We start from the raw sequence: 241,761 nt of genomic DNA, 5'->3' as shown, positions 1-241,761 counted from the left end.
ACCCCACACTGTAATTATATATATATACACCAGACATATATTACCTCACACTGTAATTATATATATATACACCAGACATATATTACCTCACACTGTAATTATATATATATATACACCAGACATATATTACCTCACACTGTAATTATATATATATACACCAGACATATATTACCTCACACTGTAATTATATATATATACACCAGACATATATTACCCCACACTGTAATTATATATATATACACCAGACATATATTACCCCACACTGTAATATTATATATATACACCAGACATATATTACCCCACACTGTAATTATATATATATACACCAGACATATATTACCTCACACTGTAATTATATATATATATACACCAGACATATATTACCTCACACTGTAATTATATATATATACACCAGACATATATTACCCCACACTGTAATTATATATATATACACCAGACATATATTACCTCACACTGTAATTATATATATACACCAGACATATATTACCCCACACTGTAATTATATATATATATACACCAGACATATATTACCTCACACTGTAATTATTATATATATACACCAGACATATATTACCCCACACTGTAATTATATATATATACACCAGACATATATTACCTCACACTGTAATTATATATATATACACCAGACATATATTACCTCACACTGTAATTATATATATACACCAGACATATATTACCCCACACTGTAATTATATATATATACACCAGACATATATTACCTCCACACTGTAATTATATATATATACACCAGACATATATTACCCCACACTGTAATTATATATATATACACCAGACATATATTACCTCACACTGTAATTATATATATATACACCAGACATATATTACCTCACACTGTAATTATATATATATACACCAGACATATATTACCCCACACTGTAATTATATATATACACCAGACATATATTACCCACACTGTAATTATATATTACACCAGACATATATTACCTCACTGTAATTATATATATATACACCAGACATATATTACCCCACACTGTAATTATATATATACACCAGACATATATTACCTCACACTGTAATTATATATATATACCAGACATATATTACCTCACACTGTAATTATATATATACACCAGACATATATTACCTCACACTGTAATTATATATATATACACCAGACATATATTACCTCACACTGTAATTATATATATACACCAGACATATATTACCTCCACACTGTAATTATATATATATATACACCAGACATATATTACCTCACACTGTAATATATATATATATACACCAGACATATATTACCTCACACTGTAATTATATATATACACCAGACATATATTACCTCACACTGTAATTATATATATATACACCAGACATATATTACCTCACACTGTAATTAATATATATATACACCAGACATATATTACCTCACACTGTAATTATATATATATACACCAGACATATATTACCCCACACTGTAATTATATATATATACACCAGACATATATTACCTCACACTGTAATTATATATATATACACCAGACATATATTACCTCACACTGTAATTATATATATACACCAGACATATATTACCTCACACTGTAATTATATATATATACACCAGACATATATTACCTCCACACTGTAATTTATATATATACACCAGACATATATTACCTCACACTGTAATTATTATATATATATACACCAGACATATATTACCCCACACTGTAATTATATATATATACACCAGACATATATTACCTCACACTGTAATTATATATATATACACCAGACATATATTACCTCCACACTGTAATATATATATATACACCAGACATATATTACCTCACACTGTAATTATATATATATACACCAGACATATATTACCCACACTGTAATTATATATATACACCAGACATATATTACCCCACACTGTAATTATATATATATACACCAGACATATATTACCTCACACTGTAATTATATATATATACACCAGACATATATTACCTCACACTGTAATTATATATATATACACCAGACATATATTACCCCACACTGTAATATATATATATACACCAGACATATATTACCTCACACTGTAATTATATATATACACCAGACATATATTACCCTCACACTGTAATTATATATATATACACCAGACATATATTACCCCACACTGTAATTATATATATATAACCAGACATATATTACCCCACACTGTAATTATATATATACACCAGACATATATTACCTCACACTGTAATTATATATATACACCAGACATATATTACCTCACACTGTAATTATATATATATACACCAGACATATATTACCCACACTGTAATTATATATATATACACCAGACATATATTACCTCACACTGTAATTATATATATATACACCAGACATATATTACCCCACACTGTAATTTATATATATATACACCAGACATATATTACCTCACACTGTAATTATATATATATATACACCAGACATATATTACCTCACACTGTAATTATATATACACCAGACATATATTACCTCACACTGTAATTATATATATATACACCAGACATATATTACCTCACACTGTAATTATATATATATACACCAGACATATATTACCTCACACTGTAATTATATATATATACACCAGACATATATTACCCCACACTGTAATTATATATATATACACCAGACATATATTACCTCACACTGTAATTATATATATATACACCAGACATATATTACCCCACACTGTAATTATATATATATACACCAGACATATATTACCTCACACTGTAATTATATATATATACACAGACATATATTACCTCACACTGTAATTATATATATATATACACCAGACATATATTACCTCACACTGTAATTATATATATATACACCAGACATATATTACCTCACACTGTAATTATATATATACACCAGACATATATTACCTCACACTGTAATTATATATATATACACCAGACATATATTACCTCACACTGTAATTATATATATACACCAGACATATATTACCTCACACTGTAATTATATATATATACACCAGACATATATTACCTCACACTGTAATTATATATATACACCAGACATATATTACCTCACACTGTAATTATATATATATATACACCAGACATATATTACCCCACACTGTAATTATATATATATACACCAGACATATATTACCCTCACACTGTAATTATATATATACACCAGACATATATTACCTCACACTGTAATTATATATATATACACCAGACATATATTACTCACACTGTAATTATATATATATACACCAGACATATATTACCTCACACTGTAATTATATATATATACACCAGACATATATTACCTCACACTGTAATTATATATATATACACCAGACATATATTACCCCACACTGTAATTATATATATATACACCAGACAATATATTACCTCACACTGTAATTATATATATATACACCAGACATATATTACCTCACACTGTAATTATATATATATACACCAGACATATATTACCCCACACTGTAATTATATATATATACACCAGACATATATTACCCCACACTGTAATATATATATATATACACCAGACATATATTACCTCACACTGTAATTATATATATATACACCAGACATATATTACCCCACACTGTAATTATATATATATACACCAGACATATATTACCTCACACTGTAATTATATATATACACCAGACATATATTACCTCACACTGTAATATATATATATATACACCAGACATATATTACCTCACACTGTAATTATATATATATACACACAGACATATATTACCCTCACACTGTAATTATATATATATACACCAGACATATATTACCTCACACTGTAATTATATATATATACACCAGACATATATTACCTCACACTGTAATTATATATATATACACCAGACATATATTACCTCACACTGTAATATATATATATACACCAGACATATATTACCTCACACTGTAATTATATATATACACCAGACATATATTACCCCACACTGTAATTATATATATATACACCAGACATATATTACCTCACACTGTAATTATATATATATACACCAGACATATATTACCTCCACACTGTAATTTATATATATACACCAGACATATATTACCTCACACTGTAATTATATATATATATACACCAGACATATATTACCCCACACTGTAATTATATATATACACCAGACATATATTACCTCACACTGTAATTATATATATACACCAGACATATATTACCTCACACTGTAATTATATATATATACACCAGACATATATTACCCCACACTGTAATTATATATATACACCAGACATATATTACCCACACTGTAATTATATATATACACCAGACATATATTACCTCACACTGTAATTATATATATACACCAGACATATATTACCTCACACTGTAATTATATATATACACCAGACATATATTACCTCACACTGTAATTATATATATATATACACCAGACATATATTACCTCACACTGTAATTATATATATATATACAGACATATATTACCTCACACTGTAATTATATATATACACCAGACATATATTACCTCCACACTGTAATTATATATATATATACACCAGACATATATTACCTCACACTGTAATTATATATATATACACCAGACATATATTACCCCACACTGTAATTATATATATATACACCAGACATATATTACCTCACACTGTAATTATATATATATACACCAGACATATATTACCTCACACTGTAATTATATATATATATACACCAGACATATATTACCTCACACTGTAATTATATATATATACACCAGACATATATTACCCCACACTGTAATTATATATATATACACCAGACATATATTACCTCACACTGTAATTATATATATATATACACCAGACATATATTACCCCACACTGTAATTATATATATTACCAGACATATATTACCTCACACTGTAATTATATATATACACCAGACATATATTACCTCACACTGTAATTATATATATATACACCAGACATATATTACCCCACACTGTAATTATATATATATACACCAGACATATATTACCTCACACTGTAATTATATATATACACCAGACATATATTACCTCACACTGTAATTATATATATATACACCAGACATATATTACCCCACACTGTAATTATATATATATACACCAGACATATATTACCCCACACTGTAATTATATATATACACCAGACATATATTACCTCACACTGTAATTATATATATTACACCAGACATATATTACCTCACACTGTAATTATATATATATACACCAGACATATATTACCTCACACTGTAATTATATATATATACACCAGACATATATTACCTCACACTGTAATTATATATATATATACACCAACATATATTACCCCACACTGTAATTATATATATATACACCAGACATATATTACCCCACACTGTAATTATATATATATATACACCAGACATATATTACCTCACACTGTAATTATATATATATACACCAGACATATATTACCTCACACTGTAATTATATATATACACCAGACATATATTACCTCACACTGTAATTATATATATACACCAGACATATATTACCCACACTGTAATTATATATATACACCAGACATATATTACCTCACACTGTAATTATATATATACACCAGACATATATTACCCCACACTGTAATTATATATATATACCAGACATATATTACCTCACACTGTAATTATATATATACACCAGACATATATTACCTCACACTGTAATTATATATATATACACCAGACATATATTACCCCACACTGTAATTATATATATATACACCAGACATATATTACCTCACACTGTAATTATATATATATACACCAGACATATATTACCCCACACTGTAATTATATATATATACACCAGACATATATTACCTCACACTGTAATTATATATATATACACCAGACATATATTACCTCACACTGTAATTATATATATATACACCAGACATATATTACCCCACACTGTAATTATATATATATACACCAGACATATATTACCTCACACTGTAATTATATATATATACACCAGACATATATTACCTCACACTGTAATTATATATATATACACCAGACATATATTACCTCACACTGTAATTATATATATACACCAGACATATATTACCCCACACTGTAATTATATATATATACACCAGACATATATTACCTCACACTGTAATTATATATATATACACCAGACATATATTACCCACACTGTAATTATATATATACACCAGACATATATTACCTCACACTGTAATTATATATATATATACACCAGACATATATTACCCCACACTGTAATTATATATATATACACCAGACATATATTACCCCACACTGTAATTATATATATACACCAGACATATATTACCTCACACTGTAATTATATATATATACACCAGACATATATTACCTCACACTGTAATTATATATATATACACCAGACATATATTACCTCACACTGTAATTATATATATATACACCAGACATATATTACCCACACTGTAATTATATATATATACACCAGACATATATTACCTCACACTGTAATTATATATATATATACACCAGACATATATTACCCCACACTGTAATTATATATATATACACCAGACATATATTACCCCACACTGTAATTATATATATATACACCAGACATATATTACCTCACACTGTAATTATATATATACACCAGACATATATTACCCCACACTGTAATTATATATATACACCAGACATATATTACCTCACACTGTAATTATATATATATATACACCAGACATATATTACCTCACACTGTAATTATATATATATACACCAGACATATATTACCCCACACTGTAATTATATATATACACCAGACATATATTACCCCACACTGTAATTATATATATATACACCAGACATATATTACCTCACACTGTAATTATATATATACACCAGACATATATTACCTCACACTGTAATTATATATATACACCAGACATATATTACCTCACACTGTAATTATATATATATACACCAGACATATATTACCTCACACTGTAATTATATATATACACCAGACATATATTACCTCACACTGTAATTTATATATATACACCAGACATATATTACCTCACACTGTAATTTATATATATATACACCAGACATATATTACCTCACACTGTAATTATATATATACACCAGACATATATTACCCCACACTGTAATTATATATATATATACACCAGACATATATTACCTCACACTGTAATTATATATATACACCAGACATATATTACCTCACACTGTAATTATATATATATACACCAGACATATATTACCTCACACTGTAATTATATATATATATACACCAGACATATATTACCCCACACTGTAATTATATATATATACACCAGACATATATTACCCCACACTGTAATATATATATATACACCAGACATATATTACCTCACACTGTAATTATATATATATATACACCAGACATATATTACCTCACACTGTAATTATATATATATACACCAGACATATATTACCCCACACTGTAATTATATATATACACCAGACATATATTACCCCACACTGTAATTATATATATACACCAGACATATATTACCTCACACTGTAATTATATATATACACCAGACATATATTACCTCACACTGTAATTATATATATATACACCAGACATATATTACCTCACACTGTAATTATATATATATATATACCAGACATATATTACCCCACACTGTAATTATATATATATACCAGACATATATTACCTCACACTGTAATTATATATATATACACCAGACATATATTACCTCACACTGTAATTATATATATATACACCAGACATATATTACCTCACACTGTAATTATATATATACACCAGACATATATTACCTCACACTGTAATTATATATATACACCAGACATATATTACCCCACACTGTAATTATATATATACACCAGACATATATTACCTCACACTGTAATTATATATATATACACCAGACATATATTACCCCACACTGTAATTATATATATATACACCAGACATATATTACCTCACACTGTAATTATATATATACACCAGACATATATTACCTCACACTGTATTATATATATACACCAGACATATATTACCCCACACTGTAATTATATATATACACCAGACATATATTACCTCACACTGTATTATATATATATACACCAGACATATATTACCTCACACTGTAATTATATATATACACCAGACATATATTACCTCACACTGTAATTATATATATATATACACCAGACATATATTACCTCACACTGTAATTATATATATATACACCAGACATATATTACCTCACACTGTAATTATATATATATACACCAGACATATATTACCTCACACTGTAATTATATATATATACACCAGACATATATTACCTCACACTGTAATTATATATATATACACCAGACATATATTACCTCACACTGTAATTATATATATACACCAGACATATATTACCTCACACTGTAATTATATATATATATACACCAGACATATATTACCCCACACTGTAATTATATATATATACACCAGACATATATTACCTCACACTGTAATTATATATATATACACCAGACATATATTACCCCACACTGTAATTATATATATACACCAGACATATATTACCCACACTGTAATTATATATATATACACCAGACATATATTACCCCACACTGTAATTATATATATATACACCAGACATATATTACCTCACACTGTAATTATATATATATATACACCAGACATATATTACCTCACACTGTAATTATATATATATACACCAGACATATATTACCTCACACTGTAATTATATATATATATACACCAGACATATATTACCCCACACTGTAATTATATATATATACACCAGACATATATTACCTCACACTGTAATTATATATATACACCAGACATATATTACCTCACACTGTATTATATATATACACCAGACATATATTACCTCACACTGTAATTTATATATATATACACCAGACATATATTACCTCACACTGTAATTATATATATATATACACCAGACATATATTACCTCACACTGTAATTATATATATACACCAGACATATATTACCCCACACTGTAATTATATATATATACACCAGACATATATTACCCCACACTGTAATTATATATACACCAGACATATATTACCTCACACTGTAATTATATATATACACCAGACATATATTACCCACACTGTAATTATATATATACACCAGACATATATTACCTCACACTGTAATTATATATATATACACCAGACATATATTACCTCACACTGTAATTATATATATATATACACCAGACATATATTACCTCACACTGTAATTATATATATATACACCAGACATATATTACCTCACACTGTAATTATATATATATACACCAGACATATATTACCTCACACTGTAATTATATATATACACCAGACATATATTACCTCCACACTGTAATTATATATATATATACACCAGACATATATTACCTCACACTGTAATTATATATATACACCAGACATATATTACCCCACACTGTAATATATATATATATATACACCAGACATATATTACCTCACACTGTAATTATATATATATATATACCAGACATATATTACCCCACACTGTAATTTATATATATACACCAGACATATATTACCTCACACTGTAATTATATATATATATACACCAGACATATATTACCCCACACTGTAATTATATATATATACACCAGACATATATTACCCCACACTGTAATTATATATATACACCAGACATATATTACCTCACACTGTAATTATATATATATATACACCAGACATATATTACCCCACACTGTAATTATATATATATACACCAGACATATATTACCTCACACTGTAATTATATATATGTACACCAGACATATATTACCTCACACTGTAATTATATATATATACACCAGACATATATTACCTCACACTGTAATTATATATATATATATACACCAGACATATATTACCCCACACTGTAATTATATATATACACCAGACATATATTACCCCACACTGTAATTATATATATACACCAGACATATATTACCTCACACTGTAATTATATATATACACCAGACATATATTACCTCACACTGTAATTATATATATATACACCAGACATATATTACCCCACACTGTAATTATATATATATACACCAGACATATATTACCTCACACTGTAATTATATATATACACCAGACATATATTACCCCACACTGTAATTATATATATATACACCAGACATATATTACCCCACACTGTAATTATATATATACACCAGACATATATTACCTCACACTGTAATTTATATATATACACCAGACATATATTACCCCACACTGTAATTATATATATACACCAGACATATATTACCTCACACTGTAATTATATATATATATACACCAGACATATATTACCCCACACTGTAATTATATATATATACACCAGACATATATTACCTCACACTGTAATTATATATATATACACCAGACATATATTACCTCACACTGTAATTATATATATATACACCAGACATATATTACCTCACACTGTAATTATATATATATACACCAGACATATATTACCTCACACTGTAATTATATATATACACCAGACATATATTACCCCACACTGTAATTATATATATATATACACCAGACATATATTACCCTCACACTGTAATATATATATATATATACACCAGACATATATTACCTCACACTGTAATTATATATATATATACACCAGACATATATTACCCACACTGTAATTATATATATATATATACACCAGACATATATTACCCCACACTGTAATTATATATATATATATACACCAGACATATATTACCTCACACTGTAATTATATATATATACCAGACATATATTACCTCACACTGTAATTATATATATATACACCAGACATATATTACCTCACACTGTAATTATATATATATATACACCAGACATATATTACCTCACACTGTAATTATATATATATATACACCAGACATATATTACCCCACACTGTAATTATATATATATATACACCAGACATATATTACCTCACACTGTAATTATATATATATACACCAGACATATATTACCTCACACTGTAATTATATATATACACCAGACATATATTACCTCACACTGTAATTATATATATATACACCAGACATATATTACCTCACACTGTAATTATATATATACACCAGACATATATTACCCCACACTGTAATTATATATATATATACACCAGACATATATTACCTCACACTGTAATTATATATATATACACCAGACATATATTACCTCACACTGTAATTATATATATATATACACCAGACATATATTACCTCACACTGTAATTATATATATATACACCAGACATATATTACCTCACACTGTAATTATATATATATATACACCAGACATATATTACCTCACACTGTAATTATATATATATATACACCAGACATATATTACCCCACACTGTAATTATATATATATACACCAGACATATATTACCCCACACTGTAATTATATATATATACACCAGACATATATTACCCCACACTGTAATTATATATATACACCAGACATATATTACCCCACACTGTAATTATATATATATATATACACCAGACATATATTACCCCACACTGTAATTATATATATATATACACCAGACATATATTACCTCACACTGTAATTATATATATATATACACCAGACATATATTACCTCACACTGTAATTATATATATATACACCAGACATATATTACCCCACACTGTAATTATATATATATACCAGACATATATTACCTCACACTGTAATTATATATATACACCAGACATATATTACCTCACACTGTAATTATATATATACACCAGACATATATTACCTCACACTGTAATTATATATATATACACCAGACATATATTACCTCACACTGTAATTATATATATATACACCAGACATATATTACCCCACACTGTAATTATATATATACACCAGACATATATTACCTCACACTGTAATTATATATATATACACCAGACATATATTACCCCACACTGTAATTATATATATATACACCAGACATATATTACCTCACACTGTAATTATATATATATACACCAGACATATATTACCCCACACTGTAATTATATATATATACACCAGACATATATTACCCCACACTGTAATTATATATATACACCAGACATATATTACCCCACACTGTAATTATATATATATATACACCAGACATATATTACCTCACACTGTAATTATATATATACACCAGACATATATTACCTCACACTGTAATTATATATATACACCAGACATATATTACCTCACACTGTAATTATATATATATATATACACCAGACATATATTACCTCACACTGTAATTATATATATATATATACACCAGACATATATTACCCCACACTGTAATTATATATATATACACCAGACATATATTACCTCACACTGTAATTATATATATACACCAGACATATATTACCTCACACTGTAATTATATATATATATACACCAGACATATATTACCCCACACTGTAATTATATATATATATACACCAGACATATATTACCCCACACTGTAATTATATATATATACACCAGACATATATTACCCCACACTGTAATTATATATATATACACCAGACATATATTACCCCACACTGTAATTATATATATACACCAGACATATATTACCTCACACTGTAATTATATATATATATATATACACCAGACATATATTACCTCACACTGTAATTATATATATATATATACACCAGACATATATTACCCCACACTGTAATTATATATATATACACCAGACATATATTACCTCACACTGTAATTATATATATACACCAGACATATATTACCTCACACTGTAATTATATATATATATACACCAGACATATATTACCCCACACTGTAATTATATATATATATACACCAGACATATATTACCCCACACTGTAATTATATATATATACACCAGACATATATTACCCCACACTGTAATTATATATATATACACCAGACATATATTACCCCACACTGTAATTATATATATATACACCAGACATATATTACCCCACACTGTAATTATATATATACACCAGACATATATTACCTCACACTGTAATTATATATATATATACCAGACATATATTACCCCACACTGTAATTATATATATACACCAGACATATATTACCTCACACTGTAATTATATATATACACCAGACATATATTACCTCACACTGTAATTATATATATATATACACCAGACATATATTACCCCACACTGTAATTATATATATACACCAGACATATATTACCTCACACTGTAATTATATATATACACCAGACATATATTACCCCACACTGTAATTATATATATACCAGACATATATTACCTCACACTGTAATTATATATATATACCAGACATATATTACCCCACACTGTAATTATATATATATACACCAGACATATATTACCTCACACTGTAATTATATATATATACACCAGACATATATTACCTCACACTGTAATTATATATATACACCAGACATATATTACCTCACACTGTAATTATATATATATACACCAGACATATATTACCCCACACTGTAATTATATATATACACCAGACATATATTACCCCACACTGTAATTATATATATACACCAGACATATATTACCCCACACTGTAATTATATATATATACACCAGACATATATTACCCCACACTGTAATTATATATATATATACACCAGACATATATTACCCCACACTGTAATTATATATATATATACACCAGACATATATTACCCCACACTGTAATTATATATATACACCAGACATATATTACCCCACACTGTAATTATATATATATACACCAGACATATATTACCCCACACTGTAATTATATATATACACCAGACATATATTACCTCACACTGTAATTATATATATATATATACCAGACATATATTACCTCACACTGTAATTATATATATACACCAGACATATATTACCTCACACTGTAATTATATATATATATACACCAGACATATATTACCCCACACTGTAATTATATATATATACACCAGACATATATTACCCCACACTGTAATTATATATATATACACCAGACATATATTACCTCACACTGTAATTATATATATATATACACCAGACATATATTACCCCACACTGTAATTATATATATACACCAGACATATATTACCCCACACTGTAATTATATATATATACACCAGACATATATTACCTCACACTGTAATTATATATATACACCAGACATATATTACCCCACACTGTAATTATATATATATACACCAGACATATATTACCCCACACTGTAATTATATATATATACACCAGACATATATTACCTCACACTGTAATTATATATATATACACCAGACATATATTACCTCACACTGTAATTATATATATATACACCAGACATATATTACCCCACACTGTAATTATATATATATACACCAGACATATATTACCCCACACTGTAATTATATATATATACACCAGACATATATTACCTCACACTGTAATTATATATATATATACACCAGACATATATTACCCCACACTGTAATTATATATATACACCAGACATATATTACCCCACACTGTAATTATATATATATATATACCAGACATATATTACCCCACACTGTAATTATATATATATACACCAGACATATATTACCTCACACTGTAATTATATATATATACACCAGACATATATTACCTCACACTGTAATTATATATATATACACCAGACATATATTACCCCACACTGTAATTATATATATATACACCAGACATATATTACCCCACACTGTAATTATATATATATACACCAGACATATATTACCTCACACTGTAATTATATATATATATACACCAGACATATATTACCCCACACTGTAATTATATATATACACCAGACATATATTACCCCACACTGTAATTATATATATATATATACCAGACATATATTACCCCACACTGTAATTATATATATACACCAGACATATATTACCCCACACTGTAATTATATATATATATATACCAGACATATATTACCCCACACTGTAATTATATATATACACCAGACATATATTACCTCACACTGTAATTATAGATATACACCAGACATATATTACCTCACACTGTAATTATATATATATATACACCAGACATATATTACCCCACACTGTAATTATATATATATATACACCAGACATATATTACCTCACACTGTAATTATATATATATACACCAGACATATATTACCCCACACTGTAATTATATATATATATATACACCAGACATATATTACCTCACACTGTAATTATATATATATATACACCAGACATATATTACCTCACACTGTAATTATATATATACACGAGACATATATTACCCCACACTGTAATTATATATATATACACCAGACATATATTACCTCACACTGTAATTATATATATATACACCAGACATATATTACCCCACACTGTAATTATATATACACCAGACATATATTACCCCACACTGTAATTATATATATACACCAGACATATATTACCCCACACTGTAATTATATATATATATATACCAGACATATATTACCTCACACTGTAATTATATATATATATACACCAGACATATATTACCCCACACTGTAATTATATATATATATACACCAGACATATATTACCTCACACTGTAATTATATATATATACACCAGACATATATTACCTCACACTGTAATTATATATATATACCAGACATATATTACCTCACACTGTAATTATATATATATATACACCAGACATATATTACCTCACACTGTAATTATATATATACACCAGACATATATTACCCCACACTGTAATTATATATATACACCAGACATATATTACCTCACACTGTAATTATATATATATATACACCAGACATATATTACCTCACACTGTAATTATATATATATATATACACCAGACATATATTACCCCACACTGTAATTATATATATATATATATATACACCAGACATATATTACCCCACACTGTAATTATATATATATATATACACCAGACATATATTACCTCACACTGTAATTATATATATACACCAGACATATATTACCTCACACTGTAATTATATATATATATATATATACACCAGACATATATTACCTCACACTGTAATTATATATATATATACACCAGACATATATTACCTCACACTGTAATTATATATATACACCAGACATATATTACCCCACACTGTAATTATATATATATACACCAGACATATATTACCTCACACTGTAATTATATATATACACCAGACATATATTACCCCACACTGTAATTATATATATATACACCAGACATATATTACCCCACACTGTAATTATATATATATACACCAGACATATATTACCCCACACTGTAATTATATATATATACACCAGACATATATTACCCCACACTGTAATTATATATATATATATACACCAGACATATATTACCCCACACTGTAATTATATATATATATACCAGACATATATTACCCCACACTGTAATTATATATATATACACCAGACATATATTACCCCACACTGTAATTATATATATATACACCAGACATATATTACCCCACACTGTAATTATATATATATACACCAGACATATATTACCCCACACTGTAATTATATATATATATACCAGACATATATTACCCCACACTGTAATTATATATATATACACCAGACATATATTACCCCACACTGTAATTATATATATATACACCAGACATATATTACCTCACACTGTAATTATATATATACACCAGACATATATTACCTCACACTGTAATTATATATATATATACACCAGACATATATTACCTCACACTGTAATTATATATATATATACACCAGACATATATTACCTCACACTGTAATTATATATATATACACCAGACATATATTACCTCACACTGTAATTATATATATATACACCAGACATATATTACCTCACACTGTAATTATATATATATATACACCAGACATATATTACCTCACACTGTAATTATATATATATACACCAGACATATATTACCTCACACTGTAATTATATATATATATACACCAGACATATATTACCTCACACTGTAATTATATATATATATACACCAGACATATATTACCTCACACTGTAATTATATATATATACACCAGACATATATTACCCCACACTGTAATTATATATATACACCAGACATATATTACCTCACACTGTAATTATATATATATATATACACCAGACATATATTACCCCACACTGTAATTATATATATATACACCAGACATATATTACCTCACACTGTAATTATATATATACACCAGACATATATTACCTCACACTGTAATTATATATATATATATACCAGACATATATTACCTCACACTGTAATTATATATATATACACCAGACATATATTACCTCACACTGTAATTATATATATATACACCAGGCATATATTACCCCACACTGTAATTATATATATATATACACCAGACATATATTACCCCACACTGTAATTATATATATACCAGACATATATTACCTCACACTGTAATTATATATATATATACACCAGACATATATTACCCCACACTGTAATTATATATATACACCAGACATATATTACCTCACACTGTAATTATATATATATATACACCAGACATATATTACCCCACACTGTAATTATATATATATACACCAGACATATATTACCCCACACTGTAATTATATATATATACACCAGACATATATTACCTCACACTGTAATTATATATATATATATACACCAGACATATATTACCTCACACTGTAATTATATATATATACACCAGACATATATTACCCCACACTGTAATTATATATATATACACCAGACATATATTACCTCACACTGTAATTATATATATATACACCAGACATATATTACCCCACACTGTAATTATATATATACACCAGACATATATTACCCCACACTGTAATTATATATATATATACACCAGACATATATTACCCCACACTGTAATTATATATATACACCAGACATATATTACCTCACACTGTAATTATATATATATATACACCAGACATATATTACCCCACACTGTAATTATATATATATATATACACCAGACATATATTACCCCACACTGTAATTATATATATATATATACCAGACATATATTACCCCACACTGTAATTATATGCTGTAAGTGATTAGGTCGTCTCCTGGGGTAGACGGGCACAATACACCAGTAAGTCACGATCCACACTGTGCGGTTTGGTCACATGTGACCTCAGTTTTATTCGCCAGTAACACAAAACAAGACATGAAAAATAACTCCTCAGCCTCTCCTGCAGTAACTGCACACAGAGGTACCTACCTCCCAGCTGCTGCTCACCACCCCCAAATACTCACAGGGGGACATTTACTATGGCGTTTCCTCCAGTTTTGTCGCTCTCACCGCATCTTCTGCTCTCAGACCTATTTATTAGCTGTCGGGGACAGAAAAACTTTTTCCGTCTGCTCCGACTCTTCTCCGAAAAGGGGCGTGGCTTTGGCGGAGTGGAAACTCAGACAGAATTAATATGTGTCGCAGCCCTTGTAAACTGGCGGAAAGTAGACCAAAAGAAAACTGGTCTAGCAGGGACTGTTGGACACATTTCTGGTGCTCGGGACAGATTTTGGTCCCAGGGACAGAAAATAGTCTCGGCGCCAGCAATGTCTCTGCACAGCTCTACAATATTACATGTGTGTCTTCTCTCCCAGAGCAGGTCGGTAACAAAGCCAATGCAGACACCGACACTTTATGTAAATGTCCCCCACAGTATCAGCCCCTGCGGCAGCTCCTCGGGCCGCTCCCTCCCCACGTGGAGCCAATGTCAGCACCAGGGACTTGTGCAGGACCTCCAGCTGCTGCTTATTAAACCTAATCAGACAGACCCAACTTTCCCAGGTCTGCCATCTACTCAGCTTTTCTTTACAATGGCGAATGCATTTTCAAAAACGCATGTGTTTTTCATGGCGCGTACACACGTTGCGCTTTGGTTGCGTTTTCATTGCGTTTCGAGCGCATGCGTTTTACATGTGCGTTTAATCGCATGCGTTTGTAAACGCATCCTTTCTTTTACAAACGCAAACGCACGCACTCATTAGTTCATTATTTCAAACAGCTGTTTAGCCAATAAATTAGTGCAAACACAAGGAGAATTCTGCAGGTATTTTTTTTTCAATTTTGTTTAAAGTTTTTTTGTTTTAATCTGCTATTTGTCCCAACTTTAGTGTAAATTTGTTTTTCTTTTGTGTTTGGGAATGTAGAAAAAGCGTTTGCAGCGTCTCCAGCCAAAACGATTATGGATCCACCCTCTGCTCCAGATAAGGGATACCCATGGTCATTTTTGTAAAATATTTGCTGAGCTGCGAAGGTAATTATTATTTTTTTTTTTCATTTTTAAAATACATAGATTTTAATCTCTATTTTTTGGCTTAATACAGGGATCCTCTTAAATTCAAGGCATTCTGTCGGCTAAATGTCATGCAGTTTGACCTTTTACTGCAGTTGTGCTCTTAGGATTTATCAAAACAAGAAACTGTCATGCGTTGTGCGATTTCTGCAACGGAGCGTTTATTAGTCACTTTGCGGTAGGTTTTGCTTTAGGTTTTTACTGTGTTGAAAAAGTACTAATTTAAATAAATGATGTGCCCTTATTAATTTGGCTTATTGTTTATTTTCAGGTTCCTTGCAAGTGGCGAAAGCTCTGGCTCCCTGCATCTACAGTTTCTAATTGGCAAAAGCACAATATCCTATATTGTAAGAGAAACTGCCGGTGTCATGTGGGAAAAGCTTCAGCCAATATTTATGCCCTTTCCCGATCTGCAGGCATTTGATGTAATTTCTGCAAACTTTTTGGCTAAAACCAACTTTCCCAATTGTATTGGTGCTCTCGATGGCAAGCACATACGTGTCATCCAGCCCCCTAATTCTGGTTCCCAATATTTTAATTATAAAAAGTTTTTTTCTGTTGTGCTGCTTGCATTGGCTGATGCTGACTCCAATTTCATCGCAATTGAGACTGGGTCATATGGCAGCACCAATGACTCGCGCATTTGGGAGACCAGTGCAATGGGGAAACAATTAATTGGGAATCACATTAATGTGCCAACCCCCATAACACTGGCAGGAACAAGCACCAGTCTGCCTTTGGTGTTTATTGGGGATGAAGCTTTTGGCCTTTCATCCCATTTGGTTCGTCCATTTTGTAGCAGAGGACTTACTAATCGTAAGCGCATATTTAATGTCAGATTAGCCAGAGCACGCAAAGTTATCGAATGTGCATTTGGGATCCTGGCTAATCAGTGGCGCATTTTTCGTGGTTGCCTTTGTGTTCATGTGGATAATGTGGATATTTTGGTCAAAGCCTGCTGCGTTCTTCATAACTTCATACGTCAACCCAATTTTGAAGCTATGATGCAAGTGCGTAGAGAGGAACCTTTAAGAGAACCCACCCGGGACCTTTGTCATTGCCATATTGTTTCGGGGTGGCGTGTTCGTGATGAATTAACGAATGATTTTTGTAGTGATGCAGGTGCAGTAACCTGGCAGTATAGCCAACTGTAGTTTTTTTTATTTTCATTAGATTTGTGTTCTTGCATATTTGTATGTATTTTGGTGAAAATAAACTTGATTTTGTGTTAATTTTTTGTTTTTTAAAATACATGTATTTCAAATAGTTTTGAGATTTTTCAACCTCAGTGAACATGTTTGTTACACTTATTTCCTGTGGCTACATACTTAGCGCACAGGGACGTAGTTTAACGTCCTGCTTCTGGGGCCGGCTCACAATTGGATTCAGAAACAGAAGCAGCGGCTGCCTTCTGCCTATCCCAGGTGACATTGCGCACTTACACCAATGATCGGAGTTTAGTCATATTTTGGGGGTTACCCCACTTACACGCTTTGGTCAAGTAAGGGTCTTCCTGCTATGGATAGGATCCCCGGAGCCACTTTCCGGGGGCTATTATACACTTTTGGGGAGGCACAAAGTCTGCAGAGTTCTCTGGGGCTTCACAATCTTCTGAGTAGTCATACCCCATCTATGTCTCACTGTAAAGTGTCTGCGCATGCTATGCATGTTCCGACATTTTTCACTGATGTACAATGTACAATTATTTGAGAGCAGTGTATTGGACTTTACCCAGTGTTTTGAGTTCTTATTTGTGATGTTTCAATATTTTAAATTAATTTCCATTTTTTTTTTATTTTTGGTTTTTAATTAATCCAAAAATTAAAAAAAAAAAAAGTTAAAATACATGGATATCTTAGTGTTTTCCAAAGCTATCCAAAAATTATATTAAATCCAAAACAGCAGCACTCAAGTTCATTGAAAAAACAGTGTTTTGATTCCAATCTGGGCACAGGTTGGACTAAAAACACAGGTTTTTCAATGAACTTGAGTGCTTCTGTTTTCAATTTTATATGCATCTAGGACTCTGTTGGTGAGAGTTGAGGATAGCACCCTATCGCTCTTCATTTTTTCTTCTTTTGTTTGTGCTGCTGGATATTTTTTTTTTCGAATATCAAAAAATTAGAGTGACACAGGCCAGAATTTGAAAATGGTTCCACCTTAAGGTTCAAAGAGTACCGTAGCGTGAAAAGTTCCGACATTTGGTACATTTCTCCAATTTTCATCACAATTTTTTTGAAGGTTCATTTTTTCAAATTTTAAAATTTGAAATTGCTTTGGAAAAAAAAAGGTATTTTAGAAAAAAATACAAACAATAACAGCATTTATTCAAGTTTGATAGTAAACATATTCAAAAATGTATGTTCCATCACACATATTTTTGACGCCTAAGATTTATATTTGTAATTTCAAGACAATCTCAAATGTGTGCAATTAAAAAATAGTGCCAAAGGAATATTTTCATTGACATATTCCCATCATTTTTTTTTCACTGTTCCAAATTCAACTTTGCAAAACATAAATAGAAATTACAATATAAAAAAAATGGCCAGTACGTTATGGCTGGATACTTGAGTTCTTGCATCAAAACCCTCGTATCATTGTCTACACATTTTGAAAGTAAATGATTTTTTTTTTTTTTTTTTGTATGACTTGAAAGAAAATAAAAAGTTAACATTCAACAATCAAACTATGCAACTTAGTCAACATCACTGCAAAAAAAAAAATCACATTAGTTCCAAACAATTCAATGGCAGGGCACATGCACAAGTCTAAACATGTGAAATTACTTCCATTTTTTGTTTGTCAAAAAAGGAATTTTGATAAACTTGACATTATCATGTTCAAATTGGACAAAATTTGTCCCAAAAAAATGCAAGTATCTTAAAAATAATTTTAAGTAAAATAAAGGCATATGCATCAAAAAATTACCAAGTCCGAGGTATCTTAAACTACAGTTTTTTATTTATATTTTTTGTTGTAAAAAAAGTGGATTAAATTTGGACATGTGTCCTTCCATGGAACTATGTTTAAATTATGTGAAAATTATATTTGACTTTTCATGGATTATTAAAGGTAAACTACCACTAGAAAGTGCTTTTTTATTTTAAAAACATAAATGGCACAAGCTCCGGCTGTTCTGTTGCCAGAACAATTTACATTATTTGAAACAAGCTAGTATGAACGATTTAAATGAAAATCTATCTTTTAAATTGGCGCAACGCACTAGGGCACGGGGCACCATGCTTGCACCGTATTTTTAAGTGCCCAGGATTCTTACTTGTCAATGAGCTCTTAGGCACGCTTTGGCATGCGCAACGTTACAATGTGAATTTGTCCAGACGCAAGTGTGCGGGAGAGCTTGTTGACGTCACCGTCTCTCCAGCACTTCAGAATCTTGCACACGCATGTGCGCACGCATTTTGCGTCGTGCCATAGTGTGTTGCCCCACTATATAATTGTTATTTTCCTTTAAACCTTTCATAATGCCTTTATTAGACTTATGCAAATATGTTATTGCACCAGAAATGCCGGAGCTGGTGCCATGTATCTGTGTTACAATATTACATTTTTAGGGGTTTGTTTACTTTAATTTGACATTGTTTGGCAAATGTTTAAAAAAAAAGTTTTTGAATCATATTTGTAAATTTTTTAACAAATATGACCGTCAAATATGCCTTTTTAAAAAGAGTTGGAGTTTTGTGACTACACATCAACAAAATAAACAAAATATATTAAAACTAGCACATTAAGTATTTCGTATCCCTGAGACAAATATAATTTTTGAAAATCGAAAAATAGTAATATCTTTACAATGTAAACATTCTGCAACATAAAGGTATTGCAAGACCAAAATTTTTAACAAAACTATTCTAAAAGATTCATTTTTTTTTAATTTTTTCAGGAACATGGCTCAAACCGGCAGATGTTGATGGGCCTAAATCAAATGTGGATATAGGGAGTGGGGTGACAGTTTGCAAATCGTGTGTTTGCACCTCAGTGCCCCATGAACTGAGATCCGCATTTAACATTCCTAGGTAAGATGTGTTTGAAGCGGGGTCATATGCCTGTGGTTGCACTTGTGTGGGGATAGCGCTGCGCTGTGTAACATTTACAGTTGCTGCGGTTGCTGACGGCTGCCTATGTGTGACGGGTCGGATTTGGCCTTGGATGGTGTTTGAACTTGGCGTTGCTAGAGCAAAACGTATTTTACGTTCAAGAACGGAACAGCTAGTGGTGGTAATATTGGTGTTTTTGCAAAATATTCTGCTATTATCATAACAAATGACATAAATGTGTCTCTTTTTGTTTCATCTAGTTTCCTGCACTGTCCTGCAACAGCAGTACCAAACCCATCATACATATCTGGTGTATTAACTCTTTGCATCATGCGTACAGCTTCAGTTTCTATTGGAGAAATTTCTTCAACTGAAGGGCGACTGTTCTTGCGTCGACCCCTGCGTGAGGTGCTTGGCCGTGGAACAAATTCTTCTGTTTGAGGAGGGGAATCACCAAACACAGTATAGTCATACATTGGTTGCTCGGGTTGCTCCTCATCTGCTGATTTGGGGCTTACATTCGGCCTAATATCCTCTTGTTCGTCACTGTCCTGGATTTCTGGGGTTGGTTCTTCGGAAATGTTGCCTTGTGTTCTGTTGAACATGACCAATTTTTTACTTTGTTAATTTATTTTTGGATTTTAGGAAGCATTTAGTCACATAAATCCAGATGTTGTAAGCTATTTTCGTAAGTGGATATACACAAGCAAAAGACAGACAGAGAAAAAGCATTTATCTCTTGAATTTTGCGTAAGCCAAGGGTACCTAATGCATTTGTCTCAGTCTCCAAGTATCTAGCCTGCCAGCCACCTGACTTTTTGCAAAAGCACAGCTCGAACATTTATTACATTCTAGAAAATAACTACTCTGAATCCAGTGCACCCTTGTTCATTGTGGATCCCGCTCATAGTTGTGGATGCATGAGGATCCTCTTTGGTCTTCTCTCTGCTCACTATGATGCAGCGGAGAACATGACATCATAGTGTTGCGCTTGACGTCAGATTGTATGAAAATGTTGCTGGCGGCTAATGTGGCTGAGAGAAGAACAAAGACGAGCCTCAAAATGGATGAACACACATGAACTCACACAATCCTTATTGGCGGCCAAGTGTAAATACAATGATTAAAATTGTTAAACCAAGTCATGTTTTGGAATATTCAAATGAATTTACGGACGTAGGGAGCGTGTTGGAAGTAGGAAAAGCAGTTCTTCAAAATGTGGATATGGACGCTTGCGAGATGGTGAAGCCCCACTTTTCTCATTTTGTGCAACCTCACGGCGAAAACGATCACGACAGGATCTCCACCGTTTTCGAAGATCATTTTCTAATAAGTCCAATATTAAAAAATTGAGAAAATACGTTAACATGTTGGATATTCATTTTGTGATTGCTTTTAATGATCTTACAATAATTACCCAATGTTTCTTTTTCACGTTGAGACAATGTATCCCACGTAGAATGGACTTTTTTACAAATTTCTATCCAAACCAATTTGCGTTTTACATTATCCGCATAGGACTTGTGTTTTGCATTCCACAGAAGAGGTCGTTCTTTCACCTTCAAATTAATCAATTTATTGTATTAATAAGAATCAACATAGAAATAGTGTAAAATAAGGACTAACATAGCAAAGTGCAACGTCATTGATTTAAAGTTTAAATAAACATGTTAAAAAAGCATCTTATTGTCTGATTGTTATTTGTGTAGCCGGGGTTGAAATAACAAACCCTTTTTTGGTTAAGTCTAAATTTTTATTTTGTTATATTAAGCAAATAACTGTATCTACTTGAGTATAAGCCGACCCGAGTATAACCCAAGTCACATAATTTTACCTTCATTAACTTAGAAAACCTATTGACTCGAGTATAAGCCAAGGGTAGAAAATGCATTGGTCACAGCACCCACCCCCCGGAATATAGCCAGCTTTCCCCCAGTAGTATACAGCCAGCCTAGCCTGCCCCAATAGTATACAGCTTTCCCCCAGTAGTATACAGCCAGCCTAGCCTGCCCCAATAGTATACAGCTTTCCCCCAGTAGTATACAGCCAGCCTAGCCTGCCCCAATAGTATACAGCTTTCCCCCAGTAGTATACAGCCAGCCTAGCCTGCCCCAATAGTATACAGCTTTCCCCCAGTAGTATACAGCCAGCCTAGCCTGCCCCAATAGTATACAGCTTTCCCCCAGTAGTATACAGCCAGCCTAGCCTGCCCCAATAGTATACAGCTTTCCCCCAGTAGTATACAGCCAGCCTAGCCTGCCCCAATAGTATACAGCTTTCCCCCAGTAGTATACAGCCAGCCTAGCCTGCCCCAATAGTATACAGCTTTCCCCCAGTAGTATACAGCCAGCCTAGCCTGCCCCAATAGTATACAGCTTTCCCCCAGTAGTATACAGCCAGCCTAGCCTGCCCCAATAGTATACAGCTTTCCCCCAGTAGTATACAGCCAGCCTAGCCTGCCCCAATAGTATACAGCTTTCCCCCAGTAGTATACAGCCAGCCCAGCCTTGTAATTTAAAAAAAAAAAAGATACTCACCCTCCGGTGGGCGCAATATGCAGTGCTGGTCGTCTTCAGGCCCATCTTGTGTCTTCTGCAGGGCACCGCCATTGTTCTTCACCCGGGCAACGCCTAGTATGATGCACTGCTGCTGACGTCATGCAGAAGACAGAATACGGGCGCGTATGCCTGAAGAGGAGCCGCACGGACATCGGGGGAGCAGTGCTACGCATCGGGCCCACCGGAGGGTGAGTATCTTTGTTTTGGTTTTTATTAAGTAAACATTGACTTGTGTATAAGGGGAGGGGATGTTTTTCTGTCCTTTTTTGTGACGAAAAGCTCGGCTATCCAGAAAGCCATGAAATTCCCCAAAAAACTACACAGGGAAGATTTGAAACATGAAGCATCATAAAGGCAAAAATACACTGAGTAACATAGGGGTTAAAGTAGCACAACATTTACACGAGACCATTGCCAACATGACTTTGATGAAACAACAGATATTCATTCTGAAGGAAAACAAAAAAAAAAAAAGAATTTCGGCAATGAGACACACAAGTTAGGTATCAATCACACAGACGTTCATGGGTACGTACATGCACAGGACACAAATTTGCATCTGCATATCTGTCAACAAGTGTGTGACTGTGCAACGATGTTTAACCCCTGAAGGACACTGGGTCTTTTGACAAAGTTCTTGCTCTCCATCTTCCCAAATCAATACCTATTTTATTTTTCAGTGAACAGAGTTGTTTGAGGGCTTCTTTTGTGCATAACAAATTTAAATTTCACCTGATGTTAGTTATTATTCCATGCCATGTAGTGGGAAGACGCTCAAAAATGTCAAATGTTGTAAAATTTAATACAAAATGCATGTGCGTAACGTTCTTGTGTGCTCAGTTTTTACAACTTTCACCATGCACTCAAAATAACACCTCTACTTTAGTATTTGTGTTTTAATAATTTTTCAACATTTTAAATAATGTGTCCAAAATGCAAAATTTAAACTTTTTAATATCACATTAAAAATTACAGTAAAAATTATCAAAATGTGGCACAGAACCAAAAATTTGGCTCATTTTGCACAAAATGACACCTCACACAGCTCTGTGCGTCAAATTATAAAAAAGTTATTAGCGTACGAAGATCGAAAATGTAATAAATTTTACACATTAGTTTAATGTTTGAAAATGTATTTTTAAAAATTATTTTAAAAACAAATCTGGGGGTCAATGCAATCGCACAAAAACAACAAATAAAGCAGCGCTGTTATTTTGTGTGCACAGTCAAAGTTGAAAAAAAAAGCCCCCAAGAACGTGAAGCACGTGCGTTTTTATTGTAATTTTTTAAGATTTGGAATATTTTTAAAGCTTTGCAGTACACGTCATGTTAAAAAAAAAAAAAAATTAGGGGAAAGTAAAAATTGTTCTGCACAAAATAAGCCCTCACACAGCTCTGTACACGTAAAAATAATAAAGTCTTTTAGAAGTGGGAGAGGGAGAAATTAGATGAAAAACACTGCGACCTTAAGGGGTTAAAGTGCCGCCGGCGGAAAAGAAAAGGTTAGCACACGCGATTGGTGCAAGCACAGACCGCGGGTGATAGCGAAGGGTCTTTGCAGCATATGCAGCAAAGCCCATCTCTGTATGGCTCAGCCTGTGAGCCATCTTCATACAACCTTCACAGCTCCGTGGCGGATATCTATGCAAAAGAACGTGAAGGGGTTAAAAATCCCCCTCCAGACCTGCCCCAAGCCAGCATACCGTGTGTGAATTAAAAAAAAAAAAATGCAGTTTCATGAAGAAATAGGATGTGCAGTCATCCACAATTTACATAAAAAAAAAAAAAGTCTATTAAAGGATATACAAAACCGATATGCATCAAAAAATATGAAAAAACCCCCCCAAAACACTGCTTACAACCTAAATATAATACAACAATGAATAACAGTTCACACAAACACATGCTGGACATATATACGTGAAACAGATATAAGTGCCACATAGACTTCTATGGCCTCACAGGCCTGTACGTGAGCGGAACAGTGCAGCACACAGATGCAACAATGTAACACTCTGTATCCCTAAGAAAACTTCCAACGGGAGACACCGGCAAGCGCAGTATATTCCAATGTAGAAGGGTGGATGCGAGCTGCGCTAATCCTATGCTCCTTTCCTCAGCACCATGGTATACATGCTGTACATCGGCCAAACAGAGACTGGACAGACAATATAATCTGGTCGTGAGCATGAGGCCGAGCACATAAATCTATAAAATATCCAAAATGAATCCATGTGACAGTGTGAATTTTCCAAAGGACAAAATCTTATTTCCTTTTTAAATACAAAAAAAAAAAGTTTTTACTTATTATAAAACAATATAGACAGGGAACACGTCATTACTTACATTTGGATAGAAAGCAGCAAATTTGACCACCAAAAAAAGGGCAAAGAAGTAGACAAAAACATACATGAAGAAGGACAAATCTTCCTAACACTAATCCTGCAACAAATCCACATGTAAAGTTACAAAGACCAACGGACAATGAAATCCTGCTTCACAGCCCAAAACTAACTTTATAAAGTACAATGGCCTAAAAAAATACATAAACTTCATACACATTGTACTAACCAAAGATATTAAAAAGGAAACATCCAGATTCAAGCGGTGGTGCGCCCACATCCTTGGGAGAGAAGTTTCTACTTCACTGCCGCGTCATCAAAACGGATGATGTAATGTTGTAACACTGTCCATGGTAGCTGGTCGGCGCGTTGATCATCAGACGCCTGCGTCTTTGACATTAATCAAAACGCACACATTTAAAAGTAACATCCAAAACGCATCCGTCCATCTTTAATTCCTAAACGCAAACGCAACCAATTAAGCACTTCACTGCGTTAGAGACGCATCCATAAAACCTAAACAAGTGCACACAAAACCCATTACGAATCATTACAAAGAAATCGCTTGCGTCTCCGACATGACAGATAAACGCATGCGTAAAACGCAACAAAAGCGCAACGTGTGAACGCGCCCTCAGGGTGAAGACACACGTGGCGTTTTTAGGCCGTTTTTAGTTAGTGCGTTTTCAGATCATAAAAAACGCATGCATTTTTGACAGGTTTGAGCAATTATCTGAATTCAAACTGGTCAAAATCGCCTGCTTTTTTTACGATCTGAAAACGAATGAAAAACGACCTAAAAACGCCACGTGTGTCTTCACCCTCAGCGGACTGCTTAAAAATGGCCCAAATACACCGTAGGGTGAAGACACATGTGGCGTTTTTGTACCGTTTTTGTCAGTTTTTAATTGCGCAATTTCGGAAAAACAGACAAACGCATGCAAAAAACGGATGCGTTTTTAACTATCTGAAAACGCACTAACTAAAAACGCCACGTGTGTCTTCACCCTTAGGGTGAAGACACACATGGCGTTTTTGGGCCGTTTTTGGGCCGTTTTTACTAAGTGCGTTTTCAGATCGTTAAAAACGCATGCATTAAAAAATGCATCCGTTTTTTTAAAAACGCATGCGTTTTTGAAAACGCATGCGTTTTTGTCCGTTTTTCATTGCGCAATTTTGGAAAAACAGACAAAAACGCATGCGTTTTTAACGATCTGAAAACGCACTTAGTAAAAACGGCCCAAAAACGCCATGTAGGTCTTCACCCTTAGGTAAAATACGCCCAAAATCTGCTTTAGTGGCAGCTACCCTATATATACACACACACCAGACATATATTACCCGCACTGTACACATCACTGTATCACATGCAGGGGTAAGGAAAGTATTCACACCCTTTACACTGCTCACTCTTTATGAAAATATTGTTAAGATAAAATAATTTACTTTTTGCTCATGAACGTGCCCTCTGCCCCCCCCCAGTAATGTGCCCTCTGCCCCCCCCCAGTAATGTGCCCTCTGCCCCCCCCAGTAATGTGCCCTCTGCCCCCCCCAGTAATGTGCCCTCTGCCCCCCCCAGTAATGTGCCCTCTGCCCCCCCCAGTAATGTGCCCTCTGCCTCCTCCCCCCAGTAATGTGCCCTCTGCCTCCTCCCCCCTGTAATGTGCCCTCTGCCCCACCAGTAATGTGTCCTCTGTCCCCCTAGTAATGTGCCCTCTGCACCCCCCAGTAATGTGCCCTCTGCCCCCCCCAGTAATGTGCCCTCTGCCCCCCCCAGTAATGTGCCCTCTGCCCCCCCCAGTAATGTGCCCTCTGCCCCCCCCAGTAATGTGCCCTCTGCCCCCCCAGTAATGTGCCCTCTGCCCCCCCCAGTAATGTGCCCTCTGCCCCCACCAGTAATGTGCCCTCTGCCCCCCCCAGTAATGTGCCCTCTGCCCCCCCCAGTAATGTGCCCTCTGCCCCCCCCAGTAATGTGCCCTCTGCCCCCCCCCAGTAATGTGCCCTCTGCCCCCCCCAGTAATGTGCCCTCTGCCCCCCCCAGTAATGTGCCCTCTGCCCCCCCCAGTAATGTGCCCTCTGCCCCCCCCAGTAATGTGCCCTCTGCCCCCACCAGTAATGTGCCCTCTGCCCCCCCCAGTAATGTGCCCTCTGCCCCCCCCAGTAATGTGCCCTCTGCCCCCACCAGTAATGTGCCCTCTGCCCCCCCCAGTAATGTGCCCTCTGCCCCCCCCAGTAATGTGCCCTCTGCCCCCCCCCAGTAATGTGCCCTCTGCCCCCCCCAGTAATGTGCCCTCTGCCCCCCCCAGTAATGTGCCCTCAGCCCCCCCAGTAATGTGCCCTCAGCCCCCCCCAGTAATGTGCCCTCTGCCCCCCCCAGTAATGTGCCCTCTGCCTCCTCCCCCCAGTAATGTGCCCTCTGCCTCCTCCCCCCTGTAATGTGCCCTCTGCCCCACCAGTAATGTGTCCTCTGTCCCCCTAGTAATGTGCCCTCTGCACCCCCCAGTAATGTGCCCTCTGCCCCCCCAGTAATGTGCCCTCTGCCACCCCCAGTGATGTGCCCTCTGCCACCCCAGTGATGTGCCCTCTGCCACCCCCAGTAATGTGCCCTCTGCCACCCCCAGTAATGTGCCCTCTGCCACCCCCAGTAATGTGCCCTCTGCCACCCCCAGTAATGTGCCCTCAGCCCCCCCAGTAATGTGCACTCTGCTCCCCAGTAATGTGCCCTCTGCCTCCCCCAGTAATGTGCCCTCTGCCCCCCCAGTAATGTGCCCTCTGCCCCCCCAGTAATGTGCCCTCTGCCCCCCCCAGTAATGTGCCCTCAGCCCCCCCCAGTAATGTGCCCTAAGCCCCCACAGTGATGTGCCCTCAGCCCCCCCAGTGATGTGCCCTCTGCCCCCCCCCCAGTGATGTGGTCTCTGCCACCCCCAGTAATGTGCCCTCTGCCCCCCCCAGTAATGTGCCCTCTGCCCCCACCAGTAATGTGCCCTCTGCCCCCCCCAGTAATGTGCCCTCTGCCCCCCCCAGTAATGTGCCCTCTGCCCCCCCCCAGGAATGTGCCCTCTGCCCCCCCCCAGTAATGTGCCCTCTGCCCCCCCCAGTAATGTGCCCTCTGCCCCCACCAGTAATGTGCCCTCTGCCCCCCCCAGTAATGTGCCCTCTGCCCCCCCCAGTAATGTGCCCTCTGCCCCCCCCAGTAATGTGCCCTCTGCCCCCACCAGTAATGTGCCCTCTGCCCCCCCCAGTAATGTGCCCTCTGCCCCCCCCAGTAATGTGCCCTCTGCCCCCCCCCAGTAATGTGCCCTCTGCCCCCCCAGTAATGTGCCCTCTGCCCCCCCAGTAATGTGCCCTCAGCCCCCCCAGTAATGTGCCCTCAGCCCCCCCCAGTAATGTGCCCTCTGCCCCCCCCCCAGTAATGTGCCCTCTGCCTCCATCCCCCAGTAATGTGCCCTCTGCCTCCTCCCCCCTGTAATGTGCCCTCTGCCCCCCCAGTAATGTGTCCTCTGTCCCCCTAGTAATGTGCCCTCTGCACCCCCCAGTAATGTGCCCTCTGCCCCCCCAGTAATGTGCCCTCTGCCACCCCCAGTGATGTGCCCTCTGCCACCCCAGTGATGTGCCCTCTGCCACCCCCAGTAATGTGCCCTCTGCCACCCCCAGTAATGTGCCCTCTGCCACCCCCAGTAATGTGCCCTCAGCCCCCCCAGTAATGTGCACTCTGCTCCCCAGTAATGTGGCCTCTGCCTCCCCCAGTAATGTGCCCTCTGCCCCCCCCAGTAATGTGCCCTCTGCCCCCCCAGTAATGTGCCCTCTGCCCCCCCAGTAATGTGCCCTCAGCCCCCCCCAGTAATGTGCCCTCAGCCCCCCCCAGTAATGTGCCCTAAGCCCCCACAGTGATGTGCCCTCAGCCCCCCCAGTGATGTGCCCTCTGCCCCCCCCCAGTGATGTGGTCTCTGCCACCCCCAGTGATGTGCCCTCTGCCACCCCCAGTAATGTGCCCTCTGCCCCCCCCAGTAATGTGCCCTCTGCCCCCCCCAGTAATGTGCCCTCTGCCCCCCCAGTGATGTGTCCTCTGCCCCCCCCAGTAATGTGCCCTCAGCCCCCCCCAGTAATGTGCCCTCAGCCCCCCCAGTAATGTGCCCTCCGCCCCCCCCAGTAATGTGCCCTCTGCCCCCCCCAGTAATGTGCCCTCTGCCTCCTCCCCCCAGTAATGTGCCCTCTGCCTCCTCCCCCCAGTAATGTGCCCTCTGCCTCCTCCCGCCAGTAATGTGCCCTCTGCCCCCCCAGTAATGTGCCCTCTGCCCCCCCAGTAATGTGCCATCTGCCCCCCCCCAGTAATGTGCCCTCTGCCCCCCCCAGTAATGTGCCCTCTGCCCCCCCCAGTAATGTGCCCTCTGCCCCCCCCAGTAATGTGCCCTCAGCCCCCCCAGTAATGTGCCCTCAGCCCCCCCCAGTAATGTGCCCTCTGCCCCCCCCAGTAATGTGCCCTCTGCCTCCTCCCCCCAGTAATGTGCCCTCTGCCTCCTCCCCCCTGTAATGTGCCCTCTGCCCCCCCAGTAATGTGTCCTCTGTCCCCCTAGTAATGTGCCCTCTGCGCCCCCCAGTAATGTGCCCTCTGCCCCCCCAGTAATGTGCCCTCTGCCACCCCCAGTGATGTGCCCTCTGCCACCCCCAGTGATGTGCCCTCTGCCACCCCCAGTAATGTGCCCTCTGCCACCCCCAGTAATGTGCCCTCTGCCACCCCCAGTAATGTGCCCTCTGCCACCCCCAGTAATGTGCCCTCAGCCCCCCCAGTAATGTGCACTCTGCTCCCCAGTAATGTGGCCTCTGCCTCCCCCAGTAATGTGCCCTCTTCCCCCCCAGTAATGAGCCCTCTGCCCCCCCAGTAATGTGCCCTCTGCCCCCCCAGTAATGTGCCCTCAGCCCCCCCCAGTAATGTGCCCTCAGCCCCCCCCAGTAATGTGCCCTCAGCCCCCCCAGTGATGTGCCCTCTGCCCCCCCCAGTGATGTGCCCTCTGCCCCCCCCCAGTGATGTGGTCTCTGCCACCCCCAGTGATGTGCCCTCTGCCCCCCCAGTAATGTGCCCTCTGCCCCCCCAGTAATGTGCCCTCAGCCCCCCCCCCAGTAATGTGCCCTCAGCCCCCCCCAGTAATGTGCCCTCAGCCCCCCCAGTGATGTGCCCTCAGCACCCCCAGTGATGTGCCCTCTGCCCCCCCCCAGTGATGTGGTCTCTGCCACCCCCAGTGATGTGCCCTCTGCCACCCCCAGTAATGTGCCCTCTGCCACCCCCAGTAATGTGCCCTCTGCCCCCCCCCAGTAATGTGCCCTCTGCCACCCCCAGTAATGTGTCCTCTGCCCCCCCAGTAATGTGCCCTCAGCCCCCCCAGTGATGTGCCCTCAGCACCCCCAGTGATGTGCCCTCTGCCCCCCCCCCAGTGATGTGGTCTCTGCCACCCCCAGTGATGTGCCCTCTGCCACCCCCAGTAATGTGCCCTCTGCCACCCCCAGTAATGTGCCCTCTGCCCCCCCCCAGTAATGTGCCCTCTGCCACCCCCAGTAATGTGTCCTCTGCCCCCCCAGTAATGTGCCCTCAGCCCCCCCCAGTAATGTGCCCTCAGCCCCCCCCCCAGTAATGTGCCCTCAGCCCCCTCCAGTAATGGGCCCTCAGCCACCCCCAGTAATGTGCCCTCTGCCCCCCCCAGTAATGTGCCCTCTGCCTCCTCCCCCCAGTAATGTGCCCTCTGCCTCCTCCCCCCAGTAATGTGCCCTCTGCCCCCCCAGTAATGTGCCCTCTGCCCCCCCCAGTAATGTGTCCTCTGCCCCCCCCAGTAATGTGTCCTCTGTCCCCCTAGTAATGTGCCCTCTGTGCCCCCCAGTAATGTGCCCTCTGCCCCCCCAGTAATGTGCCCTCTGCCTCCCAGTAATGTGCCCTCTGCCTCCCCAGTGATGTGCCCTCTGCCCCCCCCCCCAGTGATGTGGTCTCTGCCCCCCCCCAGTGATGTGCCCTCTGCCCCCCAGTAATGTGCCCTCTGCCTCCCCAGTAATGTGCCCTCTGCCACCCCCAGTAGTGTGCCCTCTGCCACCCCCAGTAATGTGCCCTCTGCCACCCCCAGTAATGTGCCCTCTGCCACCCCCAGTATTGTGCCCTCTGCCACCCCCAGTATTGTGCCCTCTGCCACCCCCAGTAATGTGCACTCTGCCCCCCAGTAATGTGCCCTCTGCCCCCCAGTAATGTGCCCTCTGCCCCCCAGTAATGTGCCCTCTACTCCCCCCAGTAATGTGCTCTCTGCCCCCCCAGTAATGTGCCCTCTGCCCCCCAGTAATGTGCTCTCTGCCCCACTAGTAATGTGCCCTCTGCCCCTCTAGTAATGTGCCCTATGCCCACCCCCAGTAATGTGGCCTCTGCCTCCCCCAGTAATGTGGACTCTGCCCCCCAGTAATGTGCCCTCTACCCCCCAGTAATGTACCTTCTGCCCCCCAGTAATGTACCTTCTGCCCCCCAGTAATGTGCCTTCTGCCCCCCAGTAAAGTGCCCTCTTACAACCCAATTATGTGCCCCCTGCCACCCCCAGTAATGTGTCCTCTGCCCCCCAGTAATGTGCCCTCTGCCCCCCCATAAAATGTGCACTCTGCACCCCAAGTAATGTGCCCTCTGCCCCCCAAGTAATGTGCCCTCTGCCCCCCAAGTAATGAATGTGCCCTCTGCCCCCCCGGGAATGTGCCCTCTGCCCCCCCCGGGAATGTGCCCTCTGCCCCCCCCCGGGAATGTGCCCTCTGCCCCCCCCAGGGAATGTGCCCTCTGCCCCCCCCCGGGAATGTGCCCTCTGCCCCCCCCGGGAATGTGCCCTCTGTACATAGGGGGCAGTATTATATTTCAGTAATGTGCCCCCTGCCCCCACAGTAATGTGCCCTCTGCCCCCCCCAGTAATGTGCCCTCTGCCCCCCCAGTAATGTGCCCTCTGCCCCCCCCAGTGATGTGGTCTCTGCCCCCCCCAGTGATGTGGTCTCTGCCCCCCCAGTGATGTGGTCTCTGCCCCCCCCCAGTGATGTGGTCTCTACCCCCAGTGATGTGGTCTCTGCCACCCCCAGTAATGTGCCCTCAGCCACCCCCAGTAATGTGCCCTCTGCCACCCCCAGTAATGTGCCCTCTGCCACCCCCAGTAATGTGCCCTCTGCCACCCCCAGTAATGCGTCCTCTGCTCCCCCAGTAATGTGTCCTCTACCCCCCAGTAATGTGCCCTCTACCCCCCAGTAATGTGCCCTCTGCCCCCCAATAATGTGCTCTCTGCCCCCCAGTAATGTGCCCTCTGCCCCCCAGTAATGTGCCCTCTGCTCCCCCCATTAATGTGCTCTCTGCCCCCCCCAGTAATGTGCCCTCAGCCCCCCAGTAATGTGCTCTCTGCCCCACTACTACTGTGCCCTCTGCCCCACTACTAATGTGCCCTCTGCCCCTTTAGTAATGTGCCCAATGCCCACCCCCAGTAATGTGCCCAATGCCCACCCCCAGTAATGTGCCCTCTGCCCACCCCCAGTAATGTGGACTCTGCCCCCCAGTAATGTGCCCTCTACCCCCCCAGTAATGTACCTTCTGCCCCCCAGTAATGTACCTTCTACCCCCCAGTAATGTGCCCTCTGCCCCCCAGTAATGTGCCCTCTGCCCCCCAGTAATGTGCCCTCTGCTCCTTCCAGTAATGTGCCCTCTGCTCCCCCCAGTAATGTGCCCTCAGCCCCCCAGTAATGTGCTCTCTGCCCCACTACTAATGTGCCCTCTGCCCCACTACTAATGTGCCCTCTGCCCCTTTAGTAATGTGCCCAATGCCCACCCCCAGTAATGTGCCCTATGCCCACCCCCAGTAATGTGCCCTATGCCCACCCCCAGTAATGTGGACTCTGCCCCCCAGTAATGTGCCCTCTACCCCCCCAGTAATGTACCTTCTGCCCCCCAGTAATGTGCCCTCTGCCAACCCAATTATGTGCCCCCTGCCACCCCCAGTAATGTGTCCTCTGCCTCTCAGTAATGTGCCCTCTGCTCCCGCATAAAATGTGCACTCTGCCCCCCCAGTAAAGTGCCCTCTTCCCCCCCAGTAATGTGCCCTCTGCCCCACCAGTAATGTGCCCTCTGCCCCCCCAGTAATGTGTCCTCTGCCCCCCAGTAATGTGTCCTCTGCCCCCCCAGTAATGTGTCCTCTACCCCCCCCCAGTAATGTGTCCTCCCCCCCCCCCAGTAAGGTGCCTTCTGCCCCCCCAGTAATGTGCCCTCTGCCCCCCTAGTAATGTGCCCTCTGCCCCCCTAGTAATGTGTCCTCTGCCCCCCCTGTAATGTGCCTTCTGCCCCCCCAGTAATGTGCCCTCTGCCCCCCTAGTAATGTGCCCTCTGCCCCCCCCAGTAATGTGCCCTCTGCCCCCCCAGTAATGTGCCCTCTGCCCCCCCCCAGTAATGTGCCTTCTGCCCCCCCAGTAATGTGCCCTCTGCCCCCCTAGTAATGTGCCCTCTGCCCCCCTAGTAATGTGTCCTCTGCCCCCCCCAGTAATGTGCCCTCTGCCCCCCAGTAATGTGCCGTTTGCCCCCCCAGTAATATGCTCTCTGCGCCCCCCAGTAATATGCTCTCTGCCCCCCAAATAATGTGTCCTCTGCCCTACCAGTAATGTGCCCTCTTCCCCCCTAGTAATGTGCCCTCTGCTCCCCAGTAATGTGCACTCTGCTCCCCAGTAATGTGCCCTCTGCCCCCCAGTAATGTGCACTCTGCTCCCCAGTAATGTGCCTTCTGCCCCCCAGTAATGTGCCCTCTGCCCCCCCCAGTAATGTGTCCCCCCCCAAGTAATGTGTCCTCTGCCCCCCCTAGTAATGTGTCCCCCCCCAAGTAATGTGTCCTCTGCCCCCCAAGTAATGTGCCCCCTGCCCCCCCCCCCCATTAATGTGCCCTCTGCCTTCCCGGGAATGTGCCCTCTGCCCCCCCCCGGGAATGTGCCCTCTGCCCCCCCCGGGAATGTGCCCTCTGCCCCCCCCCCCGGGAATGAGCCCTCTGCCCCCCCCTGGGAATGTGCCCTCTGCCCCCCCCCCGGGAATGTGCCATCTGCCCCCCGCAGTAATGTGCACTCTGTACATAGGGGGCAGTATTATATTTCAGTAATGTGCCCCCTGTCCCCCCCAGTAATGTGTCCTCTGCCCCCCCATGAAATGTGCACTCTGCCCCCCCCAGTAGAATGGCCTCTGCCCCCCCAGTAATGTGCCCACTGCCCCCCCCAGTAATGTGCACTCTGCCCCCCCAGTAATGTGCCCTCTGCCCCCCAGTAATGTGCCCTCTGCCCCCCAGTAATGTGCCCTCTGCCCCCCCAGTAATGTGCCCTCTGCCCCCCCAGTCATGTGCCCTCTGCCCCCCCCAGTAATGTGCCCTCTGCCCCCCCAGTAATGTGCCCTCTGCCCCCCCCAGTAATGTGCCCTCTGCTCCCCCCAGTAATGTGCCCTCTGCCCCCCTAAGTAATGTGCCCTCTGCTATCCCCAGTAATGTGTCCTCTGCCCCCCCAATAATGTGTCCTCTGTCCCCCTAATGTGTCCTCTGCGCCCCCCAGTAATGTGTCCTCTGCCCCCCCCCAATAATGTGTCCTCTGCCCCCCCAATAATGTGTCCTCTGCCCTCCCAGTAATGTGCCCTCTGCCCCCCCCAGTAATGTCCCCCCCAGGTAATGTGTCCTCTTCCCCCCCCCTGCAGTAATGTGTCTCCCCCCCAAGTAATGTTTCCTCTGCCCCCCACCCATGCAGTAATGTGTCTCCCCCCCAGTAATGTGCCCTCTGCCCCCCCTAGGAATGTGCCTTCAGCCCCCCGCAGTAATGTGCACTCTGTACATAGGGGGCAGTATTACAGTAGTTATATTCTTGTACATAGGGGGCAGTATTATAGTAGTTATATCCCTGTACATAGGGGGCAGTATTATAGTAGTTATATTCCTGTACATACGGGGCAGTATTATAGTAGTTATATTCTTGTACATAGGAGGCAGTATTATAGCAGTTATATTCTTGTACATAGGGGGCAGTATTATAGTAGTTATATTCCTGTACATAGGGGGCAGTATTATAGTAGTTATATTCTTGTACATAGGGGGCAGTATTATAGTAGTTATATTCCTGTACATAGGGGGCAGTATTATAGTAGTTGTATTCCTGTACATAGGGGGCAGTATTATAGTAGTTATATTCCTGTACATAGGGGGCAGTATTATAGTAGTTATATCCCTGTACATAGGGGGCAGTATTATAGTAGTTATATTCTTGTACATAGGGGGCAGTATTATAGTAGTTATATTCCTGTACATAGGGGGCAGTATTATAGTAGTTATATTCTTGTACATAGGGGGCAGTATTATAGTAGTTATATTCCTGTACATAGGGGGCAGTATTATAGTAGTTATATTCCTGTGCACAGGGGGCACTATTATAGTAGTTATATTCCTGTACATAGGGGGCAGTATTATAGTAGTTATATTCCTGTACATAGGGAGCAGTATTATAGTAGTTATATTCCTGTACATAGGGGGCAGTATTATAGTAGTTATATTCTTGTACATAGGAGGCAGTATTATAGTAGTTATATTCCTGTACATAGGGGGCAGTATTATAGTAGTTATATTCCTGTACATAGGGGGCAGTATTATAGTAGTTATATTCTTGTAAATAGGGGGCAGTATTATAGTAGTTGTATTCCTGTACATAGGGGGCAGTATTATAGTAGTTATATTCTTGTACATAGGGGGCAGAATTATAGTAGTTATATTCCTGTACATAGGGGGCAGTATTATAGTAGTTATATTCCTGTACATAGGGGGCAGTATTATAGTAGTTATATTCCTGTACATAGGGAGCAGTATTATAGTAGTTATATCCCTGTACATAGGGGGAGTATTATAGTAGTTATATCCCTGTACATAGGGGGCAGTATAATAGTAGTTATATTCCTGTACATAGGGGGCAGTATTATAGTAGTTATATTCCTGTACATAGGGAGCAGTATTATAGTAGTTATATCCCTGTACATAGGGGGAGTATTATAGTAGTTATATCCCTGTACATAGGGGGCAGTATTATAGTAGTTATATTCCTGTACATAGGGGGAGTATTATAGTAGTTATATCCCTGTACATAGGGGGCAGTATTATAGTAGTTATATTCTTGTACATAGGGGGCAGTATTATAGTAGTTATATTCCTGTACATAGGGGCAGTATTATAGTAGTTATATTCCTGTACATAGGGGGCACTATTATAGTAGTTATATTCCTGTACATAGGGGGCAGTATTATAGTAGTTATATTCCTGTACATAGGGAGCAGTATTATAGTAGTTATATTATTGTATATAGGAGGCAGTATTATAGTAGTTATATTCCTGTACATAGGGGGCAGTATTATAGTAGTTATATTCCTGTACATAGAGGGCAGTATTATAGTAGTTATATTCTTGTACATAGGGGGCAGTATTATAGTAGTTATATTCTTGTACATAGGGGGCAGTATTATTGTAGTTATATTCCTGTACATAGAGGGCAGTATTATAGTAGTTATATTCTTGTACATAGGGGGCAGTATTATAGTAGTTATATTCTTGTACATAGGGGGCAGTATTATAGTAGTTATATTCCTGTACATAGGGGGCAGTATTATAGTAGTTATATTCCTGTACATAGGGGGCAGTATTATAGTAGTTATATTCCTGTACATAGGGGGCAGTATTATAGCAGTTATATTCTTGTACATAGGGGGCAGTATTATAGTAGTTATATTCCTGTACATAGGGGGCAGTATTATAGTAGTTATATTCCTGTACATAGGGGGCAGTATTATAGTAGTTATATCCCTGTACATAGGGGGCAGTATTATAGTAGTTATATTGCTGTACATAGGGGGCAGTATTATAGTAGTTATATTCTTGTACATAGGGGGCAGTATTATAGTAGTTATATTCCTGTACATAGGGGGCAGTATTATAGTAGTTGTATTCCTGTACATAGGGGGCAGTATTATAGTAGTTATATTCCTGTACATAGGGGGCAGTATTATAGTAGTTATATTCCTGTACATAGGGGGCAGTATTATAGTAGTTGTATTCCTGTACATAGGGGGCAGTATTATAGTAGTTGTATTCCTGTACATAGGGGGCAGTATTATAGTAGTTATATTCCTGTACATAGGGGGCAGTATTATAGTAGTTATATCCCTGTACATAGGGGGCAGTATTATAGTAGTTATATTCCTGTACATAGGGGGCAGTATTATAGTAGTTATATTCTTGTACATAGGGGGCAGTATTATAGTAGTTATATTCCTGTACATAGGGGGCAGTATTATAGTAGTTATATTCCTGTACATAGGGGGCAGTATTATAGTAGTTATATTCCTGTACATAGGGGGCAGTATTATAGTAGTTATATTACTGTACATAGGGGGCAGTATTATAGTAGTTATATTCCTGTACATAGGAGGCAGTATTATAGTAGTTATATTCTTGTACATAGGGGGCAGTTATAGTAGTTATATTCTTGTACATAGGGGGCAGTATTATAGTAGTTATATTCCTGTACATAGGGGGCAGTATTATAGTAGTTATATTCCTGTACATAGGGGGCAGTATTATAGCAGTTATATTCCTGTACATAGGGGGCAGTATTATAGCAGTTATATTCTTGTACATAGGGGGCAGTATTATAGTAGTTATATTCCTGTACATAGGGGGCAGTATTATAGTAGTTATATCCCTGTACATAGGGGGCAGTATTATAGTAGTTATATTCTTGTACATAGGGGGCAGTATTATAGTAGTTATATTCCTGTACATAGGGGGCAGTATTATAGTAGTTATATCCCTGTACATAGGGAGCAGTATTATAGTAGTTATATTCTTGTAAATAGGAGGCAGTATTATAGTAGTTATATTCCTGTACATAGGGGGCAGTATTATAGTAGTTATATTCCTGTACATAGGGGGCAGTATTATAGTAGTTATATTCCTGTACATAGAGGGCAGTATTATAGTAGTTATATTCTTGTACATAGGGGGCAGTATTATAGTAGTTATATTCTTGTACATAGGGGGCAGTATTATAGTAGTTATATTCTTGTACATAGGGGGAAGTATTATAGTAGTTATATTCTTGTACATAGGGGGAAGTATTATAGTAGTTATATTCTTGTACATAGGGGGCAGTATTATAGTAGTTATATTCTTGTACATAGGGGGCAGTATTATAGTAGTTATATTCCTGTACATAGGGGGCAGTATTATAGTAGTTATATTCCTGTACATAGGGGGCAGTATTATAGCAGTTATATTCTTGTACATAGGGGGCAGTATTATAGTAGTTATATTCCTGTACATAGGGGCAGTATTATAGTAGTTATATCCCTGTACATAGGGGGCAGTATTATAGTAGTTATATTCTTGTACATAGGGGGCAGTATTATAGTAGTTATATTCCTGTACATAGGGGGCAGTATTATAGTAGTTATATTCTTGTACATAGGGGGCAGTATTATAGTAGTTATATTCTTGTACATAGGGGGCAGTATTATAGTAGTTATATTCCTGTACATAGGGGGCAGTATTATAGCAGTTATATTCCTGTACATAGGGGGCACTATTATAGTAGTTATATTCCTGTACATAGGGGGCAGTATTATAGTAGTTATATTCCTGTACATAGGGAGCAGTATTATAGTAGTTATATTCCTGTACATAGGGGGCAGTATTATAGTAGTTATATTCTTGTACATAGGAGGCAGTATTATAGTAGTTATATCCCTGTACATAGGGGGCAGTATTATAGTAGTTATATTCCTGTACATAGGGGGCAGTATTATAGTAGTTATATTCCTGTACATAGGGGGCAGTATTATAGTAGTTATATTCTTGTACATAGGGGGCAGTATTATAGTAGTTATATCCCTGTACATAGGGGGCAGTATTATAGTAGTTATATTCTTGTACATAGGGGGCAGTATTATAGTAGTTATATTCCTGTACATAGGGGGCAGTATTATAGTAGTTATATTCCTGTACATAGGGGGCAGTATTATAGTAGTTATATTCCTGTACATAGGGGGCAGTATTATAGTAGTTATATTCTTGTACATAGGGGCAGTATTATAGTAGTTATATTCCTGTACATAGGGGGCAGTATTATAGTAGTTATATTCCTGTACATAGGGGGCAGTATTATAGTAGTTATATTCCTGTACATAGGGGGCAGTATTATAGTAGTTATATTCCTGTACATAGGGGGCAGTATTATAGTAGTTATATCCCTGTACATAGGGGGCAGTATTATAGTAGTTATATTCTTGTACATAGGGGGCAGTATTATAGTAGTTATATTCCTGTACAAAGGGGGCAGTATTATAGTAGTTTTATCCCTGTACATAGGGGGCAGTATTATAGTAGTTATATTCTTGTACATAGGGGGCAGTATTATAGTAGTTATATTCCTGTACATAGGGGGCAGTATTATAGTAGTTATATCCCTGTACATAGGGAGCAGTATTATAGTAGTTATATTCTTGTACATAGGGGGCAGTATTATAGTAGTTATATTCTTGTACATAGGGGGCAGTATTATAGTAGTTATATTCTTGTACATAGGGGGCAGTATTATAGTAGTTATATTCCTGTACATAGGGGGCAGTATTATAGCAGTTATATTCCTGTACATAGGGGGCACTATTATAGTAGTTATATTCCTGTACATAGGGGTCAGTATTATAGTAGTTATATTCCTGTACATAGGGAGCAGTATTATAGTAGTTATATTCCTGTACATAGGGGGCAGTATTATAGTAGTTATATTCTTGTACATAGGAGGCAGTATTATAGTAGTTATATCCCTGTACATAGGGGGCAGTATTATAGTAGTTATATTCCTGTACATAGGGGGCAGTATTATAGTAGTTATATTCTTGTACATAGGGGGCAGTATTATAGTAGTTGTATTCCTGTACATAGGGGGCAGTATTATAGTAGTTATATTCTTGTACATAGGGGGCAGTATTATAGTAGTTATATCCCTGTACATAGGGGGCAGTATTATAGTAGTTATATTCTTGTACATAGGGGGCAGTATTATAGTAGTTATATTCCTGTACATAGGGGGCAGTATTATAGTAGTTATATTCCTGTACATAGGGGGCAGTATTATAGTAGTTATATTCCTGTACATAGGGGGCAGTATTATAGTAGTTATATTACTGTACATAGGGGGCAGTATTATAGTAGTTATATTCCTGTACATAGGAGGCAGTATTATAGTAGTTATATTCTTGTACATAGGGGGCAGTATTATAGTAGTTATATTCTTGTACATAGGGGGCAGTATTATAGTAGTTATATTCCTGTACATAGGGGGCAGTATTATAGTAGTTATATTCCTGTACATAGGGGGCAGTATTATAGTAGTTATATTCCTGTACATAGGGGGCAGTATTATAGTAGTTATATCCCTGTACATAGGGGGCAGTATTATAGTAGTTATATTCTTGTACATAGGGGGCAGTATTATAGTAGTTATATTCCTGTACATAGGGGGCAGTATTATAGTAGTTATATCCCTGTACATAGGGGGCAGTATTATAGTAGTTATATTCTTGTACATAGGGGGCAGTATTATAGTAGTTATATTCCTGTACATAGGGGGCAGTATTATAGTAGTTATATCCCTGTACATAGGGAGCAGTATTATAGTAGTTATATTCTTGTACATAGGGGGCAGTATTATAGTAGTTATATTCTTGTACATAGGGGGCAGTATTATAGTAGTTATATTCTTGTACATAGGGGGCAGTATTATAGTAGTTATATTCCTGTACATAGGGGGCAGTATTATAGTAGTTATATTCCTGTACGTAGGGGCAGTATTATAGTAGTTATATTCTTGTACATAGGGGGCAGTATTATAGTAGTTATATTCCTGTACATAGGGAGCAGTATTATAGCAGTTATATTCTTGTACATAGGGGGCAGTATTATAGTAGTTATATTCTTGTACATAGGGGGCAGTATTATAGTAGTTATATTCCTGTACATAGGGGGCAGTATTATAGTAGTTATATTCTTGTACATAGGGGGCAGTATTATAGTAGTTATATTCTTGTACATAGGGGGCAGTATTATAGTAGTTATATTCTTGTACATAGGGGGCAGTATTATAGTAGTTATATCCCTGTACATAGGGGGCAGTATTATAGTAGTTATATTCTTGTACATAGGGGGCAGTATTATAGTAGTTATATTCCTGTACATAGGGGGCAGTATTATAGTAGTTATATCCCTGTACATAGGGGGCAGTATTATAGTAGTTATATTCCTGTACATAGGGGGCAGTATTATAGTAGTTATATTCCTGTACATAGGGGGCAGTATTATAGTAGTTATACTCCTGTACATAGGGGCAGTATTATAGTAGTTATATTCTTGTACATAGGGGGCAGTATTATAGTAGTTATATTCCTGTACATAGGGGCAGTATTATAGTAGTTATATTCTTGTACATAGGGGGCAGTATTATAGTAGTTATATTCCTGTACATAGGGGGCAGTATTATAGTAGTTATACTCCTGTACATAGGGGCAGTATTATAGTAGTTATATTCTTGTACATAGGGGGCAGTATTATAGTAGTTATATTCCTGTACATAGGGGCAGTATTATAGTAGTTATATTCTTGTACATAGGGGGCAGTATTATAGTAGTTATATTCCTGTACATAGGGGGCAGTATTATAGTAGTTATATTCCTGTACATAGGGGGCAGTATTATAGTAGTTATATTCCTGTACATAGGGGGCAGTATTATAGTAGTTATATTCCTGTACATAGGGGCAGTATTATAGTAGTTATATCCCTGTACATAGGGGGCAGTATTATAGTAGTTATATTCCTGTACAGAGGGGGCAGTATTATAGTAGTTATATCCCTGTACATAGGGGCAGTATTATAGTAGTTATATTCCTGTACATAGGGGGCAGTATTATAGTAGTTATATTCCTGTACATAGGGGGCAGTATTATAGTAGTTATATTCCTGTACATAGGGGCAGTATTATAGTAGTTATATTCCTGTACATAGGGGGCAGTATTATAGTAGTTATATTCCTGTACATAGGGGGCAGTATTATAGTAGTTATATTCCTGTACATAGGGGGCAGTATTATAGTAGTTATATTCCTGTACATAGGAGGCAGTATTATAGTAGTTATATTCCTGTACATAGGAGGCAGTATTATAGTAGTTTTTTTTTTTTTTATTATTCAATATGCAAAATTACAGCAATATAACATAAAAATGATAATCACCAATACTTGCTGACATTAATAAATGTATAACAACTTACAATTACTATTTATTTATCTATATATTCCCTCCCTTCCCCCACCCTTGGTGGTTGACGACCTTTTACATCTATTTCTTTGAATATCTGCAGCAAATAAAAGTAATTAATACTCCCAAGTGTCATCTAGTTATCTCGTTTTTTTTTATTTCTTTTTTTTTTTTTCTTTTTTTTTCCTCTTTTTTTTCCCCTAATTGTTTTTAATTCCTATGGGCTCTTGTAAGCCACTTTGCCCTTAGTTTTTCCACTTCCGTTCCTATACCAATTTTTTTTTAGCTTCTCTGCATGTAATAAAACATCCATTCTCTCTTCCCAATCTTGCGCGCTTGGAGTATTGTTTTTCTTCCAATTGAATAGAATTAATTTTCTTGCCAATAGCATGCCCTTCATCACATAAAGCACACTACCAGAAGATCCTATCACTCCAATTTTAGAACCCAAGATACACACCACCTCCTTAACTGGAATTATGCAGCTAAATAGCGATGTTAATCTTTCCAATACTTGATTCCAATATAAATGAAGTTTGGGACATCGCCACAGCATGTGTATTAGATCTGCATCCACCAAGTTACATTTTGGGCATTTTTCAACTGTTGTGTTCCTGAATCTATTCACTCTTTTTGGGGTATAGTGAGCTTTGTGGAAAATTAATATCTGGGAGATTATATGAGACAAGTTTCTTGTGATCTTTTTATTCATTTTGAGTGCATCTACCCATACCTCCGTGGTTAGATCGGGGATCTCTTTTTTCCATTCGTCGAATCCAATTTTAGCTGGAAGTGTCCCATGATTGTTTAATAGGGCTTTATATACTCTAGACACAAGACCTTTTCTCCTTACTTTTCCATTAGAAATGTATCTCTTGTTCTATATCCTTTAAAGGCACACCTAAGTTGTGCATAGAAATACCAATCTCTTCCGTCCAAATTAAATTCCTTGGCCAACTCCTCAAAGGATTTTAAGCCGCCATTATTTTGTATTTGAGCTAGGAAACACACTCCTTTCCCCACCCAAAATCTGGAGTAGTCCAACGGTTTTAAATTTCTATTTGTGTAACCCCACAGCGGTGAACAATCTAGGTATCCTTTATAGTGTAATTTTTCTTTAGATTTTTCCCAAACCCAGTTCATCAATTTAAATATAGGATATTGTGCTCTAAATTCTTTTTTTTCAAAAACACCTGTTTCTAATAGTGACCAAATATTATATCTTTGCAGTATCCTGTGATTTACATTTAATATAAATGTTATCATTAATATATCGTGATCCAACATGTTTTGCCAATGTGCAGCTATAAAATAAGAAGAGAAGTCCGGAAGGGCCAGTCCTCCTTCATCAATTTGTGAGTGTAGTTTACTTAACTTTATACGTGCGGGTTTCCCGTTCCAAATAAATTCCCTCAATAAAGTGTTTAGTGTATTCCTAATTTTGGCTGAGATAATAACAGGGCTGTTTTGTAATCTAAAGAGTATCTGAGGCAGCACCATCATTTTGAACACCACCACTCTAGCGGCCATTGGTAGATTAATTTTCCTCCAAACTGCAATCTTATGTCTTATGTCTTGGATCAAGGGTTTGATGTTTAAAGGGATATAATCCTTTACATTTTTACTGGTAGTGATTCCCAGGTACCTCATCTTATCCACCACTGGAAGTTGACCCAACATCAAATCTGATTGGGCAACTGAATCCAGGGGTAGACAGGATGATTTGCTCCAGTTAATACAAATGCCCGAGAATTTGCCATGCTGTCTGATCAGTTCGAACAGTTCTTTCATACTTTCCTCATAATCGTTTAAAAAGAGTAGCATATCGTCTGCATATAACAGGAGTTTACATTCTCTAGTCCCCCACTTAAAACCCGAGATTCTATTTGACGCTCTTATATTGCACGCTAAGGGTTCAAGTGCCAATGCAAACAGGAGTGGAGAGAGGGGACACCCCTGTCGCGTACCCCTGTATAATTGCAGAGCCGCGGATGCCCTCCCATTAACACTAATTCTCGCCGACACCCCTTTATAGAGGATTCTGACCCAGTCGATAAACCGGGAACCAAATCCCATCCTCTCCAGGGTGGCCCAGACGTAGTTCCACTCGACGCGGTCAAATGCCTTGACCGCGTCGAGTGAAACCACCATCCGCCCGCACCCCGGGCTCACTTGGGGTTTGTAAACTCCACCAGAGCCGCAAGATATTATCTCGGACCGATCTCCCCGGCATGAACCCCGACTGATCGCCATGCACAATCGATTTGATTACACTCAGCAGTCTTGTTGCCAAGATCTTAGCTAAAAGCTTGTAGTCGGAGTTCAGCAGGGAGATCGGTCTATACGCATCTAGCTCCAGTGGGTTTTTACCCTCTTTGGGGATCAGTATAATAATTGCCTCCCTCATAGACTCTGGTAACTGACCCTTCTCAAATGAGTAGTTATAAACCCCTAGCAATACAGGTAGTAAAATATCAGCATAGTTTATTATTACTTCTAAAGGTATTCCATCTGTACCTACCGCTTTCCCTTTCGGGGAGCTTCTAAGGGCAGATGCTAGTTCTTCTAGAGATAATGGCTGATCCAGTAGAGCTCTTTCTTCTACTGACAACCGAGGGATTTCTAAGTTAGATAGAACCTCTTTTATCTCATCTACTGTTGCTGGGCTGTCTGAGGTGTATAAATCTGCAAAAAATTGTTTAAATTGTTCCCTTATCCCTTCTTGTGATGTTACTATGTTACCTTCTTTCCCTTTAATTGCTATAATGGTATTATTTTCTTGCTGTCTTTTTAATAATCTGGCTAGTTTCTTCATTGATGAGTACTGTCCCAGGATACTCTTCTGACAGCGGAGCCTATCATCTCTAACCACCTTTTCTATACAGTGCATTCTTACACAGTTCTGTGCCTCTATCCATAATCCCTTATTCACCGCCGTGGGGTTATCAACAAATTCCTTTTCTAGGACCATAACTTTCGCTTTAAGGTCTTCCAGAACCTGGGCTTTATTTTTTTGGAAGTAGGATATCTGTCCTTTAATAAGCCCTCTTAGGTATGCCTTTAATGCATCCCACACCGTATCAATGTTCCGTGGATTCATATTTATCTTCAAAAAATTCTGGATCTCAGCATGGATATCTACGCTCTCTTTCACCAAGTTGAACCAAAAGGGTTTGATTTTATAAAAAACCAAGCCAGTTAATGCGGTTTTCTTAATTACAGCCCATAATGGAATATGGTCAGACATACCCCTAGCTCCCATTCCTATTCCCGCTATCATATCGCAACCCGTGTTGTTGGCCAGGATAAAATCTATTCTAGAGAGGGTATCGTGAGACTTTGAGTAACAGGTAAACGCCCTTTTTTTGGGGTTTCTCTCTCTCCATATATCCCTAAAGCCCAATTCAACCATTAGTCTACCAAATATAGTGTTGTGTTGCGTATACTGGTGAATTACCAAGTGCCCTGTTTTCCCTCTATCCAGGGTTTTGCTAAATACTTGATTAAAATCACCCACCCAAAGGATGGGAGCCCCCTCATATTTCTCGGCCTGCTCTGCAATGTTAGTCAGTACTTCCAGAGGGGCAGTAGGCGGGAGATAAGTGCCTATTAATACCATCCTTACCCCATTTACCCTAGCATGCAGAATTATATATCTACCAAGGGAATCTATTATGACATCTAATTCTTGAAAATCCACATTTTTCCTGATTAGTATACTCACACCACGGGCATAGGAAGAAAATGTAGTATTATAATAATGTCCCAGCCAGGACTTACATAGCGACCCACATGTTTCTTTTATCAAGTGGGTTTCCTGTAGGCAGATAATGTCAGGACGGTAAGACCAGCAAAGATCAAGTATAGCTTTCCGCTTCAATTTGTCATTTAATCCCCGCACATTCCAGGATAGGATTTTAGTCATTTATGTCTTGTCTAAATAAAAAAACTATTTGTTGCAGTACATGATGTAAATAATAGCTCTTTGTCGTCAACCACCAACCCCTCCTCCCACCCTTAACCCCACCCCTCCACCCTCCCTTAACCCCACCCCTCCTCCCACCCTTAACCCCCCATCCTCTTGTCCAGGGACTGTACAACCCTGAACTCTTCATAAAGCAAAGAACATACTGGAGTAATCATGCTCCAGCCGGAGCCTTTCTAGCCAACTAATTTTCTTTTCCAAGAGAAAATACCTTTCATGCTTTGAAAAAATGCATCTGGACCACCTCAAATTTTTAGAACTCTCTCTAGCCACTCATTTGCCTCACCAGAATTTTCGAAGAAAAGAGCTTTCCCCTCATGGATCAATTTCAATTTTGCGGGGTATAATAAAGAGTAGTTAACCCCCTTTTCTCTTAATCGTTTTTTGTTACCATTATAGCTCTTCCTCCTCTTTTGAATTTCCTGAGGGTAGTCCGGAAATAACATGATTGGGGCATTGTTGTAATGTAATTGAGGTATGGTTCTAGCATTCCTAAGAATGTTGTCTCTATCTTTTGGAGAGAGGAGGCGCGCCAGGATATTCCTAGGTCGTTCCCCTACAGGAGGGGCTCTAGCAGGAACGCGATGTGCACGGTCGACCAGGAATACCCTGGTGCGAACCTCCTCAGAAAAAGTTGCCTCTAACCAGTCAGTGACAAATTTAGTAGCGTCTTTCCCTTCCGATCCCTCCGGCATCCCAACTATACGCAGATTGTTTCTGCGTGAGCGGTTTTCTAAATCCAAAATCTTTTCCCTAAGTCCCTTCTCATTACTCTCCAACGTTTTAACTTTAGAAATAAGCACCTCGACCTTGTCCTCAACGTTTCCCACCCTTACTTCGGCTACTTCTGTGCGTTTCCTGAGGTTCTGCATCTCTTCCTTTATGGAAGTTACATCTGTTTTTAACCCCTTCACGCTCCGCGGCGGATATATCCGCCACGGAGCGCATTGACTTAGCGCTCAGTGGCGGATATATCCGCCACGGTGCTTATGCCGGCTCGGCTCTGGATCAGAGCCGAACCGGCATCGGGAAACACGGGGTGCCGGCTGTAACTAATAGCCGGCACCCCAGTGTAACACCCGCGATCGGAGTTGTCTCCGATCGCGGGTGCTTAACCCTTTAGATGCCGCGGTCAGCGCGACCGCGGCATCTAACAAGTATCTGGGGGGTCTTTCCCCCACGATCGGCCCCCCGAACCGTTTTCGGGGGGCGCCGATCATTGCTATAGTAACTCTGGGGTCCGATCTGGTCCCCAGAGTTACTAGCAAGAATTGCCAGTAAGATGGCGTCTGTGACGTCATCTTACTGGCACAGTGCCAGCCTATGCAAGTGTATAGGCTGACACTGATAATACTCTGCAATACATCAGTATTGCAGAATATTATCATGAAGAAGCAATCAGAAGATTGCTTGTTCATGTCCCATGGTATAAAAGTGAAAAAGTAAAAAAAAAAAAGTTATTCAATAAAAAAATAAAGTCATAAATCACTAAAAATGCCCCAAACCCCCAAAACATATAAAGAGACATATAACTCAAAAAAAAAGTCTAAATCATAACACAAACCCCACATATATAGTATCACCGCGTCCGTAACAACCCGTAGAATAAAAGTAAATCATTATTGAACCCCCACGATAAACGCCGTAAAAAAAAACTGTTATAAACCCTCCAAAAATTATGATTTTTACCTTTTCAATCCCACAAAAAATGCTATAAAATGCGACCAAAAAACCATATGTACTCAGACATGATACTGGTGCAAAGTACAACATGTCCCGCAAAAAACAAGCCATCAACCAGCTCCGTAGCCAAAAACGTAACAAAGTTATGCCACTTGGAAGATGGCAATACAAAAATTATAGATTTTTCCCCACATTAGGGTTTTGTTTGACAAATTTAGTAAAACGTAAGAAAATATATTCATGTCTGGTATCCCCGTAATCGTATCGACCCATAGAATAAAGATAACAGGATTATTAGTCTATACGGTGAACACCAAAAAAAAAAAAAGTCAAAAATCCAGTACAGAATTGATGCTTTTCTACTCCTGCCCTCAAAAAAAGTTCCTAAATTTTCAACAATAGGTGATACCAACCCCAAAATGGTAACAATGGAAAAAGCATCTCATCCCGCAAAAAAAATGCCGTCACATGGCCCCAATAACGAAAAAGCGAAAATTTTATAGCCTTCAAAAGGGGCCAATGAGGAAACTAAAATCCTGGCAGCTGCAGCGCCCTCCTTCCCTTCTGCGCCTCGCTGTGCCCCCATAACACAAGTCACAGCCACATGTGGGGGGTCGCTGCACTCAGGAGAAATTGCAGAACAAATTGTATGGTGGGTTTTCTCTTTTTATATTTTGGAAATGTGTAAATTTTAGTGCTAAATGAACGTATAAGGGAACAGTATGACCATTCTAAATTTCACCTCCATTTTGATTCAATTACTATGAAGATCTCAAGGGGTTAACAATCTTCGTAAAAGCTGTTTCTGATAGCTTGAGGGGTGCAGATTTGAAAATGGGTAGATTATATAGGGGGTTTTGATGCTAAATATGTAAAATTTCATTCAAAACTGTATTTATCCCCAAAATAGTCAATTCTGAAAATCCGGAAAAGCGATATTCGATTTGTAAGCCGCGTGACGTCAAAATAAATTATCCAAACATTTCAGAAATGATGAAAATGTAAAGTAGACAAATGGGAAATGTTATTCAGCAACTTATTTAGGTGGTAAATCTATCTGCCTGGAAACGCAATGATTTTGAATTTCGAAAATGGCAAATTTTTCAAAAAATTTATCATATTTTCTTTTTTTTTGTAAATAAACGCAAAACTTATCAGCCAAAATTTACCACTAAAATGAAGTACAACATGTGGGGAAAAAACATTCTCAGAATCGTTTTGATAAGTAACAGTGTTCAAAAGTTATAACCATATAAAGCGAAGCAAGTCAGAATCCAAAAAATCGGGCTGAGCCTTAAGCTGTAAAATGGCTGCGTCCTTAAGGGGTTAAAGACCCAATCTCTTTTAGGACATTACCAACCGCATTGAGACATTGGGTTAGTTGAGAGGATATATCCTTCAATGAGATCTCCGACTCTCTCGATTCCCCAGCATCTATGTTACTCTCAATGTTTGTATTTTCTATAGTGTCATCCTCCAATTGCGAAGCAATTGGACCCTTGTTCTTTTCACCCATTTTTTTTGCCTTATTCTGTAAAGGCCCTGGCGACTGGAGGAAACTATCCATTTTACCATCTTTCCTTTTCTCTCCCGGGGAGCGCCCCCCCTCAGAGAGTCTGGATTTGGAGTTATTATTTTTGGTCTGTCCCTTACTTGCCATCTTATCATTTATGGCCAAGCACTTGAGGATTCTATACGTATGGTATTGCAAATATAAGATGTACACAAAAAAAAGAAAAAAAAAAAACTCTATTCAGTAGTCACGGTATTAAATTGACAGATAGCAATAGATAACTAGGGTTAAACAGTTGCCTATACCAGCAAATAAATATCATCAGAGCCCCTATGAACTTATTAACAACCATACTATTTAACAGATGTACTAGCGTTGATGTTTCCCACACCACTATATATAATTATCTTGATACAAAAAGTCCCAGAAAACGTCCATTTAGCATTAGATAGCACAGATAGTGGCACAGTTAATAGCACAACAAGTAGAATGGGTATGAAGCACACATATAGCACAACAAGTAGAATGGGTATGAAGCACACATATAGCACAACAAGTAGAATGGGTATGGAGCACACATATAGCACAACAAGTAGAATGGGTATGGAGCACACATATAGCACAACAAGTAGAATGGGTATGGAGCACACATATAGCACAACAAGTAGAATGGGTATGGAGCATACATATAGCACAACAAGTAGAATGGGTATGGAGCATACATATAGCACAACAAGTAGAATGGGTATGAAGCACACATATAGCACAACAAGTAGAATGGGTATGAAGCACACATATAGCACAACAAGTAGAATGGGTATGGAGCACACATATAGCACAACAAGTAGAATGGGTATGGAGCATACATATAGCACAACAAGTAGAATGGGTATGGAGCATACATATAGCACAACAAGTAGAATGGGTATGGAGCATACATATAGCACAACAAGTAGAATGGGTATGGAGCACACATATAGCACAACAAGTAGAATGGGTATGAAGCACACATATAGCACAACAAGTAGAATGGGTATGAAGCACACATATAGCACAACAAGTAGAATGGGTATGGAGCATACATATAGCACAACAAGTAGAATGGGTATGGAGCATACATATAGCACAACAAGTAGAATGGGTATGGAGCACACATATAGCACAACAAGTAGAATGGGTATGGAGCACACATATAGCACAACAAGTAGAATGGGTATGGAGCACACATATAGCACAACAAGTAGAATGGGTATGGAGCATACATATAGCACAACAAGTAGAATGGGTATGGAGCATACATATAGCACAACAAGTAGAATGGGTATGGAGCACACATATAGCACAACAAGTAGAATGGGTATGAAGCACACATATAGCACAACAAGTAGAATGGGTATGGAGCACACATATAGCACAACAAGTAGAATGGGTATGAAGCACACATATAGCACAACAAGTAGAATGGGTATGGAGCACACATATAGCACAACAAGTAGAATGGGTATGAAGCACACATATAGCACAACAAGTAGAATGGGTATGGAGCACACATATAGCACAACAAGTAGAATGGGTATGAAGCACACATATAGCACAACAAGTAGAATGGGTATGGAGCACACATATAGCACAACAAGTAGAATGGGTATGAAGCACACATATAGCACAACAAGTAGAATGGGTATGGAGCACACATATAGCACAACAAGTAGAATGGGTATGGAGCATACATATAGCACAACAAGTAGAATGGGTATGGAGCACACATATAGCACAACAAGTAGAATGGGTATGGAGCACACATATAGCACAACAAGTAGAATGGGTATGGAGCACACATATAGCACAACAAGTAGAATGGGTATGAAGCACACATATAGCACAACAAGTAGAATGGGTATGGAGCACACATATAGCACAACAAGTAGAATGGGTATGAAGCACACATATAGCACAACAAGTAGAATGGGTATGAAGCACACATATAGCACAACAAGTAGAATGGGTATGGAGCATACATATAGCACAACAAGTAGAATGGGTATGGAGCACACATATAGCACAACAAGTAGAATGGGTATGAAGCACACATATAGCACAACAAGTAGAATGGGTATGGAGCATACATATAGCACAACAAGTAGAATGGGTATGAAGCACACATATAGCACACTTTGTGGCCAGCAGGTGGTAGATAGTGCGCAGAGAGTGTTATTCTGCAGAATTAGTAATGAATTACTGTTAGTTTCCAGGGAAGGGAGGGGAGATGTTAGGTTCCCTGAGGGGATTCACAATTTAGTTAGTCAGTTAGCTGAGAGGCAAGTAGTTCATTAAGCAAGATTAGGTAGCCTAGTCGAAGACATGTAAGGTAGAAGCGTAAGCATGGGACATATATCTCACCACTCCTGGACTTCCCGCATCGAGGCAGATTTTTTCCACACAAGATTTATCCAAGCGGCAGAGGGAGCGGTACAAGTGCAATCTGTATCCATGTAGCAATAGACTTCAATGCAGAATCTCACGTGGAGACACGTTTCCCCACAGTCGTTAACGCTGGAGCGACTTTTCATATGAAGGTGTTCTCCACATAACCATCCGGGATGAAGATTTTAACTTCAGCTGAGAAGACCACATCGGCGAGGTTCACTCACAGGCGGGCCGTCCCAGACACAGAAGATCCACGTTCCTTCTTACACCGGTATTCTTTAGGGGATACACCATCGATTGAGGCTCCATTAGAACTCCAGAGAGAAGAGATGTGTTGCCATCGCAAAGATACGTGCTGCACTACACGGAGGACACTTCAGGAGTACAGCGCCGCGAGCTCCGCCAGTCCACCGCTACCTATGCGCCACATTTGGCGCTCGCACCACGACAGCGGGGAGAAGAACGTCAGTGTTATAGTAGTTATATTCTTGTACATAGGGGGCAGTATTATAGTAGTTATATTCTTGTACATAGGGGCAGTATTATAGTAGTTATATTCCTGTACATAGGGGGCAGTATTATAGTAGTTATATTCTTGTACACAGGGGGCAGTATTATAGTAGTTATATTCTTGTACATAGGGGGCAGTATTATAGTAGTTATATTCTTGTACATAGGGGCAGTATTATAGTAGTTATATTCTTGTACATAGGGGGCAGTATTATAGTAGTTATATTCCTGTACATAGGGGGCAGTATTATAGTAGTTATATTCCTGTACATAGGGGGCAGTATTATAGTAGTTATATTCTTGTACATAGGAGGCAGTATTATAGTAGTTATATTCTTGTACATAGGAGCAGTATTATAGTAGTTATATTTCTGTACATAGGGGGCAGTATTATAGTAGTTATATTCTTGTACATAGGAGGCAGTATTATAGTAGTTATATTCTTGTACATAGGGGGCAGTATTATAGTAGTTATATTCCTGTACATAGGGGGCAGTATTATAGTAGTTATATTCCTGTACATAGGGGGCAGTATTATAGTAGTTATATCTCTGTACATAGGGGGCAGTATTATAGTAGTTATATTCTTGTACATAGGGGGCAGTATTATAGTAGTTATATTCCTGTACATAGGGGACAGTATTATAGTAGTTATATTCTTGTACATAGGGGGCAGTATTATAGTAGTTATATTCCTGTACATAGGGGGCAGTATTATAGTAGTTATATTCCTGTACATAGGGGGCAGTATTATAGTAGTTATATTCCTGTACATAGGAGGCAGTATTATAGTAGTTATATTCCTGTACATAGGAGGCAGTATTATAGTAGTTATATTCCTGTACATAGGGGGCAGTATTATAGTAGTTATATTCCTGTACATAGGGGCAGTATTATAGTAGTTATATTCTTGTACATAGGGGGCAGTATTACAGTAGTTATATTCCTGTACATAGGAGGCAGTATTATAGTAGTTATATTCCTGTACATAGGGGGCAGTATTATAGTAGTTATATTCTTGTACATAGGGGCAGTATTATAGTAGTTATATTCTTGTACATAGGAGGCAGTATTATAGTAGTTATATTCCTGTACATAGGAGGCAGTATTATAGTAGTTATATTCCTGTACATAGGGGGCAGTATTATAGTAGTTATATTCTTGTACATAGGGGCAGTATTATAGTAGTTATATTCTTGTACATAGGGGGCAGTATTATAGTAGTTATATTCCTGTACATAGGGGGCAGTATTATAGTAGTTATATTCCTGTACATAGGGGGCAGTATTATAGTAGTTATATTCTTGTACATAGGAAGCAGTATTATAGTAGTTATATTCTTGTACATAGGGGGCAGTATTATAGTAGTTATATTCTTGTACATAGGAGGCAGTATTATAGTAGTTATATTCTTGTACATAGGGGGCAGTATTATAATAGTTATATTCCTGTACATAGGGGGCAGTATTATAGTAGTTATATTCCTGTACATAGGGGGCAGTATTATAGTAGTTATATTCCTGTACATAGGGGGCAGTATTATAGTAGTTATATTCCTGTACATAGGGGGCAGTATTATAGTAGTTATATTCTTGTACATAGGAGGCAGTATTATAGTAGTTATATTCTTGTACATAGGGGGCAGTATTATAGTAGTTATATTCTTGTACATAGGAGGCAGTATTATAGTAGTTATATTCTTGTACATAGGGGGCAGTATTATAATAGTTATATTCCTGTACATAGGGGGCAGTATTATAGTAGTTATATTCCTGTACATAGGGGGCAGTATTATAGTAGTTATATCCCTGTACATAGGGGGCAGTATTATAGTAGTTATATTCTTGTACATAGGAGACAGTATTATAGTAGTTATATCCCTGTACATAGGGGGCAGTATTATAGTAGTTATATTCTTGTACATAGGGGGCAGTATTATAGTAGTTATATTCTTGTACATAGGGGGCAGTATTATAGTAGTTATATTCTTGTACATAGGGGGCAGTATTATAGTAGTTATATTCCTGTACATAGGGGACAGTATTATAGTAGTTATATTCTTGTACATAGGGGGCAGTATTATAGTAGTTATATTCCTGTACATAGGGGGCAGTATTATAGTAGTTATATTCCTGTACATAGGGGGCAGTATTATAGTAGTTATATTCCTGTACATAGGAGGCAGTATTATAGTAGTTATATTCCTGTACATAGGAGGCAGTATTATAGTAGTTATATTCCTGTACATAGGGGGCAGTATTATAGTAGTTATATTCCTGTACATAGGGGCAGTATTATAGTAGTTATATTCTTGTACATAGGGGGCAGTATTATAGTAGTTATATTCTTGTACATAGGGGGCAGTATTATAGTAGTTATATTCCTGTACATAGGGGGCAGTATTATAGTAGTTATATTCCTGTACATAGGGGGCAGTATTATAGTAGTTATATTCTTGTACATAGGAGGCAGTATTATAGTAGTTATATTCTTGTACATAGGGGGCAGTATTATAGTAGTTATATTCTTGTACATAGGAGGCAGTATTATAGTAGTTATATTCTTGTACATAGGGGGCAGTATTATAATAGTTATATTCCTGTACATAGGGGGCAGTATTATAGTAGTTATATTCCTGTACATAGGGGGCAGTATTATAGTAGTTATATTCCTGTACATAGGGGGCAGTATTATAGTAGTTATATTCCTGTACATAGGGGGCAGTATTATAGTAGTTATATTCTTGTACATAGGAGGCAGTATTATAGTAGTTATATTCTTGTACATAGGGGGCAGTATTATAGTAGTTATATTCTTGTACATAGGAGGCAGTATTATAGTAGTTATATTCTTGTACATAGGGGGCAGTATTATAATAGTTATATTCCTGTACATAGGGGGCAGTATTATAGTAGTTATATTCCTGTACATAGGGGGCAGTATTATAGTAGTTATATCCCTGTACATAGGGGGCAGTATTATAGTAGTTATATTCTTGTACATAGGAGACAGTATTATAGTAGTTATATCCCTGTACATAGGGGGCAGTATTATAGTAGTTATATTCTTGTACATAGGGGGCAGTATTATAGTAGTTATATTCTTGTACATAGGGGGCAGTATTATAGTAGTTATATTCCTGTACATAGGGGGCAGTATTATAGTAGTTATATTCTTGTACATAGGGGGCAGTATTATAGTAGTTATATTCCTGTACATAGGAGGCAGTATTATAGTAGTTATATTCCTGTACATAGGGGGCAGTATTATAGTAGTTATATTCCTGTACATATGGGGCAGTATTATAGTAGTTATATTCCTGTACATAGGGGGCAGTATTATAGTAGTTATATTCTTGTACATAGGGGGCAATATTATAGTAGTTATATCCCTGTACATAGGGGGCAGTATTATAGTAGTTATATTCCTGTACATAGGGGGCAGTGTTATAGTAGTTATATTCCTGTACATAGGGGGCAGTATTATAGTAGTTATATTCCTGTACATAGGGGGCAGTATTATAGTAGTTATATCCCTGTACATAGGGGGCAGTATTATAGTAGTTATATTCCTGTACATAGGGGGCAGTATTATAGTAGTTATATTCTTGTACATAGGGGGCAGTATTATAGTAGTTATATTCTTGTACATAGGGGACAGTATTATAGTAGTTATATTCTTGTACATAGGGGGCAGTATTATAGTAGTTATATTCTTGTACATAGGGGGCAGTATTATAGCAGTTATATTCCTGTACATAGGGGGCAGTATTATAGTAGTTATATTCCTGTACATAGGGAGCAGTATTATAGTAGTTATATTCCTGTACATAGGGGGCAGTATTATAGTAGTTATATCCCTGTACATAGGGGGCAGTATTATAGTAGTTATATTCCTGTACATAGGGGGCAGTATTATAGTAGTTATATCCCTGTACATAGGGACAGTATTATAGTAGTTATATTCCTGTACATAGGGGGCAGTATTATAGTAGTTATATTCTTGTACATAGGAGGCAGTATTATAGTAGTTATATTCCTGTACATGGGGGCAGTATTATAGTAGTTATATTCCTGTACATAGGGGGCAGTATTATAGTAGTTATATTCTTGTACATAGGAGGCAGTATTATAGTAGTTATATTCCTGTACATAGGGGGCAGGATTATAGTAGTTATATTCCTGTACATAGAGGGCAGTATTATAGTAGTTATATTCTTGTACATAGGGGGCAGTATTATAGTAGTTATATTCCTGTACATAGGGGGCAGTATTATAGTAGTTATATTCCTGTACATAGGGAACAGTATTATAGTAGTTATATTCCTGTACATAGGGGGCAGTATTATAGTAGTTATATTCCTGTACATAGGGGGCAGTATTATAGTAGTTATATTCCTGTACATAGGGAGCAGTATTATAGTAGTTATATTCTTGTACATAGGGGGCAGTATTATAGTAGTTATATTCCTGTACATAGGGGGCAGTATTATAGTAGTTATATTCCTGTACATAGGGGGCAGTATTATAGTAGTTATATTCTTGTACATAGGGGGCAGTATTATAGTAGTTATATTCCTGTACATAGGGGGCAGTATTATAGTAGTTATATTCCTGTACATAGGGAGCAGTATTATAGTAGTTATATTCTTGTACATAGGGGGCAGTATTATAGTAGTTATATTCCTGTACATAGGGGGCAGTATTATAGTAGTTATATTCCTGTACATAGGGGCAGTATTATAGTAGTTATATTCCTGTACATAGGGGGCAGTATTATAGTAGTTATAGTCTTCCATGTGTCTCTCAGTAGGATGTGACACTGTGTGTAGATGCAGCTCTGGCAGGGTGTGGAGCACATTCTTGCCCGGGCACCTGTCTTCTCCATGTTGCTGTATAAATACCCCCCTGCCCCCTCTGGCATCGTCCACCACATGAAAGGCAATGTGCAGAGTAAGCGACACCCGGGCTATTTTGGATGCTGGGGACTCCGGGTCCCTCCTCCCTCCTCCGGCCGCTTCTCCTTCATGTGACTTTCCTTTCTCTGGGGCTGCAGGACACGGAGCGGAGTCTCAGGGAGAGGGGATCAGTCTGAACTGCCAAAAAAATTAACAAAAAGAAAAACTTCTGTCCCAAACTGGATTTATCTGAGGAGATCACAGGACACGATCCGGGATCTATCACTGACATCAGGGACCCCATGAAAGTTTGGGGGTCTCCACAGCCGCAGGACTGAAGATCTGAGGACCCGGAGAAAAGGTGAGACCATTCTTCTAATGTGTGATGATAATATAATGAGGAGATGATGTGCTGTGTATGATGAGGTTCTGCAGCAGCTGAGGGGCCCGGGGGTGACACCCACAGTAGACGCAGCACCACAGGATGTGCACAGAGCCGAGCAATTATTATCTTCTTATGTTGTTCCTTAGGAGGAGGCATCGATACAGTGACTGGCACAGGGCAGAGGTGTAGGTGTAGTGACTGGCACAGGGCAGAGGTGTGGGTGTAGTGACGGGCACAAAGCAGAGGTGTAGGTGTAGTGACTGGCACAAGGCAGAGGTGTAGGTGTAGTGACTGGCACAGGGCAGAGGTGTTTGTGTAGTGACTGGTACAGGGCAGAGGTGTGGGTGTAGTGACTGGTACAGGACAGAGGTGTAGGTGTAGTGACTGGCACAGGGCAGAGATGTGGGTGTAGTGACTGGCACAGGGCAGAGGTGTAGGTGTAGTGACTGGCACAGGGCAGAGGTGTAGGTGTAGTGACTGGCACAAGGCAGAGGTGTAGGTGTAGTGACTGGCACAGGGCAGAGGTGTGGGTGTAGTGACTGGCACAGGGCAGAGGTGTAGGTGTAGTGACTGGTACAGGGCAGAGGTGTGGTTGTAGTGACTGGTACAGGGCAGAGGTGTGGGTGTAGTGACTTGCACAGGGCAGAGGTGTAGGTGTAGTGACTGGCACAGGGCAGAGGTGTGGGTGTAGTGACTGGCACAGGGCAGAGGTGTAGGTGTAGTAACTGGCACTGGGCAGAGGTGTAGGTGTAGTGACTGGTACAGGACAGAGGTGTAGGTGTAGTGACTGGCACAGGGCAGAGATGTGGGTGTAGTGACTGGCACAGGGCAGAGGTGTAGGTGTAGTGACTGGTACAGGGCAGAGGTGTAGGTGTAGTGACTGGCACAAGGCAGAGGTGTAGGTGTAGTGACTGGCACAGGGCAGAGGTGTGTGGGTGTAGTAACTGGCACAGGGCAGAGGTGTGGGTGTAGTGACTGGCACAGGGCAGAGGTGTAGGTGTAGTGACTGGCACAGGGCAGAGGTGTGGGTGTAGTGACTTGCACAGGGCAGAGGTGTGGGTGTAGTGACTGGCACAGGGCAGAGGTGTGGGTGTAGTGACTGGTACAGGGCAGAGGTGTGGGTGTAGTGACTGGTACAGGGCAGAGGTGTAGGTGTAGTGACTGGCACAGGGCAGAGGTGTGGGTGTAGTGACTGGCACAGGGCAGAGGTGTAGGTGTAGTAACTGGCACAGGGCAGAGGTGTGGGTGTAGTGACTGGCACAGGGCAGAGGTGTAGGTGTAGTAACTGGCACTGGGCAGAGGTGTAGGTGTAGTGACTGGTACAGGACAGAGGTGTAGGTGTAGTGACTGGCACAGGGCAGAGATGTGGGTGTAGTGACTGGCACAGGGCAGAGGTGTGGTTGTAGTGAGTGTCACAGGGCAGAGGTGTGGGTGTAGTGACTTGCACAGGGCAGAGGTGTGGGTGTAGTGACTGCTACAGGGCAGAGGTGTAGGTGTAGTGACTGGCACAGGGCAGAGGTGTGGGTGTAGTGACTGGTACAGGACAGAGGTGTAGGTGTAGTGAGTGTCACAGGGCAGAAGTGTGGGTGTAGTGACTTGCACAGGGCAGAGGTGTGGGTGTAGTGACTGGTACAGGACAGAGGTGTAGGTGTAGTGACTGGTACAGGACAGAGGTGTGGGTGTAGTGACTGGTACAGGGCAGAGGTGTGGGTGTAGTGACTGGTACAGGGCAGAGGTGTGGGTGTAGTGACTTGCACAGGGCAGAGGTGTTTGTGTAGTGACTGGTACAGGGCAGAGGTGTGGGTGTAGTGACTGGTACAGGGCAGAGGTGTGGGTGTAGTGACTGGCACAGGGCAGAGGTGTGGGTGTAGTGACTGGTACAGGGCAGAGGTGTAGGTGTAGTGACTGGCACAGGGCAGAGGTGTGGGTGTAGTGACTGGCACAGGGCAGAGGTGTGGGTGTAGTGACTGGTACAGGGCAGAGGTGTGGGTGTAGTGACTGGTACAGGGCAGAGGTGTAGGTGTAGTGACTGGCACAGGGCAGAGGTGTGGGTGTAGTGACTGGCACAGGGCAGAGGTGTGGGTGTAGTGACTTGCACAGGGCAGAGGTGTGGGTGTAGTGACTGGTACAGGACAGAGGTGTAGGTGTAGTGACTGGTACAGGACAGAGGTGTGGGTGTAGTGACTGGTACAGGGCAGAGGTGTGGGTGTAGTGACTGGTACAGGGCAGAGGTGTGGGTGTAGTGACTTGCACAGGGCAGAGGTGTGGGTGTAGTGACTGGTACAGGGCAGAGGTGTGGGTGTAGTGACTGGTACAGGGCAGAGGTGTAGTGACTGGCACAGGGCAGAGGTGTGGGTGTAGTGACTGGTACAGGACAGAGGTGTAGGTGTAGTGACTGGCACAGGGCAGAGGTGTGTGGGTGTAGTGACTGGCACAGGGCAGAGGAGTGGGTGTAGTGACTGGCACAGGGCAGAGGTGTAGGTGTAGTGACTGGTACAGGGCAGAGGTGTGGGTGTAGTGACTGGTACAGGGCAGAGGTGTAGGTGTAGTGACTGGCACAGGGCAGAGGTGTGGGTGTAGTGACTGGCACAGGGCAGAGGTGTGGGTGTAGTGACTTGCACAGGGCAGAGGTGTGGGTGTAGTGACTGGTACAGGACAGAGGTGTAGGTGTAGTGACTGGTACAGGACAGAGGTGTGGGTGTAGTGACTGGTACAGGGCAGAGGTGTGGGTGTAGTGACTGGTACAGGGCAGAGGTGTGGGTGTAGTGACTTGCACAGGGCAGAGGTGTGGGTGTAGTGACTGGTACAGGGCAGAGGTGTGGGTGTAGTGACTGGTACAGGGCAGAGGTGTAGTGACTGGCACAGGGCAGAGGTGTGGGTGTAGTGACTGGTACAGGACAGAGGTGTAGGTGTAGTGACTGGCACAGTGCAGAGGTGTGTGGGTGTAGTGACTGGCACAGGGCAGAGGAGTGGGTGTAGTGACTGGCACAGGGCAGAGGTGTAGGTGTGGTGACTGGCACACGGCAGAGGTGTAGGTGTAGTGACTGGCACAGGGAAGAGGTGTAGGTGTAGTGACTGACACAGGGCAGAGGTGTAGGTGCAGTGATGGGCACAGGGCAGAGGTGTAGGTGTAGTGACGGGTACAGGGCAGAGGTGTAGGTGTAATGACTGGCACAGGGCAGAGGTGTGGGTGTAGTGACTTGCACAGGGCAGAGGTGTAGGTGTAGTGACTGGCACAGGGCAGAGGTGTAGGTGTAGTGAGTGTCACAGGGCAGAGGTGTAGGTGTAGTGACTGGCACAGGGCAGAGGTGTAGGTGTAGTGAGTGTCACAGGGAAGAGGTGTAGGTGTAGTGACTGGCACAGGGCAGAGGTGTAGGTGTAGTGATGGGCACAGGGCAGAGGTGTAGGTGTAGTGACGGGAACAGGGCAGAGGTGTAGGTGTAATGACTGGCACAGGGCAGAGGTGTGGGTGTAGTGACTTGCACAGGGCAGAGGTGTAGGTGTAGTGACTGGCACAGGGCAGAGGTGTAGGTGTAGTGAGTGTCACAGGGCAGAGGTGTGGGTGTAGTGACTGGCACAGGGCAGAGGTGTAGGTGTAGCAGCCAGTTTTTATCAGATTTCTGGCTTGTTTCTTTTAAACAATAACTTTTATAAAACTTTACCGGGCTCCCTGCCTAATCGCCCCCTGGGCGTGGTCATTGTTTCTCAAAGTAAGGGCCCCCTCCACAAACAGCTCGTCCTCCTCGATTTTGAATTACGCCTTCCTGCATACTCTTGCAGACCTGTTCATTCAATTAGTTGAGCACAGTTTTGCGGCAGCTACGCAACTCCTACAGGTTTCTTTTAAGGTTGTAAAATGATGGGAACAACAATGGCTGGGATTGGGACAGAAATAATAAAAACCGATCATTAGATGATGTCACAGAGGGTCCTGGCTGTTCAGACCCAATTATTTCGATGCAGAATTAAAAAATTTTTCAATTGAAGTTCCATCAATCCAAAACACAAAAATTGGAAAGGGACGTTCCAGAAATGTGGACAATCAGACACTGGCAAAACCAAGTTGTGTGGGATCCAGGCTTTGTTTATCTTAATAAATGTTAGGATGTCCACGTTGGATCCTCTTGTCATTGATGACACCGCTGGGCACAGGGCAGCACCTGCAAGGCATAGGGGCAAATAGTACACGGAGGACCCAACCTTCAGCACCAGGAGACGTGTGGACAGAGAATCCTCCACCACGTGAGTCACATTCTGCCTCCTGGTACTGAGTGCCCCGTCCGATGGCGGTGGAGGTTGAGCGGAAGTCTACATGGTGATCCACATTGTGGCCGTGCTCGCTCTCCTTCTTGAGGTGGTGCTGGCGTTCCTGCTTTGTTGGCGACATCCTTGTCCTCCTCCTCCTCCTCGTGTGTTAAGGCCGGTAGGACCTGCACCAAAGTGCTTGTACTCCCTCATTCTAGTCTCACATTGTAGTATTGGAATGTAAGAGGCCACGCTATCCTTGTAGCATGCATCAGGCAGGATTGCCGCCCAGTATTTGGCACTGTATCTGGACAACTCAGGTGTTAGTGCACCGACACTGGAGCATATAGTGGCTGCCCAGAGGAAAGGACAAGCTGTACTCGGTGGGAGGTATCTCCCCCGCCGCATCTCCGCAGCCACACTCCAGTGACACCCGCAAGGTGCTCTAGTAACACCGTGAGGTGCTCTGGGTGTCACCCAGCTCCTCCTCCTGGTCCAAAACTGTTCCCTAGTTATAGAGTGCAGTAGCAGGCCACCGGTCTGGGAACCCCCCTGACAGCCTCACTGGTTTCCTCCTCTTCTGGGGGTTGGGATCGATCGGATGTGAATTGTGATAAGGCTTGTCCTGTCTCGTAGTGGCCATGAGAGGCAGTTATGTAACTTTTTGGGTAGACATGCGATCCTATGTGTTGTCTCTCTTCTTCCGATAATGCTGTAGGACATTTGGCACGTTGCAGGGTGGAATCCATATATGTCTAATGTGATGGTGGGAGACGTCTCTCCTGATGATGATAGAGAAGCCGGAACAATGTCAGTAAGGAGATGTCAGTAAGGAGATGTCAGTAAGGAGATGTCAGTAAGGAGATGTAGGATTGTGTTTCTAGTCGTCACGGTCTTAATATACGACTTCCACTCCTGACTGTAACTTTAACTGTAGATGACTCCAGGTCTGTGGCATGAAATACTGATGGCACAGCCGCGGGGTTACAGGGAGCCTCTTAGGATGATTAGGAACACTGAACAACTTATTTACACATGGTTTAGGGTCCCTAATCGCCCTGACAGATTCCCTTTAAAGTTACACAATCCCCCAGATTTTCAGTATTTACTATTACACCCTGCCAGAGGCAGTCATACTGACGACAGATAATACAGATAATACATGATCAAACGATTACATGCTCAAGATCTCACGTGAGACCAATTAATTGTGAAAATAGTTACATTAATTTTTGAAAATAAATAAAATTAAAGCTGAAAAAATAATAGAAACTATAAATAAAACAACTAATTTGGTATTACCACATCCAGTACAACTTATCCAATGTGTGTCACTGCAAAATAGTGCACTACAAAAACTCCACGCAAAAAAGGGGGATTCCTCTGAACTAGATCACATAGTAACTTTCAGTGTGTTTTCTATAGATGCCAATTCTTTAGATCAGTGGTGGCGAACCTATGGCACGGGTGCCAGAGGCGGCACTCCAAGCTCTTTCTGTGGGCACCTCGGCCGTTGCCCCAGGAATGTGTAGACAGGGCCTAATTATCTTTGGAGGACCTCCTGCTGGCCCCATGATTGTGTACAGAGGGACACTGGAAAGAAGCTACAATGATGCAAATTTTCCTTCCTTTCTACTGTGTTGGTGTCCTCATGAGGCCAATATGATTGAACGTTGTTGAAGAACAGGGAACAATAAGATACTGCTTTCATTTTTGGTTGGCACCTCGCAATAAATTAAGGGGATTTGGGTCTGTAGTTTGGGCACTCGGCCGCTAGGTTCGCCATCACTGCTTTAGATCATTATGATGGGGGGGAAAACTGTGACTGTAACTGTTCATGAAGGTAAGAAAGTCTAGAAAAGTTTTAGATGTTCCTCCCCAAATCCAGAACACTGTAACATGTCCCTGGAGAGTTGAGTCACTATAAATTTCTTCTTTTCTAAAAGTTTGCTCTGTAGCTATTTGCATATGGTGGGGTCATATCGGAGCCCATTGCGGTCCCTCAGGACTGGACATTAAAGTCTTCCCCACAGATGAAATAGTTGTAAACTCTAGATTGAAGATAAGTGGTCATGTATCTTCTCGATGCGCTGTATACGTGCCCCTTGTCCTCTGTTATTCCTCTGGGTAACACTGTGATCTCTTTGTTATGTAGATTTAGCTCTCGTGGTCATTGATGGGCTTTTTCTGTGTATGTTGTCTTTTTTATTGGATTTGTTTTAATTGATGTAATGAAGTGTCATTTTCTGCATTCTATATTTTGGTTTGTCTCCTCTTTTTGTGGTGCTCTGTACAGATGTAAGGAGGATGGCCCATGGGGTAATGATACAGGGAGCGTGCACTGGTCTGATGGGGGGAAGAGCTTGTCGCATTGTACTAATGGAGTGAGCATTGTTTCTATAAAAATAGATAAGGATGACAGGATGGATTTTGAAGAGCAGGGATGCAAAACCTGTGACCTGGTGCCCTGCGCCATGAGGACTGATATCCAGTTACTGCTTTCATTGGTGATGCGGGGTAAATGGGGATCTGTATGGGCCCCTCCTGCTGCTTTCTAGCATTGTCCTGCTCCAGGCATCACTTAGCCAAGGCTCCTGATGCCGGTTGTACAGGGCCGGGAGGTGGCCGGAGGATCAGTGGGACATCAGTCGTGGTGCCCAGAATAAGGAAGGTGTTTCTGTTTTTGTCTACTCTAAGGTCTGTATTATTAATACGTGACTGCACTGTTTGTAGTTCCGGGTGGTATTTTATGATACATTGTGGTACTTGATATTTTTGGAGTCCTATTTGTAGTTTCTAGGATGGTTTTAATGCTGCCCTGTAGTATTTATAGCTTCTGTGGGGGCATTCTGTGCTGTACCTGCAGTTTCTGTTGTTGACCTTTTATGGGGATGATTGTGCTGTATTTAGTGCTGCCTTGTTGTTCTTGTAGATTTTGTGGTGGTATTTAGTGCTACACTATGGTTTTTGTAGTTTTTGGGGTGGAACTTAGTGCTGCCTTGTTGTTCTCGTAGATTTTGTGGTGGTATTTAGTGCTACACTATGGTTTTTGTAGTTTTTGGGGTGGAACTTAGTGCTGCCTTGTAGTTGTTGTAGGTTCTGGGGTAGTATTTAGTGCTGCACTGTGGTTTTTGTAGTTTCTTGGGTATTATTTAGTGATGCTCTGTGAAACTTGTAGGCTCTGGGGTGGTATTTTGCTCCCTGCTTTCGTATTTAGGATATAGGGGACGCGGTCTATCCCGGACAGAGGAGCCCCACTACCCCCTTCAATTTGGTACGAGCTGGCACTCACTCTCCAATATTTACTTAACACAATTACCCCCTTTTTAGGTGTTGGTTGTAACTGTCCACATATATGATTCACGGAGATATCCTGTGTCTAGCACATACCTTCTGTCCAGCTCTATCTGATCATATAGTGTATACTATCCATCCTCCATACTGTCCGGGTTGGTCCGCTTTTGTATCTGTGCCACTCGGTTTTTATTGTTTGTTATATTTCTTATCCACATGATAGTGTCAGCGCTTTGTATATGTATATGTTTATTATTAATAAAGATTCAATTCTATCAATTAGTTCTTGTCCATTTTCCCCTGCAAGCAAGGGGCACTCTTGTTGTCAATTCAGTTATTCCGGACTAAACACACTAGGTGCGCGACCATAGTGGGCCACTAAATAAAGGACCACACTAGGTCATTACTCACACAGAGAGATTGTTGCAATCCGGCCATATAGCACCCATTTTCTGTATCCAACTTGTTTACTAAAAAAATAACAGGAGCTCATTTGGCTGTAGTATCTATAACAGGTTAGAATAGCTGCATGTGGTGATGCTCTCAGCTGGGTATGTTGTGCTGAGTGCAAGATAACTGGAACTCCATGTATAACAGTATTGGATAGTGTCATGGGTGCTCCCGCCACCCATATCACCGGTTGCAGGATCACCCATGCCGCAACGTGCACATTGGCTCGGTGCACGCACTGTTCACCTGTCCCCCCACTCCTGATTCTTGTCCACGGGCGTGTGCGCGGGCGTCTTCATCTCCTAGGGTAAGGTGTCCTGTGGTACTTGTAGATTATATGGTTTCTATGGTAATATTTAGTGCTGTCCTGTGGTACTTGTAGTTTATATGGTGTCTGTGGTAATATTTAGTGCTGTCCTGTGGTACTTGTAGTTTATATGGTTTCTATGGTAATATTTAGTGCTGTCCTGTGGTACTTGTAGATTATATGGTGTCTATGGTAATATTTAGTGCTGTCCTGTGGTACTTGTAGATTATATGGTGTCTATGGTAATATTTAGTGCTGTCCTGTGGTACTTGTAGATTATATGGTGTCTGTGGTAATATTTAGTGCTGTCCTGTGGTACTTGTAGATTATATGGTTTCTATGGTAATATTTAGTGCCGTCCTGTGGTACTTGTAGATTATATGGTTTCTATGGTAATATTTAGTGCTGTCCTGTGGTACTTGTAGATTATATGGTGTCTATGGTAATATTTAGTGCTGTCCTGTGGTACTTGTAGATTATATGGTGTCTGTGGTAATATTTAGTGCTGTCCTGTGGTACTTGTAGATTATATGGTGTCTGTGGTAATATTTAGTGCTGTCCTGTGGTACTTGTAGATTATATGGTGTCTGTGGTAATATTTAGTGCTGTCCTGTGGTACTTGTAGATTATATGGTGTCTGTGGTAATATTTAGTGCCGTCCTGTGGTACTTGTAGATTATATGGTTTCTATGGTAATATTTAGTGCTGTCCTGTGGTACTTGTAGATTATATGGTGTCTATGGTAATATTTAGTGCTGTCCTGTGGTACTTGTAGATTATATGGTGTCTGTGGTAATATTTAGTGCCGTCCTGTGGTACTTGTAGATTATATGGTGTCTGTGGTAATATTTAGTGCTGTCCTGTGGTACTTGTAGATTATATGGTTTCTATGGTAATATTTAGTGCTGTCCTGTGGTACTTGTAGATTATATGGTGTCTGTGGTAATATTTAGTGCTGTCCTGTGGTACTTGTAGATTATATGGTTTCTATGGTAATATTTAGTGCTGTCCTGTGGTACTTGTAGATTATATGGTGTCTGTGGTAATATTTAGTGCTGTCCTGTGGTACTTGTAGATTATATGGTGTCTGTGGTAATATTTAGTGCTGTCCTGTGGTACTTGTAGATTATATGGTGTCTGTGGTAATATTTAGTGCTGTCCTGTGGTACTTGTAGATTATATGGTGTCTGTGGTAATATTTAGTGCTGTCCTGTGGTACTTGTAGATTATATGGTGTCTGTGGTAATATTTAGTGCTGTCCTGTGGTACTTGTAGATTATATGGTGTCTATGGTAATATTTAGTGCTGTCCTGTGGTACTTGTAGATTATATGGTTTCTATGGTAATATTTAGTGCTGTCCTGTGGTACTTGTAGTTTATATGGTGTCTGTGGTAATATTTAGTGCTGTCCTGTGGTACTTGTAGATTATATGGTTTCTGTGGTAATATTTAGTGCCGTCCTGTGATACTTGTAGTTTATATGGTTTCTATGGTAATATTTAGTGCTGTCCTGTGGTACTTGTAGATTATATGGTGTCTATGGTAATATTTAGTGCTGTCCTGTGGTACTTGTAGATTATATGGTGTCTGTGGTAATATTTAGTGCCGTCCTGTGGTACTTGTAGATTATATGGTTTCTATGGTAATATTTAGTGCTGTCCTGTGGTACTTGTAGATTATATGGTGTCTATGGTAATATTTAGTGCTGTCCTGTGGTACTTGTAGATTATATGGTGTCTATGGTAATATTTAGTGCTGTCCTGTGGTACTTGTAGATTATATGGTGTCTATGGTAATATTTAGTGCTGTCCTGTGGTACTTGTAGATTATATGGTTTCTATGGTAATATTTAGTGCTGTCCTGTGGTACTTGTAGATTATATGGTGTTTGTGGTAATATTTAGTGCTGTCCTGTGGTACTTGTAGATTATATGGTGTCTGTGGTAATATTTAGTGCCGTCCTGTGGTACTTGTAGATTATATGGTGTCTGTGGTAATATTTAGTGCTGTCCTGTGGTACTTGTAGATTATATGGTGTCTGTGGTAATATTTAGTGCTGTCCTGTGGTACTTGTAGATTATATGGTGTCTGTGGTAATATTTAGTGCTGTCCTGTGGTACTTGTAGATTATATGGTGTCTATGGTAATATTTAGTGCTGTCCTGTGGTACTTGTAGATTATATGGTGTCTGTGGTAATATTTAGTGCTGTCCTGTGGTACTTGTAGATTATATGGTGTCTGTGGTAATATTTAGTGCCGTCCTGTGGTACTTGTAGATTATATGTTTTCTGTGGTAATATTTAGTGCTGTCCTGTGGTACTTGTAGATTATATGGTTTCTATGGTAATATTTAGTGCCGTCCTGTGGTACTTGTAGATTATATGGTTTCTGTGGTAATATTTAGTGCTGTCCTGTGGTACTTGTAGTTTATGGGTTGGTATTTAGTACTGCACTGTAGTACTCGTGGTTTCTTGCATGGTGTCCAGTGTTATCTTGTGGTACTTATAGTTTCTATAGTGGTATTTCATTCAGCAATGGGCTCTGTGTGCTCTTTATAGTGATTTCAGTGCTGTGCTGTGGTAATGTCCCCCCCGGTGTGGTATTTTTCTGCACTATTTTTGTTGTTTCTGGAATGCTATTATGTCTGCCCCAAGGTACTTGTAGTTTCTAGGGTGTCTCCTTGTCTGTTTATGGTGTCTCTGGTTTCTACAGTTGTATTTGGTCCTTCCACCTGGTACCTGTAGTTTGTCACCAGTTATACAGTTCTATGTTGTTGTTATTCAGTTCTGTACGTTTAGTTTTTGTGCTGTTATTTGGTTCTGCCCTGTGATACTAGTAGATGGTAGAGGGGTATTTAGTGCTGTACTGTAGTATTTCTAGTTTTTGAGGTGGTACTTTGTGCGTAGTAGTAGTGACATAGTTCCCAACCATCCCAATTTTGCCGGGAAAGTCCCGTTTTCTTACCTCTGCCCCGCGTCACGGGCAGCTATGATATTGTCACGGATTCTCCCCCCAGGTCCCGCTGTGTCCCGGCGCTGTGTCCGCAGAGTAAATACTTTGAAAGTCTGAACTCACAGTACAGAATGGCTTCTACAGACATCGGGAGGGAATCCTTTTCAGAGAAGTGTCGGCTTAGCGGAGAGCAGGGACCACGTCATCAGGTCAGATCAGCATCTGTCCATATATGGTCAGTGCATCTCCTAGGGTTCCCCAGAGCAGACATCGGGAGGGAATCCTTTTCAGAGAAGTGTCGGCTTAGCGGAGAGAGCAGGGACCACGTCATCAGGTCAGATCAGCATCTGTCCATATATGGTCACTGCATCTCCTAGGGTTCCCCAGAGCAGACATCGGGCAGGGAATCCTTTTCAGAGAAGTGTCAGCTTAGCGGAGAGAGCAGGGACCACGTCATCAGCTTCAGATCAGCATCTGTCCATATATGGTCACTGCATCTCCTAGGCTTCCCCAGAGCAGACATCGGGCAGGGAATCCTTTTCAGAGAAGTGTCGGCTTAGCAGAGAGCAGGGACCACGTCATCAGGTTCAGATCTCTATCCATATATGGTCACTGCATCTCCTAGGCTTCCCCAGAGCAGACATCGGGAGGGAATCCTTTTCAGAGAAGTGTCGGCTTAGCTGAGAGCAGGGACCACGTCATCAGGTCAGATCAGCATCTGTCCATATATGGTCACTGCATCTCCTAGGGTTCCCCAGAGCAGACATCGGGCAGGGAATCCTTTTCAGAGAAGTGTCGGCTTAGCTGAGAGCAGGGACCACGTCATCAGGTCAGATCAGCATCTGTCCATATATGGTCACTGCATCTCCTAGGGTTCCCCAGAGCAGACATCGGGCAGGGAATCCTTTTCAGAGAAGTGTCGGGCTTAGCGGAGAGCAGGGACCACGTCATCAGGTCAGATCAGCATCTGTCCATATATGGTCACTGCATCTCCTAGGGTTCCCCAGAGCAGACATCGGGAGGGAATCCTTTTCAGAGAAGTGTCGGCTTAGCGGAGAGAGCAGGGACCACGTCATCAGGTCAGATCAGCATCTATCCATATATGGTCACTGCATCTCCTAGGGTTCCCCAGAGCAGACATCGGGAGGGAATCCTTTTCAGAGAAGTGTCGGCTTAGCGGAGAGCAGGGACCACGTCATCAGGTCTGATCAGCATCTGTCCATATTTGGTCTCCAGGGCTTCCCCAGACACAAGCTCTTTATATAATTAAATTACATAAAGTTTTGCCCAGGCTGAGATTCGAACCTGGGACCCTCTGCACCATAGATGGAAGCTTAACTAACTGAGATATAAGCCCAGTGATACAGAGCTGAGGATTTCTGGTAACTAAGAAGTGTTATCTGCCAGTGTTACATTGTGATACAGACTAATGCACTGATATATAGAGAGGGATCTTCTCAGAGATTATTGTAATTATTCAGACTATTATTATTGTTATTATACATTTTATTATTTTTATTATTATGGAGATGATTATTAATAATAGTAAAAATAATAATAATAATAATCTCCATAATAATAATAATAGTCTCAATAATTACAATAATCTCTGAGAAGATCCCTCTCTATATACCAAGGCAGTAAATCTGTGTCACAGTGTAACAGTAGTCATAGTTCTTAGTTACCAAAATTCTCCACCTTGTTAATCACAGAGGTTATAGCTCAGTGGGTTGGGGCACTGTGTCATTATTATACATGGACACTGTAGGTTCTAGGTTCAAATCCCATTGAGGATAATAATTATTTTTTTTCATTGAGATGATTTTTATTATTATAATATGGCAAAAATTTGGGGCGTGGCCAGGGAGTGATTGGGGGTGTGGCTTAGGGGGATCGCCGCGGCACGCTTTCCCTTTGACAAATGTTGGGAGGTATGGTAGTGAGATCTGCACTGTGGTAGGTGTAATGCATGTCGTGTACTTTGTGTGTAGTAGTAGTGAGATCTGCACTGTGGTACGTGTAGTGCATGTCGTGTATTTTGTGTTGCTCTGTAATATCTGTAGCTTTTGGATGGTGTATTTGTACTTTTTATAGTGATATTTAGTGCCTCTTTAGGTGCAGGTACTTGGTGCTACCCTGGAGTGTTATGCTGTGAGCTACTTGCAGAATTTGCAGTTTCTGGGGTGGTATTTTGTGCTTCTTGTTGGGGTTCGGAGTTTCTGGTTTGGTATTTACTGCCCTACTGTGATACTTGTAGTTTCTAGGGTGGTGTTTATTGCTCCGCTTTGGTAGTTTTTGCGGTGGTATTTTGGGCTTAGTTGCAGTACTTGTAGTTCCTGTGGATGTTTCCATGGTAGGCACGGTGGAGGTATCAGTGTGGTGACTGGTAGGCACGGTGGAGGTATCAGTGCAGTGACTGGTAGGCACGGTGGAGGTATCAGTGCGGTGACTGGTAGGCACGGTGGAGGTATCAGTGCAGTGACTGGTAGGCACGGTGGAGGTATCAGTGCAGTGACTGGTAGGCATGGTGGAGGTATCAGTGCAGTGACTGGTAGGCACGGTGGAAGTATCAGTGCAGTGACTGGTAGGCACGGTGGAGGTATCAGTGCAGTGACTGGTAGGCACGGTGGAGGTATCAGTGCGGTGACTGGTAGGCACGGTGGAGGTGTCAGTGCAGTGACTGGTAGGCACGGTGGAGGTATCAGTGCGGTGACTGGTAGGCACGGTGGAGGTATCAGTGTGGTGACTGGTAGGCACGGTGGAGGTATCAGTGTGGTGACTGGTAAGCACGGTGGAGGTATCAGTGCAGTGACTGGTAGGCATGGTGGAGGTATCAGTGCAGTGACTGGTAGGCACGGTGGAGGTATCAGTGTGGTGACTGGTAGGCACGGTGGAGGTATCAGGGCGGTGACTGGTAGGCACGGTGGAGGTATCAGTGTGGTGACTGGTAGGCACGGTGGAGTAGTCAGTGCGGTGACTGGTAGGCACGGTGGAGGTGTCAGTGCGGTGACTGGTAGGCACGTTGGAGGTATCAGTGCGGTGACTGGTAGGCACGTTGGAGGTATCAGTGCGGTGACTGGTAGGCACGGTGGAGGTATCAGGGCGGTGACTGGTAGGCACGGTGGAGGTATCAGTGCGGTGACTGGTAGGCACGTTGGAGGTATCAGGGCGGTGACTGGTAGGCACGGTGGAGGTATCAGGGCAGTGAATGGTAGGCACGGCGGAGGTATCAGTGCAGTGACTGGTAGGCACGGCGGAGGTATCAGTGCAGTGACTGGTAGGCACGGTGGAGGTATCAGGGCGGTGACTGGTAGGCACGGTGGAGGTATCAGTGCAGTGACTGGTAGGCACGGTGGAGGTATCAGGGCAGTGACTGGTAGGCACGGTGGAGGTATCAGTGCAGTGACTGGTAGGCACGGTGGAGGTATCAGTGCAGTGACTGGTAGGCACGGTGGAGGTGTCAGGGCAGTGACTGGTAGGCACGGTGGAGGTATCAGTGCAGTGACTGGTAGGCACGGTGGAGGTATCAGGGCAGTGACTGGTAGGCACGGTGGAGGTATCAGTGTGGTGATAGAAACCAGTTGTGGAGGTATTAGGGCAGTGACTGGCAGAGGGTGGGCGCTGTAGTGCAGCGCTTGGCGCATGGTACATGCATTGGTGTAGTAGATGGCTCCGGCATTGGTGAATGGCACTGAGTAAATGTTTTGGGGCAGTTTCTGCGTGGAGGGGTCAGTGTAGTGACTGGCACCAGATGTATCAGGCAGTGTAGCTGCGCCAGGCTGTGCCACGCTGATATATTTATGGGTAAATTGGAGAAGAATAAAAGAAGATCAGTAATAACAGCCGTTGGTCATGAGAAGTCTTGGCTTATTCTGGGCCAAGAGAGTTTGTTTGCAATGACCGGGGACCCATGAAAGCTCGGCATAGAGCCACAACAAATTATGATGAGTCTGGGCCCCCGGTGAGGCTATATGAGGAGTCTGGGCCCCCGGGGAGGCTATATGATGAGTCTGGGGCCCCGGGGAGGCTATATGATGAGTCTGGGGCCCCGGGGAGGCTATATGATGAGTCTGGGGCCCCGGGGAGGCTATATGATGAGTCTAGGCCCCCGGGGAGGCTATATGATGAGTCTGGGCCCTCGGGGAGGCTATATGAGGAGTCTGGGCCCCCGGGGAGGCTATATGAGGAGTCTGGGCCCCCGGGGAGGCTATATGATGAGCTTGGGGCCCCCGGGGAGGCTATATGATGAGCATGGGGCCCCCGGGGAGGCTATATGATGAGCTTGGGGCCCCCGGGGAGGCTATATGATGAGCTTGGGGCCCCCGGGGAGGCTATATGATGAGCTTGGGGCCCCCGGGGAGGCTATATGATGAGTCTGGGGCCCCGGGGAGGCTATATGATGAGTCTGGGGCCCCGGGGAGGCTATATGATGAGTCTGGGGCCCCCGGGGAGGCGATATGACGAGTTTGGGCATCCTGGGAGGCTATATGGTGAGTCTGGGGCCCCGGGGAGGCTATATGATGAGTCTGGGGCCCCGGGGAGGCTATATGATGAGTCTGGGGCCCCGGGGAGGCTATATGATGAGTCTGGGGCCCCCGGGGAGGCTATATGATGAGTCTGGGGCCCCCGGGGAGGCGCTATGATGAGTCTGGGGCCCCCGGGGAGGCGATATGACGAGTTTGGGCCCCCGGGGAGGCTATATGATGAGTCTGGGGCCTTGGGGAGGCTATATGATGAGTTTGGGCCCCCGGGGAGGCTATATGAGGAGTCTGGGCCCCCGGGGAGGCTATATGATGAGCTTGGGGCCCCCGGGGAGGCTATATGATGAGTCTGGGCCCCCGGGGAGGCTATATGATGAGCTTGGGGCCCCCGGGGAGGCTATATGATGAGCTTGGGGCCCCCGGGGAGGCTATATGATGAGCTTGGGGCCCCCGGGGAGGCTATATGATGAGTCTGGGGCCCCGGGGAGGCTATATGATGAGTCTGGGGCCCCGGGGAGGCTATATGATGAGTCTGGGGCCCCCGGGGAGGCGATATGACGAGTTTGGGCATCCTGGGAGGCTATATGGTGAGTCTGGGGCCCCGGGGAGGCTATATGATGAGTCTGGGGCCCCGGGGAGGCTATATGATGAGTCTGGGGCCCCGGGGAGGCTATATGATGAGTCTGGGGCCCCCGGGGAGGCTATATGATGAGTCTGGGGCCCCCGGGGAGGCGCTATGATGAGTCTGGGGCCCCCGGGGAGGCGATATGACGAGTTTGGGCCCCCGGGGAGGCTATATGATGAGTCTGGGGCCCCGGGGAGGCTATATGATGAGTTTGGGCCCCCAAATAGGCTATATGATGAGTTTGGGCCCCCGAAAAGGCTATATGATGAGTTTGGGGCCCCGGGGGAGGCTATATGAGGAGTCTGGGGGACCGGGGAGGCTATATGATGTGATTGGGCCCCTGGACGCTATGTGATGAGCTTGGGCCCCCAGGGGAGGCTATATGATGAGTTTGGGCCCCCGGGGAGGCTATATGATGAGTCTGGGGCCCCAGGGAGGCTATATGATGAGTCTGGGGCCCCGGGGAGGCTATATGATGAGTCTGGGCCCCCGGGGAGGCTATATGATGAGTCTGGGCCCCCGGGGAGGCTATATGAGGAGTCTGGGCCCCCGGGGAGGCTATATGAGGAGTCTGGGCCCCCGGGGAGGCTATATGATGAGCTTGGGGCCCCCGGGGAGGCTATATGATGAGCTTGGGGCCCCCGGGGAGGCTATATGATGAGCTTGGGGCCCCCGGGGAGGCTATATGATGAGCTTGGGTCCCCCGGGGAGGCTATTTGATGAGTCTGGGGCCCCGGGGAGGCTATATGATGAGTCTGGGGCCCCGGGGAGGCTATATGATGAGTCTGGGGCCCCCGGGGAGGCGATATGACGAGTTTGGGCATCCTGGGAGGCTATATGATGAGTCTGGGCCCCCGGGGAGGCTATATGATGAGTCTGGGGCCCCGGGGAGGCTATATGATGAGTCTGGGGCCCCGGGGAGGCTATATGATGAGTCTGGGACCCCGGGGAGGCTATATGATGAGTCTGGGCCCCCGGGGAGGCTATATGATGAGTCTGGGGCCCGGGGAGGCTATATGATGAGTCTGGGGCCCCGGGGAGGCTATATGATGAGTCTGGGGCCCCGGGGAGGCTATATGATGAGTCTGGGCCCCCGGGGAGGCTATATGAGGAGTCTGGGCCCCCGGGGAGGCTATATGAGGAGTCTGGGCCCCCGGGGAGGCTATATGATGAGCTTGGGGCCCCCGGGGAGGCTATATGATGAGCTTGGGGCCCCCGGGGAGGCTATATGATGAGCTTGGGGCCCCCGGGGAGGCTATATGATGAGCTTGGGGCCCCCGGGGAGGCTATATGATGAGCTTGGGGCCCCCGGGGAGGCTATATGATGAGTCTGGGGCCCCGGGGAGGCTATATGATGAGTCTGGGGCCCCGGGGAGGCTATATGATGAGTCTGGGGCCCCCGGGGAGGCGATATGACGAGTTTGGGCATCCTGGGAGGCTATATGATGAGTCTGGGCCCCCGGGGAGGCTATATGATGAGTCTGGGGCCCCGGGGAGGCTATATGATGAGTCTGGGGCCCCGGGGAGGCTATATGATGAGTCTGGGACCCCGGGGAGGCTATATAATGAGTCTGGGCCCCCGGGGAGGCTATATGATGAGTCTGGGGCCCCGGGGAGGCTATATGATGAGTCTGGGGCCCCGGGGAGGCTATATGATGAGTCTGGGCCCCCGGGGAGGCTATATGAGGAGTCTGGGCCCCCGGGGAGGCTATATGAGGAGTCTGGGCCCCCGGGGAGGCTATATGATGAGCTTGGGGCTCCCGGGGAGGCTATATGATGAGCTTGGGGCCCCCGGGGAGGCTATATGATGAGCTTGGGGCCCCCGGGGAGGCTATATGATGAGTCTGGGCCCCCGGGGAGGCTATATGAGGAGTCTGGGCCCCCGGGGAGGCTATATGATGAGTCTGGGGCCCCGGGGAGGCTATATGATGAGTCTGGGGCCCCGGGGAGGCTATATGATGAGTCTGGGGCCCCCCGGGAGGCGATATGACGAGTTTGGGCATCCTGGGAGGCTATATGATGAGTCTGGGCCCCCGGGGAGGCTATATGATGAGTCTGGGGCCCCGGGGAGGCTATATGATGAGTCTGGGGCCCCGGGGAGGCTATATGATGAGTCTGGGGCCCCCGGGGAGGCTATATGATGAGTCTGGGGCCCCCGGGGAGGCTATATGATGAGTCTGGGGCCCCCGGGGAGGCTATATGATGAGTCTGGGGCCCCCGGGGAGGCTATATGATGAGTCTGGGGCCCCCGGGGAGGCGCTATGATGAGTCTGGGGCCCCCGGGGAGGCGATATGATGAGTTTGGGCCCCCGAATAGGCTATATGATGAGTTTGGGCCCCCGAAAAGGCTATATGATGAGTTTGGGGCCCCGGGGGAGGCTATATGAGGAGTCTGGGGGACCGGGGAAGCTATATGATGTGATTGGGCCCCTGGACGCTATGTGATGAGCTTGGGGCCCCCGGGGAGGCTATATGATGAGTCTGGGGCCCCGGGGAGGCTATATGATGAGTCTGGGCCCCCGGGGAGGCTATATGATGAGTCTGGGCCCCTGGGGAGGCTATATGAGGAGTCTGGGCCCCCGGGGAGGCTATATGAGGAGTCTGGGCCCCCGGGGAGGCTATATGATGAGCTTGGGGCCCCCGGGGAGGCTATATGATGAGCTTGGGGCCCCCGGGGAGGCTATATGATGAGCTTGGGGCCCCCGGGGAGGCTATATGATGAGTCTGGGGCCCCGGGGAGGCTATATGATGAGTCTGGGGCCCCGGGGAGGCTATATGATGAGTCTGGGGCCCCCGGGGAGGCGATATGACGAGTTTGGGCATCCTGGGAGGCTATATGATGAGTCTGGGCCCCCGGGGAGGCTATATGATGAGTCTGGGGCCCCGGGGAGGCTATATGATGAGTCTGGGGCCCCGGGGAGGCTATATGATGAGTCTGGGGCCCCCGGGGAGGCTATATGATGAGTCTGGGGCCCCTGGGGAGGCGCTATGATGAGTCTGGGCCCCCGGGGAGGCGATATGACGAGTTTGGGCCCCCTGGGAGGCTATATGATGAGTCTGGGGCCCCGGGGAGGCTATATGATGAGTTTGGGCCCCCGAATAGGCTATATGATGAGTTTGGGCCCCCGAAAAGGCTATATGATGAGTTTGGGGCCCCGGGGGAGGCTATATGAGGAGTCTGGGGGACCGGGGAGGCTATATGATGTGAGTGGGCCCCTGGACGCTATGTGATGAGCTTGGGCCCCCGGGGAGGCTATATGATGAGTTTGGGCCCCCGGGGAGGCTATATGATGAGTTTGGGGCCCCCGGGGAGGCTATATGATGAGTCTTGGGCCCCGGGGAGGCTATATGATGAGTCTGGGGCCCCCGGGGAGGCTATATGATGAGTCTGGGGCCCCCGGGGAGGCGATATGACGAGTTTGGGCCCCCTGGGAGGCTATATGATGAGTCTGGGGCCCCGGGAAGGCTATATGATGAGTTTGGGCCCCCGAAAAGGCTATATGATGAGTCTGGGCCCCCGAAAAGGCTATATGATGAGTTTGGGGCCCCGGGGGAGGCTATATGATGAGTCTGGGGCCCCGGGGAGGCTATATGATGAGTCTGGGGCCCCGGGGAGGCTATATGATGAGTCTGGGGACCTGGGGAGGCTATATGATGAGTCTGGGGCCCCGGGGAGGCTATATGATGAGTCTGGGGCCCCGGGGAGGCTATATGATGAGTCTGGGGCCCCCGGGGAGGCTATATGATGAGTCTGGGGCCCCCGGGGAGGCTATATGATGAGTCTGGGGCCCCCGGGGAGGCGCTATGATGAGTCTGGGGCCCCCGCGGAGGCGATATGACGAGTTTGGGCCGCCTGGGAGGCTAAATGATGAGTCTGGGGCCCCGGGGAGGCTATATGATGAGTTTGGGCCCCCGAATAGGCTATATGATGAGTTTGGGCCCCCGAAAAGGCTATATGATGAGTTTGGGGCCCCGGGGGAGGCTATATGAGGAGTCTGGGGGACCGGGGAAGCTATATGATGTGATTGGGCCCCTGGACGCTATGTGATGAGCTTGGGGCCCCCGGGGAGGCTATATGATGAGTCTGGGGCCCCGGGGAGGCTATATGATGAGTCTGGGCCCCCGGGGAGGCTATATGATGAGTCTGGGCCCCTGGGGAGGCTATATGAGGAGTCTGGGCCCCCGGGGAGGCTATATGAGGAGTCTGGGCCCCCGGGGAGGCTATATGATGAGCTTGGGGCCCCCGGGGAGGCTATATGATGAGCTTGGGGCCCCCGGGGAGGCTATATGATGAGCTTGGGGCCCCCGGGGAGGCTATATGATGAGCTTGGGGCCCCCGGGGAGGCTATATGATGAGTCTGGGGCCCCGGGGAGGCTATATGATGAGTCTGGGGCCCCGGGGAGGCTATATGATGAGTCTGGGGCCCCCGGGGAGGCGATATGACGAGTTTGGGCATCCTGGGAGGCTATATGATGAGTCTGGGCCCCCGGGGAGGCTATATGATGAGTCTGGGGCCCCGGAAAGGCTATATGATGAGTCTGGGGCCCCGGGGAGGCTATATGATGAGTCTGGGGCCCCCGGGGAGGCTATATGATGAGTCTGGGGCCCCTGGGGAGGCGCTATGATGAGTCTGGGCCCCCGGGGAGGCGATATGACGAGTTTGGGCCCCCGGGGAGGCTATATGATGAGTCTGGGCCCCCGGGGAGGCTATATGATGAGTCTGGGGCCCCCGGGGAGGCTATATGATGAGTCTGGGGCCCCCTGGGAGGCTATATGATGAGTCTGGGGCCCCCGGGGAGGCTATATGATGAGTCTGGGCCCCCGGGGAGGCTATATGATGTGATTGGGCCCCTGGACGCTATGTGATGAGCTTGGGCCCCCGGGGAGGCTATATGATGAGTTTGGGCCCCCGGGGAGGCTATATGATGAGTCTGGGCCCCCGGGGAGGCTATATGATGAGTCTGGGGCCCCCGGGGAGGCTATATGATGAGTTTGGGCCCCCGGGGAGGCTATATGATGAGTTTGGGCCCCCAGGGAGGCTATATGATGAGTTTGGGCCCCCAGGGAGGCTATATGATGTGATTGGGCCCCTGGACGCTATGTGATGAGCTTGGGCCCCCGGGGAGGCTATATGATGAGTTTTGGCCCCCGGGGAGGCTATATGATGAGTTTGGGGCCCCCGGGGAGGCTATATGATGGGTCTGGGGCCCCGGGGAGGCTATATGATGAGTCTGGGGCCCCCGGGGAGGCTATATGATGAGTTTGGGCGCCCGGGGGAGGCGATGTGATGAGTTTGGGCCCCCGGGGGAGGCTATATGATGAGTCTGGGGCCCCCGGGGAGGCTATATGATGAGTGTGGGGCCCCCGGGGAGGCTATATGATGAGTCTGGGCCCCCGGGGAGGCTATATGATGAGTCTGGGCCCCTGGGGAGGCTATATGATGAGTCTGGGCCCCGGGGAGGCTATATGATGAGTCTGGGGCCCCCGGGGAGGCTATATGATGAGTCTGGGGCCCCCGGGGAGGCTATATGATGAGTCTGGGGCCCCCGGGGAGGTTATATGATGAGTCTGGGGCCCCCGGGGAGGCTATATGATGAGTCTGGGGCCCCCGGGGAGGCTATATGAGGAGTCTGGGGCCCCCGGGGAGGCTATATGATGAGTCTGGGGCCCCCGGGGAGGCTATATGATGAGTGTGGGGCCCCCGGGGAGGCTATATGAGGAGTCTGGGGCCCCCGGGGAGGCTATATGATGAGTCTGGGGCCCCCGGGGAGGCTATATGATGAGTCTGGGGCCCCCGGGGAGGCTATATGATGAGTCTGGGGCCCCCGGGGAGGCTATATGATGAGTCTGGGGCCCCCGGGGAGGCTATATGATGAGTCTGGGGCCCCCGGGGAGGCTATATGAGGAGTCTGGGGCCCCCGGGGAGGCTATATGATGAGTCTGGGGCCCCCGGGGAGGCTATATGATGAGTGTGGGGCCCCCGGGGAGGCTATATGAGGAGTCTGGGGCCCCCGGGGAGGCTATATGATGAGTCTGGGGCCCCCGGGGAGGCTATATGATGAGTCTGGGGCCCCCGGGGAGGCTATATGATGAGTCTGGGGCCCCCGGGGAGGCTATATGATGAGTCTGGGGCCCCCGGGGAGGCTATATGAGGAGTCTGGGGCCCCCGGGGAGGCTATATGATGAGTCTGGGGCCCCCGGGGAGGCTATATGATGAGTCTGGGGCCCCCGGGGAGGCTATATGCTGACTCTCTCTGCTGTAGGTGACCCGATCTGTGTGACTTCTACAAATGGTGATGGTCGGGGCGACAGCTGAGACTATTTTGGATAGTGACGTCCCCGGTGACAACTGATAAATCTGTCACTGCTGATAATAACCAGCCCCCGGGGCTCAGCACTGGAATGTGAGCACAACTCCCTGCTGTGCATCCAGAGCCTCCTGGTTCATGAACACATCCAGAGCCGCAGGGACAGAGCAGCTGGAGATGTGATGATTGCTGCTCCCAGACATTACACACTGATCATTGGGGTTAATATCACTTATATATTATTAATGTAATATTTCTGATATGTTAGGGGTTAATCTTTCTTTCCTTTTTTCTAGTGCTTAATATTTTTTTATCTTTGGCAAATAGTGGGTTAATATCCTGGGCCTCCAGCATGTAAAGGGTAAAATATTTATGGTCTTCAGCATGTAGAGGTGATGAGGATGATGGTGGTGGTAGTGATGAGGATGATGGTGGTAGTGATGAGGATGATGATGGTGGTAGTGATGAGGATGATGATGGTGGTAGTGATGAGGATGATGATGGTGGTAGCGATGAGGATGATGATGGTGGTAGTGATGAGGATGATGATGGTGGTAGTGATGAGGATGATGATGGTGGTAGTGATGAGGATGATGGTGGTAGCGATGAGGATGATGGTGGTAGTGATGATGATGGTGGTAGTGATGAGGATGATGATGGTGGTAGTGATGAGGATGATGGTGGTAGTGATGAGGATGATGGTGGTAGTGATGAGGATGATGGTGGTAGCGATGAGGATGATGGTGGTAGCGATGAGGATGATGGTGGTAATGATGATGATGGTGGTAGTGATGAGGATGATGATGGTGGTAGTGATGAGGATGATGGTGATAGTGAAGAGGATGATGGTGGTAGTGAAGAGGATGATGGTGGTAGTGAAGAGGATGATGGTGGTAGCGATGAGGATGATGGGGGTGGTAGTGAGGAGGATGATGGTGGTAGTGAGGAGGATGATGGTGGTAGTGAGGAGGATGATGGTGGTAGGGATGAGGATGATGGTGGTGGTAGTGAGGAGGATGATGATGGTGGTAGTAGTGAGGAGGATGATGATGGTGGTAGTGATGAGGATGATGATGGTGGTAGTGATGAGGATGATGATGGTGGTAGTGATGAGGATGATGATGGTGGTAGTGATGAGGATGATGATGGTGGTAGGGATGAGGATGACGGTGGTAGTAGTGATAAGGATGATGATGGTGGTAGTGAGGATGATGATGATAATGGTGGTAGTGATGATGGTGGTCGTGATGAGGATGACGGTGGTGGTAGTGATGAGGATGATGATGATGGTGGTAGTGATGAGGATGATGATGGTGGTAGTGAGGATGATGATGATGGTGGTAGTGAGGATGATGATGATAATGGTGGTAGTGATGATGGTGGTCGTGATGAGGATGACGGTGGTGGTAGTGATGAGGATGATGATGATGGTGGTAGTGATGAGGATGATGATGGTGGTAGTGAGGATGATGGTGGTCGTCATGAGGATGATGGTGGTCGTCATGAGGATGATGGTGGTCGTCATGAGGATGATGGTGGTCGTCATGAGGATGATGGTGGTGATGACGATGACGACATTATGTGGGGGCAGCAGGTAACAAGCTCCTCCCTCTTGGGGCAGCAGGTAACAAGCTCCTCCCTCTGGGGGCAGCAGGTAACAAGCTCCTCCCTCTGGGGGCAGCAGGTAACAAGCTCCTCCCTCTGGGGGCTGGCAGAGGAGAGTGTGTCAGAAACAAAGCCCATGAGCCTGGAGCAGTGATCAGCTGGGCCGGCAATGTGATCTCAGAACAGAGACTATGGGGGTAAGTTATCTCATGTAACGATAGCATGGGGATGGGACCGGCCCTCTCCCCCGCTGGCTGCACCCCTATCACGACCCCCTGACATGGGACAGCGGGACATGGGAAAATAATCACAAGCGCTAGTGATGTGCAGCTTTTGCAACAATTTCAGGGCTTTTACGCCACAAAAGTGCTGATATATAAACCCCCCCAGAACTCCAGAAACAGGTCTAGACAGGTCTGAGCTGCCAACCAATCACAGCCTGCAAAGCCTCAGGAAGGCTACAAAAGTTACTTATAACATAAATACAATATTAACTCTTTCCTAACAAAATAAGAAAAAAACAGAATAAAATACTTGTACACACAGGAGGTGGGAGCCCGCTACTAATACATGTTAGCAGAGCAGGTAGTGGTGCATCATGGGGCTCCTTGGGACACTTCTATGTCTTTTAGGCTCTGCTGCCATTAGTACTGTTGGCCCTTTAATAAATGTTCTTATGCTGTACTCACTGTCCAAAAAGACGCGATGTCCCGTATGACACAGGGATGTACCGTATGACACAGGGATGTCCCGTATGACACAGGGATGTCCCGTATGACACAGTGATGTCCAGTATGAAACAGGGATGTCCCGTATGAAACAGGGATGTCCCGTATGACACAGCGATGTCCCGAATGACACAGGGATGTCCCGTATCACACAGCGATGTCCAGTATGATACAGAGATGTCCTGTATGACACGTGAATTTCCCGTATGACACGTGAATTTCCCGTATGACACAGGGATGTCCCATATGACACAGGGATGTCCCGTATGACACAGGGATGTCCCGTATGATACAGAGATGTACTGTATGACACGTGAATTGCCCGTATGACACAGTGATGTCCTGTATGACACAGGGATGTCCCGTATGACACAGGGATGTCCCGTATGACACAGGGATGTTCCGTATGACACAGGGATGTCCGGTATGACACAGGGATGTCCGGTATGACACAGGGATGTCCGGTATAACACAGGGATGTCCCGTATAACACAGGGATGTCCCGTATAACACAGGGATGTCCCATATGATACAGCGATGTCCTGCATGACAAAGCGATGTCCTGTATGACAGAGGGATGTCCCGTATGGCACAGGGATGTCCCGTATGACACAACAATTTCCCGTCTGACACAGGGGTGTCCCGTATGACACAGAGATGTCCCGTATGACACAGGGATGTCCCGTATGACACAGGGATGTCCCGTATAACACAACAATGTCCTGTATGACAAAGAGATGTCCCGTATGACACAGGGATGTCCCATATGACACAGAGATGTACAGTATGATACAGCAATGTCCCGTATGACACAGTGATGTCCCGTATGACACAGGGATGTCCCGTATGGCACAGCTATGTTCCGTATGACACAGGGATTTCCTGTATGACACAGGGATGTCTGGTATGACACAGGGATGTCCCATATGACACAGCGATGTCCAGTATGACACAGCGATGTCCCGTATGGAAAAGCAATGTCCTGTATGATACAAGGATGTCCCGTATGGTGCAGCGAGGTCCAGTATGATACAGGGATGTCCTGTATGACACAGGGATGTCCCGTATGACACAACAATTTCCCATATGACACAGCGATGTTCCGTATGACACAGGGATGTCACGTAATGACACAGGGATGTGCCATAATGACACAGGGATGTCCCATATGACACAGGGATGTCCAGTATGACACAGCGATGTCCCGTATGACACAGCGATGTCCCGTATGACAAAGCGATGTCCCGTATGACACTGGGATGTCCCGTATGAAAAAGGGATGTCCCATATGACAAAGGGATGTCCTGTATGACACAGGGATGTCCCATATGACACAGGGATGTCCAGTATGATACAGCAATGTCCCGTATGACACAGGGATGTCCTGTATGACACAGCTATGTTCCGTATGACACAGGGATTTCCTGTATGACACAGGGATGTCCGGTATGACACAGGGATGTCCCATATGACACAGCGATGTCCCGTATGGAAAAGCAATGTCCTGTATGATACAAGGTCTAGACAGTTCTGAGCTGCCAACCAATCACAGCCTGCAAAGCCTCAGGAAGGCTACAAAAGTTACTTATAACATAAATACAATATTAACTCTTTCCTAACAAAATAAGAAAAAAACAGAATAAAATACTTGTACACACAGGAGGTGGGAGCCCGCTACTAATACATGTTAGCAGAGCAGGTAGAGGTGCATCATGGGGCTCCTTGGGACACTTCTATGTCTTTTAGGCTCTGCTGCCATTAGTGCTGTTGGCCCTTTAATAAATGTTCTTATGCTGTACTCACTGTCCAAAAAGACGCGATGTCCCGTATGACACAGGGATGTCCCGTATGACACAGGGATGTCCCGTATGACACAGGGATTTCCCGTATGAAACAGGGATGTCCCGTATAACACAGGGATGTCCCGTATCACACAGCGATGTCCCGAATGACACAGGGATGTCCCGTATCACACAGCGATGTCCAGTATGATACAGAGATGTCCTGTATGACACGTGAATTTCCCGTATGACACAGTGATCTCCCGTATGACACAGGGATGTCCCGTATGACACAGGGATGTCCCGTATGACACAGTGATGTCCCGTATGAAACAGGGATGTCCCGTATGAAACAGGGATGTCCCGTATGACACAGCGATGTCCCGAATGACACAGGGATGTCCCGTATCACACAGCGATGTCCAGTATGATACAGAGATGTCCTGTATGACACGTGAATTTCCCGTATGACACGTGAATTTCCCGTATGACACAGGGATGTCCCGTATGACACAGGGATGTCCCGTATGACACAGGGATGTCCCGTATGATACAGAGATGTACGGTATGACACGTGAATTGCCCGTATGACACAGTGATGTCCTGTATGACACAGGGATGTCCCGTATGACACAGGGATGTTCCGTATGACACAGGGATGTCCGGTATGACACAGGGATGTCCGGTATGACACAGGGATGTCCGGTATAACACAGGGATGTCCCGTATAACACAGGGATGTCCCGTATAACACAGGGATGTCCCATATGATACAGCGATGTCCCGCATGACAAAGCGATGTCCTGTATGACAGAGGGATGTCCCGTATGGCACAGGGATGTCCCGTATGACACAACAATTTCCCGTCTGACACAGGGGTGTCCCGTATGACACAGAGATGTCCCGTATGACACAGGGATGTCCCGTATGACACAGGGATGTCCCGTATAACACAACAATGTCCTGTATGACAAAGAGATGTCCCGTATGACACAGGGATGTCCCATATGACACAGAGATGTACAGTATGATACAGCAATGTCCCGTATGACACAGTGATGTCCCGTATGACACAGGGATGTCCCGTATGGCACAGCTATGTTCCGTATGACACAGGGATTTCCTGTATGACACAGGGATGTCTGGTATGACACAGGGATGTCCCATATGACACAGCGATGTCCAGTATGACACAGCGATGTCCCGTATGGAAAAGCAATGTCCTGTATGATACAAGGATGTCCCGTATGGTGCAGCGAGGTCCAGTATGATACAGGGATGTCCTGTATGACACAGGGATGTCCCGTATGACACAACAATTTCCCATATGACACAGCGATGTTCCGTATGACACAGGGATGTCACGTAATGACACAGGGATGTCCCATATGACACAGGGATGTCCAGTATGACACAGCGATGTCCCGTATGACACAGCGATGTCCCGTATGACAAAGCGATGTCCCGTATGACACAACAATTTCCCATATGACACAGCGATGTTCCGTATGACACAGGGATGTCACGTAATGACACAGGGATGTGCCATAATGACACAGGGATGTCCCATATGACACAGGGATGTCCAGTATGACACAGCGATGTCCCGTATGACACAACAATTTCCCATATGACACAGCGATGTTCCGTATGACACAGGGATGTCACGTAATGACACAGGGATGTGCCATAATGACACAGGGATGTCCCATATGACACAGGGATGTCCAGTATGACACAGCGATGTCCCGTATGACACAGCGATGTCCTCTATGACAAAGGCATGTCCCGTATGACACAGGGATGTCCCCTATGACACAGGGATGTCCCGTATGACACAATTTCCCGTATGACACAGCGATGTTCCGTATGACACAGCGATGTTCCGTATGACACAGGGATGTCCCGTATGACACTGGGATGTCCCGTATGACACTGGGATGTCCCGTATGACACAGCGATGTCCCGTATGACACAGCGATGTCCTGTATGACACAGGGATATCCCGTATGACACAGGGATGTCCCCTATGACACAGGGATGTCCCGTATGACACAACAATTTCCCGTATGACACATTGATGTTCCGTATGACACAGGGATGTCCCGTATGACAAAGGGATGTCCTGAATGACAAAGTGATGTCCTGTATGACACAATTTCCAGTATGACACAGCGATGTTCCGTATGACACAGGGATGTCCCATATGACACAGGGATGTCCGGTATGACACAGGGATGTCCCGTATAACTGAGGGATGTCCCATATGACACAGCAATGTCCGATATGACACAGCAATGTCCCATATGATACAGGGATGTCCAGTATGACACAGCGATGTTCCGTATGACACAGGGATGTCCCATATGACACAGGGATGTCCGGTATGACACAGGGATGTCCCGTATGACACAGCAATGTCCCGTATGACACAGAGATGTCCCGTATGACACAGAGATGTCCCGTATGACACAACAATATCCCGTATGACACAGCGATGTCCCGTATGACACAGTGATGTTTCATATGACACAGGAATGTCCCCTATGACACAGCGATGTCCTGTATGACACAGCGATGTCCCGTATGGCACAGGGACATCCCGGATGACACAGCAATGTCCCGTATGGCAAAATTTCACGTATGACACAGCGAGGTCCCGTATCACACAGGGATGTCCTGTATGAAACAACAATTTCCCGTATGACACAGGGATGTTCTGTATGACACTGCGATGTCCTGTATGACACACTGATGTCCCCTATGACACAGCGATGTCCTGTATAACACTGCGATGTCCCGTATGACACAGTCGGGGTCGGGTTGAAAAAATAATCAGGCTTTTGTCGTGCTGCTCTAGTTCAGTAAAACGTTTATTTTGATAGTAGTGGACAACGCGTTTCGGAGGTGAACTACCTCCTTCATCAGGTCCAAAGGTACAAGGTCTATGGTATAAGAATATCACAATGTATACATAGTAAAAGCAAGTTCATTTACAAATAATATATAAATAATTAATTAAATAATTAAATAATTTAAAAAAGTAAATAAATAGATAAGTAATAGATGAATAAATATCTGTGTTTGTTAGAAAATGACCGTTATTGCTATAGAATTCATACATATAGTCGTAATTTCATTTGTATAATTAATAATCATAATAAAGGAATAGTTAGTAATATAGTCACAATAGTAGTATTTAAAAAAAGTTTTGTAACAGTGGTAATGGATAGATACTAGGACGGAAGGTGAGATCAATATAGATAGGTGGCATTTAGAGAAAGGAGGGTACATCAGAAATAAGGAGGGTATGTATATCCTATTTTAAGGGTGAGTATGTATAGTCATGAGTGTGAGCCTAACCTGTTTTTTCTCCTATGGCAAGTCCGTCCTGAGGGTGAACTTGGATGGTGTTAGGGGATACAGACAGGTGGGTATCACAACGAATAGACCTAAGTATTGATAGTGGTGTTAATGGACACATATATTGGGATAGTGAGAAGAAGTATGTAAAGAGAAGAAGATTACCTCGGCGTTTGAGGGCTGGGGCAGACTTGCAGATTATCTGTAGGTATAGTGAAGATATGATGGTTAGGAGCTGGGGATGAGGTGTGAGGGGTGGTAAAGGATTGTGATTACTTACTTGGTCTTAGGACGCGAGTCGGCACGGGCGCTGTGTGTGATGTCCGTGCCGACTTCGCGGTTTAAATGACAGACAGGATGTAACTGCGCTTGCGCAGGACTTTGACAGGTGGCGTGCGACTGCGCATGCGCCAGAACTTGGCGCATGCGTGTAGGAGAAGGTGGTCCGTGCGACAGACTGGCAGTTCGGTACGTAAAAGGACTAAGTTGTGGCTGTGAGTAGAGATGGTAGAAATGGGAGATGAAGAGACTGAGGGTGGGTTAGAAGAGGAGGGGAACTGTAAATGACCATTTGGAGTAAGAAATGGAGAACTGATGTTGGTAGCAGAAAAATGGGCATAAATGTATTATCCTAGGGGCTGGTGTGGGAATGGCAGGGCTGAATCTGGAAGAGGATAGATAGGGTTGGCGTAAGGATAGAGTGGATGGCAATACATGGAGCGCCAATGAGGTGGATGTTGAGCGAGGGTATATAGAATGTGGGATATAAACGTGGATGGTGGAGTAGGGCTGATGATGAGAGAGGGGGAAGAGTGGGCACCAGTATAAAGGGGATTAAACCCGTTCTAGAGATTCGTTAAGCCCATATGGACACATTGAGTTTAGTTTAAAAATCCAGAAGTTCTCTCTCTTTATGAGTTGGTTGAGGCGGTCCGGGTGTTCTTTAGGTATATGTTCGATCGGGACAAGAGATAAGTCATTGATGTCGTTGTTGTGATGTTGATGACAGTGTCGGGAGACACTGTGTAGTTGATATCCATTTTTTATCTTTCCTCTGTGGGTATTTATTCTTTCTCTGAGGGATTGCGTGGTCCTTCCTACGTATTGTAGCGGGCAGGAGCATTGGAATAGGTACACCACGTAGTCTGATGCACAATTCATAAAGTGATTGATATTGAAGGTTTCTCCGGTGACTGTGGAGTGGAAGGAACGTGTGCGATGTGACATTATATCGCATGTGAGGCATCTGTTGCTGTTACATTTAAAGCTGCCTTTGAGATCTGGGAAGAAGGATCTGACATCTTGTTTCTTTTTGTTTCTCGGTTGTTGTCGGAGTTTCGTGGGTGCTAATATGGTCTTTAATGTTGGGGCTCTTCTATATGTGACTTGCGGGTGTGGAGGGAGGATTTTGTTCAGATGGGGGTCTTTGAGGAGGATGGGCCAATGTTTGGATAATACGGTTTTAATTATCTTATGATCTGAGGTGTAGGTGGTGATGAAATTTGGGGGTCTAACTTCAGGGGATTCTTCTTTCTTTTTTGGTGCAAGGCAATCTTTCTGTGATAGTTTTTTAGTTTTGAGGAATGTGTCTTTGATGATGCCTTGTGGATGGCCCTTTTCTTTAAAGCGTTTTCCCAGGACTTGGGATTGTTTATGGAAGGTGCTGTCGTCCGTACAGTTCCTTCTAATTCTTTTGAATTGGCTGTAGGGGACGTTTGTGAGCCAACTTTTATGGTGGGCACTATCAAACTCTAAAAAGCTATTAACGTCCACTTTTTTGAAATATGTACAGGTGGTCAAACGGTCTCGTTTGTCATTGACCGAAATCAATAAGTCTAGAAACTCTATCTGCGTAGGGGAAGAGTTGAGGGTTAGGTTAATGCCCCATGTGTTTGAATTGATTTCTTGTAGGAAGTCTAGAATCTCCTGTTCTGAACCATCCCAGATGATAAAAACATCATCGATGTATCTTTTAAAGAAAGCAATCCTGTTTGAGTATTGTGCATTGTTCATGATGAGGGTTGACTCGAATTCGCCCATGTAGATATTCGCATAACTGGGTGCAAAACGGGTTCCCATGGCCGTACCCCGTTTTTGTTGAAAGATGTTCTTCTGAAATGCGAACACGTTATGTTCAAGTATGAAGCGAATACTTTGGATCAGGAAATCTGTTTGTGAGGGGGGTAGGTTGGGGTCACGTTCAAGAGTGACTCGTACCGCAACAACCGAGAAACAAAAAAGAAAAAGATGTCAGATCCTTCTTCCCAGATCTCAAAGGCAGCTTTAAATGTAACAGCAACAGATGCCTCACATGCGATATAATGTCACATCGCACACGTTCCTTCCACTCCACAGTCACCGGAGAAACCTTCAATATCAATCACTTTATGAATTGTGCATCAGACTACGTGGTGTACCTATTCCAATGCTCCTGCCCGCTACAATACGTAGGAAGGACCACGCAATCCTTCAGAGAAAGAATAAATACCCACAGAGGAATGATAAAAAATGGATATCAACTACACAGTGTCTCCCGACACTGTCATCAACATCACAACAACGACATCAATGACTTATCCCTTGTCCCGATCGAACATATACCTAAAGAACACCCGGACCGACTCAACCAACTCATAAAGAGAGAACTTCTGGATTTTTAAACTAAACTCAATGTGTCCATATGGGCTTAACGAATCTCTAGAACGGGTTTAATCCCCTTTATACTGGTGCCCACTCTTCCCCCTCTCTCATCATCAGCCCTACTCCACCATCCACGTTTATATCCCACATTCTATATACCCTCGCTCAACATCCACCTCATTGGCGCTCCATGTATTGCCATCCACTCTATCCTTACGCCAACCCTATCTATCCTCTTCCAGATTCAGCCCTGCCATTCCCACACCAGCCCCTAGGATAATACATTTATGCCCATTTTTCTGCTACCAACATCAGTTCTCCATTTCTTACTCCAAATGGTCATTTACAGTTCCCCTCCTCTTCTAACCCACCCTCAGTCTCTTCATCTCCCATTTCTACCATCTCTACTCACAGCCACAACTTAGTCCTTTTACGTACCGAACTACCAGTCTGTCGCACGGACCACCTTCTCCTACACGCATGCGCCAAGTTCTGGCGCATGTGCAGTCGCACGCCACCTGTCAAAGTCCTGCGCAAGCGCAGTTACATCCTGTCTGTCATTTAAACCGCGAAGTCGGCACGGACATCACACACAGCGCCTGTGCCGACTCGCGTCCTAAGACCAAGTAAGTAACCACAACCCCTCGCCATCCCTCACACCTCATTCCCAGTTCCTAACCATCATATCTTCACTATACCTACAGATAATCTGCAAGTCTGCCCCAGCCCTCAAACGCCGAGGTAATCTTCTTCTCTTTACATACTTCTTCTCACTATCCCAATATATGTGTCCATTAACACCACTATCAATACTTAGGTCTATTCGTTGTGATACCCACCTGTCTGTATCCCCTAACACCATCCAAGTTCACCCTCAGGACGGACTTGCCATAGGAGAAAAAACAGGTTAGGCTCACACTCATGACTATACATACTCACCCTTAAAATAGGATATACATACCCTCCTTATTTCTGATGTACCCTCCTTTCTCTAAATGCCACCTATCTATATTGATCTCACCTTCCGTCCTAGTATCTATCCATTACCACTGTTACAAAACTTTTTTTAAATACTACTATTGTGACTATATTATTAACTATTCCTTTATTATGATTATTAATTATACAAATGAAATTACGACTATATGTATGAATTCTATAGCAATAACGGTCATTTTCTAACAAACACAGATATTTATTCATCTATTACTTATCTATTTATGTATTGATTCTTTTAAATTATTTAATTCATTATTTATATATTATTTGTAAATGAACTTGCTTTTACTATGTATACATTGTGATATTCTTATACCATAGACCTTGTAACTTTGGACCTGATGAAGGAGGTAGTTCACCTCCGAAACGCGTTGTCCACCACTATCAAAATAAACGGTTTACTGAACTAGAGCAGAGCGACAAAAGCCTGATTATTTTTTCAACCCGACCCCGATTGCATCATGTCCGTTGTCCAGGCCTGACAATGGTCATCAGGCGTCCTGCAGCAGCTCTACCCATGTTTTAATTTATTACTATTAATTTATTACTATACATTGCTATCCTGATACCTCACCACTCTATGACGTCTTAGTCTGACATTGCCTGCGCTGTGTTACCTTTTTTCTCCACTTCTATAAGCCACCGTATGACACAGCGATGTCCCGTATGACACAGCGATGTCCCGTATGACACAACAATTTCCCGTATGACACAGCGATGTCCCGTATGACACAGCGATGTCCCGTATGACACAGCGATGTCCCGTATGACACAGGGATGTCCCATATGACACAGAGATGTTCCGTATGACACAGGGATGTCCCCTATGACACAGGGATGTCCCGTATGACACTGGGATGTCCCGTATGAAACTGGGATGTCCCGTATGAAACTGGGATGTCCCATATGACATAGGGATGTCCAGTATGATACAGCAATGTCCCCTATGACACAGGGATGTACCCTATGACACAGCGATGTCCCCTATGACACAGGGATGTCCCGTATGACACAACAATTTCCCGTATGACACAGCGATGTCCCATATGACATAGCGATGTTCCGTATGACACAGCAATGTCCTGTATGACAAAGGGATGTCCTGTATGACACTGGGATGTCCCGTATGAAACTGGGATGTCCCGTATGACACAGGGATGTCCCATATGACACAGGGATGTCCAGTATGATACAGCAACGTCCCGTATGACACAGGGATGTCCTGTATGACACAGCTATGTTCCGTATGACACAGGGATGTCCTGTATGACACAGGGATGTCCGGTATGACACAGGGATGTCCCGTATAACACAGGGATGTCCCATATGAAACAGCGATGTCCAGTATGACACAGCGATGTCCCGTATGGAAAAGAGATGTCCTGTATGATACAGGGATGTCCCGTATGACACAGCAATGTCCCGTATGACGCAGGAATTTCCCGCATGACGCAGGGATGATGTCCCGTATGACGCAGGGATGTCCCATATAACACAGGGATGTCTAATATGACACAGCGATATCCCATCATTTCCGTTGTCTAGGCCTGACAATGGTCATCAGGCGTCCTGCAGCAGCTCTACCCATGTTTTAATTTATTACTATTAATTTATTACTATACATTGCTATCCTGCTACCTCACCACTCTATGACATCTTAGTCTGACATTGCCTGCGCTGTGTTACCTTTTTTCTCCACTTCTATAAGCCACCGTATGACACAGGGATGTTCCGTATGACAGAGGGATGTTCCGTATGACAGAGGGATGTCCCGTATGACACAGCGATGTCCCGTATGACACAGGGATGTCCCATATGACACAACGATGTCCTATATGACAAAAGAATGTCCCGTATGACACAGGGATGTCCCGTATGACACAGGGATATCCCGTATGACACAGGGATATCCCGTATGACACAGGGATATCCCGTATGACACAACAATTTCCCGTATGACACAGCGATGTCCCATATGACATAGCGATGTTCCGTATGACACAGCAATGTCCTCTATGACAAAGGGATGTCCCGTATGACACTGAGATGTCCCGTATGAAACTGGGATGTCCCGTATGAAACTGGGATGTCCCATATGACACAGGGATGTCCAGTAGGATACAGCAATGTCCTGTATGACACAGGGATGTCCCGTATGACACAGGGATGTCCCCTATGACACAGGGATGTCCCCTATGACACAGGGATGTCCCGTATGACACAACAATTTCCCGTATGACACAGCGATGTCCCATATGACATAGCGATGTTCCGTATGACACAGCAATGTCCTGTATGACAAAGGGATGTCCTGTATGAAACTGGGATGTCCCGTATGACACAGGGATGTCCCATATGACACAGGGATGTCCAGTATGATACAGCAATGTCCCGTATGACACAGGGATGTCCTGTATGACACAGCTATGTTCCGTATGACACAGGGATGTCCCGTATGACACAGCGATGTCCGGTATGACACAGGGATGTCCCGTATAACACAGGGATGTCCCATATGACACAGCGATGTCCAGTATGACACAGCGATGTCCCGTATGACACAGGAATGTCCAGTGTGACACAGAGATGTCCCGTATGGTGCAGCGAGGTCCAGTATGATACAGGGATGTCCCGTATGACACAACAATGCCCTGTATGGCACAGGGATGTCCCGTATGACACAGGGATGTCCCGTGTGACACAGGGATGTCCCCTATGACACAGCAATGTCCTGTATGACACAATGATGTCTAGTATGGCACAGGGATGTCCCGTGTGACACAGCGATATCCCGTATGACACAGCAATGTCCCTTATGACTCAGCGTTGTCCCATATGACACAGCGATGTCCCGTATGGCACAACAATTTCCCCTATGACCCAGCGATTTCCCGTATGACACAGCGTTTTCCCGTATGACACAGGGATGTCCCTTATGACACAACAATTACCCGTATGACACAGCAATGTCCCGTATGACACAGGAATGTCCAGTGTGACACAGAGATGTCCCGTATGACACAGCGATGTCCCGTATGACACAATGATGTCTAGTATGGCACAGGGATGTCCCGTATGACACAGCGATGTCCCGTATGACACATTGATGTCCCGTATGACACAGCGATGTCCCGTATGAGACAGGGATGTCCCGTATGACACAGCGATGTCCCGTATGACACAGCGATGTCCCGTATGACAAAGGGATGTCCTGTATGGCACATAAATGTCCCGTAAGGCACAGGGATGTCCCGTATGACACAGCGATGTCCCGTATGACACAGCGATGTCCAGTATGACTCAGGGATGTCCAGTATGACACAGCGATGTCCAGTATGACTCAGGGATGTCCAGTATGACTCAGGGATGTCCCGTATGACACAGGGATGTCCAGTATGACACAGGGATGTCCAGTATGACACAGCGATGTCCCGTATGACACAGCAATGTCCCGTATGACGCAGGAATTTCCCGCATGACGCAGGGATGATGTCCCGTATGACGCAGGGATGTCCCATATAACACAGGGATGTCTAATATGACACAGCGATATCCCATATGACACAGGGATGTCCCGTATGACACAGGGATGTCCTGTATGACACAGTGATGTCCCTTATGACACAACAATTTCCCTTATGACACAGCGATGACCGGTATGACGCAGAGATGTCCCATATGATGCACGGATGTCCCGTATGACACAGGGATGTCCCATATGACAAAGGGATGTCCTGTATGACACTGGGATGTCCCTTATGACACAACAATTTCCTGTATGACATAGCGATGTCCTGTATGACACAGGGATGTCCCGTATGATACAGGATGTCCTGTATGACACAGCGATGTCCTGTATGACACAGGGATGCCCCGTATGACACAGGGATGTCCCTTATGACACAGAGATGTCCCGTATGACACAGCAATGTCCTGTAGGACACAGTGATGTCCCGTATGACACAGTGATGTCCCGTTTGACACAGGAATGTCCCGTGTGACAAAGCAACAATTTCCTATATGACACAGTGATGTCCCGTATGACACAGGAATGTCCCGTATGACACACGGATGTCCGTATGACACAACAATTTCCTATATGACACAGGGATGTGCCGTATGACACAGGGATGTCCCTATGACACAACAATTTCCCGAATGACACAGCGACGTCCCTTATGACACAGCGCTGTCCCGTATGACACAGGGATGTCCCCTATAGCACAGCAATGTCCCGTATGACACAATGATGTCCCGTATGACACAATGATGTCCCGTATAACACAGGGATGTCCCGTATGACACAACGATGCCCTGTATGACACAGGGATGTCCCGTATGACACAGCAATGTCCCATATGACACAGGGATGTCCCGTATGACACAGGGATGTCCCGTATCACACAGCAATGTCCCCTATGACACAGTGGTGTCCTGTATAACACAACGATGTCCTGTATGGTACAGTGCTGTCCCGTATGGCACAGGGATGTCCTGTATGACACACCATTTTCCCGTATGACACAGCGATGTCCAATATGACACAGGGATGTCCCGTATGACACAACAATTTCCCGTATGGCACAACAACGGGGGTCATTTACTAAGGGCCCGATTCGCGTTTTCCCAACGTGTTACCCAAATATTACTGATTTGTGCCAATTTTCTCTGTATTGCCCCGTGATTTTGGTGCACGTGATCGGATTTTGGCGCATCGGCGCCGGCATGCATGCGACGGAGATCGGGGGCGTGGCCTAACGAAATCCCGACGGATTTGGCAAAACCGGACCAATTAAAAAAAAAAAAGTGCCGCGAAACTTGCACTTACCTTCACCAGGAATAGGCCGGTGAATTTCAGGGCATTCCGGCGGGCCTCGGGGAACTTCAGCGCAGCAGCGCATCTGGTGGACGGCGGAGGAACTACCTTAGTGAATCGTATGGCACAGCAATGTCCCGTATGGCACAGCAATGTCCCGTATGGCACAGCAATGTCCCGGATGACACTGGGATGTCCCGGATGGCACAGGGATGTCCCGGATGGCACAGAGATGTCCCGCATGACATAGCGATTTCCCGTATGACACAGGGATGTCCGGTATGGCACAACAATTTCCCGTACGACACGGCGATGTCCCGTATGGCACAAAAAATTTCACGCATGACACAGCGATGTCCCGTATCACACAGCGCTGTCCCGTATGACACAGGGATGTCAATTATGGCTCAGAGATGTCCCGTATGACACAGCAATGTCCCGTATGACACAGCGATGTCCCGTATGACACAGTGATGTCCCGTATGACACAGCGATGTCCCATATGACACAGGGATGTCCTCTATGACACAGGGATGTCCCGTATGACACAACAATGCCCTGTATGGCACAATGATGTCCCGTATGACAAAGGGATGTCCCATTGGACACAGAGATGTCCCGTATGACACAGCGATGTCCCGTATGACACAGCGATGTCCAGTATGACTCAGGGATGTCCAGTATGACACAGCGATGTGTCCAGTATGACTCAGGGATGTCCCGTATGACACAGGGATGTCCAGTATGACACAGGGATGTCCAGTATGACACAGCGATGTCCCGTATGACACAGGGATGTCCCGTATGACACAACAATTTCCCGTATGACGCAGGGATGTCCCGTATGACGCAGGGATGATGTCCCGTATGACGCAGGGATGTCCCGTATAACACAGGGATGTCTAATATGACACAGGGATGTCCCGTATGACACAGCGATGTCCCGTATGACACAGCGGTGTACCGTATGACACAGCGATGTCCCGTATGACACAGCGATGTCCCATATGACACAAGGATGTCCCGTATGGCACAACAATTTTCCGTATGACACAGCGATTTCCCGTATGACACATCAATTTCCCGTATGACACAGCGATGTCCCGTATGACACAGCGTTGTCTCGTATGACCCAGGGATGTCCCGTATGACACAGGGATGTCCCGTATGACCCAGGGATGTCTCATATGACACAGGGATGTCCCGGATGACAGAGGGATGTCCCGTATGGCACAGGGATGTCCCGTATGGCACAGGGATGTCCCGGATGACAGAGGGATGTCCTGTATGGCACAGAGATGTCCCGTATGACACAGCGATTGCCCGTATGACACAGGGTAGTCCCGTATGACACAGAGATGTCCCGTATGGCACAACAATTTCCCTTATGACACGGCGATGTCCCGTATGACACAGTGATCTCCCGTATGACACAGGGATGTCCCATATGACATTTTAAAGGGCCAGCGCACCAAGAATTGGCGCTGACCAACCCCCGGTTCTGCTTAACTTCCAGCTCCTTCCTGTGTCCTCTGCCGGATCTTTGTGCCTCACAGCCCTAGAGAAAGCTTGTCTATGCCCTTCACTTGTATTCCGAATTCCCATTGTGACCCCATTTCCGTTATTGACTCTGATCCTGTGCTGCCTGTCCTGACCTACCGCTACATCCTGACTCTGATCCTGTGCTGCTTTTTCCTGACATACCGCTACATCCCTGACTCTGATCCTGTGCTGCCTGTCTCGACCACCTGCCTGTCCCTGGTGAAAACCGGGACCCACTTAGACTCTGGTCCCAGGTGTTGGCTTACTCCATCACCTGTGGTGGTCCAGAGGATCCACTACCCCTGATCCTGACAGTAATATCCGGCCATGGATCCCGCCGAGGTTCTGTTTGCTGATCTTACCACCATCCAGCAGTCTCAGATTGCTGCGCAAGAACCGGTTGACATCCGGTTTACCGAGCGCTCTGAGGAGCAACCTCTGGAACAATGGCAAGTCAGGACCTGATGTCTGCCCGGCCCGGTTCCTCCAAAGACCACCTCAGCCGTCTTTAGTGTCTGCTGCAGAGGAGCCGATGCAGGGGGATGTCACGGGTGCTCCTGCGACCTATGTTTCAGGTCACAAGTGCACCTGTGTGCCCCCTCTCACCGGCAGCTTCACTCACCTAGCTGTGCAAAACCCGAAAACGTCCGAAAATGTGACGAAAGTGCAGCCGCGGACCCAAATAACAAGCCTAATTATCTCCATCACATTATCCCTATAATCTCCAGGGGGGGGGGGCACATTATTTCCTATAATCTCCGGGGGGGGGGGGGGGCACATTATTCACTATAATCTCCGGGGGAGGGGGGCATGACTGATCTGCAGGTGCTGGGCAGCGGGGGAAGGGGTGCGGACACATAGCTCAGAGATTAGAGGACTATTTTAGTGACAAGATTTGCTGTTTCCCTTCTGGGAGATGAAATACAATGAGAGCGCTGACATAGGACGTGACATTTATGGGGGATTCTCCTGTGTAATGAATCCTGTGCGGCCCCCAGAGCCTCATTCACACATGACTATCATGGACTTGTTCTGCCTGTGGTGATCGCTGGGCAGATACACGTGTGCTGCTTGTGTAACCCCCCACCGGGGCATTGCCTTTTCCCGGGGCAGCCGCATCCCTGGATATTGGAGCGGCTGGCGGAGCGGAGCCTTGCAATTGTCTGCGGTCAGGGTGCAGGGTACCAGGGGCAGAGGCCGCGTCCAACCCCAATGTAGATGTAGGGATCCCTGCTGATGGTAAATGGGGCGCACTTCATAGCGGCTGCTCTATACCGGGATCTCTCGGAAACAATGGAGGTTCACCATAACATTCACAGTTATTCCGGAACACGGCAGTGGCCGCATGACCAGGAACAATCCACTGATGGGTCACTGGATGAATGTTGTTCTGCAGGAAGTGCTCACAGCCCGGTATAGGGGGCTTCAGGTTGGAGGTGAGGGGCTGCTATGCCGGGCTCCAGGGCAGGCTCTGGTATAGGAGTATCAGGCTGGAGGTGCATAGAGCGTGTATCACAGTGTAACTCTATGGAGGCTCTAGTGATATAACATCCCCCCAGTGTAACCAGTAATACCATAGTCTAGTGGATGGGGGCGCTGTATCTCTATATACCAGTGCATGGAGCAGGTGTCACAGTGTAACTCTATGGAGGCTCTAGTGATATAACATCCCCCAGTGTAACCTGTAATACCATAGTCTAGAGGATGGGGGCGCTGTATCTCTATATACCAGTGCATGGAGCGTGTGTCACAGTGTAACTCTATGGAGGCTCTAGTGATATAACACCCCCCAGTGTAACCAGTAATACCATAGTCTAGTGGATGGGGGCGCTGTATCTCTATATACCAGTGCATGGAGCCTGTGTCACAGTGTAACTCTATGGAGGCTCTAGTGATATAACATCCCCCAGTGTAACCAGTAATACCATAGTCTAGTGGATGGGGGCGCTGTACCTCTATATACCAGTGCATGGAGCCTGTGTCACAGTGTAACTCTATGGAGGCTCTAGTGATATAACATCCCCCCAGTGTAACCTGTAATACCATAGTCTAGAGGATGGGGGCGCTGTATCTCTATATACCAGTGCATGGAGCAGGTGTCACAGTGTAACTCTATGGAGGCTCTAGTGATATAACATCCTCCCAGTGTAACCAGTAATACCATAGTCTAGTGGATGGGGGCGCTGTATCTCTATATACCAGTGCATGGAGCCTGTGTCACAGTGTAACTCTATGGAGGCTCTAGTGATATAACATCCCCCAGTGTAACCTGTAATACCATAGTCTAGAGGATGGGGGCGCTGTATCTCTATATACCAGTGCATGGAGCAGGTGTCACAGTGTAACTCTATGGAGGCTCTAGTGATATAACATCCTCCCAGTGTAACCTGTAATACCATAGTCTAGTGGGTGGGGGCGCTGTACCTCTATATACCAGTGCATGGAGCCTGTGTCACAGTGTAACTCTATGGAGGCTCTAGTGATATAACATCCCCCAGTGTAACCAGTAATACCATAGTCTAGTGGATGGGGGCGCTGTATCTCTATATACCAGTGCATGGAGCGTGTGTCACCGTGTAACTCTATGGAGGCTCTAGTGATATAACATCCCCCAGTGTAACCAGTAATACCATAGTCTAGTGCAGTGGTGGCGAACCTATGGCACGGGTGCCAGAGGTGGCACTCAGAGCCCTCACTGTGGGCACCCAGGCCACATTGCCCCAACAAGTTCACCAGACACTACTCAAAGAATCTACCTGCAGTCACAGGCAATATAGATGGTGCTCTCAGCATTATTTTAAAGCAAGACATCCTTGGCTTCTTCGGACTGTAGAAAGAGTGAGAAGGTATGGACAGGGGTGGTTTATCGATGTAGGTCCTTCTTCTGTTGAATTTGTGGTAGAACAGAGAGCAATAAGTTACTGCTTCAATTGCTGTTTTAGGACTTTGCAATAAATAAATGGGTTTTGGTTGTAATTTGGGCACTTGGTCTCGAAAAGGTTTGCCATCACTGGTCTAGTGGATGGGGGCGCTGTATCTCTATATACCAGTGCATGGAGCAGGTGTCACAGTGTAACTCTATGGAGGCTCTAGTGATATAACATCCCCCAGTGTAACCAGTAATACCATAGTCTAGTGGATGGGGGCGCTGTACCTCTATATACCAGTGCATGGAGCCTGTGTCACAGTGTAACTCTATGGAGGCTCTAGTGATATAACATCCCCCCAGTGTAACCAGTAATACCATAGTCTAGTGGATGGGGGCGCTGTATCTCTATATACCAGTGCATGGAGCCTGTGTCACAGTGTAACTCTATGGAGGCTCTAGTGATATAACATCCCCCCAGTGTAACCAGTAATACCATAGTCTAGTGGATGGGGGCGCTGTACCTCTATATACCAGTGCATGGAGCCTATGTCACAGTGTAACTCTATGGAGGCTCTAGTGATATAACATCCCCCAGTGTAACCAGTAATACCATAGTCTAGTGGATGGGGGTGCTGTATCTCTATATACCAGTACATGGAGCCTGTGTCACAGTGTAACTCTATGGAGGCTCTAGTGATATAACATCCCCCAGTGTAACCAGTAATACCATAGTCTAGTGGATGGGGGTGCTGTATCTCTATATACCAGTGCATGGAGCCTGTGTCACAGTGTAACTCTATGGAGGCTCTAGTGATATAACATCCCCCCAGTGTAACCAGTAATACCATAGTCTAGTGGATGGGGGCGCTGTATCTCTATATACCAGTGCATGGAGCAGGTGTCACAGTGTAACTCTATGGAGGCTCTAGTGATATAACATCCCCCAGTGTAACCAGTAATACCATAGTCTAGTGGATGGGGGCGCTGTACCTCTATATACCAGTGCATGGAGCCTGTGTCACAGTGTAACTCTATGGAGGCTCTAGTGATATAACATCCCCCCAGTGTAACCAGTAATACCATAGTCTAGTGGATGGGGGCGCTGTATCTCTATATACCAGTGCATGGAGCCTGTGTCACAGTGTAACTCTATGGAGGCTCTAGTGATATAACATCCCCTCCAGTGTAACCAGTAATACCATAGTCTAGTGGATGGGGGCGCTGTATCTCTATATACCAGTGCATGGAGCCTGTGTCACAGTGTAACTCTATGGAGGCTCTAGTGATATAACATCCCCCAGTGTAACCAGTAATACCATAGTCTAGTGGATGGGGGTGCTGTATCTCTATATACCAGTGCATGGAGCAGGTGTCACAGTGTAACTCTATGGAGGCTCTAGTGATATAACATCCCCCAGTGTAACCAGTAATACCATAGTCTAGTGGATGGGGGCGCTGTACCTCTATATACCAGTGCATGGAGCAGGAGTCACAGTGTAACTCTATGGAGGCTCTAGTGATATAACATCCCCCAGTGTAACCAGTAATACCATAGTCTAGTGGGTGGGGGCGCTGTATCTCTATATACCAGTGCATGGAGCCTGTGTCACAGTGTAACTCTATGGAGGCTCTAGTGATATAACATCCCCCAGTGTACCCAGTAATACCATAGTCTAGTGGATGGGGGCGCTGTACCTCTATATACCAGTGCATGGAGCCTGTGTCACAGTGTAACTCTATGGAGGCTCTAGTGATATAACATCCCCCAGTGTAACCAGTAATACCATAGTCTAGTGGATGGGGGCGCTGTATCTCTATATACCAGTGCATGGAGCCTGTGTCACAGTGTAACTCTATGGAGGCTCTAGTGATATAACATCCCCCCAGTGTAACCAGTAATACCATAGTCTAGTGGATGGGGGCGCTGTACCTCTATATACCAGTGCAGGGAGCCTGTGTCACAGTGTAACTCTATGGAGGCTCTAGTGAAGCTCTATGTTAGATTAGTGTAAAGATCCTGCCTCCAAGAGAGTTGAGTTTGTAGGTTCCAATACCGTCTGATCAAAAGTGAATTAAAAGGATAATATTAAATAATTTAGATACCTTGTGCCAGAGGAAACCCTCAGAGATGTGGAAACTCCATCTATGGACAGGTGAAGGATTTCCCTCACACAGAGAGGATTCCCTTATAGGAACCAACACGTATCCCAAACTGGTCCCTTTCAGAGCTGCAGTCCGTATCCCACTAGGTCATGGCTAATGCTCCAGTCACACCAAGAGCAGCTGTGACACTTGTGCTGCTTTGCTGTGACATCAGTGGAGCTTCTGGATACAGTGACACTATTCTATTTCCATGTCATCTTCTCCTCTGACTTTTATGATCTCTTTGCAGATTTCCAAGATGGATTCCAGCTCATTCAGTGGCGTACCGCGATTCCTCACGCGGCCCAAGGCATTCATGCCGTCTGTGGGCAAAGATGTCACCTTGAGTTGTCAGATTGTCGGAAGCCCTTCCCCCACAGTCACCTGGGAAAAGGACAAGTTGCAGATTGAGTCTGGAGGTCGCTTTAAGATGGTGCAAGATGGTCAACTCTACCAGCTAACCATCTACGACTTATCCTTCCAGGACAGCGGTCAGTACATCTGCCGGGCCATAAACAACATCGGCGAAGCGTTTGCTGCAGTCACAGTCAATGTTGGCGAGGACAGCGCAGTGGTGGAGTGTGCGCCATACTTTATCCTCAAGCCGATCACCGCGAGAGTCAGCCTGGGAGAAGATGCCACCCTCCTGTGCCGAGTACAAGGTCACCCACCACCAGTGTTGACCTGGGAAAAAGATGGCCACCAGGTGGGGACAGCGTCTGACTCTAATCGCATACGTTCGGAGTCTCATGGAGATTCCAGCTCCCTACGGATCCACTGTGTTCGTTTCTCAGACAGCGGGACGTACCTGTGCCGAGCGGAGAACTCTGTGGGCCAGGCCAAGGCTTCTGCGTCGCTGTCTATTGACTCTTTTAGCAATGTTAACAGCAACTGTACTGGCGCAGTGGAGCCTTTATATGGTAAAACGGCCTCACTGCTGTCTCATCTACAGAAACGGCGCCAGGAGATCCGAAAAACGGACCTCTCAATCATGGGCAGCTACGAGTCAGGCACCACATGCTATGGAGGGCTGGACACACTGACCAGTTTGGGCTTGTCCATGGACTATGAAAGGGCGGCCACCCTTACACCCAAAGGTACCTTAAGCGTCCTAACCCGCACCTGCACCGTGACGGAGGGCAAACACGCCAAGATGAGCTGCTTTGTCACTGGTGAACCCAAACCTGAGATAGTGTGGAAGAAGGATGGCGAGGTGATCACAGAGGGCCGCAGGCACGTGGTCTATGAGGACGAGCAGGAAAACTTTGTGCTCAAAATTCTATTCTGCAAACAAATGGACAATGGATTGTACACGTGCACAGCGTCCAACCTGGCCGGTCAGACCTACAGCTCTGTCCTGGTCATCGTCAAAGGTGAGTGACTAGGGCCAGGGCATCTATCTGACATGGTGGTGGTTGGTAATATAATGAATGTATGAGACCCTCAAATCCTGCACCTCAGGACCATTCAGAACCCATTGATTCTAACGTCATTTGATTCTGGTTATGGATGGGGCTCAAGTAACAAAAGTGCGAGAGGGGGCCAAAGACATTAGAAGACCCAGATGGGGTGACAGTATCTGCACAATGTAGCTGGGACTAAGCTGGATGAAGGATCACACATTGTGACTCTAGTGGTCGATGTCTGTCTTGGTCTGAGGGTTTGAGTACACCAAAGGGTCGACGTCTCTAAGGGCAACCTGATGGAGAGCAGTTGTCGACCTCTCCGGCCGTGGTGGAGGACATTCCTTAAAATAGCAGATATCTGTTACATAGTGTAATCTGTGACACATCTACCCGATGGAGCCAAGAACTTCTGAGGATGTTTGGCAAGCTCTGTGTAAAGGAATGATTATTATTATGTGGTGGAGGACCTTTCTGAGGAGAACAATCACTAGGAACACAGTGGCCCCTCCACCTAATGCAGCCTAAGGCTTTCTGAGGCTTTGGTGTAGAACATCTCTTAGGAGAGCAGAAACTAGTCAGACAGTGACACCTCCACCTCATGGAGGACCTCAGAGCAGACACTAGGCAGACAGTGACTCCTCCGCCTCATGGAGGACCTCAGAGCAGACACTAGGCAGACAGTGACTCCTCCACCTCATGGAGGACCTCAGAGCAGACAATAGGCAGACAGTGATACCTCCACCTCATGGAGGACCTCAGAGCAGACACTAGGCAGACAGTGACTCCTCCACCTCATGGAGGACCTCACCGCAGACACTAGGCAGACAGTGACTCCTCCACCTCATGGAGGACCTCATAGCAGACACTAGGCAGACAGTGACCCCTCCACCTCATGGAGGACCTCATAGCAGACACTAGGCAGACAGTCACCCCTCCACCTCATGGAGGACCTCATAGCAGACACTAGGCAGACAGTCACCCCTCCACCTCATGGAGGACCTCAGAGCAGACACTAGGCAGTCAGTGACTCCTCCACCTCATGGAGGACCTCAGAGCAGACACTAGGCAGACAGTGACCCCTCCACCTCATGGAGGACCTCAGCGCAGACAATAGGCAGACAGTGACCCCTCCACTTCATGGAAGACCTCAGCGCAGACACTAGGCAGACTGTGACTCGTCCACCTCATGGAGGACCTCAGAGCAGACACTAGGCAGACAGTGACTCGTCCACCTCATGGAGGACCTCAGAGCAGACAATAGGCAGACAGTGATCCCTCCACCTCATGGAGGACCTCAGAGCAGACACTAGGCAGACAGTGACTCCTCCACCTCATGGAGGACCTCACTGCAGACACTAGGCAGACAGTGACTCCTCCACCTCATGGAGGACCTCAGAGCAGAAACTAGGCAGACAGTGACTCCTCCACCTCATGGAGGACCTCAGAGCAGACACTAGGCAGACAGTGACTCCTCCACCTCATGGAGGACCTCAGAGCAGACACTAGGCAGACAGTGACTCCTCCACCTCATGGAGGACCTCAGAGCAGACAATAGGCAGACAGTGACACCTCCACCTCATGGAGGACCTCAGAGCAGACACTAGGCAGACAGTGACTCCTCCACCTCATGGAGGACCTCAGAGCAGACACTAGGCAGACAGTGACTCCTCCACCTCATGGAGGACCTCCGAGCAGACACTAGGCAGACAGTGACTCCTCCACCTCATGGAAGAGCTCAGAGCAGACACTAGGCAGACAGTGACCCCTCCACCTCATGGAGGACCTCAGAGCAGGCACTAGGCAGACAGTGACTCCTCCACCTCATGGAGGACCTCAGAGCAGACACTAGGCAGACAGTGACTCCTCCTCCTCATGGAGGACCTCAGAGCAGACACTAGGCAGACAGTGACCCCTCCACCTCATGGAGGACCTCAGAGCAGACACTAGGCAGACAGTGACCCCTCCACCTCATGGAGGACCTCAGAGCAGACACTAGGCAGACAGTGACCCCTCCACCTCATGGAGGACCTCAGAGCAGACACTAGGCAGACAGTGACCCCTCCACCTCATGGAGGACCTCATAGCAGACACTAGGCAGACAGTCACCCCTCCACCTCATGGAGGACCTCAGAGCAGACACTAGGCAGACAGTCACCCCTCCACCTCATGGAGGACCTCAGAGCAGACACTAGGCAGTCAGTGACTCCTCCACCTCATGGAGGACCTCAGAGCAGACACTAGGCAGACAGTGACCCCTCCACCTCATGGAGGACCTCAGCGCAGACAATAGGCAGACAGTGACCCCTCCACTTCATGGAAGACCTCAGCGCAGACACTAGGCAGACTGTGACTCGTCCACCTCATGGAGGACCTCAGAGCAGACACTAGGCAGACAGTGACTCGTCCACCTCATGGAGGACCTCAGAGCAGACAATAGGCAGACAGTGATCCCTCCACCTCATGGAGGACCTCAGAGCAGACACTAGGCAGACAGTGACTCCTCCACCTCATGGAGGACCTCACTGCAGACACTAGGCAGACAGTGACTCCTCCACCTCATGGAGGACCTCAGAGCAGACACTAGGCAGACAGTGACCCCTCCACCTCATGGAGGACCTCATAGCAGACACTAGGCAGACAGTCACCCCTCCACCTCATGGAGGACCTCAGAGCAGACACTAGGCAGACAGTCACCCCTCCACCTCATGGAGGACCTCAGAGCAGACACTAGGCAGTCAGTGACTCCTCCACCTCATGGAGGACCTCAGAGCAGACACTAGGCAGACAGTGACCCCTCCACCTCATGGAGGACCTCAGCGCAGACAATAGGCAGACAGTGACCCCTCCACTTCATGGAAGACCTCAGCGCAGACACTAGGCAGACTGTGACTCGTCCACCTCATGGAGGACCTCAGAGCAGACACTAGGCAGACAGTGACTCGTCCACCTCATGGAGGACCTCAGAGCAGACACTAGGCAGACAGTGACTCCTCCACCTCATGGAGGACCTCACCGCAGACACTAGGCAGACAGTGACTCCTCCACCTCATGGAGGACCTCAGAGCAGACAATAGGCAGACAGTGACACCTCCACCTCATGGAGGACCTCAGAGCAGACACTAGGCAGACAGTGACTCCTCCACCTCATGGAGGACCTCAGAGCAGACACTAGGCAGACAGTGACTCCTCCACCTCATGGAGGACCTCCGAGCAGACACTAGGCAGACAGTGACTCCTCCACCTCATGGAAGAGCTCAGAGCAGACACTAGGCAGACAGTGACCCCTCCACCTCATGGAGGACCTCAGAGCAGGCACTAGGCAGACAGTGACTCCTCCACCTTATGGAGGACCTCAGAGCAGACACTAGGCAGACAGTGACTCCTCCTCCTCATGGAGGACCTCAGTGCAGACACTAGGCAGACAGTGACTCCTCCACCTCATGGAGGACCTCAGAGCAGACACTAGGCAGACAGTGACCCCTCCACCTCATGGAGGACCTCAGAGCAGACACTAGGCAGACAGTGACTCCTCCACCTCATGGAGGACCTCAGAGCAGACACTAGGCAGACAGTGACTCCTTTACCTCATGGAGGACCTCAGAGCAGACACTAGGCAGACAGTGACTCCTCCACCTCATGAAGGACCTCAGAGCAGACACTAGGCAGACAGTGACTCCTTTACCTCATGGAGGACCTCAGAGCAGACACTAGACAGACAGTGACTCCCCCACCTCATGGAGGACCTCAGAGCAGACACTAGGCAGACAGTGACTCCTCCACCTCATGGAGGACCTCAGAGCAGACACTAGGCAGACAGTGACTCCTCCACCTCATGGAGGACCTCAGAGCAGACACTAGGCAGACAGTGACACCTCCACCTCATGGAGGACCTCAGAGCAGAAACTAGGTAGACAGTGACCCCTCCACCTCATGGAGGACCTCAGAGCAGACACTAGGCAGACAGTGACCCCTCCACCTCATGGAGGACCTCAGAGCAGACACAAGGCAGTCAGTGAACCCTCCACCTCTTGGAGGACCTCAGAGCAGACACTAGGCAGACAGTGACCCCTCCACCTCATGGAGGACCTCAGAGCAGACACTAGGCAGACAGTGACACCTCCACCTCATGGAGGACCTCAGAGCAGACACTAGGCAAACAGTGACTCCTCCACCTCATGGAAGACCCCAGAGCAGACACTAGGCAGACAGTGACCCCCTCCACCTCATGGAGGACCTCAGAGCAGACACTAGGCAGACAGTGACACCTCCACCTCATGGAGGACCTCAGAGCAGACACTAGTCAGACAGTGACCCCTCCACCTCATGGAGGACCTCACCGCAGACACTAGGCAGACAGTGACTCCTCCACCTCATGGAGGACCTCAGAGCAGACACTAGGCAGACAGTGACTCCTCCACCTCATGGAGGACCTCAGAGCAGACACTAGGCAGACAGTGACACCTCCACCTCATGGAGGACCTCAGAGCAGACACTAATCAGACAGTGACCCCTCCACCTCATGGAGGACCTCACCGCAGACACTAGGCAGACAGTGACTCCTCCACCTCATGGAGGACCTCAGAGCAGACACTAGGCAGACAGTGACACCTCCACCTCATGGAGGACTTCAGAGCAGACACTAGGCAGACAGTGACCCCTCCACCTCATGGAGGACCTCAGAGCAGACACTAGGCAGACAGTGACCCCTCCACCTCATGGAGGACCTCAGAGCAGACACTAGGCAGACAGTGACCCCTCCACCTCATGGAGGACCTCAGAGCAGACACTAGGCAGACAGTGACCCCTCCACCTCATGGAGGACCTCATAGCAGACACTAGGCAGACAGTCACCCCTCCACCTCATGGAGGACCTCAGAGCAGACACTAGGCAGACAGTCACCCCTCCACCTCATGGAGGACCTCAGAGCAGACACTAGGCAGTCAGTGACTCCTCCACCTCATGGAGGACCTCAGAGCAGACACTAGGCAGACAGTGACCCCTCCACCTCATGGAGGACCTCAGAGCAGGCACTAGGCAGACAGTGACTCCTCCACCTCATGGAGGACCTCAGAGCAGACACTAGGCAGACAGTGACTCCTCCTCCTCATGGAGGACCTCAGAGCAGACAATAGGCAGACAGTGACCCCTCCACCTCATGGAGGACCTCAGAGCAGACACTAGGCAGACAGTGACCCCTCCACCTCATGGAGGACCTCAGAGCAGACACTAGGCAGACAGTGACCCCTCCACCTCATGGAGGACCTCAGAGCAGACACTAGGCAGACAGTGACCCCTCCACCTCATGGAGGACCTCATAGCAGACACTAGGCAGACAGTCACCCCTCCACCTCATGGAGGACCTCAGAGCAGACACTAGGCAGACAGTCACCCCTCCACCTCATGGAGGACCTCAGAGCAGACACTAGGCAGTCAGTGACTCCTCCACCTCATGGAGGACCTCAGAGCAGACACTAGGCAGACAGTGACCCCTCCACCTCATGGAGGACCTCAGCGCAGACAATAGGCAGACAGTGACCCCTCCACTTCATGGAAGACCTCAGCGCAGACACTAGGCAGACTGTGACTCGTCCACCTCATGGAGGACCTCAGAGCAGACACTAGGCAGACAGTGACTCGTCCACCTCATGGAGGACCTCAGAGCAGACAATAGGCAGACAGTGATCCCTCCACCTCATGGAGGACCTCAGAGCAGACACTAGGCAGACAGTGACTCCTCCACCTCATGGAGGACCTCACTGCAGACACTAGGCAGACAGTGACTCCTCCACCTCATGGAGGACCTCAGAGCAGACACTAGGCAGACAGTGACCCCTCCACCTCATGGAGGACCTCATAGCAGACACTAGGCAGACAGTCACCCCTCCACCTCATGGAGGACCTCAGAGCAGACACTAGGCAGACAGTCACCCCTCCACCTCATGGAGGACCTCAGAGCAGACACTAGGCAGTCAGTGACTCCTCCACCTCATGGAGGACCTCAGAGCAGACACTAGGCAGACAGTGACCCCTCCACCTCATGGAGGACCTCAGCGCAGACAATAGGCAGACAGTGACCCCTCCACTTCATGGAAGACCTCAGCGCAGACACTAGGCAGACTGTGACTCGTCCACCTCATGGAGGACCTCAGAGCAGACACTAGGCAGACAGTGACTCGTCCACCTCATGGAGGACCTCAGAGCAGACAATAGGCAGACAGTGATCCCTCCACCTCATGGAGGACCTCAGAGCAGACACTAGGCAGACAGTGACTCCTCCACCTCATGGAGGACCTCACTGCAGACACTAGGCAGACAGTGACTCCTCCACCTCATGGAGGACCTCAGAGCAGAAACTAGGCAGACAGTGACTCCTCCACCTCATGGAGGACCTCAGAGCAGACACTAGGCAGACAGTGACTCCTCCACCTCATGGAGGACCTCAGAGCAGATACTAGGCAGACAGTGACTCCTCCACCTCATGGAGGACCTCAGAGCAGACAATAGGCAGACAGTGACACCTCCACCTCATGGAGGACCTCAGAGCAGACACTAGGCAGACAGTGACTCCTCCACCTCATGGAGGACCTCAGAGCAGACACTAGGCAGACAGTGACTCCTCCACCTCATGGAGGACCTCCGAGCAGACACTAGGCAGACAGTGACTCCTCCACCTCATGGAAGAGCTCAGAGCAGACACTAGGCAGACAGTGACCCCTCCACCTCATGGAGGACCTCAGAGCAGGCACTAGGCAGACAGTGACTCCTCCACCTTATGGAGGACCTCAGAGCAGACACTAGGCAGACAGTGACTCCTCCTCCTCATGGAGGACCTCAGTGCAGACACTAGGCAGACAGTGACTCCTCCACCTCATGGAGGACCTCAGAGCAGACACTAGGCAGACAGTGACCCCTCCACCTCATGGAGGACCTCAGAGCAGACACTAGGCAGACAGTGACTCCTCCACCTCATGGAGGACCTCAGAGCAGACACTAGGCAGACAGTGACTCCTTTACCTCATGGAGGACCTCAGAGCAGACACTAGGCAGACAGTGACTCCTCCACCTCATGAAGGACCTCAGAGCAGACACTAGGCAGACAGTGACTCCTTTACCTCATGGAGGACCTCAGAGCAGACACTAGGCAGACAGTGACTCCCCCACCTCATGGAGGACCTCAGAGCAGACACTAGGCAGACAGTGACTCCTCCACCTCATGGAGGACCTCAGAGCAGACACTAGGCAGGCAGTGACTCCTCCACCTCATGGAGGACCTCAGAGCAGACACTAGGCAGACAGTGACACCTCCACCTCATGGAGGACCTCAGAGCAGAAACTAGGTAGACAGTGACCCCTCCACCTCATGGAGGACCTCAGAGCAGACACTAGGCAGACAGTGACCCCTCCACCTCATGGAGGACCTCAGAGCAGACACAAGGCAGTCAGTGAACCCTCCACCTCTTGGAGGACCTCAGAGCAGACACTAGGCAGACAGTGACCCCTCCACCTCATGGAGGACCTCAGAGCAGACACTAGGCAGACAGTGACACCTCCACCTCATGGAGGACCTCAGAGCAGACACTAGGCAAACAGTGACTCCTCCACCTCATGGAAGACCCCAGAGCAGACACTAGGCAGACAGTGACCCCCTCCACCTCATGGAGGACCTCAGAGCAGACACTAGGCAGACAGTGACACCTCCACCTCATGGAGGACCTCAGAGCAGACACTAGTCAGACAGTGACCCCTCCACCTCATGGAGGACCTCACCGCAGACACTAGGCAGACAGTGACTCCTCCACCTCATGGAGGACCTCAGAGCAGACACTAGGCAGACAGTGACTCCTCCACCTCATGGAGGACCTCAGAGCAGACACTAGGCAGACAGTGACACCTCCACCTCATGGAGGACCTCAGAGCAGACACTAATCAGACAGTGACCCCTCCACCTCATGGAGGACCTCAGAGCAGACATTAGGCTGACAGTGACCTTTCCACCTCATGGAGGACCTCAGAGCAGACACTAGGCAGACAGTGACTCATCCACCCCATGGAGGACCTCAGAGGAGACACTAGGCAGACAGTGACTCCTCCACCTCATGGAGGACCTTAGAGCAGACACTAGGCAGACAGTGACTCCTCCACCTCATGGAGGACCTCAGAGCAGACACTAGGCAGACAGTGACTCCTCCACCTCATAGAGGACCTTAGAGCAGACACTAGGCAGACAGTGACTCCTCCACCTCATGGAGGACCTCAGTGCAGACACTAGGCAGACAGTGACTCCTCCACTTCATGGAGGACCTCAGAGCAGACACTAGGCAGACAGTGACCCCTCCACCTCATGGAGGACCTCAGAGCAGACACTAGGCAGACAGTGACTCCTCCACCTCATGGAGGACCTCAGAGCAGACACTAGGCAGACAGTGACACCTCCACCTCATGGAGGACCTCAGAGTAGACACTAGGCAGACAGTGACTCCTCCACCTCATGGAGGACCTCACCGCAGACACTAGGCAGACAGTGACCCCTCCACCTCATGGAGGACCTCAGAGCAGACACTAGGCAGACAGTGACTCCTCCACCTCATGGAGGACCTCAGAGCAGACACTAGGCAGACAGTGACCCCCTCCACCTCATGGAGGACCTCAGAGCAGACACTAGGCAGACAGTGACACCTCCACCTCATGGAGGACCTCAGAGCAGACACTAGTCAGACAGTGACCCCTCCACCTCATGGAGGACCTCACCGCAGACACTAGGCAGACAGTGACTCCTCCACCTCATGGAGGACCTCAGAGCAGACACTAGGCAGACAGTGACTCCTCCACCTCATGGAGGACCTCAGAGCAGACACTAGGCAGACAGTGACACCTCCACCTCATGGAGGACCTCAGAGCAGACACTAATCAGACAGTGACCCCTCCACCTCATGGAGGACCTCACCGCAGACACTAGGCAGACAGTGACTCCTCCACCTCATGGAGGACCTCAGAGCAGACACTAGGCAGACAGTGACACCTCCACCTCATGGAGGACCTCAGAGCAGACACTAGGCAGACAGTGACACCTCCACCTCATGGAGGACCTCAGAGCAGACACTAGGCAGACAGTGACCCCTCCACCTCATGGAGGACCTCAGAGCAGACACTAGGCAGACAGTGACCCCTCCACCTCATGGAGGACCTCAGAGCAGACACTAGGCTGACAGTGACCTTTCCACCTCATGGAGGACCTCAGAGCAGACACTAGGCAGACAGTGACTCATCCACCCCATGGAGGACCTCAGAGGAGACACTAGGCAGACAGTGACTCCTCCACCTCATGGAGGACCTTAGAGCAGACACTAGGCAGACAGTGACTCCTCCACCTCATGGAGGACCTCAGAGCAGACACTAGGCAGACAGTGACTCCTCCACCTCATGGAGGACCTTAGAGCAGACACTAGGCAGACAGTGACTCCTCCACCTCATGGAGGACCTCAGTGCAGACACTAGGCAGACAGTGACTCCTCCACTTCATGGAGGACCTCAGAGCAGACACTAGGCAGACAGTGACTCCTCCACCTCATGGAGGACCTCAGAGCAGACACTAGGCAGACAGTGACACCTCCACCTCATGGAGGACCTCAGAGTAGACACTAGGCAGACAGTGACTCCTCCACCTCATGGAGGACCTCACCGCAGACACTAGGCAGACAGTGACCCCTCCACCTCATGGAGGACCTCAGAGCAGACACTAGGCAGACAGTGACTCCTCCACCTCATGGAGGACCTCAGAGCAGACACTAGACAGACAGTGACCCCTCCACCTCCTGGAGGACCTCAGAGCAGACACTAGGCAGACAGTGTCCCCTCCACCTCATGGAGGACCTCAGAGCAGACACTAGGCAGACAGTCACCCCTCCACCTCATGGAGGACCTCAGAGCAGACACTAGGCAGACAGTGATCCCTCCACCTCATGGAGGACCTCAGAGCAGACACTAGGCAGACAGTGACTCCTCCACCTCATGGAGGACCTCAGAGCAGACACTAGGCAGACAGTGACACCTCCACCTCATGGAGGACCTCAGAGCATACACTAGGCAGACAGTGACCCCTCCACCTCATGGAGGACCTCAGAGCATGCACTAGGCAGACAGTGACCCCTCCACCTCAGGGAGGACCTCAGAGCAGACACTAGGCAGACAGTCACCCCTCCACCTCATGGAGGACCTCAGAGCAGAAACTAGGCAGACAGTGACACCTCCACCTCATGGAGGACCTCAGAGCAGACACTAGGCAGACAGTGACCCCTCCACCTCATGGAGGACCTCAGAGCAGACACAAGGCAGACAGTGACACCTCCACCTCATGGAGGACCTCAGAGCAGACACTAGGCAGACAGTGACCCCTCCACCTCATGGAAGAGTTCAGAGCAGACACTAGGCAGACAGTGACTCCTCCACTTCATGGAGGACCTCAGAGCAGACACTAGGCAGACAGTGACTCCTCCACCTCATGGAGGACCTCAGAGCAGACACTAGGCAGACAGTGACCCCTCCACCTCATGGAGAACCTCAGAGCAGACACTAGGCAGACAGTGACTCCTCCACCTCATGGAGGACCTCAGAGCAGACACTAGGCAGACAGTGACTCCTCCACCTCATGGAGGACCTCAGAGCAGACACTAGGCAGACAGTGACACCTCCACCTCATGGAGGACCTCAGAGCAGACACTAGGCAGACAGTGACACCTCCACCTCATGGAGGACCTCAGAGCAGACACTAGGCAGACAGTGACTCCTCCACCTCATGGAAGACCCCAGAGCAGACACTAGGCAGACAGTGACCCCTCCACCTCATGGAGGACCTCAGAGCAGACACTAGGCAGACAGTGACCCCTCCACCTCATGGAGGACCTCAGAGCAGACACTAGGCAGACAGTGACACCTCCACCTCATGGAGGACCTCAGAGCAGACACTAGGCAGACAGTGACTCCTCCACCTCATGGAGGACCTCAGAGCAGACACTACGCAGACAGTGACTCCTCCACCTCATGGAGGACCTCAGAGCAGACACTAGGCAGACAGTGACCCCTCCACCTCATGGAGGACCTCAGAGCAGACACTAGGCAGACAGTGACCCCTCCACCTCATGGAGGACCTCAGAGCAGACACTAGGCAGACAGTCACCCCTCCACCTCATGGAGGATCTCAGAGCAGACACTAGGCAGACAGTGACCCCTCCACCTCATGGAGGACCTCAGAGCAGACACTAGGCAGACAGTGACTCCTCCACCTCATGGAGGACCTCAGAGCAGACACTAGGCAGACAGTGACACCTCCACCTCATGGAGGACCTCAGAGCATACACTAGGCAGACAGTGACGCCTCCACCTCATGGAGGACCTCAGAGCATGCACTAGGCAGACAGTGACCCCTCCACCTCAGGGAGGACCTCAGAGCAGACACTAGGCAGACAGTCACCCCTCCACCTCATGGAGGACCTCAGAGCAGACACTAGGCAGACAGTGACACCTCCACCTCATGGAGGACCTCAGAGCAGACACTAGGCAGACAGTGACCCCTCCACCTCACGGAGGACCTCAGAGCAGACACAAGGCAGACAGTGACACCTCCACCTCATGGAGGACCTCAGAGCAGACACTAGGCAGACAGTGACACCTCCACCTCATGGAGGACCTCAGAGCAGACACTAGTCAGACAGTGACCCCTCCACCTCATGGAGGACCTCACCGCAGACACTAGGCAGACAGTGACTCCTCCACCTCATGGAGGACCTCAGAGCAGACACTAGGCAGACAGTGACTCCTCCACCTCATGGAGGACCTCAGAGCAGACACTAGGCAGACAGTGACACCTCCACCTCATGGAGGACCTCAGAGCAGACACTAATCAGACAGTGACCCCTCCACCTCATGGAGGACCTCACCGCAGACACTAGGCAGACAGTGACTCCTCCACCTCATGGAGGACCTCAGAGCAGACACTAGGCAGACAGTGACACCTCCACCTCATGGAGGACCTCAGAGCAGACACTAGGCAGACAGTGACACCTCCACCTCATGGAGGACCTCAGAGCAGACACTAGGCAGACAGTGACCCCTCCACCTCATGGAGGACCTCAGAGCAGACACTAGGCAGACAGTGACCCCTCCACCTCATGGAGGACCTCAGAGCAGACACTAGGCTGACAGTGACCTTTCCACCTCATGGAGGACCTCAGAGCAGACACTAGGCAGACAGTGACTCATCCACCCCATGGAGGACCTCAGAGGAGACACTAGGCAGACAGTGACTCCTCCACCTCATGGAGGACCTTAGAGCAGACACTAGGCAGACAGTGACTCCTCCACCTCATGGAGGACCTCAGAGCAGACACTAGGCAGACAGTGACTCCTCCACCTCATGGAGGACCTTAGAGCAGACACTAGGCAGACAGTGACTCCTCCACCTCATGGAGGACCTCAGTGCAGACACTAGGCAGACAGTGACTCCTCCACTTCATGGAGGACCTCAGAGCAGACACTAGGCAGACAGTGACCCCTCCACCTCATGGAGGACCTCAGAGCAGACACTAGGCAGACAGTGACTCCTCCACCTCATGGAGGACCTCAGAGCAGACACTAGGCAGACAGTGACACCTCCACCTCATGGAGGACCTCAGAGTAGACACTAGGCAGACAGTGACTCCTCCACCTCATGGAGGACCTCACCGCAGACACTAGGCAGACAGTGACCCCTCCACCTCATGGAGGACCTCAGAGCAGACACTAGGCAGACAGTGACTCCTCCACCTCATGGAGGACCTCAGAGCAGACACTAGGCAGACAGTGACCCCCTCCACCTCATGGAGGACCTCAGAGCAGACACTAGGCAGACAGTGACACCTCCACCTCATGGAGGACCTCAGAGCAGACACTAGTCAGACAGTGACCCCTCCACCTCATGGAGGACCTCACCGCAGACACTAGGCAGACAGTGACTCCTCCACCTCATGGAGGACCTCAGAGCAGACACTAGGCAGACAGTGACTCCTCCACCTCATGGAGGACCTCAGAGCAGACACTAGGCAGACAGTGACACCTCCACCTCATGGAGGACCTCAGAGCAGACACTAATCAGACAGTGACCCCTCCACCTCATGGAGGACCTCACCGCAGACACTAGGCAGACAGTGACTCCTCCACCTCATGGAGGACCTCAGAGCAGACACTAGGCAGACAGTGACACCTCCACCTCATGGAGGACCTCAGAGCAGACACTAGGCAGACAGTGACACCTCCACCTCATGGAGGACCTCAGAGCAGACACTAGGCAGACAGTGACCCCTCCACCTCATGGAGGACCTCAGAGCAGACACTAGGCAGACAGTGACCCCTCCACCTCATGGAGGACCTCAGAGCAGACACTAGGCTGACAGTGACCTTTCCACCTCATGGAGGACCTCAGAGCAGACACTAGGCAGACAGTGACTCATCCACCCCATGGAGGACCTCAGAGGAGACACTAGGCAGACAGTGACTCCTCCACCTCAAGGAGGACCTTAGAGCAGACACTAGGCAGACAGTGACTCCTCCACCTCATGGAGGACCTCAGAGCAGACACTAGGCAGACAGTGACTCCTCCACCTCATGGAGGACCTTAGAGCAGACACTAGGCAGACAGTGACTCCTCCACCTCATGGAGGACCTCAGTGCAGACACTAGGCAGACAGTGACTCCTCCACTTCATGGAGGACCTCAGAGCAGACACTAGGCAGACAGTGACTCCTCCACCTCATGGAGGACCTCAGAGCAGACACTAGGCAGACAGTGACACCTCCACCTCATGGAGGACCTCAGAGTAGACACTAGGCAGACAGTGACTCCTCCACCTCATGGAGGACCTCACCGCAGACACTAGGCAGACAGTGACCCCTCCACCTCATGGAGGACCTCAGAGCAGACACTAGGCAGACAGTGACTCCTCCACCTCATGGAGGACCTCAGAGCAGACACTAGACAGACAGTGACCCCTCCACCTCCTGGAGGACCTCAGAGCAGACACTAGGCAGACAGTGTCCCCTCCACCTCATGGAGGACCTCAGAGCAGACACTAGGCAGACAGTCACCCCTCCACCTCATGGAGGACCTCAGAGCAGACACTAGGCAGACAGTGATCCCTCCACCTCATGGAGGACCTCAGAGCAGACACTAGGCAGACAGTGACTCCTCCACCTCATGGAGGACCTCAGAGCAGACACTAGGCAGACAGTGACACCTCCACCTCATGGAGGACCTCAGAGCATACACTAGGCAGACAGTGACCCCTCCACCTCATGGAGGACCTCAGAGCATGCACTAGGCAGACAGTGACCCCTCCACCTCAGGGAGGACCTCAGAGCAGACACTAGGCAGACAGTCACCCCTCCACCTCATGGAGGACCTCAGAGCAGAAACTAGGCAGACAGTGACACCTCCACCTCATGGAGGACCTCAGAGCAGACACTAGGCAGACAGTGACCCCTCCACCTCATGGAGGACCTCAGAGCAGACACAAGGCAGACAGTGACACCTCCACCTCATGGAGGACCTCAGAGCAGACACTAGGCAGACAGTGACCCCTCCACCTCATGGAAGAGTTCAGAGCAGACACTAGGCAGACAGTGACTCCTCCACTTCATGGAGGACCTCAGAGCAGACACTAGGCAGACAGTGACTCCTCCACCTCATGGAGGACCTCAGAGCAGACACTAGGCAGACAGTGACCCCTCCACCTCATGGAGAACCTCAGAGCAGACACTAGGCAGACAGTGACTCCTCCACCTCATGGAGGACCTCAGAGCAGACACTAGGCAGACAGTGACTCCTCCACCTCATGGAGGACCTCAGAGCAGACACTAGGCAGACAGTGACACCTCCACCTCATGGAGGACCTCAGAGCAGACACTAGGCAGACAGTGACACCTCCACCTCATGGAGGACCTCAGAGCAGACACTAGGCAGACAGTGACTCCTCCACCTCATGGAAGACCCCAGAGCAGACACTAGGCAGACAGTGACCCCTCCACCTCATGGAGGACCTCAGAGCAGACACTAGGCAGACAGTGACCCCTCCACCTCATGGAGGACCTCAGAGCAGACACTAGGCAGACAGTGACACCTCCACCTCATGGAGGACCTCAGAGCAGACACTAGGCAGACAGTGACTCCTCCACCTCATGGAGGACCTCAGAGCAGACACTACGCAGACAGTGACTCCTCCACCTCATGGAGGACCTCAGAGCAGACACTAGGCAGACAGTGACCCCTCCACCTCATGGAGGACCTCAGAGCAGACACTAGGCAGACAGTGACCCCTCCACCTCATGGAGGACCTCAGAGCAGACACTAGGCAGACAGTCACCCCTCCACCTCATGGAGGATCTCAGAGCAGACACTAGGCAGACAGTGACCCCTCCACCTCATGGAGGACCTCAGAGCAGACACTAGGCAGACAGTGACTCCTCCACCTCATGGAGGACCTCAGAGCAGACACTAGGCAGACAGTGACACCTCCACCTCATGGAGGACCTCAGAGCATACACTAGGCAGACAGTGACGCCTCCACCTCATGGAGGACCTCAGAGCATGCACTAGGCAGACAGTGACCCCTCCACCTCAGGGAGGACCTCAGAGCAGACACTAGGCAGACAGTCACCCCTCCACCTCATGGAGGACCTCAGAGCAGACACTAGGCAGACAGTGACACCTCCACCTCATGGAGGACCTCAGAGCAGACACTAGGCAGACAGTGACCCCTCCACCTCACGGAGGACCTCAGAGCAGACACAAGGCAGACAGTGACACCTCCACCTCATGGAGGACCTCAGAGCAGACACTAGGCAGACAGTGACACCTCCACCTCATGGAGGACCTCAGAGCAGACACTAGTCAGACAGTGACCCCTCCACCTCATGGAGGACCTCACCGCAGACACTAGGCAGACAGTGACTCCTCCACCTCATGGAGGACCTCAGAGCAGACACTAGGCAGACAGTGACTCCTCCACCTCATGGAGGACCTCAGAGCAGACACTAGGCAGACAGTGACACCTCCACCTCATGGAGGACCTCAGAGCAGACACTAATCAGACAGTGACCCCTCCACCTCATGGAGGACCTCACCGCAGACACTAGGCAGACAGTGACTCCTCCACCTCATGGAGGACCTCAGAGCAGACACTAGGCAGACAGTGACACCTCCACCTCATGGAGGACCTCAGAGCAGACACTAGGCAGACAGTGACACCTCCACCTCATGGAGGACCTCAGAGCAGACACTAGGCAGACAGTGACCCCTCCACCTCATGGAGGACCTCAGAGCAGACACTAGGCAGACAGTGACCCCTCCACCTCATGGAGGACCTCAGAGCAGACACTAGGCTGACAGTGACCTTTCCACCTCATGGAGGACCTCAGAGCAGACACTAGGCAGACAGTGACTCATCCACCCCATGGAGGACCTCAGAGGAGACACTAGGCAGACAGTGACTCCTCCACCTCATGGAGGACCTTAGAGCAGACACTAGGCAGACAGTGACTCCTCCACCTCATGGAGGACCTCAGAGCAGACACTAGGCAGACAGTGACTCCTCCACCTCATGGAGGACCTTAGAGCAGACACTAGGCAGACAGTGACTCCTCCACCTCATGGAGGACCTCAGTGCAGACACTAGGCAGACAGTGACTCCTCCACTTCATGGAGGACCTCAGAGCAGACACTAGGCAGACAGTGACCCCTCCACCTCATGGAGGACCTCAGAGCAGACACTAGGCAGACAGTGACTCCTCCACCTCATGGAGGACCTCAGAGCAGACACTAGGCAGACAGTGACACCTCCACCTCATGGAGGACCTCAGAGTAGACACTAGGCAGACAGTGACTCCTCCACCTCATGGAGGACCTCACCGCAGACACTAGGCAGACAGTGACCCCTCCACCTCATGGAGGACCTCAGAGCAGACACTAGGCAGACAGTGACTCCTCCACCTCATGGAGGACCTCAGAGCAGACACTAGACAGACAGTGACCCTTCCACCTCCTGGAGGACCTCAGAGCAGACACTAGGCAGACAGTGACCCCTCCACCTCATGGAGGACCTCAGAGCAGACACTAGGCAGACAGTCACCCCTCCACCTCATGGAGGACCTCAGAGCAGACACTAGGCAGACAGTGATCCCTCCACCTCATGGAGGACCTCAGAGCAGACACTACGCAGACAGTGACTCCTCCACCTCATGGAGGACCTCAGAGCAGACACTAGGCAGACAGTGACCCCTCCACCTCATGGAGGACCTCAGAGCAGACACTAGGCAGACAGTGACCCCTCCACCTCATGGAGGACCTCAGAGCATGCACTAGGCAGACAGTGACCCCTCCACCTCAGGGAGGACCTCAGAGCAGACACTAGGCAGACAGTCACCCCTCCACCTCATGGAGGACCTCAGAGCAGAAACTAGGCAGACAGTGACACCTCCACCTCATGGAGGACCTCAGAGCAGACACTAGGCAGACAGTGACCCCTCCACCTCATGGAGGACCTCAGAGCAGACCCAAGGCAGACAGTGACACCTCCACCTCATGGAGGACCTCAGAGCAGACACTAGGCAGACAGTGACCCCTCCACCTCATGGAAGAGTTCAGAGCAGACACTAGGCAGACAGTGACTCCTCCACTTCATGGAGGACCTCAGAGCAGACACTAGGCAGACAGTGACTCCTCCACCTCATGGAGGACCTCAGTGCAGACACTAGGCAGACAGTGACCCCTCCACCTCATGGAGAACCTCAGAGCAGACACTAGGCAGACAGTGACTCCTCCACCTCATGGAGGACCTCAGAGCAGACACTAGGCAGACAGTGACTCCTCCACCTCATGGAGGACCTCAGAGCAGACACTAGGCAGACAGTGACACCTCCACCTCATGGAGGACCTCAGAGCAGACACTAGGCAGACAGTGACACCTCCACCTCATGGAGGACCTCAGAGCAGACACTAGGCAGACAGTGACTCCTCCACCTCATGGAAGACCCCAGAGCAGACACTAGGCAGACAGTGACCCCTCCACCTCATGGAGGACCTCAGAGCAGACACTAGGCAGACAGTGACCCCTCCACCTCATGGAGGACCTCAGAGCAGACACTAGGCAGACAGTGACACCTCCACCTCATGGAGGACCTCAGAGCAGACACTAGGCAGACAGTGACTCCTCCACCTCATGGAGGACCTCAGAGCAGACACTACGCAGACAGTGACTCCTCCACCTCATGGAGGACCTCAGAGCAGACACTAGGCAGACAGTGACCCCTCCACCTCATGGAGGACCTCAGAGCAGACACTAGGCAGACAGTGACCCCTCCACCTCATGGAGGACCTCAGAGCAGACACTAGGCAGACAGTCACCCCTCCACCTCATGGAGGATCTCAGAGCAGACACTAGGCAGACAGTGACCCCTCCACCTCATGGAGGACCTCAGAGCAGACACTAGGCAGACAGTGACTCCTCCACCTCATGGAGGACCTCAGAGCAGACACTAGGCAGACAGTGACACCTCCACCTCATGGAGGACCTCAGAGCATACACTAGGCAGACAGTGACGCCTCCACCTCATGGAGGACCTCAGAGCATGCACTAGGCAGACAGTGACCCCTCCACCTCAGGGAGGACCTCAGAGCAGACACTAGGCAGACAGTCACCCCTCCACCTCATGGAGGACCTCAGAGCAGACACTAGGCAGACAGTGACACCTCCACCTCATGGAGGACCTCAGAGCAGACACTAGGCAGACAGTGACCCCTCCACCTCACGGAGGACCTCAGAGCAGACACAAGGCAGACAGTGACACCTCCACCTCATGGAGGACCTCAGAGCAGACACTAGGCAGACAGTGACCCCTCCACCTCATGGAAGAGTTCAGAGCAGACACTAGGCAGACAGTGACTCCTCCACTTCATGGAGGACCTCAGAGCAGACACTAGGCAGACAGTGACTCCTCCACCTCATGGAGGACCTCAGAGCAGACACTAGGCAGACAGTGACCCCTCCACCTCATGGAGAACCTCAGAGCAGACACTAGGCAGACAGTGACTCCTCCACCTCATGGAGGACCTCAGAGCAGACACTAGGCAGACAGTGACTCCTCCACCTCATGGAGGACCTCAGAGCAGACACTAGGCAGACAGTGACACCTCCACCTCATGGAGGACCTCAGAGCAGACACTAGGCAGACAGTGACACCTCCACCTCATGGAGGACCTCAGAGCAGACACTAGGCAGACAGTGACTCCTCCACCTCATGGAAGACCCCAGAGCAGACACTAGGCAGACAGTCACCCCTCCACCTCATGGAGGATCTCAGAGCAGACACTAGGCAGACAGTGACCCCTCCACCTCATGGAGGACCTCAGAGCAGACACTAGGCAGACAGTGACTCCTCCACCTCATGGAGGACCTCAGAGCAGACACTAGGCAGACAGTGACTCCTCCACCTCATGGAGGACCTCAGAGCAGACACTAGGCAGACAGTGACTCCTCCACCTCATGGAGGACCTCAGAGCAGACACTAGGCAGACAGTGACCCCTCCACCTCATGGAGGACCTCAGAGCAGACACTAGGCAGACAGTGACCCCTCCACCTCATGGAGGACCTCAGAGCAGACACTAGGCAGACAGTCACCCCTCCACCTCATGGAGGATCTCAGAGCAGACACTAGGCAGACAGTGACCCCTCCACCTCATGGAGGACCTCAGAGCAGACACTAGGCAGACAGTGACTCCTCCACCTCATGGAGGACCTCAGAGCAGACACTAGGCAGACAGTGACACCTCCACCTCATGGAGGACCTCAGAGCATACACTAGGCAGACAGTGACCCCTCCACCTCATGGAGGACCGCAGAGCATACACTAGGCAGACAGTGACCCCTCCACCTCAGGGAGGACCTCAGAGCAGACACTAGGCAGACAGTCACCCCTCCACCTCAGGGAGGACCTCAGAGCAGACACTAGGCAGACAGTGACCCCTCCACCTCATGGAGGACCTCAGAGCAGACACTAGGCAGACAGTGACTCCTCCACCTCATGGAGGACCTCAGAGCAGACACTAGGCAGACAGTGACACCTCCACCTCATGGAGGACCTCAGAGCAGACACTAGGCAGACAGTGACCCCTCCACCTCATGGAGGACCTCAGAGCAGACACAAGGCAGACAGTGACACCTCCACCTCATGGAGGACCTCAGAGCAGACACTAGGCAGACAGTGACCCCTCCACCTCATGGAAGAGCTCAGAGCAGACACTAGGCAGACAGTTACTCCTCCACCTCATGGAGGACCTCAGAGCAGACACTAGGCAGACAGTGACTCCTCCACCTCATGGAGGACCTCAGAGCAGACACTAGGCAGACAGTGACCCCTCCACCGCATGGAGAACCTCAGAGCAGACACTAGGCAGACAGTGACTCCTCCACCTCATGGAGGACCTCAGAGCAGACACTAGGCAGACAGTGACTCCTCCACCTCATGGAGGACCTCAGAGCAGACACTAGGCAGACAGTGACACCTCCACCTCATGGAGGACCTCAGAGCAGACACTAGGCAGACAGTGACACCTCCACCTCATGGAGGACCTCAGAGCAGACACTAGGCAGACAGTGACTCCTCCACCTCATGGAAGACCCCAGAGCAGACACTAGGCAGACAGTGACTCCTCCACCTCATGGAGGACCTCAGAGCAGACACTAGGCAGACAGTGACTCCTCCACCTCATGGAGGACCTCAGTGCAGACACTAGGCAGACAGTGACCTCTCCACCTCATGGAGGACCTCAGAGCAGACACTAGGCAGACAGTGACACCTCCACCTCATGGAGGACCTCAGAGCAGACACTAGGCAGACAGTGACCCCTCCACCTCATGGAGGACCTCAGAGCAGACACTAGGCAGACAGTCACCCCTCCACCTCATGGAGGACCTCAGAGCAGACACTAGGCAGACAGTGACACCTCCACCTCATGGAGGACCTCAGAGCAGACACTAGGCAGACAGTGACACCTCCACCTCATGGAGGACCTCAGAGCAGACACTAGGCAGACAGTGACACCTCCACCTCATTGAGGACCTCAGAGCAGACACTAGGCAGACAGTGACTCCTCCACCTCATGGAAGACCCCAGAGCAGACACTAGGCAGACAGTGACTCCTCCACCTCATGGAGGACCTCAGAGCAGACACTAGGCAGACAGTGACTCCTCCACCTCATGGAGGACCTCAGTGCAGACACTAGGCAGACAGTGACCCCTCCACCTCATGGAGGACCTCAGAGCAGACACTAGGCAGACAGTGACACCTCCACCTCATGGAGGACCTCAGAGCAGACACTAGGCAGACAGTGACACCTCCACCTCATGGAGGACCTCAGAGCAGACACTAGGCAGACAGTGACCCCTCCACCTCATGGAGGACCTCAGAGCAGACACTAGGCAGACAGTGACTCCTCCACCTCATGGAAGACCCCAGAGCAGACACTAGGCAGACAGTGACTCCTCCACCTCATGGAGGACCTCAGAGCAGACACTAGGCAGACAGTGACTCCTCCACCTCATGGAGGACCTCAGTGCAGACACTAGGCAGACAGTGACCCCTCCACCTCATGGAGGACCTCAGAGCAGACACTAGGCAGACAGTGACACCTCCACCTCATGGAGGACCTCAGAGCAGACACTAGGCAGACAGTGACCCCTCCACCTCATGGAGGACCTCAGAGCAGACACTAGGCAGACAGTGACACCTCCACCTCATGGAGGACCTCAGAGCAGACACTAGGCAGACAGTGAGATCCTCTATATGACTTGTATCCTGATCTCTCAGAAAATATATGACCCTAGAGACCTTGGAGCTTCTTGGAGACCATCAACGTGTCTACATATAAGGTTCCCCATGTGGAGCATATTATATGTACAGTCTGTGGTGTGGGATATGATAGCACTGACTCTGCCGGAGGTCCAGGTCCTGCCTGTATTTGGACATATAACATACAGCAGGTCCTGCATTGTCCTGGTAAGAATAGACTGAGCAGATTATTAACATCACACTTATTCTGAGGCTAATACATGATGTACAGCAGATAATACAGGGATGTGTAGTATATAGAGGCAGTGCACTGTACAGCAGATAATACAGGGTGTGTAGTATATAGAGGCAGTGTACTGTACAGCAGATAATACAGGGTGTGTAGTATATAGAGGCAGTGCACTGTACAGCAGATAATACAGGGTGTGTAGTATATAGAGGCAGTGCACTGTACAGCAGATAATACAGGGTGTGTAGTATATAGAGGCAGTGCACTGTACAGCAGATAATACAGGGCTGTGTAGTATATAGCGGCAGTGCACTGTACAGCAGATAATACAGGGCTGTGTAGTATATAGAGGCAGTGCACTGTACAGCAGATAATACAGGGCTGTGTAGTATATAGAGGCAGTGCACTGTACAGCAGATAATACAGGGCTGTGTAGTATATAGAGGCAGTGCACTGTACAGCAGATAATACAGGGATGTGTAGTATATAGAGGCAGTGCACTGTACAGCAGATAATACAGGGATGTGTAGTATATAGAGGCAGTGCGCTGTACAGCAGATAATACAGGGTGTGTAGTATATAGAGGCAGTGCACTGTACAGCAGATAATACAGGGTGTGTAGTATATAGAGGCAGTGTACTGTACAGCAGATAATACAGGCTGTGTAGTATATAGAGGCAGTGCACTGTACAGCAGATAATACAGGGTGTGTAGTATATAGAGGCAGTGCACTGTACAGCAGATAATACAGGGCTGTGTAGTATATAGAGGCAGTGCACTGTACAGCAGATAATACAGGGCTGTGTAGTATATAGAGGCAGTGCACTGTACAGCAGATAATACAGGCTGTGTAGTATATAGAGGCAGTGCGCTGTACAGCAGATAATACAGGGCTGTGTAGTATATAGAGGCAGTGTACTGTACAGCAGATAATACAGGGCTGTGTAGTATATAGAGGCAGTGTACTGTACAGCAGATAATACAGGGCTGTGTAGTATATAGAGCCAGTGCACTGTACAGCAGATAATACAGGGTGTGTAGTATATAGAGGCAGTGCACTGTACAGCAGATAATACAGGGCTGTGTAGTATATAGAGGCAGTGCACTGTACAGCAGGTAATACAGGCTGTGTAGTATATAGAGGCAGTGCGCTGTACAGCAGATAATACAGGGCTGTGTAGTATATAGCGGCAGTGCACTGTACAGCAGATAATACAGGCTGTGTAGTATATAGAGGCAGTGCACTGTACAGCAGATAATACAGGGTGTGTAGTATATAGAGGCAGTGCACTGTACAGCAGATAATACAGGGTGTGTAGTATATAGAGGCAGTGCACTGTACAGCAGATAATACAGGCTGTGTAGTATATAGAGGCAGTGCACTGTACAGCAGATAATACAGGGTGTGTAGTATATAGAGGCAGTGCACTGTACAGTAGATAATACAGGGTGTGTAGTATATAGGGGCAGTGCACTATACAGCAGATAATACAGGGTGTGTAGTATATAGAGGCAGTGCACTGTACAGCAGATAATACAGGGCTGTGTAGTATATAGAGGCAGTGCACTATACAGCAGATAATACAGGGTGTGTAGTATATAGAGGCAGTGCACTGTACAGCAGATAATACAGGGCTGTGTAGTATATAGCGGCAGTGCACTGTACAGTAGATAATACAGGGGGTGTAGTATATAGCGGCAGTGCACTGTACAGTAGATAATACAGGGCTGTGTAGTATATAGAGGCAGTGTACTGTACAGCAGATAATACAGGGCTGTGTAGTGTAGTATATAGAGGCAGTGCACTGTACAGCAGGTAAGTCTGACCTGTATCACACAGGGGTCTATTTCCTTTGTCTCTCTTTGTCTTTACAATTCATATATTTGTCGCGTGACATTTGGCTCCTCATTCCGGATCTTAGATCCGACCACCCGATGCGACTTCTCCTCCTCCGGTTGTCGTCCTGTTTCTCTGACTATTTCTCTTGTTCTTCCAAAGAGCCGAGAATTCCCTTCCGCTCCAAGCTGCGAGATGTGGAGGTGAGGGAGAAGGAGACGGCCACCTTCCAGTGCGAGGTCCCTCACCCCATCACCGAGTCCTCCTGGTACAAGGAGGAGACCAAAATCCAGCAGAGCCACAAGTACAACATCGAGGAGGAAGGAACCATCCGGAGACTGACCATCCAGAACGTCACCACCGATGATGACGCCGTTTACATCTGTGAGATGAAGGAGGGCAGCCGCACCATCGCCGAGCTGTCCGTCCAAGGTAAGACCGGAGGAGACCCCACCGATCTCTGATACATCTCCATGTCATGTCCTACAGCTTCACTAATGACTGAGCATGAGCCGTGTCCTAAAGCAGAATTATGAGTCCAGCTCTGGGGGTGACCGAACCATCGGACGGGTCAGGAGGTTCTCCATAGGTTCTTCATAGGTTCTCCAGGTGCTCAGGGTCTAGGTAGAGGTTTTCTCATGTTCTTATAATCAGGACCATCGTCTTCGTCTGTAGGTAATATCGTAAAGAAGCTTCCTCGCAGGACGGCCGTTCCGGTCAGTGATACCGCCATCTTCTGCGTGGAGCTGGACAACGACTGCGAGAAGGTCAGGTGGACAATCGATGGGCAGAACGTGGTCCCTGATGGTCGGATCTCTATCACATCATCCGGGAAGCAGCACACCCTGATTATCCGGGACTGCAGGAACAGCGACTCGGGCGTCATCGCCTTCATAGCCGATGAGTGTAAGACGTCCACCCAGTTCACCGTCACCAGTGAGTATCCAACACCAAGAGGGACCGTGCCCAACGCCTCGCGAGGAACCAGCCCAAACCTAGATCTTTCTTTCTCCTTTAGCTTTGAGGAAACCTCCAGCAAACGCCCCCATTAACCCCGTGGTGACAGAAAAGACTGAAACATCCGTGAAATTAGCCTGGTCCCCTCCCCCCATGGACAGGCCGGTGCCCATCGATGGCTACATTGTAGAACGCAAAAAGCTTGGAGCCACGAACTGGGTGAGGTGCCACGAAACCCCCAACGTGCCCACCCGAGAGTTCATCGTCAGCCATGTTCCAGATGAAGGAAGTTTTCAATTCCGGGTCAGCGCCATAAACAGCTATGGGCAGAGCCCCCACCTGGAGTTCCAGGGGACATTGTACCTCGGTAGGTGACCGTTACCCAGGTAGGTAGGTAGGTAGGTAGGTGTGGGGATGTAATCTGAGGATGTCATTTTTGTATCTTCTAGAACCTATCCCCTCCATTAAGACTCCTCTGAGGCCAGTGGAGGTCACAGCAGGGTCAGAGGCCACCTTCTCGGTTGACCTCACCACAGTGTCTCCAGGATCGTGGTCCATCAATGGGAGAGCGGTGGAGAGTAATGACCAGTATGTGGTGAAACGCGTGAAGAACACTCACATGCTCCTGATCAAGAGCGTCGGCCAACACCAGGACCAGGCCGAGGTCATCTTCACATCCAAAGGAGTCCAGAGCAGCACCAAGCTCCGCGTCCGAGGTCAGAACACACAGCCCTAACATATCTGACATAGGTGGTATAGGGAAGCCTCCCCTAGCAGTGATAGGAGGACACACTGCCCTACCCCACTAGTGTGATCATGTGGGGCCATGTAGTAGTAGGAGTGATAGGAGGACACACTGCCCCCTGCTGGTGTGATGATGTGGGGCCATGGTATAGGACAGTCAACCCTAGTAGTGATAGGAGGACACACTGCCCCCTGCTGGTGTGATGATGTGGGGGCCATGGAATAGGACAGTCACCCCTAGCAGTGATAGGAGGACACTTCCCCCTGCTGGTGTGATGATGTGGGGGCCATGGAATAGGACAGTCACCCCTAGCAGTGATAGGAGGACACACTGCCCCCTGCTGGTGTGATGATGTGGGGGCCATGGTATAGGACAGTCACCCCTAGCAGTGATAGGAGGACACACTGCCCCCTGCTGGTGTGATGATGTGGGGGGCCATGGTATAGGACAGTCACCCCTAGTAGTGATAGGAGGACACACTGCCTCCTGCGAGTGTGATGATGTGGGGGGCCATGGTATAGGACAGTCACCCCTAGTAGTGATAGGAGAACACACTGCCCCCTGCTGGTGTGATGATGTGGGGGGCCATGGTATAGGACAGTCACCCGTAGCAGTGATAGGAGGACACACTGCCCCCTGCTGGAGTGATGATGTGGGGCCATGGTATAGGACAGTCACCCCTAGTAGTGATAGGAGGACACACTGCCCCCTGCTGGTGTGATGATGTGGGGCCATGGTATAGGACAGTCACCCCTAGCAGTGATAGGAGGACACACTGCCCCCTGCTGGTGTGATGATGTGGGGGGCCATGGTATAGGACAGTCACCCCTAGCAGTGATAGGAGGACACACTGCCCCCCGGTGGTGTGATGATGTGGGGGCCATGGAATAGGACAGTCACCCCTAGTAGTGATAGGAGGACACACTGCCTCCTGCGAGTGTGATGATGTGGAGGCCATGGCATAGGACAGTCACCCCTAGTAGTGATAGGAGAACACACTGACCCCTGCTGGTGTGATGATGTGGGGGACATGGTATAGGACAGTCACCGCTAGTAGTGATAGGAGGACACACTGCCCCCTGCTGGTGTGATGATGTGCTGGACATGGTATAGGACAGTCACCCCTAGCAGTGATAGGAGGACACTGCCCCCTGCTGGTGTGATGATGTGGGGGCCATGGAATAGGACAGTCACCCCTAGCAGTGATAGGAGGACACACTGCCCCCTGCTGGTGTGATGATGTGGGGGGCCATGGTATAGGACAGACACCCCTAGAAGTGATAGGAGGACACACTGCCCCCTGCTGGTGTGATGATGAAGGGGGCTATAGTATAGGACAGTCACCCCTAGCAGTAATAGGAGGACACACTGCCCCCTGCTGGTGTGATGATGTGGGGGCCATGGTATAGGACAGTCGCCCCCAGTAGTGATAGGAGGACACACTGCCCTCCCCCACTGGTGTGATGATGTGGAGCCATGGAATAGGACAGTCACCCATATTAGTGACAGGAGGACACACTGCCCCCTGCTGGTGTGATGATGTGGGGGCCATGGAATAGGACAGTCACCCCTAGCAGTGATAGGAGGACACACTGTCCCCTGCTGGTGTGATGATGTGGGGGCCATGGAATAGGACAGTCACCCCTAGTAGTGATAGGAGGACACACTGCCTCCTGCGAGTGTGATGATGTGGAGGCCATGGCATAGGACAGTCACCCCTAGTAGTGATAGGAGAACACACTGCCCCCTGCTGGTGTGATGATGTGGGGGCCATGGTATAGGACAGTCACCCCTAGTAGTGATAGGATGACACTGCCCCTTGCTGGTGATGATGTGGGGGCCATGGTATAGGACAGACACCCCTAGCAGTGATAGGAGGACACACTGCCCCCTGCTGGTGTGATGATGTGGGGGCCATGGTATAGGACAGTCACCCCTTGAAGTGATAGGAGGACATACTGCCCCCTGCTGGTGTGATGATGTGGGGGCCATGGTATAGGACAGTCACCCCTTGAAGTGATAGGAGGACACACTGCCCCCTGCTGGTGTGATGATGTGGGGGCCATGATATAGGACAGTCACCCCTAGCAGTGATAGGAGGACACACTGCCCCCTGCTGGTGAGATGATGTGGGGGCCATGGTATAGGACAGTCACCCCTAGAAGTGATAGGAGGACACACTGTCCCCTGCTGGTGTGATGATGTGGGGGCCATGGTATAGGACAGTCACCCCTAGAAGTGATAGGAGGACACACTGCCCCCTGCTGGTGTGATGATGTGGAGAACCATGACATAGGTCAGTCACCCCTAGTAGTGGTAGGAGGACACACTGCCCCCTGCTGGTGTGATGATGTGGGGGCCATGGTATAGGACAGTCACCCCTAGCAGTGATAGGAGGACACCGCCCCCTGCTGGTGTGATGATGTGGGGCCATGTAATAGGACAGTCACCCCTAGCAGTGATAGGACACTGCCCCCTGCTGGTGTGATGATGTGGGGGCCATGGTATAGGACAGTCACCCCTAGCAGTGATAGGAGGACACACTGCCCCCTGCTGGTGTGATGATGTGGGGGGCCATGGTATAGGACAGTCACCCCTAGCTGTGATAGGAGGACACACTGCCCCCTACTGGTGTGATGATGTGGGGGGCCATGGTATAGGACAGTCACCCCTAGCAGTGATAGGAGGACACACTGCCCCCTGCTGGTGTGATGATGTGGGGGCCATGGTATAGGACAGTCACCCCTAGCAGTAATAGGAGGACACACTTCTCCCTGCTGGTGTGATGATGTGGGGGCCATTGTATAGGACAGTCACCCCTAGCAGTGATAGGAGGACACACTGCCCCCTGCTGGTGTGATGATGTGGGGGCCATGGTATAGGACAGTCACCCCTAGCAGTGATAGGAGGACACACTGCCCCCTGCTGGTGTGATGATGTGGGGGCCATGGTATAGGACAGTCACCCCTAGCAGTGATAGGAGGACAGTGCCCCCTGCTGGTGTGATGATGTGGGGCCATGTAATAGGACAGTCACCCCTCGAAGTGATAGGAGGACACACTGCCCCCTGCTGGTGTGATGATGTGGGGGCCATGGTATAGGACAGTCACCCCTAGAAGTGATAGGAGGACACTGCCTCTGCTGGTGTGATGATGTTGGGGTCATGGTATAGGGCAGTCGCCCCTAGTAGTGATGGGAGGACACTGCCCCCTGCTGGAGTGATGATGTGGGGGACATGGTATAGGACAGTCAGCACTAGTAGTGATAGCAGGACACACTGCCCCCTGCTGGTGTGATGATGTGGGGGCGATGGTATAGGACAGACACCCCTAGCAGTGATAGGAGGACACACTGCCCCCTGCTGGTGTGATGATGAAGGGGGCTATGGTATAGGACAGTCACCCCTAGCAGTGATAGGAGGACACTGCCCCCTGCTGGTGTGATGATGTGGGGGCCATGGTATAGGGCAGTCACCCCTAGCAGTGATAAGAGGACACACTGCCCTCCCCCACTGGTGTGATGATGTGGAGCCATGGAATAGGACAGTCACCCCTATTAGTGACAGGAGGACACACTGCCCCCCGGTGGTGTGATGATGTGAAGCCATGGAATAGGACAGTCACCCCTAGTAGTGATAGGAGGACACACTGCCCCCTGCTGGTGTGATGATGTGGAGCCATGGTATAGGACAGTCACCCCTAGTAGTGATAGCAGGACACACTGCCCCCTGCTGGTGTGATGATGTGGGGACCATGGTATAGGATAGTCGCCCCTAGTAGTGATAGGAGGACACTGCCCCCTGCTGGTGTGATGATGTGGGGGGCCATGGAATAGGACAGTCACCCCTACTAGTGATAGGAGGACACACTGCCCCCCGGTGGTGTGATGATGTGGGGGCCATGGAATAGGACAGTGACCCCTAGCAGTGATAGGAGGACACACTGCCTCCTGCGAGTGTGATGATGTGAAGGCCATGGCATAGGACAGTTACCCCTAGTAGTGATAGGAGAACACACTGCCCCCTGCTGGTGTGATGATGTGGGGGCCATGGTATAGGACAGTAACCCCTAGTAGTGATAGGAGGACCCTGCCCCCTGCTGGTGAGATGATGTGGGGGCCATGGTATAGGACAGTCACCCCTAGTAGTGATAGGAGGACCCTGCCCCCTGCTGGTGAGATGAAATGGGGCCATGGTATAGGACAGTCACCCCTAGCAGTGATAGGAGGACCCTGCCCCCTGCTGGTGTGATGATGTGGGGCCATGGTATAGGACAGTCACCCCTAGTAGTGATATGAGGACCCTACCCCCTGCTGGTGAGATGATGTGGGGGCCATGGTATAGGACAGTCATCCCTAGCAGTGATAGGAGGACACACTGCCCCCTGCTGGTGTGATGATGTGGGGGCCATGGTATAGGACAGTCACCCCTAGTAGTGATATTAGGACACTGCTTCCTTCTGGTGTGATGATGTGGGGGCCATGGTATAGGACAGTCACCCCTAGAAGTGATAGGAGGACACACTGCCCCCTTCTGGTGTGATGATGTGGAGAACCATGACATAGGACAGTCACCCCTAGTAGTGATAGGAGGACACACTGCCCCTCCTGGTGTGATGATGTGGGGGCCGTGGTATAGGACAGTCACCCCTAGCAGTGATAGGAGGACACCGCCCCCTGCTGGTGTGATGATGTGGAGCCATGTAATAGGACAGTCACCCCTAGCAGTGATAGGAGGACACTGCCCCTGCTGGTGTGATGATGTGGGGGCCATGGTATAGGACAGTCACCCCTAGAAGTGATAGGAGGACACACTGCCCCCTGCTGGTGTGATGATGTGGGGGCCATGGTATAGGATAGTCACCCCTAGTAGTGATAGGCGGACACACTGCCCCCTGCTGGTGTGATGATGTGGGGGACATGGTATAGGACAGTCACCCCTAGCAGTGTTAGGACACTGCCCCCTGCTGGTGTGATGATGTGGGGGCCATGGTATAGGACAGACACCCCTAGCAGTGATAGGAGGACACACTGCCCCCTGCTGGTGTGATGCTGTGGGGGGCCATGGTATAGGACAGTCACCCCTAGCAGTGATAGGAGGACACACTGCCCCCTGCTGGTGTGATGATGTGGGGGCCATGGTATAGGACAGTCACCCCTAGCAGTGATAGGAGGACACACTGCTCCCTGCTGGTGTGATGATGTGGGGGCCATTGTATAGGACAGTCACCCCTAGCAGTGATAGGAGGACACACTGCCCCCTGCTGGTGTGATGATGTGGAGGCAATGGTATAGGACAGTCACCCCTAGCAGTGATAGGAGGACACACTGCCCCCTGCTGGTGTGATGATGTGGGGCCATGGTATAGGACAGTCACCCCTAGCAGTGATAGGAGGACACACTGCCCTCTGTTGGTGTGATGATGTGGGGGCCATGGTATAGGACAGTAACCCCTAGCAGTGATAGGAGGACACTGCCCCCTGCTGGTGTGATGATGTGGGGCCATGTAATAGGACAGTCACCCCTAGAAGTGATAGGAGGACACACTGCCCCCTGCTGGTGTTATGATATGGGGGCCATGGTATAGGACAGTCACCCCTCGAAGTGATAGGAGGACACACTGCCCCCTGCTGGTGTGATGATGTGGGGGCCATGGTATAGGACAGTCACTCCTAGCAGTGATAGGAGGACACTGCCTCTGCTGGTGTGATGATGTTGGGGTCATGGTATAGGGCAGTCGCCCCTAGAGGTGATAGGAGGACACACTGCCCCCTGCTGGTGTGATGATGTGGGGGCCATGGTATAGGACAGTCACCCCTAGTAGTGATGGGAGGACACTGCCCCCTGCTGGTGTGATGATGTGGGGGCGATGGTATAGGACAGTCACCCCTAGCAGTGATAGGAGGACACACTGCCCCCTGCTGGTGTGATGATGTGGGGGCGATGGTATAGGACAGTCAGCCCTAGCAGTGATAGGAGGACACACTGCCCCCTGCTGGTGTGATGATGTGGGGGCGATGGTATAGGAAAGTCAGCCCTAGTAGTGATAGGAGGACACACTGCCCCCTGCTGGTGTGATCATGTGGGGCCATGGTATAGGACAGTCACCCCTAGTAGTGATAGGAGGACACACTGCCCCCTGCTGGTGTGATGATGTGGGGGCGATGGTATAGGACAGTCAGCCCTAGTAGTGATAGGAGGACACTGCTTTTTGTTTCTTGTTGGCCGCTTCCTGGGCTGTAGATGCCTGGCATCCTCTCTTGTCTCTATGTGAGATGCCACCCAGATTGGATCACATTCCCCTGATCCCTGAAGGACGCAGGCTATTGCACCCCCCAAATAGCAAAGGTCGAGCTGAGAGGGAATGTAATACTGGAGCTGCCCCTGCCCCCGGCAGCTGTCACCTTAACCCTTCACATACCAACCCAGTGTGATGTCATCTGCTAATATAAGATCCTCTGCCGCTAACACATATCTACCACTGGATCTAAGCTTATGCTTTGTGATACTGTTGTGTATCTAATCCTGTCTTATGTGATACTGTATCAGTGATATATTCTGTTCTGTAGCTACTGTATATACCATCATGTATCTAAGCTTATCCTCTGTGATACTGTGTCAGTGGTACATGTATATCCTTTGTGATACAGTTGTGTATCTCCTGTATATGTCATCATGTATCTCAGCCTAACCTGTGTGATACAGTTGTGTATCTCCTGTATATGTCACCATGTATCTCAGCCTGTGTGATACAGTTGTGTATCTCCTGTATATCTTCTCATGTATCTCAGCCTTGCCTGTGTGATACAGTTGTGTATCTCCTGTATATCTTCTCATGTATCTCAGCCTAACCTGTGTGATACAGTTGTGTATCTCCTGTATATCTCGTCATGTATCTCAGCCTAACTTGTGTGATACAGTTGTGTATCTCCTGTATATGTCATCATGTATCTCAGCCTAACCTGTGTGATACAGTTGTGTATCTCCTGTATATGTCACCATGTATCTCAGCCTGTGTGATACAGTTTGGTATCTACTGTATATCTTGTCATGTATCTCAGCCTGTGTGATACAGTTTTGTATCTACTGTATATCTTGTCATGTATCTCAGCCTGTGTGATACAGTTGTGTATCTCCTGTATATGTCGTCATGTATCTCAGCTTTGCCTGTGTGATACAGTTTGGGGCATCTAACCTGCCTTTTCCCCCTGCAGCTCTTCCTCACTTCACGACCTCTAGGGGGCGCTCCGAGGTACAGATCCGGTCTGGGGAACAGGTAGAGTTTGTGTCAGAGACGTCGGAGGAGAACGTCCGGGTCTTGTGGTATAAGGACAGCAAAGAGATACGACACTCAAAGAAATTCCAGCTGGAGACCAAAGGGAAGCTCCAGAAGCTGCTCATCTCCTGTGTCCGGAGGGAAGATGAAGGGACCTACAGCTGCCACCTGGGAGAAGACATCATCTCATTCACCCTACAGGTGACAGGTGAGACCCCCCATACAACCAGAGGTCTCCTGCTGTCACTTCCATCCTTTCCTCCTCCCCTCTCACAGCGGGAAGTCACATGGAAAGCGACAGCGGCAGCCTTGGGATCCCCAGGGAAGTTCTTGCTTTGCGATATGTAAAAGGAAACGTATGCATCTGTATCTCAGACAATTATAATTTGCAGCCGGCCATTATCTCCGGTGAGGTCATCAGCTAAGAGAACTCCAGGTTATAAGTGCATCTTCCCCTCTAGTCAGGCTCCGCTCAGTGGTAAAAATAGTATATAATGCTATGGGACCTGAGAGGGTTAATGTTTTGTTTATATTAAATGTATCCTCCCTGAGGTAAATCACTGAAGGGAGCCGTCTCCCATTGTTCACTCGAAAGAGCCAGCTCTTCATGCCGGCTCGTTTATAAATGAACCCATCACTAGAGTTTAGTCATGGGTTAGTGATGAGTTAGTGTCCATATCTACAGCACACACATTGATGAGCTGCTGATGCAGCAGAGCCAAATGGGCTCCAAAGTATAAGACAGAGAGAGAGAAGCTGAGGCTGTATCCCCATGCTGCTCCTTCTCCTTCCTGTGACCTTGCTATCAGCTGTTTTCTCTATTACATAAGTGGATTTATTGGGTGTCAGAGAAGGTTTGAGAATAGATCCTATGGACAGAGAGGTGAGGGTGCAGGCGCTGAGTTTACAATCCCTATGAAAACAAATTATAAGATATAACACACTCTTCTTACAAGAGCCGGCTCCATAGTGCCTGTAGTGATTGGGCCTTGTTCTACATCTTTATTCTTGCATTTTATTCTAGAACCAGAACCGGCATTCCTCAACCAGGACAAGATCCAGAAGGAGGTGGTGGCCAAACTCACAGAGAGCGCCACCCTGAGCTGTGAGGTCTCCGATGGTAAGACAGAGGTGAAGTGGTACAAGGACGGGAAGCCGATCACCTCCAGCAAGAAACTGAAGGTGGAGACTGAGGGCAAATACCGGCGTCTGGTGGTGGAGCAGGTGGAGAAGAAAGACGCCGGAGACTACAGCTGTGAGGCGGCCGGGCAGAAGATCAACTTCAAGATCAGCGTCAAAGGTTTGTTGGGTTTTCTCTGACTGGTCTCATCTTGTGCGTAGAGGAGATGATCACTAAGGAGTCATCTTCATGAGGACCATCAGTCCAGATGATTGTCAATGATCTCATACATGTTACCAGTTGTAATAAAGGACTGTGAAGAATAGATTGTCCTTGACATAGGAACCATGGCAATAACAGAGCTCCGGAGAAGACAAAATATCTCCCCCTACAGCAGTAGATGTAGACAGTCCATAGCATCACATAAGTATTAGCATCAGTTACAGAAGATTGGACCATTCCATTAAGAAGAACGTATCAGGTGTAATTCCATCTTCTTCCTCTAGAACCAGAGCCGACCTTCATCAACCAGGACAAGATCCAGAAGGAGGTGGTGGCCAAATTCACAGAGAGCGCCACCCTGAGCTGTGAGGTCTCCGATGGTAAGACAGAGGTGAAGTGGTACAAGGACGGGAAGCTGATCACCTCCAGCAAGAAACTGAAGGTGGAGACTGAGGGCAAATACCGGCGTCTGGTGGTGGAGCAGGTGGAGAAGAAAGACGCCGGAGACTACAGCTGTGAGGCAGCCGGGCAGAAGATCAACTTCAAAATCAGCGTCAAAGGTTTGTTGAGTAGATGAGATGTTCACTATGGAGTTATCTTTTTGAGGACCATCAGTTCAGGTCCCTCCTGCTGATCTCCTACTCATGAAACATTTTGAGGTTTAAATGTCAACAGCTGTAGTCAAGGACTGTGAAGAATAGATTGTCCCTGGTAAAAGGACCATGGCATTAGCATCACTTACAGAAAATTGGACAATCCCATTAAGAACAACATATTATTATTCTTACTCTAGAACCTGAGCCGACCTTCATCAACCAGGACAAGATCCAAAAGGAAGTGGTAGCCAAACTCACAGAGAGCGCCACCCTGAGCTGTGAGGTCTCCGATGGTAAGACAGAGGTGAAGTGGTACAAGGACGGGAAGCTGATCACCTCCAGCAAGAAACTAAAGGTGGAGACTGAGGGCAAATACCGGCGTCTGGTGGTGGAGCAGGTGGAGAAGAAAGACGCCGGAGACTACAGCTGTGAGGTGGCCGGGCAGAAGATCAACTTCAAGATCAACGTCAAAGGTTTGTTGGGTTTTCTCTGACTGGTCTCATCTTGTGCGTAGAGGAGATGATCACTAAGGAGTCATCTTCATGAGGACCATCAGTCCAGTAGATTGTCGATGATCTCTTACATGTTACCAATTGTAATAAAGGACTTTAAAGAATAGATTGTCCTTGACATAGGAACCATGGCAATAACAGAGCTCCGGAGAAGACAAAATATCTCCCCCTACAGCAGTAGATGTAGACAGTCCATAGCATCACATAAGTATTAGCATCAGTTACAGAAGATTGGACCATTCCATTAAGAAGAACGTATCAAGTGTAATTCCATCTTCTTCCTCTAGAACCAGAGCCGACCTTCATCCAACAGGACAAGATCCAGAAGGAGGTGGTGGCCAAATTCACAGAGAGCGCGACCCTGAGCTGTGAGGTCTCCGATGGTAAGACAGAGGTGAAGTGGTACAAGGACGGGAAGCTGATCACCTCCAGCAAGAAACTAAAGGTGGAGACTGAGGGCAAATACCGGCGTCTGGTGGTGGAGCAGGTGGAGAAGAAAGACGCCGGAGACTACAGCTGTGAGGCGGCCGGGCAGAAGATCAACTTCAAAATCAGCGTCAAAGGTTTGTTGAGTAGATGAGATGTTCACTATGGAGTTATCTTTTTGAGGACCATCAGTTCAGGTCCCTCCTGCTGATCTCTTACTCATAAATAATTTTGAGGTTTAGATTTCAACAGCTGTAGTCAAGGACTGTGAAGAATAAAAGGACCATGGCATTAGCGTCACTTACAGAAAATTGGACAATCCCATTAAGAACAACATATTATTATTCTTACTCTAGAACCAGAGCCGACCTTCATCAACCAGGACAAGATCCAGAAGGAGGTGGTGGCCAAACTCACAGAGAGCGCCACCCTGAGCTGTGAGGTCTCCGATGGTAAGACAGAGGTGAAGTGGTACAAGGACGGGAAGCTGATCACCTCCAGCAAGAAACTGAAGGTGGAGACTGAGGGCAAATACCGGCGTCTGGTGTTGGAGCAGGTGGAGAAGAAAGACGCCGGAGACTACAGCTGTGAGGCGGCCGGGCAGAAGATCAACTTCAAGATCAGCGTCAAAGGTTTGTTGGGTTTTCTCTGACTGGTCTGCTAGTAGATGAGACAATGGAGTCATCTTCATGAGGACAATCATCCGAATATTTACAGATGATCTCTTACTTATAGAACTTTTTGATGTTTAGATGTTTCCAGCTGTGGTCAAAGAATGTGCAAAATAAATTATTTATGATATAGGAACCATAGCATTAGCAGAGCTCCTGAGGCCACAAAATCTTTTCCCCTAAAGCCGTAGAAGTGGTAAAAATCGACAGGAATGTTATACGGTACGGGATTTTCATATTTTTTGAATCAATGGGGAAGATTTATCAAACTGCCTAAGAGTAAGTTTGTGCTTAGTTGCCCATGGCAACCAATTACAGCTCAGCTCTCATTTCAGCAGTGCTCATGAATATTATGGGAGGTGTAATTGGTTGCCATGGGCAACTAAGCACAAACTTACTCTTAGGCAGCTTGATAAATCTTCCCTAATATCTTTTTATTTAGGTATCTGGAGGTGCGTGAAGGAAAACAGTACCTCATAATATACAGTTACCCCACGATTGTTATACATGGATGATTTCAGCACATGCAATAACTGACACCACATTATAAACAGACAACTTAACCATTCCTTTAAGAACTGAGTTTAAATTGTAAAACTCTCATTTTACTCTAGAACCAGAACCGACCTTCATCAACCAGGACAAGATCCAGAAGGAGGTGGTGGCCAAACTCACAGAGAACGCCACCCTGAGCTGTGAGGTCTCCGATGGTAAGACAGAGGTGAAGTGGTACAAGGACGGGAAGCTGATCACCTCCAGCAAGAAACTGAAGGTGGAGACTGAGGGCAAATACCGGCGTCTGGTGGTGGAGCAGGTGGAGAAGAAAGACGCCGGAGACTACAGCTGTGAGGCGGCCGGGCAGAAGATCAACTTCAAGATCAGCGTCAAAGGTTTGTTGGGTTTTCTCTGACTGGTCTCATCTTGTGTACAGAGGAGATGATCACTAAGGAGTCATCTTCATGAGGACCATCAGTCCAGATGATTGTCGATGATCTCTTACATGTTACCAGTTGTAATAAAGGACTGTGAAGAATAGATTGTCCTTGATATAGGAACCATGGCAATAACAGAGCTCCGGAGAAGACAAAATATCTCCCCCTACAGCAGTAGATGTAGACAGTCCATAGCATCACATAAGTATTAGCATCAGTTACAGAAGATTGGACCATTCCATTAAGAAGAATGTATCAAGTGTAATTCCATCTTCTTCCTCTAGAACCAGAGCCGACCTTCATCCACCAGGACAAGATCCAGAAGGAGGTGGTGGCCAAATTCACAGAGAGCGCCACCCTGAGCTGTGAGGTCTCCGATGGTAAGACAGAGGTGAAGTGGTACAAGGACGGGAAGCTGATCACCTCCAGCAAGAAACTGAAGGTGGAGACTGAGGGCAAATACCGGCGTCTGGTGGTGGAGCAGGTGGAGAAGAAAGACGCCGGAGACTACAGCTGTGAGGCGGCCGGGCAGAAGATCAACTTCAAGATCAGCGTCAAAGGTTTGTTGGGTTTTCTCTGACTGGTCTCATCTTGTGTACAGAGGAGATGATCACTAAGGAGTCATCTTCATGAGGACCATCAGTCCAGATGATTTTCAATGATCTCATACATGTTACCAGTTGTAATAAAGGACTGTGAAGAATAGATTGTCCTTGACATAGGAACCATGGCAATAACAGAGCTCCGGAGAAGACAAAATATCTCCCCCTACAGCAGTAGATGTAGACAGTCCATAGCATCACATAAGTATTAGCATCAGTTACAGAAGATTGGACCATTCCATTAAGAAGAACGTATCAGGTGTAATTCCATCTTCTTCCTCTAGAACCAGAGCCGACCTTCATCCACCAGGACAAGATCCAGAAGGAGGTGGTGGCCAAATTCACAGAGAGCGCCACCCTGAGCTGTGAGGTCTCCGATGGTAAGACAGAGGTGAAGTGGTACAAGGACGGGAAGCTGATCACCTCCAGCAAGAAACTGAAGGTGGAGACTGAGGGCAAATACCGGCGTCTGGTGGTGGAGCAGGTGGAGAAGAAAGACGCCGGAGACTACAGCTGTGAGGCGGCCGGGCAGAAGATCAACTTCAAGATCAACGTCAAAGGTTTGTTGAGTAGATGAGATGTTCACTATGTAGTTATCTTTTTGAGGACCATCAGTTCAGGTCCCTCCTGCTGATCTCCTACTCATGAAACATTTTGAGGTTTAGATGTCAACAGCTGTAGTCAAGGACTGTGAAGAATAGATTGTCCTTGATATAGGAACCATGGCAATAACAGAGCTCCGGAGAAGACAAAATATCTCCCCCTACAGCAGTAGATGTAGACAGAATAGACAGTCCATAGCATCACATAAGTATTAGCATCAGTTACAGAAGATTGGACCATTCCATTAAGAAGAACGTATCAGGTGTAATTCCATCTTCTTCCTCTAGAACCAGAGCCGACCTTCATCAACCAGGACAAGATCCAGAAGGAGGTGGTGGCCAAACTCACAGAGAGCGCGACCCTGAGCTGTGAGGTCTCCGATGGTAAGACAGAGGTGAAGTGGTACAAGGACGGGAAGCTGATCACCTCCAGCAAGAAACTGAGGCTGGAGACCGAAGGCAAATACCGGCGTCTGGTGGTGGAGCAGGTGGAGAAGAAAGACGCCGGAGACTACAGCTGTGAGGCGGCCGGGCAGAAGATCAACTTCAAGATCAGCGTCAAAGGTTTGTTGGGTTTTCTGATTTTATTATTTTTGGTTGTAAAATGATGCCTCAGAAATCAAGACCCATCAAATACCTTCTGGCCTTCTGCCTTTTTTTTTTGCTTCATGACCGCTTAGTGGTTGACCCAACCTAATGTGATGCCATAGTTGTGCTCTGCTCTCTTAGCTAACTGGAAATCCCTTCTAGAAGCTCCATTTCCCCTATCACAGCATTCAATCTCACAGAGACACAGAGAAGCTACACAGCGACACCCCATCCACATTCTTTAAGTTTTATCATATTTTGTAGACAATTTATTTGTCTATTGAGGTTTGTGGTACATAAAGGATGAGGCATATTTCGCTCTGAGGTGATTGGGTCATTTTCTGTTTGGTGACTCTACATTATTTCTTCTTTGTATTTTAATTTAGAACCAGAACCATCCTTCATCAACCAGGACAAGATCCAGAAGGAGGTGGTGGCCGTCATGGCGGAGAACGCGACCCTGAGCTGTGAGGTCTCCCAGGAGAAGACAGAGGTGAAGTGGTACAAGGACGGGAAGCCGATCACCTCCAGCAAGAAACTGAAGGTGGAGACTGAGGGCAAATACCGGCGTCTGGTGGTGGAGCAGGTGGAGAAGAAAGACGCCGGAGACTACAGCTGTGAGGCAGCCGGGCAGAAGATCAACTTCAAGATCAGCGTCAAAGGTGGGTATATTATCTATAAGAGCCAGGATTATGAGGTTAGAGGTCAGTGATCATTATCCAATAGCAATGAGGTCAGGGTCAGTGGTCGGTGTCCTGGTCTATTGTGTTTGGTCAATAGATTTTCTTTTGTAACTTTAGAACCAGAAGCTAAATTTGTGAAGAAGCTAGACCAGAAGGAAGCGCTCATAGTACTAGAGCACGAGGACATCACCCTGCTGACCTCTGTCCAGCCCCATACTGCCCGGGTGAAATGGTTTAAAGATGGCGCCGAGCTCAGCTCCTCCAACAAGTACCAGATGTCTGCAGATGGTGCCAACCGAACCCTCATTGTAAAGACTGCTGAAAGCAAAGACACCGGTGTCTACACCTGCAGCACGGGCAGCGATACGATGGAGTATCGGGTACAGATCAAAGGTCAGACATGTTCCAGGAGTGGAGTCTCTAAATGTCTCCTTCTGTATTTGTCTCAATTTCTCTCTGATCTTCACTTCTTATCAGAAGTTCCTGTGAAGTTTGTAAAGAAGCTGGAAGCAGTGACTGGAGAAACCGGCTCCTCCGTCACCCTAAACTGTGAGCTGAGCCAGAGCAGGGGTGATGTGACCTGGAGGAGGAACGGAGAGGAGCTCAAACCGGGCAAACGCATACAGATCCAGTCTGAGGGTAGCAAGCGCAGCCTGACCATCTCCCAGCTCAAGGCAGAGGATGGAGGAGAATATTCCTGCGAATCCCGAGATGAGAAAACCATTGCGCAGCTCACGACCAAAGGTAACAGTAATCCAGGGTCATTCCCAGACATAGTCATTGGACATATCCTCCTGCCCCTTATACAAATAACACCTTGTAACCTGCTCCTCCTGTAGCTCCACGAGTGGTGAAGTTCACTGCAGCGCTAAGCAATGTGGTGGTGGAAGAAGGGTCAGAGGCCACATTTAAGTGCACCGTATCCCCCAACGACGCAGATGTGACGTGGTACAGAAATGGTGCCAAAATAGAGAAGAGCAATAAATACAAGATCAGCAAGAAAGGTGCTGTCCACAGCCTGATCCTCAGCAGTCTTACCCTGCAGGACGCCGCCGAAATCACTGCTGATGCCGAAGGGGTGAAGACCACGGCTAGCCTTAAGGTCCGAGGTAAGAGAGAACAAGGAGGTCCGGCTGGAGACAGACCATATCAACCAGTGCACCAGACACACTCCAAACTGGTTGCTATAGACATCAGAGACCCTTTGCATCTTGTCCACCTTCTCCTGTGTGTCTGCATTTTGTCTCACAAGTCATTCTCCTTTATAGAAGCCCCAGTGTTATTCAAGAAGAAGCTAGAGGCCATCACTGTAGAAGAGAGACAGAGCGTGCGACTGGAGACCGAGCTATCCAAAACCTCCAAGGAGGTGAAATGGATGAAGAACGGGGTGGTTCTGCAGTCTGGTAACAACATTGAAATCAAATCTGAAGGAAACAAGCAGATCCTGATCCTGAAGAGCGCCACTTTTACAGACCGTGGACTGTATGGCTGTGAGACCCTGAATGACTCCACCCAGGCCAAGGTCAACGTGGAGAGTACGTGTCTGTGTAGACATCAGGTTATGTGACTGCCCAACCTGTATCAGCCACTTAGCTGGAGTAGTGTAAAAGGGTCATGACCTTCACATGACTTTTGATACACCCTGCCCCCCTTATATGAAGGATGGTTTGATTGCAGGGTACAGATGAAGCACTGCACCCCATTATCCAAAACAACCTAATGTCTGTAGTGACGGATTTTCTCTGTCCTTAGTGCGGCAGGTGAAGCTGGTCAGAGGTCTCCGGGACATGGAGGTCCATGAGAAGGAGTCGGCCACCTTTGAGCTGGAGCTCTCACATGAAGATGTTGAAGGCTCATGGATGAAGGACGGAATAAAGATAAGACCCTCAGAGTCCTGCAAGATTATAGTGAATGGCAAAAAGCACGGACTCCTCCTGTCATCTGTGAAACAGGAAGATGCTGGTGCCGTGTCCTTCAAATCAGAAGGAATCCAGACGTCCGCCAAACTCAAAGTTAAAGGTAAAGTCTCCGGTGATGGGTGCACCAGATTTTAGGCTTAAATCCGTGCCATCACAAGTCTGTTGTCCTCTCCAGCCATTTAGAATGGGGCTATAGCACCAGGGACCCTACCATTCTCTACTCCCCCCAAATTACTTTCAGCCTCCTCTGTACACCATCACTAGTGCTCATAGATCTCACCATACTGGTACTCATCTAGTAACATGTCCTCTGTGCTCCATCACTAGTGCTCATAGATCTCACCATACTGGTACTCATCTAGTAACATGTCCTCTGTGCTCCATCACTAGTGCTCATAGATCCCACCATACTGGTACTCATCTAGTAACATCTCCTCTGTGCTCCATCACTAGTGCTCATAGATCTCACCATACTGGTACTCATCTAGTAACATCTCCTCTGTGCTCCATCACTAGTGCTCATAGATCTCACCATACTGGTACTCATCTAATAACATGTCCTCTGTGCTCCATCACTAGTGCTCATAGATCTCACCATACTGGTACTCATCTAGTAACATCTCCTCTGTGCACCATCACTAGTGCTCATAGATCTCACCATACTGGTACTCATCTAGTAACATGTCCTCTGTGCTCCATCACTAGTGCTCATAGATCCCACCATACTGGTACTCATCTAGTAACATCTCCTCTGTGCTCCATCACTAGTGCTCATAGATCCTACCATACTGGTACTCATCTAATAACATCCCCTCTGTGCTCCATCACTAGTGCTCATAGATCTCACCATACTGGTACTCATCTAGTAACATGTCCTCTGTGCTCCATCACTAGTGCTCATAGATCCCACCATACTGGTACTCATCTAGTAACATCTCCTCTGTGCTCCATCACTAGTGCTCATAGATCTCACCATACTGGTACTCATCTAGTAACATGTCCTCTGTGCTCCATCACTAGTGCTCATAGATCCCACCATACTGGTACTCATCTAGTAACATCTCCTCTGTGCTCCATCACTAGTGCTCATAGATCCCACCATACTGGTACTCATCTAGTAACATCTCCTCTGTGCACCATCACTAGTGCTCATAGATCCCACCATACTGGTACTCATCTAGTAACATGTCCTCTGTGCTCCATCACTAGTGCTCATAGATCCCACCATACTGGTACTCATCTAGTAACATGTCCTCTGTGCTCCATCACTAGTGCTCATAGATCCCACCATACTGGTACTCATCTAGTAACATGTCCTCTGTGCTCCATCACTAGTGCTCATAGATCCCACCATACTGGTACTCATCTAGTAACATGTCCTCTGTGCTCCATCACTAGTGCTCATAGATCCCACCATACTGGTACTCATCTAGTAACATCTCCTCTGTGCTCCATCACTAGTGCTCATAGATCCCACCATACTGGTACTCATCTAGTAACATGTCCTCTGTGCTCCATCACTAGTGCTCATAGATCCCACCATACTGGTACTCATCTAGTAACATGTCCTCTGTGCACCATCACTAGTGCTCATAGATCTCACCATACTGGTACTCATCTAGTAACATGTCCTCTGTGCTCCATCACTAGTGCTCATAGATCCCACCATACTGGTACTCATCTAGTAACATCTCCTCTGTGCTCCATCACTAGTGCTCATAGATCCCACCATACTGGTACTCATCTAGTAACATCTCCTCTGTGCTCCATCACTAGTGCTCATAGATCTCACCATACTGGTACTCATCTAGTAACATCTCCACTGTGCTCCATCACTAGTGCTCATAGATCCCACCATACTGGTACTCATCTAGTAACATGTCCTCTGTGCTCCATCACTAGTGCTCATAGATCTCACCATACTGGTACTCATGTAGTAACATGTCCTCTGTGCTCCATCACTAGTGCTCATAGATCCCACCATACTGGTACTCATGTAGTAACATGTCCTCTGTGCTCCATCACTAGTGCTCATAGATCTCACCATACTGGTACTCATCTAGTAACATGTCCTCTGTGCTCCATCACTAGTGCTCATAGATCTCACCATACTGGTACTCATCTAGTAACATGTCCTCTGTGCTCCATCACTAGTGCTCATAGATCCCACCATACTGGTACTCATCTAGTAACATCTCCTCTGTGCTCCATCACTAGTGCTCATAGATCTCACCATACTGGTACTCATCTAGTAACATCTCCTCTGTGCTCCATCACTAGTGCTCATAGATCTCACCATACTGGTACTCATCTAGTAACATGTCCTCTGTGCTCCATCACTAGTGCTCATAGATCTCACCATACTGGTACTCATCTAGTAACATGTCCTCTGTGCTCCATCACTAGTGCTCATAGATCTCACCATACTGGTACTCATCTAATAACATCTCCTCTGTGCTCCATCACTAGTGCTCATAGATCCCACCATACTGGTACTCATCTAGTAACATCTCCTCTGTGCTCCATCACTAGTGCTCATAGATCTCACCATACTGGTACTCATCTAGTAACATCTCCTCTGTGCTCCATCACTAGTGCTCATAGATCTCACCATACTGGTACTCATCTAATAACATCTCCTCTGTGCTCCATCACTAGTGCTCATAGATCCCACCATACTGGTACTCATCTAGTAACATCTCCTCTGTGCTCCATCACTAGTGCTCATAGATCTCACCATACTGGTACTCATCTAGTAACATGTCCTCTGTGCTCCATCACTAGTGCTCATAGATCCCACCATACTGGTACTCATCTAGTAACATGTCCTCTGTGCTCCATCACTAGTGCTCATAGATCTCACCATACTGGTACTCATCTAGTAACATGTCCTCTGTGCTCCATCACTAGTGCTCATAGATCTCACCATACTGGTACTCATCTAGTAACATGTCCTCTGTGCTCCATCACTAGTGCTCATAGATCCCACCATACTGGTACTCATCTAGTAACATCTCCTCTGTGCTCCATCACTAGTGCTCATAGATCCCACCATACTGGTACTCATGTAGTAACATGTCCTGTGTGCTCCATCACTAGTGCTCATAGATCCCACCATACTGGTACTCATCTAGTAACATCTCCTCTGTGCTCCATCACTAGTGCTCATAGATCTCACCATACTGGTACTCATCTAGTAACATCTCCTCTGTGCACCATCACTAGTGCTCATAGATCCCACCATACTGGTACTCATCTAGTAACATCTCCTCTGTGCTCCATCACTAGTGCTCATAGATCCCACCATACTGGTACTCATCTAGTAACATCTCCACTGTGCTCCATCACTAGTGCTCATAGATCCCACCATACTGGTACTCATCTAGTAACATCTCCTCTGTGCTCCATCACTAGTGCTCATAGATCCCACCATACTGGTACTCATCTAGTAACATCTCCACTGTGCTCCATCACTAGTGCTCATAGATCCCACTATACTGGTACTCATCTAGTAACATGTCCTCTGTGCTCCATCACTAGTGCTCATAGATCTCACCATACTGGTACTCATCTAGTAACATCTCCTCTGTGCACCATCACTAGTGCTCATAGATCTCACCATACTGGTACTCATCTAGTAACATCTCCTCTGTGCTCCATCACTAGTGCTCATAGATCCCACCATACTGGTACTCATCTAGTAACATCTCCTCTGTGCTCCATCACTAGTGCTCATAGATCTCACCATACTGGTACTCATCTAGTAACATCTCCTCTGTGCTCCATCACTAGTGCTCATAGATCTCACCATACTGGTACTCATCTAGTAACATCTCCTCTGTGCTCCATCACTAGTGCTCATAGATCCCACCATACTGGTACTCATCTAGTAACATATCCTCTGTGCTCCATCACTAGTGCTCATAGATCTCACCATACTGGTACTCATCTAGTAACATCTCCTCTGTGCTCCATCACTAGTGCTCATAGATCTCACCATACTGGTACTCATCTAGTAACATGTCCTCTGTGCTCCATCACTAGTGCTCATAGATCCCACCATACTGGTACTCATCTAGTAACATGTCCTCTGTGCTCCATCACTAGTGCTCATAGATCCCACCATACTGGTACTCATCTAGTAACATCTCCTCTGTGCTCCATCACTAGTGCTCATAGATCCCACCATACTGGTACTCATCTAGTAACATGTCCTCTGTGCTCCATCACTAGTGCTCATAGATCCCACCATACTGATACTCATCTAGTAACATCTCCTCTGTGCTCCATCACTAGTGCTCATAGATCTCACCATACTGGTACTCATCTAGTAACATGTCCTCTGTGCTCCATCACTAGTGCTCATAGATCTCACCATACTGGTACTCATCTAGTAACATGTCCTCTGTGCTCCATCACTAGTGCTCATAGATCTCACCATACTGGTACTCATCTAGTAACATGTCCTCTGTGCTCCATCACTAGTGCTCATAGATCCCACCATACTGGTACTCATCTAGTAACATCTCCTCTGTGCTCCATCACTAGTGCTCATAGATCTCACCATACTGGTACTCATCTAGTAACATCTCCTCTGTGCTCCATCACTAGTGCTCATAGATCTCACCATACTGGTACTCATCTAGTAACATGTCCTCTGTGCTCCATCACTAGTGCTCATAGATCCCACCATACTGGTACTCATCTAGTAACATCTCCTCTGTGCTCCATCACTAGTGCTCATAGATCCCACCATACTGGTACTCATTTAGTAACATCTCCTCTGTGCTCCATCACTAGTGCTCATAGATCCCACCATACTGGTACTCATCTAGTAACATCTCCTCTGTGCTCCATCACTAGTGCTCGTAGATCTCACCATACTGGTACTCATCTAGTAACATGTCCTCTGTGCTCCATCACTAGTGCTCATAGATCTCACCATACTGGTACTCATCTAGTAACATATCCTCTGTGCACCATCACTAGTGCTCATAGATCTCACCATACTGGTACTCATCTAGTAACATGTCCTCTGTGCTCCATCACTAGTGCTCATAGATCCCACCATACTGGTACTCATCTAGTAACATCTCCTCTATGCTCCATCACTAGTGCTCATAGATCTCATTATACTGGTACTCATCTAGTAACATGTCCTCTGTGCTCCATCACTAGTGCTCATAGATCCCACCATACTGGTACTCATCTAGTAACATCTCCTCTGTGCTCCATCACTAGTGCTCATAGATCTCACCATACTGGTACTCATCTAGTAACATGTCCTCTGTGCTCCATCACTAGTGCTCATAGATCTCACCATACTGGAACTCATCTAGTAACATGTCCTCTGTGCTCCATCACTAGTGCTCATAGATCTCACCATACTGGTACTCATCTAGTAACATGTCCTCTATGCTCCATCACTAGTGCTCATAGATCTCACCATACTAGAACTCATCTAGTAACATCTCCTCTGTGCACCATCACTAGTGCTCATAGATCTCACCATACTGGTACTCATCTAGTAACATGTCCTCTGTGCTCCATCACTAGTGCTCATAGATCTCACCATACTGGTACTCATCTAGTAACATGTCCTCTGTGCTCCATCACTAGTGCTCATAGATCCCACCATACTGGTACTCATCTAGTAACATCTCCTCTGTGCCCCATCACTAGTGCTCGTAGATCTCACCATACTGGTACTCATCTAGTAACATCTCCTCTGTGCTCCATCACTAGTGCTCATAGATCTCACCATACTGGTACTCATCTAGTAACATGTCCTCTGTGCACCATCACTAGTGCTCATAGATCTCACCATACTGGTACTCATCTAGTAACATCTCCTCTGTGCTCCATCACTAGTGCTCATAGATCCCACCATACTGGTACTCATCTAGTAACATGTCCTCTGTGCTCCATCACTAGTGCTCATAGATCCCACCATACTGGTACTCATCTAGTAACATGTCCTCTGTGCTCCATCACTAGTGCTCATAGATCCCACCATACTGGAACTCATCTAGTAACATCTCCTCTGTGCTCCATCACTAGTGCTCATAGATCTCACCATACTGGTACTCATCTAGTAACATCTCCTCTGTGCCCCATCACTAGTGCTCGTAGATCTCACCATACTGGTACTCATCTAGTAACATCTCCTCTGTGCTCCATCACTAGTGCTCATAGATCTCACCATACTGGAACTCATCTAGTAACATCTCCTCTGTACTCCATCACTAGTGCTCATAGATCCCACCATACTGGTACTCATCTAGTAACATCTCCTCTGTGCTCCATCACTAGTGCTCATAGATCTCACCATACTGGTACTCATCTAGTAACATCTCCTCTGTGCTCCATCACTAGTGCTCATAGATCCCACCATACTGGTACTCATCTAGTAACATGTCCTCTGTGCTCCATCACTAGTGCTTATAGATCTCACCATACTGGTACTCATCTAGTAACATGTCCTCTGTGCTCCATCACTAGTGCTCATAGATCCCACCATACTGGTACTCATCTAGTAACATCTCCTCTGTGCTCCATCACTAGTGCTCATAGATCTCACCATACTGGTACTCATCTAGTAACATCTCCTCTGTACACCATCACTAGTGCTCATAGATCCCACCATACTGGTACTCATCTAGTAACATGTCCTCTGTGCTCCATCACTAGTGCTCATAGATCTCACCATACTGGTACTCATCTAGTAACATCTCCTCTGTACACCATCACTAGTGCTCATAGATCCCACCATACTGGTACTCATCTAGTAACATCTCCTCTGTGCTCCATCACTAGTGCTCATAGATCCCACCATACTGGTACTCATCTAGTAACATCTCCTCTGTGCTCCATCACTAGTGCTCATAGATCCCACCATACTGGTACTCATCTAGTAACATGTCCTCTGTGCTCCATCACTAGTGCTCATAGATCTCACCATACTGGTACTCATCTAGTAACATGTCCTCTGTGCTCCATCACTAGTGCTCATAGATCCCACCATACTGGTACTCATCTAGTAACATGTCCTCTGTGCTCCATCACTAGTGCTCATAGATCTCACCATACTGGTACTCATCTAGTAACATCTCCTCTGTACACCATCACTAGTGCTCATAGATCCCACCATACTGGTACTCATCTAGTAACATGTCCTCTGTGCTCCATCACTAGTGCTCATAGATCTCACCATACTGGTACTCATCTAGTAACATCTCCTCTGTACACCATCACTAGTGCTCATAGATCCCACCATACTGGTACTCATCTAGTAACATCTCCTCTGTGCTCCATCACTAGTGCTCATAGATCCCACCATACTGGTACTCATCTAGTAACATCTCCTCTGTGCTCCATCACTAGTGCTCATAGATCCCACCATACTGGTACTCATCTAGTAACATCTCCTCTGTGCTCCATCACTAGTGCTCATAGATCTCACCATACTGGTACTCATCTAGTAACATGAACTCTGTGCTCCATCACTAGTGCTCATAGATCTCACCATACTGGTACTCATCTAGTAACATGTCCTCTGTGCTCCATCACTAGTGCTCATAGATCCCACCATACTGGTACTCATCTAGTAACATGTCCTCTGTGCTCCATCACTAGTGCTCATAGATCCCACCATACAGGTACTCATCTAGTAACATGTCCTCTGTGCTCCATCACTAGTGCTCATAGATCCCACAATACTGGTACTCATCTAGTAACATCTCCTCTGTGCTCCATCACTAGTGCTCATAGATCCCACCATACTGGTACTCATCTAGTAACATCTGCTCTGTGCTCCATCACTAGTGCTCATAGATCCCACCATACTGGTACTCATCTAGTAACATGTCCTCTGTGCTCCATCACTAGTGCTCATAGATCTCACCATACTGGTACTCATCTAGTAACATCTGCTCTGTGCACCATCACTAGTGCTCATAGATCTCACCATACTGGTACTCATCTAGTAACATCTGCTCTGTGCTCCATCACTAGTGCTCATAGATCTCACCATACTGGTACTCATCTAGTAACATGTCCTCTGTGCTCCATCACTAGTGCTCATAGATCTCACCTTACTGGTACTCATCTAGTAACATCTGCTCTGTGCTCCATCACTAGTGCTCATAGATCTCACCATACTGGTACTCATCTAGTAACATGTCCTCTGTGCTCCATCACTAGTGCTCATAGATCCCACCATACTGGTACTCATCTAGTAACATGTCCTCTGTGCTCCATCACTAGTGCTCATAGATCCCACCATACTGGTACTCATCTAGTAACATGTCCTCTGTGCTCCATCACTAGTGCTCATAGATCCCACCATACTGGTACTCATCTAGTAACATGTCCTCTGTGCTCCATCACTAGTGCTCATAGATCCCACCATACTGGAACTCATCTAGTAACATCTCCTCTGTGCTCCATCACTAGTGCTCATAGATCTCACCATACTGGTACTCATCTAGTAACATGTCCTCTGTGCTCCATCACTAGTGCTCATAGATCCCACCATACTGGAACTCATCTAGTAACATCTCCTCTGTGCTCCATCACTAGTGCTCATAGATCTCACCATACTGGTACTCATCTAGTAACATCTCCTCTGTGCTCCATCACTAGTGCTCATAGATCTCACCATACTGGTACTCATCTAGTAACATCTCCTCTGTGCTCCATCACTAGTGCTCATAGATCCCACCATACTGGTACTCATCTAGTAACATGTCCTCTGTGCTCCATCACTAGTGCTCATAGATCCCACCATACAGGTACTCATCTAGTAACATGTCCTCTGTGCTCCATCACTAGTGCTCATAGATCCCACCATACTGGTACTCATCTAGTAACATCTCCTCTGTGCTCCATCACTAGTGCTCATAGATCCCACCATACAGGTACTCATCTAGTAACATGTCCTCTGTGCTCCATCACTAGTGCTCATAGATCTCACCATACTGGTACTCATCTAGTAACATCTCCTCTGTGCTCCATCACTAGTGCTCATAGATCCCACCATACTGGTACTCATCTAGTAACATGTCCTCTGTGCTCCATCACTAGTGCTCATAGATCCCACCATACAGGTACTCATCTAGTAACATGTCCTCTGTGCTCCATCACTAGTGCTCATAGATCTCACCATACTGGTACTCATCTAGTAACATGTCCTCTGTGCTCCATCACTAGTGCTCATAGATCCCACCATACTGGTACACATCTAGTAACATGTCCTCTGTGCTACATCACTAGTGCTCAGAGATCTCACCATACTGGTACTCATCTAGTAACATGTCCTCTGTGTTTCATCACTAGTGCTCATAGATCTCACCATACTGGTACTCATCTAATAACATGTTCTCTGTGCTCCATCACTAGTGCTCATAGATCTCACCATACTGGTACTCATCTAGTAACATCTCCTCTGTGCTCCATCACTAGTGCTCATAGATCTCACCATACTGGTACTCATCTAGTAACATCTCCTCTGTGCTCCATCACTAGTGCTCATAGATCCCACCATACAGGTACTCATCTAGTAACATGTCCTCTGTGCTCCATCACTAGTGCTCATAGATCCCACCATACTGGTACTCATCTAGTAACATCTCCTCTGTGCTCCATCACTAGTGCTCATAGATCCCACCATACTGGTACTCATCTAGTAACATGTCCTCTGTGCTCCATCACTAGTGCTCATAGATCCCACCATACAGGTACTCATCTAGTAACATGTCCTCTGTGCTCCATCACTAGTGCTCATAGATCCCACCATACTGGTACTCATCTAGTAACATCTCCTCTGTGCTCCATCACTAGTGCTCATAGATCCCACCATACAGGTACTCATCTAGTAACATGTCCTCTGTGCTCCATCACTAGTGCTCATAGATCTCACCATACTGGTACTCATCTAGTAACATCTCCTCTGTGCTCCATCACTAGTGCTCATAGATCCCACCATACTGGTACTCATCTAGTAACATGTCCTCTGTGCTCCATCACTAGTGCTCATAGATCCCACCATACAGGTACTCATCTAGTAACATGTCCTCTGTGCTCCATCACTAGTGCTCATAGATCTCACCATACTGGTACTCATCTAGTAACATGTCCTCTGTGCTCCATCACTAGTGCTCATAGATCCCACCATACTGGTACACATCTAGTAACATGTCCTCTGTGCTACATCACTAGTGCTCAGAGATCTCACCATACTGGTACTCATCTAGTAACATGTCCTCTGTGTTTCATCACTAGTGCTCATAGATCTCACCATACTGGTACTCATCTAATAACATGTTCTCTGTGCTCCATCACTAGTGCTCATAGATCTCACCATACTGGTACTCATCTAGTAACATCTCCTCTGTGCTCCATCACTAGTGCTCGTAGATCTCACCATACTGGTACTCATCTAGTAACATGTCCTCTGTGCTCCATCACTAGTGCTCATAGATCCCACCATACTGGTACTCATCTAGTAACATGTCCTCTGTGCTCCATCACTAGTGCTCATAGATCCCACCATACTGGTACTCATCTAGTAACATCTCCTCTGTGCTCCATCACTAGTGCTCATAGATCCCACCATACTGGTACTCATCTAGTAACATCTCCTGTGTGCTCCATCACTAGTGCTCATAGATCTCACCATACTGGTACTCATCTAGTAACATGTCCTCTGTGCTCCATCACTAGTGCTCATAGATCCCACCATACTGGTACTCATCTAGTAACATCTCCTCTGTGCTCCATCACTAGTGCTCATAGATCTCACCACACTGGTACTCATCTAGTAACATGTCCTCTGTGCTCCATCACTAGTGCTCATAGATCTCACCATACTGGTACTCATCTAGTAACATCTCCTCTGTGCTCCATCACTAGTGCTCATAGATCCCACCATACTGGTACACATCTAGTAACATGTCCTCTGTGCTCCATCACTAGTGCTCATAGATCCCACCATACTGGTACTCATCTAGTAACATCTCCTCTGTGCTCCATCACTAGTGCTCATAGATCTCACCACACTGGTACTCATCTAGTAACATGTCCTCTGTGCTCCATCACTAGTGCTCATAGATCTCACCATACTGGTACTCATCTAGTAACATCTCCTCTGTGCTCCATCACTAGTGCTCATAGATCCCACCATACTGGTACACATCTAGTAACATGTCCTCTGTGCTCCATCACTAGTGCTCATAGATCCCACCATACTGGTACTCATCTAGTAACATGTCCTCTGTGCTCCATCACTAGTGCTCATAGATCTCACCATACTGGTACTCATCTAGTAACATCTCCTCTGTGCTCCATCACTAGTGCTCATAGATCTCACCATACTGGTACTCATCTAGTAACATGTCCTCTGTGCTCCATCACTAGTGCTCATAGATCTCACCATACTGGTACTCATCTAGTAACATCTCCTCTGTGCTCCATCACTAGTGCTCATAGATCCCACCATACTGGTACTCATCTAGTAACATCTCCTCTGTGCTCCATCACTAGTGCTCATAGATCTCACCATACTGGTACTCATCTAGTAACATCTCCTCTGTGCTCCATCACTAGTGCTCATAGTTCTCACCATACTGGTACTCATCTAGTAACATCTCCTCTGTGCCCCATCACTAGTGCTCATAGATCCCACCATACTGGTACTCATCTAGTAACATCTCCTCTGTGCTCCATCACTAGTGCTCATAGATCCCACCATACTGGTACTCATCTAGTAACATGTCCTCTGTGCTCCATCACTAGTGCTCATAGATCTCACCATACTGGAACTCATCTAGTAACATGTCCTCTGTGCTCCATCACTAGTGCTCATAGATCCCACCATACTGGTACTCATCTAGTAACATCTCCTCTGTGCTCCATCACTAGTGCTCATAGATCCCACCATACTGGTACTCATCTAGTAACATGTCCTCTGTGCTCCATCACTAGTGCTCATAGATCTCACCATACTGGTACTCATCTAATAACATCTCCTCTGTGCTCCATCACTAGTGCTCATAGATCTCACCATACTGGTACTCATCTAGTAACATCTCCTCTGTGCTCCATCACTAGTGCTCATAGATCCCACCATACTGGTACTCATCTAGTAACATCTCCTCTATGCTCCATCACTAGTGCTCATAGATCCCACCATACTGGTACTCATCTAGTAACATGTCCTCTGTGCTCCATCACTAGTGCTCATAGATCTCACCATACTGGTACTTATCTAGTAACCTGTCCTCTGTGCTCCATCACTAGTGCTCATAGATCTCACCATACTGGTACTCATCTAGTAACATCTGCTCTGTGCTCCATCACTAGTGCTCATAGATCCCACCATACTGGTACTCATCTAGTAACATCTCCTCTGTGCTCCATCACTAGTGCTCATAGATCTCACCATACTGGTACTCATCTAGTAACATGTCCTCTGTGCCCCATCACTAGTGCTCATAGATCTCACCATACTGGTACTCATCTAGTAACATCTCCTCTGTGCCCCATCACTAGTGCTCATAGATCCCACCATACTGGTACTCATCTAGTAACATGTCCTCTGTGCTCCATCACTAGTGCTCATAGATCTCACCATACTGGAACTCATCTAGTAACATGTCCTCTGTGCTCCATCACTAGTGCTCATAGATCCCACCATACTGGTACTCATCTAGTAACATCTCCTCTGTGCCCCATCACTAGTGCTCATAGATCCTACCATACTGGTACTCATCTAGTAACATCTCCTCTGTGCTCCATCACTAGTGCTCATAGATCTCACCATACTGGTACTCATCTAGTAACATGTCCTCTGTGCTCCATCACTAGTGCTCATAGATCTCACCATACTGGTACTCATCTAGTAACATGTCCTCTGTGTTTCATCACTAGTGCTCATAGATCTCACCATACTGGTACTCATGTAGTAACATCTCCTCTGTGCTCCATCACTAGTGCTCGTAGATCTCACCATACTGGTACTCATCTAGTAACATGTCCTCTGTGCTCCATCACTAGTGCTCATAGATCCCACCATACTGGTACTCATCTAGTAACATGTCCTCTGTGCTCCATCACTAGTGCTCATAGATCCCACCATACTGGTACTCATCTAGTAACATCTCCTCTGTGCTCCATCACTAGTGCTCATAGATCCCACCATACTGGTACTCATCTAGTAACATCTCCTGTGTGCTCCATCACTAGTGCTCATAGATCTCACCATACTGGTACTCATCTAGTAACATGTCCTCTGTGCTCCATCACTAGTGCTCATAGATCCCACCATACTGGTACTCATCTAGTAACATGTCCTCTGTGCTCCATCACTAGTGCTCATAGATCTCACCATACTGGAACTCATCTAGTAACATGTCCTCTGTGCTCCATCACTAGTGCTCATAGATCCCACCATACTGGTACTCATCTAGTAACATCTCCTCTGTGCTCCATCACTAGTGCTCATAGATCCCACCATACTGGTACTCATCTAGTAACATGTCCTCTGTGCTCCATCACTAGTGCTCATAGATCCCACCATACAGGTACTCATCTAGTAACATCTCCCCTGTGCTCCATCACTAGTGCTCATAGATCCCACCATACTGGTACTCATCTAGTAACATCTCCTCTGTGCTCCATCACTAGTGCTCATAGATCTCACCATACTGGTACTCATCTAGTAACATCTCCTCTGTGCTCCATCACTAGTGCTCATAGATCCCACCATACTGGTACTCATCTAGTAACATCTCCTCTATGCTCCATCACTAGTGCTCATAGATCCCACCATACTGGTACTCATCTAGTAACATGTCCTCTGTGCTCCATCACTAGTGCTCATAGATCTCACCATACTGGTACTTATCTAGTAACCTGTCCTCTGTGCTCCATCACTAGTGCTCATAGATCTCACCATACTGGTACTCATCTAGTAACATCTGCTCTGTGCTCCATCACTAGTGCTCATAGATCCCACCATACTGGTACTCATCTAGTAACATCTCCTCTGTGCTCCATCACTAGTGCTCATAGATCTCACCATACTGGTACTCATCTAGTAACATGTCCTCTGTGCTCCATCACTAGTGCTCATAGATCCCACCATACTGGTACTCATCTAGTAACATGTCCTCTGTGCCCCATCACTAGTGCTCATAGATCTCACCATACTGGTACTCATCTAGTAACATCTCCTCTGTGCCCCATCACTAGTGCTCATAGATCCCACCATACTGGTACTCATCTAGTAACATGTCCTCTGTGCTCCATCACTAGTGCTCATAGATCTCACCATACTGGAACTCATCTAGTAACATGTCCTCTGTGCTCCATCACTAGTGCTCATAGATCCCACCATACTGGTACTCATCTAGTAACATCTCCCCTGTGCTCCATCACTAGTGCTCATAGATCCCACCATACTGGTACTCATCTAGTAACATCTCCTCTGTGCACCATCACTAGTGCTCATAGATCCCACCATACTGGTACTCATCTAGTAACATGTCCTCTGTGCTCCATCACTAGTGCTCATAGATCTCACCATACTGGTACTCATCTAGTAACATCTCCTCTGTGCTCCATCACTAGTGCTCATAGATCTCACCATACTGGTACTCATCTAGTAACATGTCCTCTGTGCTCCATCACTAGTGCTCATAGATCCCACCATACTGGTACTCATCTAGTAACATGTCCTCTGTACTCCATCACTAGTGCTCATAGATCCCACCATACTGGTACTCATCTAGTAACATCTCCTCTGTGCACCATCACTAGTGCTCATAGATCCCACCATACTGGTACTCATCTAGTAACATGTCCTCTGTGCTCCATCACTAGTGCTCATAGATCTCACCATACTGGTACTCATCTAGTAACATCTCCTCTGTGCTCCATCACTAGTGCTCATAGATCTCACCATACTGGTACTCATCTAGTAACATATCCTCTGTGCACCATCACTAGTGCTCATAGATCTCACCATACTGGTACTCATCTAGTAACATCTCCTCTGTGCTCCATCACTAGTGCTCATAGATCTCACCATACTGGTACTCATCTAGTAACATGTCCTCTGTGCTCCATCACTAGTGCTCATAGATCCCACCATACTGGTACTCATCTAGTAACATGTCCTCTGTGCTCCATCACTAGTGCTCATAGATCTCACCATACTGGTACTCATCTAGTAACATGTCCTCTGTGCTCCATCACTAGTGCTCATAGATCTCACTATACTGGTACTCATCTAGTAACATCTCCTCTGTGCTCCATCACTAGTGCTCATAGATCCCACCATACTGGTACTCATCTAGTAACATCTCCTCTGTGCTCCATCACTAGTGCTCATAGATCTCACCATACTGGTACTCATCTAGTAACATGTCCTCTGTGCTCCATCACTAGTGCTCATAGATCCCACCATACTGGTACTCATCTAGTAACATGTCCTCTGTGCTCCATCACTAGTGCTCATAGATCTCACCATACTGGTACTCATCTAGTAACATGTCCTCTGTGCTCCATCACTAGTGCTCATAGATCTCACCATACTGGTACTCATCTAGTAACATGTCCTCTGAGCACCATTACTAGTGCTCATAGATCCCACCATACAGGTACTCATCTAGTAACATCTCCTCTGTGCACCATCACTAGTGCTCATAGATCTCACCATACTGGTACTCATCTAGTAACATGTCCTCTGAGCACCATTACTGGTCCTCACACATTTGTGCACCAAATGACTGGTGTATAGTCACCTCTATTTCACATACAACCCAACCTCTTACTGGGACCCACAAAAATTGGCTTTATGGGTCATGTGTTGTTTGTATTCTCAGAACCTCCTGTAAAGATCACTTGCCTGCTTCGAGACATGATGGTGGAGGAGAAGGATAAGGTCACCCTTGAGTGTGAGGTTTCCCGGCCCAATGCTGAGGTGAAATGGCTAAAGGTAAGTGAAGCTCACCAGTGGCTAAACCAGTGACCCTCACCCTTAGTGTTATGGAGACAATACTCCCGGAATAGAGGGTGACTGGTGGCTTTATATCCCAGTGAGTCCTTGAGCTGTGTTCGGGTGTCTTGTGGGGTGCAGAGGACTGACAACATGTCTGACCTCACATATTCTGTTGCTTTAGGATGGTTTAGAACTGCGGCCGAGCAAAAAGATCACAATCATTTCCCAAGGCAACAAGCGTAACCTGACCATCCACAAGTGTGACTATGACGACAAGGGGACTTATGTCTGTGATGCCGGTGACGACAAGAGCTCGGCCCAGCTGACCGTGCGAGGTAAGGATGTGTGTGTGTCAGTGTATGATGTGGCCACATAACCTGCAGCACCAGCCATGACATCACTAACCCACTGTCGTCAGCGTGAGACAAGTCTTCATTGTGGTCCTGGTGTATCGGCAGAACTCCTCCAATATGGCTGCCATGACAGCCCCTAATACACTGGAAAACAAGAAATGACAACCCATATGTGGGGATGATCTGATTGTCAGCTGTGTCAGAGGGGGAGACGTCACATGTTTCTGGTTACAGTGTCTTATAGCGGGGTCAGGCCCGGCCTCCTCCGTTTCTGGCTATGTTGTCCTGTAGTGGGGTCAGGCCCGGCCTCCTCCGTTTCTGGCTATGTTGTCCTGCAGTGGGGTCAGGCCCGGCCTCCTCTGTTTCGGTCCATGTTGCTGTGTAGCAGGGTCAGGCCCGGCCTCCTGTGTTTCTGGCTATGTTGATCTGTAGTGGGGTCAGGCCTGGCCTCCTCTGTTTCGGTCCGTGTTGCCGTGTAGCAGGGTCAGGCCCGGCCTCCTGTGTTTCTGGCTATGTTGATCTGTAGTGGGGTCAGGCCTGGCCTCCTCTGTTCGGGTTATGTTGTTGTGTAGAAGGGTCATGCCCAGCCTCCTCCGTTTCGGTCCATGATGTTGTGTAGTGGGGTCAGGCCTGGCCTCCTCTGTTCGGCTATGTTGTCGTGCAGGGCGGTTAGGCCGCCCTCCTCTGTTCCTGTCTACTTTGTCCCTTGGGCTCATCCGTTTCTGGCTATGTTGTCATGTAGTGGGACCCGGCCTACTCCGTTTCTGGCTATGTTGTCATGTAGTGGGACCCGGCCTACTCCATTTCTTGACAAAGGCTGATTAACACCTGAAACGTTGCTAGAGATGGAATAAACCTCACACTTTTTTCCACGATTCCTTGGAGTGCTGCCACTTTTTTGCTTCTATATCTACACTCTTTGGGTAAGAGTATTGGGATAGCACCCGTCTGAACCTTTTTTTCCTGAAGGCTGTGCTGCTTTGCAATTTTTGTTTGTTTATCTACTCCATTTCTGGCTATTTTGTCATGTAGTGGACTCAGGCCCGGCATCCTCTGTTTCTGGCCATATTGTCTTGTAGCGAGGGTCGGCCTCCTCCGTTCCTGGCTGTGTAATCTCATAGTGGGGTCAGGCTCAGCCTTCTCTGTTTCTGGCTATGTTGTCATCTAGACGGGCCTGGCCTCCTCCGTTTCTGGCTATGTCTTCATGTAGTGGGGTCAGGCCTGGCCTCCTCCGTTTCTGGCTATGTTGTCTTGTAGCGAGGTCCGGCCACATCCGTTTCTGGCTATGTAGCCCTGTAGCAGGGTCAGGCCCGGCCTCCTCCGTTTCTGGCTATGTTATCATGTAGTGGGGCCCGGTCTCCTCCTTTTCTGGCTATGTTGTCGTGCAGTGGGGTCAGGCCCGGCATCCTTTGTTTCTGGCTATTTTGTCCTGTAGCGAGGTCTGGCCTCCTCCATTTCTGGCTATGTAGTCATGTAGTGGGGCCCAGCCTCCTTTGTTTCTGGCTATGTTGTCTTGTAGCGGGGTCAGACCCGGCCTCCTCCGTCTCTGGCTATGTTGTCATTTAGTGGGGCCCTGCCTCCTCCATTTCTGGCTATGTTGTTATGTAGTAGGGCCCTGCCTTCTCCGTTTCTGGCTATGTTGTTGTGTAGTGGGGCCTCCTCCGTTTCTGGATATGTTGTCGTGTAGTGAGGTCAGGCCGGGCCTCCTCTGTTTCTGGCTATCTTGTACTGTAGCAGGGTCAGACCCAGCCTCCTTCATTTCTGGCTTTGTTGTCACGTAGGGGGTCCTGGCCTCCACCGTTTCTGGCTATGTTCTCATGTAGCGGGGTCAGGCCCGGCCTCCTCCATTAATGGCTATGTTGTCCTGTAGTGAGGTCCGGCCTCCTATTAGCTCCCTGCTCCCTCTGACTCCATGTTGTAGTTGTCATCAGTTGTCATATGTCCTTGTCGTTCACCCTCCATCCTCCACCCACATCACAGCTCGGGACATCCGCTTCATTAAGCCTCTGCTGGACGTGGACGTGATGGAGAAGGAGTCGGCTTCGTTCGTCTGTCAGATTTCACACGACGACGTCCAGACTCAGTGGTACAAAAACGGTGCAAAGCTGAGGGCAGGAGACAATGTGAAGATGCGGCAGGAAGGTGAGTGGCCCCAGCACCCCCCATCTGCAGATTGTGGTCACCCCCTGATCCTCTACATGTGGCATCATCCATTCTCTGCCCAGAGAGGCAGGAAATTCCTCACACTGCTGTGCTCTTTGTTCTGCTCCCCTCTGCCCTGACTTCTGTGATAATCAACCAAAAGCTTTTACACAGTGGGCGAGAGCAGTGCAGCAGCTCAATGTGGAGACTACAGAGCAAAGCAGTGTGAGGACACAGTCCAATATATCACAATACTCAGAGCGCACAGAGCACAGCAGGAGATGCTGATTATGGGCTCCAGGGTTGGGATAAGGGTCGGATCCGGAGTGTGACCTCTGTTGGCTCTCATTCCAGGACGGACCTTCTCACTGACCTTCACCAGTGTCCAGGCGGAGGATGCTGGAGACATCAAACTGGTGGCCGAAAATGCCGAGACCTGTGCCACCCTGCGCATCAAAGGTAGGTGCCAAGATGTGTCACAGCAGCTCCGGATGTAACTGGAGTATAAGACACAATAGGGGTCATTTACTAACGGCCCGAATCGTGTTGGATTACCCGAATATTACCGATCTTCCCTGAATTGCCTCGGATTGTGCCTCTTCGGCGCCAGTATGTACGCAACAGAAATCGGGGGGTGGGGTGCGTGGCCGCAAGAAAGCCCGACAGTTTCGGAAAAACCGCCGTATTTGAAACGCACTTACCTGCACCCAAGATAGCTTGGTGAACTCCAGTGAACTCCGACGGACTTCAGCGCAGCAGCGACACCTGGTGGACATCGGGCGCACGACCTTAGTGAATCGCCAGAAGACCCGAATCCATGATGGAGAACGCGCCACTGGACCGCAATAGGACCGAAGTAAATCTGCCCCATAGTCACAGCAGTAGACAGCTCTGGATGTAACTGGAATACAAGACACTGGGCCACATTTACTTTCTCGGTCCTGTGCGATCCCCGCTCCGTGATGTCCACTGGAATGCACATCTGCCGCTATTCATGAAGATTGTGCACCCGATATCCTGCATGTGTCGCTTCCCCGATCAGGTCCCCCGGAGTTCACCATCTTCCTCCCGGTGCATGTAAGTGCATTGTCTGTGTATAATGCGCTGTGCGGGGAGTCACTAAGATCCTGCGCCCGATATCCTGCATGTGTCACTTCCCCGCTCAGGTCCCCGGAGTTCACCTTCTTCCTGGTGCATGTAAGTGCATTGTCCGTGTATAATGCGCTGTGCGGGGAGTCACTAAGATCCTGCGCCCGATATCCTGCATGTGTCACTTCCCCGCTCAGGTCCCTGGAGTTCACCTTCTTCTTCCTGGTGCATGTAAGTGCATTGTCCGTGTATAATGCGCTGTGCGGGGAGTCACTAAGATCCTGCGCCCGATATCCTGCATGTGTCGCTTCCCCGCTCAGGTCCCCGGAGTTCACCCTCTTCTTCCTGGTGCATGTAAGTGCATTGTCCGTGTATAATGCGCTGTGCGGGGAGTCACTAAGATCCTGCACCCGATATCCTGCATGTGTCACTTCCCCGCTCAGGTCCCCGGAGTTCACCTTCTTCCTGGTGCATGTAAGTGCATTGTCCCTGTATAATGTGCTGTGCGGGGAGTCACTAAGATCCTGCGCCCGATATCCTGCATGTGTCACTTCCCTGCTCAGGTCCCTGGAGTTCACCTTCTTCTTCCTGGTGCATGTAAGTGCATTGTCCGTGTATAATGCACTGTGCGGGGAGTCACTAAGATCCTGCGCCCGATATCCTGCATGTGTCACTTCCCCGCTCAGGTCCCTGGAGTTCACCTTCTTCTTCCTGGTGCATGTAAGTGCATTGTCCGTGTATAATGTGCTGTGCGGGGAGTCACTAAGATCCTGCGCCCGATATCCTGCATGTGTCGCTTCCCCGCTCAGGTCCCCGGAGTTCACCCTCTTCTTCCTGGTGCATGTAAGTGCATTGTCCGTGTATAATGCACTGTGCGGGGAGTCACTAAGATCCTGCACCCGATATCCTGCATGTGTCGCTTCCCTGCTCAGGTCCCCGGAGTTCACCTTCTTCTTCCTGGTGCATGTAAGTGCATTGTCCGTGTATAATGCGCTGTGCGGGGAGTCACTAAGATCCTGCACCCGATATCCTGCATGTGTCACTTCCCCGCTCAGGTCCCTGGAGTTCACCTTCTTCTTCCTGGTGCATGTAAGTGCATTGTCCGTGTATAATGCGCTGTGCGGGGGAGTCACTAAGATCCTGCACCCGATATCCTGCATGTGTCGCTTCCCCGCTCAGGTCCCCGGAGTTCACCTTCTTCTTCCTGGTGCATGTAAGTGCATTGTCCGTGTATAATGCGCTGTGCACGGAGTCACTAAGATCCTGCACCCGATATCCTGCATGTGTCACTTCCCCGCTCAGGTCCCAGGAGTTCACCTTCTTCTTCCTGGTGCATGTAAGTGCATTGTCCGTGTATAATGCGCTGTGCGGGGAGTCACTAAGATCCTGCGCCCGATATCCTGCATGTGTCGCTTCCCCGCTCAGGTCCCCGGAGTTCACCCTCTTCTTCCTGGTGCATGTAAGTGCATTGTCCGTGTATAATGCGCTGTGCGGGGAGTCACTAAGATCCTGCACCCGATATCCTGCATGTGTCACTTCCCCGCTCAGGTCCCCGGAGTTCACCTTCTTCCTGGTGCATGTAAGTGCATTGTCCCTGTATAATGTGCTGTGCGGGGAGTCACTAAGATCCTGCGCCCGATATCCTGCATGTGTCACTTCCCTGCTCAGGTCCCTGGAGTTCACCTTCTTCTTCCTGGTGCATGTAAGTGCATTGTCCGTGTATAATGCACTGTGCGGGGAGTCACTAAGATCCTGCGCCCGATATCCTGCATGTGTCACTTCCCCGCTCAGGTCCCTGGAGTTCACCTTCTTCTTCCTGGTGCATGTAAGTGCATTGTCCGTGTATAATGTGCTGTGCGGGGAGTCACTAAGATCCTGCGCCCGATATCCTGCATGTGTCGCTTCCCCGCTCAGGTCCCCGGAGTTCACCCTCTTCTTCCTGGTGCATGTAAGTGCATTGTCCGTGTATAATGCACTGTGCGGGGAGTCACTAAGATCCTGCACCCGATATCCTGCATGTGTCGCTTCCCTGCTCAGGTCCCCGGAGTTCACCTTCTTCTTCCTGGTGCATGTAAGTGCATTGTCCGTGTATAATGCGCTGTGCGGGGAGTCACTAAGATCCTGCACCCGATATCCTGCATGTGTCACTTCCCCGCTCAGGTCCCTGGAGTTCACCTTCTTCTTCCTGGTGCATGTAAGTGCATTGTCCGTGTATAATGCGCTGTGCGGGGGAGTCACTAAGATCCTGCACCCGATATCCTGCATGTGTCGCTTCCCCGCTCAGGTCCCCGGAGTTCACCTTCTTCTTCCTGGTGCATGTAAGTGCATTGTCCGTGTATAATGCGCTGTGCACGGAGTCACTAAGATCCTGCACCCGATATCCTGCATGTGTCACTTCCCCGCTCAGGTCCCAGGAGTTCACCTTCTTCTTCCTGGTGCATGTAAGTGCATTGTCCGTGTATAATGCGCTGTGCGGGGAGTCACTAAGATCCTGCGCCCGATATCCTGCATGTGTCACTTCCCCGCTCAGGTCCCTGGAGTTCACCATCTTCCTCCCGGTGCATGTAAGCGCTTGGCTTGTGACACAAATTGAATTGTTAAACCCTGCACTTTGTCCAACGGCCCACCCCCTATTTGTGTCGCGTGAAAGCCAACGCGATTGCGACACAAAATGATTGCGTGCGACACATTCCCCAGCGCGATAACCGAAAAGTCAGGAAACCCTACCGAAATAAGCCCCAATGTCAAAGCAGCATACAGCTCTGGATGTAACTAGAGATCAGGTCTCCAGGGTTTGCACTTGCAGTGACTCTTCTTTATCTTTGTAGAGCTTCCAGTGAAGATCACCAAACCTCTGCGGGATAAGATCGCCATAGAGAAGCACCGGGTGTTCCTGGAGTGCCAGGTATCCCGCGCCAGTGCCGAGGTCACATGGTACAAGAAGGACAAGGTGCTGGAGGCGGGAGGACGCTACGAAATCGTCAGCCAAGGGCTCTACAGGAAGCTCATCATCAACGGGGCTGAACACCAGGATGAGGACACGTACACCTGCCACGCTGGAGATGACAAGACCTCCGCCAAGCTGCTGGTAGAAGGTGTCACATCTATCCATCTCATATCCATCTCTCTTATATCTATCTCCTGTTTATTTTATCTAGCTACATATCTCATATATATCTATAAAGAAAGAAATGGCAGCATTTCAAAATAGTAAAACAAAAGAGGAGAGACAGTACAGAGAAGTGTCCCTGGGTAGCAGGATAGAAGAGCAGGGAGAGGGGGAGAGACAGGACAGAGAAGTGTCCCTGGGTAGCAGGATAGAAGAGCAGGGAGAGGGGGAGACAGTACAGAGAAGTGTCCCTGGGTAGCAGGATAGAAGAGCAGGGACAGGGGGACAGACAGTACAGAGAAGTGTCCCAGTGTAGCTGGATAGAAGAGCAGAAAGAGGGGGAGAGACAGTACAGAGAAGTGTTCCTGTGTAGATGGTTGGAAAATCAGGGAGAGGGGGGAGAAATGATACAGAGAAGTGTCCATGAGTAGCAGGATAGAAGAGCAGGGAGAGGGGGGAAAACAGGGCAGAGAAGTATCCTCGTATGGTAGAAGAGCTCAAAGAGGAGGGAGACAGTAAAATGAAGTGTCCCTGTGTAGCAGGATAGAAGAGCAGGTAGAGGGGGAGACACAGTACAGAGAAGTGTCCCGTGTAGCAGAATAGAAGAGCAGAGATAGGGGGATAGACAGTATAGAGAAGTGTCCCATATAGTAGAATAAAAGAGAAGGAAGAGGGCGAGAGACAGTAGAGAGAAGTGTCCCTCATGTAGCAGGATAGAAGAGCAGGGAGAGGGAGGGGAGACAGTACAGAGAAGTGTCCCTCATGTAGCAGGATAGAAGAGCAGGGAGAGGGAGGGGAGACAGTACAGAGAAGTGTCCCTCATGTAGCAGGATAGAAGAGCAGGGAGAGGGAGAGAGACAGTACATAGAAGTGTCCCCGTGTAGTAGAGTAGAAGAGCTTAGAGAGGAGGGAGACAGTAAAATGAACTGTCCCTGTGTAACAGGATAGAAGAGCAGGGAGAGGGGGAGAGACAGTACAGAGAAGTGTCCCGTATAGTAGAATAAAAGAGCAGGGAGAGGAGGAGAGACAGTACAGAGAAGTGTCCTGCATAGCAGAATAGAAGAGCAGAGATAGGGGGATAGACAGTACAGAGAAGTGTCCTATATAGTAGAATAAAAGAGAAGGAAGAGGGGGAGAGACAGTACATATAAATTCCCTTGTGTAGCAGGATAGAAGAGCAGGGAGAGGGAGGAGAGATAGTAGAGAGAAGTGTCCCTCATGTAGCAGGATAGAAGAGCAGGGAGAGGGAGAGAGACAGTACAGAGAAGTGTCCTCGTGTAGTAGAGTAGGAATGCTCATAGAGGAGGGAGACAGTAAAATGAACTGTCCCTGTGTAGCAGGATAGAAGAGCAGTGAGAGGGGGAGAGATAGTACAGAGAAGTGTCCCCGTATAGCAGGATAGAAGAGCAGGGAGAGGGGGAGAGACAGTACAGAGAAATATCCTTGTGTGGCAGGATAGAAAAGCAGGGAGAAGGGGAAAGACAGTACAGAGAAGTTCCCTGTGTAGTGGTATAAAAGAGCAGGGAGAGAGGGAGAGACAGTACAGAGAATTGTCACATGTAGCAGGATAGAAGAGCAGAGAGAGGGAGAGAGACAGTACAGAGAAGTGTCCCTGTGTAGCAGCATAGAAGAGAAGGGAGAGGGGGAGAGACAGTACAGAGAAGTCTCCTGTGTAGCAGCATAGAAGAGAAGGGAGAGGGGAAGACAGTACAGAGAAGTGTCCTGTGTAGCAGTATAGAAGAGTAGGGAGAGGGGGAGAGACAGTACAGAGAAGTGACTCCGTGTAGCGGGATAGAAGAGCAGGGAGAGGAGAGACAGTACAGAGAAGTGTCCCTGTGTATCAGCATAGAAGAGAAGGGAGAGGGGAAGACAGTACAGAGAAGTGCCCTGTGTAGCAGCATAGAAGAGTAGGGAGAGGGGGACAGACAGTACAGTACAGAGATTTGTCCACATGTAGCAGCGTAAAAGAGCAGTGAGATACTCTATCTACCTTATATCTATGGATCTTTCTATATATCTACAGTATCTTTAGTGATTTAAAAATATATGCTGTAATACAGAGTACCATCTCCATATATACAGGTACATGTATATCCCTTGTAAAGACGGCTCCTCCCATCCTCTCATAGAGAGCAGTGCAGCCTGTAACGCACTAGTGATGGTCAAGTCCTCCATGAAGTCGGTTCAGGGTTAAAGTCCCTTAATGGACAATAGGAGATTTCCATAAATCCACTTGTACTTTCTGTTCCTTACCTTTGTCTAGAACAATCCATAAACATTGTCAGTGAGTTGAGTGATGTGGAGGTGACGCAGCCGGAGAAGGCAACATTTGAGTGTGTGACGTCCATTGTGTCTGTGAAGCCCCCGAAGTGGATCCTGGGGGGAAATGTCCTTCGAGATGGAAAAGACATCAGCATAGAGCAGGATGGGACAGTGCACCGACTCATCCTGTGGAAGACTTCCCTGGAGATGAGCGGCTCCATACAGTTTCACATCGGGAAATCTAAGTCAACAGCTAATCTGGTGGTGAAAGGTAAGTGGTGGTCCGCTCAGCGCTGCACTCCTCCACACACATGGTGACCTCTGACTCGTTTCTCTTTGTCTTCTCCAGACATTCCAGTGAAGGTCACTGAGAAGCTGGAGGACAAGGTGGTCAGTGAGCGCCAGTCTGTCCTCTTCTCCTGCGAGTTCAAACCTCCTCCAAAATTTGTGGAATGGTTCCAGGGGAAGACACTGATCGTAGCCTCAGACCGGTACAAGATAAAGCAGGAGCGTGGCACAGCAGAGCTGAGGATTGTGAAGGCATCTCCAGAGGATAGCGGCTCGTACACATGTAAAGCCGGAGCAGCCGAGACATCTGCCACACTCACAGTCCAAGGTAAGGATGATGTAAGGAATAAGAGTTCCACGCGTCACGGTATTTCGACAGGCACATAACATCTGTCCCCCACTTTGCAGCTCGGGATGTCAAAGTGCTGAAGCCGCTGGAGAGTGTGGAGGTAGAGGAGGAGAGCTGTGCCATCTTTACCTGTGAGCTTTCCCACGATGATGAAGAGGGCGAGTGGTTCCTTAACAACACCCTGCTGTACACCAACAACTACAATGACATCAAGAAGATAGGTGGATGCCACACGCTGACCCTCAAGCAGGTGGCCGCCCAGGACTCTGGGACCATCAGCTTCAAGACCCAGAAGCTAACGCTAAATGCTGAGCTGAAGGTCAAAGGTAAGTGATGGGGCTCCTAAGAAAAGATCTACTTGTCTGTAATCTCAAACATTAAGCCAGACCCTTGTCTGATAATGCGTTCTTGTATGAGGACCTTCAGGTGAGGAGACAACTCTCCGAGCAGAAAATGTTGACATAGGGACCCTGCAGGAAGTGCTTACTCTATTTTATATTGGGTTATGATCTGTCTTTCATGCAGAGAAGCCTGTAGTGTTCATGAAGTCCCTGGATGATGCGGTGGGTGAAGAGCGGGGGGTGGTCACGCTGAAGTGCGAGGTCTCCAAACCCAAAGTCACTGCCATCTGGAAAAAGAATGACCAAGTTCTGCCAAACGGAGACAAATATCAGCAGATGCAGGCCGGTAAAACTGTGTCTCTCACCATCCATAACCTAATGAAGGCTGACGCCGGACTCTACACCTGTGACATCGGCACGGATGTGGCCAAGTCCAAGGTCGGTGTTCAGGGTAAGTACATGGTACAGAGTGCATGAGCTCGCTGGTTCTGTAGTTGGTAAGATATATCACAAGCTTGGCAACCTCTGAGACTGCATCTCCTTAGCGACTATGTCCTCAGTGACTGCTCAGGCCCCGGCCTCCTCTTAGCCTCAACGCTAGATGTCACTGACTGCCACCACCAAAATAGTGTCTGGTCCTGGCTCCATTGCCAAGTAAAACAATTTGATAAAGAATTCCAATAATAAATGGTTGCTACTCGCCCACGGTACATGAGGACCTGACAGATTTTCCATAGTTGACGTGGCAGATTACATGAGGCCCCCTTGGTCACTGATGGCCTTTCCACCATGGTCGCCATGGGACAATGTATATCCCCTCCTACTGTGAGACCTTCTCCCTATAACTGATGTGTGATGTGAGGAGTCAGCCTCCAATCTTCTGCCCTCATCTCAACAGAACTGAGCATCGGAATCACCAAACGCCTGAAAAGCACCGAGGCCAAGGAAGGCGAGAGCTGCAGCTTCGAGTGTGTCCTGTCTCATGAGAGCATCGATGAATGTTCCTGGACAGTGAACGGGCAGGACATTGAGAGCGATCAGAGGTTCAAAGTGTCCAACCAGGGCCGCAAGTATCAGCTGAACATCAAGGAGGTAAAGGCCAGTGATGCCGGGGAAGTCGTCTTCACAGCTCGCAATCTGTCATCCAAAGCCACATTGACAGTCAAAGGTAAGTTCTATCACCAACCACCACTACTACTGCTGCGGCTGCGGCTGGGCAGGGATGTAGTAGATGAGGGTGGTTGATGATGAAGATGGGCAGTGACAGGGATGTGATGTTGGTAATGTGATCAGCCATAGCCACAGATGCCGGTGATGAAGGTGTTTGGTGATACGGGCAATGGTTATGATGGATTTTCACATTATTTGCTGCTCTGGTTTTGTATTTGTAGAGAAACCGGCAATAATATCCAAACCCCTGGTAGATAAATCCTCAGTTGCTGGAGAGGACATTGTTCTGAAATGTGAACTCTCCAAGGAAGACACAGACATCAAATGGTCCAAGGATGGAAAGGTTCTAAAAAGAAGCCAGAAGTATGACATCTGTCAGGAGGGCACAGAGGCTTGGATTATCATTCATGAAGCCTCAGCCAAGGACTCTGGAGAGTATGTGTGTGAGACCTCCATCTCCAGGACCAAGGCTTCAGTGCAGATTGCAGGTAGGTCATGGGGAGGAGGCATCTGCTGGAAGTGGCTATGAGGAAGTGTTGGTGGCTTGACATCGCATGGGAAATCCTGGTGGGTCATCAGTGGCTAGGAGGTGCCGGATGGAGTCATTAGCTGAAAGGTTCTGGTGGGTCGGCATTGGCTGAAAGGTTCTGGTGGGTCAGCATTGGCTGAAAGGTTCTGGTGGGTCGGCATTGGCTGAAAGGTTCTGGTGGGTCGGCATTGGCTGAAAGGTTCTGGTGGGTCGGCATTGGCTGAAAGGTTCTGGTTGGTCGGCATTGGCTGAAAGGTTCTGGTGGGTCGGCATTGGCTGAAAGGTTCTGGTGGGTCGGCATTGGCTGAAAGGTTCTGGAGCTCTAATTGTGCAGAGGAGACCCTACTACTACTACCACCATCATCATTACTGGGAGTGACGGCAGTCCAAGAACATTGTCCCACTCATTAATGTTCAGTAAAAGATGAAGATGGGAAGGGTTTACAGTATATTGTGATGGGGGCAGCTGAGGACTGCATGACCCAGGCTACTGCACCACCTACCTGTCTTCTTCTCCTGCACCACCTACCTGGCTTCTTCTCCTGCACCACCTACCTGGCTTCTTCTCCTGCACCACCTACCTGGCTTCTTCTCCTTCACCACCTACCTGGCTTCTTCTCCTGCACCACCTACCTGGCTTCTTCTCCTGCACCACCTACCTGGCTTCTTCTCCTGCACCACCTACCTGGCTTCTTCTCCTGCACCACCTACCTGTCTTCTTCTCCTGCACCACCTACCTGTCTTCCTCTTCTGCACCACCTACCTGTCTTCCTCTTCTGTACCACTTACCTGGCTTCTTCTCCTGCACCACCTACCTGTCTTCCTCTTCTAACTGCTTCATGGAAATATTGTATATTATAAAAATGAGGTTACCCGACTTCCAATACCCACATAAGATGCAGCGTGAATCAGCCAGTTTATCTCTCGTTGTGGTGGATTGTATTAATCCCTTAGTGGGGACCAGGGCAGGAGTCCTCTTGGGACCACAAGACTGTACCTTGTCCAAGGGGGTCACTCATTGGTCACTCATCTGATCAGACACAGGGATGAAAGCCCTGAGCAACATGGGTATCGGAAAACAGGTAAATATTGCATTTAACACAATTATGTGACCCTTTAAGTTTTTGGGCCGAGGTAGTGGCGCTATTTGCCAGCCCTCTATTTTGTGTGGATCCATAAAAACGGACTATGTACAGATTACATAGGGACAATGACGACACGTGGACTGCAAAGAGTTTGGTAAGGGGCACATTGCTGCGGATGAGCGGATGTTTGCATTGATACCATGTTGTGCCATGTATATGTCTGATCACATAAGATGGGAGTTATGCTTGTATGATGGACTCCTACACAGAGGTAAGTACAATGTAAGTGCAGGACATATCACATTAGTATCTTCCCGTGTGAAAGCTACAACTCCCAGCAGGTAAAAGAGATGATGAAAACTGTAGTTCTTCTGCCCACTCTTTACTCTAACCAACCATCCCATGTTATAGTTATATATCGTTATATGTTTCACAATGTGATAGCTCATTCCCCAAAATGATAAATCTTACCCTTTAGGCCCGGAATCCATTGCTGGGACATCTACTATAAATCTCTGGTGGTTGGGTGTAGAAGCTTTTGCTGCGGCTCACCCACAGGCGCTTTGTTTTAGGCCTCATATTCACGTGTGTGCACTTGGTGGACTGGAAGCAGAGGGCCACATGATCCTTTTCCGTGGCCCCTCAATAGGAAGGGACTGCCTGTGATGCATAGACGGCAGCAATAGTAACTGTGCTGGTATTTGTGGTGCAGTGCATGCGCCGCGCAGAGAACAATAGAAAGTAATGGGCCCATTACACAGTCCGGTGCGTGAGGCCTTACTCTGCCCCCATGTCTGATATATGACAAGCTTGGCAACACATACATTCAGAAAAATGAAAAAGTGCCAAGTGAGAGGTCAAAAAAGTAAATGAACAATAACATGTAAATATCATCGAGCCTCTGCTTACTGCCCGAGCCCAGGACATGTGAACACTAGATGAAAGGATGGATAGTTACCTACATATAGTAGGTTTACCCATGCGCTCACCCATGCACTCACCCATGCACTCACCCATGCACTCACCCATGCACTCACCCATGCACTCACCCATGCACTCACCCATGCACTCATCCATGCGCTCACCCATGCGCTCACCCATGCGCTCACCCATGCACTCACCCATGCACTCACCCATGCGCTCACCCATGCACTCACCCATGCGCTCATCCATGCGCTCACCCATGCACTCACCCATGCACTCACCCATGCACTCACCCATGCACTCACCCATGCGCTTACCCATGCACTCATCCATGCACTCACCCATGCGCTCACCCATGCGCTCATCCATGCACTCATCCAAGCACTTACTTGTGACACACAGGCAGAAGTAAAGATTTCATTCCAAATCCCAATCCCAGGACAGCAGTAAAGGGAGAGGACTTTAGCACATGGAAGAAACAGCTTATAACAAATAGTCCATGAGAAATAGGAATGAGCAGTTCTGAATGGTGTGCCCCTCCCCCCTGACCCGTCTTCTTACTGACCTGTGCCCCTCCCCCCTGACCCGTCTTCTTACTGACGTGTGCCCCTCCCCCCTGACCCGTCTTCTTACCTGGAAGTTGTTGCACCCTGAGGAGAGTGTTATAGAAATAATGTGAAGCAGCTCATCTCCATTTCTCTGCTTGTGTAGTGATTGCACATGCATCCTGCTGCTCCCCCAGACCTTGGCTGTACACACGGCATCTCTAGGCCATACTGTGTAGGGACAGGAGGCAGCACAGTCGGGCCCCTCCAGTCTCAGATACTGCAGTGGTTGTGGCACATATTAGCAGCCAGAGCGAGGGGTCTCATCCTCCTGCAGCTCCAGCAGTGAGGAGTAACCTGCTCTCTTCTTCTCCCTGCCCGAGCGCTGGAGGAAGATGAGACTCCTGTCCTGGCGCTCCAGTAACTAAACTCAATGAGAGTACTTCCGCATTTACCTGTCCCCAACGCAGGAACCAGTTGAGTCCTAAGGACCAGCGAGCAGGCACACAGTGGAGGCAAGAGATGTCAGGGCCCACCGGTGATTTCCCAGCACACCGGTGGGCCAGTCCGACCCTGTGTGTGTATAGTATATAGTGACTGCAGGGATATATTTATGTGTACAGTATTTAATGACTGCAGGGATATATTTATGTGTACAGTGTATAGTGACTACAGGGATATAGTTATGTGTACAGTATATAGTGACTGCAGAGATATAGTTATGTGTACAGTGTATAGTGACTGCAGGGATATAGTTATGTGTACAGTATATAGTGACTGCAGGGATATAGTTATGTATACAGTATATAGTGACTGCAGGGATATATATGTGTACAATGTATAGTGACTGCAGGGATATATTTATGTGTGTACAGTATATAGTGACTGCAGGGATATATTTCTGTGTGCAGTATATAGTGACTGTAGGGATATATTTATGTGTACAGTATATAGTGACTGCAGGGATATATTTATGTGTACAGTATATAGTGACTGCAGGGATATATTTCTGTGTGCAGTATATAGTGACTGCAGGGATATATTTATGTGTACAGTATATAGTGACTGCAGGGATATATTTATGTGTACAGTATATAGTGACTGCAGGGATATATTTATGTGTGTACAGTATATAGTGACTGCAGGGATATATTTATGTGTACAGTATATGGTGACAGCAGGGATATATTTATGTGTACAGTATATAGTGACTGCAGGGATATATTTATTTGTATAGTGTATAATGCCTGCAGGGATATATTTATGTGTACAGTATATGGTGACAGCAGGGATATATTTATGTGTGTACAGTATATAGTGACTGCAGGGATATATTTATGTGTACAGTATATAGTGACTGCAGGGATATATTTATTTGTATAGTGTATAATGCCTGCAGGGATATATTTATGTGTACAGTATATGGTGACAGCAGGGATATATTTATGTGTGTACAGTATATAGTGACTGCAGGGATATAATTATATATGCAGTATATAGTGACTGCAGGGATATAGTTATGTGTACAGTATATAGTGACTGCAGGGATATAGTTATGTGTACAGTATATAGTGACTGCAGGGATATATTTATGTGTGCAGTATATAGTGACTGCAGGGACATATTTATGTGTACAGTATATGGTGACTGCAGGGATATATTTATGTGTACAGTGTATAGTGACTGCAGGGATATATTTATGTGTGTACAGTGTATAGTGACTGCAGGGATATAGATGTGTGTAGTATAGTAGAGGGCCAGGCCAGTGATACCAGGAGAACATAGCGTCTGCAACAGGAGAGAAGGGTTAATGGTGTCAAAGGCAGAGGAAACATCATGGAGGAGAACTGTGAATGACTTGGATGCGTTCGACTGACTTCTGATATTTTATGGTAACATTTCATTTTTCACCAGAAACTTCCTCGGGTCCATTCCTTGTTTTTCCAGAGTTGAGTTTTGAGGGTAGAGAGGGGGCACATATTTATTTCTTCAGGCTCGGGAACAAAACCGTCCTGTCCCTGCCCTTCTTCAGCGTCACTGGTAGCAAACATGGGGACATTGCAGAAAGACTTTCATTTAGGAAAAACTTCTTCACATTCTTCAGGAAAACTTTAGAATTGCGCCCCCAATATTCCGATGAAGATCCATTACCATTTCCACACGAGACTCTCAATCTCAGATATACAGGAGGATCTCTGGGTGGTGAGGAGCATCTCTCTGCTTGTTAGATACTGGGCTGCAGATATTCCTGCACCTCATCTGACAAGCAGGGAGCAGCTGCAACCTGTACATCTGTGCCCCCCCAATATCTAGAGGAGCATAGACTGAGCATGTGCGTCCTCCCAATATCTAGAGGAGCATAGACTGAGCATGTGTGTCCTCCCAATATCTGAAAAGCATAGACTGAGCATGTGCGTCCTCCCAATATCTGAAGAGCGTAGACTGAGCATGTGCGTCCTCCCAATATCTGAAGAGCGTAGACTGAGCATGTGTGTCCTCCCGATATCTAGAGGAGCATAGACTGAGCATGTGCGTCCACCCAATATCTGAGGACCGTAGACTGAGCATGTGGGTCCTCCCAATATCTGAAGAGCATAGACTGAGCATGTGCGTCCTCCAAATATCTGAAGGAGGATAGACTGAGCATGTGTGTCCTCCCAATAGCTGAAAAGCGTAGACTGAGCATGTGCGTCCTCCCAATATCTGAAGAGCATAGACTGAGCATGTGTGTCCTCCCAATATCCGAATGAACATTGAATAAGCATGTGTGTCCTCCCAATATCTGAAGAGCCTAGACTGAGCATGTGTGTCCTCCCTATATCTGAAGAGCGTAGACTGACCATGTGCGTCCTCCCAATATCTGAAAAGCATAGACTGAGCATGTGTGTCCTCCCAATATCTAGAATGCATAGACTGAGCATGTGCGTCCACCCAATATCTGAGGACCGTAGACTGAGCATGTGGGTCCTCCCAATATCTGAAGGAGGGTAGACTGAGCATGTGGGTCCTCCCAATATCTGAAGAGCATAGACTGAGCATGTGCGTCCTCCCAATATCTGAAGAGCGTAGACTGAGCATGTGCGTCCTCCAAATATCTGAAGGAGGGTAGACTGAGCATGTGTGTCCTCCCAATATCTGAAGAGCGTAGACTGAACATGTGCATCCTCACAATATCTGAAGGAGGGTAGACTGAGCATGTGCGTCCTCCAAATATCTGAAGGAGGGTAGACTGAGCATGTGCATCCTCACAATATCTAAAGAGCGTAGACTGAGCACGTGCGTCCTCCCAATATCTGAAGAGCATAGACTGAGCATGTGTGTCCTCCCAATATCTGAATGAACATTGAATAAGCATGTGTGTCCTCCCAATATCTGAAGAGCATAGACTGAGCATGTGTGTCCTCCCTATATCTGAAGAGCGTAGACTGAGCATGTGTGTCCTCCCAATAGCTGAAGAGCGTAGACTGAGCATGTGTGTCCTCCCAATATCTGAAAAGCATAGACTGAGCATGTGCGTCCTCCCAATATCTGAAAAGCATAGACTGAGCATGTGCGTCCTCCCAATGTAATTCCCGGAATATTTGTTAGTACAAACAAAATTTTCAGTTTTTGTTGTTGACAAAGGGGCAGATTTATCAAGCTGTCTAAAAGCAAAAATGTTCTTAGTTGCCCATGGCAACCAATCACAGCTCAGCTTACATTTTATCACTGCTCATTAATATTTTAAAGGGGAGCTGTAATTGGTTGCCATGGGCAACTAAGAACATTCTTACTTTTAGACAGCTTGATAAATCTGCCCCAAAGTTTTTATATTTTTGTATTTTTTGCTGAAATCTGCACTGAGGTGGCTCAGAGTGTGGGCCGGGGCATCAATCCTTGTGTGCATAACCCTGATGACCAAAGGCCTCGGACCCTGGAGCCCCTCATCTAGGCAGATAATGTATGACGAGGTCTCATGACCTAATATGAAGGATCAGGAGATTTAACTTCATCTCTCTATCTCCAGAAAAGCCCAATAGGTTCACCAAGACGCTCTCCGATGTGAAGGCGGAGGAGGGGGAGGCGGCCATCTTTACCTGTGAGACGGAGAGGAGTCCACAAACCGTAAAATGGAGGAAGAGTATCACTGAGATCAAGACGTCCAAGAAGTATGAGGTCAGCCAGAAGGGTAATGTCCTGAGCCTCTCCATCAACGACCTGGAGAAGAACGACAGTGACACCTACACATGTGATATCGGAGATGACCAGAGCAAGGCCAGCCTGACCGTCACAGGTATGAGCACCACTGCTGATACCCCACTGCAGCTATACGCCCATCCTCCAGTATTCACCACTATTGGTCACTTACAGTCTACATTAAGGGGTGCAGACTCCAACCAAATATGTTCTAGCTTTTCTGTGGTTTAGGCTCACTCCTTGTCTGCCGGGACCTTCTCACTGTGAAGGCACATGATGGATGCAGGGTTTAATAGTGCTACACGTTGGTAATTGTGGTATTGTTCTCCAGAAAACTGTCCTTAAGTTGGGCCATGTGGAAGGGGGTGGAAGCAGTGGGTACAGTCACACTTGGGTACCGTTCAGGGGACTCTTAGAAGACCATCACTATGAACAATGCATTATAGTTGAGGTCTGGTACGTAATCTGCTGGAGAATATGGAGATTTCCAACAATCCTGAAGATAAGGTTCTTGTCACTCTCTGTAACCTCTCAGATCATGTCCTCTCTGACGTGTGTCGCCTCTGCTGGATGATCCTCCGTGTAGCTTTTCATTGTCTGTAGAGCTCTCCTTAGCGTTGTCCATGCATGGACATCAATGGAAGTTACAAGTCAGGCCTTACCCCAACTATACAAAATATGAAGGACCCCGAAGAGTGGATATGTGGCCACCAAGCCCTGGTCACACACTCAATCCCAATGGACCTTGGTGTCTCAACTATCTGTATTAATTTTAGGCCACAAGGTTCTCATAGTAGAAGACCTGGAAGATGCTGAAGTCTTTGAGGGAGAGTCGGTCACGTTCAGGTGTAGGATCTCTCCGGCACATTACCCAAAAGTACAATGGTCCCTGGATAAGACCCCGTTACATACAAATGATGTCAATGACATACAAGCCCTGGCCGGGGGCTGCCACACCCTGACTCTCAAGCAGCTGGGGGTGAAGGACTCTGGGATGGTCACGTTTGAGGCCGGAAACCAGAAAACCTCAGTAAATCTTATAGTGAAAGGTAATGATATGTATGAACCGACCATCATAGCTCCAGGGCAAAAAGCCTAAACCAGATACCAAAAGCCAAAAACAACAAGGACCTACTTGTAATGAGAAGCCCAAATCATGGAATATCAATCCATATATTACAGTCCTGCTGCTAGAAACAACATATACAATGGTATGATAACACATCTATCCAGGGGTAATGCAGAGTACACAGAGCACAGCAGTGTGAGGACGCACCCCCAGTGCACTGGGAGAAGCTACAATCCTTGAATATAAATCCATATTTCACAGTCCTGCTGCTACTATATGTAATGGGCTCAATATATCAGTATGAATGAATATACAGTCACTTTATGGTAAGTTATTTTTTTTTAAACTAAAATGAGATCATTGAAATACTCACGTGGTGGTCCGCACCAAGTACAACACAAGGAGTAATACATAGAGAAGATACCAACCAATGTTGACCACGTACATTACAAACCAGAGTGTTTGACATTTCTAGTGGCATTGGATCGGCACCACATCACATCGATCCGTCAGCCTCTTTTAGTGGTGGTGCCAGGGCGGGGGCCAGTGAAATATATATATATACATGATTTTCTTCAGTTGCCATGTAGAATACTGTCGTTAACCTTTAGAAGAGCAGCAGGACACGCTATACATCTGTCATCTCGTGTTATTCTAGAGAAGCCGTCGGGGGTCCGGGTGGAGGTATCTGTGGGGGAAGTTGCTACTCTTCACTGTAAATCCTCCTATCCCCATGAGCCCATCACCTGGTATAAAGACATGAAGGTCCTCAGAAGGTCCTCCAAGCATCAGATTACTAGATCTGGATGTGACAACAGTCTGGTGATCCGGGACACGACTCACCTAGACTCTGGCGCGTATGTCTGCGATTATGGAGCAGGGAGATCTAGCATTGTCCTTGACGTGAAGGGTAAGAGCATCATGGAGAATGGTTTTCATTAAAACATCAACTAATAAGATCTCTGTGGGAACTCAGCAGATATTTGCAGTGTGATGATAGAGGGATAGGATTACTCCACCATAAGAAGCCAAGGTTGACTCCTGGAGACCCAAATGGTTTTTCCAACCAATATGGAAAGACCAAACTCATCAGACATATCGGTGATGACTCTCCATCCATCCTTGAGGATAACCCAGCCACTCTCTGGAGACAAGAACGTCACTCAAGAAAAACATTGCCTTCATGACTTCACAAAACATTTTTGATGTTTTTGTAATCTTAGTTTACTGAGAATTTAGAAGACAGGACCTCATAATCTCCGGCTTGTTGCATTCTCTGTTAGGTTCTTCCACAATTCTTCCATAACAATGACACATTGGAAAGCAGATCCTGATTGCTTTATTAATCTTGTATCACAGAGTTCAGCGTCTTCCATGAAAATAACCGCCATGAGATCTCACCGCCTCCCGTGTCCACATCGCTTCCTGACCATTTGTCTCCTCAATATCCCTTTGTCTTTCTCTAGAACCTTCTGTCCCACTCCAAATTACTTTTTCCCCCAAAATGCTTAGTCATCTCCAGACTCTCTGTCCTCCTCCTCCAGACTCCTCTGTCCTCCTCCAGACTCCTCTGTCCTCCTCCTCCAGACTCCTCTGTCCTCCTCCAGACCCCTCTGTCCTCCTCCTCCAGACTCCTCTGTCCTCCTCCAGACCTTTCTGTCCTCCTCCTCCAGACTCCTCTGTCCTCCTCCAGACCTTTCTGTCCTCTAGATTCTGGACTGGACCGTCATATTCAAACCCTTCTGCCTCCTCCAAACTTCTGTCTCACTTCTAGACTTCTTTATACTCCTCCAGACCTCTCTGTCCTCCTCCAGACCCCTCTGTCCTCATCCTCCTCCTCCAGACTCCTCTGTCCTCCTACTCCAGACTCCTCTGTCCTCCTACTCCAGACTCCTCTGTCCTCCTACTCCAGACTCATCTCTCCTCCTCCTCCAGACTCCTCTGTCCTCCTCCTGCTCCTCCAGACTCCTCTGCCCTCCTCCTGCTCCTCCAGACTCCTCTGTCCTCCTCCTCCAGACCCCTCTGTTCTCCTCCTCCAGACTCCTCTGTCCTCCTGCTCCCTCCAGACTCCTCTGTCCTCCTCCAGACTCCTCTGTCCTCCTCCAGACTCCTCTGTCCTCCTCCTCCCTCCAGACTCCTCTGTCCTCCTCCTCCTCCCTCCAGACTCCTCTGTCCTCCTCCTCCTCCAGACTCCTCTGTCCTCCTCCTCCTCCAGACCCCTCTGTCCTCCTCCTCCAGACTCCTCTGTCCTCCTCCTCCTCCAGACTCCTCTGTCCTCCTCCTTCTCCAGACTCTTCTGTCTCCCTTTAGACTGCTCAGACTCACTCTTGGCTCTTATGTCCTTCTCTAGAGTCAACAATTTCCCCCAGTCTTCTCTGTCTCGTCGCCCCTTTGTAACTTATCCACTTGACGGCCACATGATTGATCTTGCTGAAATTTGAAATGTTGAATCCCTCTCCGCCTCATCATCTTCTATGAATTGACATGGGGGGGGGGGTCCTTCAGATTTTGTTTTGTGATACTGACAGCTAATTCTGTAAGTAGTGTCAGGGCCACTCATGATTGCACTGTGATCTACAGGATCTACTTCCTCTTCTTTTTGATGACTTTGTAACCAATAGACACGGACTTTTAGCTTTTGGTCCTTTCCCATGAAGCGTTATATATGACTGCACTCTCTATAATGATAACTTTGTATATTGCATGTTGCAGCTGTCCAGGCTTTCTTCAAGCGTGAAGTGCAGAGCATGGAGGCCGAGGAAGGGGCCACGGCGACACTCTTCTGTGAAGTCTCAGATGACAGAGCGACAGTGCAGTGGAAAAAGGATGGAAAACTCCTGAGCTCCAGCAATAAGTATGAGATGAAAATGAAGGATCGGAGGGTGGAGTTAATGATTCACAATCTGCTCAAAGAAGATGCCGGAACATATGTCTGTGTCACTGGAGAACGGACATCATCTGCAACACTATCCGTCAAGGGTAAATTGATAAGATAAAGTGGAGACTTGGCAGCGCTTACACCTCCTGGTCTTCTATGCATGATTTGTTTTTTTACCAGTCCAAACAATTTTCTATAAGAAAAAAATTCCAGTTTTTGTCTATATCTCTTATAAAGACCCAGGTGTCTCCATAATTACGGATCCTGTAGAGTCTGTGTCAGGCACCAGGGGTAGTGGACCCACTTAGCCACCGCGGACGATGACGTAAGCCGACACCTGGGACCGGAGTCTAAGTGGCACCCGGTTTTCACCAGAGCCCGTTGCAAAATGGGTTGGACTTTCTGAGGAGTAGTGCCACCAGGTCGTTCCACAGGCACAACTTTGTCCGCGGTGGAGCTAAGTCGAGGTGCTGAATCGGAGACAGGCAGGAGGTCAGGAGAGGCAGCACGGAATCAGAGTCGGGACGTAGCGGAAGGTAAGGGCAGACAGCACAGGAGTGAAGTCAGGAACGGAATCAAGGTCACAACGGGAAATCAGTCTAAACACACAGGGCAAGGAACACAGCTTTCTAAATGTCATGGAGGCACAAATATTTAGCAGGGGACACAGGAAGGAGCCAGGAATTAAACAGGAAGGGCAGCCGGCCAGTGCCGATTATCGATGTGCTGGCCACTTAAATCTCAGAACGCTGGCGTTCTAGGAGGTAGGGACGCACGCACCAGAGCAAGGAGACCGCTGGTGGAACATGGACAGGTGAGTGATGCTGCTGCAGGGAAGAGAAGTCGCAGAAGCACCTTTGGCCCCCCCTTGGGCCTCCCCTTCTTCTTGGTCAGAAGGAATCTTTGTAGGAGAGTATGGTCCAGGATGTTATCCTCAGGCTCCCAGGATTTCTCCTCTGGCCTGAACCCATTTCAGTCGACAAGGAAAAACCGCTTCCCCCTAATTGTCTTCATATCCAGGAAGTCCCTAACCTCAAAGACTTTGGTGGAGTCCATGAAGCTGAAAGATGTAGATGAAGAACAAGCTGGCAAGGCAAGGAGCTGACGGAAGTCCTGTTAGAGGCACAAAGTGGAGAACTAGTCTGTTACCTTCCCAGATGACAGTATTGCCAGAGGAAGGAGGAAGATCCAGGATAAAGTCCATAGCCACATGAGACCACGGGCAGCTTGGTATCAATAACGGCAGGGTAACCAGCTGGTTTGAGATGAGATGGAAGTGCAGGAGCCCACAATATCACTTACATCCTTTTACCAGATCTGGTCACCAGTAGAAACGGGAAATGAGGTCGACTGAACATTGCACTTCAGGGAGCCCAGGCACACGGTAACAATGTCCCCAAGTCAATATCCTCTTCCGAAGAGCAGGTCAGATGCAGGAGGAAGCTGCCGCAGATCCACAGGAGCAGTAAGAACCAGACGTTCAGGTCGAACAGTATGCCAAGGAGCAGGACCTGGCACAAGAGAGGGCATCTGCCTTAACGCAGGACTAAAATGTAATAGGAAATTGAAGCAGTAGAAGATGAGGGACCAACAAGCCTGTTGTGGATTGAGACGCTGAGCAGTCTGGAGGTCTTTGTGATTAGGTGGCCCTTTCTCGGTAAGAATGGCTCCAACACCAACCGAGGAGGCGTCAACCTTGAGCAGGAACAGTTTCTCTGTATTGGGCCAGGTAAGTACAGGAGAAGAGACAGACTTCAGCAGACTTCAGCTTGGAGAAAGCTTTTTCAGCCGCTGGAGGCCATGGCTTAGGATTGACATTTTTCCTTGTCAGTGCCACAATGGGAGACATGAGGGAGGAGAAATGCAGAATGAACTGCAGGTAGTAATTAGCGAAGCCCAGGAATTTTTGGACAACACAAAGTCCTACTGGACGAGGCCACTGAAGTACCGCAGACAGCTTGGCAGGATCCATCTGAGGTCCCTTGTCAGAAATGATGTAACCGAGGAACGGTAGACTCTTCTGGTGGAACTGGCACTTCTTGAGTTTGGTATATAGCCGATTAGCCCTTAGGCGCCTGAGAACTTGTTGCATGTGGACTTGATGAGACTCTAGGTCAGAAGAGAACACGAGGGTGTCGTCCAAGTAAACTTTAGGTCTCTAAAGATGTAATTGACAAATTTTTGAAATACTGCAGTCCAAAGGGCATGACCAGATACTTGAAGTGGCCGTCCTGAAAGTTAAAGGCGGTCTTTCACTCATCACCCTCATGGATACGGATAAGATTATATGCCCAACAGCCCCCCCACCCCCGAAAGGTTCAAATTAGAGATGGTCTTGGCTCCACAAAGGCGGTCAAATTCCTTGATCAGGGGTAGTGGGTACTGGTTCTTCACTGTAACCTTATTAAGCCCATGGTAGTCAATGCAGGGTCGGAGAGAACCGTCTTTCTTGACCACAAAGAAGAAACCAGCACCGGCAGGAGAAGAAGATTTTCGGATGAACCCATTCTCCTTGATTTAGGCTGACATTGCTGTGGTTTCAGGCACAGACAGTGGGTACACCACGGAGGAGATGTGCCCGGCAGCAGGTCAATAGTACAGTCGTAGGGATGGTGCGGTGGCAGAATCTCTGCTTCAGCAAAGTCCATATGAGAATCTGGGAGACCCAACAGAGCCTTGGAGGACATTGGAGAATGCACGAAGGCCACTGGATGAAGTGCCACTAGACGGCAAGACTGGCATTCTGGTCCCCAACAAAGAACTTCCCCAGTCTGCCAGTTGAGCACAGGTGTAAGGAAGACCCAGAAGGACAGAAGACATGGAACAGAGTAGCACATAAAATGAAAGTCTCTCCTTGTGCAACTTGCAGATACAGAGGCTTGGTGCGGTACCGGATCGTAGAGAATCTACCCACTGACAGATGTGACCAGCGGCTTCTCGAGATGGACCTCAGGAAGATGATACTGAGAAACCATGGCAGCATCTACGAAGTTTCCTACAAAGCCGAAAAGCAGGAAGGCAGAGGCTTGAAACTGACAACCTGTCCTGGAGCTGAATAGGACACATATGTTGAGGCATGGAGAAGCTTTGTTCTCACCTAGGGACGCTTCTCCCAAGAACACAAGGAGCATGCGTTTCCCAATTACTGAGGACAAACTGGACAAGTCTGGAGAAAGTTTCGGGCTGGCAGAATAGATTCAGAGGTTCTGCTGTCTTCGTCTAGAGCACTCTTGGGGTGTTAGCCTGGTTTTATCCACCTGCATGGGTTCCTCGGTAGCAGACTCAGAGAACGGCAGAGGGGACCTTTGGAACAATCGACCCAAATGGGGTAGTCGTTGGACTCTTGCTTGCATTAGTTGAGCTCACAGTTCCTCTGAGCATTTAGAGAAGGGGATGTCAATCCGGGTAGCAAGAGAGATCACGCCGCTCAGGGAAGATGGCAGGTCCCGTGCAGACAGTGGGGCAAATTTACTTACCCGGTCCATTCGCGTTCCAGCGGCGGCTTCTCCGCTCTGGATTCGGGTCCGGCCGGGATTTAATAAGGTAGTTCTTCCGCCGTCCACCAGGTGGCGCTGCTGCGCTGAAAGTAAACTCATCGCGCCGGAATGCACCGAGCTGGACCAGGTGAAGGTAAGCGGTCCTTATGCGACACATTTTCGGTTTTTAAATGCGGCGGTTTTTCCGAATACGTCGGGTTTTCGTTCGGCCACGCCCCCCGATTTCCGTCGCGCGCATGCCAGCGCCGATGCGCCACAATCCGATCGCGTGCGCCAAAATCCCGGGGCAATTTAAGTACAAGCGGCGCAAAACGGAAATATTCGGGTAACACGTCGGGAAAACGCGAATCGGGCCCTTAATAAATGACCCCCAGTGTGTCTTTGACCTGACTAGACAGTACTCTTTTAAAGATTGTGAGCAAGGTTGCCTCATTCCAATCCAGCTCGGAAGCTAAAGTACAGATCTGGACCACGTGGTCACAAACTGAGTTTCAGCAGAAGACACCCGGGCCGGTTCCTCAAAGACGGACCGGAATTCAGAGGAGAATGTGGTGATATTGGCTGTGACTGGGTCTTTCCCCATGCCAGGGCCTTCCCGGGAAGGAGGCTGAGGATGAAGGCCACTTAAGACCACTCTCTGAGATTAACTGGGTAGGTATAAGTTCAATGTGCAAGGATGATAAAACCCCTGCACGACTTCATCAAACTTGGAAGGCAAGGAGAGTCTCAGCCTAGGTTCTGCGGTAGGTAGACAAACTGTTGTAGCAGAAGAGACCGCAGGAACTTGATGCTGCAGCTGAGTAGCCATCAATTGCTGCAACATGGTGGCGGTGACTTGTCCAAGTTGCTGGCCTTGCACAGCAATCTGATGGGACTGCTGGGCCACGATGGTGGTAAGATCAGCCAGGTCAGGTAGCGGAACCTTGGTGGGTCCGTGGCCAGATCTTACTGTTAGGATCCAGGAGTAATGGACCCACTCAACCACTGGGGACAATGACGTTAGCCGACACCTGGCAGCGGAGTCTAAATGGATTCGGGTCCGGCCGGGATTTATGAAGGTAGTTCCTCCGCCGTCCACCAGGTGGCGCTGCTGCGCTGAAAAGCATTGGAACGCGCTGGAGTTCACCGGCTCGAGCTGAGTGAAGGTAAGCGGGTCCCGAGCGACACATTTTCGGTTCTTAAATGCGGCGTTTTTTCCGAATACGTCGGGTTTTCGTTCGGCCACGCCCCCCGATTTCCGTCGCGCGCATGCCGGCGCCGATGCGCCACAATCCGATCGCGTGCGCCAAAATCCCGGGGCAATTCAGGTACAATCGGCGCAAATCGGAAATATTCGGGTAACACGTCGGGAAAACGCGAATCGGGCCCTTAGTAAATGACCCCCATAGTTTTATAAATCCAAAATAATTAATTTGCAAAGCTTCATTTTATCTTTATAAAGTAAAAGGTTGCTTCTTTGGGGTTCTCCTGCCCCATCATTGCTGCAAATCTTCACACAATCTTTCCCTAAAATTATTTCCTCCTTGTTCTCAGCCGTCCAGGTCTTGTTTAAAAAAGGTCTTCGTAATGAGAAAGCCAAGGAAGGCAGCACAGTGAAGCTCCACTGTGAGCTCAGCAAAGCGGGTGCTCCTGTGACGTGGACTAGAGATGAAGAAGCTCTGGAGAGTAGCGATAAGTATGACATCAAGCAGCAAGGAGCCGTGGTGGAGCTCCTCATTCACAATGCAAAACCGGAAGACTCTGGGGACTACACATGTGACACTGGAGACCAGAGGAGCACGGCCCTTGTGACCATTACTGGTAAGAAATCATGTAGACACTAAACGTCATGGACTTGTAGATTGTTGACCTTGTTTCCCTAGAGGCAGGGGCTGTAAACGTGGACTTCATCATGATGGCTTCCTCTTCCTCTTTTTGTAGCTCTTCCAGTGCGCTTTAAACAAGATCTTAAGGACTGTGAGGTAGATGAAGACTCTTCCGTAACACTGTCCTGTGAGGTCACCAAAGCCAATGCCCCTGTCATATGGAAGAAAGGGGTCAGCATCCTTCAAGCCAATGACAAGTATGAGTTCAGGCAGAAGGGAACCATAGTGGAACTGGTTGTTCACAATGTGAAGTCAGAGGACTCGGGGACCTACACCTGTGACACAGGAGACCAACAGACCTCTGCCCGGGTCAAAGTGCAAGGTAACTAGCACCATTATTATACATCTTATGGAGATTATTGAGGTCTTGCGAGGCATCATTCATGATCTAATACATGAAAAATATACATATTATCAATCTTCACCTTCCTCCATCATTGTCCCTCCAGAAATTCCAGCCCACTTTACCCAGGAGCTGAGCCCACAGGAAGCCAATGAAGGGTCCTCCATTACTCTGCACTGTGAACTCAACAAGCCAGATGCCCCCATTGAATGGAGGAAGGAAAACAAGGCCATCAAGCAGAGCAAGAAGTACAAGATGCGTCAGGAAGGGCTGACTGCAGAGCTTATCATACGTGACCTGGCACCAGAAGATGGAGGAGACTACTCCTGTGTTTCTGGAGAGCACCAGACAACCGGCTCCGTGAATGTCACTGGTAATGTCCCACTGATTTACCATTATGGGTGTTTATCTAGTTAAATTCTTGATTCATGGATAACATAATCATAGATGAGGTGTCAGGGGAACATTTTACTTTCCTTGTTGGTTAATTTCTCCTTGGGAGGTCCCACCCCAGACAGGTTCATGGAATCAGATTTATCAAATTGTATGAGCCGACCAGAGGGTAAAATCTACCATGTGACATCTTCTCGATCACTGATTCTATGATGGTGCCTGAGTGGTACACGTATCTTATCAATTAACTCTGCAATGAGCTATAGACTTCAAAGATATTCTTTGGATAAAAATTGATGTTCTTTCTCATAGATGTGTTGAAATAGAAGTTAATAGATGTGTTGAAAATATTAGACATTTAGACATACTAGAAATCCTTCATGTTATATGGTGTTAGTGCTGAGCTCTGCACTGGAGGATATTCCTTCTGTTATATGGTTTTAGTGCTGAGCTCTGCACTAGAGGATATTCCTGCCATTATATGGTCTTGGTGCTGAGCCCTGCACTACAGGATATTCCTGCCGTTACATGGTCTTAGTACTGAGCTCTGCACTGCAGGATATTCCTGCCGTTATATGGTGTTAGTGTTAAGCTCTGCACTGCAGGATATTCCTGACGCTAATGGTGTTAGTGTTAAGCTCTGAACTGCAGGATATTCCTTCTGTCATATGGTCTTACATTTGAGCTCTGCACTGCATAATATTCCTGCCATTATATGGTCTTAATGCTGAGTTCTGCACTGGAGGATATTTCTTCTGTTATATGGTCTTAATGCTGAGCTCTGCACTGGAGGATATTCCTGCCGTTATATGGTCTTAATGTTGAGCTCTGAACTGGAGGATATTCTTGCCGTTATATGGTCTTAATGTTGAGCTCTGAACTGGAGGATATTCTTGCCGTTATATGGTCTTACTGTTGAGCTCTGCACTGGAGGATATTCCTGCCGTTATATGGTCTTACTGTTGAGCTCTGCACTGGAGGATATTCCTGCCGTTATATGGTCTTAATGTTGAGCTCTGAACTGGAGGATATTCTTGCCGTTATATGGTCTTACTGTTGAGCTCTGCTTTGGAGGATATTCCTGCCGTTATATGGTCTTACTGTTGAGCTCTGCACTGGGGGATATTCCTGCCGTTATATGGTCTTAATGCTGAGCTCTGTACTGCAGGATATTCCTGCTGTTATATGGTCTTACTGTTGAGCTCTGCAATGCAGGATATTCCTGCCATTATATGGTGTTTTGTAAGAATTTCTTGTGCATCTTTTAGCGTTACCACCACTTTTTAAAGAAGAATTAAAGAATGAAAAGGTGACAGAAGGAGAAGAGGCGACGCTCCGCTGTGAGCTTACCAAACCCGGAGCCGCGGTAGAGTGGAGAAAGGGAGAACAGGTTCTTAAACCGAGTGACAAATACATGATGAGGCAGGAGGGGCTGACCTCTGAGCTGATAGTAAAAAATGTAGATGAAAAGGACCACGGACAATACACCTGCGTGTGCGGAGAGCAGAAGTCTACAGCCACCCTGACCATCAATGGTAAAATGGCAAAACTCTTCCATAGACCTCTGAGGTCACTCCATTGCGAGGGGGTGGGTTCTTCATTTGGGGAATCTTTCATTATTTGGGCTTCCAAAGTTGTATGTATTTTGAGTTTCCATGATCATCCTGGTAGTTTTCGTAGTGATGTGGACAGCTTTACATTGATTTGTTGCTTTCTTATGATCTTACATGATCCTAAGGTTCTTACTGACCATGTTTGTTCTTGTAACTTTTGTGTGGATCAGCTCTTCCCATCCTCTTCAAAGAAAAACTGCCTAATGCTGAGGCAGTGGAAGGAGAGGACATCACTCTTTGCTGTGAGCTCTCAAAGCCTGTGACCTCCGTGGTGTGGAAGAAAGGAGCCACCTCACTGACACCAGGTGACAAGTACTTGCCGAGGCTGGAAGGTGCGGTGGCAGAGTTGACCATTCATGACCTCAACTTGAAAGATGCCGGAAGCTACACGTGTGTATACGAAGGCCAAGAGACCACGGCCAATGTCAAAGTCAATGGTAATTTCCCGTTGGTCTCCACCCCTGGTGGGGCTCAGTAGTAGATTTTTGTACCATTTGTTGTGGTAAGATCCACAGCTCATGTCTTATTCCATCTAAATCTTTAGAACGTCCCATTCTCATCAGACGTGAGTTGTCTAATGAGGAGGTCACAGAGGGGGGAGCCGTGACTCTGAGTTGTGAATTTACGCAGCCCCCGCCTCATGTGGAGTGGAGAAGAGGTCAGAAAGTGATCAGAGCCGGACAGAAGTACGAGATGAGGCAGGACGGAGCCGTCACACAACTCATCATACGGGATGTGGAGCAGAAGGACACTGGAGACTACACGTGTGTGTGCGGGGAGCAGCAGTCCACCGCCGTCCTCATCGTCAATGGTAAAGCTGGAGCCATTCTTATCTTCTTGGCCAAGTGGCCTCTCTTCCGACACAAGTCTCTTCTTCTTCTTCATTATTTTGGTGGTTCTTTATGGATCGTTCTGGCTCTTGGTTCTTACACAAATAGTCAGAATCAGCTGAGACAACACTGGAACCTTGTGACAATTTTCAGTTTGAGCGATGGGAATGACTGTAAGTGTTGGGCATGAACCTACATTTTGGGATTAGATTCAGGCTCGGAGATTGGGTTACACATCAGGTTTCCGAATGTTGTGGTTGGAGTTTAGATTTTATGGGTTTTCTCATTTTAGCAAATAAATGTTATTGTTTGTTTTATAAAAAGTTATACGACTTACCAATAGACTTTCTGTATCAATGCCTCGGTTTTCTAGATCTCTGCTTGCTGTCACTCTGTAAGAACATTAACATTAATTTGCTGCAATGGGACGACCCCTTTAGGGTTTGGTTTTGGACTTTGGGTTAGAGTTTTATGTTTGGAGATTAGAGGTCGGGTTAGAGGTTACTGGTGCAGATAGCGTTTAAGGTTACGGGTTAGAAGTGAGATTTGGGTGTAAATATAAGAGATTTGGATAATGTTGTCACACTTCGTTCATTGTTCATTGTTCATAAGTTTAGAGGCTTGGATTAGTTTGTTTAATATATTTTGGATTAAGGGTTAGAGGTTAAGGTTGTGTGCCCTTATTAGGGTTAGGGGTGACTTAAAGGGAACCTGTCAGCAGAAATTGGCCTAATAGGTCTATTTCATCACCCAGCACGGTGGCATTGTCCAGGAAATCAACATTGAAGTGACATGTAATTTGGTTGTATAAAGTCAAGGAGGCGGAGAGTTTAACACTGAAGTCCAGCTCTCCTCACTTCAGAATGTCCTCTTCACTGTAATTGATAGTCCTGCATCCAGACACATCACTAACCAGATCTCTCTCATTCAGAGGTGAGGAGAGCTTGACTTCAATGATGAGCTCTCCGCCTCCATGACTTATACAACCATTATACAACCAATTTACAATTTCACTTCAAACTTGATTTTCTGAATGATGCCTCCGCCATGAGCCATGAAATAAATGATGTGGAAGGATTCAATCTGCTTCACAACATACTGGTAATAGTTAATTAGGTCAATTTCTGATGACAGGTTCCCTTTAATTTATTAGGGTTAGGGGTGACTTATCTTATTAGGGTTAGGGGTGACTTATCTTATTAGTGTTAGGGGTGACTTATCTTATTAGGGTTAGGGGTGACTTATCTCATTAGGGTTAGGGGTGACTTATCTTATTAGGGTTAGGGGAGACTTATCTTATTAGGGTTAGGGGTGACTTGTCTTATTAGGGTTAGGGGTGACTTATCCTATTAGTGTTAGGGGTGACTTATCTTATTAGGGTTAGGGGTGACTTATCTTATTAGGGTTAGGGGTTGACTTATCTTATTAGGGTTAGGGGTGACTTATCTTATTAGGGTTAGGGGTTGACTTATCTTATTAGGGTTAGGGGTGACTTATCTTATTAGGGTTAGGGGTTGACTTATCTTATTAGGGTTAGGGGTTGACTTATCTTATTAGGATTAGGGGTAACTTGTTAGGATTGTGGGTGACTGATGTTCATTAGGTTAGGTTTTACTTGGACACCCTCTTTCTCCATACAAGTGATGATAGTAGAATGTCTTGAAGATATATTCACACTCTACGTTCGACCTCCTTCAGCTCTTCCAGTTCACTTCAAACACGGCCTGAAGGATGAGAAGATGACAGAAGGTGAGAGTCTGGTCCTCCATTGCGAACTCAGCAAACCTGGAGCAAGTGTCTTGTGGAGGAAGGGGCAAACAGTCCTCCAGGAGTCAGAGAAATATGTTCTGAGACACGAGGGCTCCGTCGTGGAGCTGGTCATCCATGATCTCCGTGAGGAGGACACCGGCGTCTACAGCTGTGTGCACGGAGACCAAGAAACCGCAGCAACTGTGAATGTCACAGGTAAAAATAATCAAATCCACCAAATCTGACACCAAAGCCACTGCAATACGTGCCGGGATTTCTTATTAGTTAGTCCTTTATCCAGGTGAAGACTAAAGATGTCTCCATCAGAGGAGGAGCTTCTGCCTATAATAAGTCGTATAGATTGTGTAATGGAGGAGGCAATGTATTCAATCTGACTGTGGTCTCGAGGGGAGAATCCTGTCTTGTTGTATCCCCCTCCCGTCCACATGGTGCCAGGTTGGTTGCCAATTGGTGGTGCCAAAGATCATGTGGTGTAGCATTCAGTTCTGTATTTGGTTAAATGATTATCTTCTTCAACTCTGGGTCAAACCAAAAGAAGAAAAACATCGAGACAGCTTTATCTTGTAAAACCTTCGTCCTAATGTGGATCCTTTACCCAGGGATCAGAGTTCTGACATTTTTTTATTAACCTATTTCTTATTCCTCTGACTTTGCATCAGCTTTACCACCAAGATTTAAGCAAGAGCTGAAGAATCAGGATTGTACGGAGGGGCAATCTGTGGCTCTGACATGTGAGATGACCAAGGCCAATGCCCACCTTGAGTGGAGGAAAGGAGACCAAGTGCTGGAGCGTGGAGCCAAGTACAGTATGGCCCAGGATGGCTGTGAGGCCAGTCTGGAGATTAGTAATGTGGAGCTGCATGACGGCGGCCAGTACACATGTGTGTGTGGAGACCAAAAGACGTCGGCCACACTCGTAGTAAAGGGTAAATATCAGCATCGGGTCTAATCACTCTTACATTGGTTCTGTCCAATCATTAACTTCCTCTCTCTCTTATGTCACCTTCATCTTTGTCAGCTTTGCCACCAGAATTTAAGGAAGAACTAAAAAATCAAGAGGCCTTAGAAGGTGACTCGGTCACACTACACTGCGAGCTGACCAAACCGGACGCAACTCTGGAATGGAGAAAAGGACACAAAATCATTAAGTCCAGTGACAAGTACAAGCTGGTTCAGGAAGGTCTAGTGGCCCAACTGGTGGTCCGCAAGGTGGACCAACAAGATACCGGGAGATACATCTGTGTGTGCGGAGACAATCAGACAGCAGCCACATTGACTGTGAAGGGTATATTAGATTATATGCAGTTCTAAGTCACCCTAACAGCAGCAATAACCCTCCCAGCTACATCATATATAACAGACCACCCCCTGCTCTTCTTTACCTCCTGCTACACTAAGCCTCTCACGTTAACCTCTAATCCACCATCATCACCGGCCTCTTCTCCATCCACAGTTGTCGCCCCATTACTGCTTTCTAAGATGTTCTGTTGTTTTCCCTTTGCCAGCTCTTCCGCCACGATTTAAGGATGGATTGGAGGACAAGGAAGGTGTGGAAGGGGAATCGGTGACCTTGCATTGCACCGTGACCAAGCCAAAGGCCCCTCTGGAGTGGAGGAGAGGGCAAAAAGCACTAAAACCGAGCAACAAGTATAAATTTGTCCAGAGCGGCTTAGTGGCTGAGCTGGTGATCCACTGCCTGGATGTGGATGACTGCGGGGAGTACACGTGTGTCTGCGGAGACCAGCAAACATCAGCTTCACTTACCGTCAAGGGTAAATCCACATCAGTTTTTGCTTTCCTAACCATGTTCCATCACCATCATCCTTACCGTAACTCCCGTTCTGATTCATCTCCATTGTCTTAGTCTATGCTCCTCTTCTCTGTATGTCCCTCATTGCTCTTATCATCTTCTAGATAATTTAACCATCATTTTCCATCTGTTGTTGTTGGACATCAATATCCATTTCTTTAGTTTATTATATACCATATTATCGATAGACCGACTTTGATGGGCGCAGGTCTCAGAAATGAAATGAATATAGTTACCAAGGATGTGGCCAGGATCTTGCCTGGCTGTAAATGTTCTAGCTTATAGTAGTTGAGAATGAATATATTACATATTGGATGTCTCCGATCTACCACTCATGGTTCTTCTGCACTGGTCCATAGATGGAAGCAAAGGCATTGAATTCATGAGCCCTAACCACCCCCGCCCCCACATGAAGGGATTGACCTAATGGATAAATAAATCAAAAGTTTTATTTAAAATTGAAATTCATTGATCTTAAGTCTAGATAATAAGCGCAAGCCCATACATTCTGTTAGTTTAAAATTGAAAAAAACACATAAAAAAACTATTTTAGTTGGTTATGTTCTTGGTCACTCCAGTAACATTCATAAACAGAGGCTTCTCCTGAGCTCAAGGGTTTCATAGCAAAGATATAGAAGGGTCGTGAAGCCTCGAGGCCTGCACACAATAGATTGAGGTTAAACTGAATATGTAGAGTTAAGGTATCATGGTCAGCAAAGTGCTAAGTCATTGTGCCACGAACCCTGTGATGGACACCACAGCAACTTGTACTTACCTTCATGTAATGCTGTGATTCCATGTTAGCTCTCCCACCACGATTTAGAAAGGAACTAAAGAGCAAGGAAACGCTTGAGGGAATGTCCGTCTCTTTGTGCTGTGAGGTAACCAAAGCCAAAGCGTTTCTAGAATGGAGGAAAGGACGTAAGGTCCTCCAGACCCATGACAAGTACAGGATCATCCAGGAAGGTCTCACTGCTGAGCTGCTCATTGATAATGTGGATGTGAAGGATTCCGGGGAGTACACGTGTATATGTGGGGACCACCGGACGACGGCTTCTCTCACTGTCATTGGTAAAGAACATCTCCCATGATACTCTGCCCCTGATAGCCCATCACTGTAACCATGACCATCACCATTAACCTCTGCCGACTCTGCACCATGCACAACGCTTGTCCTGGTTGTCCACTCACATCACTGGTCTGATAACCGAATGCTTGGTGTAATTCTGGAAATTGTAAGCGACATGTTGTTTCTCATGTTGTCTCCCACTTCCATCAGCTCTTCCACCAAAGTTTAAAGAAAGTTTGAAGGACAAAGAAGGTGTTGAAGGTGAATTGGTGACTTTGTGCTGCACGTTGACAAAACCAAAATCTCCTCTGGAATGGAGAAGAGGACAGAAGAGCCTTACTGCTGGAGACAAGTATAGATTCATCCAGGACGGTCTGAAGGCTGAGCTGGTCATCAGTAACCTGGATCCTGAAGACGCCGGGGAGTACACGTGTGTGTGTGGAGAGCACCAGACCTCCGCCTCGCTGAGCGTGAAGGGTAATGGTCTCCATCAGATGTGTTAATAATCCATTCTCATCCAATAATCCATCCACCCATCGTCTTCACTATTCCACTCATCTACGTCCATCCACATGCTTGTGCTCTTTGCATTTGTTCTGTCTCATATATTTTTCACCGTTTCTAATTTGTGTGGCTTTACCATCTTAGACATAACAATCTGGCAGACCCTTGGTAACGTCCATCTCCCCATGTCTGTTTCGCCTTGTTGGGGCTTCTTCCACTACTTGTTCACAATTTCTTTATTTTGTTTAGCAGAGAAAGTTTGACTAACTGGTAACATATATTTATGTGCTGAAGATTCTATTATTTCCCACTTGTTGCTTGATATCTTTATATGTTCCTCATCTGTTACTCTTTCCATCTTTGGTTACATCCATCATCATCCTCTATGTCTATAAAACTCTGTCCTGTATTAGTGGCTTGTGATATAACGGGGTAATCATTACTCAAGGTGAGGAAGAATAACTTACTAGAACAAGGACTTACAATGTCTTGAGAAGGTTTGAGTTGTCCTGATTATAGCGAGTGTTTCGGGAGCATCTCTAGTGTGGTAGAACATAATCAGGGCTGGTCGGTCACTCAGATCTTGTATGTTTCCATGTTCTCTCAGCTCTTCCCCCACAATTCAAAGTGGAACTGAAGAACGTGGAAGGTGTTGAAGAAGAATCTGCGACCTTACGATGTGTTCTGACCAAACCAAAGGCTTCGCTAGAGTGGAGAAAAGGGCAGAGAACCCTAAACAATGGAGACAAGTATAGATTTCTCCAGGATGGTCTCCAGGATGGTCTCCAGGCTGAGCTGGTCATCAGTAACCTGGATCCTGAAGACGCCGGGGAGTACACATGTGTGTGTGGAGAGCACCAGACCTCCGCCTCGCTGAGCGTGAAGGGTAATAACCATCAGAATCCATCCTAAGCATGGCCTGTCCTCATTGTGCCATAATGTCCATCATCCACCATCTTTTCTAAGCATGGAATGTGATCACGATCCTATAGCACTAAGCCCTTCCCACCATCATCGTTATCCAGCATGGAATGTCATTATAACCCCAAACCCTTCATCCCTGTCCACCATCATCTTCATTGATTGTCATAATTCATCATGTATCCATGAAATGTCTTAAGAATCTGAGATCATTCCTCCTGTGTTATCACCTGTATCACCAACATAATCACTGAGGGGGTAATTTGTCATGAGACCAGCTCCTTGGGACAGTTCTATGTGTAATATTGGAGCTCTGGTGTCCATCAGACCTTTTAATAAATTTTCTGTCTGGATTTATTTTTCAAAAAGTCCCTAAAAAGTCTCAAAATACATAAAAAGTCTCAGCACATAGAGTGACTGTGAGACTTTTTCTGAGACTTTTTGCAATAGTCTCAGTAATGACTCTGCACGATGTTGTACTATCAGTAGTTCTATGTTTACGCCGGATGAAGAGGTGGGAATATTCCTGTGAGACTTTTTAGCAGTGAAAAGTCTCAAAAACCCTCAATGTGACGACTTTGAGACTTTTTTTTACGCCAAAAAGGCCCAGGAAAACCAATGATAAATAACCTCCTTCATTTCTATGTGGGTCACCTAAGGTCATTGGCATGACAGCGACATCCACCACATGGCACCAACACATACCATAGTGGCTTACAATTTGGGTCCCTATTTTATACAATGCTCCAATGTTCATAACGCACATACTTTTGGTCTTTTCTCATCGCCATGGTGCCAAGTCTTTAATAATAATTCCTTTACTTATATAGCGCACACAGATACCCCAGCGCTGCACAGGACTTGTCACATCAGTCCCTGTCGCCATGGGGCTCACTATCTAATCCGTCCTGGAGATGTATTTATGTTGGCGAAATTAACATCTTTTTTTTCTAATCTGAGTTAATTATCAGAATTACGTTTTGTGACTTGGATGTCCATAAATGTAAATTCAAAATTAAAATTTTTCCCACAAAATGATCCCCTTTATGAGTCGGGGGGGGGGGGGTAGAATTGTTGGGTTTTATAATGGAGGCTCCATGTTCTCGGAGGAGATAGTGGCTGACAGCTTTGCCTTCCATCAGTATTTCATTAGTAAGTCAGATGAATATTGGCTCTCGGCACTATCCATAACATTATCTGTCGGCTCTGCACTTTCTAGCGTTCCCCATTGTATTTCTGGATGAATTGAGGAGTGAGGTGGTGAGCGAGGGCCAGGATGTCACTCTACGTTGTGAGCTGAGTAAGCCCCATGTGCCCGTGTTATGGAAGAAGAACCATTCTATCATCACGGCCAGTGATAAGTACGTCATGTCCCAAGACAGAGCCATCCATGAGCTCACGATCCACAGCCTGCAACTGGATGACAGTGGGCGATATACCTGCCTATGTGGAGAGCAGCAGAGCACGGCCACACTCAACGTGCTGGGTAACTATGGATCTGTGTGTGGTCAGCTAATATACGTCACGTCCACATATTGTGTGCACATAAAACACATTCATGGCTGTGTGATGTCATCAGTCATGTGTGATGTCTCTGCTCAGACATACAAAGATCGGAATGATGGGTCCTGCCGCAACGTGCATGGAGAGACTCTGGATCAATGTTGTGATTGCTACTTAAAGCCGTTTACACTGATGTCGCTATCAAATAAAGATCACATGTTAATTCTGACCTATCGCCTTTGATCCTCCATCACTTCTTCACCGCTATAACTTTTCCACCACCTCCATCTCTTCACCATCCCTACAATAATCTCTTCATCACCTCTACACCACCATGACATTTACATCTCCCCTCTTATCCACTGTCTACAACCATTTCTCATTTACCTCCAACCACTAATCTAGTAGCACATCTCCACCAACCTTCACCTTTCCACCGCCGCTCTCTTCCCATAAATGTCACCTCTTCTGCCACCTCCCTCCAGCACCATCACCACTCAATCACCTGTCCATTGCCTCTCTACTTCTCCACCGCTATCATCATGATTCCACCTTTAAATCCTCTTCGCCCATCAACACCTCCATTATTTGCACTTTGAGATTATGGGATTTTTATTGGACGTTCGTCATCACTCGTCATGTCATCATGGTCCTCATCATTCCCAATGGACCCCTTTGTTGGTTCATCTGTCTTTGCCATCTTCAAGGAGTCACCACGTCCTTGTCTCTTCCTCACCATGTTTTTTATGACATTCTCAGAATCGCCAGTGTTATTTAAGGAAGGATTGAAAAACTGCCAAGTCCTGGAGGGCAGCGAAGTGGTTCTCCAGTGCCAGGTGACCAAGCCAAGTGCAGGACTTCAGTGGAGGAAAGGTGAGAAGACGCTGCAACCAAGTGACAAGTATAAGATGCGGCAGGAAGGGATCAATGTGGAACTGGCCATCCAAGATGTAGATCTGAAGGACTCCGGGAACTATACCTGTGTAATTGGAGATGAGGCCACAACGGCGACCTTATCCGTCATCGGTAATTATCCTCCGTGGATGCGACACTTCTAGATACATCAGCAACTTTTATCCTTTGTGGATCCCTTCTCCATCACATCAATGTTTCTGTCTCTTCAGAGTTGCCGCCACATTTTAGTTCGGAATTGACTGACCTCAAAGTAACAGAAGGAGGAACTGCTGTCCTGATGTGCGAGGTGACAAAACCATCAGCGGTAGTGCAGTGGAAGAAAGGAGAGAAGACGATACGGCTCAGCGATAAGTACGACATCAGGCAAGAGGGTTCTAGATTACAGCTCCAGATAAATGATCTAGAACTGTCTGATGCCGATACGTACAGCTGTGTCTGTGGAGACCAGAAGACAATGGCTTCCCTGACCATCAGTGGTAGGTCTATTGTCAACTCTGCGTGTCTTGGTGAGAATCGGGCACCAGGCACTTACAATCTGAGTGGTTAAAGTTTTGATACTATAATATTTGTCGTTTTTCGCCTTCTTTTCCCTCTCGTCACCTCGGGTCCGGTCCCACAGCTCTTCCCGTGGTCTTCATAGAGCAGCTGAAGGATCTTCATGTGTCAGAAGGTGATGTGGTGACCTTCCACTGTGAGCTCAATAAGCCTGGCCTCAGCGTGGAGTGGAGAAGAGGAGATGTCCCCATGACACCTGATGACAGAACCACCATGAAGCAGGATGGTAGAGCACACGCTCTCCTCATCCGAGACGTCACAGAGAAGGATTCTGGGGAATTCTCCTGCCGCTGTGGAGACCTCACAACCTCGGCACAGCTCTCAGTACATGGTAAATCCTCACACGTTTCTCCACCCTCTGGACTCCGAAGCCACAGGCGATTGTCCTCATTTCAGGGAACATTTTTGATATTTGCATGGAAACGTTTTTGAAATCGCGAATCTTTCCGTAACTTTTGTATTTATCTCTTTTTTTGAGAAAATCCTAAAATCTCATGAAAGTTTGAAAAATGCTCCAAAATCGTGAAGAATGGATGAGGCTGCTGATTGGCTCCTCGCGGTCTGACCTGGCGGGGATATTCATCATCTCATGTTCTGTCGTCTTTCAGCTCTTCCTGTGATTTTCAAAGAAGAACTGAAGAAAGTTGAGGTTTTGGAAGGAGAAGACGTTGTCCTGCGCTGCGAGCTGAATAGGACGGACGTGAGCGCGCACTGGCTCAAGGGCAACAAGAGCTTACAATCTAGTGACAGGTACACGATGCAGCAGGAGAGAGGTGCCACTACACTCCACATCCGGGCAGTAACTGAAGAGGATGATGGGGATTACACCTGTGTCAGTGGAGATGCCCGGACTGTGGGAACACTGCAAGTACAAGGTAAATATTCTTATCCTACATATAACTATCCTAGTGGTGATGTATAATCTGTATGTAGTGATCTCCCCCTAGTGGTGATGTATAATCTGTATGTAGTGATCTCCCCCTAGTGGTGGTGTATAATGTGTATGTAGTGATCTCCTCCTAGTGGTGGTGTATAATGTGTATGTAGTGATCTCCCCCTAGTGGTGGTGTATAATCTGTATGTAGTGATCTCCTCCTAGTGGTGGTGTATAATGTGTATGTAGTGATCTCCCCCTAGTGGTGGTGTATAATCTGTATGTAGTGATCTCCTCCTAGTTGTGGTGTATAATCTGTATGTAGTGATCTCCCTCTAGTGGTGGTGTATAATGTGTATGTAGTGATCTCCCCCTAGTGGTGGTGTATAATCTGTATGTAGTGATCTCCCCCTAGTGGTGGTGTATAATGTGTATGTAGTGATCTCCTCCTAGTGGTGGTGTATAATGTGTATGTAGTGATCTCCTCCTAGTGGTGGTGTATAATGTGTATGTAGTGATCTCCTCCTAGTGGTGGTGTATAATCTGTATGTAGTGATCTCCCCCTAGTGGTGGTGTATAATCTGTATGTAGTGATCTCCCCCTAGTGGTGGTGTATAATGTGTATGTAGTGATCTCCCTCTAGTGGTGGTGTATAATGTGTATGTAGTGATCTCCTCCTAGTGGTGGTGTATAATGTGTATGTAGTGATCTCCCCCTAGTGGTGGTGTATAATGTGTATGTAGTGATCTCCTCCTAGTGGTGGTGTATAATCTGTATGTAGTGAGCTCCTCCTAGTGGTGGTGTATAATCTGTATGTAGTGATCTCCCCCTAGTGGTGGTGTATAATCTGTATGTAGTGATCTCCTCCTAGTGGTGGTGTATAATCTGTATGTAGTGATCTCCCCCTAGTGGTGGTGTATAATGTGTATGTAGTGATCTCCCCCTAGTGGTGGTGTATAATGTGTATGTAGTGATCTCCCCCTAGTGGTGGTGTATAATGTGTATGTAGTGATCTCCCCCTAGTGGTGGTGTATAATGTGTATGTAGTGATCTCCCCCTAGTGGTGGTGTATAATGTGTATGTAGTGATCTCCCCCTAGTGGTGGTGTATAATGTGTATGTAGTGATCTCCTCCTAGTGGTGGTGTATAATGTGTATGTAGTGATCTCCCCCTAGTGGTGGTGTATAATGTGTATGTAGTGATCTCCCCCTAGTGGTGGTGTATAATGTGTATGTAGTGATCTCCCCCTAGTGGTGGTGTATAATCTGTATGTAGTGATCTCCCCCTAGTGGTGGTGTATAATCAGTATGTAGTGATCTCCCCCTAGTGGTGGTGTATAATCTGTATGTAGTGATCTCCTCCTAGTGGTGGTGTATAATGTGTATGTAGTGATCTCCTCCTAGTGGTGGTGTATAATCTGTATGTAGTGATCTCCCCCTAGTGGTGGTGTATAATCTGTATATAGTGATCTCCCCCTAGTGGTGGTGTATAATCTGTATGTAGTGATCTCCTCCTAGTGGTGGTGTATAATCTGTATGTAGTGATCTCCCCTAGTGGTGGTGTATAATCTGTATGTAGTGATCTCCCCCTAGTGGTGGTGTATAATCTGTATGTAGTGAGCTCCTCCTAGTGGTGATGTATAATCTGTATTTAATTAACTCCCCTAGTGGTGGTGTATAATCAGTATGTAGTGATCTCCTCCTAGTGGTGGTGTATAATGTGTATGTAGTGATCTCCTCCTAGTGGTGGTGTATTATGTGTATGTAGTGAGCTCCCCCTAGTGGTGGTGTATAATATGCATGTAGTGATCTCCTCCTAGTGGTGGTGTATAATGTGTATGTAGTGATCTCCCCCTAGTGGTGGTGTATAATGTGTATGTAGTGATCTCCCCCTAGTGGTGGTGTATAATGTGTATGTAGTGAGCTCCTCCTAGTGGTGGTGTATAATGTGTATGTAGTGATCTCCCCCTAGTGGTGGTGTATAATCTGTATGTAGTGATCTCCTCCTAGTGGTGGTGTATAATCTGTATGTAGTGATCTCCTCCTAGTGGTGGTGTATAATCTGTATGTAGTGAGCTCCTCCTAGTGGTGGTGTATAATCTGTATGTAGTGATCTCCTCCTAGTGGTGGTGTATAATGTGTATGTAGTGAGCTCCCCCTAGTGGTGGTGTATAATCTGTATGTAGTGAGCTCCCCCTAGTGGTGGTGTATAATCAGTATGTAGTGATCTCCTCCTAGTGGTGGTGTATAATATTTATGTAGTGAGCTCCCCCTAGGGGTGGTGTATAATCTGTATGTAGTGATCTCCTCCTAGTGGTGGTGTATAATCTGTATGTAGTGACCTCCCCCTAGTGGTGGTGTATAATCTGTATGTAGTGATCTCCTCCTAGTGGTGGTGTATAATGTGTATGTAGTGAGCTCCTCCTAGTGGTGATGTATAATCTGTATGTAGTGAGCTCCCCCTAGTGGTGGTGTATAATATGTATGTAGTGAGCTCCCCCTAGTGGTGGTGTATAATATGTATGTAGTGAGCTCCCCCTAGTGGTGGTGTATAATCTGTATGTAGTGAGCTCCCCCTAGTGGTGGTGTATAATCTGTATGTAGTGATCTCCCCCTAGTGGTGGTGTATAATGTGTATGTAGTGAACTCCTCCTAGTGGTGGTGTATAATCTGTATGTAGTGATCTCCCCCTAGTGGTGGTGTATAATGTGTATGTAGTGATCTCCCCCTAGTAGTGGTGTATAATCTGTATGTAGTGATCTCCCCCTAGTGGTGATGTATAATCTGTATGTAGTGATCTCCTCCTAGTGGTGGTGTATAATGTGTATGTAGTGATCTCCCCCTAGTGGTGGTGTATAATCTGTATGTAGTGATCTCCTCCTAGTGGTGGTGTATAATGTGTATGTAGTGATCTCCTCCTAGTGGTGGTGTATAATGTGTATGTAGTGATCTCCTCCTAGTGGTGGTGTATAATGTGTATGTAGTGATCTCCCCCTAGTGGTGGTGTATAATCTGTATGTAGTGATCTCCCCCTAGTGGTGGTGTATAATGTGTATGTAGTGATCTCCCCCTAGTGGTGGTGTATAATCTGTATGTAGTGATCTCCCCCTAGTGGTGGTGTATAATCTGTATGTAGTGATCTCCCCCTAGTGGTGGTGTATAATCTGTATGTAGTGATCTCCCCCTAGTGGTGGTGTATAATCTGTATGTAGTGATATCCCCCTAGTGGTGGTGTATAATCTGTATGTAGTGATCTCCCCCTAGTGGTGGTGTATAATCTGTATGTAGTGAGCTCCCCCTAGTGGTGGTGTATAATCTGTATGTAGTGAGCTCCCCCTAGTAGTTAAATCTTGGGAAAGTTTGTGTTGCTCCTCTAGTAGGAGGGCGGTTTTCCTGCTCTTTTTGTGTAAATGGTCCTAACGAGATGAACCGTCTTCTACTCGCCGCCCTGTGAGCGGAACAGGACGATTGTCATTAAAATTTTTCCTGAAATATTTCGCTCTCTATAATTTGGCATCGTGGACATTGGTCTCATTAATCTGCCACAAGTATTCGGGGCAAGAGACATCTGTAAGAAAAAGGGACCCAGCAGCCGGCAGGTCCTAGATGGTAACACGCCCCGTGCCTGCACTGGAAGGTAGTGATAAATGTTGGGAGAGATGAATAGATAATGGAGACATTGATGAGACTTGTGTGCGGCCGAGTAGAAGGAGTCGTCTCTGCCTGAGGGTGGTGGCTCTCCGGACGTCTCTCACATCCACCAATGGCAGCAGAGATTACTTTTTAATGTTTGACAATGTAAGAGTTTGGTTTTTGTGTCCAAACTCTTGGCTTGGTCTGAGTGAGGAGCAGAAAGGCCAGAAACTGTGATGAGGGTGCGAGTATCTGCCATTAGGGTCAACTAACTGAGCTAATACCAGGAATCCTGATATTGTAATGGTCCACGTTTTCTTTTCAGGTGAGTATGAGTGAAACCATTGGTTGAGGATGGAACCTAAAATGGGTTTCCTGCAAAATTGCTAATTCAACCGGGTCTCTCTTCAAGGTGTTAAAAATCATGGACCTCTCACTAAGGATCCTCATGATATTCATTTTCAGCATTTTGTATCTAGGGTGTTCAAGTTACTCAACAAGAATCTTGGGATTCAAACAAAGCCAAAGCGTCTCACCAGCTCCGCTGGGCCTAAGCATTGATTAAGAAGAAAAAGGGCCCCAGAATACCCCCACGTTAGTGTCCTTGGGGGTCCCATCTGAACATCATATATTTACCACTATGGAAACATCAGAAACATAAAAAAAACTTACAAACTCTCCTATTAACCAGGTTCATAAGTAACTCTACCTAAAGGAAAAGATGAGACCTTTCTTACGAGTCCCTCAGGTTCTTCTTAGCTGATCTTGGGATCGCTGCGTCAAAGGCTCTGCAGGCGGCAAGGCCGGTGAGGCTGAGAAGGCTGGAAGATTATCTGCATCTAATCCCAGGTCCTTGCAGAGACAAGTAGATTGTTTGGTGCTAGGCGGGTCCCGAGGGATGGAGGAGTTGTAGACCGGCGCTTCTATTTGCAGTAATGTAACGCACAACTCTATGCGTTTCAATAATGATCTTTTATTCATAAAAAACTCGCGACGCGTTTCTGCTCCGGAGCGGAGCCTGACGAACGGTTTAGTCTTAGGACCCTGGTTCAGTGATGGGGTTGAAGAAGAGCGGGAGATCTTGTCGACCCGAGACCCGCTGACAGAGAGAGTAAGGCTCTTAGGATACGGAAGGAAGGTATTTTGGAGTAGGCCACTACCCATGGGGAAACCTCTCCACTTCCGGGGTGACGCTCCCGTTAGCTGGTCTTTGGCTAGGGTTCCAGATTCCCCGGGGCTCCACAAGATTATGTTGCAGTCTCCACTTTAAACATTTAATATGTTTGCAGCCGTCTGGTTATCTTGAGTTATAGAGTATCAGTGTCCCTTTAAGTGTGTGGCTGTAGGGTTGATGTAATGCACCCAGCAGCGGCGCCTCTTTAATCCAGACCGGGTAGGCCAGGTGCCATGTAGGCCTCAGATGTCAGGGGCCAGTAGCAGGGCTGTGGGGGGCAGATGCTATTACCGGATTGTGTGACGTGGTCTCCAGGTCGCCTTATCATGGGCTCTTCAAAGACTAGGGCCCAATGTGGGAAGATCCAATGTCCCTCCGGCAGTAGATGGTGAGAATCAGGGCCCTGGCTTCTGCTGGCTGCTAGGCCTCGGCTAGGTCTTAGCAGACCCGATTGAGCTGGGTGCAGGACCATTTATAACATAGGGCCTGCATCGGAACATTAGGGTGGCACTAGGAACAGACAGGGACCTATCAGCAGGCGAAGGGAGTAACTGTCCAGGTTCCAGACAGGAGTCTTTACAACTGAGGCTCACAACTGAGGTCCCGATTAGGCAGAGGGGGGCTTAGGGGGGGGGGGGGGTTGCATGAGGTATTTTTGTGGCTTAATAAGCTGAAATAGTAACAGAAAAGGAGCTATGTCCTAGTGTGTCCTGCTCACTCCTCGGCTAATCATGACCCTTCTCTATAACTCCATGCCTCTGGTGAAGAGCTTCAGTAACCATTGGAGAAAGTGGTGGGAATTGTCTTCTAATATAAGAAGTGCTCTGTTTGTGTCCTCCACTGGAGGCCCCGTTATCACATGTGACCTATGACCTATGACCCTCGTACTGACCCATCCTGTGCTTTCTGCAGCTCTTCCTGTGCTCTTCACACGGCCGCTTCAGAACGTTGACGCCCACGAGGAGCAGACCGTCACCCTGCAATGTGAGGTCTCCAAGGCCGGGGCAGCAGTGGAGTGGAGGAGAGCCGGGCTCGGGATACAGGCCGGAACCAAGTATGAACTGAGGCAGAAGGGAAAAGTCCGGGAACTGCTGATCCACAATGTGAGGCTGGAGGACACCGGAGAATACAGCTGTGACACCGGAGAGCAGGAGACCACCGCCTACCTGACAGTCACAGGTAGGTATCACTGGCACATGAAGACCCCGATCACAGCCTGATACTAGATCCAAAGTGTGAGAGAAACAGGAGACCACCACAGGTCTACTGCTATAACATAGCTACAGGTCACACACACAGATCACACGTGTGGTTATGTACAGCTGGTTTAATAGTCTTTCATGTTGCAGCTCTTCCCATCGTGTTTGTGAGACCTCTGAAGGACACTGTGGTGGAGGATGGGGTGACGGTGACGTTGCGCTGTGAGACTTCTAAGCCCAATGTCCCTCTGGAATGGAGGAAGGGGACGGTTGCCATCTTTCCTTGCGCCAAGTATGAAATGAAACAGGAAGGTTCAGTTGCTGAATTGGTCATCTATGATGCTGAAGCAGAAGATGCAGCAGATTACACATGTGACAACGGAGACCAGCAGACCACATCTACGGTCAAAGTGAACAGTGAGTGTCCTCCCTGCCTTCTCCTCCAGCCTCCTCCTTCTTTTCAGCTTTCTATAACTGCAGATGTTTGTTCAGATGTTTAAGCACAATCTCAGCCGGAGGTCAGTGTGTAATGATGGTCACCTCTTCAGCCTCCTCCATGATGGACTGCCTTCTCTTCTCCTGGGTCACACACTTCCCATTCCCGGGGTCACACACTTCCTGTCTCCAGGCTTGCATGGTTTCACGCTCTTCCAGCCGCCAGTGTCACGCTCTTCCGTCCGCCAGGGTCACGCTTTTCCAACCGCCAGGGTCACGCTCTTCCCTCCGGCAGGGTCATGCTCTTTTCTCGCCCAGGGTAGCGCTCTTCCCTCCGCCAGGGTCACGCTCTTCCCTCTGCCAGGGTCACACTCTTCCCTCCGCCAGGGTCACACTCTTCCCGCCGCCAGGGTCGCGCTCTAACCTGCCGCCAGGGTCGCGCTCTTCCCTCCGCCAGGGTCGCGCTCTTTCCTCCGCCAGGGCCATGCTCTTCCTTCTGCCAGGGTCACACTCTTCACTCCGCAACGGTCAGGCTCTTCCCTCCGCAACGGTCAGGCTCTTCCCTCCGCAACAGTCAGGCTCTTCCCTCCGCAACAGTCAGGCTCTTCCCTCCGCAACGGTCAGGCTCTTCTCTCCTCCAGGGTCACACTCTTCCCTCTGCCAGGGTCACACTCTTCCCTCCGCCAGGGTCAGGCTCTACCCTCCGCCAGGGTCACGCACTTCCCTCCACCAGGGTCACACTCTTCCCGCCGCAAGGTTTGCGCTCTTCCTGCCGCCAGGGTCACGCTCTTTCCTCTGCCAGGGTCGCGCTCTTCCCTCCGCCAGGGTCGCGCTCTTCCCTCCGCCAGGGTCACGCTGTAACCCACTGCCAGGGTCGCGGTTTTAACTGCTGCCAGGGTCGCGCTCTTCCCTGCGCCAGGGTCACGCCCTTCCCTCCGCCAGGGTCAGGCTCTTACTTCCGCCAAGGTCACACCCCTTCCTCCGCCAGGGTCAGGCTCTTCCCTCCGCCAGGGTCAGGCTCTTCCCTCCACCAGGGTCACACTCTTCCCTGCGACAGGGTCACACTCTTCCCTCAGCCAGGGTCAGTCTCTTCCTTCCGCCAAGGTCACACTCTTCCCTCCGCCAGGGTCAGGCTCTTCCCTCCGCCAGCGTCAGGCTCTTCCCTCCACCAGGGTCACACTCTTCCCTGCGCCAGGGTCACACTCATCCCTCCGCTAGGGTCAGGCTCTTCCCTCCACCAGGGTCACGCTCTTCCCTGCGCCAGGGTCACGCTCTTCCCTCCGCCAGGGTCAGTCTCTTCCTTCCGCCAAGGTCACACTCTTCCCTCCGCCAGGGTCAGGCTCTTCCCTCCGCCAGCGTCAGGCTCTTCCCTCCACCAGGGTCACGCTCTTCCCTGCGCCAGGGTCACACTCATCCCTCCGCCAGGGTCAGGCTCTTCCCTCCACCAGGGTCACGCTCTTCTCTCCGCCAGGGTCACGCTCTTCCCTCCGCCAGGGTCACGCTGTTCCCTCCGCCATGGTCACGCTCTTCTCTCTGCCAGGGTCACGCTCTAACCCACCCCCAGGGTCGCGCTCTAACCTGCCGCCAGGGTCGCGCTCTTCCCTCCGCCAGGGTCGCACTCTTTCCTCCGCCAGGGCCACGCTCTTCCTTCTGCCAGGGTCACACTCTTCCCTCCGCAACGGTCAGGCTCTTCCCTCCGCAACGGTCCGGCTCTTCCCTCCACAACGGTCAGGCTCTTCCCTCCGCAACGGTCAGGCTCCTCCCTCCGCAACGGTCAGGCTCTTCCCTCCGCAATGGTCAGGCTCTTCCCTCCGCAATGGTCAGGCTCTTCCCTCCGCAATGGTCAGGCTCTTCCCTCCGCAACGGTCAGGCTCTTCCCTCCGCAACGGTCACACTCTTCCCTCTGCCAGGGTCACACTCTTCCCTCCGCCAGGGTCAGGCACTACCCTCTGCCAGGGTCACACACTTCCCTCCACCAGGGTCACACACTACCCGCCGCCAGGGTCACACTCTTCCCGCCGCCAGGGTCACACTCTTCCCGCCGCCAGGGTCACACTCTTCTCTCTGCCAGGGTCAGACTCTTCCTTCCGCCAAGGTCAGGCTCTTCCCTCCGCCAGGGTCAGGCTCTTTTAATAAGTTATATTCCAGGATTATTACATTACAGATTAGGGCAGAGGCAGAGTGATCTACCATCACGTCTACATCTGGGAGTAGATTACTCCTAGTAGGTTTCCTAGTAGGTCTGTCAGTGTCTGGCTGTGGTAGTGGTCACATATCTATCTTGACTTCCATGACTCCCTCATGGTCAAGGTGTCTTGTGTGTCCCAGATTTTTCGGGCAGGACACCACAATTACAGTTTAATCATGGGCAGGTCTCCTTCATGTCAGGCAGAGGCCTAGGCCATGGCTCCTTCCATCATGGGCAGATCTCCTTCATGTCAGGCAGGGGCCTAGGCCATGACTCCATCCATCATGGGCAGGTCTCCTTCATGTCAAGCAGAGGCCTAGGCCATGACTCCATCCATCATGGGCAGGTCTCCTTCATGTCAGGCAGGGACCTAGGCCATGGCTCCTTCCATCATGGGCAGGTCTCCTTCATGTCAGGCAGGGGCCTAGGCCATGGCTCCTTCCATCATGGGCAGGTCTCCTTCATGTCAGGCAGGGGCTTAGGCCATGGCTCCTTTCATCAGGGGCAGGTGTCCTTCATGTCAAGCAGGGGCCTAGGCCATGGCTCCTTCCATCATGGGCAGGTCTCCTTCATGTCAGGCAGGAGCCTAGGCTATGGCTCCTTCCATCATGGGCAGGTCTCCTTCATGTCAGGCAGGGGCCTAGGCCATGGCTCCTTCCATCATGGGCAGGTCTCCTTCATGTCAGGCAGGGACCTAGGCCATGGCTCCTTCCATCATGGGCAGGTCTCCTTCATGTCAGGCAGGGGCTTAGGCCATGGCTCCTTTCATCAGGGGCAGGTCTCCTTCATGTCAAGCAGGGGCCTAGGCCATGGCTCCTTCCATCATGGGCAGGTCTCCTTCATGTCAGGGAGGGGCGTAGGCCATGACTCCTTCCATAATGGGCAGGTCTCTGGTGCTCCCCATGGAGCTGGATCCCATGGGTCTTATCTTGTTCATGGAAGTCTCCTGTAAGTGACATCCGCGAGGGGGAGGGGTTTACCGGTTAGGGGGTGTGACTTTGCTGTGCCAGCCCCATGATTGCCAGGTGTGAATAGCGTTCCCATTTTTATAGTTCTTCTCTCAGGTGAGGGTTTGTCACAATGTGTCAGAGCTGACGCCTTGATGTCTTTTTGCAGTTCTCCAGTTTGTGAAAAATTTGCAGAACACTGAAGCAGAAGAAGGAGGCGCCGCTCGTCTCAGCTGTGAGGTCTCTGCTCTAATGGCCTCCGTGGACTGGTGGAAAGGAGGCGAGAAGCTGCAGTCCAACCACAAGTACCAGATGCGACAAGATGGCGCCATGCGAGAGCTCATCATCAATGATGTAGAGCCGGAGGACGCAGGAGAATACACGTGCACTGCCCGGAGCAAGAGGACCTCAGCCACCCTTGCTGTCACAGGTAACGTCACCCCGGGCACTGGACACGCAGGGGGCGGAGCTGTGACTACCTGTCACACAGGATATACAGGCAGGGGGCGGGGCTGTGACTACCTCTCACACAGGATATACAGGCAGAGGGCAGGGCTATGACTACCTCTCACACAGGATATACAGGCAGGGGGCGGGGCTGTAACTTCCTCTAACACAGGATGTACGGGCAGGGGGCGGGGCTGTGACTACCATCACACAGGATATACAGGCAGGGGGCGGGGCTGTGACTACCTCTCACACATGATATGCCGGCTGGTTGTCAGATCTATTCTGATCAAATCTATCACTCACAATCCTGTCCTAGAGCTGGACATCACCATCACCTTTGGTCTGAAGGACCTGTCAGTGCCCGCTGGTGATGACCAGTGGAAGCTGCAGGGGTTCCCCCTGGAGAATAATGAGATGAATGAGATCTCCCAGTCCCATGTGCTGAAGCTGAGTGGGGTCACCCAGGAGGACTCGGGGAGTGTCAGCATCAGGGTGGGCCCGTACCTATCCACAGCCACTGTCAGGGGTAAAAGCATGTATGACCAGGGGTGAGGAGGGCATCATGTGTCATCTGGTGCAAGGGAACACAGGTGGGGGGATACGCCGAAGGACACAGGTGTGGGGGGGGGGACACAGGTGGGGGGACAGGCAGGGGGGGGCACAGGTGGGGGGACAGACGGGAGGGGCACAGGCGGGGGGGGGGGGGCACAGGTGTCAGGGCAAGGTTCTCCGGGAGCAAAGGATGCCCGTGATGGTGTGGGAACTGGATGAAACAGACAACTCACGGTTTTGGAAGCCGCCATCTTTGCAGTGCTACTTCCTGAATAAACCAGAGCAAGTTCTCATTCCGGAAGGTTTAGCAGACGCTCGTTACATCTCGTAGTCCTAGAGAATCTTTCCTTCTTGTAGTCTGGTAAGATCCCAGACATAATCATCCCTGAAATCACAGTGCGATGGGTTTGTATAGAAAATCTGGGGAAGATTCTAGAATGCTTTGAAGACTTGACCAATAGCCAATCAGGTCTCTCTTCCTGGTTACATCAGACAATATAATTGGTTAAACAATTAACATATCAATTAGAAACAATTAAAACTTTTGACCACTAGATGGTGGTAAATTCTCTTACACCTTACCAGACCTGAATCTGGTTGAGGCCTAGTATTCTGAACTGGAAGAGAAGCTGGAAAATGTCTCCACAGATGGAAAGCCACTGACACTGCTCCGAGGAGGGCGAGCTCCACCACAATCTCACATTAATATCATTCTCCTTCCACCGAACATTAAGGTGCAGACAGAGGTAGAGCCGCCGTCATGGCTGTCCCGCCATCCCTGATGTTTGGGAGAATGGCCCTGCGTGTCCGGTCTGTCCCGCTCCTGCTGTCTCCTCGCGTCGCCTTATCTTTAGCAAGATGCTGCTTTGGGATGTGGGATGCTGCTTTTGTCGGGTTCTCAGCCCAAATATCGAATGGAAAAGAACATGGCACATGGCCAATGGGGAGGAGCTACCGCTACAGTCTGCTAAAGTGAAGCCAAAGAACATGGCACACGGCCAATGGGGAGGAGCTACCACTACACGTCTGCTAAAGAGAAGCCAAAGAACATGACACATGGCCAAGGAGGAGGAGCTACCGCTACAGTCTGCTAAAGTGAAGCCAAAGAACATGGCACACGGCCAATGGGGAGGAGCTACCGCTACAGTCTGCTAAAGTGAAGCCAAAGAACATGGCACACGGCCAAGGAGGAGGAGCTACCTCTACACGTCTGCTAAAGAGAAGCCAAAGAACATGGCACCCGGCCTTTGTATTCTTTTTTGCTTATTCAGGTGCTTTATGTACAAGTGTTTTGTATTTACACCAAAAAAGATCTATTTGTACAAGAAGAATCCGATCACATGAATGATTGTGCGACGTTTCGCTCCTCCCAACCTTTGTCAAGCTATGTCTGCACCAAGCGTAACATGCGCGCCTGCTATGGTGGAGCGGCCGCTTGTGGCAGATCTAGATGAGCGAAACGTCGCACTATCATCCATGTGATCTTTTTTGGTGGAGATGTAAATACAAAACACTTGTACATAAAGAATTCAAAGAAAAGCAAAAAAAAGGCTGTGTGCCATGTTCTTTGGCTTCTCTTTAGCAGGCGTGTAGCGGTAGCTCCTCCCCATTGGCCGTGTGCCATGTTCTTTGGCTTCTCTTTAGCAGACGTGTAGAGGTAGCTCCTCCCCTTGGCCAGCCCTGCCCCCTCCTCTAAGTCATCTCAGTGGATGGAGAAGAGAGGATGGAGGCCAGGAGGCCACAATATGAGGAAGGATGGAGGACAGGAGGCCACAATATGAGGAAGGATGGAGGACAGGAGGCGACAATATGAAGAGGATGGAGGACAGGGGGCCACAATATGAGGAAGGATGGAGAACAGGGGGCCACAATATGAGGAAGGATGGGAGACAGGGGGCCACAATATGAGGAAGGATGGAGGACAGGAGGTCACAATATGAGGAATGATGGGAGACAGGGGGCCACAATATGAGGAAGGATGGAGGACAGGAGGTCACAATATGAGGAAGGATGGAGGACAGGAGGCCACAGTATGAGGAGGATGGAGGACAGGAGGTCACAGTATGAGAAGGATGGAGGACAGGAGGTCACAATATGAGGAGGATGGAGGAAAGGAGGACACAGTATGAGGAGGATGGAGGACAGGAGGACACAGTATGAGGAGGATGGAGGACAGGAGGCCACAATATGAGGAGGATGGAGGACAGGGGGCCACAATATAAGGGGGATGGAGGACCGGAGGTCACAATATGAAGGAGGATGGAGGACAGGGGGCCACAATATGAAGGAGGATGGAGGACAGGAGGCCACAATATGAGGAAGGATGGAGAACAGGGGGCCACAATATGAGGAAGGATGGGAGACAGGGGGCCACAATATGAGGAAGGATGGAGGACAGGAGGTCACAATATGAGGAATGATGGGAGACAGGGGGCCACAATATGAGGAAGGATGGAGGACAGGAGGTCACAATATGAGGAAGGATGGAGGACAGGAGGCCACAGTATGAGGAGGATGAAGGACAGGAGGTCACAATATGAGGAGGATGGAGGATAGGAGGCCATAATATGAGGAGGATGGAGGATAGGAGGCCATAATATGAGGGGGATGGAGGACAGGAGGTCACAGTATGAGGAAGGATGAAGGACAGGAGGCCACAGTATGAGGAGGATGGAGGACAGGAGGTCACAGTATGAGGAGGATGGAGGACAAGAGGCCACAGTATGAGGAGGATGGAGGACAGGAGGTCACAATATGAGGAGGATGGAGGACAGGAGGTCACAATATGAGGAGGATGGAGGACAGGAGATCACAGTATGAGGAGGATGGAGGACAGGAGGTCACAATATGAGGGAGATGGAGGACAGGAGGTCACAATATGAGGGAGATGGAGGACAGGAGGTCACAGTATGAGGAGGATGAAGGACAGGAGGTCACAATATGAGGAGGATGGAGGACAGGAGGTCACAATATGAGGAGGATGGAGGACAGGAGGTCACAATATGAGGGGGATGGAGGACAGGAGGTCACAGTATGAGGAGGATGGAGGACAGGAGGCCATAATATGAGGGGGATGGAGGACAGGAGGTCACAGTATGAGGAAGGATGAAGGACAGGAGGCCACAGTATGAGGAGGATGGAGGACAGGAGGTCACAATATGAGGAGGATGGAGGACAGGAGGTCACAATATGAGGAGGATGGAGGACAGGAGGTCACAATATGAGGAGGATGGAGGACAGGAGGTCACAGTATCAGGAGGATGGAGGACAGGAGATCACAGTATGAGGAGGATGGAGGACAGGAGGTCACAATATGAGGGAGATGGAGGACAGGAGGTCACAATATGAGGAGGATGGAGGACAGGAGGCCACAGTATGAGGAGGATGAAGGACAGGAGGTCACAATATGAGGAAGGATGGAGGACAGGAGGACACAATATGAGGAGGATGAAGGACAGGAGGTCACTATATGAGGGAGGATGGAGGACAGGAGGACACAATATGAGGAAGGATGGAGGACAGGGGGGCACAGTATGAGGAGGTTGGAGGACAGGAGGCCACAATATGAGGAAGGATGGAGGACAGGGGGGCACAGTATGAGGAGGTTGGAGGACAGGAGGCCACAGTATGAGTAGGAGGGAGGCTACAATTTGAGAGGTACGAAGGTCTGGAGCCACTATATTAGGGAGAATGGAAGAAAGAAGCCCACAGTATGAAATAGAATGGAGGACAGGAGGCCATAATGGTACAGGATGTATTATATATATATATGGAGGAGGATGGAGGACAGGAGGCCATAATGGTACAGGATGTATTATATATATATGGAGGAGGATGGAGGACAGGAGGCTATAATGGTACAGGATGTATTATATATATATGGAGGAGGATGGAGGACAGGAGGCCATAATGGTACAGGATGTATTATATATATATGGAGGAGGATGGAGGACAGGAGGCCATAATGGTACAGGATGTATTATATATATATGGAGGAGGATGGAGGACAGGAGGCCATAATGGTACAGGATGTATTATATATATATGGAGGAGGATGGAGGACAGGAGGCCATAATGGTACAGGATGTATTATATATATATGGAGGAGGATGGAGGACAGGAGGCCATAATGGTACAGGATGTATTATATATATATGGAGGAGGATGGAGGACAGGAGGCTATAATGGTACAGGATGTATTATATATATATATGGAGGAGGATGGAGGACAGGAGGCCATAATGGTACAGGATGTATTATATATATATGGAGGAGGATGGAGGACAGGAGGCCATAATGGTACAGGATGTATTATATATATATATGGAGGAGGATGGAGGACAGGAGGCTATAATGGTACAGGATGTATTATATATATATATATATGGAGGAGGATGGAGGACAGGAGGCCATAATGGTACAGGATGTATTATATATATATGGAGGAGGATGGAGGACAGGAGGCCATAATGGTACAGGATGTATTATATATATATGGAGGAGGATGGAGGACAGGAGGCCATAATGGTACAGGATGTATTATATATATATATGGAGGAGGATGGAGGACAGGAGGCCATAATGGTACAGGATGTATTATATATATATATGGAGGAGGATGGAGGACAGGAGGTCATAATGGTACAGGATGTATTATATATATATGGAGGAGGATGGAGGACAGGAGGCTATAATGGTACAGGATGTATTATATATATATGGAGGAGGATGGAGGACAGGAGGCCATAATGGTACAGGATGTATTATATATATATGGAGGAGGATGGAGGACAGGAGGCTATAATGGTACAGGATGTATTATATATATATATGGAGGAGGATGGAGGACAGGAGGCCATAATGGTACAGGATGTATTGTATATATGGAGGAGGATGGAGGACAGGAGGCCATAATGGTACAGGATGTATTATATATATATATGGAGGAGGATGGAGGACAGGAGGCCATAATGGTACAGGATGTATTATATATATGGAGGAGGATGGAGGACAGGAGGCCATAATGGTACAGGATGTATTATATATATATGGAGGAGGATGGAGGACAGGAGGCCATAATGGTACAGGATGTATTATATATATATATGGAGGAGGATGGAGGACAGGAGGCTATAATGGTACAGGATGTATTGTATATATATGGAGGAGGATGGAGGACAGGAGGCCATAATGGTACAGGATGTATTATATATATATGGAGGAGGATGGAGGACAGGAGGCCATAATGGTACAGGATGTATTATATATATATGGAGGAGGATGGAGGACAGGAGGCCATAATGGTACAGGATGTATTATATATATATGGAGGAAGATGGAGGACAGGAGGTCACAATATGAGGAATAATGGGAGACAGGGGGCCACAATATGAGGAAGGATGGAGGACAGGAGGTCACAATATGAGGAAGGATGGAGGACAGGAGGCCACAGTATGAGGAGGATGAAGGACAGGAGGTCACAATATGAGGAGGATGGAGGATAGGAGGCCATAATATGAGGAGGATGGAGGATAGGAGGCCATAATATGAGGGGGATGGAGGACAGGAGGTCACAGTATGAGGAAGGATGAAGGACAGGAGGCCACAGTATGAGGAGGATGGAGGACAGGAGGTCACAGTATGAGGAGGATGGAGGACAAGAGGCCACAGTATGAGGAGGATGGAGGACAGGAGGTCACAATATGAGGAGGATGGAGGACAGGAGGTCACAATATGAGGAGGATGGAGGACAGGAGATCACAGTATGAGGAGGATGGAGGACAGGAGGTCACAATATGAGGGAGATGGAGGACAGGAGGTCACAATATGAGGGAGATGGAGGACAGGAGGTCACAGTATGAGGAGGATGAAGGACAGGAGGTCACAATATGAGGAGGATGGAGGACAGGAGGTCACAATATGAGGAGGATGGAGGACAGGAGGTCACAATATGAGGGGGATGGAGGACAGGAGGTCACAGTATGAGGAGGATGGAGGACAGGAGGCCATAATATGAGGGGGATGGAGGACAGGAGGTCACAGTATGAGGAAGGATGAAGGACAGGAGGCCACAGTATGAGGAGGATGGAGGACAGGAGGTCACAATATGAGGAGGATGGAGGACAGGAGGTCACAATATGAGGAGGATGGAGGACAGGAGGTCACAATGTGAGGAGGATGGAGGACAGGAGGTCACAGTATCAGGAGGATGGAGGACAGGAGATCACAGTATGAGGAGGATGGAGGACAGGAGGTCACAATATGAGGGAGATGGAGGACAGGAGGTCACAATATGAGGAGGATGGAGGACAGGAGGCCACAGTATGAGGAGGATGAAGGACAGGAGGTCACAATATGAGGAAGGATGGAGGACAGGAGGACACAATATGAGGAGGATGAAGGACAGGAGGTCACTATATGAGGGAGGATGGAGGACAGGAGGACACAATATGAGGAAGGATGGAGGACAGGGGGGCACAGTATGAGGAGGTTGGAGGACAGGAGGCCACAATATGAGGAAGGATGGAGGACAGGGGGGCACAGTATGAGGAGGTTGGAGGACAGGAGGCCACAGTATGAGTAGGAGGGAGGCTACAATTTGAGAGGTACGAAGGTCTGGAGCCACTATATTAGGGAGAATGGAAGAAAGAAGCCCACAGTATGAAATAGAATGGAGGACAGGAGGCCATAATGGTACAGGATGTATTATATATATATATGGAGGAGGATGGAGGACAGGAGGCCATAATGGTACAGGATGTATTATATATATATGGAGGAGGATGGAGGACAGGAGGCTATAATGGTACAGGATGTATTATATATATATGGAGGAGGATGGAGGACAGGAGGCCATAATGGTACAGGATGTATTATATATATATGGAGGAGGATGGAGGACAGGAGGCCATAATGGTACAGGATGTATTATATATATATGGAGGAGGATGGAGGACAGGAGGCCATAATGGTACAGGATGTATTATATATATATATGGAGGAGGATGGAGGACAGGAGGCCATAATGGTACAGGATGTATTATATATATATATGGAGGAGGATGGAGGACAGGAGGTCATAATGGTACAGGATGTATTATATATATATGGAGGAGGATGGAGGACAGGAGGCTATAATGGTACAGGATGTATTATATATATATGGAGGAGGATGGAGGACAGGAGGCCATAATGGTACAGGATGTATTATATATATATGGAGGAGGATGGAGGACAGGAGGCTATAATGGTACAGGATGTATTATATATATATATGGAGGAGGATGGAGGACAGGAGGCTATAATGGTACAGGATGTATTATATATATATATGGAGGAGGATGGAGGACAGGAGGCCATAATGGTACAGGATGTATTATATATATATATGGAGGAGGATGGAGGACAGGAGGCCATAATGGTACAGGATGTATTATATATATATATGGAGGAGGATGGAGGACAGGAGGCCATAATGGTACAGGATGTATTATATATATATGGAGGAGGATGGAGGACAGGAGGCTATAATGGTACAGGATGTATTATATATATATATGGAGGAGGATGGAGGACAGGAGGCTATAATGGTACAGGATGTATTATATATATATGGAGGAGGATGGAGGACAGGAGGCTATAATGGTACAGGATGTATTATATATATATATGGAGGAGGATGGAGGACAGGAGGCTATAATGGTACAGGATGTATTATATATATATGGAGGAGGATGGAGGACAGGAGGCTATAATGGTACAGGATGTATTATATATATATGGAGGAGGATGGAGGACAGGAGGCCATAATGGTACAGGATGTATTATATATATATGGAGGAAGATGGAGGATAGGAGGCTATAATGGTACAGGATGTATTGTATATATGGAGGAAGATGGAGGACAGGAGGCCATAATGGTACAGGATGTATTATATATATATATGGAGGAGGATGGAGGACAGGAGGCCATAATGGTACAGGATGTATTGTATATATGGAGGAGGATGGAGGACAGGAGGCCATAATGGTACAGGATGTATTATATATATATATGGAGGAGGATGGAGGACAGGAGGCCATAATGGTACAGGATGTATTATATATATATATGGAGGAGGATGGAGGACAGGAGGCCATAATGGTACAGGATGTATTGTATATATGGAGGAAGATGGAGGACAGGAGGCCATAATGGTACAGGATGTATTATATATATATGGAGGAGGATGGAGGACAGGAGGCCATAATGGTACAGGATGTATTATATATATATGGAGGAAGATGGAGGACAGGAGGCCATAATGGTACAGGATGTATTATATATATATATGGAGGAGGATGGAGGACAGGAGGCCATAATGGTACAGGATGTATTATATATATATGGAGGAGGATGGAGGACAGGAGGCCATAATGGTACAGGATGTATTATATATATATGGAGGAGGATGGAGGACAGGAGGCCATAATGGTACAGGATGTATTATATATATATATGGAGGAGGATGGAGGACAGGAGGCCATAATGGTACAGGATGTATTATATATATATATGGAGGAGGATGGAGGACAGGAGGCTATAATGGTACAGGATGTATTATATATATATGGAGGAGGATGGAGGACAGGAGGCCATAATGGTACAGGATGTATTATATATATATAAGGAGGAGGATGGAGGACAGGAGGCTATAATGGTACAGGATGTATTATATATATATATGGAGGAGGATGGAGGACAGGAGGCCATAATGGTACAGGATGTATTATATATATATATGGAGGAAGATGGAGGACAGGAGGCCATAATGGTACAGGATGTATTATATATATATATGGAGGACGATGGAGGACAGGAGGCCATAATGGTACAGGATGTATTATATATATATATGGAGGAGGATGGAGGACAGGAGGCCATAATGGTACAGGATGTATTATATATATATGGAGGAAGATGGAGGACAGGAGGCCATAATGGTACAGGATGTATTGTATATATGGAGGAAGATGGAGGACAGGAGGCCATAATGGTACAGGATGTATTATATATATATGGAGGAGGATGGAGGACAGGAGGCCATAATGGTACAGGATGTATTATATATATATATGGAGGAGGATGGAGGACAGGAGGCCATAATGGTACAGGATGTATTATATATATATGGAGGAAGATGGAGGACAGGAGGCCATAATGGTACAGGATGTATTGTATATATGGAGGAAGATGGAGGACAGGAGGCCATAATGGTACAGGATGTATTATATATATATATGGAGGAGGATGGAGGACAGGAGGCCATAATGGTACAGGATGTATTATATATATATATGGAGGAGGATGGAGGACAGGAGGCTATAATGGTACAGGATGTATTATATATATATGGAGGAGGATGGAGGACAGGAGGCTATAATGGTACAGGATGTATTATATATATATATGGAGGAGGATGGAGGACAGGAGGCCATAATGGTACAGGATGTATTATATATATATGGAGGAGGATGGAGGACAGGAGGCTATAATGGTACAGGATGTATTATATATATATATGGAGGAGGATGGAGGACAGGAGGCCATAATGGTACAGGATGTATTATATATATATGGAGGAGGATGGAGGACAGGAGGCCATAATGGTACAGGATGTATTATATATATATATGGAGGAGGATGGAGGAGGAGGCCATAATGGTTCAGGATGTATTATATATATATATATGGAGGAAGATGGAGGACAGGAGGCCATAATGGTACAGGATGTATTATATATATATATGGAGGAGGATGGAGGACAGGAGGCCATAATGGTACAGGATGTATTATATATATGGAGGAGGATGGAGGACAGGAGGCCATAATGGTACAGGATGTATTATATATATATATGGAGGAGGATGGAGGACAGGAGGCCATAATGGTACAGGATGTATTGTATATATGGAGGAAGATGGAGGACAGGAGGCCATAATGGTACAGGATGTATTATATATATATATGGAGGAGGATGGAGGACAGGAGGCCATAATGGTACAGGATGTATTATATATATATATGGAGGAGGATGGAGGACAGGAGGCTATAATGGTACAGGATGTATTATATATATATGGAGGAGGATGGAGGACAGGAGGCTATAATGGTACAGGATGTATTATATATATATATGGAGGAGGATGGAGGACAGGAGGCCATAATGGTACAGGATGTATTATATATATATGGAGGAGGATGGAGGACAGGAGGCCATAATGGTACAGGATGTATTGTATATATATATGGAGGAGGATGGAGGACAGGAGGCCATAATGGTACAGGATGTATTGTATATATATGGAGGAGGATGGAGGACAGGAGGCTATAATGGTACAGGATGTATTATATATATATATGGAGGAGGATGGAGGACAGGAGGCCATAATGGTACAGGATGTATTGTATATATGGAGGAGGATGGAGGACAGGAGGCCATAATGGTACAGGATGTATTATATATATATGGAGGAGGATGGAGGACAGGAGGCTATAATGGTACAGGATGTATTATATATATATGGAGGAGGATGGAGGACAGGAGGCCATAATGGTACAGGATGTATTATATATATATATGGAGGAGGATGGAGGACAGGAGGCTATAATGGTACAGGATGTATTATATATATATATGGAGGAGGATGGAGGACAGGAGGCCATAATGGTACAGGATGTATTATATATATATGGAGGAGGATGGAGGACAGGAGGCCATAATGGTACAGGATGTATTATATATATATGGAGGAGGATGGAGGACAGGAGGCCATAATGGTACAGGATGTATTATATATATATGGAGGAGGATGGAGGACAGGAGGCCATAATGGTACAGGATGTATTATATATATATATGGAGGAAGATGGAGGACAGGAGGCCATAATGGTACAGGATGTATTATATATATATATGGAGGAGGATGGAGGACAGGAGGCCATAATGGTACAGGATGTATTATATATATATGGAGGAGGATGGAGGACAGGAGGCTATAATGGTACAGGATGTATTGTATATATGGAGGAGGATGGAGGACAGGAGGCTATAATGGTACAGGATGTATTATATATATATGGAGGAGGATGGAGGACAGGAGGCTATAATGGTACAGGATGTATTGTATATATGGAGGAAGATGGAGGACAGGAGGCCATAATGGTACAGGATGTATTATATATATATGGAGGAGGATGGAGGACAGGAGGCCATAATGGTACAGGATGTATTATATATATATGGAGGAGGATGGAGGACAGGAGGCCATAATGGTACAGGATGTATTATATATATATGGAGGAGGATGGAGGACAGGAGGCCATAATGGTACAGGATGTATTATATATATATGGAGGAGGATGGAGGACAGGAGGCCATAATGGTACAGGATGTATTGTATATATGGAGGAGGATGGAGGACAGGAGGCCATAATGGTACAGGATGTATTATATATATATGGAGGAGGATGGAGGACAGGAGGCCATAATGGTACAGGATGTATTATATATATATATGGAGGAAGATGGAGGACAGGAGGCCATAATGGTACAGGATGTATTATATATATATATGGAGGAGGATGGAGGACAGGAGGCTATAATGGTACAGGATGTATTGTATATATGGAGGAGGATGGAGGACAGGAGGCCATAATGGTACAGGATGTATTATATATATATATATGGAGGAGGATGGAGGACAGGAGGCCATAATGGTACAGGATGTATTATATATATATATGGAGGAGGATGGAGGACAGGAGGCTATAATGGTACAGGATGTATTGTATATATGGAGGAGGATGGAGGACAGGAGGCCATAATGGTACAGGATGTATTATATATATATATATGGAGGAGGATGGAGGACAGGAGGCCATAATGGTACAGGATGTATTATATATATATATGGAGGAAGATGGAGGACAGGAGGCCATAATGGTACAGGATGTATTGTATATATGGAGGAGGATGGAGGACAGGAGGCCATAATGGTACAGGATGTATTATATATATATATGGAGGAGGATGGAGGACAGGAGGCCATAATGGTACAGGATGTATTATATATATATATGGAGGAGGATGGAGGACAGGAGGCCATAATGGTACAGGATGTATTGTATATATGGAGGAGGATGGAGGACAGGAGGCCATAATGGTACAGGATGTATTATATATATATGGAGGAGGATGGAGGACAGGAGGCTATAATGGTACAGGATGTATTATATATATATGGAGGAGGATGGAGGACAGGAGGCCATAATGGTACAGGATGTATTATATATATATGGAGGAGGATGGAGGACAGGAGGCCATAATGGTACAGGATGTATTATATATATATATGGAGGAGGATGGAGGACAGGAGGCCATAATGGTACAGGATGTATTATATATATATATGGAGGAGGATGGAGGACAGGAGGCCATAATGGTACAGGATGTATTATATATATATATGGAGGAGGATGGAGGACAGGAGGCCATAATGGTACAGGATGTATTATATATATATGGAGGAGGATGGAGGACAGGAGGCCATAATGGTACAGGATGTATTATATATATATGGAGGAGGATGGAGGACAGGAGGCTATAATGGTACAGGATGTATTATATATATATGGAGGAGGATGGAGGACAGGAGGCTATAATGGTACAGGATGTATTATATATATATGGAGGAGGATGGAGGACAGGAGGCCATAATGGTACAGGATGTATTGTATATATATGGAGGAGGATGGAGGACAGGAGGCCATAATGGTACAGGATGTATTATATATATATGGAGGAAGATGGAGGACAGGAGGCCATAATGGTACAGGATGTATTATATATATATATATGGAGGAGGATGGAGGACAGGAGGCCATAATGGTACAGGATGTATTATATATATATGGAGGAGGATGGAGGACAGGAGGCCATAATGGTACAGGATGTATTATATATATATGGAGGAGGATGGAGGACAGGAGGCCATAATGGTACAGGATGTATTATATATATATGGAGGAGGATGGAGGACAGGAGGCTATAATGGTACAGGATGTATTATATATATATATGGAGGAAGATGGAGGACAGGAGGCCATAATGGTACAGGATGTATTATATATATATGGAGGAGGATGGAGGACAGGAGGCCATAATGGTACAGGATGTATTATATATATATATGGAGGAGGATGGAGGACAGGAGGCCATAATGGTACAGGATGTATTATATATATATGGAGGAGGATGGAGGACAGGAGGCCATAATGGTACAGGATGTATTATATATATATATGGAGGAGGATGGAGGACAGGAGGCCATAATGGTACAGGATGTATTATATATATATAAGGAGGAGGATGGAGGACAGGAGGCCATAATGGTACAGGATGTATTATATATATATGGAGGAGGATGGAGGACAGGAGGCCATAATGGTACAGGATGTATTATATATATATATGGAGGAAGATAGAGGACAGGAGGCCATAATGGTACAGGATGTATTATATATATATATATGGAGGAGGATGGAGGACAGGAGGCCATAATGGTACAGGATGTATTATATATATATGGAGGAGGATGGAGGACAGGAGGCCATAATGGTACAGGATGTATTATATATATATGGAGGAGGATGGAGGACAGGAGGCCATAATGGTACAGGATGTATTATATATATATGGAGGAGGATGGAGGACAGGAGGCCATAATGGTACAGGATGTATTATATATATATATGGAGGAGGATGGAGGACAGGAGGCCATAATGGTACAGGATGTATTATATATATATGGAGGAAGATGGAGGACAGGAGGCCATAATGGTACAGGATGTATTATATATATATGGAGGAAGATGGAGGACAGGAGGCCATAATGGTACAGGATGTATTATATATATATGGAGGAGGATGGAGGACAGGAGGCCATAATGGTACAGGATGTATTATATATATATGGAGGAGGATGGAGGACAGGAGGCCATAATGGTACAGGATGTATTATATATATATATGGAGGAAGATGGAGGACAGGAGGCCATAATGGTACAGGATGTATTATATATATATGGAGGAGGATGGAGGACAGGAGGCCATAATGGTACAGGATGTATTATATATATATGGAGGAGGATGGAGGACAGGAGGCCATAATGGTACAGGATGTATTATATATATATATGGAGGAAGATGGAGGACAGGAGGCCATAATGGTACAGGATGTATTATATATATATGGAGGAGGATGGAGGACAGGAGGCCATAATGGTACAGGATGTATTATATATATATGGAGGAGGATGGAGGACAGGAGGCCATAATGGTACAGGATGTATTATATATATATATGGAGGAAGATGGAGGACAGGAGGCCATAATGGTACAGGATGTATTATATATATATGGAGGAGGATGGAGGACAGGAGGCCATAATGGTACAGGATGTATTATATATATATGGAGGAGGATGGAGGACAGGAGGCCATAATGGTACAGGATGTATTATATATATATGGAGGAGGATGGAGGACAGGAGGCCATAATGGTACAGGATGTATTGTATATATATATATGGAGGAGGATGGAGGACAGGAGGCCATAATGGTACAGGATGTATTATATATATATATGGAGGAAGATGGAGGACAGGAGGCCATAATGGTACAGGATGTATTATATATATATATGGAGGAGGATGGAGGACAGGAGGCCATAATGGTACAGGATGTATTATATATATATATGGAGGAAGATGGAGGACAGGAGGCCATAATGGTACAGGATGTATTGTATATATGGAGGAGGATGGAGGACAGGAGGCCATAATGGTACAGGATGTATTATATATATATATGGAGGAAGATGGAGGACAGGAGGCCATAATGGTACAGGATGTATTATATATATATGGAGGAAGATGGAGGACAGGAGGCCATAATGGTACAGGATGTATTATATATATATATGGAGGAGGATGGAGGACAGGAGGCCATAATGGTACAGGATGTATTATATATATATATGGAGGAAGATAGAGGACAGGAGGCCATAATGGTACAGGATGTATTATATATATATGGAGGAGGATGGAGGACAGGAGGCCATAATGGTACAGGATGTATTGTATATATGGAGGAGGATGGAGGACAGGAGGCCATAATGGTACAGGATGTATTATATATATATGGAGGAGGATGGAGGACAGGAGGCCATAATGGTACAGGATGTATTATATATATATGGAGGAAGATGGAGGACAGGAGGCCATAATGGTACAGGATGTATTATATATATATGGAGGAGGATGGAGGACAGGAGGCTATAATGGTACAGGATGTATTATATATATATGGAGGAGGATGGAGGACAGGAGGCCATAATGGTACAGGATGTATTATATATATATGGAGGAGGATGGAGGACAGGAGGCCATAATGGTACAGGATGTATTATATATATATAAGGAGGAGGATGGAGGACAGGAGGCCATAATGGTACAGGATGTATTATATATATATGGAGGAAGATGGAGGACAGGAGGCCATAATGGTACAGGATGTATTATATATATATGGAGGAAGATGGAGGACAGGAGGCCATAATGGTACAGGATGTATTATATATATATGGAGGAGGATGGAGGACAGGAGGCCATAATGGTACAGGATGTATTGTATATATGGAGGAAGATGGAGGACAGGAGGCCATAATGGTACAGGATGTATATATATATAAGGAGGAGGATGGAGGACAGGAGGCTATAATGGTACAGGATGTATTATATATATATGGAGGAGGATGGAGGACAGGAGGCTATAATGGTACAGGATGTATTATATATATATATGGAGGAGGATGGAGGACAGGAGGCCATAATGGTACAGGATGTATTATATATATATGGAGGAGGATGGAGGACAGGAGGCTATAATGGTACAGGATGTATTATATATATATATGGAGGAGGATGGAGGACAGGAGGCCATAATGGTACAGGATGTATTATATATATATGGAGGAGGATGGAGGACAGGAGGCCATAATGGTACAGGATGTATTATATATATATATGGAGGAAGATGGAGGACAGGAGGCCATAATGGTACAGGATGTATTGTATATATGGAGGAAGATGGAGGACAGGAGGCCATAATGGTACAGGATGTATTGTATATATGGAGGAGGATGGAGGACAGGAGGCCATAATGGTACAGGATGTATTATATATATATATGGAGGAAGATGGAGGACAGGAGGCCATAATGGTACAGGATGTATTATATATATATGGAGGAAGATGGAGGACAGGAGGCCATAATGGTACAGGATGTATTATATATATATATGGAGGAGGATGGAGGACAGGAGGCCATAATGGTACAGGATGTATTATATATATATATGGAGGAAGATAGAGGACAGGAGGCCATAATGGTACAGGATGTATTATATATATATGGAGGAGGATGGAGGACAGGAGGCCATAATGGTACAGGATGTATTGTATATATGGAGGAGGATGGAGGACAGGAGGCCATAATGGTACAGGATGTATTATATATATATATGGAGGAGGATGGAGGACAGGAGGCCATAATGGTACAGGATGTATTATATATATATGGAGGAGGATGGAGGACAGGAGGCCATAATGGTACAGGATGTATTATATATATATGGAGGAGGATGGAGGACAGGAGGCCATAATGGTACAGGATGTATTATATATATATGGAGGAGGATGGAGGACAGGAGGCCATAATGGTACAGGATGTATTATATATATATGGAGGAAGATGGAGGACAGGAGGCCATAATGGTACAGGATGTATTATATATATATGGAGGAGGATGGAGGACAGGAGGCTATAATGGTACAGGATGTATTATATATATATGGAGGAGGATGGAGGACAGGAGGCCATAATGGTACAGGATGTATTATATATATATGGAGGAGGATGGAGGACAGGAGGCCATAATGGTACAGGATGTATTATATATATATAAGGAGGAGGATGGAGGACAGGAGGCCATAATGGTACAGGATGTATTATATATATATGGAGGAAGATGGAGGACAGGAGGCCATAATGGTACAGGATGTATTATATATATATGGAGGAGGATGGAGGACAGGAGGCTATAATGGTACAGGATGTATTATATATATTTGGAGGAGGATGGAGGACAGGAGGCCATAATGGTACAGGATGTATTGTATATATGGAGGAAGATGGAGGACAGGAGGCCATAATGGTACAGGATGTATATATATATAAGGAGGAGGATGGAGGACAGGAGGCCATAATGGTACAGGATGTATTATATATATATATGGAGGAGGATGGAGGACAGGAGGCCATAATGGTACAGGATGTATTATATATATATGGAGGAGGATGGAGGACAGGAGGCTATAATGGTACAGGATGTATTATATATATTATGGAGGAGGATGGAGGACAGGAGGCCATAATGGTACAGGATGTATTATATATATATATGGAGGAGGATGGAGGACAGGAGGCCATAATGGTACAGGATGTATTATATATATATGGAGGAGGATGGAGGACAGGAGGCCATAATGGTACAGGATGTATTATATATATATATGGAGGAGGATGGAGGACAGGAGGCCATAATGGTACAGGATGTATTATATATATATGGAGGAGGATGGAGGACAGGAGGCTATAATGGTACAGGATGTATTATATATATATATGGAGGAGGATGGAGGACAGGAGGCCATAATGGTACAGGATGTATTATATATATATGGAGGAGGATGGAGGACAGGAGGCTATAATGGTACAGGATGTATTATATATATATATGGAGGAGGATGGAGGACAGGAGGCCATAATGGTACAGGATGTATTATATATATATGGAGGAGGATGGAGGACAGGAGGCCATAATGGTACAGGATGTATTATATATATATATGGAGGAAGATGGAGGACAGGAGGCCATAATGGTACAGGATGTATTGTATATATGGAGGAGGATGGAGGACAGGAGGCTATAATGGTACAGGATGTATTATATATATATTGGAGGAAGATGGAGGACAGGAGGCCATAATGGTACAGGATGTATTATATATATATGGAGGAGGATGGAGGACAGGAGGCCATAATGGTACAGGATGTATTATATATATAAGGAGGAGGATGGAGGACAGGAGGCTATAATGGTACAGGATGTATTATATATATATGGAGGAGGATGGAGGACAGGAGGCTATAATGGTACAGGATGTATTATATATATTTGGAGGAGGATGGAGGACAGGAGGCCATAATGGTACAGGATGTATATATATATAAGGAGGAGGATGGAGGACAGGAGGCTATAATGGTACAGGATGTATTATATATATATATGGAGGAGGATGGAGGACAGGAGGCCATAATGGTACAGGATGTATTATATATATATGGAGGAGGATGGAGGACAGGAGGCCATAATGGTACAGGATGTATTATATATATATGGAGGAGGATGGAGGACAGGAGGCCATAATGGTACAGGATGTATTATATATATATATGGAGGAGGATGGAGGACAGGAGGCCATAATGGTACAGGATGTATTATATATATATGGAGGAGGATGGAGGACAGGAGGCTATAATGGTACAGGATGTATTATATATATATATGGAGGAGGATGGAGGACAGGAGGCCATAATGGTACAGGATGTATTATATATATATATGGAGGAGGATGGAGGACAGGAGGCCATAATGGTACAGGATGTATTATATATATATGGAGGAGGATGGAGGACAGGAGGCCATAATGGTACAGGATGTATTATATATATATATGGAGGAGGATGGAGGACAGGAGGCCATAATGGTACAGGATGTATTATATATATATGGAGGAGGATGGAGGACAGGAGGCTATAATGGTACAGGATGTATTATATATATATATGGAGGAGGATGGAGGACAGGAGGCCATAATGGTACAGGATGTATTATATATATATGGAGGAGGATGGAGGACAGGAGGCTATAATGGTACAGGATGTATTATATATATATATGGAGGAGGATGGAGGACAGGAGGCCATAATGGTACAGGATGTATTGTATATATATGGAGGAGGATGGAGGACAGGAGGCCATAATGGTACAGGATGTATTATATATATATGGAGGAGGATGGAGGACAGGAGGCCATAATGGTACAGGATGTATTATATATATATGGAGGAGGATGGAGGACAGGAGGCCATAATGGTACAGGATGTATTATATATATATGGAGGAGGATGGAGGACAGGAGGCCATAATGGTACAGGATGTATTATATATATATATGGAGGAAGATGGAGGACAGGAGGCCATAATGGTACAGGATGTATTGTATATATGGAGGAGGATGGAGGACAGGAGGCTATAATGGTACAGGATGTATTATATATATATATGGAGGAGGATGGAGGACAGGAGGCCATAATGGTACAGGATGTATTATATATATATGGAGGAGGATGGAGGACAGGAGGCCATAATGGTACAGGATGTATTATATATATAAGGAGGAGGATGGAGGACAGGAGGCTATAATGGTACAGGATGTATTATATATATATGGAGGAGGATGGAGGACAGGAGGCTATAATGGTACAGGATGTATTATATATATTTGGAGGAGGATGGAGGACAGGAGGCCATAATGGTACAGGATGTATATATATATAAGGAGGAGGATGGAGGACAGGAGGCTATAATGGTACAGGATGTATTATATATATATATGGAGGAGGATGGAGGACAGGAGGCCATAATGGTACAGGATGTATTATATATATATGGAGGAGGATGGAGGACAGGAGGCCATAATGGTACAGGATGTATTATATATATATGGAGGAGGATGGAGGACAGGAGGCTATAATGGTACAGGATGTATTATATATATATATGGAGGAGGATGGAGGACAGGAGGCTATAATGGTACAGGATGTATTATATATATATGGAGGAGGATGGAGGACAGGAGGCCATAATGGTACAGGATGTATTATATATATATGGAGGAGGATGGAGGACAGGAGGCCATAATGGTACAGGATGTATTATATATATATGGAGGAGGATGGAGGACAGGAGGCCATAATGGTACAGGATGTATTATATATATATATGGAGGAGGATGGAGGACAGGAGGCCATAATGGTACAGGATGTATTATATATATATGGAGGAGGATGGAGGACAGGAGGCCATAATGGTACAGGATGTATTATATATATATGGAGGAGGATGGAGGACAGGAGGCCATAATGGTACAGGATGTATTGTATATATGGAGGAAGATGGAGGACAGGAGGCCATAATGGTACAGGATGTATTATATATATATAGGAGGAGGATGGAGGACAGGAGGCCATAATGGTACAGGATGTATTATATATATATATGGAGGAGGATGGAGGACAGGAGGCCATAATGGTACAGGATGTATTGTATATTTGGAGGAGGATGGAGGACAGGAGGCCATAATGGTACAGGATGTATTGTATATATATGGAGGAAGATGGAGGACAGGAGGCCATAATGGTACAGGATGTATATATATATAAGGAGGAGGATGGAGGACAGGAGGCTATAATGGTACAGGATGTATTATATATATATATGGAGGAGGATGGAGGACAGGAGGCCATAATGGTACAGGATGTATTATATATATATGGAGGAGGATGGAGGACAGGAGGCCATAATGGTACAGGATGTATTATATATATATGGAGGAGGATGGAGGACAGGAGGCCATAATGGTACAGGATGTATTATATATATATGGAGGAGGATGGAGGACAGGAGGCCATAATGGTACAGGATGTATTATATATATATGGAGGAGGATGGAGGACAGGAGGCTATAATGGTACAGGATGTATTATATATATATATGGAGGAAGATGGAGGACAGGAGGCCATAATGGTACAGGATGTATTATATATATATATGGAGGAAGATGGAGGACAGGAGGCTATAATGGTACAGGATGTATTATATATATATGGAGGAGGATGGAGGACAGGAGGCCATAATGGTACAGGATGTATTATATATATATATGGAGGAGGATGGAGGACAGGAGGCCATAATGGTACAGGATGTATTATATATATATGGAGGAGGATGGAGGACAGGAGGCTATAATGGTACAGGATGTATTATATATATATATGGAGGAGGATGGAGGACAGGAGGCCATAATGGTACAGGATGTATTATATATATATATGGAGGAGGATGGAGGACAGGAGGCCATAATGGTACAGGATGTATTATATATATATGGAGGAGGATGGAGGACAGGAGGCCATAATGGTACAGGATGTATTGTATATATGGAGGAAGATGGAGGACAGGAGGCCATAATGGTACAGGATGTATTATATATATATAAGGAGGAGGATGGAGGACAGGAGGCCATAATGGTACAGGATGTATTGTATATTTGGAGGAGGATGGAGGACAGGAGGCCATAATGGTACAGGATGTATTATATATATATGGAGGAAGATGGAGGACAGGAGGCTATAATGGTACAGGATGTATTGTATATATGGAGGAAGATGGAGGACAGGAGGCCATAATGGTACAGGATGTATTATATATATGGAGGAGGATGGAGGACAGGAGGCCATAATGGTACAGGATGTATTATATATATATATGGAGGAGGATGGAGGACAGGAGGCCATAATGGTACAGGATGTATTGTATATATATGGAGGAGGATGGAGGACAGGAGGCCATAATGGTACAGGATGTATTATATATATATATGGAGGAGGATGGAGGACAGGAGGCCATAATGGTACAGTATGTATTATATATATATGGAGGAGGATGGAGGACAGGAGGCCATAATGGTACAGGATGTATTATATATATATGGAGGAGGATGGAGGACAGGAGGCCATAATGGTACAGGATGTATTATATATATATATGGAGGAGGATGGAGGACAGGAGGCCATAATGGTACAGGATGTATTATATATATATGGAGGAGGATGGAGGACAGGAGGCCATAATGGTACAGGATGTATTATATATATATATGGAGGAGGATGGAGGACAGGAGGCCATAATGGTACAGGATGTATTATATATATATGGAGGAGGATGGAGGACAGGAGGCCATAATGGTACAGGATGTATTATATATATATGGAGGAGGATGGAGGACAGGAGGCCATAATGGTACAGGATGTATTATATATATATATGGAGGAGGATGGAGGACAGGAGGCCATAATGGTACAGGATGTATTATATATATATGGAGGAGGATGGAGGACAGGAGGCTATAATGGTACAGGATGTATTGCACGGTATATATGGAGGAGGATGGAGGACAGGAGGCTATAATGGTACAGGATGTATTATATATATATGGAGGAGGATGGAGGACAGGAGGCCATAATGGTACAGGATGTATTATATATATATAAGGAGGAGGATGGAGGACAGGAGGCCATAATGGTACAGGATGTATTGTATATTTGGAGGAGGATGGAGGACAGGAGGCCATAATGGTACAGGATGTATTATATATATATGGAGGAGGATGGAGGACAGGAGGCTATAATGGTACAGGATGTATTGTATATATGGAGGAAGATGGAGGACAGGAGGCCATAATGGTACAGGATGTATTATATATATATGGAGGAGGATGGAGGACAGGAGGCCATAATGGTACAGGATGTATTATATATATATGGAGGAGGATGGAGGACAGGAGGCTATAATGGTACAGGATGTATTATATATATATATGGAGGAGGATGGAGGACAGGAGGCCATAATGGTACAGGATGTATTATATATATATATGGAGGAGGATGGAGGACAGGAGGCTATAATGGTACAGGATGTATTATATATATATATGGAGGAGGATGGAGGACAGGAGGCCATAATGGTACAGGATGTATTATATATATATGGAGGAGGATGGAGGACAGGAGGCCATAATGGTACAGGATGTATTATATATATATGGAGGAGGATGGAGGACAGGAGGCCATAATGGTACAGGATGTATTATATATATATATGGAGGAGGATGGAGGACAGGAGGCCATAATGGTACAGGATGTATTATATATATATGGAGGAGGATGGAGGACAGGAGGCCATAATGGTACAGGATGTATTATATATATATGGAGGAGGATGGAGGACAGGAGGCCATAATGGTACAGGATGTATTATATATATATGGAGGAGGATGGAGGACAGGAGGCCATAATGGTACAGGATGTATTATATATATATGGAGGAGGATGGAGGACAGGAGGCTATAATGGTACAGGATGTATTATATATATATATGGAGGAGGATGGAGGACAGGAGGCCATAATGGTACAGGATGTATTATATATATATGGAGGAGGATGGAGGACAGGAGGCTATAATGGTACAGGATGTATTATATATATATGGAGGAGGATGGAGGACAGGAGGCCATAATGGTACAGGATGTATTATATATATATGGAGGAGGATGGAGGACAGGAGGCCATAATGGTACAGGATGTATTATATATATATGGAGGAGGATGGAGGACAGGAGGCCATAATGGTACAGGATGTATTATATATATATGGAGGAGGATGGAGGACAGGAGGCTATAATGGTACAGGATGTATTATATATATATGGAGGAGGATGGAGGACAGGAGGCCATAATGGTACAGGATGTATTATATATATATGGAGGAGGATGGAGGACAGGAGGCTATAATGGTACAGGATGTATTATATATATATGGAGGAGGATGGAGGACAGGAGGCCATAATGGTACAGGATGTATTATATATATATATGGAGGAGGATGGAGGACAGGAGGCCATAATGGTACAGGATGTATTATATATATATGGAGGAGGATGGAGGACAGGAGGCCATAATGGTACAGGATGTATTATATATATATATGGAGGAGGATGGAGGACAGGAGGCCATAATGGTACAGGATGTATTATATATATATGGAGGAGGATGGAGGACAGGAGGCCATAATGGTACAGGATGTATTATATATATATGGAGGAGGATGGAGGACAGGAGGCCATAATGGTACAGGATGTATTGTATATATGGAGGAGGATGGAGGACAGGAGGCCATAATGGTACAGGATGTATTATATATATATATGGAGGAGGATGGAGGACAGGAGGCCATAATGGTACAGGATGTATTATATATATGAGGAGATGGAGGACAGGAGGCCATAATGGTACAGGATAATATCACACGTGAGTGATCTCTCTGGAGGAGGATGGAGGACAGGAGGCTATAATGGACAGGAT

The 241,761-nt window shown here is 46.5% G+C and overlaps 2 protein-coding genes across 2 annotated transcripts; one reads left to right on the top strand and one right to left on the bottom strand.

Moving 5' to 3' along the window:
* Positions 1 to 24,131: 24,131 nt before the first annotated feature.
* On the bottom strand, positions 24,132 to 26,606 carry LOC140107060 (uncharacterized). Its single transcript, XM_072131629.1, has 4 exons — positions 26,535 to 26,606; positions 25,415 to 25,556; positions 25,170 to 25,323; positions 24,132 to 24,591 (listed from the first exon to the last, which is right to left on the bottom strand). Exons 1-4 carry the CDS (start codon positions 26,604 to 26,606, stop codon positions 24,132 to 24,134), a joined length of 828 nt encoding a protein of 275 aa, XP_071987730.1.
* A 34,777-nt stretch (positions 26,607 to 61,383) lies between these two features.
* OBSCN (obscurin, cytoskeletal calmodulin and titin-interacting RhoGEF) lies at positions 61,384 to 217,332 on the top strand. Its single transcript, XM_072131628.1, has 57 exons — positions 61,384 to 61,621; positions 107,043 to 108,165; positions 132,299 to 132,568; positions 132,812 to 133,072; positions 133,155 to 133,460; positions 133,543 to 133,809; positions 141,050 to 141,319; positions 142,136 to 142,411; positions 142,738 to 143,013; positions 143,247 to 143,522; positions 143,849 to 144,124; positions 144,344 to 144,619; positions 145,273 to 145,548; positions 145,875 to 146,150; positions 146,477 to 146,752; positions 147,083 to 147,358; positions 147,769 to 148,044; positions 148,183 to 148,458; positions 148,543 to 148,809; positions 148,905 to 149,174; positions 149,334 to 149,600; positions 149,818 to 150,084; positions 165,869 to 165,981; positions 166,166 to 166,319; positions 168,318 to 168,479; positions 168,834 to 168,938; positions 172,397 to 172,663; positions 174,941 to 175,210; positions 175,289 to 175,555; positions 175,636 to 175,902; positions 176,102 to 176,368; positions 176,816 to 177,085; positions 177,309 to 177,575; positions 184,177 to 184,443; positions 188,128 to 188,394; positions 193,324 to 193,590; positions 193,711 to 193,977; positions 194,105 to 194,371; positions 195,660 to 195,926; positions 196,175 to 196,441; positions 196,549 to 196,815; positions 198,533 to 198,799; positions 199,264 to 199,530; positions 199,623 to 199,889; positions 200,110 to 200,376; positions 201,219 to 201,485; positions 201,694 to 201,960; positions 202,595 to 202,873; positions 204,128 to 204,394; positions 205,171 to 205,437; positions 205,536 to 205,802; positions 205,946 to 206,212; positions 206,490 to 206,756; positions 212,474 to 212,740; positions 212,911 to 213,177; positions 216,500 to 216,760; positions 217,097 to 217,332. Exons 2-57 carry the CDS (start codon positions 107,052 to 107,054, stop codon positions 217,330 to 217,332), a joined length of 15,387 nt encoding a protein of 5,128 aa, XP_071987729.1. The 5' UTR covers positions 61,384 to 61,621; positions 107,043 to 107,051.
* The last annotated feature ends 24,429 nt before the right edge of the window (positions 217,333 to 241,761 follow it).

Source organism: Engystomops pustulosus, unplaced genomic scaffold (genome assembly GCF_040894005.1).
Source record: "Engystomops pustulosus unplaced genomic scaffold, aEngPut4.maternal MAT_SCAFFOLD_109, whole genome shotgun sequence".
Taxonomy (NCBI): Eukaryota; Metazoa; Chordata; class Amphibia; order Anura; family Leptodactylidae; genus Engystomops; species Engystomops pustulosus.
Note: the sequence above shows the minus strand (reverse complement) of the source record. Positions and strands in the feature narration are given on the sequence as shown.

What these genes read in the sequence shown, in the direction of transcription:
- LOC140107060 (XM_072131629.1), bottom strand. Translation starts at nt 26,606, where the DNA reads ATGGCGGTGCCCTGCAGAAGACACAAGATGGGCCTGAAGACGACCAGC. An exon ending in CATATTGCGCCCACCGGAGG is followed by an intron (nt 25,557 to 26,534) that starts GTGAGTATCTTT and finishes ATTAATTTGAAG; the next exon opens with GTGAAAGAACGACCTCTTCT. An exon ending in CCAACACGCTCCCTACGTCC is followed by an intron (nt 24,592 to 25,169) that starts GTAAATTCATTT and finishes CATGTTCAACAG; the next exon opens with AACACAAGGCAACATTTCCG.
- OBSCN (XM_072131628.1), top strand. Translation starts at nt 107,052, where the DNA reads ATGGATTCCAGCTCATTCAGTGGCGTACCGCGATTCCTCACGCGGCCC. An exon ending in TGCTGAGCTGAAGGTCAAAG is followed by an intron (nt 175,903 to 176,101) that starts GTAAGTGATGGG and finishes TCTTTCATGCAG; the next exon opens with AGAAGCCTGTAGTGTTCATG. An exon ending in TGCCCGGGTCAAAGTGCAAG is followed by an intron (nt 193,978 to 194,104) that starts GTAACTAGCACC and finishes TTGTCCCTCCAG; the next exon opens with AAATTCCAGCCCACTTTACC.